Source organism: Ambystoma mexicanum, chromosome 12 (assembly GCF_040938575.1).
Source record: "Ambystoma mexicanum isolate Mex_15411 chromosome 12, UKY_AmexF1_1, whole genome shotgun sequence".
NCBI classification, from domain to species: Eukaryota; Metazoa; Chordata; class Amphibia; order Caudata; family Ambystomatidae; genus Ambystoma; species Ambystoma mexicanum.
This window is the reverse complement of record NC_090936.1, coordinates 568,196,526-568,440,318: the sequence shown is the minus strand read 5'-3', so window position 1 is coordinate 568,440,318 and position 243,793 is coordinate 568,196,526. Positions and strand designations below refer to the sequence as shown.

The window sequence follows — 243,793 nt, the reverse complement described above, 5'->3', positions numbered from 1 at the left end:
GGATGGCAATGGATTGTGTTTTTAAAGATGGCCGCCGTGCTGTTTCCCGTTCCGCTGCGATGACGCTATTTCCGGTTCCGCTTTTTACGGTGACCGCTAATTGCGGCCACCGCTGATTACGGTGGCCGCTAATTACGGTGGCCGCTGAGATGGGTGGCGGTGGTGCACCTTGCGCAGCCTACGATGCCGGTAGGGGCCCTTTCCGCCATGGCGTTATTTACATTACCGCCATGGCGTAATGCTCGTGCGCGATGGGTCGGAATGTGGCGCTCTTTCCGCCATCGGTCCACGGCGTAAACGTTCATTACGCCATGGCGGTAATGTCGGCTACTTACCGCCAGGGTAGTAATGAGGCCCAATCTCTGTGACAAGCATGCATGGAATACACACATCTGCCATACTTTTTTCAGTTACTCTTAGAGAGGAATAAATCCCTGGGTTGCTTGGAGAAAGGAGATTGCATTATGTGGCTATAACTGGGTGCACAAAACGTGTCACCGTGTTGTGACTAGTTAGGGGACTCAAGATGACCACCTTGCACGACAGACAGCTTTGCTTTTATATGGCAGTCATGCCACCACACATAGTCTAAGTTTCTGGTTGGCCCACCGAATGGCTTTGAGATGTTAAGGGGTTATGATTTACCGACAGAACTAGTACTTGTCCAACAAACTCGCACATAGGTTTGAGCCCAATTTAGGAGTGCCAACCAGTCTCATGAGGACTTGATCGTTGGCCAACCTTCAATATGGTGTTTAGTCTGACACTTGAGTTCTGTGAAGGTCCGGTTCATCTAACACTTATAATGGACACCACTGCCTGTGATTTAGAAAGCATTTGAGCCACCAATAAAGTATTTTAAAAAGAAAGTGTCAGGAACTAAGAAAAAAGGGGACTTTCTACAGGGGTTGCATGAATCATACAAATGTTTTAAATTTCTAGCTGTCATCTCATATCATCAGGAAACCAATAGCCGCAAAGAAAACACTCTCCATTAGCTCCATGAATGGCAGGCTGACGCTCCTTCATACAGCACTTTTCAGGTGGGGACCAAGCAAGCTGAAGTTGTCCATGACTCCAAGAACTATAATTAGAATTGAGAAAACCAGAGTGTGAGGAAATTAATAAGGACAAATGGACAGACCGTCTGAGAGGATTTAATCATCACATTGTAAAACTGTCATTACATTCATCCCAGCAGAAACATGACTGATGAGAGAGGGAGAGCTCTAAATACACTCTAGCTGTAATTCTGCCAATAAACCTTAAAATCAGCAGTGACAAACACACGTGTTGCATCTTATAGCAGTTCCAAAGATTCATGAGAACTTCAAGATTGAGACCAGCAAACAGGCACACCTGGAATCTACTAATATAGCACAATGAGAAGTCTGTCTGGTGTAGTTAAATACATAGTCTAGGGTCAGCTTACTATATGTTAGAAAACATCATGGTATTCACAATCAAAAACGTTTTATGTTGCTTTATAGAAGTTATTGAGCATAGATATCACAACCAGCATGGCGTAAATGTCGTTAATCAGACATCTTCCTCTGATCAAATCCTTTCATCAGTTAGATAAAACAATGTTGAAATCTATAGTTCATTACGCCCCACTGTGAACTACAAGTGTATAGTATGAATACAATCTCATTATACATTACGTACAATGTTTCTGTGGTTGGTTCAACATGTTTCTGTTCCTGAGTAATAATTAAGGAACTTTCATCATGGGATGCTATTGTAGTTTCCTAGCTGTTGAGGATATTCACACCATTGGTGTAAGACTAAGTCACTGGGCCTCATTCTAAGTTTGGTGGTATGTCGGATGGCACCAAATGGAATTACTGTTACTGGGAGTCGGTCTGCTGGAATTACTGGCAGATTCTGAATGCCACTAAGGGTAGGTTAATCCCCATTCCACAGAGTTCAATAGGACTCCATGGAGAGATTTCCGTATTACGGGCACCAGTAATACGAGCTGTTTTTTGCTGATGGGTTGCCTGACTGTCCTCCAGCTCTTGGCTGGAGGTAAATCAGCCCACCCCATCAGCAAACCTGTAGTATGCCGGTCCAGAAATGAGCTGGTAAACATAATTACTGCCATGTTAATTCCGGACCAGCATACTTGTAATGAGGCTGACACCTGTCAATAATATGATCATTTTTAAACATTAGATGACTGACATTGAATTATGCCTAATGGATCGGTTTAAATTGCAAGAAGAGGCTACCATTAATTCTAGAGGTAGCATTACCTCAATCCCATACGATCAGTAAATCAGGTATATTTCCACCTGTTTGTGAAAACACAATTATCACAAAGCAGTGGATATGGATTTTGCAGGTCTTGGTTAACATAGGGGTATGAAATTACACATTAGTGTATACTTACCATATAGTCGGAGTTCCTCTAGTAAACTCTTGGTGATACACTTGTGTCAAGATGTTTTGCAAATTGGCAGAGGTGTTATAATTCCTTAAAGCACCTATCCAAGGACAAAGGAATAATGCATCTCCCATTTTGGCAGGAAACAAGGTAGAAACCCAACAGTGATATGAGAAAAAGAAATGTGATCAGCCTAGGATAGAACATTGACAGGGCGTTTACTAGGTAAACACTCCTGAATACTTTATAATGTGACATTTTGTGCCAACAAAGAGCATGCTTGTAGGTTTTGCTACAAACAGTGTTCCTTTAAGTCTGATCAGAGCCAACCAGTTTAGCGTGTGTCTGTGAATCGTGCAAGCATTTATGCTGCCTCTCCATGACCAGTATCTCGGCCCTCAATTGTGCTTCCCATTCCCCCCCATGCTTTTAGTTTGTGGGCCCACCTCGAGATACATTGCCCTCTCATGTATGCCTTGTACGAGTACCAACATTTCAATGTCGGATAGACAGATGACACATTAGTTTGCCAGAATAAGTCAGTGTCACCTTCCAGATGTTCAAGAAAGTCCGGATATCCCAAGGTTCTCAAGTTAAGGCACCACAGTGGTCTCTTGCGTGGGACCTCCAGTAGGTCTAATTGGAGCAGTACCGGTACATGGTCAAAGAAGGTGGAGGCCAGTATTTTGCACCCCTTAATTGAGAGAGGGAGAGGGAAGGAACCAATAATCTAACCTGGGGTAGCTGGCATGCCTATTGGAGTAGAAGGTGAAATCTCTCTGGTGTTCATGTGTAATTCACCAACCGTCTCTAAGTCGGAGTTCCTCTAGTAATGATTGAAGGGTGGCAAGTTTCCGCGGGGTAGGATGTGAGGTTGTGGAAGTGCTTTGGTGGTCCATTGATGGGGCTAGGGCTACGTTAAAGCCCCCTCTTTCAATGTCATAGTGCTCATATATCATGCGCATTCCGTGAAGGTATGGATAAAGAAAGATGGTGCGTCAGTCGTGGGTCTATATAGATTAAGGAGACTGATGATTTGGTGTTGTATGTGGCCTTGTAGCAAGACTTATCTGCCTCCCCTATCTGCCTTTGTGTAAGAACCCAGAAGGAGACCCGCCTATGTATTAAGATAGATACTCCCCTTTTCCCTTGGCAAGGGGAGTGTACCACTGGTCCAACCCATCCCCAACATGATTTCTCAGACTCCATCGGGTTGAGGTGAGTTTCTTGGAGAAACACGATTTCTCCTTGCATATTCCGCACATATTGGGCATTTGTTTTCTCTTTATGGGATGGCCCAGCCCTTGGATATTGAGGGTGATACATGTAAGGGTGGTCATCTCAATGTGTGGGAGGGAAGCACTCCCTCCATGGGTTCAGTACCAGTTTCCTTTCCCCGACCAGTACCCATGGAGGCACCAGGATCTCATATGGAGGATTATACCCAAAACATACCCAAACATTCCAAACCATGAACAAGCATTAGAACATTGGGAATGTAAAACTGTATCCCAATACGGAGCAGTGAAAGCCCGATCATGGGGTTGGCTGGGGAAGGCCTGAGGGTCTCCTCCATTCCCCATGCACACCGATATCCCCGTCCTCGGGGTACCAGTGGTTCGAGGACCAACTTCAATCTCCAAACTGTAAACGTAAAACACATAAACATAAGTGGGGCAGAGGCAGATGAGCTTTGTGTGGCAAATGGTGTATTGATGCAATGAGTGGCATCCCGCCCGTAGGAAAAGAGCTGGTGCTCTGTGCCAGTGGGGCCACGAAATAATAGCGTCTATACAGAAATGTGCCACTTCGGGGTCTCATCAGTGGACAGTGAGCGAAAGGTGAGCTCCCTTTGGCTGAGGATGTTTTCCTAAAAGTGCATCTTTATGACAGATGCCTTGAGAACATGTGTTGTGTCACAAGACCGGGTTTTAATCTATAGTCCTGCAGTACTCATTTCACTGGTGGGTCCTGCCGGTATCCCTGGTCCGTTGGGTGCCTACCTGCTTTCTTCCAGCGTCCTTGTGGCCGATTCCAGCACTGTGGTCAGGATGGAGATGACGTGCACTCAGATCAAGGATTTCCTGCAGCAGGAATATCAGTAGAGACCATTTCAAGTTGTCGCAGGAAGCGCCAGGCCGCCTCTCGGTCTTCAAAGGAGTGACACTGTTTGTCTAGCTGAATGCACCAGACAGCCGAGAACCTTAGGTAGTATCTGTGATACATGCCATTCAGAGCTTCAAAGATGGGACTAAACTCTTTCGATCAAGAAACCTCGATGGAAAAGTCATTGAATAACCGAATATCAGCCCCATCCATGTGTCTCATTCCCGCAGCACCATATGCCTTCAATATGGATAGTTTGTGTTGAAAATTGAGGAGCCGCATTGCGATGAGCCGTGGGCATTCCCTGAGTGAGAGTTTGGGGACGGAGGACCCGTGTACCCGTTCTATGATGAAGTTTTGTGGGTCTTGGATCTGCAATTTGTCGTGAAAAAACCCATAAATATAGGCTTCCAGGTCCGGTCCTTCGCTATGTTCCTGAAGACCCGTCAGACGAAGATTATTCCACTGGGACCTGTTTTCTTGGTCCTCCACTTTTGCACCCAGGCTTTGCACTTCTCTAATTAGACCATCAATATCGGTGCTGGCAATGTGAACATTGTCCTCGAGTGAGCAGATGCATTGTTCGTTATCAGTTGTCCGGTCAGCCTGTGCACTGAGCCGTGTGTGGACATCCTGTAGGTTGCGTTTAATGTCCTGTACAGTATTATTTGGTTCCTGCATTATTTGCCCAATGGTATTCATCTCCAGGAGGATTGCCTGTAATTGGTTCTGTATTTGGGCCTCCATTGTGGGCTGTCTCCCGGCAGAGTTGCGCAGCGGCGCAATCAGTAAGCCAGTATCTGTGGTGTCATCAGAGGAGGGGTCGGGGGCCAGCCATATCATACCAGGTGGGTACTGGTTTGAGACAGCCCAGTTATTAGTTCATGTGCACAGTGGACAGGATCTTTTATATAAGGGCGCTCATAATGTATGTCACTTCGGCACTGATGGCCCTTGTCAAGATCAGGTGAGCGGGCATTCGTGGGGCAGACTAGCGAGGTCACAGGTAAGTGAGGGCCACCATGGGATTGAATACCCTTGCTTGTTCCCCGGATTCAGAGATCTGTGTTGTTGCCCCTCCGTTTATGCTAGAGGACCTTATCCACTTGAAGCAGGGGTGGGTTTGCTCCTCCCCTAAGACCCCCTCAAAAGTATCAGTTTAGTTGGTGGGGACCCTAGTATCTAGCAGCCACCAATCTGACAGTCCCCTGCATCGTAATGTGCTCATTAGTGTCCTGGGGAACTGTTTCCAGTCTCAGAGGCAGCCGGCAGTGGGTGAGTAATTGGCAAAGGTCTCGGAGGTGGGCAGCGGTGGCCACAGTCCTGAGGAGGGGAGATCAGTGGTGTAGCATGGAAATAGGAGTGCGGCCTGGGGTTCACCGTATTGAGGGTATAGTGTACAGATCAGCATTCAGTGTCCCCGGGTGTTCTTGGCCCCTCTGAGATTGCAGGCACACTGTGGGTGGCCGTGTCTCAGGCCCATCATGACTGGCAGTATTGTACCCCACAGTAGTCCTGCAGTGCCCCACGGCGGCTCACCTTTATGCTGGATCAGCGGTTGGCATCCACATCTCACAGTCTTTGTACAGTCACCTCAGTCAGGAGGAAGAGGTGTCTGCTTCGGTGTCCCAAGGCATGGCAGTTCCCCGTTGTGTAGTCTTCAGGATCAGCTGCGTCAGTGGCTCCTCATCGGGCCGCGCAGGGTGTCATGGCTGCCGCACTTTGAATTGCGCCTAATGGGAGAGTGACATCTCAGGTCGGCCATCCCTCACTTGCCTACTTCGTTCGGGGATGACCCGCAGGGCAGGCTGACTGCGACAGTGATCCACTGCACCCTTCCGGAGAGTCAGCCACCTCGGGTCATCATTGCGAGGCAAGGAGTCTGGTGGTGCTCACCGCCTTCGGGAGCCGTGGTAGATCTGCTCCAGGGAGACTCCGCCACCCGAAGCACCAGTGGAGTCTGCTCGCAAGCCGTCAAGCGGGCATTTGTTCTGTGGATCTTCCACTGTCCAATTATATCATTATTTTTCGTATTGGCACTGGTTGGACGGGATAAACAGCGGTGGAGAAGCTTATCCGCATCGGATCTCCTTCACCCAGCCGCCATCATGCTCGGGCTCTCGAATGCCCCCCCCCCCCCTTCTTTCCCCATTTTTAACCCTTCATTGCTTCTTTGGACCGCTTTCCTAGTGTGTTATTCAAAGTTCATTTTTCTTGTTCAGTTCTTTATAGACTGTCACTGGGTCTTGGGGCACTTCCCTGCATACAATTCAAAATGCCACCTCTCTCATTCATTGCCTTCTCAATTGGTGCTGGCCTCGGAATTGCACTTCACAGCATGCAGCAATATGGACCATGTCTTGTCACTCCTCTTACCAACTCTTTCCTCTTGATGACCACCTTCCTTTCTCCCTTCCTCTCATTTTCTCCACCTTGCTTCTGGATACACTCTGCATCCAAAGGATCCTTCTGTGCCAACTTGCCCCTTTGCAACTGGCTATTTCCTCTTGGTTGCCATTTTGTGTGGGTCGAACTCTGATTTGTTGTTCTGCATCTCTTCCCACTTCCTTAACTTTCCTCAATGGAAAGGTTTTTTCCAGGTGTATAGGTGACCACTAACAAGATCTCAACCTACAGCAGTTCCTATAGTGATATATCTCTTCTCAGCAGTGAGTCCTGCAATGTTGGACGTTTCTGCAATGAGTCTTCTACGGGTGGGATCTCAGCTTGTATTCTTTCTTGGCCTTTCCTATTTTTAAGTTTCTGTGGCTCAGTTAAGCCCAGTCATGTGACTGAAATTTCTTCTTTTGAACTGGCAATTCCAGAAAGTTCTCACACCTGAATTACAATTGGCCAGCTCATTATGATATGTAATAGCATGGGAGAGAGAGTAGTTGTTATAGGGGTGTTTATGAATCAAGGCTTTTGCAAGCCAGTTATTGGTCAGGTATGCTTTTCAGATCAGAGTCTTCTTGGATGAGTTTTGCTGTCAAGAAGTTAAAATACCAAAACAAAATCGAGGCATGATCGAGATAAAAACAAGGGCATGCTGGTAGAGCTTTCTAACATAACTTTTATAGATAAATGTACATGTCTAAATACACCAATGAACTGGAAATATATCTGCACGAGATGGCCAATCAGAGCTTTGTTTATTACATCAGTATTATATAATTTTCTATGTTCCTGCGCCTTGTTCCTCCTGTAATTATTGCCTACTTTATTCAGTAGTGCTTTACAACCGTTAATTCAAGAGTTGCGGGAAGAAAGGTTAGAGCCTGCTCATTGATGGTTTTCCCAGGTGCAGCCGAAGAAACCTCTGAATCTCAAGCCATGAGTGCTCTTGTGCTTTTGAGTGAGCAACCAACTCCCCTCCCCATATTAGGGGCTGCAAAACGCCAGGTGAGACCGTAACACGCACGAACGGTGATGCTGGCGGCTCGATCAGATGTCCTGCTCCTGGGTAAAAGAGAAGCTGGCTGTTGTTTCTCCCATGATGCCTCAACCTCTCTATAGCCTCCTCTGCATTTCGTTTGCTATTGCAACTTCTGTCTTCACCACCAATGACAAATAGGATATGACCCACAGCTTTCTCTATAGGAAGAACACAATCCTGGTATTTAGGTGACAGTGGATCACCAAACACATAGCAGGTATCTATCGCTCCAGAGTCACTTAAGAGGATCCGCTCCTCATAATAGGGAATGCCAGGTATGTGGATATCTCTGTAGTGGAGAGGGGTTCCGTTCATGCTGTTGAAACCATTGATGAAGACTGTGGCCTTGACATGTTTCAGGAATGTGGCCATTGCCAAGGCAATCTCTGCCCCTTTTGAAACCCCTATCACTCCGATTCCAGGGCCCAAGACCTAAGAGAAAAAGACAGAATTGGGACATTGTCTGTTTAAAAACATTGCTAGTACTAATCTCTACCAATCAATACAATAAGCCATTAGGATAGATTTCCTCCTTACAAATGTCATGCACTCCCATTTACTTAGCCTCGCCCATCATACTAACCTCTTTAATTCCTGTTTTTTTTTGGGCTATTTTATTTTTTTCAATCTGACCGAATTTTCAGTTTCAAGGATGTTTTAGTCTATTTTTGTGTTTTTGGGGGGGGGGTTCCCAATATGTTCGATGTACTGATTGAAAGCACATCACTGCAACCAAAAAGCGATAAAATATGAAAAGAAAAGATTTATTGCTGAGGGCCTTGGGAGACCTTGTACAAAGAGAAATACAGGCTCCAAGGGAAGTACTTGCAAATGGAGAACTGGTCAAATGTGTTTTTTAAAACACAGTTCACCGTTTTATAATTAATAGCCCAGCCAATCGCTACTGATAAAAAGGTAAAAAACAGAACAAAAACAAATAATGATATATTTTGCTTTTGCACACCCTCAGTACTCCCATTTGAATGTATTTGGTGAGACTGTGGACTGCCTGAATTTACACAGATTCCGAGAGGCTGAACTTTCCTGAACTTGCTTTAGATTTAGAATGGGTGGGTCAAGTGACTTTGGCTTTGGGGGGTAATACATAAAGCACACACTCAGTGAAGTGTTATAACAGTCTTTTAGGGAAGGGATTTTACCTTTAGTTGCAGCAGGATAGTTTCAAGAATGGTACACATAGGATAAATTGCTGATTTTTGGAATTTCTCATTGTTGGTTGAAGGCAAGAAAATCTATTATGTGGGTGTAACAGAGTATGTAACAAATGCACCACCTTATTGTGACTATGATGGAGTCAAAAATCCCAGTGACCACCTTGAATGAAACACGCGTGACATTTGTTTTCAGTGTCTATGAGGTAGGAGAAAATTCCAAAATGGTGTGGTTTCAGGAGATTATGAATCAGAGGGTGTAACTCAGGGGCATAGGAGACATACAATCTAGTGGGGACAGGGGACACCTTGGGGACTTTGCTTTTTTTTTTAAATGTATTGCGTTTTAGTCAAAGAACTCGACTTTTCACAAAATCACAAAATTAAAATAGCAGTACGTATTAAATTACATGTATCATCACTGTATAAAACAAGAGAAAAGAATAAAAGAAAACAGAAGTGAATACCAGAGGCCATGAACAGCATGTACTTCAGTTAGGATCAAACTATTGGGGACTGAAGGCATCCCCTCGCCTGGCACAGTGTCTATTGGGTGTGGCACCAGGCCATGCACAGTCTACATTGTGTGTGTACAGATGTCTCAATGTACATCTTGCCTGACCTCGGGGAGGCCTTGCATCAGAGTATTGAGGCCTCTTCAGAGCTCTCACAATTCACGTATTGCCTGGCCTGCAGTATGCACTTGTCGCCCAGTACTGGGACATCCAAAAAGCTGATACAATCCACCTCTGTCTTGAACTATATCACATAGTAGTATATATGTATTGAGACAGCCACCATGCTCCCTCAATGTGCTTCTTTCCACACCTGTCTCCCAGTATAGAGACGTCTGCAGAGCTTTTCAATACCGTCGTATCCTGCTTTTAAGTGCATTCCGTTATCACAGTCATGAGAGATACACAGGACTTACACGAAGGACCTCTTGCCTAACATGCAGTATGCACTGGTATCCGGTTGCTGACACATCAATAGAGCTCTGTCAATGCCCCTCTACCATGATTTCAAATACACCCAGTCATCCCTATGCTTTTCATTTTATTAGAGCGTAGCTGCTACACCAGCACAGGGCAACATTTGAAAGGCCCTGTGCTAGTGTGGCAGTGCAACCCCAAATTAGGTGCCCCCTGCCGCCTTGAGGAGGGGGGGGTGTACACACATTTTGGTTTTCCCCAGGCATTGGCAGGGCTGAGGCCGGCCCCTGGCTACAGGGTGTGTGCGTCTGTGTGCGTGTGTGGTTCCAACCCTAGTAAGATAGCTGAAGGGGTCTTCCTTCCAGTATTCACATATTGGGAGACATGAATATGTTTTACCTGCTCCCAACACTCTTTCAACAGCAAAAACTGAGAGTTGAAAGGCACAAATAAAATGGTTTGGTTAGAATGGCCTTTTCACTGGATGCCAGAAGTAAAATGCCTTTAAATGGGCCAATCATTGGCCTGAAAATTAAGAATGGCTATACCTGAGCCCTGTTGGCTTTTGAGGAGCCCTGAGCTGTCATGAAAATTTCCAAGTGCTGATTTTTATGTTGACATGTTATCCCCCTCTCAGCCACTTCTCCCCTCCTTTTTCCCCGCACTTGCACGATATGAACAACACAAGGCCTAGTAAGACTGTGGTTTTGTCCTCCCTCTGTCTTCCTTAACTTGTCTTGTTGCGCTAGTAGAAACACATGTGTACAGGCACGTAATAAATGACATAACAAATCCTATTATATCATACTTCAAAACTTTAAAAGTATGAAAGCCTGAGCAATGTAAATCCTTACACGTGGCAGACTCTTCCCCAGCCCTTCCACAGTTGTAGAGGTTCTGACTTGTAATATTAAATCTCACCTTTTAATATTTACCCATCTCACTTTTACTCACGTCCTCATCCTTAGAAGGATGAAAATCGCAGTCAGGCCCAATATGTGAATGAACTTGCCCCACACATACCCGCTTTTAAAAAGGTACCATCCTTTTATGAAATCTCCCATATTTGACACCTAAAGTTACACTTTCTAATTAATTACCTACACAGGAAAACTAACACCCTTGAATCAGCTAAGGCCTTCGAAGTAGCCAATAAAAAATACAAATCAGCCATAATCTCCCATAAAGCTAACGCTTTCAACCTTGGCTTTACCAATGCCAATTCCGTTAGCAAAGAGCTATTCTCCATCCTCAGAGAACTAGAGAACCCCTGTCAAGTCAGAGCACCCAACAACGCCAGCAAAGCCTGGTGCACCACAATACAAGACGCTCTAGCCTCTAAAATCCTGCTACTGCAAAAGAAAATTGACAGTAAAAAAAAAAATCACTCCTTGCAGAAAAAACACTTCCTAACATAAATGCCCACCCTCCAAACACCTCCACATTCACCCCTTTTCACTTCACCCCAATCTCTAACGAAGAAGTGTTAGACACAATAGCTAAACTCAAAGCCTCCAACTGCAAAGAAGACCAATTCCCATCCCACTTAGTCAAACTTTGTGCTCCTGCTATATCACCCATCATTACCGAATTTGTCAACGCCTCCTTCAATTCAAACACGGTCCCTACCAGCATCAAAAAAGCGTGGGTCACAACCCTCGTAAAAAAAAAAAAAAAAAAATCAACCCTGGATCCCTCAAACCCCACTAATTACCGACCAATAACTACAGTCCCATTTCTCCTGAAAATAATTGACAAAATAGCATATTCTGAAATTTAAAACCACGTAGAACACCACCAATTACTGGGGGACCGACAGTCAGGATTCCGCCCCAACCACAGTACGGAAACAGCCCTACTCGTCCTGAAGATCCAAATAGAGACCCCACCAGAGAAGCAGGCAAACTCTGCCTACTAATGCTATTAGACCTCTCGGCGGCCTTCGATTTGGTCGACCACGATAAACTTTGTGCCACATTAGCCAACAACTTCAACCTCTGCAATAATGCAACAGATTGGATCAAATCCTTCCTTGCAGGTAGGACCTCAAGAGTGTCCATTGGCCAAGAATCAGCAGATACCATACCAGTTCCAGTAGGCGTCCCACAAGGATCATGCCTATCCACCACCCTCTACAATGCCTACACTAAGCTGCTTTTTGCAGCTCTAGATGCTATGGGTGTCATCTACACCAACTTTGCAGATGACACCCAGATCCTCATCCCACTAACAGGCAATCATGAGCAAGACTCGCTACTCATCAACAAAATCTACTCACTAATCCAAAACTGGATGGCTAACAACAGTTTATGTCTCAATGACGACAAAACAGAGCTACTTATACTAGGTTCATCCTCTAAAATCGACTCTACAGCCTGCCTACTCATCCATCTTTGATGGCACCACTATCCCGTGGTCAAACAAGTCAAGACTATTGGAGTCTATCTAGATGCCACACTAGCGATGTCTAAACAAGTCAACACCCTAGCCTCATCCACTTCCTACGCATCCAAACTTATCTCCCTTAGTTGGAAATTCCTCACAGCTGACAACTGTGTTACTCTAGCCAGAGCGCTTATACTTTCCAAGCTCGATTATTGCAATATCCTCTTCCTTGGCACTTCTAATACTAACATAGCTAAACTTCAACTTATGCAGAATAAAGCTCTCCGTGCTGCACTAGGCATAAAAAAATCTGAACACATCACCAAAAGCAGAAGAGACAACCAATGGCTCCCCATCAAAGCCAGGATAATATTCAAAACCCTGAGCATCACTCATAAATGCATCACCAACAAAGCTCCTAAATACCTCCTCAACACAGTTGCTAAGAAAAACCACACTAGACTCCTCAGATCCAACAATAACGAAAACCTCGAAATCCCACGATATAAAAGAGAAAAAGCGGGGCGAGGGAGCAGTTTTAAAGTACTCGCGCTCAGGCACTGGAATGCCCTATCCTTTAACATCAAGAACAAAACATCCTTCCCACAGTTCAAAAAAGCTCTGAAAACCGGGCTATTCCACCAATTCTAATGCGAACTAAGATCCCTACCCACGCAGAACAGATCCCCGAATCTGATGTATACATTTGTACATATATGTATGTCCTATTATTTGTCAGTTTTTACTGTTTTCTTTTAATGTTAAGATTGCATTTACCCATTGTCTGTAACTACGCTGTAATACCTCTGTATCTGGGCGTATAACAAATGTAATAAATAAATAAAATAGATAAATAAATGAACTTGATTGTTAATGGAAAACAAAACCTCAGAATCTACCTGCACCTCTCCCACGGCAACAGGTAAAACAGACTTTTCACTTTAAAAAGTGTCCTGGTGTGTAACATTTACCACGCTTGCAGGATGTATAAAGCTTTGTTCAAAACATTTGTTTTGAACAACATTTGTTAACAGACCCACTTGTCCTTAGAAAATGCAAAATTGAAACCTTTAATAAAACATAATTTGGCCGTTACAGGTGCCAAAGTGTTGTTTAAGTCCTTATTGTCCGCATAAAAACTTTCATAGGATCTCTTTAGATTAGTCGAAGTGAAATTCAGGGCATACGACACTGGAGGACTGTGTTTGCGGCACCAGGAGAAGGCGGGGGTAGGGGGAGAGAGTAGCTGCTTCTCTGTGCATGGGTACTTGGTGAGAATGTCTGAAGCCTTTAATGGTGGAGAGTGGGACAGTCTTGTGGGCGGAATAATAGACAATGGAATTGGACCCAATGGTACATAATGAATTGTTGCCTGCTAATTTTATGTGGGAAGTAAGAGAAAGAATGCGATTATGCGACATAGCAGGTTTATCCAAACAATTATGGTTAATAAATGAAACAGAGGCGGGGCAGGGGCAGCCGTGGACACACCGCACTGCACTATACCTACCCGAACAATCCTAGGGGGAGATGCTGAACGCGCACAATTGCACTCAAGTATCTTGCTCTTGAATGCAGTGCAGCGCTGCATCAAGAACAAGATACATATGCTGCATATAACACCAATGCAAACGGCCAATGGTTGCCTCGGCTGAGGTTCCAAGGGAACCCTTAACCTAAATACCATCACACACTTACGCTGTCCCCCAACACAATATGCATCACACACTAGTACTCACAACTCACTTACCGTAAGTTAGCTCGAGTCGAGTCTCTCTCCCAGTCTCCCTCCGATAGGGAGAATTCTCAGAAATGTGCTAATTCCCTTCTACCTTAGAGACCCCCAGCTCTTTTGCTGGACTTTAGGACTTTTAATTTTTATCCTGGAGAGAGTGAGACCTTTTTCCCACACTCATGTATTTTTCTGTGATTTGAACACTGTGTTTCTTTTGGTTTTGGAGTCTGACAAACTCCATAGGCATCATCTTTTTACATTGTGACACACAGCACCGCCAGTTCAGTGGCACAGGGAAGTCCTTTAGATTTCCCAAAGGTTTAAATACCTTCTCTTGGTTAAAACTACTGTTTTTTCAAGAGCAGTAAAGTGAAATTGACTTTACTTACATTTTGTAACTTTCTAGACCCAGCACACACTATTTTACACTAGGGTGCTGAGGGGGGTTACTTAGTATCCCCTTTGTCTAGTTTCTCATGTAACATTTTTATGTTACCCTTTCTACAATTAATGGCTGGTGGCAGTGTTTTTTTTCTACCATTGAGTGTTTCTACCTGAGGCTGCAATTGCAGCTGCAGTAAAGCACCCATGGGTGCCCATTTTTTCAAAATGGCCCTGGTCTTCTTTTCTCGCTATTTCTTGTTGGAAAGGTTCTTCTTGAGATTTACTCTGTGTGTCAAACCAGGTTTGGTCCCTTTGTCTGTCTTTGGCAGGGTTCACTGGTGAATCCTGCCTCTGGCTCCAGCGTGTCTGGCAGGGCAGGAAGCGAGTGAGGGTTCTGAAATTCCCTGTGCTTAATCCCCTTGGTAACAGGAATACACCCAAAGGTGATTGGCTGGCTGGCTGTCCTTGGAGGACAGCTATGCTACAAATTAATGGGAGAAACCTGCATAAAAGGCGAGGTCTTTTGCTTGGAAGGCAGAGTCGACCACTGGACGAAGGAATCTGAAGAAGAACTAGGAAGATACGCCTGCTAGAACTCCTGGACCGTTGGTTTGCCCGGTGAAGCCCTGTCGCATTGCTGAAGCCCCAAATTCGCCTCGACTAGAGAAGCCCTGCAAGGACGACTTCTCCCCTTGGGTTGGTGGGACCAATCAACCCCAAAGCAAACTCGTCTGGACATCCTCTCGGAGCTGGCTGTACTTCCATTGATGCTGCAGGAACCGATTGCCAGGAAGAGGAACACCAGAATCCAGTGTCTCATTTTTAAGTCGGACCCGAACTACAGGAAGATCCTCAAGACTCCCATGAAGCAGGACTGACCGAGCCTGAGCCACCTGAACAGAGTGGTGGAACCCATATGCAAGGAAAGTCCATAAGGTATCCGAGAACCGCAGTGTTGCTATTCATGAGAAGCTGAAACCGTGAAGTGCCGCTGATCTGAAGTTTGCCCATTGCTGCCACCGACCTTCAATCCGTAGTGCAGGAGTCGCCAGACGACCTCCCTCTTGTCCCTCTTGTCCCCACAATTGAGGCCGAGCAACAACAGGATCTGCCATACTACAACAGGAACAGAAGCCAGCTGGAACCAATTTATCAGACCTAAGGTACTGTAAACTAAGGGGTACCTACCTCTTGTTGTGTAGCCTTAGTAGCTCTCAGTTGAGACTTGTCTTGGTTGCCTTTTGCAGAGCTGCTTGCAGCTTTACCCCTCACAAGCCTCCCAGCTTGTGGCCCAACAGGGATTTCATTTTCTCCATAAATTTCTAAAACATTGTGAAATACTTTTTACTTACCTACTTAACTTCAAGAAGTGCTTGAGCTTCCCAATACTTTTTGCTCAATTGACAGAAGAAAATGAGTTAACCGTTGTTTTATTCCCTAATCTTTTGCCTTTTGACATCAAACTCAGTATTTCTCTAAATGTGCCAGTGATATATTAATGTCCACAGTGTCCTAGTTATTTAAGTCACCTCAGGGTGTAGGAAGTGTCTGTGTGCCATCCCAAATGGGTATCTACTGATTTAAAGAAACTGGGCCTCATTACACGGATGGCGGTAAGGATTTACCGGTACCGGTAAAATACAGGTACCGGTAAATCCTTACCGCATTACTACGAGGTCCCTTTGCGGGTTGGGGGATTTAACGCCTGCTTTTTGCAGGCGTTAAAAACCAACCCGCAAAGGGACCCAGGGAGCTAATTACGGTACCGCAATTTGCGGTACCGTAATTAGCGCCTTCCCCATTCCCATTGAGCCCTATGGGCCAAAAATGGGAATGGGGAAGGGCAATGGGGGAAGGGGGAATTACCGCCCCGCCAACCTTGGAATGGGGCGGTAATTCCCCTTTCCGCCAAGGCTTTGCCGGTATTTTACCGGCATGAACCATGGCGCTAACAGCGCCATGGTTCTCCGCCATCCGTGTAATGAGGCCCACTGAGTGTGTATTTTGAAGTATATTTAAGTGTTACATATTTTTGCTCCCTTCTAAAGAAGGCTTATTAGAAGACTGTTAAATTAATAAAAAATTGTTTAATCAAGAAACCTTGAGTGCAAGTGTTTATTTGGATACTTGTCACTGTGAATCTCTATGTTACAACCCCACAGCTCCCATTGACCCCTCTTTAGATACGCCTGGATGCTCAGTCACTCTACCAACTTGTGTAGTACATGTTTATACCAAAGGTTGGGTTAACTATTGCCAAGAGGACACGGCTGGTGCAGTCTCCCACAGGGTACTGCATACAATCTTGCCTAACGCCCTCGCTAATCAGTCAAACGCCGTCGTTGAACAGGCCGGTCCAGGCTGTCTGCTCAGGCTGCCTGCTCAGTCTCAGCACACGTCGCTGCCTGGCTGCTCCACTTCGCTTCAAGTTTATGATAAGTAAGACTGACTGGACAAACGCATGCTGCACAGCAGTGCACTGCGCAGGGGCAAGTGCAGTTTGTTCCCCTGCCTGGGCACCGGCACGTACCAAATGCGCAGGTCTAATCATAATGTGAACATTTGTGTAAATAGCAGCTTGATGTTTCATATAGTTACACTTACAAAGCTTTTATGAACTCTAACTTTTAATTAGCATCGAAGGGTGGATTTAATTTTCGCTTCGGTAAAACACGCCCTACTGCAACTAGAGAAATCAAATTCCAGACTGGTTCATAGAACGTACCAACTCTTGTATCACAGAAAATGCACAAAACACAGTTCCCAGTCAAAGGCTGTAGCAACTCATATGTCGGGAACTTGGCCGTGTAAACACGGTGTGGGGTGTTCCACACACATTCATGTAATACCACTCACAGTCAAAGGTAGCAGAGTATTTGTTGTATCTCAGAAGTCTATACACCCCCGCACACAGTCATTGTGCGCAGAACATATATAGTCAGCAACTCCAGTCAGGTTACGTAAATATGTTTGAAAGATGGTTTACTTTTTGCACAGTGAATGCAGGTTCTTTCCAACAACACGTTAAATGCCCGTGCATCCCCATCGGTGTATTTGTTTCTCTCTTACGTTCGTCCTGTTAAATCCCATTTTCCCCTGCTTAGATGGCCACGCTGTGGGGGGTGGGCACGAAATGTATGTGACTGGGACTGGCTGCAATTGTATGAGGCCAGGAGAGAACAGAAGTATAAAGAAGGAAACTCTGCGTTGAGAGGCCAACATAGTTCCTACGATGCGCAGTGTTTCTTTACCCAACTCCATCAAAAAAATAGAAAGAAAAAACTTCTAGTGAGGGTGAAGAAAGAGCATATCAAGTTGGTTGTATAGTTTCATGGAGCTGTTAAATGATGTCAGCTCTCAGGCGAACGGAAACAGCTGCTAATGGCTTCCAAAGCTGCTGGAAGAGCGATGCTAAGGCGCTAACCACGCCACCGACACCTGCTGGAGAAGTGAGATTAATTGGCGCGCTGCAGTGACGGGCAGAGTCTCGAGGTCTTGTCAAAGAGAGACACTTACAACTTTTCCAACAGGTTGCACTGAGGAGTGGGAAAATTCCATTGTCAGATTTCCATGTAGGATGCGTGTGGCTGAAGCGGTCACCTCTGACGGATAGAATTCCACCTTGGCAAAGCTGCACCATCCGTGGAGGCAAGACTGAGCTCTCTGCTCATACGGAATTTACCTTCTGAGCTCATCTAAGTATTTTTACACGCTGCATGATGCAAATGGAAAGAACAGACAGCGCAAAGACACAGTGCACTGTGCATGACACAGGCGTATTCTGGGGGGATAAATGCCATTATATCCCCCCCACTTGAAATTGCGGAGGGGATGTGTCCCCCCATGTCCTACGCCCATGGTGTAACTGAATGCATGCACCATCTCTATGTGACAACAAATCTCAGTGATCAGGTTGCATGACAAACACACACAAGACATTTTTTGCCAGTGACTTTTAGGGGGAGAAAATCCCAAAGTCGGTTGAAGGTCAGTTGTTGTAATTCAGTGTTCAACACACGTTCCGTCTTATTTCACCAAGTGATTAGACAATACCAGCTATTACCTTGTTTGATATACAAGTACTAGATATTTGTTGATGGGGTCAGCAAGACATAAAGAAAACCAAACATTGGCTGTATCTGAATTTGCAACACACATGCCATCTTGATATTATTACTAAGGAGACACTCTCTGTGTCAACCTTGCATGGAATACACACACCTGCCATACTTTTTTCAGTTACTCTTAGAGAGGAGTAAATCCCTGGGTTTCTTGGAGAAAGGAGATTGCATTATGTTGCTATAACTGGGTGCACAACACGTGTCATCTTGTTGTGACTAGTTGGGGGACTCAAGATGACCACCTTGCACGACAGACAGCTTTGCTTTTATATGGCAGTCATGCCACCACAGAGAGTCTAAGTTTCTGGTTGGCCCACCGAATGGCTTTGAGATGTTAAGGGGTTATGATTTAGCGACAGAACTAGTCCAACAAACTCGCACATAGGTTTGAGCCCAATTTAGGATTGTCAACAAGTCTCATGAGGACTGGATTGTTGGCCAACCTTCAATATGGTATTTAGTCTGACACTTGAGTTCTGTGAAGGTCCGGTTCATCTAACACTTATAATGGGCACCACTGCCTGTGATTTAGAAAGCATTTGAGCCACCAATAAAGAATTTTAAAAAGAAAGTATCAGGAACTAAGAAAAAAGGGGACTTTCTTCAGGGGTTGCATGAATGTTTTAAATTTCTAGCTGTCATTACATATCATCAAGGAAACCAATAGCCGCAAAGAAAACACTCTCCATTAGCTCCATGAATGGCAGGCTGACGCTCCTTCATACAGCACTTTTCAGGTGGGGAGCAAGCAAGCAGAAGTTGTCCATGACGCTAAGAACTATAATTAGAATTGAGAAAACCAGAGTGTGAGGAAATTAGTAAGGACAAATGGACAGACTTGTCCTGCTGATAGGATCTAACCATCACATTGTAAAAATGTCATTACATTCAGCCCAGCAGAAACATGACTGATGAGACAGGGAGAGGTCTAAATATACTCTAGCTGTAATTCTGCCAATAAACCTTAAAATCTGCAGTGACAAACACACGCGAACTTCAGGATTGAGATCAGCAAACAGGCACACCTGGACTCTACTAATATAGCAGAATGATAAGTCTGTCTGGTGTAGTTAAATACATAGGGCCTGATCACGACCTCGGCGGTAATGCTAACGCTATTAGCGCAGGGGCTATTAGCACGACCGCCATAGCCCCCGGCGCTAATAGCGCGGGATCACGAGTTGGGCGGACTTGGAAGTCCCCATTCCCCATTGAGCCCATTCGGGAATGCCCCATTCCCCATTGGGCTCAATGGGGAAAATTCGGATTTCCCGCCGGCGGTAATAGCGCAAATTTCGGCGGATTTCCCCCCAGCCAAGAGCTGGGGCAAAATCCGCCAAAGCCCTGATTCGGCAGACCCTTAAATCCGGCGGTAATAGCGCTACCGCCAGATTTAAGGGTTACCGCCGAGGTCGTGATCAGGCCCTCAGTCTAGGGTCAGCTTACTATATGTTAGAAAACATCATGGTATTCACAATCAAAAACGTTTTATGTTGCTTTTTAGAAAAGTTATTGAGCATAGATATCACAACCAGCATGGCGTAAATGTCGTTAATCAGACATCTTCCTTTGATCAAATTCTTTCATCAATTAGATAAAACAATGTTAAAATGTATAGTTCATTACACCCCACCGTGAACTACAAGTGTATAGTACAAATACAATCTCATTATACATTATATACAATATTTCTGTGGTTGGCTCAACATATTTCTGTTCCTGTGTAATAATTAAGGAACGTTCATCGTGGGATGCTATTGTAGTTTCCTAGCTGTTGAGGATATTCACACCATTGGTGTAAGACTAAGTCACTGGGCCTCATTCTAAGTTTGGTGGTATGTCGACGGTAAATCTGTGGGATGGCACCAAATGAAATTACTGTTACTGGGACGCGGTCTGCCGGAATTACCAGCAGATTCCGAGTGCCAGTAAGGGTAGTTTAATCCTCATTCCACAGAGTTAAATATAAGTCCATGGAGAGAGTGCGGTATAACGGGCACCAGTAATACCGGTGCCGGTAATACCAGCAGTTCTTTGCGGATGGGTTGCCTGACTGACCTCCAGCTCTTGGCTGGACGTAGATCAGGCCACCCCATCAGCAAACTTGTAGTATGCCGGTCCAGAAATGTGCTGTTAAACATAATTACTGGCATTTTAATTCCAGACCAGCATATGTAATGAGGCTGACTGACATCTGTCAATAATATGATAATTTTTAAACATTAGATGACTGACATTGAATTATGCTTAATGGATCAGTTTAAACTGCAAGAAGAGGCTACCATTACATTCTAGAGGTAGTATTACCTCAATCCCATACGATCAGTAGAACAAGTTACTCTCTTACCTGGTAACGTTCTTTCGATGGAATGGTCCGACAACGTATTCCATATCTATGACAGTAATCACCACAGCTGTGCTGCTTCGGAAAATCTTTCGCCGTCTGCGTCCTGCGTCAATGATGTCGATACGCCGCCCTCGAGGACCTCCTCTGACGGCCGACGTCACTGGATGTTATAAGTAAGACGCACGACGCCCGTAGCCTCAGTTGTAGTTTTTTCCCCAGAACGTGTGGCACCAGTCTTTTGCCAGTCTGACCACACAAAGCCTTGCGGAAACGTAAGCTGCAATCACATAAGAAATTCTGTAGTGGGGAAGGCAGGGAGGGAGCGATATGAAATACGTCGTCGGACCATCCCATCGAAAGAACGTTACCAGGTAAGAGAGTAACTTGTTCTTCGAGGGGATTGGGTCCTCCGACGTATTCCATATCTATGACAGACTCCCAAAGCAGTACCAATGCAAGGAGGTGGGAAAATAATTTAGCAAAAGAAATTTAGAATGACCAATCAAACTGTGGAGCAAAGGACCGCCTTGCCAAAGGCCAGATCCTGCCCATGGATGGAATTGAGGGAGTAGTGACGTACAAAATATGGACCGAAGCCCAGGTGGCTGCGTCACAGATGTTACAAATAGGAACACCCCTCTGTAGGGCAGTAGAGGCAGCCATACTCCTGGTACAATGGGCCCGTAAGCCAACCGGTGGGTCCTTACCCGCCAAGCGGTAAACTCAGAAATAGCCAGAACAATCTAGTGAGGCTTAGTCACAGCTTGTCCCAAACGCTTACCAGCGTAACCAATGAAGAGTTGATCGTCCACTCTGACCCGGGACATGCGTGAAATATAAAAGCTTAAAGCTCTCCTAGGATCGAGCCTATGGAGCCTCTCCTCTTCCTTACCAGGATGTGGAGGAGGATGAAATGCCGGAAGAACAACCTTCTGGCCTACATGAAATTCCGACACCACCTTCGGAAGAAAGGAAGGACGAACTCTAAGGACAACTCTGTCCTTATGAAATACAGTGAAGGGTGGCTTAACTGAAAGTGCCTGTAACTCACTCACTCTGCGAGCAGAAGTGACCCGCAACCAAAAATACAGTTTTAAGAGTTAACAGTCTGAAAGGGCAAGAATGCAAAGGCTCAAATAAAGCACCCATCAGAAACTTGAGGACAAGGTTCAAATCCCAACTGGGCACCTGGAAAGGTGACAGAGGGAACACATTAGTGAGCCCTTTTAGAAACTGAGAAATGAAAGGAATTTTAAAATAAGAACACTCTTCAGACGAGCGCTTAAATATGGACAGCGCCACCAGGTAACCTTTAACCGTACCCACTTGCAAGCCCCTGTGGGCTAAAGAAAGCAAAAAAGACAGAACCACAGGAATGTCACATGCAAACGGATCCACATTCTTAACCCTTCACCAGTCGCAGAACTTTCACCAACGGCAACGGTACAGGGACTTAGTTGCGGGCCTTCTGGCCGAAAGCAACACCTCCATCACGTCTTCAGGGAGGTCCCAATCCTTATACCTCAACCTTTCAAAAACCAAGCGTGAAGGTTGAGGGATCTGACCTCTGGATGGAGAACCTGACCCCCTTCCCGTGAGAGCAGATCGTCTCGGTAAGGAAGACGATGTGCAGGGTAGATGGACAAGTCGAGAAGGTCCGGGTACCACGTCCTCTGGGCCCATGCCGGAGTAATGAGGATCATCCGGGAACCGAACATTCGTAACCTCCGCAGCACCTGAGGGATGACGGGGACTGGAGGAAATGCGTACAGCAGTGGGTAAGACCACTCCACCACAAACGTGTCTCCTAAGGCTCCTTATGGAGGAAATTCCTGCAAGCAGAACCTTTTGCACTTCCGGTTGACACTGGAGGCGAAGAGATCCACTTGAGGGGTCTCCCATAGGGCGAAGATCTCCAGGAGAATCTCCTGAGCCAACTCCCACTCTTGAGAGGCTCTCTGCCTGCTCAGAGCATCCGCCGTCTCGTTTTCGTCTCCGGCCAGATGAACTGCCGAGATCAAAACTTCCTGCTGGATTGCCCAGAACCAGAGCTGCATCGCCTCCCTGCACAGAGGAAGTGACCCTGCCCCCCCTTTTTGTTGAGGTAGTGCATGGCCACTGTGTTGTCCGTCAGGATCAGGACATTCTTTCCTCAGACAGTCGGCAGAAAAGCCTTCAGGGCAAGCCTGACGGCCCTCAGCTCCAACAGAATTATATGGAGTCTGGACTCCGACAGAGACCAACGACCGCTGATAGTCAACTCGTTGGCATGAGCTCCCCATCCCGTGAGGGATGCGTCCGTCACGATTGTCAACTCCGGCCAGGGTAGCCAAATGGGAGCCCCCTTCATCAGATTGCCTTCGACGGCCCACCACAGAAGGTCCTGGACGACCGAGGACGGCACCTGAACAGGGTCCGACATCCTGCCGGAGGACTGAGACCACTGGAGCTTGAGTGCCCATTGCAAAGATCCGCAACCTGGCCTCTGGCACCAGAAGAATGCAGGATGCCATGAGGCCGAGCAATCTCAAGAACTCAAACGCTGGGAGACTCTGGGCAAGCTGAAACTTGTACACCATCAGCTGAATGTCATGAGCCCTCACCTGGGGAGGAAAACACTGCCCCAGGGACGTGTCGAGCACTGCTCAGATGTACTGGAGCCTCTGAGTTGGCGTCAAATGGGACTTCTTTAAGTTGAGGGAGAAGCCGAGCTTGTGGAGGGAGTGGCAGGTGACTGACAGATGATCCAGGACTTGCTCGGGAGAGCGCGTCCTGATCAACCAATCGTCCAGGTAGGGGTAGACATGAATTCCCCTTTCCTGAGATGCGCCGCCACCACTACCATGAGCTTGGTGAAGACCCTCAGGCGGAAGTCAATCCGAACCGCAGCACCCGAAACTGAAAGTGCGAGTCGCCAACCGTGAACCTCAGGTACTTCTTGTGCTTTGGATGGATCGGCACATGAAAATAAGCATCCTTGAGGTCGAGAGACACCAACCAGTCCTGAAGTTGAAGGGCCTGGAGGACTTCAGAGAGAGTAACCATCTTGAACTTGTCCTTCCTGAGGAGTTTGTTCAAACCGTGCAAGTCCACGATGGGTCTCAATCCCCTGTCTTTCTTGGAAATCAAAAAATAAGGTGAATACCATCCCTTGTTCCTCTCCGCTACAGGCACCAGTTCTATGGCGCCTTTCTTCACCAGGGATTGAATTTCCTGCGCAAGGAGCGGATCCGGACTCTTCAAAGAGAAATTCCCCAGTGGATTGTCGTGACGCCTCTGCCGGAAAGAAAGACAGTAGCCGTGGGCTATGATCTCCAGAACCCACACATCTGAAGTAATGGCACGCCACTCTACAAGATGCTGCGCCAGCCTTCCCCCAACCGGCGAACCATGGGACATGGCCTCATGACTGAGCTGAAGCGGCTGCGGCGTTGCCTGAGGGCAAAGAGGCAACTGCCCGAGTGGCCTTGGCACCTCGAGTACCTTGTTTTCCACCTCTGGCACTCCTACGGTGGCCCCTTTGACTGGCAGCTCCTCTCGCTTTACCAAATGATGAGTAATAATGAAAGGAACCTCCCCTCCATTGCTGTCCCCTAGGACGAAAAGGCGGAGGTTGTCGAACTGCAGCGCCCAACGACTTTGCTGCAGCTTTGGAGGTCTGCAACCTCTCAAGGCTCTCGTCAGCCTTGCTGCCAAAAAGATGTTCCCTGTTAAAGGGCATGTTGAGGAGCCGGGCCTGCACATCAGGAGCAAACCCCGACTTCCGCAACCACGCAAACCTGCGTATTACGTTGCTCGCCGCCATGGACTGGCTGACGCAATCTGCCATGTCCAAACCCGACTGAACAGCCTCACACATGGCATCCTTGCCATCCTGGACCATAGCAAGGAAAACATCTTGTTCATCTCCTTCGGGATTATGTTCAGCTGCTAAGGAAACACAGTTCCACAGAGTGTGCATGAAACGAGACAAGGCACACGGAGTTGGCCGCCTGAAGCGCCATACCCCCTGAAGAAAACACTTTCTTCGCCCAACCATCAAAACGCTTGTCGTCCCTATCAGGAGGGATGGTAGGATACAACGCCTGCTTTGCTGGGGTCGTAGCCGCCTGCACCACCAAACTCTCCAGAGTGGGGTGCTTGGTCAAGTAGCAGGGATCGCTACTGGCTGGGCGGTATTTTTGCGGTAAAGACTTGCCTACTGCCGGGAGACTCTCCGGAACAGTCCAAGCCACCACCACCACCCTCCTCTGTAGAGCCATATGGAACGGCAGTACCGGGTCAGTTGGTGGACCTTGGTTGAGGATATCCGTAAGGTCATCCTGAAGAAAATCCCCTGGGGGAGCAGACCACCCCAAGTACTCGGTGACCCTAGACATAAGGCACCGGTACAAGGAGTCGGCATGAGTGCCAGGCTCAGGCCTACAAAACTCCACCTCCGGAGAGGTGTCCAGACCACTGGCGTCGTGTAGGGGCTGACGAAGGTCCTCAATTTGGCTATGGCTCGAGAGAATCTCATCTGGCACTGTATCAGGAACCATGCCATCATCAGAGCCCTCATCCACCTCTGAAATGTACTCAAGATGGCGGTAAGAGGGCACAGAATGGGGAACAAAGCCATGCTTGACCTTGGCCAGAGCCTTTCTAGGGGGTTCCACCGTGCCCTCGGGTACCCCTGTCGAAAGGCATCAAGGGCATCGAGTGAATCGGCGTTGACGCCGAACGTGGCGCCGACAGCATCGACAGCGTCGACACAGGCCTCGAGGGCGGAGCCCCGAGCGTGTCCCTCGACAGCCTGGGCGCCGATGGCGTTGACGACTTCTTTGGAGGCAGAGCCTCGAAAGAGTCCGTCGACGACCTCGGCGCCACAGGTGTCGACGTCTTCCTCGAAGACACCACAGGTGCACACGGTCTCGAGCGCGTCGAGGACCAGGGCCTGGAACGGGCATGACGAGAATGATTCCCCTTGTCTGAGCGGGACCTTTCCCGCGAATCGTGCCGACCACCCAAGCCCGAAGGCGTACAAGTGATGTCTCTCGACCGATCACGACCGACTCCACTCGGAGGCGCGGACGGACCAGTGCCCTGCGATTCGAGAATCGCTAGCATTTTCTTACCGAAGGAAGCCCATTCCTCCGGCGTCGCATGCTTGGTGGGATAAGCGACTCGCCGACTGGCAGAGTCCTCGGATGAGGACGGGGAAGGCGATCGATGACTGTACTTCCGGGAGTGCCTCGAAGAAGCAGAGGAGTGGCGGGACCTACTCCGGGACTGAGACCCACTGGACTTCCGACGACGATGCAGAGAGTCGCCCCTCGAATCGTCCGTCGAAAGCCCCACAGACCTCGACTTCTGTAGCTTGGACACCTTACCTACCGACAGTTTCTTCTTGCGCTCCCGCAAGGCTTTGGACGTAAGCGACTGGCAGTCGACACAATCATCCGTGTCATGGGCCTCCCCGAGGCACCAGAGGCAGGCGTTGTGCGAGTCCGTCACCGACATCCTGGAGCCACAGTCCCTGCACTTCGTAAAGCCCGGACGCGGGGCGGAAGACAAGGTAGACATCACAAAGGATAACTTCACAAACAAACAGGTTCGAAGAACCGATAAAGAACAGAAACTCCAAAGAGTCGAGGCGCGCCGAGATCTCCGAAGCGAACACTTTCACGGAAAAATCAGAACCGAGGCTACGGCCATCGTGCGTCCTACTTATATCATTCAGTGACGTCGGCCGTCGGAGGATGTCCTCGAGGGCGGCGTATCGACGTCATCGACGCAGGACACCGAAAGATTTTCCGAAGCAGCACAGCTGTGGTGATTACTGTCATAGATATGGAATACGTCGGAGGACCCAATCCCCTCAAAAATCAGGTTTATTTCCACCTGTTTGTGAAAGCACAACTATCACAAAGCAGTGGATATGGATTTTGCTGGTCTTGGTTAACATAGGGGGTATGGAATTACACATTAGTGTATGCTTACCATATAGTGGTGATAAACTTGTGTCAAGATGTTTTGCAAATTGGCAGAGGTGTTATAATTCCATAAAGCACCTTTCTAAGGGCAAAGGAATAATGCATCTCTCATTTTGGCAGGAAACAGGGTGGAAACCCAACATAGATATGAGAAAAAGAAATGTGATCAGCCTAGGATAGAACATTGACAGGGCGTTTACTAGGTAAACACTACTGAATACTTTATAATGTGACATTTTGTGCCAACAAAGAGCATGCTTGTAGGTTTTGCTACAAACAGTGTTCATTTACCTAGCATATACCTAGATCAGGGGATGCTCATCAGATAGACACTTCCCCAATTAAATATATAACACATATAACATTAATCCCATCATGCATGTTTTCTTTTAGATCATTGTGATTATCTGCATCATATCCCTTTATTAAACTCAAAGGCTTTCCATCCTTTGTCACCATAAAGGTAGAGGCATCATTCTCCCAACTTCATAGCAGAATTGAAGATAGACCGTTATCATCAAAACAGTAACTATGTGCAAACAGATTTCTTTCAATATTACAAAATTCAAATATTGTGCCACTCAACTTTTTCATATAACCCTGTGCCCCACCTCCTGGTTAAATAGATTAGTTCTTGTTCTCTATTCAGAAGCTGTTCTCTATTCAGAAGTGTTTACTGTACATATTTTGTGTTGGGTCCTTCACATTTTTGAACTTCAATCCATGTGAAATCGTCAAACTTAAGTTTCATAGATACAAAATATTTCACAAGTGATGCATTCTTTATTCTGTTCTACAAATAGTCTATGATCCATAGTGACATCATATTTCTTACTGATTCACCCACGTATCTCATATCACAGGGGCATACAATCAAACAAATTACAATCCTGAAACCAAAGTTCGTGATTTTGTTCTGCAGCCATCTTTCCTGCAGGCTGATATCAATATCATTTGATGTACATTTTAAATTGCACACTGCACTTCCGACATGTAAAATGACCCACTTGCGGTTGTAGACCCGAACCATCAGTTATATTTATTTTTCTGACATCCTTCATTTTCATGTTTCGCATAACCATGTCACTAATGCAGCGGCTCTTTTTTAAAGCAAGAATAGGCCAATCTAATTTGGCACTAGGCTTTCAGAAATCTTCCAATGCCATTTTACTAAACCCTTAATTTTATAGGAAAAGTTGGTGAAGGCGCTCAGACAATTCATTCTGGCCTCCTGTGCTTCTTTGATCTTGGTTCTTGTTCTTGAAGGGGCTTCTCTGTTACTATTAAATACTTTTTGCTGTCTTTTTGATGATTCTTCTGGGATACCCTTTTGGTTGAACTTAAAAAGCAGGCCTCAATTTCATAAACTTCCTTTGTTCTACTCTTTCTCTGTAGTCTTAAAAATGGTGCCAAAGGAAGAGTCTCTCTTACGTGTCTAGCATGACGACTGTGGAAATGTAGTAAAGCATTCTTTTCTGTGCCTTTGTAAAACTGCCTTTGTTGCAGAACCCTATGATCATGATATACAGTAATGTCCAAATAAAATGTATATAATTAGGATTGATGATATGAGTGAATTTTAGAAACATATTCTGAATATTAATCAATTCTACAAATGCAGATGTGTCTTCATGGATGCTGTCCCAAATTATGGTAATGTAATCAGTGTAACTTTTTTGATCCGATTTATAAATTGATTAGAAACTTCATTGATGACAGTTCTTTTCAGACAAATTCATTTACCATTCTTTCTTACTCTGTGTTATTTGTTGTTCTTCCCCGTCTACTCTGTTTTGACCTTTCTCTAAAAATCTAAAAAGAGCCACCAAGAACTTTGCCTATTTCTGCTACCTTCATCTCTCTCCTTGAATTTGGTTGCTCTTGCTTGTGCCCCACCTTGATATTTAGTGGAATTCCCCTCATATTCATTGAAACTACTATCCTATATAATGTATTTCTGAAGCATACCCTTTGATTCTGCTTTTGGATGCTATCTGATATAGTTTGTCTTCATCTGCCTTGTACCCTTCTTTTACATAGAGAAACACTTTATTATGTTTGAAGGTACTTACAGGTTTTCAACCATTCAATTTTTCTGCTCTAGTAGATTGTTTAAACTCATCCATCTCTTTTTCAACTTTCTCCAGCCTCTTTGCTGTATCTATAATGAGGATTACCCAAACGTGCCCGCATTTATTTGCTGTGTAACTCCATTTACTCTAAATGTTATCAAGGAAAGGTCTGGGTGCATTGCATACTACAAGGCCGTGTTGTAGATAATTGTTTTTTAATCACCCCAAATGATAGCCCCATGTAATTTGGTGTGCATAAGGCTCTTATGTAGTTGGATTATTTAGCCTCAATCATTAGTGAATGAGACAAGATTTTCACCTGTGCCTTTTGTCACTAGGGAGAACTTGGTCATTAACTCCTTTGTTTAATCATCACTAAATACAAAATATCTTTACTTTGTAATTTTGAAAGGCCCCCAAAATGTCACCAAGACCTCAAAATAATAGTGAATAAGTTCTCATGAATGTATAGACACTGGGTATCTTCTAACTCCTCAAGGGAACCCCAGGTTTGAGACCCGAAAACAGGCACACACGACTCTACTAACACAACACAACTTTAAGCCTGTCTGGTGTGCTTACAAATAGTCTAGGGTCAGCTTACTATATATATTTTTTTAAACGGTCATAGTATTTACAATAAACAACTTTTAATGTGCCTTTTTAGAAAAATGCTAAACTGATTGTTAATAGACATCACAGTTTAATAGAAGTTAATCAGTCATCTTTCTCTGAACCATTTTTTCAAAAGCAAGATAATACAATGTTGAAATCTGATATTATTCCACATTTTAACAATAATCCGAGCTGCAAAGAGATGTCTTTTTATTTTGCCCTAATTTAGGTGATTTTAGGAATTACAACACCCTTACCAATAAAGATTACACCAGATATAGCGCAGGGAGTCTTGATTCTATTAAAGACATTGAGGCAAGCATTATACTTCAACTTTCTTTAATCTACTCCACACAGCAGATTTAAATCTTATATTTCTTTATTTTTGGGGAAAACATAAAAATCACAACAAAATCAAACAAACTACACATCCAAGCAACACCTGGGTCGTCAATAGTCCTCTAGTCCACTTCCTTTCCCTGTACCACACAAGTCACTTCCTGTCCAGGTCCCTTCCTCTTTCTTTAGATACCCTTCAACTGACATCCGACCAATCTCACAAAAAACACACTCCTGTGGACTACCCGATGAGTCGGGCCTGGAACCAAATCCTAACAGGGCCATTGTGATTGCTGTCAAAACAATTCACACTTCCTCTGTCCCTTCTGTTACACGGGCGCTCAGCCTGCCTTCTGGTCATCCCCTGCCAAACCAAAAATACATTAGGAAGGGAAACACGATGCAAAGTACAACAAAGGCAGCGTTAAATACATAACATCCTAAACACCCTGTACTTGCATGAAAGGGTGGGATAATGCTCACCTCTGTCTTTTATAGAATCAAGACTCCCTGCACTATAGCAGGGGTATTCTTTAATCTATGTCAAGACCGGAGGCAAGCATTATGCTTGTTCAAATCTATGAACAGCAGGTGCTATGATGCTTGGTATGGGCTTAAACTAAAATGTCTTAAAGGTAGCATTGCTAGACCACTCTGCTGCCTTCAAAATATCCTGCAAGCTAGCTCCCGTCACGAATGCTTTAGAAGCCATTGTGCCTCTCACCAAGAGAGCTACAAAAATTGTAATACCTACACCCGCCTGGGCCATGACCTCTCAAACCCATCTGGCTATCGTTGCTGCAGCTACTGTTCTAAACGGCCACATGATGAGTAATTGAGTTACGCTTTGTGGTCTCGCCTCACTGGTGCGCGTTTCATATTCCTTGATACAGTTAGCAAGGCACGACTTTGGCTGCCCATGAAAACAGGGATAAGAGATCACAGCCAAGTGGGTCTTTGTCCACTTAGCGATAGAAACACACTTTGTCTGGCAAAAAGGTTTTCCTATCTACTTCGAGAGCTTTCACATCTACCACTCTCCTGCAGGAAACCAGAGTAGCATCGCCAGTTTACCCGGCAACTGGTGGTCCAATAGGTCCCTATTCCGTGGCCACTCCATACAGAGCCACAAGACCTCTGTGGAGTCCCACAGCTGTGCTTATCGTATCAAGGGAGGAATACCAAACTTCACGGCACACAGCTGTCGCATGACCACTGGATGCTCCTCTACCGGAGCTCCATCCACCGGCTTGTGGTCTGCTGAAATGGTGGATCTATAAACCCCCATGTTCCGGAATGCCTTGCCCTCTTTTGTGAGGGATGCCAAGAAGTTTAGCACCTGGACTACAGGGGCCATAACAGGATGAATACTGCAGTGACTGCACCATAGACACCATCCTCTCCAGGCCACATCGTAGCTCTAGCGTGGAGATGGGCCCCAGATTGTTTGATAAAGTTAGACGCTGGCTCCAAAATGCCTGGCAGATTCCATCTGCCGGTGAAACCCTGCACGCTAGTAGGGGAGGATGAAAGCTCCCTGAGGGATTTGTAAGGAGATCCTGCCTGCGAGGGATCACTTGCAGGAAATCCGAGAAATGTTCCATCAGAACCGGAAACCACGCTTGCAACTTCCAGTTCGGGGCTACCTCAACGACTTCCGGCTTCTCCCGGCAAATCTTCATTAATGTTCTGGAAAGAATTATGAAGGAAGGAAAGGCGTAGTGCACTGCGCCCGACCACGACTGCAGAAACACGTCTTCTCCATGTGCTTCTGGGTCCTGCCTCCAGCTGAAGAACTTCACTAAATGACTGTTCAATCTCGATGCAAAAAGATCAGTGTCCAGGGGGCCCCACTGGGCTGCTATCTGCACAAAGACCCCCCTGTGTAGCATCCAGTCACTGGAGTCATGCCAGTAGTGGGAGTTCCAATCCGTGACTACGTTCTGGACACCCGGCAGGTATTCTGCCATCACCGAGATCCTCTGGTCGAGGCAGTAATGCCAGAAGACCTTCATCAGTTCCACTACCATCCTTGACCTGGTACCTCCCAGGTGGTTGATGTAACGCACAGCAGAGATGTTGTCCATCCGGAGAAGGATGTAACATTCTGCTTTGTCCTTTGTGAACGCTTTTCCTGTGAAGCAGCCTGTGAGCAATTCCAGACACTTGCCTCTCCTCTCCAGCTGGCCACATCTTGCACCCCAGCCGGCTCTAATGTCAGACTCTATTATCAAATCTGGGGAGTCCCCAAAGATCATCTGACCGTTCCAGGCTTCCATGTTCTGGAGCCACCATTCTAACTCCGACCTTCCCTCTTTATCCAGCGGTACTAGCGGATGATACCCCAGGCCTTCTTGCAGAAATGCCAGATTTTCAACCTCTGCAATGCTCTGTAGTGCATAGGGCCTGGTAAGATCGCTTGAATGGAGGCCACTAGCAGAATGACAATCCTCGCTAGAGACCGTAATGATTTCATGGCTTTCGCCAGCACCGCCCTCAATTCCTCCCTTACCGCTCACATTTTTGGAGCTAGAAGCTCCAGGGTCGATTTCGTGGAGTCTACGATGAACCCCAGAAACTCCATGCGCTGTCTAGGGACAAGCTCAGATTTCTCCAGATATATCAGAAACGCCAGTGACGTCAGGAGCGGCCCGGCCCATTTAGACTGGGCTGAGAGCGTCTACTTGTCGCTCGCTATCATAAGGATATTGTACAGATAAATGATCATCTGAATGCCCCTCTGTTTCTTGGCTGTGGCCACCGGCCTCATAATCTTCATGAATGACCAGGGCGCTGATGCAAGGCCAAAAGGGTGGAACTTGAACTGCCACACTTGACAGTCCCACAGAAAACTCAAATAACTGCAGTGCTCCTTGGCAATCGGCACCACCAGGTAGGCGTCCTTCATGTCTAACCTCACCATCCAATCTCCCATCCAGAGAATGTCTCTAAGGAGGTGAACCCCCTCCATCTTGAAGGGCCTGTACATCTGCCTCCCATTGAGTTAGTTGAGGTTGATGACCGGTCTCACTTTCTCTTTTCTGTGCACTAAGAACATCCTGCTGATAAAAACCATTGCCGTACTGTTGCTGCGTTCTATCGCGCCCTTGCTGGCTAACTGATGCAGCTCCCTTTCTAAGAGTGCACACTCCTCTTGCCCCTGAACTAGTCGCCTGGGTCTGGCTGTCTACAGAGGCTCTGCAGTAAACTCTAGTTTGAGCCCTGCCACGGCTTGTAGTAGCCAGGCATCGCAGGAAAGCTTCTGCCAATTTCCTAAACACAAAGCAGTCCTCTTCCGACCTGGGAATAAGTGAGCCCATTCATCACCTAAAGGAGCTCCTTGGTGGTGGTAGTAGCCTCTATCTCAGCTGCCACGTCCATGCACGGGGAAGAAGGGAGTAGTTTCTTACCTGTAACTCCATTTCTCCAGCATTGGTATCTTTCATGGATTCACATGCTTAGAATATTCCCCGTCGTCAGACTGGGAACCCTCGGTACACATATATATAGTCATTTCCAATAGGAAAAACTTCTGCCCTATCCCCGTCTGCGTCCTCTACGGGGCCGCCCACGTACGCCCCGTTGGACGTGATGGTATATAAGCCCCGCCCCCGCGGGTCCCTTCAGATTTCGACCCCTCCAAGATAACGGGGGGAAAACTTGCTTACATACCAATCTTCCACATTGCAGTCCGGGGAGGCCGGAGGGCGCATGTGAATCCATGAAAGATACCAATGCTGGAGAAATGGAGTTACAGGTAAGAAACTACTCCCTTCTCCAGCATTGGATCTTTCATGGATTCACATGCTTAGAATAGATTGTAAAGCAGTAACATCAAGAAGGAGGTGAGAGTGCAATGTAACTTACATTCGTAGAGACACCCCCAAACACTACCGTTTACACCATGTATGTAAGCAACAACTTATTATACTGATACGAAACGGATTTCCGCCATACAATGCTATGTCATATGACTCAGTATGCACCCCTTGCGCACATATCTACCCAACCACTTATGTTTAGGTCAATAAACTATGCACATTCATGTATACACTCTGAAAAACCAGCTGAGGCCAAATAATAATAGGCAGCATTCTTCTTGAAACTTTGGCTTACCTCATTGAAAAAGGTGGCGAAGCACTGCCCTTCCCATTTGTACCTCATCCGCGTGCTGCTTTTCCAGGCAGTAGTGGCGCGTAAACGTGTGCGGAACAGACCATGCCGCCGCCTGGCAGATGTCCGTCAGCGGAATTCCTGCCCATAGAGCCACGGAGGAAGATGTCGATCTCGTGGAATGGGCTCTGGGACGATGTAGTAGAGGTCTCCCGGCCTTGGAATGACACAGGGTAATCGCCGAGGAGACCCAGCGAGCCAGACCTTGTTTGGAGATAGCCTTACCCCTAGCCGAGGGGCCGTAGGCGACGAATAGCTGTCTGGTGGCTCTGATATCTTGCGTTTTTTGCAGGTAAAATTTTAGCGCCCTTTTGACGTCCAGAGTGTGAAGAGCCTTCTCCGCCGTCGACGAAGGAGATGCAAAGAAAGTAGGGAGTACCAGGGTCGAGTGCTTATGATAGACCGACGGTACTTTTGGGATGAATGAAGGGTTAGTTGATAAAATAACTTTGTCCTTAAAGAACCTCAGATATGGAGGGTCTATGACCAGTGCCTGTAGTTCCGACATTCTTCTAGCCGAAGTGATGGCAACTAGGAACGCGAGTTTCCAAGATAGAAATTGTAGAGATGAAGAGGACATTGGCTCAAAGGGAGGCTTCATTAAGGCAGCTAGAACCGTGTTCAGACTCCACGACGGTGGGAACCGTTTTTCCGGAGGGAAGGTTCTAAACAGACCCTTCATGAAATGCTTCACTAGCCTGTCACTGAATAGTGGAGGGGACTGTCTTCTTCTGGTAAATCTCGAAACAGCCGCCAGGTGTACTTTGATTGACGATGATGACAGTCCGCTCTCCGCAAGATGAAGAAGATACGGGAGGATTTGCTCCGGAGTTACTTCCAAAGGTTGTATATTTTGTTGTGTTTGACACCATATACAGAACCTTTTCCATTTGCTTACATATGATTTGTTAGTGGACGGGGCTCTGGCCGCCTGCAGAATCCTTCGGCAATCAGTCGAGACTTTTAGGTTCCCGAACTCCGAGAAGTCAGGAGCCATGCAGTTAAGTTCAGGCTGTCTGGATTGTGGTGCCACACGGTCCCCTCGTCCCTGGACAGGAGGTTCGGTACTTTCCTGAATGGTATCGGCTGATCCAGCGACAGATGAAGGAGGTCTGAGAACCATGGTTGCCTCGGCCAGCGCGGGGCCACTAGGATGACCCGGCAATTGTACCTGTGGATCCCCTGGATCGTCCTCCGTATGAGGGGAAATGGAGGGAAGGCGTAGAGGAACTTGCCTGTCCACGGAAACGAGAACGCTTCCCCCAGGGAGCCTGTTTGGGGCCATCTGCTCGCGAACTGAGCACATTTTCGGTTTCTTTCCGTGGCGAAGAGATCGATCGACGGGGTCCCCCATCTTTCGAAGATTTCCCCGAGTTGAGTGGAGTCCAGCTCCCACTCGTGTATTTGTGACATAGTCCTGCTCAGGGAATCCGCCTGTAAGTTCTTCGCTCCCGGTAGGTGGTATGCCACTAGGGAGATGTGGTGTTTTAAAGCCCAATGCCAGATCTTTTGAGCTTCCTTCGAGAGGGTCCTGGATCTGGTGCCACCCTGTTTTATCAGGTAGAACATAGCTGTCGTATTGTCCGTGAGCACTCTTACTTTTGACCCCTTGATGTGTGGGAGGAAAGATTTCAGGGCCCATCTCACCGCCCTTAGCTCCAGGACGTTGATATGTAGGCGAGATTCGGTCGACGACCACCTGCCTTGGGTTTGGTGACGTGACATGTGTGCTCCCCAGCCCGACAGAGAGGCGTCTGTAATGATGGTGTTCTGAAATTCCGGCTCCTGCAGGGGGACCCCTCTGTCCAGGTTGCGCGCCACTTTCCACCATCGGATGGCTTTGATAACTCGTTCGTCGTCGACTATTATCTTGTCCGACCAGCGGCCTGTGGCCTGCTTCCATCTGTCTGATAGGAACTCCTGTAGAGGTCTCATGAACAACCGGCAGTTCGCGACTAGGTGGATGCACGATGCCATGGAGCCGAGGAGAGCCGCATATTTTCTTACTGACAACCTTCTCTGTAAACGAAGTTGGCTTGTCAGGTGTTTGATCTTCAACAACCTTTCCAGGGATGGTTTCACTAGTCCCGTGTGGGTGTCGAATTGAGCACCTAGGAACTTCAAGCTCTTCGAGGGCTTTAGTGAAGACTTTTCGTAGTTCACTGCAAATCCCAGACGCTGTAGCAGTCGCAAGGTGGTCAATAGGCTGTCGTTGGTCGACGCTGGGGAGGATCCCCTCACGAGCCAGTCGTCGAGGTACGGGTAAACGTGATGCCCTTCCTTCCGCAGCCAGGCTGCTACGGGTGCTAGGCACTTTGTAAAGGTTCTTGGGGAGGACTTCAGGCCGAAAGGGAGCACAGTAAATTGGTAGTGTGTTTGGCCGACTAGGAACCTCAGGAACCTCCTGTGGTGAGTGCGCACCGGAATGTGAAAATACGCATCTTGGAGGTCCAGAGACGCCAGGAAATCGTTATTTTGGACCGATCTGATTACCTCCTGTAGAGTAAGCATCTTGAACTTTTGACTCAGCAGGGTTTTGTTGAGGTCCCGTAGGTCGAGGATGGGGCGCCACTTCCCGTTTGGTTTCTTTACTACGAAGCAGCGTGAGTAAACCCCTAAGCCTCTCTGTGAAGCAGGGACTAACTCGATGGCGCCTTTTTTTAGCATGAGCGCAACCTCTCGACGCAAGACGCTTAGGTGTGGTTGAGACAGGCGTATCGGTGGACGTCTTGGAGGTCTGGATTTGAATCTTAGGGAATGTCCCAGTCTCACCGTGTCCAGAACCCACCGATCTGTCGTAATTGACTCCCATTCCTCGACGCAACTTGACACTCTCCCTCCTAGAACGTCATTGTTGATCTTTTTGTTTTCCCGTCGACGACGAGTAAGTGGGACGTCTCTTAGAGGCCTGGAAATTTCTGCGTCGGGTCGAGGACTGTGAGGCGCGTCTATAGCCTTGGGACGGATATGAAGACCTCCCGAATGCTCTATCCCTGGATCCCGCAAATCGTGCGTTTCCCGTAGCTCCTCTAAAGGGGCGAAAGGAACGAAAGGGCTTACCGCTTTGGAGAGAGCCCAGCGAGCGCGCCGTCTCAGAGTCCTCCTTCATTCCTTTCAAGGCCTCATCCACCTTTTCGCCAAACAGGTGGTCACCTTCGAAAGGCATGTCGACGACCTTATATTGCACCTCGGATCTAAAGTTGGTGCACTTGAGCCAGGCCTGGCGTCGTAGAACCACTCCGTTGTTAATTTGTTTGAACCCCGAGTCTGCCAGGTCCACCGCTATATTGATAGCATGGTTCGAGGCTTCTTCTCCTTCACGAACCAGGGACATAGCTGATTTTCTGTGTTCTTCTGGGAGGTGGTCCAAAATGGGTGCCAGTCTGTGCCACATCTCCCTGTCATACCTGGCCATGATTGCCAGGGAGTTCGCTGCTTTCACTGTTGACGCTCCCACTGACAGGATCTTCTTACCGAAAGCGTCTTGGCGTCTAGCTTCGGAGTCCGGCGGGGTAGAGCACTTATGCTGGGCCTTTGCCTTTCTCGTCGCCGCCGCCGATACCACCGAGTCAGGCGTGGGTTGCGCAGAGAGGCATTTTGGTGTCGAATCTGGAACTTTAAATTTTTTCTCTACGCGGCCTTTGACCGCAGGTTCCGAGAATGGATGCCGCATGGTTTGGACGCCCTCTTTCCATACGTGGTCCAGTATCGGTATCGAAAAAACGGAACGCCTATTCTTGCCCATGTGGTCAAAGAGGAAGCAGTCCTTCTTTTCTTCTTGTTGGGTCAAACCGAACTCCTTGCAGGCCTTTTCCATCATGGAATGGAAGGCCCCTATGCCATGACGGGTCTCTCGACGGCGAGAGGGAGATATCAGAAGCTGACCCCTGTTCAGAGAGGGAGTCCGAGAGCTCACCTTCTTCCTGGACTGTTGGAGCAGTTGGGCCCACGACCGATCTAGTCGGGCGGTGTGAAGGTCCGGGCTCGTCGACGAGGGGAGTCGTCGGAACAGGTGGGAGCCTTTCGTCCAGGGACTTCAAGAGCGAGTGTAAGGAGGAAAGTACCTCCATGGAGAGAGTAGCCTGGGCGTTTGGAGGCTGGGTGAAAACTTGAGAGCAGGTTGCACCAGAAGGAAATCTGGGCCGTAGCCCCAGGTCTTCCGGGCTCACTATTCTGAAGCCGTCGTCTTCTTTGGAGGCGATCGAAACTGCCTGTTCTTGTAGCAGTGTGTCGGGTAGCCCCATGTCGAACGCTTCTGGCCTCCAGGCCTGGAACTCCGTCGACGAGGGAATCGTCGTCGACGATGAGCCCGTTTGAAAGGCGGGGGACTGTGACGGAGTGGGCACTTGGATCGTCGCCGTCGTCGTCGTCGACGGAGGGCCTGCAGGTGGCTTAGGCGGTCCCGCCTTCGCGGGGCTCTCCCTGCGTTTATCCGCCTCTCTACTCGTAGCTGATCTTTTCTGATCGCTCGAGGAGGATTTTGGCCTGTCCTTATCTTTCTTCGACGAAGAAGAAGAGGAAGATGATTTCTTCGTCGATTCTTTCGATGAGGCCTTAGAGGAATGACTTCGAGGCACGTCCTTCTCCGTAGGTCGTGATTTTTTGGCCAGAGGTTCCGACGGATGTGAGCGTCGGGAGGCTTCTGATGTTTTCGCTGAGGCGATACTGCGCACCGATCCTACCTCCGACTGAGGGTACGCTCCAGCGCCGTCGTTCAGCCACGAGACCAGTCGCCGATTCCGGTCCTTCAGGGTTTTTTGGGAAAACCCCTTGCAGATATCACATTGGTCCGCCGAGTGGTGGGGGTGAAGGCAGTAGATGCAGTCAAGATGGCCATCCCCTTCATAAACCTTCTTTAGACCGCACGTGGCACACGGGCGGAAAAGAGGCTTACCCGACATTATTGCCAGACCAACTAACAAAACTCGTAGGAGTTAGAAGCGGACCAAACAGACAAACTCGCAGGAGTTAGAAACAATCGATAAGTATTTGAAGAAAATACACGAGGAGATCCCACTATCTTTGGAGACGGTTGAAATCTGAAGGGACCCGCGGGGGCGGGGCTTATATACCATCACGTCCAACGGGGCGTACGTGGGCGGCCCCGTAGAGGACGCAGACGGGGATAGGGCAGAAGTTTTTCCTATTGGAAATGACTATATATATGTGTACCGAGGGTTCCCAGTCTGACGACGGGGAATATTCTAAGCATGTGAATCCATGAAAGATCCAATGCTGGAGAAGGTGCCTTGCTTAGCGTGAGTCCCAGTAGTGAGATCGGGGTTTCTGAGGTCCCTTCTGGGAATGAAAGCGACCAGAAGCATGACCCCTACTGTGATCAGTCATTGCAAAAACTCTGGCAGGGAACATTTTTTGATGAAGGTTTGTGCTTTCTCCAGGGTGGTATAGGTGCCCACAAATCTCTACATCTCCCTTTTTGAAAGCCTTGCCGAACAAGACACCCTGCGTGACTTTGCCTGCCTCATAAGACGCTAGGTCCCCTAACTTTGAGTCAGTCTTTAATAGCAGACCTCTCCTTCTCTCCGATAACAGGGAGCAGTTTGTGTTCCCTAGGTGGACATACTGCTCTTTGCACCCAATTCGCCAGTGTCTCAAGGTCCACCGGTTCGCCAGTGTCTATGGCCCTCTCCCCTAGATCCATGATCTTCGCAATTGGCCCTGCTAAATCCAGCACTTTTTCCTAAAAGCCCTTGCAGGTGCGGCCCATGCCCTTCCCAAGAGCTCTAAAGGCTTTGGACACAAACGCAACCATCTTAGGATCGAGATCTGGGGCTTCTGCTACTTTCCCCGGCATGTCTGGCCTTGGGCATTCTGATCGCATACGCATTCTTACCTCCTTCTCAATTGGCTTGCGCAGCCTCTGCATCATGTAAGCAGTCACTCTGGTTGACGGCAGTCAGTCAGATCTGGGATGAATTATGGACTCCGGATCAAAAATATCCGACAATTCTTCTTTGGGCACTTCTAGGTGCTTCCATTTAGCCTTTTGTTTCCCACCTTTGGACCTCAGAGATGATCTTGAATCTGATACCTCAGACTCTGGTGAAGAGTTCTTGTTGGCCCCTGTATTTTGCACCCCTGGGGGAGGGGGTAGGAGTCTTGGCATGGTTGCATGCTTCATGAAAGCTCCTTTAAGCTTCTCAAATGCGTTGACAGCTTCAGGAGGCTTTCTCTTACCCTCCTTCACTGGACCCTGTGGAGTCAAAGAGGTTTTCCTCTTGCAGGTCTGTTCTCTCACCTTATGAACCACCTCTTAATGTGGTAGAGTAGAGGACATGCTGTCTTACATACAAGGCGGCTTTTCAGGCCATCCCCAATCAAGCACTTCAATGCTTCTAGTCTTTCCTGTAGCAGGCATACTCCTAGTGCCACTGTGTCGACTAGGAAGTCTCCTAGCACCCTCTTAAAACTGAGGGCCAAGTCCGCATCCTCGCCTGTCAGCTATTGGTCTTGGCTCCCCACACTTTCATCTGATTCCATTTTGTGTGATATCACACACTTTCAAAGGTGCCTATGCACCTGGTCAGAGCAGGCTGAGTGGCTCATTCTCTGTCTTGGGGAGGCAGAGGAGATATAAAAAATATGGCTAATCGTTTGTTCCCCTTATATTTTGGGGATGAATGCTCTTGCAAAGGGAATCTGCTAGGTCACAATGCCAGCAACCCTGAATTCATTGGTGGGAAAGCTGAGCCTTAGTATGATTCAGTAAACAGCTGGGAAGCACAAGTGTGTGTTGTCTCGAGCTGGAGAACCGATGTATGCAGCTCCGGTTCTCTCTCTCACAGTGAGCGCGTGTCTCACAGTGTTCTGCACGGGCCTGTGAGATCTGATGCTCCAAACAACGGGCTCTGTCTGAAAACTCTCCCTGCTGTGTGCGCGCAGCCGAGGCTGCGCTGCAAGCAGTTTAGCCCAGCTGCGCAAATGAAACGGGGAAACAGAATATAATGGAGTGCAGTGTATAAAAAAAGAACAGTTAGACCACTAGCTACCCAACTTCCCCACACAGGGGTCGTGAGATTAATACTCTTTAGAGTGATAATCACTTACACTCAGCTGTATCGATCAACATCAATCAGGTATCAAAAAACATATTTTAATTGGTATACACATACTTTAAAAAGACGATATGTAAAACAAACACATAAGTGGTCTGACTAAAACGAAAAAGACCTAAGTGTTTTTTTAAGAGTACATCAGAAGAAAAACACAAAGAAAACATCACATAAGTCACATAGAGATGATTGTAACAATTTTCGTTTTTCAGATAAATCTGCGTCTGACTGTTTGTATTCAAACAAATGTGATGTTAGTACCATTGGTGAAATTGGTCAGCATGAATTCATATTTATTTATCATGGCAGGTCTACACTAAATCGTGTTTCTGGGGGTGGAGAAACACATAAAGCAATTGAATCCTGATGTTTGATGTGTAATCAGCCCCCTTCGTCAGGACGCTATCAATCTTTAATCATAAGAGCAATTTGGCAGTCTGCACTGGGCCATGTGAACTGTCTGTTCTACCTACAAATAAAACAATAAAAACAGAGTTTGAAGACCAAAATACCTGTCTTATGATCGTGAGAATAATTATTCTAGCAAACAGCAAGAGGAGTAGGCACCCCACTAACCTGCTACTTTCGTAGCTTCTTTCGCGTGTGGGAGTCAAAACAAGAGTAATTCTGCATCGAGTTTGAGCATCTGGATAAATACCTAACTGAAAGACAACAGAACGTAGAGAGCTATGTTTAATCTCTTTGTTTTCGTCTCTCATGTAAATCTTAATAGATATATCACCCACATATTAACTGGCAGGTATACCTTTCGTTAGGCTGAAGTGTCATTTGCTTCTTGGTCAGTGATAGGGCTATTACAGTCGGGCTGTATTACAGCCGGAATACAGCCCAACTTGTGATGAGGCTCTATGTATAGATGTCTGTGGCTTAGTTTTACACCAATGAATATCCTCAACAGATAGGAAACTATGATAACAGTTCCTGATGAAACTTCCATAATGATTACACAGGGGACATATTGAGGAGACCTCAGAAACATTATATATATGAATAGAATGTATGACCAATTTTAATATAAACGTATTTTATGTGTGTATACACTTATTGTTCATGGTGGGGTATAATGAACTACAGATGTCAACATTGTTTTATCTTGATGAAAGGATTTGATTAGAGCAGAATAGCCGATTAACTCATATAACTCCATGTTGGATGTGATGTCCCTGTTCAATAATTGTAACATTTTTCTAAAAAGCAACATTAAAGGGTTTTGATTGTGAATAATGTGCCTGTTTTCACACATAGCAAGCTGGCCATAGACTATGTATTTAACTACATTGTACAGCCCTTCTAACCATGGATCCTATCATCATTGCTGCCGAGTGCTCGTATCCCCTCCACCTCTCAATCTACCTAGCCACATATCACAACTCTCTCTTCCCACACTATACACTGTCCATTCCCCTCACATTCCCCTCCTTTCCTCTTATTTCATTATCATGCTCCATCGTCACCATCTCAACTCTCCTTCGCCAATGTCTGCACTCGTTCCTCTCATCCTCAACTTCTTTCCTTCCCTCACATCTCTCTGTTCTCCCCTTGCTTTCCCGCCCCCTTTGTCAAGCCCCTCTTTCCTTCTTTACTGTACCTGTTGGCCGTGCATGTCTTAAATGCAACACCCCAGAAATGACTGCCAATCTAAGGGCGTTTCAGGCAATGGGTATTTCATTATGGAAATGGATCAATGTTGCATACATTTATTCTGTGTCAACTCGAGTGTCCAAACCAAACTGGGAACACATGATATCATCAGATGTATCTGGCAAAAAGTGGGATTGAGCAAAATGAAAATATATTGACACTGGACATATATCTAGGAGAACTTTTAAAATAGGATCATACAGTAGAGTGAATAATGAATTCCTTTTATGCAACACACTTTATGCCAATTACAGGCAATTCAAAATGTTGAGGCCGGGATCATTTCTAATCTCCCTAGAAAAGAATACACTATCCATGTTCTTATGAGGGTACATTAGCCACCAGTGAAGTTTAAGATTTCATTATAAACAACTGATTTTGTACCAATAAATACTTTAAGATGCTATCCTTTTTTTATACAAAAATGGCAACAAATGGCATATTTCTAGCCTCCCTCAGAGGCCAAGAACATGGTCCTACAGCAATATATTAGATCAGAACAGAAGAGATAATGTAAGAGCAGAAAAACATGTCTGCTCTCACATTAGCAGAGACACATTTCCTCCCAAAATGAAAGAAAATGAATGAAGGGGTCTATCATTCCCTTAGTATTAGAAAGGTACTTTGCATGTTAACTTACAATTATGCTGATTTCAGGACACAGATTAGCAGAAAAGAATTACTGCACATGCATTTCCCACACGTCATCTGCTTGCACCTAACTTTCGACTCCCCTCAACTGTGGGGTATGCTGCAATGAGCATAAAGATGACTCTGCATCTTTGACAGTGGCCTATGTCAGCTTAAAAGCACTGGAAACATTCTGATAAGCAACTTTTACACTCAGTATTGCCACCAAGATATAGTTAATCATTCTATGTTTTGGGTGAAGACCATGGATATTGTTTTCAGCGGGTAGGAAATTACATATAGCCTGGTCTTGCTTTAGGGTTGAATTAAAGAGAGGTTAGCCAATATCTCCATTTAGGTCATGGATAAAATGTTGTCATGGTTTGTCACAAGTTACTAACACCTATGCACTTTATATACTATGTGATGTTTTAAGTTTTTTAATCAAAGAGATTTTTAAGGTCATTAGGAGTAAGCCGGTCTAGGAAAAATGTGAGAAAAATGGACGGTACTACCAGTTCGAGCATTATTCCCAGACCGGCATACTCTTGAGTTTGCCAGTAGGGGCAGTGAACGACCTACAGGCCTGATCTGCCAGGAGTTGAGGCCCCTACCGGGAGATAATTCATTCAATCACTGGCACCATTAGCAAAAGAGCCAGTGATTCAGTAGTTCCCATCCCATGGATTCCTAAGGGACTCCGTGGAATGGGAACTTAACGCCATTACCAGTGCACGTAATATCCATGGATATCTGGCACAGGTAAATGGAAGGCGAGTCTGCTGGTAACCCGGCGGGTTACCAGCAGACTCGTATTGAGTGTTGAAATAAAGTGATGTATTTGGTAATGAACAAACTCACTCAAGGAGTGGGAGCAGAGTGCAGGGGTGGTGTGTGAAATGCAGAGGAGCCCTTCATCATAATTGTTGCTGCCTAGGGAAGCAATGACAGTCAGTTATAGTACAGTAAAAGTAGGGTTTTCATTGGTAAAATGAGAGGAGGTGAATAACCCTGAATGGTTCTCCCTTAGACTATGAGTTTGGGGACCAGTAAGAGTATTAACAAGTACATCGCTATGATGGGAAAAACGTTGAATGTAGTTGGAATGAAGTTGTATGTCCTGATGAAGTGCTATCCGTTGGAATGTGGGGCAGATGAGATGTCTGGACACATGGAGGAGGGCCCAAACACCGAGTGACAACAGATCTCAGATAATATGAAGATATTTTAAAAATTGATACGAGGATATCGTGCAAAATAATGAGCGATTGACACCATGTTTTGTTAAGACCAAGCTGATAGTTTTAAATGGATACGAAATGACATACAACCTTGTCTTGCTTTAAGGCTTGAATCAGAGTGGTTAGCCCGTACCTCTGTGTAGTATTATGGATGACATTTTGATACATGTTGTCACAATTTATAAACTGCTATGCGCTTTATGTGCTATGTGATGTTTTGCCTTTTTTTAATCAAAAAGATTTTGCGTTGAAATAAAGCGATGTATTTCTTATGACCAAACAGTGGAATACATGAAATTATTGGGGTTTAATGAGGATTTTTTGGGTAAATCGGACAGTTATGAGTGTTTGGTGATACTTAGGGAAAATCGATCCATAAATGGATGAATTTAAAATAGTTTTTGATATTGAAATAGAAATGTAAAATCACCTACCACTAACCTTTGGTTGATGTACACAGTAAAATAAATGTCCAATAAAGGTGTTATAAAATATATTGAGACTTTAATCAAATTTAAAGGAAAGGTAAATGTGTATAAACATTAACAACCCACCCTGTAATGAAATATAAAGAATATGCAGACTTCTGGTTGAGAGATTCACTCCTGGTATCAAGACAGGGTCTGCAGGCAATGTATTTTCTTTGCAGCACTGTTCAAGCTTTAAGCTATGACTTTTACAAAGATATGGGGTGAAGTCCCAATTGTCTAGGGCCCCTACAACAGCACCACGGGGAAAGAAACAATATGGTATCCCTTTTATTCTTCTTCCGTAGGCTGGACATAATTGTTGCTGGCTCAGAAATACTTTCCACAGGGTTGTGTTAACGTCGAGGCAGTCAAGCTGGTTTGACAGGAGGAAGACACCATTGACTTCACCAAGAGGCAATCAGCTTGAGGGTCTAAGTAAGCTTGGGACATGTGGAGATCCTCGCAGTCCAATGGCTCGAATGAGTTTCAATGCAAAGATTAATCATAAGTGGTGACTTGGATCAACTGGGTCCAACAACATGATGTGGTTCTGTCGCTGCAACTAGTTGGAAGGCACTGGAGAACAGGAAGGCAATGTTGAGTTGGTGGCTCAAAGAACGTTTAAAATATAGAATGTCAAAGGCAGATCTATTTTGTCTTGCAGTGGATAGAAACAACTAGAGCAAAAGTGGTAGACAGAGCCCAAAGCAGCTTCCTTTGATCATGTGTTACTTTGAGAACCTGTCTATGGTTTCAAAGGAAAGGTAAGAACTTTTTCTGCTCTTCCCATTCAGGTGCATTCAGAATGTCTGGGGCGGAGGCATGACAGCACCCCAAATCCTATATTATATTTCTTTTTAAATTTATTTTATTATTTTGATAACAATACAACCATAATGACATTTCAATTTAATCAAAAACTCAACCAACCCCCCCCACCCCCCCCCCCAACTTCGAAGCCACATGGTTTAATTGTTAGGATCGATCCGCACCGACAGTTATCATGGGCTGTCCATATCCCCGTCAGAGGAGCCCTCTTCTCTAGGGTGGAATAGAGACACCGTGAGGGCCACCCATTGTAGTAGATCTTCAGAGGTGTCCAGCTTCTGTTGTCGTTGTGCGTTCTCCCAGGCCCCCGTTTCTCCTGCCGACCATCGTCGGAGGTCCTCCCACCATGACGAGACACTGGGGGCTTTGGGGCTTTTCCACCCCATGGCAATACGTCTTTTTGCTAGAATGTACATTAGGTCTTTGAGTTTATTTAAGGGCTTGGTCTTTTTGTTTTTAGGATATCTTCCCAGGATGCACGCCCTTGGTGTCTGCATGTCCAAAGCGATGTCTGCCTCGGCTACCTTTGCCTTGATTTGTGCCCAAAAGGATTGTATTACCTGGCAGCCCCAGAACATGTGTGTCAACCCTGCGCAGGGTTCGTTACATTTGGGGCAATTGGTGGTTCTCGCTCCTTTGAATCTAGAGATGACTTCTGGAGTGAGGTATGCCCTATGAATGATGTAGAACTGGATAGGTTGCAGTCGGGCATTCCGAGATACTTTTTTTTGATGGTGCGTTATGGACTCCCATTCTTTGTCTTCGAACTGCAGGCCCAGTTCCAGTTCCCATTTCCCTCTGCACTTGAGATCTTGTTGGGTGATGCAGGTTAGCAATGTCTCGTAGAGTCTCGAGGTTTCGTGTCCACCCTCTGCAGCGCTCAACAAGTTTTCGATGGCCTCGTGCCCAGTGTCCAGATCCGCGGCTGCTGGCCATCGGCTTGTGAGTTTGTTTACTATGGCGCCATGTAGCAGGAACTGCCCTGATGGTAGCCCTAAGGACTCCTGCAGCTCGGCAAACGTGAGGAGACCCTGGTCGCTGACCAGATCGCCAAGGGTGGCAACGCCGAGGGGCTCCCAAGTGTCTCTTATCACTCTTCGAATTCCCGGTCTGGTTGTCATGATTGCAGCTATTGGGATATGAGGAGAGTAGGGGTCGACTGTTTGTGGTTTTGCAGGCTCTCTTTCATATCCGGGTCCCAAGGTTGATTAAGTAAGGGTCATGCAGCTTTGCTGCCGGTGCGATCCAAAGCAGGTCTCTAAGCAGAATGTGGGGGACATCAGGCTGCAGTAGGCGAGTGTCGGTTGTAGTGTCATCAGCCATCCACTGGATCACATGCTTCAGTTGTCCAGCTAGGTAGTAGAGTTCGCAATTGGGGACCTTCAGGCTACCTTTGTCATAGGGTCTCTGTAGGGTTTCCAGTGCGACTCTGTATCTACCCTCAAGCCATAGGAATTTCCTGCAGAGTTTATTTAGGTCCTTGAAGAATTGCTGCGGGATATCGTACGGAACATTGGTGAAGAAGTATAACAGTCTTGGTAGTGCTACCATCTTGAGAAGGCCCGCCCTACCTGCCACCGAGAGCGGCAGTTTGCTCCAGAAGTCCATCGACTTCGCCAAGACCTCTTTAGCTCTCACTGGGCCTCATTACGACCCAGGCGGTAAGGGGTTTACGGCAGCGTTAACAGCGCCGACCCTTACCGCCTGAGTACGAGGTCCCTTAGCGCCATGGCGCTTTTAACACCTGCTTTTAGCAGGTGTTAAAATCCATGGCGCTAAGGGACCATGGAGTTAATTACGCCACCGTAATTTACGGTGGCGTAAGTAACGCCTTCCCCACTCCCATTATGCCCTATGGGGCAAAAATGGGAATGGGGAAGGGTAAATGGGGATTGGGGACTTACCGCCCCGCCAAGGTCGGAATGGGGCGGTAAGTCCGCCAACCACCATGGCGTAAACATAGTTTACGCCATGGTGGTAAAGTCACGGCCCAGGCGGTAACTTACCGCCTGGGTCGTAATGAGGCCCACTGTATTTAAAGTGTGTTCAGTCTTGGGGTCCCGGTGGATCGTGATGTCCAGGTATTTAAAGGAGGTGGTTTCCCACTTAAGGGCTAGGGTTGGAAGGCTCTCCATGCTGGATTCGCTCAGGGCCGCCAAGGGGTAGAGGCAAGATTTGTCATGGTTGATCTGAATCCCGGTGTATTTATGGAATCCCTCTAGGGTCCCCAGTATGTAGGGTAGTATGTGGTCAGGGTCTTTTAGGTAGAGTAGCATGTCATCTGCGTACATAGAGACTAAGTGGGTCACGCCATCTATTACTATGCCCCCATCTCCGTATTCTTAGCGCAGATATGCTGCCACCGGTTCAATGGCTATGATGTATAACATGGGGGAGAGTGGGCATCCCTGCCGAGTGCCGCAGTAAAGGTTCCATTTGTCTGAGAAGGTGCAGTTGGTGCGCACTCTGGCGCTGGGGTCTGTGTATGTGAGTTTAACCCATTTAAGGACGGTCGGCCCTATTCCCATCTTGGTCATGGTGGCGTGAAGCCACTTCCACCGAACCGAATCAAATGCCTTAGAGGCGTCTAGGGACGCCACAGCGGATTTCTCTGGTCTGTTATTCGTGCTGTATATGACATGGTGCAGCTTACGCAGATTTTCAGTGATGGATCGGCCTGGTACATACCCCGTTTGGTCTTGGTGGATCAGGAGTGGGATGGCCTTCCGCAGCCTCGTGGCCAATAGCGCCGTCAGTATTTTGTTATCGACGTTTAACATGGATAAGGGCCTGTATGAGCCGCACTCCGTACTGTCTTTGTTGGGCTTAAATAGTGGGATAATGACAGCTTCTTTCATGGTGTCTGGGTGGGTACCTATTTCATATGATTCACTGTACACTTGGGCTAGTAGTGGGGCTAGTATGTCTTCATAAGTCTTGTAGAACTCAGCAGGGAGCCCATCAGGACCTGGTGCTTTCCCGGAGGGTAGTGATCTGATGATGGCCATGACCTCCTCAGGGGTGATAGGTTCTTCTAAGGTCTCGGCTATTTGCTTTTCGAGGTGTGGCAGCTGGATGACGTCAAGGACATCGTCTATCTCGTTGTCTGTGGGTGGTGAGGGGTCAGCTATAGAGCCTGATAGTACTCAGTGAACGCCTGGTTTATTTCTGCCTGTGTGTGTGCGACCAGGCCATCGGCACCTCTAACATGGCAGATGGGTTTTCTGGGGGTCTCTCGTTTGTAAAGCCAAGCTAATAGTTTCCCGGGTTTGTCGCCCAGGGCGTGGTTCCTTTCAGTATATTTTGCATAGCTAAGTTTCCCCAATTTATCCCAGTGTGCAAGGCAAGTTTGTTTGAGTTTGATTATTCTATTTATGTGAGCAGGGTCAGAGGAAGCTCTGGCTTCTAGTTCTTTCAGCTCCTCTTCAGCATGCTCTAGCGAGGACACTATGGATTTTTGCCCCCCCCAGTGGCAGCAATCATTTCACCTCTTATCACCACTTTTTATGCCTCCCATGCCGTGCTGATGATGTGTTGGATGCTGTCTGCGTTAGTATGCCAGTAGTCTGTCGTGCCCCTCTTGATTTGTTCGTAGAAGGCGTTGTCCAACAGTGCCTCGCTTCTAAGTCTCTATGTGGGCACGGGGGGTCTAGGCGTAATTATTGTCCAAGTGGTGGTCAGGGGGGAGTGGTCCGACAACACCCTGGCCAGGTATTGTCTGTTTTAAAATGAGTCTAGGTGTTCCTCACTTACGAATATGCAACCTATTCTATTGTGTACTCCGTGGGGGGAGAGTAAAAGGAGTACCCTCTGTCTGTGGGATGTTGCTCTCTCCAGAGGTCTTTCAGAGCAAGCTGTTGCGTGAGTGCGTTCAGTATCTTGGCAGGTGGGGAGGGGCGGGTGTGTTTGCTGTCTGATCTGTCAATGCGGGGATCCAGGGTGCAGTTGTGGTCGCCCCCCCATATCCAGATGCGGTCCCTGTAGGGGCCGAGTCTTGTATATAACGAGCGGAAAAAAACTGTGGCGTTGTGGTTATGGGCTTAGGTGTTAACCAGGCAAAGTTCCCTCCCTTCAATGGTGCCTAGTATCAAGGCCATTCTGCCCTCATCGTCTGTTTTAGTGTGAATCAGTTTGATGGGGACAGTAGGGGCGATCCAAATCAGGACTCCCCTAGCATATGTGGAGTACACGGTGCCTATTAGGGTTCCCCGCCAGACTTTGGCTAGAGCTGTTAACTTTTGGGCATTCAGGTGGGTCTATTGTAGGAGGGCAATACCGACTTTGCAGTGTTTCATAAGAGAATGGATTCGGTGTTGCTTGACGTGGCTGTTCATCCCTCTAACGTTCCATGAGATGATTCTGATTTGATCAGCCATGATCTAGGTGTGGTTGGGGGCTTGTGAGTGTTCTCCAAGGTGGTACGGCTTGTTTCCCCCCAGTACAACTACAATCTGGGTTCTAACTTGTGGATTCCCTTCCCAATAAACTATAAACCTTAAACTCCTCAACAACAAAACAAGTCTAGCGGGGTTTCCCCCATTCTGACTACCCCATTACCGCGCCATTCGACCTAAGGTCTCCTGGTGCCCTACGGGCGGGTTAATTACCCAAACTACTTCAGGGGGTAGGGATAAACTATCATAAACTAGTTTGTGTTCGGAGTGGCTCCATTTGAATCAATATTGCCGCATTTTGAACGTGGTGCAGAATCTGCCAAGTATATTGCCTGGGGTTGTAAGGGTTGTTTCTTAGGGTGCAGTTTGCTGTAGTTTACGCTGCCGAGCCTCGACATCTGGTGTCTGTTCTCTGTCCATCCACTCGCTAGCCTCGGCAGGTGTGTCGAATAAGAGGGCTTTATCGTTTTGCAGAACTTTCAACCTAGCTGGGTATAGAACCATGTAACGCAAGCTGGCGTTCTTCCGGGTAGATGGCAACGTTTGCAGAATCTCTCTTTATGCAGCCCCTTGATCTTGTGTAGGCCAGAATTGTTTCTCTATCTTTGTAATTAAGGACTTTGGCTATTATCGGCCTAGGCGGGTTCCCTGGAGGCGGCCGTTTGGTGAGGGAATGGTGGGACATTTTGATGGTGAAGCCCTGCAACAATTTCCCAGCGCCAATTTCTTGCAATAAGAGATCCTCAACATAGTTTGTGGGGTCATTCCCTTCGATGCCCTGCAGCAGGCCAATAATTTTGATGTTATTTCGGCGTGCGTGGCCTTCTGCCTCCTCGGCCCCGTCTTCGAGGTTTTTTACCTTCTGCGCCAGGACGTCAACATCCTTCAGAAGCAGGTGTTTTGCTTCAGAGTTCTCCCGCACTTGGGTTTCCAGCGCTTCAGTTCTGCAAGCTATGGAACACGCATCTTGCCTTAGTAAGTTTAAGTCGATGGCAACGGCGTCTATTTTGCTCTCCATTGTCTTCTGTAGCATCATGATGGCCTCTAAGAGCTGCAAGTTTGCTGACAGCATAGGTTTCCATGGTGGTTTGCCTGTGCTTGCTTCTTTCCCCCTTCGTGGTCACCCCCCCCCTGAGGACAGACAGGGTCATCAGGTCTCGCCCACAGCTGGCTCGGAGGCTACCGCGGCGGTAAGATTTGTGGTGGTGCTGTTGCAACGCACTCTTCAAGGCCCACGTGAATTCACTTTTCTCTCAGTGTGCACGGGGTGGGTCTCCTGGGTTGCCGAGGTGCTGCCAGGCTTTGTGCCCCTAGTCTGGGGTATGGGTATGGTGTGTGGGTCACAAAAGCAACACAAACAGAGGGGGCTCCAACTGTCTTGCCAGGCAGGATAACTCCTTTTCAGTCTCTGCAGTACGGAAGTGGGGCGAGGGGAGCTCTCCTCGTGTGGTACAGCTTTCTTGATTTGTCTAGCAATTCACAAAGCACCTAGGGTGCAGCAGGCGGTCCCGGTGGCCCCACAGAGCGGCTGTGATGGAGCGCTTAAAGCCACGGTGTTCCACAGCTTGTCACCTTGGGCTAGGCGCAGATTATGGCCCCGGGGTGTATAGGTCCAGGAGCGGAGGTTCCAGGTGGAGGGGGGGCACTGTGTGAATATTATGTGGGAGCGGTTGTGACCTCAGGGCCCCCACCCCTGGCTCCTTACCTCATGTCCCTGGTTCTCTCCTCAGGCCTCCGGTGCGCCGGTCCTCAACCACAGTGCGGCTCACTGGTCTTCTGGTCTTCGGTTCGCTGGTGCATGCAGGGCGCCAGCCCACACATGCATCAGACCACCTAGACAGGGCTGCCCGCCTCCGTCCGATGGTGGGTGCACTGCAGGCAACTCAGCCCTCCCAGGTTCCTCTCTGGATGGGCGAACGCGTGGGCCTCCACGACGCTGGTCCGGATCGTCCTCAGTTTGCCCGCAGATCAATGCCCCTCTTAATGCAGGCACGGTGTCCACCGCAGCGTTCGCCGTACTGTAGTGGCGGCGTTGGGTGGGCAGCAGTCACGGCAAGCCCTCGCCGCCCCAGATCCTTGGTGTGTTGTTCGAAAAAGAAGCCAGTTACTTGGCGGGCACCATTTTCTCAGGCTCACTGTCTCTCGCCGCACGAAGTGCTGCCTCGGCGGGTGCACTCAGCTGTTCGAAGTTTCGGGTGATGGTGCTTCAGGCAATCCCCAGCCGAAAAAGGCAAGTTTTAGCAATTTACGCCAGTCATAGCAGTATGTTTGCGGCAGTATAATGGGCACATCAGCAGAGCGGTCTGAAAGCACGTCTTCCTTACATGGCGGATAGCCATGCCCCACCCAAAATCCTACATATATGTGCAGGAACCAGGAAGCGCTCTTTGTTTCACGGTTTCTGTTTGTGTAGCATGGGAACTGGAGGGCTTTCATGTTTCCTGGGAGGCAGCACGCTGCAAAGTGCTACAAGCCTGAAGGTAAGGAATGTATTTGATATGTATGTGTGCATGTTTGAATGAATGTGTGAGTGTATGAAGCCTGGGTATGTGCGTTTATGAATGAGCGGGTGTACAAAAGATGCCCAGTAAAAAAAGTATGTATGATGGCATCGTATAGCTGGGTATCTTTGATAGACCAGGCATGATAATTGTTATTATATGGCCAGGCTGTCATTTTGGTGCAACCAGTTTAGCCATTTCTTACTCTGGCATGGCATTTTGTTCTGGGAATCTTTTATGAAGCAGGCATGATAGGTGGTATTACATGCCTAGACTGGCATTTTGGTGTCCAGCAATTACTTTGGTATGGCATATTGTACTGGGCTTCTATAATAAAGCAAGCATCATAAGTAGTATTGGGTAACTAGACTGGTATTTTAGTTCAACCAGTGTAGCCATTTCTTTCTCATGGCATTTTCTACAGGGAATCTATGTTAAGGCAAGTATAAGTCTTATTATATGGTTGGACTTGCCTTTTGGTGCGGCAGGTCTAGCGATTTGTTTGGCATGGCCTTTTTTACTGTACATCGTTTATAAAGCAAGCATGTTATGTGTTATTAAGTGGCTAGATTGGCATTTTAGAGCAGCACGTCTTGTTATGTCTTACTGTGGCATGATATTTGTTTTTATTCAGCTCGTTTTATTAGCATTTTGTTCAAAATTATAAACCACAACATTTACTGCAATACAGTGTACACAACATTAAAGACAATCAACTTGAACAGCAGAATAATATACATGACAAAAGCATAAATAATAATCAGTACAATTAACCAATCATGGGTGTAGAAGTGCATCGAAGCATATTAGTCTGTGACTAGAACTGAACCACTTCACACAGATATGGGTGGATACCTTTGGGCTGGGAAGAATGTTATTGTCAGAAAAAGAACTCAGAGTGAATCTTATCTGTGGAGGGAGGGGTTATGGGAGGAATACCCCCTCAGTAGCTCATATACCTGAGCAGGTAGACATGTGCATTCCAACATTCCCATAATTCTTATACAAGTGGGCAGGAGTGATCTTTATTGTAGATTTTGACAAAACTTAAAAAGTGTCTCCATTTCCTATGGACTAGGGCTATTTCATCCTGCCCGGCACGGCGTACATTGTCTTCTCGCTTCTTAATAGGGACCACATATGGGACAACCAGTTGTCTAAGGATGGGATTTTTGCTGATTTACCCAAGGCTGCAATCACAATCTTTACTACCAGGTATATTGCTCTCGGAGCTGGCAAATGGGTCAGGTACGATCTTATGTGATTTCTCTTGAATACCCCTAGGATACAGGAAGCTGGCTCAGCTGGCAAGGTTGTGTTGGCCTTTCGATTTAATAAGTGGACCACCTCCACCCAATACCGATTGAGCTTGGGGCAGTGACACTAGATGTGCATGTAGGTACCTGCACACACTCAGCCCCACGCATAGGACACTGAAATCCCCTCCTGTGCTTAGTTCTACTAGCGGTGAGATATCCCCTCACCATGAACTCAAGACACTTCTCAGGGTACTGCGCACAGGGGTTAGATTGTTGGATGCCTCTCCATATGTGACTCCAAACATTCTCCTAGTAACTCTCCCCCACGTCCTTATGCCAGGTGTTGGCATAGGGAGGTATATCCTTGTTTAATTTGGAGTTTAGAACGTGGGGAGTGCAGTGTCACGGGGAGCCATCCAAGGAGAAGATCGTTTTCTCAAAAGCTATGAGGGGCTTAGTCGCGGCAGCCGTTATGTGCTTGTTGAACCCAATGGCACAGATGCCAGTAGCACGATTGCTCTTTTTCAGCCAGCCCAAATATGTATTTTCACAAATCAAAAAGCCTGATGTGTCCCTACTCAAGCATGTGGGCAAGGAACTTGCATCTGCCTAGCCTCCACTTAAAGAGCGCATCTCCATCTTAGGCGGAGGAGAACTCTAATTTCTCGCGAATAGGAGTGATCAGGGAAGGCAAAGATGACAGTACCAGACTGCAGGCAAGGCTATTACCATCCTGTAGTCTTGTTCTGGCGGGTGAGAATTCATACATGCCCCAGGGTCTATATTTTTGTGGGAGCCAAGGCATATACCTGAGGGATTTGCCTGTCACTGCCTCCTCCAGCTGTTCCCAGCCTTTACCTGAATGCCGATGGATCCATTCATGAAGCGCTCTTAGGTGGGCTGCCTGTCTCCTGATGTGTGTAAGTGAGAGGCCTCCCCTCTCTCTTGTTGTGTGTAAGGTTGCTCTAGAGAACCTGTGCGCAGCATTGCAAAATATAAAGGATAGAACATCTTGCTGCAGTTTCTTGAACACTTGAGGAGGGACCATTATCGGGAGGGCATGGAGAGCATATAGTAGCTGGGGAGCATGTTCATTTTTATCGAGGCGTCACTCCCAAGGGAAATAGCTTGCGTGTTCCATGTTTTAAGGTCTGCCTTACTTCCACTAGTAGTTTAGTATAGTTAGCCTGATACAGGGAAGCACAGTGTGAGTAAAGGCAAATGCCCAAATTTGTAAGGCCACAGAAGGTGTATCCAAATTAAATTCAAGACCTCGCTCTTGTCTAGGTTGATTTTGAATCCTGAGGCTTTATGAACACCCTGGAGATGATGAAGTATGGCTGGAACTGAGGTCACCTCCCCTGTAAGTGTGAAAATTGTATTGTCTGCAAAGAAGTGTGATCTTATGATCACCCTCCCAGTAGATGATCCCATGGATAGCTTTGTCTATTCTGATCCTAGCGGCCAAGGGCTCCACCACCAGGGTTAACAAGGGAGAAAGGGGGCAGCCCTTTCTTGCCCCCCCCTGGTCAGATAAGATCCCCAAGAAAGATACCCGTTGGATGAGGTCCTTGCAAAGGGTGTGTAATATACGGTGAAAACCCCCTTAATGAACCTCTCTCCCAGGTTCTACCCATCAATGCATGGAGGAAAGGCCACTTGACCCGGTCAAATAACTTTTTCACATCAAGGCATAGTATCATGGCAGGCTTATGTGATCTATGTGTGATATCTATAAGGCCCACCATTGTCAACACATTGTCCTCCCCCTGCAACCCACTGACAAAGCTATACTGCTCAGGGTCGATCAGGAAGGGAAGCACCTTGTTGTGGTGGTTGCCTAGGATCCTGGCATATATCTTAATGTATGAATTAAGGACTGCTATTGGGCTATAGGATGCACATTCTGTAGGATTCTGCCCCTCCTGATTGGATTAGCAAAATGTTTGCTTCTCCCATATTAGTGGAAGAAATACCATGGCCTAAATATTTTTAAACTATTTTAAAAGCCCATGAACATGGGCTAAAGTGCGTAAAGGAAGACCTTTTCAGAGTGTTAATATATAATGTGGTATATTTTAATGTAATTTATGTTAATAGAAAAAAATATTCTTTAACAGTTTTTGCTCCTTTTAAATGGAGGAAAAGCAACCTCAAACAAAATCTCTCAGAACCCCATGAAATATAAAGATTGTACATACAGTTAATTGTTGTATTTGCTCCTCTTTGTCTCGGATTCCACATACAGGTATTAGAATCAAATATATAATGTTAGGAATGTCAGAGTGGTACAACTGATGTGCAGTATGTTTCTCTTCATTCAACTTGAAATATGCTGTTAAAGTGGTATCCCTGTCTTGGGCCTTTACTTCAGCTAATTGTATGTTATCATTTTTGAAATACACATTTTGTTCACTTGGAAGATGAACTTGAAGTCTTATTATTGTATATGTAAGGCAGCAGCTCCCTCTAGCGGTCACAACAGGCAAAGCGGGCAGTCTCTGTTGTGCATGACTACACTAGACAAACATACATCTGGCCTTTTATTATATAGATAGGCTATGGAGGGGATGTAGTTGCTTCACCCTGAAGTGTTTGTAAAATTGTGACAACAGGCCATCAACCCATGGTGTGTTTGTCCATTTTAAAGAGGAAATAGCCATTAGATCTCCTCCTTAGTAATTTCTCCATTTAGAGTTTCTAGCTGTGACTCTGTAGCATGGGGGAGTTGGAATGTATCTAGGAAGTTCTCTAGGGGTGCTCTAAAGGGTACAAAGCAGTAGAATATTTATCAAATTCTAACATGTTCTCCCTCTGTACATAGGCCCACTATCTGGCCTACCCAAGATCTCTTCTTGAGCCTGCAGGCCAGGATCTTAACCACCTTATTTCCCACTCCCCCCTCAAAGAATTGTGTTTAGTTTAAAGCAGGGTGAACTCTGCCCTGGATGCTTTAAGAATATTAATCTGTGTCCTAATCGTTTGCACCTCTTTAAATGTTTAACAGCAGCCTGCAGACCTAACCCTATCCTCAAAATCCTTTAGTTCAGCCGAGAGAAGATGGGATTGTTCACGTCTAATCTTGTTACTAAGCTGCCTTATAGATGGCCATACGCCTCATATAGGATATGAAGGTGTCCCACCTAACAATCTCCAAGACTTCACTGCACACATTATTCACGAAGAAGTCACCAATATCACCCTCAATTTATTTGCGTATAATAGGGTCGTTCAGCAGCAATGTGTTCAGTTTCCAAAGTCTTGGACAGGTCTCTTGGGCTCATAGTCTAAGCGTTACCTGGACTGGTGTCTGGTAAGAAAATCCTATATCCCCTATTGCTGCACTTTCCAGAGCATGGAGAATATCCCTCCCTACCAGCAAAAATCTATCCTAGAATATATGCAGTGTATGTTTGAGAAGAAAGCATAATCTCTTACATTGGGATGGGCGTGTCTCCAGGAGTCAACCAAATCAGATTCCGTGATCTGCCTCAACAGCTCTTTGGAGGGTTCTGTACACTCCCCAGTAGGAGTTCCCTAAATATCCCACCAAGAAATTCATTTTGACAGGAGTTTGGCCTGTACATGGAAGCTATGGTTATCTTTCAGCCATTTAACTGGCCTGTGACAAATATATACCTGCCGCCCTTATCCTATATGGAGCTTACCAACTGAAAGTGTACCTTGCTTCAAATGAGGATCAACACCCCCTGTTTCTTTTCCTTGCAACAGGAGAATAATTGTTGCAGATAAAATGTAACTCTAAGCCTAGATGTATCACAACTCAATGTCTCGTGCATGCACACCGCATCAACCCTCCCGCAGTCTCTGAATGAGCTGGTTTCTCTTCCTTGGAACATTTAGCAACCTGACATTTGTGGGAAACCTGGGGGTACTCTCACATCGACTTCCCAGGGATCTTCTGTTCAGGTGGCCAGAGAAGGGCCATCGCTTTTGGATCCCGACCGTGGGGGTGGACAAGTGAGGGAGGATCACAGGGGTGAATTGTCATTGGGGATTGGGGAGAGAGGACCTGAAGGCAAGACTTGGTATCCCCCTTTCCTAACACTGACCTATGGGTTCCAACCCATAATTCCCCTTTCACCCCTACCTGGTACTGAGACGAAGAAGAGGAAACTAGGAGTAATGCATACTTCCTATGTGAAACACCACTATAGTACTGGGACGAAGAAGAGGAGTATGCAGACATACAATACTGAAGATCAGGCATGTCTCAGTAATTGGATTTGTTATGGTCAGGCAATATCAGCTAACACATACCTGAGACGCATTAACCAAACTCAGGTGTTTAAAGAGAGAGCCCCCTGGGTGGAATGAGAGAGGGCTGCCTCGGAGGAGGGAGAGCAGGAGGTCAGGGGACTGTCAACAATCCTGTAGGACCCACAAGACCAAGAGCAAGCGAGTTGCGTGGTGGTGTAGGACCGGGATCCTGTGAGAGTGAAGACGGATAGCAGGAGCTGTCAAACAACTGGAAAGCAAAACTGCTACAAGCCGCAGCCGCTCTGATTGCTGTAATGTGCAGAGAAGTACCATGCAAGGAAGCAAAGGCAAGGCAGGCTGCATTCTCACTGTCAAAAAGGTGAGTAGGAGCCGCAGGGACCACAGCAGTGGAGATGCCGCGAAGAGCCAGTGAGGGTCAGCGGACTAGGAAGCACTAGAGCGCACCCAGGGAATCACAGGCAAGTAGCCATTTACAGAACTGAATGCAAATACTCAATTCTGAATACCAAACTGAACAAAACGCACTATTTGAATGCAATTACGCAATCTTGAATACAGAACTAAATGAGAACTACAGTGTGAATGAACATAGGCAAGATTAAAAGCCGAGCAGAATGGAAAGCATTGTTTGAATTAAAACCAAGGCATATTAAATACTGGCATATTAAACAGTGAACGAACATTGGAAAATAAACTGACAATGAAGGTCAGATTGAGTGAAAGCAGCATTGTGAATAGAACTAAAGCAAAGAGGTTGACAAACTAATGTGGAGAAGACTTGCAAAAGACTAATGTACAAGAGTGTTGCAACAGAGGCCAAGGGGGCAACCTATGGTTGCGTGACGTGTGATGGGTGGAAGGTGTGGTCTGACAACTATGCTTAGACCTGGGAGTTCCCCACTGTGAAGTTCATATAGAGTGCAAATCAAGTCAAGGCGAAGCACAGGGCTCCTGGTTCCCTGACCTGTGATGGGTGGACTGTTTGGTCGGACCACTCTGCCTAGACCAGGGGGCCCTAAATGGTGTCAAGAACAAGACTTTGTGGCAAGTCATAAGAGTACTACAATGCAATCTTGGGCAAGGGAATCCTGAGAACTTAAAGAACTGAGAAACGATGTCTTGGGGAAGGGAACTTCAAGAACCCCTCTTTGTGAACTGTGCTAAATTGAACTTGGGGAAGGGATCTTCCAGATTTGGCAGAACATTGGTTAGACAAACAACTTTGGGAACTGTACTGAGCCTGAAACAGAAGGCCCAAGAAAGAACTTCAACTAAGAGCAGCTGAGACTTTATGGTTTAACACTATTTTAGTTGAGAATAATCTCACACTTTGTTTATTTCTAGATGTGAGGGCAAGCATAGGTTTTGGACACAGACAGAACTTTGTTTTGGACTTACAGATTTATCTTTCCTTAGTTTTCTTTAGGAAGAGAAATCCATATCTTAGATATAGGGCACGTTAGGCCTTTCACCATGCTGACATTTTAATAAAGTTTGTTGAAACTTTCTGTTGTCTGTGTCATTTCTCTTGATACCATGCCTGTCTCACTTATTATGCAAGATTACTCTTAGAACCATATGAACAGAGAGAGCCAAGCGGGCTCGGCATCAATAGTGAATGTACCTCGCAGATGTGGTGGTGGAGACTCATCTTCAAGAAGAACAGTTAAGGCCTTTATCGCATGACCTACTGAAACAGCTGAAAAATCCAAGTAGAACTGTACTGTTCCATGAATATTAGCCAGATAAAACAAACAATAACATAGGAACTGTATAGCCACGGGCACAATGAGTCAGCCACTGCAATGTTCAGAAGAAAACTGAAGACCTGGCTGTTCAGGTGATGCTTACTAGATCTCTTTTCCCACAGCGAGAGGTCATGCTATCACCCTGCACTGTTAGACGGCCCTTTTGTGTATTGTCTGTCTTTCGTTGTCTCTGCCCGTAAGCATCTAGGTCATTTGGTGCGCATTATAAATATATTAAAGTCAAGTTCCCTCTCCTCCCTATTCCACCCTTAAGAGGAATCCGACCATCAGGACATCAACTAATCATCATGACCCTGGGTTACCTGCTCCCACACGCACATCAGCCGTTCCATATGAAACAATGCCTGCAAAGGACATAGCAGATTCTGATGTTGGTAGAAGATTGTTCTCAATGCCCTGGATGCACGCAAGATATTTTCCTTAGTAGTGGAGGAATTAAATTTCGTGTTGATATCGCAGGGCTGTGAAATGGCCCATCTCCGTAGTGGCCCCACTCTGTGCATCTAGTCCAGGATGATGCCTTCTCCAGAGATGTCCAAGAACTTGTCCTGAAAGAACTGTAGAACCATGTCCTTCAGGTCAGGATCCTCAGAGCCCCCCCTTTAATCCTAAGGGTCTCCCTTCAGTGTCTATTTTCAAGATCCTCAATGGTGTAAGGCAACCAGATTGTTCAAATTTTGCTTCATCCTAGCAAGTTTTACCTGGACGTGGATAACATCTTCTTGCAATGATTTCAGGGCTTCTTCCACATCCCCAACTCTCGAGTTAATTTGCCTCATGAACTCATGAACTCATGAACTGACACTATCAGATCTCCCAAGCACTCCAGGAGGTCCCTCTTCATTACCACCATGTTTTTCTCACCCATCGTATTCGCTGCACAGGCATGGGCCATTGTGGAGCTCCCAATGATAGCACTCTCCTTATCCCACTCAGTGATGGCTTTGGGGGACTTTTGTCCAAAACTATTCCCTCTCTGGGGCGAAATTGGCCAAATATGGGTTAACAAAGGGTGCACACCTGTGCATCAGGGCACATGAATGAGGTTGCTGTAAGTAGAGTCAGTGGGGAGTTTTGGGGAAAGAGCCCCTCCTCTGAGTGCAAAGACAATTTGGGTAGATGGGGGGGGGGGTCAAGCCTTTTCTTTCTAGAGTGGTTCGCTGATGTTGGAAATTCAAGAAAACTCCTGTTGAGCCGCCTCAGCATGCGTTGAGTAGCCCAGACTAACTATAGCCAACTGGGGTCAGTTAGGCACCGTGCTCTGAATCAATGAGTCCAGATGTCACAGTCCTCATGAAGCGCACCAAGGGGGCACAACCGAGACGAGACCCCCATGCCAGGATCCTTGCTGGGCTACTGCTGACTGGCTGGGCCTCTGGTAGAGACCACTAAGCAGGCAGTCCCTGCTGCTTCCGGAGGACTCACTGTTACTTGCTAGCTCTGACCCTTCCTGTGAGCCACCGCTGCAGTCCTGGCCTCCCGCAATGCCCTGCCACTAAGGGCTGCAGACCCAACACACAAGTTGAAACCTGAGCCGACTTGACGCACCTCCCAAGGAGCTCTGCTCACAGCAACCAAGTATGCAGTGGTACCCGTGGAGAGGGAGGTGGGCAGCCAGCGAAGAAGAAAAACCCTGGAGTGGGGTGCGAGAACAAGAGATGCACCAGAGTGGGGAGTGAGAAGAAGAGAAGACCCCTGACTGGCGAGTGAGAACGAGTAAAGCCCCTCAGTGGGGAGAGAAAGAAGAAAGTCCTCAGATTAACGAGTGAGAAAGAGGAAAATACCATAGTGGGGAAGAGACTGAAATAACTGCCAATTGGGGAGTGAGCAGGACAGAAACCCCAGAGAAGGCAGAGGCAGAAAGGACGCTGACATGGGGAGTAAGGGGGAAGACCCTAGAGACGGGGAGAGGGAGAAACTGAAAAAGAAAAACAAACAGAGACAGGACTGGGAGGCCTGGGCGAGAGAAATCATACAACACTTAAGCCGGCAAGAACTGTATAAACTTGGACTTCAAACAAAGGCAAGAGACATATGATAAAGAGGGATAATGGTTGGGATCAGAAGCCAGCAGACATCCCTTTTAAAGGTGTAGTTCCCTAATCTACCTCTGCTGGTTTCGTTGATTTCTATTTTCTTTTTGCATAGCAGGGAAAGTGGTTAGGCAGATTAGGATTCTGGATCAAGTACTTATTTATGTACAGACACCATGACATGCACCCTTTTCGACTTTGTTATTATAGAATAGGGCCTGATCTTATAGGATGGGCAAATAATCAGCTTTGACTTTGAAAGAGAGAAAATAAAACACCCTTAGACCATGCCTCAGTGTCCGAGTCCGGATTCTGATCAGACACACAGGGTATATTTTCTGCCTATGCCACTATTTGAACACTGAGGTGGTGTGAAAGAAGGTAGTGGGTCAAACAGCCACATCCTCATCTGGCCACACCATGGTGCAAGACACACCCCAACTGTTTATTTGAGTCAGATTAGCACACTGACTGCTTTGCCGAAGCTGGAAAATTAGGCTACGTTGGAAGGCTGCATGTAAGGAGATAGGAAAACTTTGTCTCACACTGGGTAAATGGGAGCATTAAATGTTGAAGGAGCAGGGCTGGGCAGAACACATCCCACTGAGCTTTTAGAGAAAGATGCAGATTTTAGAAGGATGTGAGGAGAATGTTTTATTGAATGAACAACAGCTGATAGTGAAAGAAACAATGGGTAGTGTTGTTCACTGAGGTGACCAGATGGTAAACAGGTGTGCAGCTCTACCTGGAGGAGTTACCAATAGGAGGCACAAGTGCCAATCCATTTCCCCCTCAGATGTGAGAGAACCTACATTACCATGGGACACTAACTGGGATACAGCCACATTGGATGGAACAGTAGCGGATAGTGATGATGAAATGGATTGGGATGAGTAGATGGAAGTGCTGGGGATGGATCATGAGGACAAAAGAGAGAGAGAGAAAAGAAGTAGTCTGGCACCTAATAACACAAAACCCAAAGGGCAATGTGAGGGGAGGAGCAGCTGTTGTTTCGAATACCTACATTGGGAGTGATTACACTCAGATACCACTTGTTGATCTAGCCCACATGTTCAGGCAGAAAGTTGAGGAGGCGCTGTTTAAGTGGTTGTTGAGATTGTGGGATGCTGGGGCAGTTGGTGTGCAGCTGGATCCTGCAGAGTTGTTGAAGATGGGGTCTGTAACTACTCATACAATGTCAGGTGTGGGGCATGGGACCCCTTAAAAACTATAGAAGAAGCAAACATCCATTTAAGAGAGATGGGCATGCAGGCAGCTCGTTATTCACAGCAATTTCAAAGACCACACATGGAGTTACTTACTTCACACATGAGGGGTTGTTTAATCAGAAATGGCCTTGGTCACATGAAAGTAACACTGCTAGCATTAGGTCCAGTCCATGGGAAAATTATCGGGGCTGTGATCATATTGTTAGAACAGTTGGAAGGTTTTTATGATCAGACATCTAGCTGAGCCACTGAGCCAAAAGAAGAGACAGCAAAGGTAATAATGTTAAAGCAACTGCCAGGCAGATGTGGTTACAGCTAATGAAAGAAGTGCCCCCAGGACATACAGATGAGAAGACAACAGGCCTCATTAGGAGTATGGCGGTAAGGTAACAACGTCGCCGGTATCGCTACCGGCACCGTTGTTACTGTACCACCATACTATGAGTTCTGCTCGCGGGTGCCCCTGCAGCCACCAGGTTTTACCTGGTGGCCGTACTGGCACCCGCAAGCAGAACTTGATGGTAGCAACGGTACCGTTAATAACAGTACTGTTGCTACCACCCTCCCCATTCCCATTGAGCTCTATGGGACTCAAATGGGAATGGGGAATAATGTTTACCGGCACCCAGAAAAGGGCAATTACCGGGTCCGGCAAGGTCATAATGACCCGGTAATTGCCCTTTTCTGGGCACCGGATAAAAATCAATACTGGCAGCAGCCATGCCTTTACTACAGGCACGGCTCCCGCCAGCCTCGCAATGAGGCCCAAGATATTTTACTTAGGGCAAAGTGGATAGCTTTAGAGCAAAAGGAACAGCAGGGAGCAGAGCCTCTGTTCCACCTGCACCCGAACCAGAAGAAAAGAATGGGGGGGATGTGTATCCAACACTCTGCTGAGACACCTGGCCAGTGTCCAATCCTATGTTTCACATTTGATGGTGTGGCACACTTTCCGAGTAGTATCACAGAAGGAATATTCAATACGTTTTGCCTTTAATTGACACAAGGGCAAATGTGATATTGATTAGTGGGGACCCAAATACACACACTGGCCCTAAAACAATCATTAACGTATACAGCAGTGTGGAGACGGTGGCTAATCCCATGAGAATGAAGATGGAAATGAGCAGTGGCCCACCATGTCATGCAATAGTGTTGGTAGCCCTGGTTCAAGAAAACATCTGTGAGATGGACATTCTGTTTAAGAAGAGAATTAGCACCGACTGGGTCAGATTTGTATCTCCTATCAGGCACATTCATGTGAAGACTGTGACCGTGTTGGTGAATCATGCAAAGTTGACCCCACTACATGTGCCGTCTAAACAGAATTAGTATGCACTAAAGAGTACCAACTCCCAGCAAGTCAGAAAGAGATTGGAGAGACCATACAGATATTGGTGCAAGGTGCAAGCAGGGATAGCCTTTAACCCCTCCCCTCTGACTCACCTTTTATTCTTTTCAGAAGTCTTGTGGTTCCTAGTGGAATGACTGAGGACTTTAGAAGCTTCAATAACCCCTACCCCACGGTATCAGCGCCTGTAACTGACATTACCAGTTTGATTGAGACGCTGAAAGACTGAAAGAGCAGAGGCAGTTGTATACAGTGTTAGACCTATCCACCTATCCAATGTATTTTCTTCATACCCACTGATCCTAAGTCACAAGATCAGTTCAGCTCTTCCTGGGAAAATAGGCATCATACCTTCAAAGTATTTCCCGAGGGGTCTATGCAAATCCTGCATTGCCAAGAGGTTATTGCAGAGGCTTGGCCATGAAAGAAATTGAAAGAGGTTCAATTGTTCCATTACATGGATGATATTATACTGGAGACACTAATGAGCAGGTGGACAGGGCTTTGGGAACATTGATTGCACACATGCATAAGAGAGAGTTGGCTATTAAAGAAAGTGCAGGGCCCTTCACGATAAGTGAAGTTTCTTTGTACTATTTGGTCAGGGCTCATGAGCAGGATTCTGTGGACAGAAATTAACCTGGTCACTCAGCTGTCCTTGCACACCTACAAGGTTGATGGAAAGAGGTATGTTGCACTAATGGCCTTTTGTAGAAATCACATTAACCACTTGGGACTCATATTGAAACCATTCTAGCAGGTGACATGAAAGAAGAATGAATGTGTGTGGGGTGCTGACCATTAAGTGTTTTATCAGCAGGTACAAGATGCTTTAGAAGATTACTTAGATTTGGGATCTCTTGCACCAGGGTAACCTTTTGAATTTGAAGTACCCATGCAGCATAATAGGTGTGTGTGTGTGGGACCTGTAGCAAATAAAGAGTGAACAGAGTCCCACAAGGTTTTTGGTCCCAAAAGCTGACAAATTCAATATCCTGATACATCTCACTGAAAAATCAACTAGTCACACCAAAGTGGGAATTGAAAAAAAGACTGAGACAATAACAGAAGAACAGCCAGTCACCTTACACATACAGATACCCATATTTAGCTGGATGACATAAGGGAACACAGGGGCCAAGGTGGGCGGGGGCACGCAGAAAGCATCCATTGACAAGTGCAAACGGTACCTATAGCAGCAAGCAAAACCTGGCCCCACTGGAGTACTGCACCTGCAAAAAGACAAAGTGAATGTTGCCAATAATGGCACTCTGCCAATGGAGCACCAAGAGTCAGTGACAATGGAGTTCCTTTCAAGACTGCACCACCATACGCTTGAAGAAGAAAGGGGCAAATAATGAATGGTTCACCAATGGCACAGCCAATTATGAACGTGGTACCAGGAGGTAGCAAGCAGTGGCATAGGAACAACCCCAAGAAAAGCTGCTACTGCAAAAAAGTGTTCAAGGCTCAAGACAGCACGCTGAACTTGAGACTGTGGCACCCATCACTGAGCAAACTGAAGACCACAGACCATGCACATGTTCACTGAGAGTTTGATCATGTATCAGGGACTGATGAAGTGGGCCCTTAAATGGCTCAAAGGTGGCTGGAAGATTAAGAATACTGCAGCCTGGAATGTCCCCAGAATCTGCGAGGGCAGGTAATACCAAGGACAAATGATCACCAGCATGATAGGGCACTTGGACACTAATGTGCCCAAAGAAACATCGCTGGCCATCTTGTAAAACAATTAAGTCATACCGTACTTTTCCTGCCATCAGAATAACTCCACGAACGTGCAGTTACACATCTGGGAAAAGATGCTTGCCTGTGCAACTTAATATATCGATGATCTGCAACATACAGGAAGGAGTGGAAGAGAATGGAAGATTGTTATTTATTTGCACCACTCCAACTTGTGACCAATGTGATGACAGTGTCGACAGTCCATGCGACAGCACAGAAGGATTAAGTTATACATAAGCGTATGTTTTGAACTGGCATGACCTGAGAAGAAATGCCGCCAGTGACTTATGAACCATGCCAACATTATGGGTTTACTGAGAGTAAAGACCTCATTACATTTATCATTGAGCTAAAATACTTCATCATTATATGAAACCCATTCGATATAAATGCAAAAGTTGAAAACAAACCATTACCATCTCCAGAACAGGGAAACAGGTGTACGGTAGTTAATGGACCCATTACCAGACATGGACAAGACAGTTTAATCGTATGTGTGTATTATTTCTCTTAGGTGTGTATCAATGAACACTTATTGATGTTATCAAATTTCATATTATAATTTAAAGGGGATTCATTAATTATTATTCAATTTATGTATTTGGAAATTATTCTCCTGATGAATATGTTACCTCTTTTTTTTTTGTTGTGCTTGAGTTTTTCAATATTTCGCCGTGTGTTATGTTCATAGTAGAGCAAGGAATTAGTCCTACTTTATGTTTTTCCCTTTGCACTCATTCAAAACCAAGAGAGGGTGGAGTGTAACATACAGGCAGTTTTTGTGTACAATTAGGTAGTGTTATGGAAGTCAATGGAAATGTGAAAGGGTTATTCTTTACATAATGTATGCTAGCGATTTGCACAGTGCCTGTTGTGGCCGGTCCAGCTTCTAATAGAAAAGTTGTGCAATGCTTTTATCTTCCAAGTAGTTCCAGTCAGATGCATTGTTTGGTGAGTTGAGCTGAGAAAGTAGAGATAATGGGCCCGATTCATACAATCCAGCACAGAAAAGGCGCAAGCGCCGTGCGGCGAAAAGGAGCGTGCTCTATTCATGGATTTCCCGAGGCATCACTAGCCGTGGCGCATGGAACATCAAGCAGCGCCAGTAACGCCCCCAACACGCACCCATGTGCATTAAAAAGCTAGTGAAATGCCTAATACGCCGCAAGCCCTCGCGCCTTCTCTGGTCAAGCATACAGCCCCCCCAGCCAAATCACGTGAAAACTCGATTTTTTCCACGCGATTTGGCAGGGTGCCGACGGGGTACGCGCTGAATATCCACGCGATTTGGCTGGGGTGCGGACGGGGTACGCGCTGAGTTTTCAAGCGATTTGGCGTGGTGCAGACGGGGTATGCGCTGAGGTTCCAGGTGATTTGGCTGGGGTGCAGACAGGGTACACCCTGAGTTTCCATGTGATTTGGCTGGTGTGCGGACGGGGTACGGGCTGAGTTTCCACGCAATTTGGCTGGGGTGCGGACGGGGTACACGCTGAGTTTCAACGTGATTTGGCTGGTGTGCAGACGGGGGGACTCGCTGAGTTTCATTCGATTTGGTGGGGTGCAGAACAGGGTATGCGCTGAGTTTCCACGCAATTACCCCGGATGCACCCCAGCCAAATCGTGTGGAACCTCAGCGCGTACCCCGTGATACATGCCAAAAATCCACTGGAAGCAGATCCCTCCTGACGGGACAGCCACACCCCAGCCCCCATCTCCCATGACCACACCCACAGGCAGCCCACACCACAAGGGACCCCCCGACCCTATCACCCATGACCACACCCCAAAGGCAGCCCACACCACATGGGACAACCCATCCCCGTGACCACACCCCGCAGGCAGCCCACACCACAAGGGACCCCCACCTAGCACCCATCACCTGTGACCACACGCCGCAGGCAGCCCACAACACATGGGACACCCCCATCACCCGTGACCACACCTCGCAGGCAGCCCACACCACATGGGACACCCCCATCACCCGTGACCACACCCCGCAGGCAGCCCACACCACATGGAACACCCCCCCATCACCTGTGACCACACCCTGTAGGCAGCCCACACCAAAAGGTACCCCCCCCATCACCCATAACCACACCCCGCAGGTAGCACACAACACAAGGGACACCCACATCACCCGTGACTACACCCTGCAGGCAGCCCACACCACATGGGACGCCACATCACCCGTGACCATACCCCGCAGTCAGCCCACACCACATGGGACACCCCCATCACCTTTGACCACACCCTGCAGGCAGCCCACACCACATGGGACACCCCCATCACCCGTGACCACACCTCACAGGCAGCTCACACCACAAGGGACACCCCCAGCCCCCATCACCCATGACGGCAACCTGCAGGCAGGCCCGTGTCATGGGACATCCCCACCCCCCATCACCAGTCACTGCAACCTGCAGGCAGGCCCCGTAAACTGGACACCACCTACATGCCAGATGCTGTCATAGTGACACACTTACACTCCATCGATGGCATGTCTGTGAACTTGCATGCCATGTAGTGACACTACACTCAACCTCCTGTCCACAAGACAACAGCAAACAACAAAAAAGGCATTCATGTGACCCACACACATCAGTGTCCCAACTGATCACACACAATTGCTGACTGCAACCACATGCCAACATACACATCACAAAAGTGTATGCCAAAGAGCGGCCCTGCATGCCATATGACAAAGTAATGTAAAAAAACCACATGTACAAATACACACACCGTGACAGAATGAGCACACATCACATAAACCTATTACCCCATAAGCACAAGAGTGACCCTCCCATGTGTGAGGGACATGACATGACATCCAGTCAAATCACATGTCATTCCAATGCACATGTACACAAGTATGCAAAGGGCCAAAGAGTCCCGGAAGGGGGAACTGAGTGAAGACAGACACTAGAAATGTTTTTGGGCAGGTGACATTGAGACGGTGCCCGTGCCTGCGAAGTGTTGATAGATGAAATGTGGTTGCGCAGGTGGCAGTTCTGCACATGTGAACGACACCTCAAGAAAAACACCAAAAACGACAACAAAGTTAATCTGGCCAGCCGGTGTCAATTCCAAGCCTAAGTCAAAACAGGAGTTGCAAACTGTCGGTAGGTGTCTGTTGGCATACATAAAAACAGTCTAAAGATTAGGCATGTCTGTGAGCCAGTGCCTGTGTGCAAGTGGCGTGCAAGGGGACCTTATGACAAGTTCAGAGGGTACACAGCTGACCATAGCAGATTTCCACAGGACCTCATCTGGGCAGAGGAGTACCAAAAGCACAAGCACCGAGGAATGACTCAAGTCATGATTGTGTACATGGCAAACATACTGTTACCTAACAACATATACTGCAGCATTGGTTTGTCCATGTGTCAAACCCTAGCAATAGAAAAATAGGTAGAGCAAAGCAGGATGTCCAACTACACGAGATAAAATTAAATTAGCACAAAGTCATGATTGTGAAGGCACTTACACTGCATCAAGCAAATCCTGTTCTAAAAATTTAAAAATGACACACTCCCATCACTCACCCAACCCACCGCCCTCCCAAAAACACTGAGGACCAAGACACAAATATGCTGCACATGTGAAATCAAAGACCACCACACGGTGCACACTCCAACTCCACCTTAACACCCATCCACTGGTCATGCACACCAGGACATGCCCCATGCAAATGGATGTCAAACATGACACGTGCATGCTTGTGTACACACACATGAATCACATTGGTCATCATCAGGGACACAGAACAGAGGAAGGAAGCGTCAAACTTGCACAAAATCCGAGCCCAAACACCACTTGCAGTAAAAATAAGAACATATATTAAAACAAGTATGACATTCACAATAATTTCCTGAAAATAAATAAAAATGTGCATGAAATCACCAAAAAATGTTAGCATGTCGAAATGAAAAAACAGAGGTCAGAAAAAATGTCAAACTCAAAAATGTGGCACCTCAAAACCTTCCTCTTCGCTTCTGCCTTCTCTCTCCCTCTCCCCTGCTAATCCTGCTTAACTCCCCACTGAACTCAGCTCAAACCTGCATCTGGGCCACTCTCAGCAACCTCGGTCCAGGGCCCAGCCACTCTCCACCTGCACTGCCTCCCCGGCTCCCCCTGCACTGTGGGACTGTCACTGTATCCCTACAGCCCCTTTCCCAGCACTTGCTCTGCACTTACCTCGCACTTGCCACCAGCTGGCCCTTTCTATTTATTATTTATTATTATTTTATTTTATTTTTATTTTTATTTTTTTTTTTTTTTTTTTTTTTTTTTACGCTACTTACCTTGTACTGCACTTCCCCCCCCACCTCCTCCCCCCTGCACTTCCTCCTTTTCCCCTTACCTCTGCACTTGCGCGATCTGAATGACACCTGGCCTAGTAGGATCGTTTGTCTGTTTTCCCCTTGTTTCCCTCCCTCCCTGCCTCGTCGCGCCTTGAAACACTTGTGTATAGGCGCGTTACAAATACCATATCATATCATATCATATCATGTCCTTAAATGACTCTCAAAATTAAAACCAAAATTAAAAGAAATCCATTCCATCATGGTGAACACAAAAGGATCCAAAAAGATGAAAACTATGTACAAGTATAATAGGTTCATTGTCCCAAATGCATAACAAAAACATGAAAAAACTATCCACGAAATGACAAACCAAAAAATAACTATATACAAAAAGTGGAGCACAGTCCAGTAAAAAACGAAACTTTCACCTAAATAACTATATACGATTGCAGCGGGCTAGTCCTTCTCACCATGCTCCCTCAGTCTCGGCCAGGGCATCATTGAACACTGCTTCTACTTCCACTAGGTGGGCCTCCGCTTCCCCCTCGAGGGCTTGCAGGGACTCCAACATGCTCCTCTCAAACTCCCTGCAAGTCTCCTCGAGGACCTCACCCCACCACTCTGCCCGACGCAGTGAATTCTCCACCCTGGCCAAGGTTGTCTTGCCTCCCGTGCCCTGTTGCCGCTCTTCCCCGATCTGCTGGCCCAAACGCTCCCACACGGAAGACATCCTTTGTGTAAGGTCCACGTTTGCCTCCTGCCTGATGGCCGATACCTCCCTCCAAGCGATTGAATGCCCGAGTCCTGTAGCCTCCTACACCGAGCCTGCTGCTGCCAAATAGCCCACTGCTTTGACCTCAAGGACAGCCTCTGGGATGATGACAACCCCCAGGGCTGTCATGCACGTGCCCTGCTCCTTGGTGCCTGCTCTTCCTCCATTACCACAGCTCCTGTCGCCAGCTGAATCTGCGTGGTGACAACCTCGGCTGATCCAACTTCAACTCCTGACTCTGGCAGGGATGTGATCTCCACCAGACTGGCCGCCGGTGTTGGGACAGGTACACAGGGGACCCTGGTGGTGTCTGGGCCGGAAGACGGCAGGGAGAACGACTGGTGCACAGAGGAGGAAGACAAGGAGGGGGGTTGCAGCAGTGGCCAGCCCACGTACCCAATTTGAGACCATGAAATGTGCTAGCCAGTTCAGGAGACACCAGACCTCATTGTGATGACGTGAAAGCCCCCAATTGGAAGCCTGCACATCATCACGGATGGTGCATGTATGCCTAGTGATACCGGCTAGCAACGGTTCCACCCTGTCCCGAATTGGTTCATTCGCAGGTATTGGTGTTTCCGTTTGCGTGGAAACATCTGCCATCTGCGGATGGGTCCGTCCTGGGGCATGCCCGCAGGTGCATACAGGTGCAGTTGCAGTCCCAGGGGCAGGATTAGGAACATGCACCTCCACGGAGAACTGCACTGCCTCCTGCCCCTGAGTCTGGAATGCACCAGTCACACCTACCTCATCACTGCCGCCGGCCCCATGGGCTGGGCTGCTGCGGCCTCTTCCTCCTGCTCCACCTCCGCCAACCTGGATGCCTCCTCACCACCTTCCGCATTGGATTGCCCCTGTGCGGGCTCACCTGTCCCTCCCGCTGCCGAGGAGTCCACAACCACTTTCACCCTCTTGGACCGACCCTCAACAGCTGCGGCCGTTGTCCCCGACGCGGCACCAGTCTCCTCGCTCCCCGAAGATTACATATCCTGGGAGCGTGACTGGGCCTTGCATCTGTGCCTGGTGGAGGCATCCCTGCTGCCTTGCTCCACAGCGTGTTGTCCGCCCTCTTCTTCCATTTTCCCTGTGGATAAGGAGACATAGAACACAAACATCAGGGTACTGAACATATGTCTGTTTTGCACAAAGCAAATGTACATGAGTGGCACGGTCAAAGGTCAGAACCATTATCACCGTCCACAACACACAGGTTAGTGCAATTAACACACATGCACAATCATGTCTGGCATTCTCAACAATCACATCCTTGGACAAAGCACCTCAAAATTGTGCATTCGCCTCACATGCATCATGGGACATATACATCTCATTCACACTCATTAGCTGACAGTCATGAAGCAGTCCATAGAGCTATCACGTCAGAGTGCACTAGAGATCAATTTGGCAGCATGAGTCAATCAAACAATCTAATGCTCAAGTGATATCCATCCCTCACTCTTCAGACACATGCACATATGCACCATGCATGTCCAGGATGTTGCCAAAAGCACACGTGTGACACCTCTCATATGGCCAAGTGCAGACACATGAAATCAACCATGTGCACGTTGTTACATGCTGCAGCGCATCACACATTGCTACACAAACACTGTTGTTGCCACACATGCTTGAATGGACTCACATGCAGCACTGTCTGGGACATGCAAACAGACATCTGTACAAGAGGCATACCAGACATAAGGCCAAGGTGTACAATCCAACCATATATCAACACGCACAATGGTGGGCAAGTACACATGGACACTTACCAGTCGACTCCAGATGGAGTTCCAAATCCATGATGACCTGGGAGTACAGCGCTGGGTAAAACCGCTCCAGGACCCGCTTGTTGTCTGTGGTCAACCGGCTCTGTGGCCCCTCTTGGTTCATGCCAGCCTTGAGGAAGTGCTGGGCCTTGTTGTGGGTCCTGGCTTTGAAGTCATCCCAGCGCTTGTGGACTTGGACGTAGTCGCGGGGTGCCACCCCCTTCGCGTTGATGGCACCCACGATGTCCGCCCTGATCTTCCTCCGTCCTTCCTTGCCGACTTGCGATGGTCCATGGAAGAGGGCATCATAATCCACCAGGACTTGCTCCACCAGGATGTCAACTTCCCTGGCTGAGAAGCTGACAGCCCTCTGCCCGAAGGCAGGTGTGGGTGGGCAAGGTGGTCCTGGTGCTTGGCTGTGGAGCGGTGGTCTGACACATCGGGAGTCTTCTAGATCAGCAGATGTGGTCACAGGTCCAACGACAGGAGCACTGGCAATGGCTGTACAGCAGGCAGGCACCAGAATTGCAGGGTACGTGGGCAACAGGCACACACAGTGGGCAGGCAGCAGCAGATGGCTCGTAGGAGGCAGCTCAGGGCACTTGGAGGCAGGTGAATTGGCTGGTAAACAGGAGCGGGGGTCTTCTGTGTTACTCGCATGGGAAGATGGAAACAGAGTGACTCCACATGTGCGGAAACAGCGTGTAAGTGTGAAATGAGAGTAAAGGCCCTAAGCGCGTAACTTATGTGACACACGCTGAATGTTGGGTGTGGTGTTCTTCAGGATCGGGATAAAGTAGTGCGTAGGAGAGCATCACACGCTTGCCGAGTTATAGCAGACGCATGTGTGTACTTTGTTTCCACGCGATCTCTTGACTGCGTACGAGCCTCTTGTTTTGGTGGGGGATTGCCTCTGCGCACACACACATGTACTTTTGAGCCTGACGGTGAGCAGCGTATGCATTTTGCATTCGGTGGGTGCCCCTGTGTGTCACATAACCCCTTATTTAACATCACTGTAGCGTAAGTGTCCTTTGCATAAATATTTTTGTGTTGTTGGGTGCCACAGCGTACTGCGTTAGGTTTTTCCTTTACACGTGGGCTACCGAGGGGTCGCGTACATGTATTTTTCATATTTGGGGTGCCTGTGCGTTACGTGGCCCGTTTATATTTCCCCAGGGGTTACATTGAGCCTTGTTGGGGCACACTGGTACGTTTCACATCACGTACACTGCCCCCTCACTCAAATGGCCAAGGCAATCGATAGCTGCACTTCCCATTGCACTAATCCATCAGTGCCATGACTGGGAGGGCAACTAGTGGGAAGGGAGGCAAAGGTGGACGAGGTGGCCGAGGTGCCCGGGGCTGTGCAGGGAGAGCCATGCCCTCCACCCAACAGTGTCAGGGAGATGCAACTCAGGGTCAACCAGCCAGCTCTGTAGTGGTCCCTGCCGAGGCCCAAAGAGACCCAGGGGCGGATGTCCATGTCTCCATGGGCAAGAGACGTGTGGACAATAGTCCAGTCACCAGCACCTGGGGTCCTGGGGCAGCATTGCCATCAGCAGTCCACACCAGGCAGGGTGAGGAAGCTGCAGGGGCAGCTGCAGCAATCACTTCCCAGGCTCAGGGTCACCCACCCAGCCTGTAGTGGTCCCGGCCCAGGCCCACAGAGACTCAGGGGTGGATGTCCGTGTCTCCAAGGCCAAGAGACATGTGGACAAAGGTGCAGCCACAAGCACCCAGGTACAGATGCCTGCAATCCTACCTAGAGTCACAGCATCAGTGGGTGATGCCACAGCCCAGTCCACCAGTGCTCCAGCCCTTACTGAGCCAAGTGGTCCCAGCCACTCCGGGTCTGCACAACCTTCGAAGAAGGCAAAGCGTTGAGTAGGTAAAAAGGGTCAGTCCCAAGGCACGGCACAGGAGAGCCACACGTTGAGGAAGAGGAGCTTTAGTGATGAGGAACTCCAGATCCTCGTGGACTACGTGCAGGAACACGAACATGACATGCTTGTGCGGGCAGGGATCACATGTACGCCTGCCCAGCTTATGGCCCACTGGCAGTGTGTCGCTGATCGTATGAACGCCTTGGGCATTGAGAGGCGCACAGATTCTGACGCAGTAAAGCGTTGGAATGACCTCCAGCGCAGAGCCAAAGATAAACTGGGTGCCAACTACGCCTCTACTCTGGTGACTGGAGGTGGGTCACCACGAGAGGATGAAGAGCTCACTCTACATGAAGAGATGAACTGTGATATGAGTGATGTGGAGCAGATCCAAGGTGTGGGAGATCTGCCAATTTATGAGGGAATGTCTGGTGAGTGGTGATGCATGTGTGTCCAGGACATGTGTATGTTACTTGGATGAAGTGTAATGATTGTCTGGCAGTTCTACCTGCATTTACATGACTGCCATAGGTGAAACATGTCATGGTGGACTGACACGTGATTGTTGTCCTGCAGACTACATATGTACGACGTGCTGCACACCGTGACAAACCCCATCACCACACCTGCTCACTCCTTCCATGTCACTCTCTGTCCAGCTTCTCTTGGCCCTCTTCCTGTTCCAACTTGTGATGGTGGATAGCTTGCGACATTCGTCCACTCAAAACTCGCCTTCTCTCCGCACATATCTGACGTATCTGAGAGGTCCCCCTGCCAGCTGCACCTCCTCAGGGGTATTCATCCCTTCCCTAATCCCTCAGGGTCAGTTACTTCTCAGAGCAATTAGTTGGTGGTTAATGTCTATCTTTGGCTGGGGCCTCCCCCGGTTCAGCCTCCCTGCCCCAATAGAAATGGAGGTGAACCTTCTCCGGGTCTGGAGGCACTTGTGATGCTCCCTCATGTGTTGCGTTTTCTCTCCTCCTCTCCCCTGCTGGAGTTCTGGTTGACTGAGAGAATGCACTAGTCACCTGCCCACACTCTGATCTCGGACACAGGCCTCTGAGCCACCAGTTGTACCTATGCACTGCCTCCCTGCCACCCCCCACACTTGGTGGCTGTTTACTGTATCCCTACAACCCTCTACCAGCAATTGGCACCTGATGTCTGTACTTACACTTCCACCAGACGCCACATTTTCATTGCTGATTATGTAGTTGTTATGCCATTCCCATGTACTGCACTGCCCACTCCCATTTCCAACCCCAGGTCTCACCTTCACCGTGCCTATTCACTCGCGTGATGTCAATGTGACCTGGCCTCATTGGCTGAGTGTGTCTGGCTTCACTCTATTCCACCACCCTTTCATCGTATCACCTTGTGACACTTGTGTGTATTGAGTTTGTGAATTACATGTCATGTCATGTCACGTCCATTGTACATGGCTCTGGGACAGTAGTCAGCAAGTTCCATCTCATGCAGTTTTACAGTTCAGGCATGGCTGTGCTACGTGGAATATGTGTATTTGCATCAGTGATGTTGGTGAATGAACTATGCCAGTCAGGTACTCGTGTGCAAAGCAGGTGCTATACACCATGCACTACATGTTGCATTTAGCCCTTCCATACACGTCCATACTGCTTTCATGCCACACTTCACTTGCATTGACACTGCGTAGGAGTTTGTGACATGGCAGGTTGATGTGTTGCATGACAACATTGTGATGCCTATGTGTGTGGGCTATGCTATTTACATGGCTCTTCATTTATTTGTCTGTCCATGTGCTGGTAATGAGGCACTGGATGCAGGAGGAGGAGGTGGAGGAGAAACAGGATACTGAGCCACAATCAACCACCAGTGCAGGACACAGTGTCATAGCCCGTGAAGATCCACTGGTGCTACAGGCCATCCCGGCCCTGACTCAGTCTGAGTCCACCTCTGAGGAAGACTTTGGCTCTGGGGGTGAAACAGATATGAATACCTCTGGGCCGTCGCAGGTGAGTGCATCGACTGTGGGTGCTGTTGTATCACAAATGTCTGAAGGGGGGATGACCCCTCACAGGGCCAGTAAGTGGTGGTACGTCAGTCTGTGGTGGTTATGGCTGCAGGGTCACGCTCCACAGTATTGACTGCTGGTCCAGGGGGTCTCCTGATCAAGGTGCAGCCACAGACAGCACCATCACATCAATGGCCAGGTTCCCTTGGCCCGTGTAGGCATGGAATCCGCCAACGCGGTGGCCGTGTGTTAGCTGGCGATACTTTGTGTTAGCAGTCCATGTATCCTGTTGCACAACAACAGGCTGCTTCATAAGAGATGTTGGCTCAGGGCATGGATAGGGTGGCCAATTTCATGATACCCTCAGCAAGGCAGGTGGAGCACCAGCAGCAGGCATTGCGGTCCACATGCAGCTCACACAGGCTGAACATGGTGGTCAACAACAGGAGCCGACGGGCAGAACTGAGGGCTTTGCGTGCATTCATGGCTGCAGAGGGTCGGGCCCACAGGGAGGCCCTGAGGTTTGAGTATAGGTCCCTCAGAACTACACTGGCTGCACTTGAGGCAGCAAGCAGTAGACGGTCTGAAGAGCAGATGCAACTGATGATTTATACCATCACGTGCGTGCATCCTGTGAGGTGTTGCATGGGGATCGCCGAGCCATCATGTTGCAGATGCAAGCATATCAGACCCGCATGGCCACTGCCATGGAGGACTAGACCAGGGCTATACGTGGTGATTCTCCCTTATCACTACCACATTCTGATATAACACTAGAGGGTGGCGACAGCAGCGTCAGCTCTCCCGATCCATGATAGCCGTGCGGCCCATTAACTCATGGAGGGTTTTTCTTTTCTCTCGACATCTGTTAACGTGCACCTCCTCCCTCCTGGGTGCCCCACCCACCTGCCCCGGGCCCTCATGGGCATTTTTTATTTTCTTTACTTGTTTTTTGTCCATTGTACATTTATGTGATAGTGTGTTGATTTGTGTGGTAGCCAAGGGCATCCACTGTAGATTCCAGCTGGACCCATGCAGGCTTGTCTCGTGTTGGTACCCTCCTTGTTTGTGCCTTAGGGTCCAGACACATATGCCACTCCTGCTTCCCCTTTCCATGGGCCTGCAAAGAGTGCAGCATGTAAAAGTAACTTACACAGAGGCATTGGGCTTCCATTATATCTGTGGACAGTCTGAAGTCCGACCTGTGTATACACCCCTAGTGGGATTCATGATTGTTTGTTCAGTGCATGGTTAGCATCCCTTTTTGTTTGGACAATGAGATACATCCTTTGTTCATGTTTCATCTTCATGTATTGGCTTGACTATCTCCATTATTGTTAGCCTTCCTGCTTTATGTGCTTCCCTGTCCCCTTTGGTTAGCAGTGCGACACAAATATACAAGGGTGCCATGTGCAAGTCATGACACATTGAGGCACATGTGCAATTATGAATGGTCACTGTCAGACAGATTCACTCTTGGGTCCTGTGTTTGTGGTATGTTGTACTGGTCAATTGATGTTTATGTGTACATTATTATATTGATGAGTGAGTTATTTCTGAACTTGTTTGGTTGATTGTGACAGTAGTGTTATGTGTTGGCCATTTTTTCTCAGTTTGGACATTGCATGCCATGGCATGGTGTGTCAACCAGGTGACATGAAACATGGGAGGGTTTAGGTGACATAACTGCATTTAGGTGTGTACTTTGGCATGGTGTTAGTGGCATACCCCATCTTCCATGTGTTCCTTTTGTGCACACCTGATTGAAATACTTTTAGTACTAAGGGATGCACACAATGTAGCACTTCCAAGGACACATTCTCAGGGTGTTAAGGTTGGTACAGATGATTGTCCCTTTGTCATCATCGATTGTCACCTGGAATGTGCCAGGGATGTATGCACTCCACAGGGGTTGGATTTTAGCTGAAACATTGTGCCACAGGCTGGGTATGGGCAGCCTCGCCACGTGCCCTTGCCCCTCCCATGCGCAGACGCCGTGCATGTGGTTTGGGATGTGGGGGCACCACCATGTCCACCGGTACGCCACGCCGTGTTGCAACGTTGTGCAGGACACATGCTGCCACAATGATCCTGCACACTGCTGGTGGTGCATATAGTAGCTCACCACCAGAGTGGTCAAGGGAGCGGGAGCGGGACTTTTGCACTCCGAATATGCGGTCCACTGTGGCCCTAGTTGCAGTATGGGCTGCGTTGTATCTTACCTGGGGTGGGGTGGTGGGGTTCCGTATTGGCGTCATCATGTAGGTGCGCAGACGGTAGGCACTGCCTCCTGTAGAGTTGAGATGGGTTGTCAGTGGTGTGGTTTTGTCTGTGTGAGACATGCATGCATTTGCAGGACCATTTGTACTCACCAATGAGCCATGTGTTGCAATGCCTCCCAGCTTCTAGGGCACGGTACAGGGGTGACATTCTGAATATGAAACCATCATGGGTGGACCCTGGATAGTTTGCATATACAGAGGTAATGATACCCTTGGCATCACATACAACCTGCACGTTGATGGAATGACAGTGCTTGCAATTGCGATAGATGTGCTCTGTGGACCTAAGTGGACGTAGGGCCACATGGGTGCAATCAATGGCAATCAATGGCACCAAGCACTTTAGGGAAGTGGGCCACCCCGTTATAGTCCTGGACATGTATATGTGCCTGCGGACTGAGGGGCGTGCAGTCATGATTGCCAACACCTGGTGTAGGCAGCGTGACTGCATGGTCTGTGAAAGGGCCCCGACTATGGCAGTTGTCACCTGAAATGACCCAGTGGCCAAAAAAAGCAGTACATGGAGCACCTTTTACACGGGGCTCACTGCTTGGGAGCGCAGGTGGGTGATGTGAGGTCATCTTCCCGCTCCGTGACCAGGTCTAATATGATATGAGGTGGAAACCTATACCTGCCATACTCCTGGTCATCAGGCATCCCAAAAAGGCTAGACCTGGGTGAAAAAATGCGTGCCCTGGCTATCCTCCTCCTCCTGCTGTCTCAAACGATCACTGCTGCGAAAAATGGGACATTCATTGTAGCTGTATACGCGCGTTGGTTTTTCGCACGCCTTTTTATGCATTGTTTTAGTGCGCAGTGACGCTTATGCCTGCTTTCGCGTGGCGGACATGTTTCTGGATTAGCGTTTCTTTTTCTGCGCACCGGTGAGCTCTGTTCGATTCCATGTATCCATGTTGTTAGCGCACGTGTGGGTGTTGCAAGTATTTTACTGTGGTACTTCCCGCGTAACGCCCACATTTACGCTTGTTGTTCCCCATTCCACGTGTTCTGCCCCCTTTTTAGGTGACTGCGCAAGATGGTATGCCCTTCCCTGGACGTCTCACGCAAGGCGTTCATGGTGTCGCAGTGACGTGTTGGACCCACGCGGATTCAGCGCAAGTCAAGTCAACCACCGTGCATTGTGTTCCACAAATCGACAAACGGGCGCTTGTGCGCATTTTGCAGACAAGCGCCCCTTTTTCCGTGCAATTTTATTCTATGAATCGGGCCCAATATGTTCAGCTAATAAGCTTGCCCATTAGAGAACATTATTTGGATAAATAAAAATGTCCATCAGTACAAAACAACATTATTAACCACACAACATAAAATAAACAATAAATATATACATCCAACATATGTTAAAACTAACCTCAAATAGAATTTATTAAAACATTCTTTAGAGCACATCGAAGGTAGGCATTTAAGGTCCAGGCTAACAGCTGAGTATTTGCCAAACGTAGATAAATTAATGATGGCCTACATTGCCTTAACAGGGGCTCTGGCCCTGTTTTGTTCCTAGGTTTAGTGTAGGCGGCAGAAGAAAAAGAAGTGGAGAATATACTTCTGCACACCATTGCAGAATATATAGTCAAGTTCCTTTGTCTAGCATTGTCTGATGACCACTTACCAGTGACAGCTCTCAGTGGTAGCAAATTAAACCATGCCGTTGTGATTAACACTCGATCATGCCTATGGCTTGTCTAAAGGGAATAATGAGCAACTTTGAGTAGTACAAATAATATGGGTACAGTTCAAGGTTTTGGTCATTTCCACTTGTTCATGCCGTATTTACAAATATCTATATAAGTATCATACTAGAAATACTGGTTGTACTTGTATTTCAGTTTGTAATATCCGGCGCTCTCTCGCTCATGTTCCGAGATAGAACACAGGGTTTGCACTAGAGCAGAGGATGGTTGGGGAAGGGTGGAGAAAGGAGATCAAAGTAGAAGGAGGAAGATGAGTGTGTGTGGTCACAGAATAAAGAATGTTCCCACTTGTACCTGGCTCCTGCTCATCATTTACATACCACATTGGCGACAAGTTCCTCCTTTCCTACTGGGATCGCTTCACTAAGAACCCGCGGTCAGTGGACATCAGACAACCGACGGCCTGGAAATGTCCTCAGCCAGAAATCTGATTTGAGAGAGTCACCGGCAGACCCGAAGTAACACGCTGCCCTGTCCCCTCTGCCCAAAACAGTATATTTGGGGAGAAAAAGGGGGCACATGATGGTGAAGTGAGCACAAGCATCGCTGAGCACACGCTAGAGGAAAGCACCTATTCACATGCAGCAGCACACTATCAACCCAGAAAAGTAGAGTGTTGCCTAGCAATACAATCCAACGTAGAATGTCTGCATCTCGGACCTATGGAAAAACAGTTGATCAACCGAAGGAGCATTTTCGACACACACACACACAAAAAGAGAAGGAAAACCTCCTTTGGTGACAAGGACATAATATATATCTGTTACGCTCACCTGATATCCACGGGGACGCCGCACGATGCTGGATGGAGGCTGTGCGCTGTCCTGGACCCCGTTTTTGCTTGGTTGTATGTTGGCTGATGGACAGGTCCTATGACAGGAGAATGGGGGGTTTAGATACTGAGCCTGTGATGGGGGAGCCTACCTCCCACTGACCAAGTCCCTTCCCTTAGGGTTATACCTCACCTTATTTTCTTGTGCGTGAAGCTCTCCGTCCTGCATCTCAGTGCAGGGGCGCGTCTTAGTTGAGGGCGTTCTGAGGGCCTAGTTACTTCACTGGTCCTGTGCCCTTGTGTCGGGTCAAGTCCGGCTGCGACACCGACTTGTTTAATGTGCTCAGGTGAGTATTTTTAGCCTTTGTTCCTTCTCCTGTCTTCTTTTAGTTCCCTATCCTTTTTGGTGTTCTTTTTCCCTTCTTTGCTCTTATGTCTCTTTCTGTCTTCACAGGGATTGTTGCTGTTGCAGAGCCGTAGTGCCGGATGGTTAAGGCTGAGGTAAGTAGTTTAGTGCCAAGCACGGCACTGCACAACGTGAGCCAGTTTGCCAAACTGTATTCCTTTCTCTCATTAACAGCACGTTCTAACATCGCACTGCGCTAATCTGCAACGGTGACCGGGTATGCAGGCAAGTGGTTAATGGTGTTTTGCATGTTTTTCCAGTCACCGTTGCAGATTAGCGCAGTGCGATGTTAGAACCTGCTGTTAATGTTGTCCTTTTCCTTGCAGGTTGCAGAGCACTCCGGAGATGGTGAAGCCACCGACCATGGACGGATGAAGAAGCTGTTACTCACAGCTAATTGTTCCTCGCTAATGATGTTCTTGTTCTTGCAAGCCGCGGAGCGCTCCGGAGATGGGTGAGCCACTGAGCACGGACTGATGCGCGGATGGATGTTGGAGCTGCTACTCACAGGTAAGTGTTTCTTGATAATGCTGTTCTTGTTCCTGCAGGTTGCCGGTCGAATCCAGGGGTGATGCTGCAGATTCAAGCTGCCGGGGAGAAGCAGATGAGCTGGAGCTGGACACTCTGAGCGTTACGCTGCAGGAGTGCAGAATAACGTGAAGTGTGAATCCCAGTTCGGGCATGGCTTATATAGCCAGCCACACCTGAAGATCCGACCACACCCAAAACACTAGACTGCATGCTTCAGTTCATGGAACTGAGCTGCAGGAAGGGCCTCCATGTTGGATTAAGGCTCAAAGTGGGCTTGCCTTATTCTTGATAATGAGCCTGGCGCCAAAGGCACCAGGACTGTCTCCAGGTCTGCTCTTGATTGGTTCTTAAGTCCCGTGGAGTCACTGTGGGGGGCTGTAACCTCACTGCTGTCAGGGGGCTGTTGCAACTGAGGAGGGTCAGAGATAGGGGTCATGACAGCACTCCCCCCTAAGGCCCCTCTCAAAACGTAAAACGTTTAACCAGGCATGGTGCATGGAGATGCTCGCTCGGCTCCCATGTCCTGTCCGGAGGGCCGTACCCTTTCCAGTCCACTAAATAATATAACTTGGACTTGGTGATTTTTGAGCAAAGGATGTCTTTCACTTCGTATTCAGGCTCTTCATTAACCAATATCGGATTTGGTGGCGTCTTAATCCGGGTTCCAGGTTGAACTGGCTTTAGAAGTGAGACGTGGAACACTGGATGGATCTGCATGTTCGATGGTTAAGCTAGTTTTACCGCCAAAGGGTTTATGATAGCCTTGATGGTGTAAGGTCCCAGTTACCTGGGATGAAATGTTTGGGATCCTCTTATGGGCACATGTCGAGACGCTAACCAGACTTCATCTCCAACTTGGTAGGTTGGGGCACTTTGTCAGCGTTGGTCTGCAAAACTTTTCTGTCTTTCTTTGTCTTGAATCAGGTGTTCCGCCTTCTTGAAAGTCTGAGTGATAGTTGTATCTAAAGTTTTTACTGCTGGCATTTCCAAGGTCGTAGGGACGTCCAACTCCGAAGTACGTGGATTTCTTCCATACATGGTATAGAACGGACTCTGTCCTGTACTGGAGTGTAATTAATTGTTGTACGCATATTTGGCTATCCATAGCACATCCTTCCAACCATCTTCAACCTGATGCTCTAATGTCTGATTTGTCCGTTCTGTTTGGCCATCAGTTTGTAGATGGTGACTGGTGGATAGACGGATATCAATTTGGCCCATTGCACAACTCTTTCTCCAGAATTTAGGCACAAATTGACTGCCTCGGTCTGAAATCAGGACGGAGGGAAATCCGTGTAGTCGCACGATTTGTTCCAAGAATACTTTTGCCAGACTGGATGCATTTGGTAGACCCTTAAGTGGTATAAAATGGGCCATTTCTGAAAAAAGGTCCACTACCACTAGAATAGTGTTGAATCCTGGCAGGGAGGCAGGTTGGTGATGAAATCGAGAGAGAGAGAGAGAGAGTGCCAGGGTGCAGGTGGAACCTCCAAAGGCTTCAGAAGGCCTGGAGGATTTTGCTTTCTGGATTTATTCTGCACACAGATGCCACACGATAGAATAAACTGTACGATGTCCTTTCGCCAGGTTGGCTACCAATAATGTCTTTTCACCTTGGCTAAAGTATTGGCTATCCCAGGGTGCCCTTCCATCAGAGAGTCATGATAACCTGAGATGACTTGCTCTTGTAATGCCTTATTAGGTAGATATAAACGTCCCCTAAAATACGGGAGTTGATCCTTGATTGTGCGATGTTCACCTTGAGTGGCCCAGTCCTGTAATGTCTCAGTGTTCATTAGAAGCTGAATTTCCTCATGGAGTTCTTTCAAAGACAATGTGGTGGTGAGAACAAGTAGTCTGTCACCCAGAATGATGGCTACAGGGTCTGGGGTTGAGTAGGCATTTTCATCAACTCCCATGCGAGATAAGGCGTCTGCCTTACCATTCTGAACTCCCGGTCGATAGGTGATTATGTAATCATACTCCGCGAAAAATAAAGCCCACCTGAGTTGGCAAGATGATTGAGCTTTTGCCGACTTGAGGTATTAAAGATTCCGATGGTCAGCGATTACAGTGATGGTATGTCTGTCGCCCAAGAGGTAATGTCGCCAAGCCTTAAAGGCTGCTTTAATCGCTAGGAGTTCTTTGTCCGTAATTGCATAATTAAGTTCAGGTGTGGAAAATGTACGCGACCAAAAGGCCACAGGATGTAATTGGCCGGTTCCGGGATCTCTTTGGGAAAGAACTGCCCCCATTGCCATGCTGGAGGCGTCTATTTCTACTATATATGGGAGGTCTGGGCAAGGGTGTCATAAAACTGGGGCTGAGGTAAACCTCCTCTTCAGTTCCTGAAAGGCCTTTTCTGCCTCTTCAGTCCATTGGAAATGCTTGTTAGTCTTCCGTAACAAAGAAGTGATCGGGTGTACAATCTGCGAGAAACCCTGAATGAATCGACGGTAAAAGTTCACAAAACCGAGCATACTCTGGACGCCTTTCACTGAAGATGGGGATAACCAATTAAGAATGGCAACTACTTTGTGCATATCCATCCGGACGCCTCTAGGAGTGAGGATGAAACCCAAGAACTCAACTTCGGTGACATGAAAGGAGCATTTCTCAAGTTTAGCGTATAGTTGGTGCTGACATAGTTTTGCAAGGACGGAGCGTACGTGCCTAACACGATCTTGTTTGGAAGAGGAATACACCAAGATGTCGTCAATGTACACTAGGGAACATACGTCGATCAAATCTCGCAGCACATCGTTCATGAAGTACTGGAATGCAGCGGGAGCGTTGCAAAGCCCGAAGGGCATCACCTGATATTCGTACAGCCCATACTTGGTACAAAAGGCAGTCTTCCATTCATCTCCTTTCTTTACCCTTATGAGATGTTATGCCCCCATGAGGTCCAATTTGGTGTAAATTTGGGCATCTTTGACTTGGTCCAGCAGTTCCCGGATCAGGGGTAGAGGGTAGCGGTTTTTTACTGTTACTTGATTTAGTGCGCTGTAATCGATGCACGTTCTCAAGTCTCCCTCCTTCTTGGGTACGAAGAATAGGGGTGAAGCTGCCGGGGATTAAGACGGGCGGATGAATCTGTTTGCCAGATATTGGTCAAGGTATGATTTCAGATGGAGGTTTTCCAGTTCCGTGAGTGCATAAATGTGACTACATGGGATTTGTGCTCCGGGTACAAGGTCGATCTGACAGTCATATGGCCTGTGAGGGGGTAAGGTATTAGCCTGCTCCTTCTGGAAAACATCTTGGAAGTCTTGGTATTCGCTTGGTAACGTACTCGGTACACCTAGAACCACTGCCTCTTTACCTTGAGCTGGTGTTAACGGATCAGACATTGGCACATCTACTTGGTAGCAGGCGTGAACACAGTCACTGGAGAAAGTCAATTTCTTTGCGCGCCAGTCGATGCTAGGATTGTGAGCCACCAACCACGGCATCCCCAAAATCACCCGGAACTGAGGGGCCTTGATAAGGTCGAAGGCTATGGCTTCCCGAGGTCCATCCTGGCGCAGAAGGATTAGTTCTGCTGTGCGTTGAGTTACAGGACCCGAAGCTATGTCTGTGCTGTCGACGGTGGTAACCTTCTCCGTTGTCGTTTTCTGGTTGGTCTATGTAGTTACCAACATCTCTGCTGTCTATATAAGCCTCCAAATCATGCATCCGAGACAGTTGTCGGTGACTGATCAGAATCACAGGCAGGGCAAGGTGTGAGGTCTGTGGCTCTTCCTTTTCGCTCGACAAACGGACCTCTACGCTTGCCGGGCCTGGAAGTTTTCTGACTCAGGTTCTCCTCCTTCCTTTTCAGTAGCCCCAACCATTCTCCTAGGAGGCTTCACTGGGCAATCCCTGAGGAAATGACCAGGCTTCCCACAGTACAGGCACAGTTGTTGTTGCCTCCTTTTATCTCTTTCGGCCTTGGTCAATGGGCTGCGTACCCCCCTGATTTGCATGGGTTCTGAAGTGTTTTCTGATGCACATGGAATATACTCTTTGGGACGTACATACACAGTACGATTATCTGTTCTGGCCCGATCGGACTTTCGATCGTGCAGCCTGTGGTCGAACTGCACAACAAGGTTTATGAATTCGGCACAGTCTCTTGGTGGGTTTACCACCTGAGCTAGGACGTCTTTCGATTCCCCCCATAACGCTCGATGGAATAACGTGGGACTTTTCTCCTCCAGCCACCCAGTTTCAACTATGAGACTGCTAAAGGCGGCGATGTATGTCAATAGATCTTGGCTGCCCTGGCGAAGAGATAGACGTTCGTTGTCCAGAGCTTGACCCTGGGTGTGTCGGGTGAACATCTTTTCCATTCCCTGTTGGAACCCTCCGAAATCTCGCAAGAGTGGATCATCCTGTTTCACCAACGGTACAGACCAATCTGTGGCACTGCCACTCAGATATGACAGAACAAAGGTGTGACTGATCATTCGGAAGGGCTCCGGGTCTGCAGAGAAAATGGAAGTGGCACTGGTTCATGTACACTGCATATCTCTTTGGATCCCCGGTGAAACATTCTGGTGAGGCCAAAGGAACCGCCCCAGGGAGGATCACTTGCACCGGATTGACAGATGTGGCGGAAACCGGCGGAACAGTTCCTGGCAATGGAGCCTGACCGGCCTGTGTTTTCAGTAATTGCCTAGCTAAATCATCGGTACGATCCTTGGCGACTATCAATTCCCTTCTAAGAGCTTTGGCTTCTTGCCGGGCGGAGTGCACTTCAGCCCGTAATTCCCCCGGTAACTGGGCTAGTTGATCAGTCTCAGATGTTTCCATGATGCCCAGATGGATGTTTTAAGGAGGCTTCACGTTCTGTTACGCTCACCTGATATCCACAGGGACACCAAACGATGCTGGACGGAGGCTGTGCGCTGTCCTGGACCCCTTTCTGCTTGGTTGTATGTTGGCTGATGGACATGTCCTATGACAGGAGAATGGGGGGTTTAGATGCTGAGCCTGTGATGGGAGTTCACATCTCCCACTGACCAAGTCCCTTCCCTTAGGGTTATGCCTCACCTTATTTTCTTGTGCGTGAAGCTTTCCGTCCTGCGTCTCAGTGCAGGGGCGCATGTTAGTTGAGGGCGTTCTGAGGGCCTAGTTACTTCACTGGTCCTGTGCCCTTGTGTCGGGTCCAGTCCGGCTGTGACACTGACTTGTTTAATGTGCTCAGGTGAGTGTTTTTAGTCTTTGTTCCTTCTCCTGTCTTCTTTTCGTTCCCTGTGCTTTTCAGTGTTCTTTTTCCCTTCTTTGCTCTTAATGTCTCTTTCTGTCTTCACAGAGATTGTTGCTGTTGCGGAGCCACAGCGCCGGATGGTTAAGGCTGAGGTAAGTAGTTTGCTGCACAACGTGAGCCAGTTTGCTGACCTGTATTCCTTTCTCTCCTTCACGCAGGAGACAGTGCGCTGATGATCCGAAATGCAGTTTGTTCGGTGACCGGGTATGCAGGTAAGTGGTTAATGGTGTTTTGCGTTTTTTTTCAGTCACCTTTGCAGATTAGCGCAGCGCGATGATCGAACCCGCTGTTAATGTAGTCCTTTACCTTGCAGGTTGCAGAGCACTCCGGAAATGGTGAAGCCACCGAGCGCGGACGGATGAAGAAGCTGTTACTCACAGGTAATTGTTCCTCGCTAATGCTGTTCTTGTTCTTGCAGGCCGTGAAGCGCTCCGGAGATGGGTGAGCCACTGAACGCGGATTGATGCGCGGATGGATGTTGGAGCTGCTACTCACAAGTGTTTCTTGATAATGCTGTTCTTGTTCTTGCAGGTTGCCGGTGGAATTCAGGGGTGATGCTGCAGATTCAAGCCGCTGCAACAAGATGAGCTGGAGCTGGACATGGTGAGCGTTACGCTGCAGGAGTGCAGAATAGCGCGAAGTGTGAATCCCAGTTCGGGCGTGGCTTATATAGCCAGCCACACCTGAAGATTCGACCACACCCAAAACACTAGCCTGCATGCTTCAGTTCATGGAACTGAGCTGCAGGAAGGGCCTCCATGTTGGATTAAGGCTCAAAGTGGGCTTGCCTTATGCTTGATAATGAGCATGGCGCCAAAGGCGCCAGGACTGTTTCCAGGTCTGCTGTTGATGGGTTCTTAAGCCCCTTGGAGTCACTGGGGGGGCTGTAACCTCACTGCTGTCAAGCGGCTGTTGCAACTGAGGGGGTCAGGGATAGGGGTCATGACAATATCTCCCGTACAGTGCAATATATCCTACAGAACCATGGCCACTCCACGAACAGAAAAAGGGAATACATCAGGGGAGGCAGCTGGCACCAGCACCACAACAATCCCTGGTCAGACCCTGACCCTCCAACACGTTGAGCCCCAGTGTCAGAAGAAGGAGTTAGTAGACACCATCAAAATACTTCTTTACATTAGACCTACACTCAGGTCGAGCTCACCCAAGACTCTAATCACTTAACAGCCTTCACAACACAGTTTGACATATTCCTACAGATTCCCTTCGGGGTTGCTTCAGCTGTCGCAGCTTTTTAGCCATTGATGGATAAACATTTTGGACACTCTAAGAATTTTATCACCTTCCAGGGTTACTTATTAACACACTGATTCCAAGGAAAAATACATGATAGTTGTGCCAGAAGTCCTAGAAAAAAAGTCACCAAATGCAAATTGTTCGTAAAGGAAGTGGATTACTTAGGACACACCTTGTCACTAGAAGGAGTTAGACCAAGAACCAAATGAACAAAGGAAATCGAAGAAACTCTAGCTCCCACCACAATAGAGGAACTAATGTTGTTCCTGGGTTTATGTGAGTTGTATGCCAGGTTTGCATAGAACTTTGCATCTGTAGTGGAACCACTAAGATGCATAAATAAGAAGGGGACCAATTTTAATTGGGGCAGAGAACAACAGGCTTTTGAGTCAGTGAAAGGTCTCATCGTAAAAGCTTGCACACAAAGTCTTTCAACACAAAAGACAACATGATTATTAATGCAGATGCTAACAAAAGGTTGGGGCGATATTAGCACATTTTTAAATGGAAGAGAAAACCCATGCCTCGTGAGCGCCCAAACCGGCTGCAGTGAATTATTCAGTCATAAATAGAGAAGCTATTGCATGTTTATGGGTGAAAAGCAATGAAACACAAGCTACCCCTGTCTCCTGTGAATTTTCACACTTTGTGTTCACCACTTATTGACATCTAAATGGTGGTATCATTCTAAGAACACCATAGATCACCCAGACTCAGGATTTCAAGTGTTTTCGTCACATAAAAAACAATTAAATATTTATTTTAACCATGAGAGGTCTCTTCATTTTAGAAATTCATATATAGACAAAACAGATAAACATTGCATTGCAGATTGTAAAAATTATACATTACAAGGGTTTTCTATAGAACCTCATTTCTTTTTGCATTTCGTTTAGTCATACTTTTCAAAAAGGGCTTATTAGTCAATGCAATGTATAGTGCATTATATAGTCAATGTATACTCAATGCAATTTGGTTGTTTTTTAAGAACCAAAATGGCATAGGGATGTTGTGTCGACGCGTTTCGGCCTATTTCCGTGGAATAAAAACCATCCTAGAGAAGGTTTTTCCGGAGGCCTTCCTCAGGACAGATGTTGTTATTGGTTTCTTGTAGTTCATATACCTTGTAACCCTTAGTTCTTCCTAAACACAGATAATAAAAGAAACACACAAAACCTGAGTCAGTGAGGTGATCAGTCTTGATCAGTCGGTCAAGTGGCACAGCGAGTAGAGGGCTCGCTTTGACATCCGTGCAGAATTTGCTAACGCAGATTCGAATACTGGCAGGGCCAAACTCAGCCTTTCATCCTTCCGAGGTCGATAAATGAGCACCACACACTGTGGGTAATAATAAGCCGCGCTCAGATACCTTCGTAGCGCTCTATAAATGTGAAATTATTATTATTATTATTAAAGACTAATGTGTCAAAAAAGTGGGCCAGGACTACTGACCTTATTTCAGAAGGATCCGGTGCAGGGACATCGAGAAAGCTTCCTATTATTGGAGCCATACACTATTGGCCTGTTGAGGAAACATACAGAAAGTCTGTTGTGAGTGAAACTAAATCTCTAATTATTGTGGTAATGTCAATCATCTCAAAGAAGTTCAATGTACATACCTTTAGTGCCAACCATTGCTCAAAGGTATATAGATGGAGTGCGCACATTTATATAGTCATCTTCTGTGTGAAACCTACAGAAGGAGACACAATGGGAGGAGTCCTGTGTATTCATGGTAGTAAAATTGCAAATGTCATGTTGGAATTTTTACATCTAGGGCGGAGCGTGACAACTGATAGTCATATATTAAATCAATGTCCTATACAGCAGGCAAACACGTCCCGCGGGCCATCCCATAACAATATTACTTTTGTCAAAGTTTAAAAAGGAAGGGCTACCCTTAAACATTATAAGGGAACCAAGACTCCAAATTCTTGTCAGCACCAGAGGGCACTTTGATGTCAGGGGTGGCTTCCCATACCACAGTATACATTGAAAAATTCAGGCAATTTCTCATGCTATCTGGTGGTTTGTGGTACTTGGTATAACAAGACCCTTTCCCTCGCAAGGTAACAGGTATAGATGCAGGCCTTACCTCGCCGCAAGACCATCTGGATAGTCTCTGAGAGCCGCTGATGCCAAACGCGCCTCTGTTACTTCCACGTCTAAATACTGACCCCACTCGGGAGTGGAAGTAGAAACAGGACACAATCAATGTGTGTACAGTGATATGAGTTGAAACCACTCGGCATTGTGGATCCGTATATTCATCAAACTGGGCTTGTTACATGGCTAGAAATCCGAAAAAATTATCAAACAGGATCTTGATTATTTATTAGAAAAAGGTTTTTTGAAAAAATTATTATCAGCAAACGTATTGCTTGATTCAGAGACAAATTGTTTTATTAAAAAACAGGGGGTAAATTCTATAACACTCGCTTTAAAAGTAAAGGAGCACAAAAAAACTGCAAACCTGATTTAGGAAATGTACATGTCATGTACTCATATGTCGACCTATGCAGAGTATTGTGTTGGTGGAAATGGAGAAAAGACTCTCCGACTCCCAAGTGTGATACCAAAGTAAAACATAGGAAGATGTATATACATCTGTCACTACTCTCTGTGGTCCATGGAGCATCTAATTAGAAAACACTACACACAAGGGGCCGGCTGGTGCGTGATAATGCATTCGCTATGCCTGATGTTTCAGGCAACAGTAGAGAGAACTGTTTGTGTGTTTCCACTTATTATCCCTATTTAGTGAACTAGTCTCATTCTTCTCATTTAGAGTCTTACATACATCAAATAACATCTCACTCCTGAGATTTTTCACCGTCTTCATTAAACACCGCTGAAAGGTCTCTTGCTTCTTACTTGCACATGGAATCTAGTGATCCACACAGAATTCAATGGTATTTCTATACATTCAATGACATTTTCCAAGAAAAACAACCTCTTTTTCATGCTGTCTTTGGAACAGAGTATACAGAAACTATTTTAATGGCCCCTGAATTGGCAAAAGGCGCACAATGATTGTCTCTTACTAGTCCCTGATATGTTGTTGACTACCTTCTGATGTAATATGTGCACCAAATGTACAATACAATGGGTATAATAGATTGCATACTCAAGGACAACAAGTCTACTCCACCATTATGTGCCTTCATGATCTTATGGAATACAAGACACCATAGGGGCTCAAAGAAATAGACTTCATTCAATGGCTGAATTCAACCCATTCATGACACTGTCCAATTTCTGGATCCATTTCTGCTCTAATCGTTTTAATTCTAGATCTCCGTCGCCACCTTTGATTAATACTTTCGAGAACAAAGTACTCCATGAAGTAAAAAATGCCATGAAAAGCAAAAACTGCACTAGAGATAATCTCTCAAAAAGTGAACGAGATGCCATATCACATCTTGATGCATCATTGGATTTTCTGATAAAGCCGGCCGATAAAGGCGGGGGTATTGTCAAGTGGGGTAGAGATGATTACAGTAAGGAAGCAATGAAATTACTGAACATTGTGAACTACTATAGATTACAGGAAACAAATCCTACACAGAGACTACAAGAGGAAATTAACAGCTTATCACTACATGCAACAAGAGATGGGTGGATAGGCGAAAAGGGCTTTCTCAACAAACCTCATCCCACCATGGCAGATTTATACATCTTGCCTAAGATTCATAAAGATGATAAACATCCATCTGGAAGACTGATCGTATCAGCAATCGGCTCAGTCCTGGAGCCTCTGTCTCAATATGTAGATTTTTTCCTGCACCCTATTGTAGTAGAAATGCAATCTTATGTGAGAGACAGTACTGAAATGATTAATATCATTGATACTCTTGAAATAGAAGAACAAGACATTTTGGTAAGCTTCAATGTCGAAGCGTGGTATACAAGTATACCACAAACTGAAAGCTTGAAAGTTTTGAAAGATAATTTAGATCTAAGACCGGACCCAGATGGCCGAGTACCACCATTATCTTGGAATGTACTAGAGTGGCCCTTACAGAACATTTCTTCATTTTTTAAACTAAGATGTACTGACAAATACATGGAACAAGTATGGGCGCCACTTTCGCGCCCGACATTGCAAATTTGTACATGGACACTTTTGAAACATCTTTCATCTTTAATAACCAGAATCCTTTTCAACGATACATGAAAAATGTGAATCGTTACATCGATGATATTTTCACCATATGGACCGGAACAAGAGAACAACTCAATGAATTTAAAGAGTGGTTGAACACCCAAGACCGTTTTCTTAATTTCACCATGACTGCAGATACACAAGAGCTTCCTTTCTTGGATCTCATGATAAAGAAGACACCTCGCAATAAGTTAGAAATAACACTCTTTCGTAAACCTAAGGACAAAAATACATTGCTTCATTTTGGCAGTTATCATCCGAGCCAATTTAAACTTAATCTGCCTTTTGGCCAGTGTCTTCGAATAAGGAGGAACTGCTCCAATATCAGACAGTTTGATGAACATGCACATGAATTAACCTGTCTGAAAGAACGAGGATACCCTAACAAGTGCATAAAAAATGGCAGAAAAAGAGCAAGAAATATTAGTAGGGAAACGTGTCTCAAACAAACAAAGAACGTGGAAGAAAGAATAACTTGTGTGACTACATACAGCCCAATTAGCTTAGCAATAAAAAGAGTGTTTTGAAACATTGGTCTTTGATAACCACTCTGGATTTTCAGCCATCAAAACCAAGAGTTGCTTTAAAAAAACTCAAAACTTGAAGCAAATGCTCGTACATACTTACAAGGAGGAACAAATACCAAGATCTGAACAAGCAACATTATGGGCACTACCACTTGTAATAGGCCACCACAAATGTGGACAATGCTCAGTATGCAATCTAACAACTAAAGTAAAGAGCATAAAGTTATACCACATAGATTGGAAACTAAATGATTTCTCCAAATCCAAAACAGTGTGGGCTATCTATGGTATCAGATGCCGATCATGTCTAAAAAACAGTGTCCCAGATAAACCTCTTGTTGACCATTATCTTCAAAAAAAGCATAAGTATACAGAGCTAACATGGTACGTGATCCAGATTGTAAAGGCAAAAATCAGAGGTGGCGACAGAGATCTAGAATTAAAACAATTAGAGCAGAAATGGATCCAGAAATTGGACAGTGTCAAGAATCGGTTGAATTTAGCCACTGAATGGAGTCTATTTTTTTGAGCCCCTATGGTGTCTTGTATTCCGATAAGATCGAACAGGCACATAATGGTGGAGTAGATTTGTTGTCCTTGAGTATACAATCTATTATACCCATTGTATTGTACATTTGGTGCACATATTACATCAGAAGGTCGTAAACAACATATCAGGGACCAGTAAGAGAGGATTCATTGTCCGTCTTTTGCCAATTCAGGGGCCGTTAAAATAGTTTCTGTATACTCTGTTCCAAAGACAGCATAAAAAAGAGGTTGTTTTTTCTTGGAAAATGTCATTGAATGTATAGAAATACCATTGAATTCTGTGTGGGTCACGAGATTCCATGTACAAGTAGGGAGCAAGAGACCTTTCAATTGTGTTTAATGAAGACAGTGAAAATGGTGTTTATCTCAGGAGTGAGATGTATGTAAGACTCTAAATGAGAAGAATGACACTAGTTCACTAAGTAGGGATAATAAGTGGAAACACACAAAAAGTTCTCTCTACTGTTGCCTGAAACATCAGGCATAGCGCATGCATTATCACGCACCAGCCGGCCCCTTGTGTGTAGCATTTTCTAATTAGATGCACCATGGACCACAGAGTAGTGACAGATGTATATACATCTCCCCGTGTTTGGCTTTGGTATCACGCTTCGGAGTCGGAGAGTCTTTTCTCCATTTCCACCAACACAATACTCTGCATAGGTCGACATATGAGTACATGACATGTACATTTCCTAAATCAGGTTTGCAGATTTTTTGTGCTCCTTTACTGTTAAAGCGAGTGTTATAGAATTTACCCCCCGTTTTTTGAATAAAACAATTTGTGTCTGAATCAAGCAATACGTTTGCTAATAATAATAATTTTTTTCAAAAAACTTTTTTCTAATAAATAATCAAGATCCTGTTTGATACTTTTTTTGGATATCTAACCATGTAACAAGCCCCGTTTGATGAATATACGGATCCACAATGCAGAGTGGTTTCAACTCGCATCACTGTACACACATTGATTGTGTCCTCTTTCTACTTCCACTCCCGAGCAGCGTCAGTATTTAGACGCGGAAGTAATAGATACGTGTTTGTATTAACATCCACGGAATCTGCACGTTTGGCATCAGCGGCTCTCAGAGACTATCCAGATGGTCTTGAGGCAAGGTAAGGCCTGCATCTATACCTGTTACCTTGCGAGGGAAAGCGTCTTGTTATCCCAAGTACCGGCAACCACCAGATAGCAAGAGAAATAGCCTGAATTTTTCAAGATATACTGCGGTAAGGGAAGCCACCCCTGTCATCAAGGTGTCCCCTGGTGCTGACAAGAATTAGGAGTCTTGGTTCCCTTCTAATGTTTAAGGGTGCCCGTTCCTTTTTAAACTTTGACAAAGTAATATTGTTATCGGGCGGCCCGCGGGACGCGTTTGCCTGCTGTATAGGACATTGACATAATATATGACTATCAGTTGTCACGCGCCCTAGATGTAAAAATTCCAACATGACATTTGCAATTTTACTACCACGAATACACAGGACTCCTCCCATTGTGTCTCCTTCTGTAGGTTTCACACAGAAGACTATAGAAATGTGCGCACTCCATATATACACCTTTGAGCAATGGTTGGCACTAAAGGTATGTACATTGAACTCCTTCAAGATGATTGACATTACCACAAAAATTAGAGATTTAGTTTCACTCACAGCAGACTTTCTGTATGTTTCCTCAACAGACCAATAATGTATGGCTCCAATAATAGGAAGCTTTCTCGATGTCCCTGCACCGGATCCTACTGAAATAAGGTCAGTAGTCCTGGCCCACTTTTTTGACACATTAGTTTTTTAGCAAGACTGATCATCTCACTGACTCAGGTTTTGTATGTTTCTTTTATTATCTGTGTTGATGCCACATCCCACCACAAAGGCCTCCCCTTTTGAGGTTCTGAGAAGGCAAAAAACTCCTTTACCTACAAAGGTATGGTGGCTGTGGAAGAAAATAATAAATTACATGTCTGTGGTAGCAGATGTGTGTCGACGATGCTCCCTTACATGCTGAGTTCACAAGAAAGATGGGAATATAATATCCTCGTTCACAGGAGTCATACCAACCGAACTTTAGAATAGGTGAATGGATGAAAGTAAAGTTGCCGGGGACCATTCCAAAAGAAAAGTCTAAATATTCGGCACCTCACAAAGTGATTCATATATGTAAAGGAGCTGTACGCACTGATGACGGAAGGATGTGGAAAGTAGAGTAATTCACCATTACAGCTAGATCACAGATCATCTACACACTCTAGGTTCAATCCAGCAGAATATTCAACAACACCGCTTAGCAAAATCCCAACCAATGTAGCAGTGAGGGAGAGGAAAATGGAAGGCCCATTCATAGCAATGATGTGATAGGAAGGGAAGTGGGAATGAGAGCAGAAAGCTTGATATCAGACTGCGATTCTGTTGCATGGCAAGTCAAAGAGAGATGATATAAGTCTAGAATTCCTGTAATGTCTGTAGGAAGTTTATTCATCTTTTATGAATGAATAATTGTTTCGCTTTTGAATGGTTTAACTGAATTTTGTTGATTACATATTATTTTAATTAATAGAATTAGTTGTCAATGTTGCTATATACCTAGGTACAAGATGGTTTATTTTATATCTTCAGAATGTTATTGTGTTAAGGTTTTAAAGAGGGAAGTGGTCTAGTATCTAGTGTTCTTGTGCTTATGTTCCAAAATAGATAACTGGGTTAGCACAAGAGCACAGGAAGGTTGGAGAAGGTTGAGGTTGGATAAAGGAGAGTACAGTAGTAGGAGAAAGGAGCGCATGTGCGGTCCCCGAATAAAGAGTTCCCACACGTACCTGACTCACCATCATATCCATACCACACAGTTGTTACAGTTTACCAGGGCCATTTGTTTCTTGATATGTGGTAGCCAAGGAATGCACAGGCATTCAACCTCACATGAAATAACATGATATAAGATTAAATGTGAGAGAGCAGCTCTATTATTTCCTCAAACTCTGAGCCAAAACTTGACAGGCTCTAGAATGAATTCATCCTCCAAGTAGCCCATATCAAGCTTGCCATGAACCAAGCATACTGAATTGGGCACACCAAATAGGGACTTTGAAACAATTCTCCACAATTTGAAGACTAGTGACATCAGCAGTGGTCCACAAACTAGTCCCATGTTTTTCAATAGGCTTTGCTTTTGCACAATACACTCTCAAGACAATGTCAATGGCCTGATATTTCAATGTTTGTGTAAACCATGACAGGGCTCCCAGAGCTTGTAACATTTTTGTTTTCTGGTTTCGGAATCGGTTTTTGTCTGTAAGTTGTACTGTCTAGGAACTGTGAATCAAGGTTCCAGTAGCTTGACTCTTTGTATTCACTCATTGTACTCTAGGAAATGTGACTCCAAGTTCAAGCATGCTACTTCACTCTTTTTCCTCACTCTCTCAAAGTGCTCTGGTAACTGATAACTGACTACAAGAACCAGCATTCAGCTGTAATGTTTATTTTCATTTTCACTGTGGTTTACTTGCTTCATGCTTCAGCCTCAAATGTTTCCCCTCAATGTAATGTCCTTCATTGGTGTCTAGCGTTCATCGGTGAGCTCCGTCTCTTCTCTTTTCGCTCAACATTCTTCTTAAGGATACCTCACAGAAGCACTTCCGGGGCACAGCCCAGGTCAACTCACTTTGGTCAGGGAGGACTCACTTTCAGTGGCATGAATACAGCAGGAAGGAGACACTTAATCACAACAAAATGCAGAATTACACCCTTGATTCGGAAACCCCAGTAATCTACACGCAGAAAAGGTCATGTGATACTGTTGGGAAATATTCACAAAAGTGGATTCACTTTCAGTGCAGTTCAAAAAGAACATATCAGAGAATGGGCAGCTAATGGGGAAGCTGGAAGAGTGGGACAAGTACACAATGAACACAATGAACATTTTTAGTAGGCACCTGGTAAGAGTCCAGAATGTATGTGTGTGTGAAGCTTACTGTCCAAAAGTGATTACAATGGTTCCAGAGAAGGAGGTACTACTATCATGGAAGGGAGCTCATGACCAGTCACACGACAGAGACCAGATCCAATGGGTTGTGGATTCTTCCTGGACAATGTTCAGCACGTGAAATATCAGCAAAAATGCTTTAAGCAAGGGGATTTTGTTCTGAAAATCCACAATACATGCTTGGGCAACTACTGTGTGGTTCTTACAGACAATATGGTATTCTTGAATGCTCTTTCAAATCAATGTAATTTTCTAGTATGCATCCTGGAAGTTACATAACCATAACCAGGACTCTGTTGCTAAACATCATTGCAACAGATTTGATATTCTAGCTCTATTCTGGTCAATGCTAAAGTGGATTGTGTTGTTTCGATAATGAAGTCCAGTTCCTTTTACAGTAGGAAACTACCATGGTAACACCACTCTCGAAACTACATGAATTCTCATGTAGTTCCAGTATATTAATGACACTGCAAAAAAGGTGGCTGTGTACGGAACCCCCAGCAGCGGTGATAGCATTTGGAAGCTGTCACTGCAGCAGTCACCACCTTCTGCAGTAAAAAGGCGTATCCACCCATAATGTAACAGCCTACAACACCAGAATTTGAATTTGTAAACATAGGAAATTATTGACTAATGTGATGGCAGCATTTGTGGTAATTACCAAATGTGTTGGTATTTACTGAAAATGCAGCTGAAGCACCCACTGGTGAAATATTTGATGCATTTTCAGCCTTTTCCAGCTTCGTTGCGACACACATTCTGAAGACCAGAACCACCTCAGATCATACTGTGTACATGAGCATCCATTAATAGAGCGGTGCATTGTGTCAATTATCAAGCGGACTGTTCCATCATCCGAACTGGATCCCTGGTAGGACCCGTCTCAGGCAGAGCCCAGAGCATTAAGAAGAGCTACCTCATCTCTGTAGACCCAGGAAGAGGCCAATCTACAGAGATGTTTTGGATCTGCTAGGCAATTGGATCCGTACATATACTAAAGCACTAGTGAGGATTTATGGGTGGCACGTTTGTAGATGGCCATACAACCAAATGTAGGCCTGCGTTCAAGAATGTACGGGCAATGCAACATACCACTATATGGTTATGTGTGTTTTTTAAAATGTCTCAAATATGAAGTTTTGCAACGGTTTCTCCACTTTCTTCTATGAGCTAAAGAATAGGCATGCACAGCAGCTGCCTGAAGCTAAAGAGCAAGAACAAAAGGACAGATATTAAATAAGTTGAGGATTTGGGCTGCATGAGTAACCCACCTTGGGATGCTTCAAGAGTAAGTTTGCTGCTTCCTCAAAGTACTCCAGATCCACTTCAGTCAAAGTGCGTGGCAAGTCCTCATATCCAAAGTAGGGCAAGGCAAGAGAGGCGAAACCATGACTGGCTAAGAGACCACTGCGAAACTCCACAAGCCCCCCAATTCCGCCAAACATGTCAATGACTCCAGGGAATGGACCCTCTCCTGTGGAGGCAGAGCAAAAGCACATCACATAAAGCAGCAGTGTAGATGACCAGATAGGTCGGGGCGGGAGATAAACAGATGAAATAAGGAGGAAAGCAAGAAAGAAAGAAAACAAGAAGGGAAAAAAGAAAGACAAAGAAAGAAAGAAGGAAGGAAAAGGAAAGAAAGAAATCAAGAAAGAAAGAAAGAAAGGAAACAACAAGATATACAAAAGAGGAGGCACTGCAAAGAAGATAGGACAATAAAGGCAAGAAATAGTAAAGGAACAATCTGAAAATAGAGAAAGGAAAAGCACATATATTGGACAAAAGAAAAAGGGAGAAGAGATCCAAGACATGCCGAAAGCATTAAATGGGGAAATATATTTGTGGTAAAAGAAGACAGATAAAGAGAAATAGATGTATAGCTGGAGACAAGGGGAGAAAGACATGAAGAAGAGACTGGCACACATAAAAAGACACAAAACTACATGGTAAGAAGGAGATTGAAATAAATAAATACATTTGGACAGCAAACCAAACAAATCAGGGGAGGATAGATAATGAGATGAAAAGATCTGGACATTTGTTTTCATTTTTAATAGTACATTAGTGAGGTAGTGATACGCACATATGCCATTTGTGGAGAGGCAAATAGATTTACCATCATTTAACCACTATGGACTCAACTTTCTTGGAAAATGTCCAGCCACCTTAGTGCCTTTTTCTTGCAATGTTTTGTGCCCATCCATCTTTAGGAAACAAAAGCCATGTGTGTGACGACAGTATTTGCCAACCACAATTACAGTTTCAGGGAAACCCTAGCTCAAGGCTGCAGCACTCAGTGGATGGATTGTCACCAAAAGGTAGACACATAGTTGCAGCTTGACATCACTCTCAATCGTTTTGCATTGTGGTGACCATCCACTAAGCATAATGTTCTAAAGCTACAAACACATTAGTTGTTATGCTGAGAGATGAGTGCCTCAACACCTAAAAGCATCACATGTGTTTTTCTGAATGTCATTTTGATCGGTTGATGACAACATTCATTTCGTGAACGGTGTTTCCTCCAGGGGCGTGGTCAAAATAAGTAGAAGATGCCCAAAAAAAATGAGGGCATATATAGAAGCACTGTGGGCATGGTCTGAAGAGATAAGGGTGAGTGCATGACCCTGGTATGAGAAACAAGTCATGATTTGGAGAAAAATAAATAAATTTGGCTGCAATGTTAATGGGCAAGTCCAATCTGCCCAGGACCTGGGTGGGTTGGGCTATTCTTTCAATTTGTGACAACAATTTCTGAAAACATGGCAGACACTGAGGATACAATATCAGACACAAATACTGATTGTGATCATCTAGAATACCCCAAAGTGTTTTCTCAGGTTCTAAAAGACAAAAACATGTTTTATTTTAAAAACAGCATTGTCTATTTAAAATATATAGGATAAACAATAAGCATTGCAATATTTCATAGAGCTACATTTTTAGGAATTTCAGAATTAGGGCATTTAAGCATTTTCATTATATGTAGTAATCACTCTTTATCTACCAATATCTGATATTTATTTTGTCGCATTCATTTAACCAAATGCTAGGTTGTGGTAATTCTAACTCCACCTTCTCTTGCCTCATTTCCCTGAAGAATTCTCTCAGCTTCTCTGGAATATCAAATGTGTTTGATTCTCTATCTACAGGTACCCTGAAGAAGCACAGATGCAAAAGACCAACCCAATTGGCTAGTTATTTTAGTAAAGGGCAAGGTTTAGGGAGCATTTCCTGAGATCCACTATAAGTTTGGAGGCACTTTGGGATAGAAAGGTTTTGTGAATAGTCCAGAAACTATTTAATGAGCCGCTTTGGCCTGTTCTTGATATTTAAATTAGGGGTCATTGGACCAAGATGGTGGTCCCTTTCGATCTTCATTTACGGCCCTAGTTAAAGTCCCAGTAACTCAGGGAACATGGAAAACAAAAAGGCAATGGGATCCTTACCCCTCTGGGAGACTATAAAGACATACATTGTTCCAGAGCACTCTGGTCTCTGGGGTCTTGAGTTGGATGGGATCTTGTTCTATGTTGTTGAGCTTCCATGTAGTATCCTCTAAATCATTCATTCTTCATTTGACTTCTCCCAATGAAATATCCACTAACCACTGTCTTTCATTTATACCCTTTAAAATAGAGTATACGGCTTCCATAAAGGACTTTAAAGAATATATCTCAGGCACCCATAAGGCACATAGGAACAAATATTTCTTCTTCAATTCAGGTGTATTACTACTCCAACTCATGATCACATACTAAGACTAACAGGCGGCGCCGGATCGCAAGTCATAGGTAAGAATCACATACATGCAACCATAACTCAATTCCCAATCCTCTGTGGATCTCGTGCTGACCTTTGCCTTCTTCCCTCTCTCCCTCTCTCTGTTTCTCTCCCTTCCTTCATCATGATGGAACAAACGTGTAAATATGTAAATGCTTGGAAATAAATTGACATACACCACTCTCCACCCAACACTATGCACCATGCACAAATGTAATGTATACCATGTCACTTTATCGACACACAAAACACTAATTGTCACCAAATATGATTTTGAACATTTGAGAAGGTCCTACGGGTCGAAACACGTGTCGGCTGACCACATCGGGACACAAGAACCCCGACTGTACATATAAAGGGCGTTTATAACCCAAGGAAATAAACAAACCCTGTCACAATCAAGCACTAAACGCAAAAACTGTGTGGAAAATATATTATTTTGTATATTCAACAAAGGAAAGGTATCCAGGTTTCCTTACTTTTCTCTACCCAACAAACGAAGTGTGGGCTGCACCTCAACTGGGGTTGGGGATAAAACAGTTTGGCAGATAACCTTCAAGCAGGCCACCAGTACAACAGTTACAATGCCAGTAAGACTGAGATCATTCCCATTGGGACCCCTGTTCCCTCTTTTTCCCTTCACTCTGGCCATCATCTATGAGCTCTCCCGCTGCTCCTTCTTCCGAAGCCAGAAAATTGGAGTCATCTTCGACTCCTCTCTCTCCTTCCTCCCTCACACCCAGGACATTGCCAAGAAGTCCCACTTTCAACTATTCCTTCTGGTGTTGGTATGGTATTGTTTATTTATATAGCGCCTATACACAGGCAAGTGTTTCAAAGCACTCAAGGAGGGTGGGAACATGGGGAAAAAACAAGCAGTCGCTCAGAGCCCTTGAATTTCTGAGATGATAATAGGCTGCACAGGCAAAGTAAGTGCGAGAAAAATACATTTAACCGTTTGGGAGACAGCAAATAGGTCTGACAGCGATTCTGCAGTTTTAACAGTGCAATTAAGGGGTGAAGACAAGGGAGACAGACAGACGATCTTCAGGATACGGATTGAGCAAGTGCACAAAGAGTCGCAGGGAGGGGGAGGATCAAGTGCACCCGGCGGTTGAGAATTCTCAAAGGAATTCTCCCTTTTCTCACTTTCCCCCAGAAGCTCAATGTTACCAGAGCCCTTGGTTCTCTCTAAGCTTGACTACTGCAAAAGCCTTTTCCTGAATCTACCTTCTTCCACTTTACGACCCCTCCAGCTAATCTAAATAGTACAGCGAGACTTATCCTTGGCCTTTAGCCCTGGGACCGCATCTCTCCTGCCCTAAAAACCCTTCACTGGCTCGTGGTTGCAGCACAGATTAAATTCAAATCACTGCATCATCCACATCATTTATAGCTGCATTTTAGCGACCTTATCATTATTATCTTTGCCACTTACGGGCTTTTAGTATTTTGCAGACATCTGTACGTAGGTGGTATTTTATAACTATTCAGTCCACTTTCGTCGCCTATAATAGGAAAGGGAAGTCTCTTAATTTATTCTCTCCTCTTAGTCCAATATAGAACATTCAGTGGTTTAAGAGTTAAATAACATTAGGTAGTTCTTATTGACTTATTATAACTGTGGTGTATTGTATGAATACTTGCTTTTTAAGAAAAAGATGAAGATAATAATGATAAGGTGGCTAAAATACATAGTGATCCTTACCCTTACCCATCTTTATCACCAGACATCCATCACCAAATTGTGCCAAGGAATAAACCATAGAACTACAGATAGATTTGGATAAAGACCCAAGACTATCCACATATACAGGTGGGCTGACAGTGAAATGTATAGCCTAACTAAGCTTAGAGAGGTTGGGACAGGAGAGAAAAGAGTAACATGATGTTGATAGCAGTAAAAAAAGCATATTTGTTCTGCCTTTATAAAAACGCACATGGAGGAAAAGGCTATCTAAAAAAGTCCATCCAAATGCATAAATACCGCGCCCACAGACCAACTGAGGTAATTTTATCCTGGGTTATATGTTTAAGTCTTTATAGACCAAACACCTCAACACTTTTAAGTACAGAGTATATCATTGGTCTTCAAACTTTAAGGCCCTTCATTATACGGCCCTCTATAATTAGTTGGCATGCTCGTGCCATGTCTGGAACATTTGGTTCACATAGCAGCACGTAAGCTCAGACCCAGGTGCCAGGAGGTGGACCTTACCTCCCCACCCAATTAGCCCAGCGTCTCTCATCACCCATGCCTTCTGCCATGAAGATTGTCTTGAACTTAGTCTTGCAAAGTATTCTTGTCTCTGGGAATATATGGGAGTGTGAGCACGCACTATTGTTGTTCTAGGACTCTCAAACTCAACTCTATTTCCATCTTTGGCTCATGTGACAGGAAACCACGATTTGGTCAATTTTACAGCATTTAAATGTCTTGAATCAAACTTGGCACGCATGGTGTTCTTTCTTTGCACCTTAACAAGGGATGATTCAGCTTCTCGCGTTCGTTTCCTTCAAGAATAGATAAGCGGAGTTGGCTGCTTCAGCTTTGACACCAGGTCAGACCGCCTCGCCATGCTCATCTACGATCTCAGCTAATTCTTGCTGCAACACAGTTCTCAGCCTGTCCTCTCCATGGGTCGGTGCTTACTAAAATTCATGACACCGATGTCCAGCTTCTATACAATGGTGCTTCGCCTGCAGACTATTCACTACATATAGCCAGCTTCTAAGATTACTTAATCTACTTGCGTTACAGCATCTGTACAATTGAACGGCTTGTATTGTCTGTCGTGCTTCGCACGTGCAATCTTCTTTCCGCTTATGAAAGTTTACTCAATTCTTAACTTTGTTATCAGTTTCTATACGCCCATCTTTCGTGACGTCACCAGCTTCTCTTTCACTCTTTCATATTCCTTCATGGAGTTCCTCCCTCAGATTGTCATCTTTTCGGGGATATATTTGATAGGGGTTTCTCAGTAGGTATCTTCTTTTGAATATTTGCTGTGGTATGGTCACAACAGCTGGTGTAAAGCATGGCACGATCTCAGGGGCTTCCAACATATAGGACATAGGGGGTAGGATTGCCTGCACAGGCATGTAAATGCTCCTCTACATGCCCTCCTCTGATACAGTCCTCAACCATCTCCTCAATTGTCTCCACATCTTGCTTTTTTCTCTTGAAAAAATTCTTCTTTGGAGTCCAGATCTTTATCACCCCCCCAAGGGTGCCGGCTGATTTAACATGTTCATCCACATTTCAGGTCATGTGGTTGCACTGTCCATTCGATTAACAATAGTCCCATCGTCCCACATACTTCTTATGATTGTTTGGATACAGAAACTTTGTTTCTTCAGGTGCTACAACGCTGACCTCTACGTACCTTCTGACTTCTTCATCAGTCAACGCCTTGGGTCCAACCCAAATTCGACATCGATCATAATCGCCATTCCTACTGCTTTTTTTACTGTCTTCTTGCATTGAGCAACTATTATCTTGATTACACAGAATACAAACATCATCAAAATTGTTCCAAGAAACTTGAAGATGTTTGCCATCCACTGCGGAATCCAAGAGAATATGGAAGCAAACCAACTGTCATCTATGATGTCCTCTGTCTCGTCTGCCATCTTGTTATGCAGGTTCTGTTACGCTCACCTGGTATCCACGCGGACGACACCCAGCCCTGGTTGGATGATTTGCACTCTCGAACCCTCTCCCGGTCCCTTGGTAAGGCCTCTGGTTAAAGATGGGTCGACAATATTGGAGAGCTGGATTCAATACCAGATTGTCTTTATGTTATCCCACCTCCATTGGCCTCAACTCCTTAGTCCCCCTTGGGCCATCTCCTCACCTTAATATTGTAAAAGGTGGATTCTCCCTCCTGCTCCTCGTGGCAGGGGCGCGTAGATGTGGGGGGTGAGCAGCGACCAAGTTACTTCACTGGTGCAAGCCCCCCTGTGGGAATCCAGGCCTGCTGCGACTCCGTAGATTTGCTGCTTTACATTCTTTATATGCAGTTCTTATATTCCTCTTAGTTCGAATAATAATGTCTTGCTTCTTTCTTTTTAGGTATGGAAAGGTATTTTGGTGTTATCATGCAGTGTGAAGATGAGCATGGGCCGGTAGGCAAAAGCGCGGTGTGCGCGATGCTGTCCGGTGAGTAATGCGCGATGCGCGGCGCTGTTTCACCTTTTATATTGCTAACCTGTGTCTTTTCTCTCCTTGCAGGTTGTGATGTTCCTCGCCCAGCACCGTAATGTTCCAGCAATGATACTGAATAGGAGATGACTAGCCAGGTAAGAATTGTGTGGCTTTCTTCATTCGGGAGGAAACGTGAGTAAATGCTTACTAATGCTGTCTTTCTTTCTCCTCTTTCCAGGCTATGGTATTCCAGGATGCATGCGGTGCCGGATGATGGAGTTCGTACCTTCAGGTGAGTGGAAATGAAGTCGGCGATGGATTGAAGACAGGATACTGTTCCAGGTAAGTTTCGTAGTGTTCTTTCTCTCTCTGCAGGTCCTTGGTTTCAGGTAAGGTGGCATCAAAGAACTGGACACAGTGAGTGTTACGCTGCCCACAGCAGAATAACGCAAAGCATGTTCTGCTGTTTGAGTGTGGTTTAAATAGTCTCAGGTAAAGTAGTCCAGGTAAAAAAGTCCCAGGCCTGCCACACCCAAAGTAGTCCATGTAAAGTAGTCCCAGGCCTGCCACACCCAAAAGACTACACCGCATAGCTCAGTTCTTTGTAAGTGAGCTATGTGTGTGCCTCCATGTTGGCTGAACCCCCCCAAGTTAAACAGTCCCAAGTAAATAGTCCCATTCTAATGTTGGTCTTCATGATGGTTATGAGCCTGGCGCCAAAGGCGCCAGGACTGACTCCAAGAGAGTCTTGGATGAGGTTTTAAGGCCTTTGACCTGGCCCTAACTGGAAGGCTGACTTGCCAGTGAGGGCCAGGGGCAAGGGTCATGACAGCACTCCCCCCCCCCAAAGCCCCTCTCACGGTGGCACTTCTGCCTGGTCCTGGTTTGGTTGGGTAATTGTGATGGAACTTTTTAATTAAGCGAGGTGCATGGATGTATTCACTAGGTTCCCATGATCTGTCTTGAGGGCCGTATCCCTTCCAATCAACTAAGTAGTATAGTTTGGATCTGGTGTATTTTAAGTCTAGGATATCCTTTACTTCAAACTCTGGTTCTCCGTCAACTAATACTGGTTTTGGTGGTGTTGTAACCCAAGTACCGGGTTGTACCAGTTTCAGGAATGATACGTGAAACACAGGATGAATTTAACTGCCACTGGATTTATTATGCATTCAATAGAATAAGGTCCCAGATATCGGGGACGAAAGGTTTGAGTCCCTTTTATGGGCACATATTTTGATGCTAACCAGACCTTGTCTCCAATTTGATAGTCGGGGGCTTTACTACGATGTTGGTCAGCGAATTTCTTTTGTCTGTTCTTGGCTTGGAGTAAATGTTCTGCTGCTTCTTTGAAGGCCTGGGAAATAGTCATATGTAGGGTTTTAACCGCTGGCATTTCCAAAGGGGTTGGGGGATCCAATTCTGGATGTCTACCATATATAGTGTAGAAAGGGGTTTGTCTAGTGCTGGTGTGTAATGAATTATTATAGGCATATTCAGCTATCCATAACAAATCCTTCCAATTTCTTTCCACTTGATATAACATGCAACGTAAGTATTGCTCGAGGGTTTGTTTTGTTCTTTCTGCTTTGCCATCTGTTTGAGGATGGTGACCTATGGATAGTCGAATGTCAATGTGGGCCACTGAACAGCATTTCCCCCAGAAGTTGGATACAAACTGACTACCTCGATCTGAGATCAAGACCGATGGAAAGCCATGTAGCCGTACGATTTCCTCCAGGATTACCTTTGCTAAATTGGATGCATTTGGAAGACTCTTAAAAGGAATAAAGTGTGCCATTTTAGAGAACAAGTCTACAACTACTAAGATGGTGTTGAATCCTTGACTGGGAGGTAGATCTGTAATGAAATCAATGGACAGTGTGTGCCATGGTGCGGGAGGAATTTCCAATGGTTGGAGAAGACCAGCTGGTTTCTGCTTTTGGGACTTGTTTTGTGCACACACACCGCAAGATTGGATAAATTGTATGATGTCTTTACGCCATGTGGGCCACCAATAGTTTCGTTTGACTTTAGCTAGAGTTTTGGCAATTCCAGGATGACCTTCAATCAGGGAGTCGTGATAACCCGAAATAACCTGCACTTGTAAATCTTTACTTGGCAAGTATAGACGGTTCCTAAAATATGGTAACTGGTCTTTAATGGTGTAATGTTCTCCTTGAGTACACCACTCTTGTGAGAAAGTGGGATCCATTTAGAGTTGGATCTTGTTTTGGAGTTCACCCTGTGTCAATGTTGTCGTAAGACCCAGGAGTTTGTCTTCTGGAATGATGGCTACTGGATCTGGAGTTATGTATACCTTTTCAGCAACACCCATGCGGGACAAGGCATCAGCCTTTCCGTTTCGGACTCCTGGCCGGTAGATGATCACATAGTCATATTCAGCGAAGAAAAGAGCCCACCGCATTTGACGGGATGATTGAGCCTTTGCTGTTTTTAGGTATTGCAGGTTTCGATGATCAGTTATGACCGTGACAGTATGTCTAGCCCCAAGGAGATAGTGTCGCCATGCCTTGAAAGCTGATTTTATAGCCAAGAGTTATTTGTCTGTGATAGCATAGTTGAGTTCGGGAGCTGAGAATTTTCATGACCAGAAGGTCACAGGGTGTAACTGGCAGTTCCTGGGTCCCTTTGTGAGAGAACAGCTCCCATAGCCATGCTAGAGGCATCTGTTTCAACTATATAAGGGAGATCTGGGCGAGGTTGCCGTAGAAATCGAGCAGAAGTGAATTTTTTCTTAAGTTCTTGAAAAGCCTTCTCTGCTTCTTCGGTCCAATGGAACTTTTTATTGTTTTTTCTCAATAGTGATGTAATTGGATGCACTATTTGGGAAAAATCTGGGATGAATCAGCTGTAAAAGTTTGCAAAGCCTAACATACTCTGGATTCCTTTAAATGAAGTTGGTGACGGCCAGTTAAGAATGGCATCTACCTTGTTCCTATCCATTCTGATACCTTTTGGTGTGAGGATAAAACCGAGGAACTCCACTTCGGTGACATGAAAAGAGCATTTCTCGAGTTTAGCATACAGTTTATGTTGGCAGAGTTTAGTAAGGACGTAGCGGACATGCCTGACATGGTCTTCTTTTGTAGCAGAATACACTAAGATGTCATCAATGTAAACCAGGGCGCAAACGTCGATTAACTCCCGTAAAACATCATTCATAAAGTTCTGCAATGCAGCAGGAGCGTTTCAAAGTCCAAAAGGCATTACCTGGTATTCATTCAAGCCGTATTTGGTACGAAAGGCGGTTTTCCATTCGTCTCCTTTCTTCACTCGAACAAGATGGTACGCCCCCCTAAGGTCCAGTTTGGTATAGATTTGGGCATCTTTGACTTGATCCAATAATTCAGGAATAAGGGACAGTGGATAACGTTTTTTTACTGTGATCTTGTTTAATGCGCGATAGTCGATGCAAGTCCTCAAATCTCCTTCCTTCTTTGGTACGAAGAATAAGGGACTGGCTGCCAGTGATTTAGATGGGCGGATAAATCCATTTGCCAGGTACTGATCAAGGTAAGATTTCAAATGGAGGTTTTCTGGTTCAGTAAGTGCATAGATTCGACTACAAGGAATTTGCGCACCAGGTATGAAGTCGATCTGACAATCGTACGGCCTGTGCGGTGGTAGAATATTGGCTTGTTCTTTCTGGAACACGTCTTGAAAATCTTGATATTCATTTGGTAGAGTACTAGTCACACCTAGTACAATTGCCGCCGTACTAGGAGTAGCAAATGTACTTAAGTCTGTTTTCCCCTTTTCTTGGTAATAACAGGTGCGAGCACAATCATCAGAAAAGGCCAACTTCTTGGCACGCCAATCTATTAGAGGGTTGTGAGCTACCAACCATGACATCCCTAAGATTAGTCGAAACTGAGAAGCTTTGATGAGGTTGAATGCAATAGATTCTCGTCCATTCTGGCAAAGTAGGGTTAGTGCTGCTGTGCATTGTGTTACTGGCCCGGAAGCTATTTCTGTGCCATCAACTGTAGTAACTTTTTCAGTAGTTGACCATAAGGGAAGCCCCATCTCTGCTGCCAGATCTTGGTCTACATAATTCCCAACTGCTCCGCTGTCTATGTATGTTTCGACAGCATGCATGCGAGACGGTTGTTGGTGATTGATCAAAATTACTGGTAATGCAAAGTGTGTGGCTCATCCCTTTTCGCTCGACAAGCAGACCTCTACGCTTGCCGGGCTTGGTAGTTTTCCAACTCCTTGTTATTATCTTCCTTCTCTGTGGCTCCAATAGTTTTCCTTGGTGGTTTCACCGGACATTCTTTGAGGAAGTGGCCTGATTTTCCGCAATATAAGCATAATTGCTTTTACCTTCTCTTGTCTCTTTCAGTTTTAGGTGAAGGGGGCCGTGCACCTCCGATTTGCATGGGTTCTTCCGTGTTTTCTAAGGTACATGCAACATTATCCTTTGACCGGATATACACAGCTCGAGTGTCTAACCTTATCCGGTCCGCTTTTCGGTCTTGTAATCTGTGATCTAATTGCACCACAAGGTTGATGAATTCTCCGCAGTCTTTAGGTGGGTTAACCACTTGAGCGAGGACATTCTTTAGTTCCCCTCGGAGACCCAGATGAAATAGTGTGGTCCTTTTTTCCTTAGGCCAACAAGCTTCAACAACTAGTCTGTTAAATGTTGCTATATATGTAACCAAGTCTTGACTTCCTTGACGGAGTGACAAAAGTTTGTTGTCTAATGCTTGGCCTTGGGTATGACAAGAAAAGAGTTTTTCCATTTCCATCTGGAAACCCCCAAAGTCATGTAACAACGGGTTATCCTGACTTACCAATGGTACCGACCAATCTGCAGCACTGCCACTCAGATATGACAAGACAAAAGCAACCCGCGCTGGGTCGTTAGGAAAAGCCCCAGGTCTGCAAAGGAAATGAAGACGACACTGGTTCATGAACGTTGCATACTTCTTGGGGTCCCATATAAATCGTTCAGGTGGAGCTAAAGGAACTGCCCCAGGAAGGGTTATTTGTACTGGATTGGTGGAAGAAGTTGGTCCAGGTGCTGGCGGAATGTTACCAGGCAATGGGGTCTGTCCTGCCGGTGATTGGAGCAATTGCCTACTTATTTTGTCGGTACGATCCTTAGTAACAATCAAATCCCTCCTAAGAGCGTTGGTTTCTTGCCTGGCTGAATGTACTTCAGCGCGTAATTGTCCCAACAACTGAACTAACTGGTCAGTCTCTGAAGTCTCCATGACGTCCAGGTGGATAATATTATTGAGGCTTTGCATTCTGTTACGCTCACCTGGTATCCACGGGGACGCCACCCAGCCCTGGTTGGATGATTTGCACTCTCGAATCCTCTCCTGGTCCCTTGGTAAGGCCTCTGGTTAAAGATGGATCTGCAATATTGGAGAGCTGGATTCAATACCAGATTGTCTTTATGTTTTCCCACCTCCATTGGCCTCTACTCCTTCCTCCCCCATGGGGCCCTCTCCTCGCCTTAATATTGTAAAAGGTGGATTCTCCGTCCTGCTCCTCGTGGCAGGGGTGCGTAGATGTGGGGGGTGAGCAGCGACCAAGTTACTTCACTGGTGCAATCCCCCCTGTGGGAATCCAGGCCTGCTGCGACTCTGTAGATTTGCTGCTTTACAGTCTTTATATGCAGTTCTTATGTTTCTCTTAGTTTGAATAATAATGTCTTGCATCTTTCCTTTTAGGTATGGAAAGGTATTTTGGTGTTGTCATGCAGTTTGAAGATGAGCATGGGCCGGTAGGTGAAAGCGCGGTGTGCTCGATCCTGTCCGGTGAGTAATGCACGATGCGCGGCGCTGTTTGGCCTTTTATATTGCTAACCTGTGTCTTTTCTCTCCTTGCAGGTTGCGATGTTCCTCGCCGAGCGCCATAATGTTCCAGCAATGATATTGAATAGGAGATGACTACCCAGGTAAGAATTGTGTGGCTTTCTTCATTCGGGAGGAAACGTGAGTAAATGCTTACTAATGCTGTCTTTCTCCTCTTTCCAGGTTATGGTATTCTGGATGCATGCGGTGCCGGATGATGGAGTTCGTACCTTCAGGTGAGTGGAAATGAAGTCACTGATGGATTGAAGACAGGATACTGTTCCAGGTAAGTTTCGTAGTGTTCTTTCTCTCTCTGCAGGTCCATGGTTTCAGGTAAACTGGCATCAAAGAACTGGACACGGTGAGCGTTACGCTGCCCACAGCAGAATAACGCAAAGCGTGTTCTGCTGTTTGGGTGTGGTTTAAATAGTCTCAGGTAAAGTAGTCCAGGTAAAATAGGCCCAGGCCTGCCACACCCAAAGTAGTCCAGGTAAAGTAGTTCAAGGCCTGCCACACCCAAAAGACTAGACCGCATAGCTCAGTTCCTTGTAACTGAGCTATGTGTGTGCCTCCACGTTGGCTGAACCCCCCCCCAACTTAATTAGTCCCAAGTAAATAGTCCCATTCTAATGTTGGCCTTCATGATGGTTATGAGCCTGGTGCCAAAGACGCCAGGACTGACTCCAAGAGAGTCTTGGATGAGGTTTTAAGGCCTTTGACCTGGCCCTAACTAGAAGGCTGACTTGCCAGTGAGGGCCAGGGGCAAGGGTCATGAAAAGTTTGTCAGTAACATTTTGGCCTTTGTCAAAGTCCCATTCTCGTCATCGTCAGTAGGTTTGAATGTGCAACATGATGGCCCAATTTTGGCGCATATTCCTCCTATCGCTGTGATCATGTCAAGGACATATCTGTTCTGCAGGGTCATTAGTCATATGGCCCTCAGCTCTTCTTTGATAGCAATTAATCCCTTTATGGTGGTATTGATGGTCTGCAGAAGGTCCCATCTCGTAATTTGCAACTACTTGGAATTGGCCATTGTCTGGATCCAGGCATCAATATAGTTGTAAATATTGATGCAGTCTTGCTGAAAAAGCAGAATGGAGTCATACACTTCTATTGACTTGGCTGAGAAGTAGTTCCCTCTTCTGGTTTGATTGAGAAATTCAAGCAATCCACTTTTTCTCAAATGGGCATCTAATTTTAGAAATTCTCCAATGTTCAGGTCACTCTGAGGAACCACTAATGCTGGAACATGGATGAGCACCAAGGAGCACATCCCTCCCCAATCCTTTGGCAGCTTCATGTAGCCACGATGCCCACAAGCCCAGTAGCGATCTATCAGAACGGCTGTCCCTGCTCCCATCCTAGAAACGTCAACTGTAGTTTTGCAGTCTTTGCTATCTCCCACAATAATCTTTCCATGTCTCCAGAAGCATAATGACGCATTCGCCAATGGGATCACAACCATTGGACCGATTCATCTTCTACCCATGTCAGTAGTTTGGCATGTTTGACCCATGACTTAAAACATCCATCGTTCACTCTCTGCACCTCTTGTACATATGCTGGCGTCAATAGATGAGCTGCACAGGACATCAGTCCTTCTTCCCATCCCTTCTTGGACTTCACTCAACCATAGACTAGGACTTGAGTTTGTTCCCAACATCCAGGCGATCCAACTATTTCTGTCACATCAGGGCAATTCATTCTCTTCATCTCTTCAATGACCACCTCTTCCTGTCCTGCTGCAGGATACACAAGCATCTTGCTCTTCCATTTAGGTTATTTTTCCATCTGTATAGTCTTGATATAATCATCCTGAAATGGAAACAACCATTTTGATCTCCATTGTAAAGTGGGCCAACTTCCCTGAAATTGTCCTCTGGTCATACATGCTGCAAGATGAACAATACATCTGGCATCGTGTTCTGGAACTTCCCTGGAGATTAAAGTTTGCACTGCATTCATGGCATAGGGTATGAGAGCGCAGACGTAGCAACTCTCATTAGATGTTCTCTCTCCCACCTTTCTCATGTGCATTTACCACATGTTATTACCCAAGTTTGGTGCATTGTCTATATAGGTATTTATCCCCTCATCTTCCTCTGCATTTCTCTAATGTCTCCCAAATTCAAAGGTTGTGTAATACTCATGAAGCAAGTCAAAAGCAGTTCTCACAGTGGAGAGAACTGTAGGGGCCTCTACCTCAGTGGAAGTAAGCAAATCAAAAGCAGTACTCATATTGGGGAGAACTATAGGGGCCTCTGCCTCAGTGGAAGTACTAAAATGATAGAGACTGTGAAGAATGAGGAACAGATCGACAAAGAGTAATCGTACAGGCATATATTAGGCATAAAAACACAGGCATCCACTTTTTGTGTCATCCTGGTACTTGTTGCACTTGTTCACTCTCTCTCATCTTTATTACAATCATTAAATTTCTTTACATTTGTAACTCTAAAATGTGCTCAATAATTGCAATTAGGATCCATTTTATCACTGGTCCATTTTTAGGTTCCTGTAAAAAAGTGTGAATATCAATGTCTCTTCTGAAAAGATCAGGATAAGCCTGAAGTATAAACACAAAAACAGCAAACACAAGCCGATGGATATCCCTGTCGGTAATAACCATATGGTTAACTAGTTAGAGCAGGTATTCGCCACAAAATTAATCTGCATACTGATCTCGTTTCCAATTTCTGATCAAGAACTGAAGCTTAGGCACAACTTCGATGATTCAATGTGTATTTCTAAAGTTCATGTTTGGCCTACTAAAATTCTCAGCAAGTCTTTGCACTCCTGCTGAAATATCTATAAGGAGTGTCCACTGAATTTTAGTTTGAATGCAAAACCTGCATCATTCACTGGTAGTTGCTTTATCGTCCTATCTTTGTCATTGACTGAGTCTGCACACTCTGAAATAATTCTTCTGGTCTTGCTTCTGGATCAGCAATGATGGGAGGGCAGTTCTCACCTTTATAGGCTTTTACATCACCCAAGTGAAGCCAAGCTCATCTTCCTTGGACCTTTACAGCTAAAGGGGTTACATTTTCAATGCAAAAGGGACCATTAAAACGTGGCTCATGCCACTTTCTAGTAAAGTTTATCAGCACTAGGTCACCAACATATAACTTGGGTGCCGATAATAGTTCAGTTTGGTTTGTTGTTGTATTGTCTTCATGTGTTCTGAGACCAACCACCCTTGCGCTTGACTTGATCTGAAATGAGAGAGATGCTAGAGGTCATACATGTCAAATAATCATGCAAATCATCACCTAAAGTTTTAGCTACACTCTGGACATCACTTCTACTCCTAGATGGCAGTGTAAGAGGCGTGCTCATTTGCCGCCCTGTCACAAGTTCATGAGGGGTGAGGTGATAGTCTGATCCTGGCTGTTTCCTATGGGCATCTAAAGCTAGGGGCAGTCAATATAGCCATACCTTCTTCAAAGTCAATTTAATCTTGCCAATCGTTTCTTTAAGGAGGCTGTTGAGTCGCTCACATATCTTGTTTGCTTGCGGGTGATAAGCAGAAGAAAACTTGTGTTTAATGTTCAATAGAAGTCCTATTTGTTCAAATAGCTCATTAACAAAATGCGGCCCATTGTCGGATCTCAGCACTTCACACACACCCTATCTCGGGAAGGCTTTGCACAATAAAAACTTTGCTGCACAATTGGCAACAGGGTGTGTACACTGACCTGCCTCGATCCACCTAGAATAGGGACACACAACCACAAATAGATACTTATATCCATTACACACCTGTAAATGCTGAAACTGACCAATCGGTCGAGGTATTACCCCTCTAATTGTTCTCAGTGTATGCCCAGCAGTACAACTTTGATACAGGATGCAGTTTATCATAAATAATGCAACATGCTCCAACAAATTCAGAAAGAACCAGTCTTCCGCAATCGTAGCAGCAAGACTCTGCCTAGTTACATGCATGGGGTAATGCAGCTGTTCAAGCGCGACCTTTAATAATGCTACTTGCATCTTCGGCTTTCCAGTGCTATCTTGTCGCCATAACGCTTCAGTGGGAAATAAAGAACACCCCCTTTGTTTCCATAATTCCTGCTCTTCCTGTGGTACACTCCCTTGAATCTCCATTAGTTGTGTTATCGACAATTTATTAAACCCTTCTAGCACTAACATGGTTGTAACTACTTTTTCTTTAATACTCTCAGTATCAAAACTTTAACTATCTGGGGAATATGCAACCCTTTTGGCTTCTTCGTCTGCGGATTAAAGAGATAAAATCTGTTCGCTTAGTGTGCGCTGCGCATTTAATGACTGATATGGCTACTGGGAGTTGTAGTGCCTTAATAAGCCTGTCCAATAAGGATGCGTGCAGCACTGGAGTGCCGTCCGCATGGCAGTAGCCCCTCCTTTTCCAACGCGCTAATCCTGCATGTACGGTTGACGTCACGTAGGTGGCGTCACTGTACACCATCACTTCCTGCCCTTCGTGTTTCTCGAGTGCGACAAAAAGCGATACTAATTCGGCTGCTTGCGATGAAAAGTGAGACAGTAGTCTTGCACTTGTTACAACTTCAATTTCTCCATTTAATTGGTGTCTCACTACCACAGCGCCTGAAGCCTTTCCCCACTGGTCTGATCAATTTTGGAAGAACCACCAACAAAGAGAATTTCCCCTTCCGCCAAAGCATTCTTCACTTGAGGTATATCATCATAAAATTCAACATAATTAGCACAGTCATGCACATGATTACCTTTTTCTACTGTGTCAGCTATAAACGTGGCAGGATTCACTATTTTACATCTCAGAATCTTAATCGTTGGGTTTGAAATCATTACCTCATAAACTGAAGCTCTTTGGGATGTCAATGTTTGTTGCTTTTAGCCCTACATATCATGGGCTTTTCCCAGAGGCTACTTGCTCCAACCCATAGAGATGGACGCACAATTGACTAGGTTCTTACCCATCAATTAGCCATCAGCAATATAAACATCACACCATGCCCATGGTCCGATCACTTTTTAGTGCACGATACACTCTCTATGGCTACCTATCTTACACCCTTGGAGTCTCATCCTAAACACTGAGAAACCTCAAAAAGGTTACTCCTGCAGTCTTGGCTATTCATCTGTTAGCCACACTGTCTCCAGTTAGTACTTTTTCATGCGCCGACAGCCTTGCCTTTCATCTTACTAATACCATCAACAACATCATTGATATGTTAGCTCCTAACAAGCTGAAATAAGTTAGGACCAAAGTCAACAAGAGTGACTGATTTGGAGACACTATTACTGTTTTACGTCAAGCCAAGCGTTAAGCTGAGAAAGCATGGAGGAAAAATCCCTCTCCCCTTCTACTAGAGCTCTATAAAAACTCAGTGAAAGCCTTCACGTCCGCAGTTTTTGCAGCTAAATCCCAAAGCTACAATGACAGGATTGCCTCAACTCATTCAAATTCATGTGAGCTCTTTACTATTCTTTTTTTCAACTTAATTTTTATTGACAATTTTTCATAAGATAGATCAATCAGTAAATCACAAGTAACATCAGATTTAACTCTACCCCCCTCCCTCTCACTCCCCCTGCTTCTAAACAACCAAGCCCAACCGGGCACTGGGGACTTCGACAAGCACCGATTCGGGACCATAAGCCGTTAGTAGGCTGACAAGGAAGGTTCGTCCAATATAGAAAAAGGTGAGTGGTGGAGAGTGTTTTACAAACAGACAGCAGGATTGGGTGTGACAGGGCAAGACTCAAATGCTCAATGTACCACAGTCCTCGTGCAGAAGCACCACTGTCCAGTCCAGCAAGAAGGCCTTCATTGTGTCATGGGTCAGAACTGTTAGCTTCTCATAAGTAAAGATCACCCAGATTAGTGAGCCACTCTGATTTGGAGGGTACCAAGTTATTTTTCCATTTCTGGGCTAATGCCAGTCTCCCAGCTCTCAACATGGCCTGGACAACCTTGGGGAAGCTACTCGAACCTGATTCTGAGGAGGGGATACCCAATAGGAGTTTGATAGGGTGTAACAGAAGAGTGATGCCCACAATATCCTTGATCCAACTCAGGAGCTCTGACCAATAGATCTGGAAAGCTGGGCATTCCCACCACAAGAGATACCAAGTTCCCCATTGGCTACACTCCATTGGACAGAGGGGGGATACACTGGAAAACATTTTAGACAACCTATCAGGGGAGAGATGCCATGTGGGGAGGACTTTGAAGTTGTGTTCCATGGCTGATGTATACAGGGAGCCTGAAAAAAAAGCCCCAAAGAGTTTAGCCCAGGTGGCTTCTTCTAACACCATCCCCAGCTTTTCTTCCCAAAACTGTTTGAATCCGTCTGCCTTCAAGTTACGCTGTGATCAGGACTTTATAGATCATGTACAGTGATCCCCTCCTCGAGGAAGACTTTTACAATTACTTTCTCAAGAGGCTTGAGGGGGCAGGCCAGGGCTTCGCCCCACTGGGGGCTGGTCAGGATCTCTTTTACTCTGAAGTATTCAAAGATTGACATCAGGGTTTTCCCCCATGGTTTCTGATAGTTTATCGTACTCGATAAAGGCGTTCTGGTGGAATAGCTGGGCGGTCCGTTCAGACCCAAGTCCGACAATCTTTGCGCATCCCGTAGGCCTTTCTTATCCAAGTCAAGGGGGGCCCACAAGGAGGACAGGGGGAGGACCCAGAGGAAAGGGTTGCCTCCACTTTATCACGCTTCCATAGAACCCATAGGACTGCCAGTGTAGGGTGGTTTCAAACAGAGTCGGGAAGGTCTTTGATCGGCGACCATAGAAGGTCTCTTATTTTCCTAGGGTTGGTGTGGGTATCTTCTATGTAAGTCAAGTAGGTTCGCATTTCATCCCTCATGTGTTCCAAACCAAAATTACCCTTAATTGGGCCGCCTTGTACTGCCGGAAGTACGGGAGGCCAAAACCTCCCAGAGACCTTGGGAGTGTCAAGGTGGCGTGTTTGACCGTTGCTTTCTTACAGTTCCAAATAAATCGGTGGACCATGGAGTCTATGGATTTGAAGTATGGATCTGATATAGTAATCAGGATAGAGGTGAGAAGGTCAAGGGGGCCCACTGTAGGAGGTCTGATTTTATCTTGGAGAGGATGGTGGGAAAGTTCAGTTCAAAGAGATTACCCAGATCTCTCGGAAGGAGGATTCCCAGGTATGGAGTGGCTTTGCGTTCCATTCTGATACCCCTTACTGTTTCCCCCTCCTCAATGTCTTTGTCACCCTTTTCAATCGGCATGAGACACAATTTCGATGGATTTATTTTCAATCCAGAGAAGACCCCAAAGGAGTGTATCAGGTGCAGGAGCCTCAGAAGACAGACCTTTATATTGGTTAGATAGGCGAGGATATCGTCTGCAAAGAGTAAGAGTTTAAAATTGAGATCCCCACACCGGACCCCAGTAATCCCCTGGTGCTGTTTTATAGCTATGGCCAGAAGCTCCATTGCGAGGGCATATAGGAGGGGAGAAATAGGGCAGCCCTGGCGAGTCCCTCTAGAGAGAGGGAATGAAGCAGACACTGTTCCGTTAACACTAACACTAACGGGGGGGCCATTGTACAGTGAAGCAATCCACCCACAGACTCTCTCACCCAGACCCATCTTTTGCAAGACCTTGCCCATGTATGACCATTCGACCCAGTCAAAGGCCTTTTCAGAGTCCAGTGAGAGGAGATAGGCTTCTATGTTATTACTGGAGGACTTGTGCATCAGATCCAAGGTCCTCCTGATGTTATCAGACCCTTGCCTACCCGGGATGAATCCAACTTGGTCTCTGTGGACCAGAGAAGGGAGATTCTGGGCCAGCCTATTGGCAAGTAACTTAGCTAGGACCTTCACGTCCGTGTTAAGTAAAGAAATGGGTAGGTTTACAGTGTGTTGGGCCTTTCCCCTCTTTTTGGATAACCACGATGCGGGCTGATAACATGGACTGGGGGATAGTCCCAGAGTCTAGGGCTGTGTTGAACAATTTAGACAGGTACAGAGCCAGAGTGGAGCGGAAGGACTTATAGAAGAGAATCGTGAAGCCATCGTCACCTGGGGTGGTACCCCTTTTCAATGTGCCGATAGTATCCACTACCTTCTGGGGCATGATGGACCTTTCCAGGGGGTCCACTTTCTCGGGAGAGAGGTGGGGGATTGGAAGAGAATCCAGAAAGTTATCAGCCTCAGACCTGTCCCCCGTGTACTCCGACTTATAGAGGCGCTCATAATAAAAGTGGAATTGCTCTGCTATCCCTGGGTCGTCTATACATTTAGCCCGCCAGGTAGTTGCACCAAGTCAACCCTTCTACTGTTTCTAAGTTCCCGCAACCTCCAGTCTAAGATTCAGCCTTCTCCCCCATCTCCATATACCTTTGTTTCAGAAATGACAATTTACTCTCGGTTTGCCCAACCAAGAGGGCAGCAAGTTTCGCCTTAAGCTGTTGGAGCTCTGCCCATTTACCTGGGAACATTTGGGATCGGAGTTTGCCCCCCAGTTGGATAGCCTCTATTTTATCTCTAAGGAGTCTCTCTTCTCCACCTCTTTCCTGCTTTCTTGCTGCCCCCATTCCAATAACGACCTCCCCTGATTGTGGCTTTGTAGGCCTCCCAGACCTCCCACACTTGACCATTGGCATTGATCGCAAAGTATTCTTTTATGGCTGCGAGCAGGGACTGGGACAATTCGTTGTCCTTCAACAAGAGGTTGTTGCATGTCCACCTTGAGCTCTCGTGAGGCCTCAGGGGCATCCCCACTTGGACCCGAACTAGATCATGGCCTGACCACGGTATTGACTCGACACCAAAATCGGCTATTCTCTGGCAAAGTGATTTGTCGACTAGAACACAATTAATTCTAGAAAATGTGGAGTGTGAGTAAGAAAAAAAATGTAAATAAAAGTTTTTGTCCTTGGCGTGTCGAATGAGAGTCTGAAAACCCCAGTTCATCGTTAGTTTTCTGAAAAGAGGAGGCCATCCTCCTCTGCGTTTGCATGTCTGTAGAAGGGTGCTCAGATTTCCTGTCACGATCATTTTGGAGGACCATGTTAAAATCACTGCTCACTAGGAGGACCCCTTCCGTGAATGTCATGATCTTTGTCTTCACCTCCACCCAGAATTGGTCCTGACCCTTGTTAGGGGCATAGATCGATACCAGTGTCACTTTGTTACCCCTGATTTCCCCTTTCACCATTACGAAACGACCTTCCGGGTCTTTGCGCTGGGTCTTTGGACCTGGACCTGAGTGACATTTCCCTACCCCTTGCCCAGTGGGTCTCCTGAAGAAATAGAAAGTGAAGTTTCAGCCTATTAAATTCCCTCACTAATGATCTCTTATTCAGTCCCCGAGTATTTAGCAAACCCAACGTCAGCGAGTGGATTGCATCATCCATCGGGGGAATACCATATTCTCAAGAGTCCCCTAGGGGCACACATAAACCACGTCCCCTTTTTGGCTTGGTACTTTCAGATCCTCTTCTGAAAGAGCGGTCCCCAACGAAGTAAGGTCCCCAGTTGGTAGGTCCAACCAATAGCAGTCCCGAAACAACAAAAACAGACACCCCCCGCCAACGTACCCCCCTCCCGCTCCACGAGCGCCTGGATTGCCTGCGACATAGGAGATGCCATCCAACCAGGCCACCAACGTCCACCTCCACCAGGCTGATAAGTAACAAACAATTTTTCTGAGCCCCCCAAATCATAAACCACTGCATCATAAGTCAGCACTTCTTGCCCCCCCGCCCCAGGATAGTCACCGGCCAAACTAGACGGCTTTGCGGTCAGGGACATCCCAGGACTGCAGATCAGAGTCCGCCTCGGATTTCCTGAGGCAATTGTCGAGAGTCAAATCTCCCCCCCCCACTCGTTCGAAAGTGAAATTAAAAAGGGATCACAGTTATTCGTTAGCAGGTCTGGGCGAAGCTTGGGCCACCCTCCTGAATTTTCTATTGCCACAGACTCAGTGCCTTTCAGCGAATCCGCTGGACTTTCGGGGTTCAGCCGAGTCTCCTACTCTGCCAAGTTGGTCACCCTTGGGGTGGGCTCATGCAGCAGTTCACAGGTCATTCTTTGGATGTCATCTTGTGTGACCAGGGAGTATTTGTAGCCATCATACTAAAAGAAGAGGGAGAATGGGTAGCCCCATCTGTATCTCACCTTTTTGGGCTGGAGCCATTTTGTTAGGGGGCCGCATAATCAACCACGTGCCAAGGTGAGAGCCGAGAGGTCCTGGTAGATAGTGACCTTTGTATCTTCCTAGTCGATCGGACCCTTCTTTCGTGCCAGCTCCAGGATCTTGCTCTTTTCCGAGTAGTAGTGAAATCTCAATCCCTGGTGGGGGCCCCCGCTCTGTGGGCCCTTTCGATAGTTGGATTGTTGGTGTTGCCCTCGTCGAATAGTTTGCTAATCACAGCGTTCACAATCCTGGTGATATCTGCCTGGGTTTCCCCTTCGCGCTCTGGCACTCCCAGGAACCTTAGGTTACTGCAGCGCTCCCTGTTCTCGAGGTCGTCAGGTTTAAGGGTGCATTTCTCCTCCCTTCTTTCCAGTTCTGACAGGCGCATATCTATTTGGGTTATGAGGAGGTCGACCGAGGTCTGGTTTGCTTCTAGTGCTTGGACTCGGTCTTCTACGGAGTGTACCTTTTTATCTAAGAAGTCAAGCCTTTTGCTGATGTCTGCCCTGAATCCACGGATCTCCTCCAGAATGGCCGTCATAACCTTAATCACCGACTGGAAATGTTGACTACTTCGGGTGTCGGAGTCGAGGAGTGTCGAAAAATTTGTAGTGATTTCGCCCAGTCCATCGGGGGATTTCATATGAGTTGGCTCGTTCGGGCATGTGAGGGCTCCCACCGAAGGTCAGGATGTAGAACAGGGAACCCCAAAAGGGTGGTTCCACCAGGAGTCGCGCACCTGGCGGAAATCAGAGCTTATGAGACTTGTTTGATGAAAGATGGTGAGGCTTTGGTTTGTTAATCGTATGAGGAGGGGACAGAAATGTATAACTGCTGGTGATGATCCAAGGCAGGGCCAGGGCAAGCACCACGCTTTCCGGCACCATTCAGGGGTTTGTGGTTTTCTTGGTTCCCTGAGAGGAACCAGCTCAGGTCTGGGGAGGCCTGTCGTCACTCCGTGATGCTCTCAAATTCCCCCAACAATGTTCTTGTGTTTAAAGCAAGTGTTGGGAGTCAGCTCGGGGGCCCACTCAGGAAGTGAACTTGATTATTGTCTGGATTGCTAGGGCTCAGGTACCAGGGCAATGCAGCAGGGTCTGGCACCCACACTCCTCAGGGTGCACTTAGATGGGCCAGTGGGAGGGGTGCAGTGATTAGTAGGTGAAGGGTTGCGGGCAGGCCCATATCCTCGGGGAAGGGGGCTGATGAGCTAAAAGTCAGCTTGGGGAACTGTCACCTTCCACCTCTGGGTAGTTCAGGCCGGTGAAATCGCAGCAGATGTATGTGTATGGAGGGGGAGCCTCCTCCAAAGCGCGCTCCCCCAGATCCCACCTCTCTTCAGGATACAAGTGGCCAGATGTTCGTAGAGCCTCTGGAGGTGGAGGGCGGTTTGTTAAGGCCATGTAGAACCGTAGGAGGAGGGGGCCCCGCAGCGAGAAGCAGAACACCCCCCAAGGCTGCAGCAGGGATTCGAGGGTGGCGGGCCCTGTGCCAGGCCTCCAGGACGAGGAAGTGCTATCTGTTGCTTGACCGTCGCTGGTCCGGGATTAAGTCCGGCTCTTGGGGGTGGTGAACAGACAGCCCCCCGATGAGCCACAAGGCTTCAAGGACTTACTGTTTCCGTGGTGCCCCCAGCCCACCTGAAGCAGATGGATCGCTGATGTGGTGGCAGGCTGCAGGTCTGCACTCCAGCACCCCAGAATGCGCGGGTCACACCGCCTGCGCCTCCCCCTCTCTCCACTGCTCGATGTGGGGAGGTGTCGCAGGGCCCAGCCAGTGGGTGCGGGCACCAGCGGGGGACAGGTGGCCGGGTCCACACCCCGGGGTGTATGAGTCTTCCCAAGGCGTTGAAAGGTGTAGGCTCCGGGAGGCAAGGCTGAAGCAGCATAGGTCCCCCTGACCAATCCTTCTCCGACTGTCAATACTGCCACTTCTATGGCAAATTTGGGAGAAATAAATTCTGAACAAACTTGGCTTCCTCGATTTTCCTAGTCTCATCTTTCTTCTTATTTTTCTCCTGCAACAACCGACAATGGTGTACTATCGTCAGCTGTATCTTAGCCCAAGGCTTCGCTTCCATTCCCACTTGTTTATTCATCTGTCTCTGTACTGGCTCATGCAACCCCAGACATAAACTGTGGTCAAATAATGCCACAGTTTTTCAAGAGTTTCAAGTTGCCATTTCTCTTGAATGTCCTGAATGTAAGCAGAGTTTTCATCTTCCTTCATCTTACGTGTCATAATTGCACCCATATCTGATGTATCAGGGTACTGCACCCTGAGAGCCCTCCACACGTCTGCTCTACAATTATTAAACAACACTCCATCATGCGCGGTGTTCTGTGCAGTCATACTTGAATATCCTGCTCTCCTCCATATGTCATCAGCATTTCCCCAAGAATAGCTGCCAGGAGACCTTTTATGTCCTCTATGGGCAACGTGTTTCCTCCTGTCAATTTATCTTATTCGTATATCCATTTCCCAGCGCCCAAAGTCAAACACGTGAGCTTACACCTTAAATTATCCTTATCCATCTGTGGCCATGGGATATACTGTGGTCTTGTTCCCCCTTTTTCCAATAAGGGAAACTGCATAAATCCCAATCCAGAGTCGGCTCCTAACATTAGCCTATCCATGGCAGGGACAATCGTCCCGTCTGTCTTCTTGTCAGTAACAACCTTAACCTGCTCACATATTTCGGTGATTCTCCTTTCTCACTATACAATCGTCCTCAGGGATGCTGTGGATATGCTATGCGATCTGGCGTCCTATCCTTAGGTTGACCCAGATCCGACCATCTTACTTCTTTATCCATTTACAGGCTTCCCTCAGGGGCGCACGCGCTTCCTCCTTCTATCCCAAAACTGGATTCTATTTCCTCGTCTGATATGTCTTGTCCCCAATTAGTGTGACCATCATACCCTTCACCTTTGTGTAGGTTCAGTCTACTAAAGGACAATGCTCTACGTTTCTGACTGAACGGAATTTCTTCTTCAATTTGTGATGGAAATGCTAGGGATTGATCCCCCTCCATACTTGCTACCTTCCTTTAATTCTTGATAGACCTTATCAATCCTTTCTCCAATGCTCATTGCATCAAAGTTTTCTTCTTCCAATACTACTCTAGATGCCGTTGGCATTGCTTCTTTTATCAGAAGGAACTCTTCTGTTTTGTGCCATCGTATTTCTGGGCTTGGCCCTATTGGTGCCTTTCGACTAAGACTGGCATCAAAAGCCTGCTGTCTTTTTCTTTGTTCTATTTCTTCATCTAGTTCTCTTCGCTTTCTCGCATCCCGTGTAATTCTTTCTTCCTCTTGCCTTAGTTCCTCTCTCTTTACTCATTCCCTTATTTCCTCTTCTTCCCTTTGTCTCTGTATTCTTTTGTCCCTTCCTCTATGCGCTTCCTCCTCTTCTCTCTTCCTTTCTCTTCTATCCCTATCTTCTATCGCTCTCTGTCTATTGTCATACTTTCTTTGTTTTTCTGCCTGTTCGTTTTTCTCTTGCTCCTCCTGATATATCTGTTCTTGTCGTTCCCTGCGCTTCCTTTTCTGCTAGTCTTCTTTCAATATCTTCTCTCGTTCCTTGTCCTTTCTTTCTTGTTAGTCCTTATCTTTTCTTTGCCTAACTTAGTCCTTATCTTCACTTTGCCTAACTTCCTCGATGGTTTTCCCATCTATTTTAAGTAATATCTGAACTCCCATCCATTCGCTCTGCATGAGCACTACCTCGTCAGCTTTATATTTCTCTCTTTTCCATCTCTTAATTGCCCTGTTTATTTCTGTCGACAGATTTGACCGCTCACTCCTTATAGATCTCTTCTTTTCTCTTACTCTCCTCTTGACTATCAATTCTATTGTGAGCCAGGGGGTTCATATATAGGATTACTATACCCTGTTGCCGCTTTCAACTCCTTTAAAGGGTACATCCCTATTTCTTCCGTGCTAGCGCCTTTTACTTCAGGCAAGTTAAGAGGAGCTGAAGGCTCAACATCTTCCTCCTTACGCTAAGCATCCACTCCTTAGGTGGAGGATCTTCCCTCTCTTCCTGGTACATTTTCTAGAGCTCTAAAATCGTGAATCTTTTCTCCAATGTCTTACCTGTATATGCAGTGTGCAAGCATGTGCTCAAGCATGTGCTCAATTGTTGCAAAACAGCCTTTGACAACAATCCCCATTGTGGCCACAACATGAACATTTTATCTGCCAAGACTTTCACCCATTCCGCACTATACTGTTTGAGCTTGGGCATATATCTTACATAAGTGCATCAGAGGAGTCTATCCCATAATGACAAGTCTCAAATGACTGTCAATACTTACCAGACTTTATGATATAACCTTTATACTTTTGCTTAAATCACCACTTTTTCTATGCCTTTAAAATAACAAGTATGAGCGTGCACGATCAATCGACGCTCAAGCCTCGAATTTCTTAATTAGCTACCTCTAATTTTTGATTGGTGCCAATCACTTCGCAAGGTTAGTCACTATTGCTCCTCAACTTTTTTCAATTACTTCACAACTTCAATTAATCTGATATTTTTACTCAACAAACAACATGTAGACTAGTCGACTTTACACATTAATAAACACTGTGATCACCCTTTTCTCTCTAGTCTTTACTTAATACTCTGTACAGGGTTTGAGACGTCACCTTACGTAAACCTGTTTACACGTTATATATTTCTGTTATACCCCGTTGGGATTTGAAATGTCTCCTTCTGAAACGCCAGGACTCTAGGCACTATTTTTTCTTAGCATAATATTTCCTGTTACTTACAAATTATCACAACCCTATCCCCTTCATTTGCCATTCCCCTTAGTCTACTCACTATTCGTTTGTTAATTGACTCGAGGTCTTCGCTATCGACTCCTCCTACAATCCAACCACTTCGCCTTCCGTCCGCAGGGCACCCGTGGAAACCAGGTAGCGATTTCGTCAAAGGGGGACCTGCCCACGGTCTCGGTTCTTCTTGCAAGTTTATTTCTATCAGCCGCTCTCCACAGAAAACCCTGCGATCTTCTGGCTAATAGCGGAGGATACTTGATCGTCCGAAAGACTGGAGAAAATCTAGTTTGGATCTTTTACAAACAAATGCACCGCTACCATGTGAGCATATGGTCCTTTGGATATCGTACATGCAATGGATGGGGATTCAGAATAACTCTGACACCAAATAATCGAACCAACTCAGGAAGACGGCAAAGGTTGCTGTTTTATTAACAATTAACTAAAACAGGGAGTTACAATGGACATCAACGGACGTTCGCTCGAGCTCTCAGTAAATGTCACATAAAAACAACCTTTTATACAAAAAATATGTCAGACATGACATCATACTTTATGGCAAAAGAGAAAAACCAATGAGGGGTTGTGATATGTCAAGGGGAACATTTGTGTAAACTTTCCATAAGCGGTGGGATTGTGATTGGCTATCTATTATCAGGTGGACAAATTATGCCTACCTCTAGAACATGTCATCTTCAACACTATTACGTACTCTGCAGATCATTGGTCTTTAAAATATAAGGCCCTTCGTTATACGGCCCTCTGTAATTGGTTGGCACACTTGTGCCATGTCTGGAACATTCGGTTCAGTTAGAAGCATGTAAGCTCAGGCCTACGGTCCAGGAGGTGGTTTTGACTTTACCTCCCCACCCAATGAGACCAACGTCTTTCATCACCATGCCTTCTGCCACGAAGAGTGTCTTTGAACTTGGCCTTGCAAAGTATTCCTGTCTCTGGGAATATATGGGAGTGTGAGCACGCACAATCGTTGTTCTAGGACAGCAAGCTAATTTCCATCCTTGGCTCATGTGACAGGAGACCACGATTTGGTCCATCTTAAATGAATAAACCTTGGCAAGCTTGGGGTTCTTTCTTCGCACCTTAACAAGGGATGATAAAGCTTCTCATGTTTGCCACCTTCAAGAATAGATAACTGCCTTAGCTGCTTCAGCTTTGACACCAGGCCAGACAGTCTCGCCATGCTCATCTACGATCACAGCTAATTCTTGCTGCAACACAGTTCTCTGCCTTTCCTCACCATGGGCCCGGGCTTACTAAAATTCATGACACCGATGTCCAGCTTCTATACAATGGTGGCTTCACCTGCAGTCTATTCACTACATATAGCCAGCTTCTAAGATTACATAATCTACTTGAGTTACAGCATCTGTACAGTTATTGAACGGCTTGTATTTTCTGCAGTGCTTCGCACACATGCAATCTTCTTTCCACATATGAACGTTTACTCGATTCTTTACTTTGTCATCAGTTTCTATAAGGTCCACGCATTCTCCTCAGCCAGTATCCTCAGGGGGCCACACTCATCTTTCGTGACGTCACCAGCTTCTCTTTCACTCTTTTTCATATTCCTTCAGGGAGTTCCTCTCTCAGATTGTCGTCTCTTCGAGGATAGATTAGATAGGGTTTTCTCAGTGGGTATCTTTTTTCGAATATTCCCCGTGGTATGGACACAACAGCTGGTGTCAAGCCAGGCACGATCTCGGGCTTCCAACATATAGGAGGCAGGGGACGGGATTTCCTGCAGAGGCATGTAACTGCTCCTCTACACAACTGTCTTTTGGACCACAGGCCGTTATGATGTGGGTTTATTAAAAGGGAATAGGGAAAGTTAAAATAAAGCTGAAGCCAGGAGTGATTTGACCTCAAGCAAAACAGTACCCCATGTCTCAAGAGGCTGATGAAGGTATATTTCAGACCATTTCAGCACTGATGAAACAAGGGATTCTATTGCCATTGGAATCATTGTGTAATACTGCAGTGTATCCGATAAAAAAATCTAAAGGAGGGTCGTGGAGATTTATAGAAGATATGAGAGTGATTAACCAGATTGTACATGCAGAGTTTCCAGTTCCTAATCCAGCAACAATACTATGCAGTATCCCGGTGGAAGCGCGATATTTCACGGTGATCGATTTGAAAAAAGCGTTTTTCTCGATCCCGTTGCAGAAAGACTCACAAGACTTGACTTCCTTTACGTTTTGCCAAACTTGACTGAAACATAATAGGCTGCGCCAGGGGTACTGCGAGTCCCAATCGATCTTTAATAGAGTCCTACAGATGGATTTAGGCAATATTGTTCTTAAGAGTGCAGTGATACAAAACGTTGATGACATTTTAATTTGTAGCACCACAGAAGAGGAGTGCAGACAAGATTCTACTCAGTTGATAACTATTCTAGCAGACAAGGGATATAAGGTAGACAATGAGAAGTTACAATACTGCCAAGAAGAGGAATTATACATAGGGCAGCTGATTTCATATGAAGGAAAGAAGGTGACAACTGAAAGAGTTGAGACTATTATGAAAACCTCAGAGCAAAATACAGTGAAAGAGATGCAGCTGTTTTTGTGGTTATGCAACTATGTTAGAGCCTGGGTTTTTGATTACAGTACATACACAAGACCCCTTTTGCAAGCTTTAAATAAAGCACAATTGGATAAAGTAAAAAATATAATGGACTGAAGAAATGGAGGAAGGGTTTGAGGAGCTGAAAAAAGCAATTTGTACAGCACCTCTTTTAGGAATTACCAATTATGCTGAGGAATTCTATTTGTTTTCGCACGCAAATGGGACAGTCATGACAGCAGTGCTTACGCAGAGAACTACATGGGGGTACAAACCTTTAGCGTATTACAGTGGGATTTTAGACGCAGTTATGAGAGGACACTTTCCTTGCGAAGAATCTTTGGCTGCTGCTGTGTTCGCAATTGAGAAGTCTACAAGTATTGTTATGAGCTACTCCTTGGCTCTCTATGTGGAGCATGTTCTATTTGCCATTCAGAAACCCAAAGGCACACTGACATCCCAAAGAGCTTCAGTTTATGAGGTAATGACTTCTAATCCAACGATTAAGATTGTAAGATGTAAAATAGTGAACCCTGCCATGTTTATAGCTGAGCCAATAGAAGAAGGCGATCATGTGCATGACTGTGCTAATTATGTTGAATTTTATGATGATATACCCAGAGTGAAGGAGAATGCTTTCTCTTTATTGATGGTTCTTTGAAAATGTATCAGACTAGTGGGAAAAGGCATTCAGGTGCTGCGGTAGTCAGACACAGATTAAACGGAGAATTTGAAGTTGTAGCAAGTGCAAGGCTACCGTCTCACTTTTCAACGCAAGCAGCAGAATTAGTAGCGCTTATTGTCTCGCTGGAGAAACACGAAGTGCAGGAAGTGACGTTGTACAGTGACTCCGCCTACGTGACGTCAACTGTACATGCAGGATTAGCACATTGGAAAAGGAGGGGCTACCTCTGTGCGGACAGCACCCTGGTGCAGCAAGCATCTTTATTGGACAGGCTTATTAAGGCACTACAACTCCTAGTGACAATAGTGGTTGTTAAATGCGCAGTGCATACTAAGCCAACAGATTTTTATCTCTTGCAGGAATGAAGCGGCAGACGAAGAAACCAAAAGGGTTGCATATTCCCCAGATATTTTGAGTTTTGATACTGAAAGTATTAAAGAAAAAGTAGTTATAACCATGTTAGTGCAAGAAGGGTTTAATAAATTGTCAGTAACCCAACTAATGGAGATTCAAGGAAATGCACCGCAGGAGAGCAGGAATTATGGCAGCGAAGGGGGTGTTCTTTATACCCCACAGAAGCATTATGGCGACAGGGCAGTGCTGGAAAGCCTGTGAAGCCAGTAGCATTATTAAATTCGCACTTGAACAGCTGCATTACCCCACACATGTTACTAGGGAGAGTCTTGCCGCTACAATTGGGCAAGACTGGTTAATTCTGAAATGATTGGAGCATGTTGCACTATTTATGGTAAACTGCATTGTATGTCAAACGTTTATTGCTGAGCATACACTGAGAACAATACCTCGACCAAATGGTCAATGTCAGCATTTGCGTATCGACTATGTCAATATGCTGCAAGTATGTAATGGGTATAGGTATCTATTAGTGGTGGTGTGTCCCTTCTCTAGGTGGATAAAGAAAGGTCTGCGTACACATCCTGATGCCACTTGCGCGGGCAATGTTTTTAGTGCGCAAAGTTTTCCCGAGAAGGGGTGTGTGTAAATTGCTGAGATCCGAGATCCGACAATGGGCCACATTTTGTTAATGAGCAATTTGAACAAGTAGGGCTTCTACTGAGTATGAAGCACAGGTTTTCTTCTGCATATCACCGGCAAGTGAACAGGATATGAGAGAGACTCAATGGCCTCCTTAAAGAAACCATTGCCAAGATTAAATTGTCTTTGAAAAAGGGATGGCTATATTGCCTACCCCTAGCTTAATATGTCCTTCGGTATCAGCCAGGATCAGACCATCACCTCACCCCTCATAAACTAGTGACAGGGCAGCATATGAGAACACCCCTTACACCTCCATCTAGAAGTCAAAGTGATGCCCAGAGTGTAGCTAAAACCTTAGGTTATGAGATGAACCACTATTTGACATGTATGACCTCTAGCATTTCTCTAATTTCAGATCAAGTCAAGTGCAAGGAGGGTTGGTTTCAGAACACAGAAGAAGACAATTCAACAACCAACCCAAGTCAATTACTATCAGTACCCAAGTTATATGTTGGAGACCTAGTTCTCATTAAAAATGAAGCATGAGCACGATTCAATGGTCCAAGGAAGAGGAGCTTGGCTACACCTAGCTGACATAAAAGCCTCCCACCGTTGCTGATCCAGAAGCAAGACAAGAAGAACTTCAGCGTGTGCAGACTCGATCGATGATGAAGAAGGATGATAAATCAACCAGTTGTTAATGCAGATTTTTGCATTTCAACTGAAATTCAGTGGACACTTCTTATCAATATTTTAGCAGGAGTGCAATGACTTGGCGAGATTTTCAGGAATTTTGAAAATGAACTTTTAGAAACACATTGAAGTATCAAAGTCATACATAAACGTCAGTTCTTGATCAGTAATTGGAAATGAGATCAGTATCCAGATTCATTTTGTGGTGAATACCTGTTCTAAGCAATTAAACATATGGTACTTACCGACAGTGATGTTAATCGGCTTGTGATTGCTGTCTTTGTGTTCATACTTCAAGCTTATCCTGCTCATGTCAGAAGAGACATTGATATTTGCACTTTTTTACAGGATCCTAAAAATGGCCCAGTGATAAGAAGGCTTCTCATCGTAATAATTGAGCGGATTTTACAGTTGCAAGTATAAAGAAATGTGATGATTGTATTAAAGATGAGAAATGTAGAAGCTGGCACGGTTCTAGAGAATGAACAAGTGCAACAAGTACCAGGATGGCCTGATAAATGGATGCCTAGGGTTTTGTGCATAATATATGCCTGTACGATTACTCTCTTTTTCTTTCTGTTCCTCATTTTTCATAGTCTCTATCATGTTAGTACTTCTGCTGAGGTAGAGGTCCCCATGGTTCTTCCTACTATGGGAACTTCCTTTGATATACTTCAGGAATGGTACAAGGCTTCTAAAAGATACAGGATAGATGCAAAGGAAGATAATGAGTGGATAAATACCTTTATAGATAATACAGCACACTTGGGTAATAACATGTGGTACCAGCACATGAGGGAAGTAGGAGAAAAAACATCTACAGAGAGTTGCTAAATCTGCACTCTCCTCCCCCATGCCATGAATACAGTGCAAACTTTAATCTCCACAGAAGTCCCAGAACACAATGTCAGGTGCCTCATTCATCTTGCCGCATGTATGACCAGAGGACAATTTCAGGGAAGTTTGGCCACTTTACGGTCGAGATCGAAATGGTTGTTTCCATTCCAGGATGATTATATCAAAACTGCACAGATGGAAAGGGAACCTGGATGGGAGAGCAAGATGCTTGTGTATCCTGCAGCAGGACAGGAAGAGGTAGTCATTGAAGACATTAACAGAATGGATTTCCCTGATGTAACAAACAGCTGGATCGCCTGGCTGTTGGGAACAAACTCAAGTCTTAGTCTATGGACGAGCGAAGTCCAGGAAGGGATGGGAAAGAGAACTGATGTCATGTGCAGCTCATCTACTGAAGTCAGAATATGTGCAAGAGGTGCAGAGAGTGAACAATGAATGTTTGAAGCAATGGGCTAAACATGCCAAACTACTGACATGGGTAGAAGATCAATCAGGTCCAATGGTTGTGATCCCATTGGCAAATGCGACATTGTGCTTCCAGAGACATGGAGAGAATCTTGTGGTAGATAGCAAAGACTGCAAAACTACAGTTGACGTTTCCAGGATAGGAGAAGGGACAGCTGTCCGCATGGATCGATATTGGGGGTTGTGGGCTGTAAGAGGATTCAATTCAGCACTACAGCCAAGTTAATGCCTAGTCTAGAATACTGAATGAAAACCCTTATTGATATATCTTTAGGTCCAGTTCATGCGTTCTGGATGACTACCCTTGTATAACACCCCTCTCTTGGAATCCCCCTGACCCCACTGAGCCAAGAAGTAATTCTGTTTTGCAAGTTTAAAAGGTTTATTTGATAAATTAAAATATATATCACACTGTTTAATAAATTAATAATTGAATATCACACTTAATCTGATATGGTAAATATTAACAACGGAGAATCTGGCACTAGCACACTTCTTATAATCACTAATGAGTTGACATGAAATGGATAAGGTAGCACACTGGTAAATAGGAACAAAAGTATAATGTGGTAGAGGATGCTTTATGTAAGCTCAGGTGGATGCAATATTCAATGAATGCAGTACAGAAAATACTCAATATGATTTCAACCAAACAATGTAATCACTTTTCTCTGGCAATCCCCTCCCCCCCTTGATGCAAGGCAAGGAAATGGAAGGAAAACACACAGTTCTCAGAAATGCAATCAAACGTGATTAAGTTCACCCCAGCAAGCTTAGACTACAGAAGTTTGAAAACACAGGCCCAAATTGCTTTGATATGTGCTGGCAATGAATTAAAAAATATGCTGGAAACGCTTTTAATTCCCTTTCAGAGGTTCAGGGTGAGTGGTATCTAGTTAATATTAGTCCAGGCTCACACTAGCAATGATGCAGGAATGATTAGCAGGTTAAACGAATTTCTGGCAAATGGAAAGCAAACAGCAGCAGTTTTTACATGTGAAGAAATTGCAAATCGCGGTAAAATTCGCGGATGCGTGTTCCGCGATTGCGGTAAAACTATAAGGGGTAGGAATGCGGTTCTAGGTGCGATTCAAAGCTAAGATTCTAAGCTTTCAAATAAAAGTTATTGCAAGTCTCTAGCCCAAACGGTTGCGGAGATATGAGCAATTTAGTAAAGGTCGTTTTTGGTTTTGTAAATTTTAAACGCACACTTTTTCAAAATGACAAATTTTACTAGAAATGACAGGTGACAGCTAGGAGGCAGTTCTACTTAGGTTAAATAGATTGAATTAGATGAATTTAAACTAAGAGATGTGTTCTGAGTTTTGCTAAGTACTCACAAGAGATTTTGAACAGGAAAGCGGCTTTGTCACGATCTGGTCAACAGTCTGGTCAGGTCTTTCCGGGTTCTGCTCACAGTGATTTGGGTCAGCTCTCTCTGCTGGTCTGGGTCTCTCTGGGTACAGCACTGCTTTCTCTCTGGTTCTCTTAGTTCTGGATAGATTGAAGTCTCTAGTTTGGCTTTCTGGAGGTTGATGGAGGTAAGTATGGATTTTTCCGGCAGAGCGTCCCGCTGCAGATGGATTTGGAAGGTGCCTCTCTGTCCTGTCTGTCTGCTTTTATGTGTTTAGAATGTGGGTGTGTTCTAGCATCACTGACCCTACCTCTCTCTCATTCGTCATTGGTCAAATTTTCATTCCTTACTTGATTGGGGGAATGAAATGAAGTGTCATCATGATGAGGTCTGTTTATGATACAGAGAACCCACCCCTGTCAACTTTATACACAATCTATATCTGACCTAAAAACATATTTGCACAGGTACACATTTGTTTAAAATTACATATACATGGTGTAGCTGAATTTAGCCATGTCTCTGTACAAATCTGCTTTTCCTAGGAGCTTGCATTCAAAAATGGCCACTTCTAGCACTTTTTCATGTGCTGCACAACATTGGATCTTCATTAAATTTCATACAACTGTTCCTCACATATCTACCCATATACCAATGCATTTTCGTTTGTCTAGCTGAAACAGGGAGTCTGTAATATTAATAAACAATGGGGTTTTACCCCAGAACATCACACAAATTCGAATTTGGCCTTGAATTAAAGGTACATTTTTTAAATTAAAGCTCTCAAAGTTATACATTTCTGTCATTTGATTACAAAGAGTTATCAGTGTTTTTGTAAAATATATATTTTCCTTTCAATTCAATCCTCAGAGTGTTGAGGTCCGCCTCCAAGACTTGGGTGGGTCAGTCCTCTGGGCAGGCAGGGCTTTGTTGACATTAAACAGACAAAATTAACATATTCCTTTCAGAGGAAAGGGTCCTTTGTGTGGTCTCTGGGAAGCTCCCAGCCAGTCTGCCTTCTATCAATCAAGAGGTCATGTGAGATTCTAACTCCTGGTGTGAAGCTCTTGAGGTGATAGGGTTTCCCAGGCTTCAGGCCTCTGGGAACAGCATGTGGCTAATTTTTAATTAAAATGCAGCCTTTGAAGTCAGCTGAGTCAAATCCCTTTGTCAGCAACTGCACTCAATTCTCCTGTCAGAGTTTAGACCGCCAGCGCCCCCTTGAGGATTTTGTTGGTACTGCATGCAATTTTGGGATTTTCTTGGATTAATGCATTCTAAACAGGAATGGTTCTTACATGGTAGTAAATCCTTGCTTAACATTGTTTTGATGGGGCTCCTTACAGTAAGATGGTTATGTGGAACCCCACAAAAAGGGTTGAATCTTTAAAGTGGTCCAATGAGTCACGATTTCAGCAACTTTTTGACATCAGTAACAGTGGATTTTGTTAACAAAGACCTTTCTTTACACTGGTGGGTGGCAAGTTAGGTAACCATTTTGGTGTGCGCACAACTGCGCAGCTCTCCTGGATTCTGGGATGAAATGATGGGCGGCGACAGCGCATCCCCATCTTTACCCACTCCAATTATTTATTTTTGTTCTGGGGCAAAATGATGGGCAGCGACAGCTTAATCCCCATATTTACCCCGTCTAATGATTCCACATGGGTCAAAACCCTCCACAAACCCCCCCGCCCGACTGCGCTTTGACTTGAGTCGATGGGGAGTCGGTTGCAAGGGAGGTTTTGAACCCTGGCGCTGGTATGTCCACATTATCTTCTTCCAATTCTGTAGATGGCACAGTTCAGCATCTTTTCCTCCATCTGGTACTGATCGATCAGTTCTCCTCGCCGGTCCTGATGGGAATATTGGGCGGTACCCCGAGCCCATTGCGTCTCTGCTCCCGGTCTCCGGATCGTCCTCCTTGGCCCGTCTCCCGGTTTTCTTTCTCCTAGGACGACAAAGGAAGAGCGGCAATACCTACTCATAGACGTCTTTCCACCACTGTTGAGATAGTGGGGCGGCATATGCATTTCATCATAACGAAACATTACATTCTTATTTTGATAAAAAACAGTATAACTAAGAGACAGTTTCATGCAAATCACAATATTTTAGAGACTAGATGTGGTACGTTTTATGATTGGAACTGAATTAGTCTGATACAGTACCCGCTAGGATTCCAGAGGATTCCTCCAGTTGTTGCAGAGTGTGCCTGGGATGGCAACATTTCAACTGGTTTATGTGGACCCACTTGTCTTCCCCCTCTGCCGAACCGCCTTTGGGGATGCGGATCTTGTAGGCCACAGGGGAGATCTTATCGACGATCTCAAAGGGTCCCTTCCATGTAGGCAAAAATTTGCGCTGCTTGGCCTGGTTCCTTTGGAAGTTGTATAGATAGACCCGGTCTCCCACCTGATATTCCTTCCTGGAAGTTTTCAGGTCATAATGGGTCTTCATGCTATCAGCTGATCTTTCTAGATTCCGCTGAGCATAAGCAAAAGCATGTTGAAGGTGTTTCCTTAAATTCTCTACATACTCATGAGTGGTGGAGGCATTTATCAGTGTCTGCTCTTGGGTCCTATAGAGCAAATGCTGAGGAAGCACCATCTTGCGCCCAGTCATCAACTCAAATGGTGACATTTTGGTTGCAGATGAAGGGGTAGATCTGATAGCCATTAGGACCAGAGGTAATCGGATATCCCAACTTGGCCCAGTATCTGCCACAAACTTCTTTAATATGCTCACAATTGTCCGGTTATATCTCTCTACTGCCCCAGAAGAAGCTGGTCTATAAGCAATATGCAGCTTTCTCTTGACCCCCAGTATCTCCCACATCTTTGTCATTACTTCACTGGTGAAGTGGCTACCTCTGTCTGACTCAATCCTTTGAGGTAGACCAAAACGGGAAAAGATGTGGTTAATCATCAAGGCAGCTGCAGTTTCTGCCTTGCAATTTGGGGCTGGGAGACATTCCACCCACTTGGTAAACAAGCATGTCACGGTCAACATGTACTTATTCCCCCTAGCCGAGCGAATCACAGGGCCTACAAAGTCGATTTGTAAATCTGACCATGGCAGTGTCATTCCCCTCTTTTGTAAAGGCGCCCGGTGTGTGAGGGATGATGGCTGAAATTGTGCACACACAAGGCAACCCTTCAGGTACTGGTCGAGGTCCTGCCCCATGTGTGGCCAGTATGCAACCTCTCTTAAGATTTCCAATGTTGTGTGAAACCCCCTATGACCGGCAGTGGCCGCATCATGGGCGTGACTTAACATCAGGCTTCGGAATGAGGTAGGAACCACCCACTGATCGTGGCCAGCTTTGGATTTCCTTACCAACAAACCGTCTTGGATTCGGAACATTTTTGGACATTTCATCAACACTCTTAGGTCCTCTTTCCCAATGTAATCGGTATCCGTCAGGGGAAAGTTCTCAGGGTCCTCAAGGTGCTGGTAAAATTTACCAATAATTGGATCCCCCTTCTGAGCGGTAATCAAATCAGCATCAGGGGTCTCCTTACTCCATTGTGCAATTGAAAGGTCGTTGTGAGCATTGGTCTGGGACCTAGTGATAGCAGTGACCTGGATTTCCCCCAACAGGGACTCAATCTCAATTAGATCCCCTTGGATGGCCCCGGTCTTGGCCAACTGATCAGCTAAGTCATTTCCAGTTTTGTCTGGTCCCTCTACTTTGGAATGACCCTTGATCTTTTTCCAATAGATGGTCATCTCATTCGAGGTGACCAGATCATCAATGTTTTGGATCAACTTCCCATGTTCCAAGGGTTTGTTGTTAGCACATAACATGCCTCTGGTTTTCCAATTAACCAGGTGCTCCACGAACCCGTTCCGTACATAATCCGAATCTGTGATTATGACCAGTTTGTGGAGTTGATGCTGGACAGCAGTGAGGATGGCCTGATGCACAGCCATCAATTCTGCCACCTGACTACTTCGGGGACCAATTTTGTATCCAGCGGAGGGTTCTGGGGACTCATTCACCCATGCATTCCCTACGCCAGCCACCAGTTCTTTCTCCCCATTGTTGTCAACATGGTAAGAGCATCCATCCACATAGACAGTGGGCATTCCCTCACACTTGTCTTCTTCAAAGACTTTGTGTGGGGAATTAAGGTATGCCTCCATGTTGTCCTTTATTTTTAGACTTTCGTCCTCGAGACAGTTTTCTCTGGCACAATCATGCAAGTCAGCCAGACCTTGCGCGAGGGGACTCTTCTTATTTTGGCCATATCTGACCTCCACAGGAAAGCCTTGCATTGACAGAATCCAGGAAGTAATTCGGGAATTACTCACATTTCCGGCCCGGATTCTGTCACTTTGGAGATATTGCAGCGGCTGGTGTGGAGTCTCCACTATAATGTGTTCCCCCTGGATAAACGGGCGGTAATTCTTCAATGCCCACACCGTTGCCAGGAGTGCCTTCTCACAATCGTTGAATTTTTCCTCCACAGAGGATAAAGTTTTGCTCGCATAGGAGATTACTTTATTGACCTTGTCATGCTTTTGATATAATACTGCCGTCAAGCACGTATTAGAGAACCCTGTCTCCAGGAAGAACTCCTTGTTTCTGACCGGGTAAGCTAGGCAAGGCGCTTGTGAGAGGCTTCTTTTGAGTTGTTTTACTGCCTCGGCTTGTTCTGGACCCCATTCCCACTTGACCCCCCCCTTCAGGAGATGAATCAGGGGTCTGGTGATCTCTGCGTAGCCCTCAATGAACTTTCTGCTGTAATTAGTCAGTCCAAGGAGGCTCCTTAGTTCCCGCAGAGTTGTGGGGTCTTTCAGTTTCTGAAGTGCTTCCACTTTCTTTTCCTGGGGACAAAGACCCTGAGGAGTAATCTCATGCCCCAAGAAGTTAACACGGGTTTTACACCACTGTGCTTTCTGAAAGGAAAGTTTTGCTCCGGCGGCCCTCAACTGTGTCAGAACATAACGGATCTCCGCTATGTGTTCCTCCACAGATGAACTTTTGATGAGGACATCATCTACATAAGCCAGGTTACCCCTTGCACCCAGGTCGGGCATGGCCTTATGTAGGAAAATGTTGAATTCATTGCCGGAGTTGAGGTATCCGAAGGGAGTCCGGGTCCATGTGTACTGCTGGCCCCCAAAGGTAAAAGCCAGCTTATATTGGTCCTCCCTACTGACAGGCACAGTCCAGTATCCATTGGTCAGGTCTATTGCAGTGAATACCTGTGACCCCTGGATCTGGGCCAGCCCTTGGTCAATGTAGGGCAGAGGCCATCGGGAAGTATGGACCCGTTTGTTAAGCTCCCTGAGGTCGGCGCAGAGTCTCCACTGGCCGTTTGGCTTCAATATTCCCAGCACCGGATTATTGAAGGTGCTGTGGACTGGACGGATTATTCCCCGGGACTCAAGGTTCTTAATTATTTCAGTAAGGGACTCCATTGATGCGAGAGGCAAGCGATATTGCTTCACAAACACAGGAGTCATGCCAGGGTCCGTGGGGATTGTTGTTGTGTGGATGTCAGTGCGACCACAGTCATATGAGTCTACCGCAAAGAGATCTTGGAAATCCAAGAAAACTTGTTTCAACTTTTGCTTTTGTTCCAGAGTCACACAGGCATCAGCTAGGTTGACTCTCTCTTCCACCATCTGCCTGAAGCCTGGAAAGACTTCTGGTTTGGCTATCTCAGCGGCCTCCTCCAACTGGGTGGAGAAGTCCCTGGTCAGAGTGCTGATTTGGACTGGAGGCTTCAGGTGGGCAAGGCAGCCTTCATGAACCTGGAAAATCACCTCCTCCCTCCTGAAGTCACAAGTCACATCTTCCTTACCATAGGGGCAGGAAGTGTACACCAGGAAGTTCCCCCCATGCCGGGTGAAAATCCTGTCTGGTGTTGTATTGTCATCACTGTCACTGTCAAAACAGTCCTTGGGGATTGGTCCTAACAGTTCATTTACTAAGTCGATGGAAAAATGTCGGTCATCAACCGCCATTCCAATAATGGTGCCTGCGGCTAGAGTAATACTCTTTAAGTCGCTGTTATCCACCTCTATTGGAATGGTGTCATGTTCTATGTTGACTAATGGAGTCGGGTTTACCCCCAACCCTTGCTGTTGGAGAGAAGCATTTAGATGTATGTAAGCATCAGGGTTTTTCAACTCTTGTCCCCTTTTAACTTTCACTTCCAGGGAGAATTGTCGGGTCCTTTCTGGGATGGTGACTTCCTCTTTACCCTGAATTTCAACTGCATAAGGTAGCAATTGAGCTGACCTAAATGCTTTTTCTGGATCATCAAAGCCCATGGGATTATCCGCTAATCGGGACCAAGCTTTGAAGTTTATTAGGTCCAAACTAATGGCCAAGCGATTGAGAATGTCACTGCCTAAGTAAAAGGCGGCAGTGACGTCTCGCACGACCCAACAATTATGGACTATGCTCTTGTTGCCAATGGAGATTTTGAGCATACACCTGCTTGGCAGGAGATGTTTGGAGTCAGGTGCTTCCAGGTCCATTTCCCATTTGTCTATCAGTTTGAAGGTGGGAATGGCTGGATCTTTTGGGAGTTGGCGGAACATGGCTTCGCTGATGAAGCTCTTACCGTTGTTCACACACACTCGAGCGAGAACAGAGTCCTTCCCATCATTTAACTGAACAGGGATGAACAACTGCTCTCCAATTTGCTGAATATCAGCCAGGCTTTGAGCTGATTTCACATCTTTCTGGACTATAGGAGTGGGGGTTTCTGATTGTGGATTAGTATAGAATTTCAGAGTGTTTCCTTCCAGCGTGGAATACCACTTTAGACTGGAAGGAAGGTTGATTTTCAGAAATAGAGAGGACCCCCCATCACCAGTCTGTTGTCCTACTGCAATTACCGTCACGTCTGGAATTTGGTTGTTCTGGAAGTGAAATTCTACTTGGTCAGATTTTTGTTCAACCATGTGGCATGTGCCGTTTAAACTAACATGGTTGACACTCTGTTTTAATTTTATGGGTCGGCTAGTCTGAGTCCAGAGGACCTTGTTTACGCAATCTATTAGGGGTGACAACCTTCTCAGGAGGTCATTCCCTAGTAAACAAGGGGTGCCCTCTGGGGTCACAACTATGACCGGGTGTTTCAACTTATGTCGCCCGATCTTAATGTCCAAGTCTGCCGTCCCCTCGACGGGAATTTCCTTCCCGTCAAAGTTCTGCAGTTGTCCAGGAAGAGAGGTGAGAGGAATTTGGTAATTCTCTCCCCTTCCTGCATTCAGTTCGTCAAAGGCCCTTCTGGACAGAAGGGTAGCTTGAGATCCAGTGTCCACCAGTGCTGAGATTGTACCCTGTCCCTGTACTTGTACCGGGGCATAATATCTTCCCTCCTTCTCCTCAAGGGGGCACAGATAATGTACATTTTTGGACAACTGGTGGGCTAATTTTCTGGTTTTGGACATCGCTAGCGAGGAGATTTGGGCAGAATTCTGTGGAGAGTCTTGGGAATCTGAAAGAAAAAATTTGCAACTGGAGATCAGAGCCATTGTGGGTTCCCCTGGCTCCGTTTCTGGGCCGCCCCCCCCTTTTTGGAGGCAGTCGCCAGGATGGGTTTGAACCAGGGGATTTTCTTGCTGTTTGTTCTGGGATGAGATGGTGGGCGGCGGTAGCTCAGTCTCCACATCTCCCCAGTCTGGATTTGCATCCCTAGGGACCCATTTTTCTTTGGGAGGAGTTCCCCCCTCTCTGAAGGAGAAGATCCTTTTCCCAGGATCCTCTGAGGATCCCTCTCCCTCAAATTGGAAGATCTGTACCTCCTCCTCAAACTGAGTCTGTTTGGGTCTTTTGTTTCTCCTACCCCCCCTCTGCTCCTTAGGAGGCAGACTTTCAGGGGCAAGAGATTTTGTTTCCGGTTCCCGGGTTTCCAGGGGCTGTTTACAAGTGAGGAAGGAAGCTTCCTCCAAGGCTTTACACCCCCCTTCCCATTGTGCCTCCTCCCTGGGAACCGGTGATTTATCGGGGTGCTGCCCCCGTCATTGTTCTGGAGCACCAGGTCCAGAGTTGGGTGCGTTCTGCGCCGGCATGCTGATCTGAGGGTTCTGCTGTGCCCTCAGTATATGACCCATATCCCGCGCCATGTTTTGAACCTGGCGCTCTAACTGGGAAACCCGCTCAGGCTGATACGGGGCCCTGTTTTCTCCCCTGGGCTGATCCCGGGAAGGGTAGCTGTCCCTCCTCTGGTAGTACCCCTGGTTGGGAAGATTTTGGTACCCCTCCACCCTTGGCCTCCCCTCTCCCGGATTCAGTGGTCTGGGCTCAGGGAATTGAGGAAAGAAGGATGGATGATTTTGGGGTTGGAAGTCGGGTGGATATCTGGGGAAAAAGTTCTGCCCAGGGTTTGGTAAATTTCTGCCCTCCTGTGGGAAGTTTGGAGGGAAGTTCCCTGGGTTAGGTGCTTGGCTGGATCCCCCCCCTTGGGCTGGAGGAGTCCACACATAACCCAGGATGGGTCTGTTACCTTTGTAGCGAGGACTTACATAGTCAGGAGAGCGAGGGACCCCATTTGTGGGGCTGCCTCCCTGGCTCCCTGTCTGCGACTGGCCCGAGGACCTTCTGGGCCTAGCATTATTAGGTGCAGGTAGGTTTTTAGGCCCCCCCATCTCCAAATCCAAAACGGGGGTGACCTTTACCTCTGCCACCTTGGCAGCAGCAGGGGTGCTGTTGGCTTTGGGGTTTTTCTGGGCATTGCTTTTATTTTCTATGGGCTTCTGCACCTCATAGATGCGGGTAGCCTGTTCAATGACCCAGTCTAAAGATCTTTTCTCGTGAAAATCCCTCACGAGCTGGGTCATGATATATTTGGGCAAGGCATGGAAAAACGTGTTTATAAATTCACGGCTATCCGTGCGCACCCTTCTGGTGGTTTGCGCAAAAGCACGCTTTAACTCCTGCACAAATTCTCGTGGGGCCTGATCCTCCCCACATTGCAAATTGTAGGCTGCCTTGCGAGCCTCTTGAGGATTTCTGTGAACAGAAAAATGTTTCAGGATGGCCGCCTTATAGGTGGACCATCTTAAATGATTTTGGTCCTCCAGCCCCGCAAAGAAACTGGAGTATTCCGGGGAGAAGGTCCACTTTACATATTGAATACAGCTTTGGCTGTCCTTCAAATGAAAAGTCTCCATCATTTGTTCAAACAACTCTAAGTGCTCCCAAACAGAATACTTAGCGTTCTTATGGTAAGGCGTGATGACGCTCCTGATCGCCTTAATCTGCTTTAAGGGGTCCTTAAGCAAGGCCCTTTTTGCCTTATTGGCCTTTTTGGTTCGGGTAACCCTTGTCCATTCTTCCTCGGACTCAGAGGCACTGCTCCCAGAGGTTCCCGTCTGTTCTTCCAGGTTTTCCCGGATTCTGCGAGCCTGGGAATGGCTGGCAGAATGTGGGGACCTGGTCTCCTGTGTCCTGCGCAGTTCAGAGGAGTCTTCAGATTCCTCCTTGCTGCCAGGATTTGATGGGTACCCCCTCCACTGACCTAACTGGGCAGAGGTTTTCAGGATGCCCTTAATGGGCCTACTCTCCCGGGGTTCCCCATTGAACTGTACTGTACTTGGGTGCCCATACCCGGATGCCCACCCCTCCATTCCTGAGTGGTACTGGCCTATGAGCCCCATACTCTTAGCTGGATAGTAATCTGCCATCCCTGTGGCCCTGTGCTCATGTGTGCCAGGGGACATGGGGGTGGCAGAGTCCAGGGACTGAGAGGTATGAGGGCCTCTGGTACTAGGGCTCCTGAGGTTATGCTCCGGAGTTTCCCTTTCCCAGCGAACCTCATCTCTATCCGCCCCTGCTCCCTGTTTCAATGCAAGAGCCTGCATTTGTGCTTTCAGTTCCTCTGTTAAGGCCTTACTCGACTCTATCAGTTTCTCCTGCATCGCTACCTGTTGCTGGAGCCTATCATTGTGTTGACAGAGGGCCTCATTCTCCCTCTGTGCTTCCTGGTTGGTCCTGGAGAACTGGGCCAGTCTTTGCTGCAGGAGGTTTACCTCCTGGGCAATGTCCCTATTGGCCTGCTCCTTTCTTGCTAGAGCATCTTCCACCCTTCTGGTGTGCTCTACCAAGTTCTGGTTTTCTTTTTGGAGATCACCCAGCCCCTGGTGGGCCAGGTGATTTTCTTCCATTTTTCTTTTTAAATGGCAGACTTCCTGGCCTAAGGCGTCTCTTTCCTGACTAAGAGCCTGCATTTGTGCCGCCAGGTCGTCCCTTTGCCTTTGGAAGGCACCAGCTTTCTGGCGCTCCTGATCAAACTCTGCCTGGGTATCCAGGTCTTTCAAAATCAGCTTGTTGCTCTCTACCTTCACTCTATCTAGTTGGATTTGCAGGGTGGCTACCTGCTCTGTACATGCCCTATTGAAATTGATCTGTTGCTCCAGCTTTTTCTGGCTCTGCAGTAAGGAGTCCAAACTGTCTTGGTGCTCCTTCTGCAGGGCCAGAAATCTAGTATCCTGTTCTGACTTTTCCTTTTGCAGCACATCCATATCCTCCTTTATTTTAGTAATGTACAGTCTGCTGTCATTTTCTGACTCCTGGCTCCTCTGCAGCCTCTGCTCAGAAGAGTCCAGATCAGATTGGACCTTCTGTAATGCCATCTGTTGCCTATTTGCCAGATTTTGGCTTTCAGCACATCTATCCTGCATGTCTCCCATATATAGGTACAGGTATGCTGCTATCCTGGCGATCTTATTGTGTTCCTCTTTGGCTTTAGGAGCCATATATAGTTCACTCAGGGCCACATGTAAGGGACCCTGATCTCTATATATATCTGACCCTGTTTCAGTGACCTGTTGTGTGATGGCCTGCAACCACACATCCTGGCCCTGTTCGGTCCATTCACCTCTCACAAATAGCTTATGCAAGAGGTGCTCTCTGGCTATTTTCATATCTACCAAGGTCGTCATTCTAGAGATTGGTCTCTGTCCTGACTTACAGAAGTTTGTATTTTATTTTTGCAGAACAGAACTTTTCTTGGAGTGTCCCTTTTGAGGAATGCTTCACAGCGTAATGCAGCGTGGTGATCCGACCGGATGTATGTATCCCGTCAGTTAGCACACTGTATTAAGCTGCACAAGTGGTAAATCTAACCCAACGTCTCGGCTCGAGCCCCCAATTTGTAAGAGGATTCAATTCAGCACTACAGCCAAGTTAGCGCCTAGTCTAGAATACTGAATGAAAACCCTTATTGATATATCTTTAGGTCCAGTTCATGCGTTCTGGATGACTACCCTTGTATAACACCCCTCTCTTGGAATCCCCCTGACCCCACTGAGCCAAGAAGTAATTCTGTTTTGCAAGTTTAAAAGGTTTATTTGATAAATTAAAATATATATCACACTGTTTAATAAATTAATAATTGAATATCACACTTAATCTGATATGGTAAATATTAACAACAGAGAATCTGGCACTAGCACACTTCTTATAATCACTAATGAGTTGACATGAAATGGATAAGGTAGCACACTGGTAAATAGGAACAAAAGTATAATGTGGTAGAGGATGCTTTATGTAAGCTCAGGTGGATGCAATATTCAATGAATGCAGTACAGAAAATACTCAATATGATTTCAACCAAACAATGTAATCACTTTTCTCTGGCAATCCCCTCCCCCCCTTGATGCAAGGCAAGGAAATGGAAGGAAAACACACAGTTCTCAGAAATGCAATCAAACGTGATTAAGTTCACCCCAGCAAGCTTAGACTACAGAAGTTTGAAAACACAGGCCCAAATTGCTTTGATATGTGCTGGCAATGAATTAAAAAATATGCTGGAAACGCTTTTAATTCCCTTTCAGAGGTTCAGGGTGAGTGGTATCTAGTTAATATTAGTCCAGGCTCACACTAGCAATGATGCAGGAATGATTAGCAGGTTAAACGAATTTCTGGCAAATGGAAAGCAAACAGCAGCAGTTTTTACATGTGAAGAAATTGCAAATCGCGGTAAAATTCGCGGATGCGTGTTCCGCGATTGCGGTAAAACTATAAGGGGTAGGAATGCGGTTCTAGGTGCGATTCAAAGCTAAGATTCTAAGCTTTCAAATAAAAGTTATTGCAAGTCTCTAGCCCAAACGGTTGCGGAGATATGAGCAATTTAGTAAAGGTCGTTTTTGGTTTTGTAAATTTTAAACGCACACTTTTTCAAAATGACAAATTTTACTAGAAATGACAGGTGACAGCTAGGAGGCAGTTCTACTTAGGTTAAATAGATTGAATTAGATGAATTTAAACTAAGAGATGTGTTCTGAGTTTTGCTAAGTACTCACAAGAGATTTTGAACAGGAAAGCGGCTTTGTCACGATCTGGTCAACAGTCTGGTCAGGTCTTTCCGGGTTCTGCTCACAGTGATTTGGGTCAGCTCTCTCTGCTGGTCTGGGTCTCTCTGGGTACAGCACTGCTTTCTCTCTGGTTCTCTTAGTTCTGGATAGATTGAAGTCTCTAGTTTGGCTTTCTGGAGGTTGATGGAGGTAAGTATGGATTTTTCCGGCAGAGCGTCCCGCTGCAGATGGATTTGGAAGGTGCCTCTCTGTCCTGTCTGTCTGCTTTTATGTGTTTAGAATGTGGGTGTGTTCTAGCATCACTGACCCTACCTCTCTCTCATTCGTCATTGGTCAAATTTTCATTCCTTACTTGATTGGGGGAATGAAATGAAGTGTCATCATGATGAGGTCTGTTTATGATACAGAGAACCCACCCCTGTCAACTTTATACACAATCTATATCTGACCTAAAAACATATTTGCACAGGTACACATTTGTTTAAAATTACATATACATGGTGTAGCTGAATTTAGCCATGTCTCTGTACAAATCTGCTTTTCCTAGGAGCTTGCATTCAAAAATGGCCACTTCTAGCACTTTTTCATGTGCTGCACAACATTGGATCTTCATTAAATTTCATACAACTGTTCCTCACATATCTACCCATATACCAATGCATTTTCGTTTGTCTAGCTGAAACAGGGAGTCTGTAATATTAATAAACAATGGGGTTTTACCCCAGAACATCACACAAATTCGAATTTGGCCTTGAATTAAAGGTACATTTTTTAAATTAAAGCTCTCAAAGTTATACATTTCTGTCATTTGATTACAAAGAGTTATCAGTGTTTTTGTAAAATATATATTTTCCTTTCAATTCAATCCTCAGAGTGTTGAGGTCCGCCTCCAAGACTTGGGTGGGTCAGTCCTCTGGGCAGGCAGGGCTTTGTTGACATTAAACAGACAAAATTAACATATTCCTTTCAGAGGAAAGGGTCCTTTGTGTGGTCTCTGGGAAGCTCCCAGCCAGTCTGCCTTCTATCAATCAAGAGGTCATGTGAGATTCTAACTCCTGGTGTGAAGCTCTTGAGGTGATAGGGTTTCCCAGGCTTCAGGCCTCTGGGAACAGCATGTGGCTAATTTTTAATTAAAATGCAGCCTTTGAAGTCAGCTGAGTCAAATCCCTTTGTCAGCAACTGCACTCAATTCTCCTGTCAGAGTTTAGACCGCCAGCGCCCCCTTGAGGATTTTGTTGGTACTGCATGCAATTTTGGGATTTTCTTGGATTAATGCATTCTAAACAGGAATGGTTCTTACATGGTAGTAAATCCTTGCTTAACATTGTTTTGATGGGGCTCCTTACAGTAAGATGGTTATGTGGAACCCCACAAAAAGGGTTGAATCTTTAAAGTGGTCCAATGAGTCACGATTTCAGCAACTTTTTGACATCAGTAACAGTGGATTTTGTTAACAAAGACCTTTCTTTACACTGGTGGGTGGCAAGTTAGGTAACCATTTTGGTGTGCGCACAACTGCGCAGCTCTCCTGGATTCTGGGATGAAATGATGGGCGGCGACAGCGCATCCCCATCTTTACCCACTCCAATTATTTATTTTTGTTCTGGGGCAAAATGATGGGCAGCGACAGCTTAATCCCCATATTTACCCCGTCTAATGATTCCACATGGGTCAAAACCCTCCACAGGGCCTAGGGCCTACAAGCAGTTGCCCAAGGATTGGGTTGGAATATGCTCTTTGGTGCTCAACCATGTTCCAGCATTACTGATTCCTCAGAGTGACCTGAACATTGGAGAATTTCCAAAAGTAGATGCCAATTTGAGAAAAAGAAGATTGTTTGAATTTCTCAATCGAACCAGAAGAGATAATTACTCCTCAGCCAAGTCAATAGAAGCATAGGACTCCATTCCTTATGAATAGAGGTTGATCATCAAGACTGCTTCAATATTTACAACTATATTCATGCCTGGGATCCAGACGATGGCCAAGGCAAAGTGGTCGCACATTATGAGATGGGAGCTTCTGCAGACAATCAACACCACCATGAAGGGATTCAATGCTATCAAGGAAGAGCTGAGGGCCAAATGACTAATGACCCTGCAGAACAGATATGTCCTTGACATGATCACAGCAATGGAAGGAGTTTGCGCCAAAATTGCGCCATCATGTTGCACATTCATACTTTCTCACGATGATGACAATGGGACCTTAACGTTGCTAACGAACCTGCATAACAAGATGGAAGATGAGACCGAGGACATTATGGATGACCGTTGGTTTGCTTCCATATTCTCATGGATTCCGCAGTGGACGGCAAACATTTTCAAGTTTCTTGGAGCAATATTTGTGATGGTGATGTTTGGATTCTGTGTAATGATTGCCTAATGCAAGAAGACGGCAAAGAAAGCAGTAGGAATGAAGATCATGATCAATGTCGAATCTGGGTTTGGACCAAATGAATTGACTGATGAAGATGTCAGAAAATACATAGAGGCCAGCATCGTAGCACCTGAAGAAACAAAGTTCCTGTATCAAAAGAATCATAAGAAATACATGGGATAATGGGTCTATTCTAATTTGAACGGACAGTGCATCTACACGACCTGGAGTGTAGATGAACATGTCAAATCAGCAAGCACCCTGAGGTGGATGATAAAGATCTGGACACCAAAGAAGCACATTTTCAAGAGAAAATATCAAAGATGTGGAGAAAATTGAGGAGGTGGTCAAGGACTCGACCAGAGGGGAGAATATAGAGGAGCAGTTACATGCCTCTGCAGGAAATCCTGCACCCCTCCTCCTATATGTTGGAAGCCTTAGATTGTGCTATGTTTAACACCAGCTGTTGTGACCATAACACAGCAAGTATTTGAAAGCATGTATCCTCTGACAAAACCCTATCAAATGTATTCCCAAGAGATGACAATTTGGTGGAGGAACTCCGTGAAGGGATATGAAAAAGTGTGAAAGAGAAGTCGGCGATGTCACAAGAGACGAGCGTGACGCCCTGAGGATACTGGTTGAAGAGAATGCATGGAAGTTAAGAATTGAGTAAACTTTCATATGCGAAAAGAAGATTGCACATGTGCGAAGCACTGCAGAAAATGCAAGCCGTTCAATAATTGTACAGATGGTGTAACACAAGAAGATTAAGTAATCTAAGAAGCTGGCTATGTGTGGTGAATAGACTGCAGGCAAAGCCGCCCTTGTATAGAAATTGAACATCGGTGTCATGAATTTAGTGAGCCAGGACCCACGGAGAAAAACTTCAGAGAACTGTGTTGCAGCAAAAAACAAGCTGAGATCGTGGAAACGAATGGCGAGGCTGTCTGGCCTGGTGTCAAAGCAGAAGCATCCAAGGTTGGTTATCTATTCTTGAAGGCCGTGAACGTTTGTAGCTTAATCATCCCTTGTTAAGGTGTAAAGAAAGAACACCAAGTGTGCCAAGTTTTATTAATTGAAGACATTTAAATGCTGCAAAATGGACCAAATCGTGGTCTCCTGTCTCGTGGGCCAAGGATGGAAATAGAGTTGAGCGTGGAGTTCAAAAACAACGATAGTGAGTGCTCGCACTCCCATATATTTCCATGACAAGAATACTGTGCAAGGCCAAGTTCAAAGACAATCTGCATGGCAGAAGACATGGGTTATGAGAGATGCTGGGCTAATGGGGTGGGGAGGTAAAGTCAAGTCCACCTTCTGGCACCTGGGTCTGAGTTTACGTGTTAAGTGAACTGAATGTTCCAGACATGGTACAAGCGTGCTAACCAATTATAGACGGCCGTATAACAAAGGGCCTTATAGTTTGAAGACCAAGGATAAACTGTACTTAATAGTGTTGAAGATTACATGTTTTAGAGATAGAGGCTGTTGAAGCCAGGTGGACCGAAGGACCATCGTACAATCGTCAATTGCACAGACCTCACCAATCTTCACGCCTACCTCTACTCACTAGTAAGCGCCTGCCTGCTAGGACATAATAAATTTGCCGAACCTAAATATTACTGCCCTATCCTGCTCCCTGCTGTTCGCCCTTATGAAGTTAAGGCAGCGGTCTGTGGCCGTGTCTCTGCTTTTACAGTATTGACATACCCCTTACAATGCCTTACAAGCCGTATTTCCATTTCCTCTTCACGTTCAAAACTGTAGGATTGTGGCATTACGGCGGTGTCTGCTGTGCTATCTTCTAACAGCGCTTATCTCGCCTCAATGTATCCACTTTATTAATTGTGCCTCACCACTGCTGCTCGGCCTGTACATCTAGGTTTCTCCTCACTTCTGCCACCAGATTACTGCTGGGCTCACTGCCGCGCTGCTGAACTTTGCTGCTCACCCTGCGCCACTAGATTACTGCTGTGCTCACAGCTGGGCTACTAAATTGTGCTGCTCGCCTTGCTTATTGTTTGCATACTCAGTTGGTGCATCTAGATGTCCCCTCGTCCCGATCTGCAACACCTGACCATTGCATGAGTCTCTGAACTCAGCTTAGCCTGAATTGTCTCCCATTGGGACTACTACCCAAGGATAGCCTACTGCGTCTGCTAAGTGCTCACACAACATACCACCCAGACTCTAAGCGACATATCACTCAGATAGCACTAATCCTATCATTCTGCCTACCTACTATCTGATCTCCTACGACCCAATAGGACTATAGCCTTGTGTTACCCTTCATATGACATACATGGCAACCCTTTGCAAAGTAACCTTAACTATGGCTACCTTCTTACCATTATTCAACACCATAGCACCCACCAGGTTCTTGCCCCCGCTCAAGCCTAACCTACGGTTGCCCAGTCCTAACCTTGAAACTGCCAACAGTGCCCACTGCCCCCTCACCCCAGCACAGTGGATCCACCTATACGCACCCCAGCCTACGCCTAATCAACCTTGCCCATTAAGCATCAGGAAAGCTAGATTAGGATCCCGCCTCAAACGTACAGGACTGGTCAACTTGCCCTGCACATCCCTCACAAAGCCTGAAACTTATGCCCACGCCACCATCAAACTTAACGCCAAACTCAACTATATTAACAAAAACCCACCATCACCTGCAGCGGGAACCTTAGCTATTGTGGCATTTAACCTTGAAGTACCAATCATCAAAGGAGCACTCATTAATGCAAGATCACTCATTGCTCATTACCAAGATATAGCTGATCTCACACTCACATCCAACCATCGTGACTTACTAGCGATAACCGAAACTTGGCTACAACCAGCTGCAGGACCATCTCTGTCTCTAGCTACCCCAGAAAACACCATCATCAGAGCAGACAGAGATACTTGTAGAGGCGGTGGAATGGCCTTCATAGCTAAAATCCAAATAGGCCTCAAAGAGAGCACCAAAAAACCCTTCCCTTCAGGTGAACTTCTCTCAGTCAAACTCCCGTTGTCAGCTTCTCGCACCCTCCTGTTACATCTCTTATACCAACCCCCCAGCCCAATATCCTCTTTTGAGGAAGACATCACTTTCCTCCTTACGCACAGCACCAAACCGAGTTCCCAAATTGTACTACTGGGAGACCTCAATTTAGGTCTACACGATGTGAATGACATCAATGCAACAGCCGTAGAGAATAAACTCTCACAGCTTGGTTTTGAACACCGCATTAGCGGCCCCACACACAATAAGGGAAAGAACCCTGAATTGGCTGGCAGACTTAAATTGCTCTACTACGATCCTTGCCAACTCGACCTGCACATGGTCAGACCACCACTGCATCTCCTTTACCATACAGGATAGCCTGTGCCCTAAATCAAGTGTCATCCTACCCCCAAAGGCCTTGTCTAGAAACAATCGCAACATCAACTACGTAACTCTGAAGCCATATGGAAAAAAAACACCCTCCGACCTAAACAAGGAAAAGTTCACAATTGCTGCTACCACCTACAAAGTAGCCATACTAAAAACCAAAAGAGAGACCTACAAAGATAGAATACAAAATGCTAAATCAGGCTCAAAAGAGCTTTTCACCATCCTCAGGGAGCTGGAGACACCGTTTCCATCCACAGTATCCTACATCAAAGATGCTTTTTGGTGTGACAACATCCAAAAAGCACCACTGGACAAAATAGCTCTGTTGCAATCCAAAATAGAAGCAAAAAAGCGTAGTCGGTCTTTGAGCATCAACCTCATGAAGTCTCATGACTCACAGCCCATACAGTGTCACCCTTTCCAATTCTCCCCAGTCACTACTAAGGAGGTAGAAGATATCATAGCCAGTCTACAATCTTCTAGATGTCAGGGGGATATCTGCCCAGCTCCGGTTATTATGGAAGGAGCTAAGGAACTTGCTAATTAAATCACATCCCTGATGAATGCATCCTTTTTAAACCTGCACAGTCACACATAATCCTAAGGAGGCATGGGTCATGCCTCTTCTCAAAAACGCAAACCTTGGTCCAAATACCCCAACCAACTACAGACCCATAACTACAGTACCATTCCTCCTGAAAATCTTGGATAGAGCGGCATACGTCCAAATTCAAAAACACCTAGAAGACAACAACCTACTAAGCTTTCGCCAATCAGATTCAGGCCAAGACATGGCACTGAAATGGCCCTCCTTGATCTAAAAATCCAAATGGATGAATCAAAAGATAAAAGGCAATCTGGCCATCCTCCTGCTGCCAGACCTATCAGCAGCTTTTGATTTAGTCGACCACAATATCCTCACCAAACATCTGACTACAGCAGCCTCTTTCTCCCCAAATGCCGCCTCCTGGATTCAATCCTTTTTAGCAAACAGCAGTATGAGGGTTTTTGCACCCATGGCATCTGCTGAACCAGTATCAATCTCTTGCGGAGTCCCACAGGGCTCCTGTGTCTCTCCCACCTTATACAATATCTTTAAGAAGCTCCTGTTCGATCACCTTAACAACTTTGGTGTCACCTACACTATGTATGCAGATGACACCCAAGTCCTCATCACCCTCACGGGCTGCTATGACAAAGATACCAAAATGTTGAAAGGAAATCTATCTTCACATTCAGACATGGATGGTAATCCATGGCCTTTGCCTAAATGATGATACGACAGGGCTACTCATCATAAGCTCACAATCTCTTCTAAACAAACTAGATACTCTATACAAACCCTTCAACATTGATGGGAACATCATCAAAGTCTCTAGCGAGGTCAAAACCTTAGGCATCTATCTTGAATCCACTCTTTCCCTCACCAGGCAAGTCAATGCAACGGCCTCAGCAACTGCATACACCACCAAGTTGATTAACACCTGCAAACCCTTTCTATCTACCAATAGCTGCACTGCTCTAGCCAAAGCTCTGATTTTATCCAAGCTTGACTATTGTAACACTTAGATCTGCCTTATCACACAAACCAACCACGTCTCAGCAATAAGACGGGACACACAGTGGCTCCCAGTGCGAGACAGAATCTCTCTCCAAACTTTAGTAATCACTCACAAATGCCTTTCCAACATGGCTCGAAAATACCTGGTCGACAAATTCATCAGGAACCAATTTACTAGGCCTACCAGATCAAATTACTTACACTGCCTCAACATTCCTAGATACAAATTACAAAAAGCTGGCGGGTCAATCTTCCCGGTGCTTGCAGCCAAGCTCTGAAACTCCTTGCCTAAAGCACTTAGAGCCGAACCTTCCTTCTGGACTGTCAGAAACAAAGGAAAAGGGTGGCTTTTCACCCAGGAAAACTAAAAATCACAGATCCCCACTGTTCTGCTTACCTGTACCGCTGGATTATGGGCCTTCACATATCACTATATATCTGTTTTGTTTTTGTAACCACTGCTCAAGTATAAACGCCCAGATACCCCAGTGTTAGGTGTGCTCTATAAATAAATAAACTAAACTAATAGGCATACGTTGTCCACCTGACAGTAGATAGCCAATCACAATCCCAGCCCTTATAGAAAGTATACTTAGATGTTCCCCTTGAACGTATCACAATCCCTCGTAGGTTTTCCTTATTTGCCACATAGTATGACATCACGTCTGATGTATTTTTTGCATATCAGGATGTTTTTATGAGAAATGCACTGAGAGCTCGAGCGAACGTCCGTTGATGTCCGTTGTAACTCCCTGTTTTACATAGTGGTTAATAAAACAGCACCTTTGCCATCTTCCTGGGTTGGTTTGATTATTTGGTGTCAGAGTTATTCTGCATCCCCATCCATTGCATGCACGATACCCAAAGTGATATATGCTCACTTCAGTACTGGGATGAGGAAGATACCTATCAAGAGCTGTGAGGGTCAGGCATGTCCCTTTAATTATGGTCAGGCAGGGTTGATTGAGCATCCACACCTGCAGCCTGTAAAGGTGTTGCAGGTGTATAAAGGGAGACAGAGAGCAAGAAAGAGAGCAGCAGGAGACCCTTGCGATGAGGCAGCAGTGGAGGGACCAGAGACAAGCCAGGATGGTGGCAATCATCCTGGAGGACTTGTAGGACCCGAAAACGAGTGGGCTGTGTGTTTTCCCCAGGTCTGGGAGCCTCCATCTGCAAGTGCGAGCAGCAGGAGCTACTTGCAATAATCCTGGGGCAGAGAGGATGCCGCCCGCATCCAGGAAACATCCTTGGAACCAGCGTGTAGAGAGAAACACACCGACTGGTGGGTTACCTGACTTGAGAAAACAAGAGGAAATCACGGGAACCACCAGGAAGACGTACAAAAGGCTGGTGAGTGTCGGGAGGGCATGTAAGCACTGGGCGCTCCTGTGGGATTGTAAGTGAACAACAGTCCATACATGTAAATCAATACATGCATACTGAACACCAAACTAAATGAACATTTTACTGTGGAGCAAATAAGTGCATATTAAATACCGAACTGAATGAGATCTTACAATTATGCAACATAAGTGCACATTGAACACTGAACTGAAAGTAAGCCATATTAAATGTATGTTGCACAACAATGTATCTTAAATCCTGAAGTTAAGTGCATCAAAGGCTAAAGGGAGCCACACAGTGAATTGTGATGAGTGACTGCTGTGCGGCAAGGCCACAGATTGGCAAGATGTGTGTAACTTGCAGTGACAGAACCACAAGGATAACAAAGAGATGCCAACGGAGTGCAAGACTACAAAAAAAGCCAAGAGGCCAACAAAAGGAACTAAGTGAAGGTGACTTGGAGCAGAAGAGCAAGTGCCAAGGAACCAGTGTGGGCTGAGGAGTCCAGGGATCATGGTTGCATGACCTGTGATGGGTGGACCGAGCGGTCTAACAACTGCGCCTAGACCAGTGAGCCCTGAATGGTGACAAATAAGGACACTGTGAAATAGCCCAATGAAACCACTGCAAATGAACTGGCAAGGTGAGCCAGAAGAAGGGTCGGGTTGACCTGCAGTTTTGTTAAGACTTTGAAAAGACTAACCAAGTATGAGTAATGACATTGAAGTTTTGGGGAAGGCTGCCCCGAGCTATAAAGGACTACACTTGCTGTCTTGGGAACAGAGCCTCAAGACACTTTTGTTTTGGATGGTGTTACTTGAAACTGGGGGTAAGGAACCCCAAGGATTGGTCCTGGACTGTATCAGCTTGAACTGGAGAAAAGTAAACTTTGAGACTTGTTCATGGAACTTTATTGTGCTTGGGGAAGGAGAGCTGAAAGAAAGCTCTGAGCTGGAAAAAGCCCAGAGTTTTGAGTTGAACACTATTTCCTTTAACTTTGACATCCCTACACACTTGTTAGCTTTAGTTGTGAGTGCAAGGATACGTTTTAGACAGTCAGACATTTAAGTTGAACTCTTTGACTCAGACTTTCCTTAGTTTTTTTCAGGTAGGGAAATCCCACCTTAGTACAGGGCAAGTTAGATCTTCATCCATCCTGACATTTAAGTTAATACATATTTTTTGTTTGAACTTTAAGAGTGTTGTTGTGTCTTCCTTCATGATGCCTTCACAATACCCGGGAGGGATGAAAAGCTCCATTTATTTATCAATGTCAGTGCCCTGGTAAAGATTATCTTGGGTTTCACATCTGGACAGCTCTTGAGGTCCTTGTCTAGATGTAGTAGATGCCAATGTTTCCTCAAAATGTTACACATTTGGTTAGTGTCCTTGCAGTATTTGGTAATACATTTAGTTGTATGTTGTTGTTGATACAAGATTGTTTTCTCTTTCCATCCCTAGTGCTTTTTATTGGCCTTTTTTTAATAAAGCCTGCTGAATATCCTCTCTGCACACATCTATTCGTAAGGAGGTTGCATTTCTTCTCAAACATATCCTGGTCTTCACAGTTACGCCGTGCTCTCACAAATTCCCCTGTTGGCATATTATTCATTACGGTCTTCCTGTGGCAGCTTGTGGCGTACAATGTGGAGTTCTCCTCTGTTTCTTTCCTATAAGCTCATGTTTTTAGACTTGTGCCATCTAGGTAGATACTAAAATCCATAAAGTCAATTTTGTTATCACTGTGACACGTAAATGTAATTCCAAAGTTGTTACTATTCAATGTGCCTACAAACGCTTCCAATTCATTGTGATTACCTTTCCATACCATAAAGATGTTGTTGTCTATATCTCTGCCATGTTATCACATGGTTCTCAAAGCTGTGGTCTGTATATACTTGTACATCTTCAAACTGACCCATGAATAGTTTGGCCAAGGCAGGTGTCTATTTGGCACCATGGCTAAACAAGGTGCAACTTGCACTTCAAATAAGGGACAGAGAAAACCAAATATATTTTTGGGAATATTAGGGATGAAGTAAATTAATTCCGTATGCAAAGGACATTTTTGCTAATATATTTTTTGGATCATTAGGGAGGAAATAAATCAATTTAGTGTACAGCAAAGGACATTTTTGTGAATAAAGGGTTCACAAATAAATTATTACGAACTAACGAGTGAAAAAGGACCAGCAATTTAATCACACAACAGAACATGAACAGGGTTTTGCTAAAACTAAGATGGCCACGGTAATGTGTGACGTCACACATTATGCGTGCAACATCATTGTGTACAAAAATATTTAATGAGCTTTGAAAATGGTGTCCATGGCTAAACAGCACGCGGAAACACCAATGAGGCATATTGTCCTGTGGTAAAATGGGGACAGGATTACACAGCAATTACAGAATACAGGGTATGTGAAAGAACGGCATTTATTCCCGGATTAGCAAATCAATGAGTTAAATTTAAAATAGCTTTCAAAATGTGAATAACTACTTCTTTTTGGTAATACTTAGGTAACACTGATAATGTATTAAGCAAACCAGCAAAGAGAAAAAGTTGACTTTTGCCAGGTTTGGGTTTTGGAATAAATAATGCTTCTTTGGTGTAAGGCAACAACTCCTGTAAATGCATTTAACAGAGCAGTACAGAAAACCACTCTAGAGAGAATCATACTGTGCTTTAAGTAATATCATATAAGATAATTAAATGCTTTTTGTGAATAAGGAAGAAACACATATCCTTCCATTGCAGGCAACAAGCCCACGTATATGTGCGCAGGAGAAATCTTGCGTAAATGCCAAGTACAATGATACAGCTAATAAGCGATTGCACGCTAGAAACACCACAATGGGTCACGTGGCTGAGTAGATACTCACGAATATGAAATGCACATAGACTAAAATATGAAGAGCCAAGGTGGCACAATGCAATGCATGTCAATAACTAGGTTGTTCTTAGTGATATGCAGCGTTGACAGACTCGAAGCACGTTTTGAGAATTAAGAAGATTCAAACGAGTAATGAGGAGTGATATTTAACCCATGGCATGCACATTAGAGAATACCACAAGGAGCATCACAGGAAAGGGAGAAGGGAATAGTTGTGAATGCACACTGCACAAATGAGAAAGAGACACAAAGGTATAACAATGAAATACATTGGCCCTCATTACGACCCTGGCGGAGATCCATGGTGCAATTTGCACCATGGACCATGGCGCTGAGCTGCCAACTCCGCCATGGGGGTTGGCGGACTTACCGCCCCATTCCGACCTTGGCGGGGCGGTAAGTCCCCAATCCCCATTTACCCTTCCCCATTCCCATTTTTGCCCCATAGGGTATAATGGGAGTGGGGAAGGCGTTAATTACGCCACCGTAAATTACGGTGGCGTAATTAACAACAAGTCCCGTAGCGCCATGGATTTTTCCGCCTGCAAAAAGCAGGCGTAAAAATCACCATGGCGCTACGGGAAGTCGTAATCTGGCGGAAAGGTACGCCATGCATTACGCTGGCGTAAACCCCTTTCCGCCAGGGTCGTAATGAGGGCCATTGTGTAGCAATACTCCATGTATAAATGATTGCGGTTCTCCCTTCTTGTCTCTCTTTCCTCAACAATCCTCCCATGCCTACCCAATGTTCCTGATTGTTTACACATATCATTTCTTTCTGTTATGTTCTGTCTATAATTTTCGCAAAATTGATACTTATTTTATGTATTTTTCATTTGTCCCTCATGGTGATGATCCTCCACCAATGGGGTGGATCTAATGTTGTGTTTGATTATGAACTTTGTTTTTCAATATCATGTAACTCAATACAAAATTTTGTATATTAATGTGTGAAAACAGTTCAGTCTTGAGAAAGACCGATGCACGGTCGAAACATGTGTCGACAATTGGGCACACAAGAATAATGTGACTAGTGGGTGCATAGGAACAAAATACGATTGCAATAAAATCACCAAGTGATCCAACACAAACGACTCGTCTTTGAATGCAATATATTAATCTAATCCAGGATCTCATGGGCTAGCGCCATAAATAGGTGCCAAAGCATTACATCATTTGTTTGTTTGCTTATTAATTCATAAAGCGCAGCAAACCCTTATGTATCTGGTCGCATTCCATTACAAGTAAGTTTCACATGGCATTAATGGTAAGTTTCACAATTATAGTTGCTTAGTTGGTAACAGACAGAGTGTATAGTTATCAGTTATCGATTTATGGGGGGAAATATATTCCAAGGATTAAATATGAAGATAGTGTGTGCATTATATAAAATCGTTGATAATGGTCAAACCAAGATGAGCTGCGACGTACTTTCCATCCTTCCCTTCTGTACTGCTCAGCATCCACGCATGCCCTGGTTCTAACTATCCCGGCAGCATACATTAGTGGCTTTGTTGTTGGACCGTTCTGCTTAGATTCTTGGGTGAGCAGACGCATTTTTAAACAACCATGTTTAATAAAGGATCATTACAAATAGAAAATAGGTTCTAAAGAAATAAATGAAATGTGATGAATTCCGTTGCTATTTAAAGGAAGTGCAACTTGAAGCTGGAATGTCAATGGCCGCACAGATTAAAAAAATAACTACATAATCAAGGTACAAAAACAGGAAAACAAATGTATATTCTGTACATGTGAAGTGAGAGCAGGTGGGAGGCTGGAGAGAGATGCCAGTTCAGTGAAATTCAATATGCACCCAAGTAAGGAATGTGGTTGCTGCAGCACCAGTGGCAAACATGTGTAGCATGGATGAATCAGGGAGAAGGACATGCAGGTGTTCACACCTGCTCCTACTAACATGTGGCAGCAAAGGACGCTCCTTAAACTAGATGTACAGGAGTGACCAGAACTCAAAATGATATAAATCATCTCACTTGACTGAAGTGGGCTCTGAAGGCAGATGTTTTGCCTACAGAGTTGCGCGCTGATGTTTACCCATGAGAAGATTATTCTTGGTGATAAAATAGGTATGTGTGTAATTAGGACTGCGACACATACAGTACATTCCTCTATGGTATCCAGACCTTTTAATATAAAGCATGAACTAATGAAGGCATGTACATGAACAATAGGACTGGTGACTTCAATTTTCACAAAACTCTCACTCACCTGGAGGGAGAAAGAGAGCTCCACGCACTCTGCCTTCCCTAATCTTTGTTCGCTCTATTCCAGGTTTCACAAACCACCTCTCCGTCACCTGGCTGGCCACTGGTTGAGCAGCAGGATCCGTTTTAAACAGAAGGAAGTCATACACATCCAGAGTAACCCGGAAGGGGCTTCCCATAACATCTCGCTTTATCAGCCTTTGGAAAGGCTTCACTGACCGAAGACTCCAAAACAGTCCCATAGGTAGCACTCCCTGGAAATCTCCTCCACTGGCCGCTGTTCTCTCCAGATCCACCTCGCCACTGCTGTCTGCCCGGTAGAAGGCCCTGGAATGGAATAAAATCCCACGCTCATCTGTCACGGAGGCTTGAATAGTCACCAGCTGAGTTGGCTTCAAACCAAAGACGCAGATTTTCACAGGCTCGTCTGCAAGGGAGACCACAGGGGTGACTATGATTTGGGCCATTGCTGGACAACTCCACAGTTTCTTTTTCTCTTGTTCTGGAAGTTATTACCCTTTGGAAAGAAGCACATAAAAAATAACATACATTACAGAATACAACTCCTTGATCTGCAGCAAAACAACATTACACATTGATATATTTATGGAACATATTTGTACATAATTGAACACCAGTGTGCAGCCCTTTACTCAGAGCATGAATAATCCATTTTGGGCCACCACCACTCCACAGAGAAACTACAATTTCCTGTACCTCCTTCAGAGGGTAGGATGCATTAATGCCATCAAGAAAACAGTTGATGGACCTACATGATGGATCTAAATGATGAAACAGTTGCTGAGGCCCTAATGCCAGATTGCTTTAGTTTGATCCCAGCTGTGAATGCACCTTAATAGGTACATTTACCCTAAACCCTTATTTAGAATGCTTCCATTTTTATATTTGAAAAGAAAAACCCAACACAAATATTCATGAAACAGACTAGTAAACTTCACGATGTTTTTTAATATTGTAATATTGACTGAATATTAACATAAATACATACATTCATTCATTCATTCTCAAATAAGAGCTGCTGATTGAGCAGCAGTGCAGCAAGAAAAACACATACAATCATTGAAAGCCTTTTAGACATGTGTCCTGTTGTTCTTGATGTTTCATGAATAGCTATGCAGACCTAGTTTACTAAATATGTATATATTACAGAGGTGAAGATAGTGCCTTATTCTTGGGATTAATATCATTTTTAGTCAGGAAGAACACTTTTTCAGAGGCTAAGAACTTTGGCAGTGTGCAAGCAACCTGCACACAATGTTCCCAAATTAGTCAGTCACCCTGAATGTTTTGGGAATGTTTGGTGCGTATCTATCCTTGAGGCAAAGGTTTTACAGGGGACCCCAACAACTGCACTCGCCATTTAATATCTGTTAAGAATATTTTCTCACTGTAACAGCTGGTCTGATTTACACCAAACAGATTATTGGTTAGAATGTTCTTCAAATTAAATTCACCTTTTAGTTTGGTGAAAATCTGTCCAGCAGAAAGAAAAAAAAAAAGATGTATTGACAGTTAGGTCTGACAACCTCTGTAGAATGATCATGTGCATTTTGTTAACAATGTGGGATTAGCCTTTGTGTGATGATTATCATCACACCCTGCATGACAGAGTCTAACCTCCATCTCACAGGTGGCTCTAAAGCCCACCTGAGGCAGCGACAGATTTTGTGGCTGGCAATAGTGCTGTACCCAATGCAAGGGTCACGATTGTGTTGGATCTCTGTGCAAGAGAATCCATTACCACTGAGCACCTGACAAGCTTACTAATGGACGTAATGGAAAGCAGTATTGTTGTGGGTCTACCTATAGCGCAGGGATCAGCAACCTTTGGCTCTACAGTTGTTTTGGACTACAAATACCACCAGTCATAGTCAGAATAGTCAATGGTGAGATATTATGGGAGTCGTAGTCCAAAACATCTAGCGAGCCGCAGGTTGCATACCCCTTGTGTGTATAATAAGCATTGCATGTTATGAATATATTCCCTACATGTTTTATCAGTAAACCAGCAAGTATTTATATTTCCAGTCTAGTGTCTATTAAACCCATAAATAAGAACATATTCAGAATGCTCTCATTCTCTTAATTATCATTTCAGTATGTTTATTCTCTTGAAGTGATAATTTAAGATCATTTAAAATAGTATAGTCAAACAATACACAGTTGACAATATTAGCAATAAACAATTGAATAGAATCCCAGCATCCCACTATAGTATTAACTTCTAAAATGTTAAAGCAACCTACAACCAAATAGAAATGTGTGGCTACCTGGACACCCTCTGATCTCGGGCCCAGGCCCCTCCCCCCGCCAGCGTCACACACAGGCACTGCCCACCTGGCAACCTCGTTTCACCTCTCGTCGCGCCTTGAAACACTTGTGTATAGGCGTGTTATAAATGCCATATCATATCATTGACACGAGACGTGCTTTGGCGTTGTGAAATGGGCGGTACGCGTCTAGTGATGTCAGGCTCAGGGGCGGGGGATATGATTTAGTGCCGCAAACGCAGGTCACCCAGGCGATGCGGCAAGTGATAAAATTATCACAAGATGGCCACGCCCTGCTGCCTGATTTTGCTTGTGTTCATGAGAGGAAAACTCGGGTAAGGTGCATATGAAATGTTTGTACGATCGATCGAATTATGGTTAAAAGCACATGGCCGAACCATAGGGACAATAATATTTCTCACTGAACCATTCCTTTAACTAAGGAAAACATAAATGCAATCCAAAGCCATGTGTTAAAAAATGTATGTCAAACATGATATATTCCACTGCCAGTATTCCTCTCTTCAATCCACTTTGCTTTGATGGATCCACTTATCCTGGCCGGAGAAATATGAGGAGCAGCAGAGGCTGGTACTGGGCACTGTGCCGGAACCTGCGTTCCACCATTCCAGGGAGAGTTGAAAGGCTTACCTAAATGAGTGCATCATGTTCTCTCTTTCTACATGTAACCACAGAAAAGAAAAAAATATATACTGCAAAATCGGTTCAAATGACTTATTTTAGCAGACAATATTAAAACAGACAAGACATTAGAATTAAGAAAAATCGTCAAAGTGACAGGTTTTAGGGCCATGCACAGATTTACTGATTCAAGGTGAAGGCAGTCCCCTCCTGTTCACACTGTACACTTCTGGTCTTAAGGAACTTATCTCCTAATTTGGGTTCTGGTACCAATTCTTCGTAGATTACACCCATATCTTTATCTCCTTTCCTGAACTCTCCAATGACCCATCTACCAAAATCATTGACTGTCTCTCGGCCATTAAATACTGGATGGCCTCACAGTCTTTTACGTTGAACTCCTTCAAACCAAAGGTGCTTTTGTTTCCTGCCATATCCTCTCTATATCTTCTCCTCCCCTGTTATCCAGTTCCCACCTGCTACTCTTCCCTACTTGTCTTCAGCTAGAAAGCTTGGTGTCCTCTACGACCCATCACACAAGTTCTCTACCTTCCTCTCTAAAACAGCAATGGTGGCTTGCATCAACCTCCAAAATTTCAGGAAAATCAGTCACCTTCTTCCTTTCAAAGCTGCCAGGCATCTCCCAACCACTCTTGTCTTCTCTAAATGGAACTTCTGTGCCAATATCCTCTTTGCTCTTTTAAACTATACATCCTGTCCCATTGACAAGATTATTAACTTTGCTACCAGGACTCTTTGTGCTCTCTCTCTGCACCCCTACTTCCTCCTATCGCCAGCAGGTTGGCTGGCTAACTATGCATAACCGTGCCAAATTCAAATGTCTTCTACTTATGAATAAATACATTCACAGTAAGGCCCTGCCATATCTATCCTCTGCTATCAACCCCCACAAACTCTCTTGCAGCTTTCGCTCAGCCTCCTGCACCACCCTTGTGGCACCTTACCTACCCTGTGCTTCCTCTTGCTTCTGCTCTTTCACTTTTCTTGCTCTGCTCACTTGGAGGTCCCTCCCCTCAGCAAGTCAAAACCATGTCAACATCAATGTACTCAAAAGAAAATTGAAAGCCCACCTCCTCCCTTCTGAGCTATCCTCTTGATTCACCTTTACAGCCTTACTACAAACACATTCCCTCATCGCTAACTGCACTCTTCCCGCTCTTTAACACACCACACTAGCACTTAATCGTTTGAGGTCACAGCTCATGCTTAGTTGGCTAGACTGCCTACCTGTTGACACTTACTAGTTGTATGTTTGTCCAACGTATTGTTCCCGGTACCTGTCCAGTATACCCCTTCTCAAACCCGGTCATCATGCCACTAGAACTGTTCCCATTATGAGACGCTCACTGTCTCTCATTTATCTGCTATATTAGCTTTTGTACGCTCCATTTTGAAGTCATGAGCTTGTTTCCCTGTATGCATGTATGCAAATACATTTAAAAAAACAAAAAAAAGACCTATGTCAGAATCAAGAATAACACAAACTCAGGCAAAGATGCCACGGTTACCACAGGTGATAACTGTAATTCCCTTTAATGGAATTAGCACCACTCATACCTCCACACTTGTAATATGGTCCATTTTACCTTCTCTCCTTTTGACATGGTGTTATTTATGCCAGAAACGTACATCAGAATTTCTCTTGGAAAGTTGCAACGTACTTTCTTTCTCTTTGGGGGGCTCTTCAAATCATGGATATTCCAGGATACAATAGTCATTAGCATACCCATCCTACTTCACTTTTCATTAATACAATATGCCGTATTAGGTACAAGCAGCATCCTACTATTAACACGTTCTCACATGGCCACCCAGTCTATATGCACAAAATAAATAATTATGCAGCTACTCCACTAGATCTGTATTAACAATGTCCTACTTCCTCCTCTCATTAACCATGAGAAGAATATCATGAAGGATAACACACAAACAAATGGGTGGAATAAAGTCATGTCCTTTAAAGCTGGCACCCACCAATTCCAAACAATTAGTAAAACTATTATACACCATTGCCAATAACGATTTAAACTGTACTCCACCAAAGTAATGCCATTTACCACACCCTACACCGTTAAATACTCCCACATACACTTACAACATGCCCCCATTAAACTCTCCCAGCAAATAATCATCACCAAAAAGTACCAAATAGTGCACAATAGAAAACCACTAAACAAAACCAGTCCACATCCCAGCTACTAGAGCAACATCACATGTCACATCATCCCAGCCACAGGCAATCAATTGCAAGAACCTCTATGAGCCCTGGACTGAACAGATATAGGCCATTCACAAACAAGAATTTGTGGCAGACCTCAGCGGGGCCCAAACCAGCAGGATCCGGCACAACCTGCTGTGAGCAAGCAACCCCTCACCCCAGCACGGGCCTCACCACATTCTCTCTCCAGCCTCAGAAATTTGCCATTATGATGAACTTTCTTTCCTTCAGTCTTTCAGCAGTAGTGTTAAACGTACCAGAAACGACAAACGCCAGCAACACTTGGATATGGATAACGGTGTAGTTTTAAATTTCAGAAAGAACATGTGGAACAAACGGACCAATCCTGCCAGTCCACAATTATGACCTCATGTCCAGTACATTGCCCATGCTATACATTTGCTATTATTTCAGCCAATGAGAAATGATTTAGTTTGTCCTCATAGCTTACTACTAATAGTTTGTTTTTAATGACAGACCTGCAGGCTCAGGGGCCCCTCTTTGGGAATCCCATTCCGAAACATATAGACACGTTCATGGAAATGTGCAGCACCATGGAGAAGACATAGGGCACCATTAGAAGATTCTTCCCCACTAGACTTTGAGGAGGCTTCGTCCTCGGTAGAAACCACTCATCTGGTCACTTTCAGGGAAATCGAAGGTTCGGATGGTTTGCAGTACTGGGAGTGTCTTAAACAGGACACCTTATTCCCTTGTAGATGTGTGGCAGTTAATGACCTTGCTGAAGGTACACTACCGGGCTACCTGTCATTACATCAAGTGAGCAATCAGCAGGTCATTTATCCCCTTGTGGGCCTGGTTATTGACACCTGGATTTCAATAGGGCACACTTCCAAGCTAAGCTCTTGCCACCACCTATCAAGCTCTCAGAGGAGGAGATCCTGCTAGAGAAAAAAGTGGTGATAACCCAGAGAAAGGTGCTAGATCTTTATTTGTGTCTTGTGCACTGGTAAGTGAAGATTTGACTTGGTTATACAACTCAAATGTCTGAATGAGTTCTAGTATACTGTAATTTCAAGATGTAGGGTACCCACATTCTCATTGACTTTCTAAGGGAAGTTGAGTGACTAGTGAGTCTCAACCTAAAAGAAGCCTACCTTGCCATTCTGATATTCAATGCTCAATGTTGGTTCCTCCAGTTCAGATGGAGAGTCCGAGTGTGGGAGTTCATGTGCCTTCTCTTTATACTGAGGTCCGCTCCATGGTTCTTCACCAAACTGCTGAAGCCAGATGGGTGGCACTCAGAGAGAAGAGAATCAGAATGATGATTGTTCTGGATGACATGATCTACATGTCCCAAGATGCCCCTGCCTGATGGAACAGTTGACACTGGTGACAACACTGCTTTGAATTCAGTGTCTTGATAGTTTGTTGGGAAAAGTGACCCTCTCAAACAATGTTAACCGTGGACATTACGGTAGCCATGTTGGAGCTTCTGTCAACAAAAGTGGAAATGATAAAATTAGAGCTGAAAGTAGCCCTCAGGAAAAGCCATGCGTTCTGCCAGGAAACTGATTAGGGTCATGCAGCATTGGGCCTCCCTTATACGGGTCATTGTACCAAGTCCTTTCCACTACAGGGCTCCTACTATGCTGAAAACCGGTCACATACAGTGAGGTTTGGTTATGGCATAGCATCAGGTGGTGCCACTAAACTCTCAGACACCCATGGAGCTGCACAGTTGGCTAGAAAATATGGAGACTTGGAACGGCCAAGTGATTTTTGGTTAAAACCCAGACATTCTGCTTGAGTCGGGTGCCAGAAAAACTTCTATTTCTATTTAATTATTTAGCAAAGAGCAAGCTACTCTCCACAATGCATCATGTGTTCAATGTTTCAATTTGTATCTCAATTAAATTAGCATAGCTCCCCTAATAAGAGTTTATCCAGGATATAGAAAGGTTTTCAAAGCTTTCCACAATTTCAGATGGTTGTCAATCTTCGAGATGTTAATATGAACATAATTCCACCGTAAAGAAGCTTAATGTGAAAATCAGGGCTTGCCCCAGCATACATAATGGTATTTGAGAAGGAATATCTACATACGATTTATAGTGAATAAAAAAACTGTGTGGGTGCCCATTTACTCAAGTGGTTGGTGGGCAAAATAAAGGAAATTAGAAAGAAAGTCTAGCGCATGAGATCAGCACACACTTAATTTGAAAATGTAGTAAATCCTATTTCATTAGAGCATTAAGTAACTTAATATGTGATGCATACATTTGCTATGTAATCATCTTCATACAACACAGTGTATTGAATAGTTTAAGTCTAAAACACAAATGCGAATATATTGACTAATTACAAAAGACAATCACGAATGACACAAACTAATCAATCATGGATATACAACATACTCATATTGTACAATATTACATTGCATTAAATAACACACATGATACTAAACCATGACAACTATGCGGCCGGTGTAGCAGGTAATTGTATTGACTTGACAATGCCAACAATAGAGACGGATACATTTTGAACTGTCCGATAGGGCCTCCATTTTATAACTGGGACCATAGGAATGTGGACATGGTGCACTAGATTGGCATCATGGAAACCAGAACAGTTCCGTCAATCTGTCACAATGTTTACAGTTCTTTTGAAGACAAATATATTTGGCAATACGATACCATTGTAATTGTTTATTTGTAAAGCACTTATGCACAAGTGAAGTGCTTCAAAGCGCTTCAAGGCAGAAAGGGAAGAACGGAATATCAACATCAATCTTATGCCTTGAAGATGCTAAATGATCTAACAGCAATAACTAGCATGGGGGTAGGTGGGACATAACAAAAAAAAACGTTGGTCGACCTATGGGAGGGGAGCGAGCTGGGGAGGGGAGATAGAGGGGGACATAACAGACAAACATGTTAAGCCTAGTGCAGCAAGGTTGTGCAAGTGCGCATACAGAAGTGTGAGGAAGGGGGGGCAAATGCGCTCAGTCCAGCAAGGCCCATGATTAAGTGCAGAGCGGATGCCACTCTCATGGAATGTATTCCGAGTGCAGTAGTTTGAGGCAGAGTGAGGAGGCAAATGCAGGACTGGCAGGGGGTGGGGGAAGGGCCTGGGTCCTGTGAGGCTCTGGAGATGCACCAGGTGACCAGTCAGCTGAGTGAGCAAGTTGGGAATGAGAATGAAGGAGGTAAACAGGAGAGAGGAGGAAGGAGGTTAGCAAGGGAGAGGGAGAGGGGAAGAGGAAAGTCTTGAGGAGTTTCTGGAACTTAAGGAGGTCCGGCTCAAGACGGAGAGAGGCAGGTAGGCTGTTCCAGAGGGAGGCACCTGCAGAGGACAAGGATCTACCCCCGAATCTCTGTTTGGAAAAATGGCTCACCTTGCTTGAGGGTCTGGGCAGATAAGTTGAAGAGGTCGAAGAGCAGAGGTAGAAGATTGAGAAAGAGACTGTTGCAGTAGTCCAGTCTGGAGAGAACCAGGGCTCTGGAGACAGTGAGCCTCTGGGGGAAGGTGAGAAAGGGTAGAATATCCCTGAGGAGGTGAAGCTGGTAGTGGGACTATTTAGACATGTCCAAGATGTGGGAAGAGAAGGAGAGAGTAGAGTCAAAGATGACCCCCGGTTTTTGCCTGACTAGTGGGTGAGTGAGCAGGACCAATGGTGGTCAGCCAGAGTGAAAGTGGGAAAACAGGAGCAGGGGTCCCAATGAGGACGATCTCTGTCTTACTGGCATTAAGGCAGAGATCATTAGCAACATACAAGGACAGAACTGCGGACAGACAGTCAGGGATGAGCGAGGAGGAGGAAGAGGCCAAGGGGAGCCTGAAAGAGAGCTGTGTGTCATCTGCATAACACTGAAAGTTGGAGGTGCAGGCAGAAATAATGTGGGCCAAATGGGCCATTTAGACATTGAAAAACCAGGGGCATAAGTTAGGTCCCTGGGGGAAACCACAAGTAGAGAGAGGGGTAGCAGAGAGAAAGGAACCGAGTTCTACCTGGGAAGGACGTCAGAAAGAAAGGATGATAGGCACGCCAGGGCTTGATCAGTTATGTCCAGGGTCTCATGCAGTCGGGAGATCGGGAGGTTGTGGTTCACCATATCGAAAGCAGAGGAGAGGTCAAGAAGAATGAGGACAGAGGGAGAGATAGAGTCAAGGTTTGAGAGCAGGTCTTCACAGGTGTTCAGAAGAGCAGTTTCCTTGCCTCTGAATGCTCTAAAGACAGACGGATGGTCACGGAGACAACAAACAGATTCAGTGTAGAGGGTAAGCTGAGAGGTAGCCAACTTCTCTAGGAGTTTGCCCAGGAAAGGAGTGATGGAGATCGATCAATAGTTATCTGGAATAGTAGGGTTAGCAGAGGGTTTTTTGAGCAGAGGGTTCTGAAGTTCTCAAGAGAGTGCTTGAGAGAAGTGGGGAAGACTCCAGTAGCGAAGGAGAGGTTGCAGAGGTCTAACAAGGCTGGAGCAAGAGAGTCAATGTTGTCCTTAATGGTTTTGGAGGGGCAAAGGTCCACCTGTTTGGAAGAAGCTTTCATAGACTGGACTTTTCTGGAGCTCTCCTCAGGTGTGACAGGGTAGAGGGAGGTCAGAAGGTGGGGTGATGAGGGTGGCCGAGGTGGGCCCAGGAGATGATTGTGCACAAGTGGGTGCAAAGGAGAGAGACAACATGATTTCCTGTGTTTTGGTGGTGAAGTGTGCAGCCAGGGCCTGGGTGGGTGCGGTAGAGGAAGAGGCTTCAGTCGGATTGGCCAATTCCTTACAGACTTTGAAAAGTTTGGCCGTGTTGTTTGATGCCGCAGAGATGCAGGCTTGAATATGGACTCTTTCCTTGGACTGGATGCAGAGTCTATATTGTATTGTCTATGTGATGAAATGTATAGAATGTTTAGCTGCTTGAATATTTTAAATGCTTTTAGACATTATGACAATGTGATTATTACTATATGCATTTGGGAGTTTTAGAATATTGTGATTAATTAAACGGGGTTGGTCTGTTAGGTATTAAATGGTTGCATTGCCAAATCGCCTTAAGTAATAAATGTAACCAAAAAAAGAAAAAACAATGGAATTTCCACTCCTGCCCTAACTAAGTCTAATATATCCTGGGTGTAATGGTGCTATGTGGGCATAATGGAACCTGGCGCTGCTATCCTAATGGAGTATAATGCAATCTGTTACTACTTCTTTGAAACCTGGGCATAATGGAACTTGGCACTGCCGTGCACAGTTCCCACATCATTGACAATGGTGTGAATAACTTGGTATTGATGGCAATGTCATGAGTAACTGAGTGTTTGATGGTAATGCATGCCAATTGTGTAAGTACCTAGCTATATTGATAACAAAACCTGAAAATTATATGACACCCGATTCACAGAGTGTTTCCCTATGGGTTTGCACCATTATAAAATGCTTCAGTGAATCGGGACCTTGGATGGCAACACTTGGTTTTTGGTAGCAATAGTTGCATGCGATGCGAGTATTAGAACATATCATGGCAATACATGACAAATAATCATACTCCTGGGGTGTATGATGGCAATGCCTGGCAAGGGTTTTGAGTACCTGAAGAGATGATGCCAGTGCCTCACCGTGTGAAACTTGCATTATACATATGTCCTCCACAACAACAATATGCTGCAAAGGGCATCAATGCCCAACATTATCACCACAGTGTTTACATGATCCCTCTAGCTCACTTCCTCAATAGTTACAAGACGGGTCATCACATGTATGCTGACAATGCTTAGCTGCACCTCAAACTACATGAAAGCTTGGGTGACAATTGGTAGATGACTGCATAATATTGCACATCAAGGAATGGACCACAAATCACATCTGCCTCATCACCTCTAAAACAGATGCATTGTTAATTGGCTCAAAACAGCTATTTTCTAGCTCCATTCCCTTCAGCTGGTCACCAAGCTTAGACTCGACTTTTGCTCCACAACTGAAGAGTTGCAACTTTGAAAGCATTTTCAGTCAACAATTTAATGTGTACCTCAAGTGAATGCAGTAGTAGCATGCCCACATGACCACCAACAACGTCTTCAAGGAATCCTCTCTGTAATACATACAACTTGTAAAATCATCCAGATGTTTAAGTCATCTTGATGTAACTCAATGATTGCAATGGAGTCTGTGTTGGGCTTCCAAACAGCACAATACACAAGCATCATTGTTTCCAAAAATCACACAACATGCCTTGTCTTTAGCTTAAAACATACAGACCACACCACATCAACATTTAAGTCCTTGCATGCATTAGCAGATGTATAGCAAAGCATCAAGTCCAACCTTCCAACCTTCTTTGCCTGGTCCATAAAGACTTCTATGGACCAGCACCTGTATACGTCTATAATTGGTTTCCTCAGTAGCAGCCATCTAAATGCTTATGGATGTATTCACAAAGTATGCTGGTAAGTAGCACACACCTAAATAAACATGTTGGGGGTAGATCCCTACATTAACAATCCTAAAACCTTTAATGTTCTCTCTCCCACCCCTCACCCTAGAGCAAGACCAACTCAAGTTCTGAAGACTAGTAAAGACCTATCGCTTTAGATGTGCCCTTTGCTCTGGTCTAGGTTCATCGTCAGTCTCTCTGATCTGTATTATCTTATTCACCTGCTTAAGCAGGTGTACTGGCCCCTTGTGCACTACCCCCTTCACTTTGGTCTTAGAAGCAGCATCTGGTGCAAAACCACATGATTAAAAAAACTCATAATAAAATAAACATACAAATAGAATGAATGGCCAGACAATGCATATACACCAGTAAAAAGTATTGGCTGCATCAATATCACCATCAGTGCAATGTGCACCAATGTATTTACCACACTTTCTGTGAACAGCGTCTTTCTGTTACTCCAGAATATTCTTACTTCAAGACTTCCTGCTGTAAACTCACAAAGCCACTGTAATATACGCAATCCACATTTCCATTTTATTCATGCTCCTGAATTGTGGTAAAATCCTACGCAGGTTAGTGGGGGGGGGTGCAAAGGCTTCTATGCACTACATGCAGAACTCTACCACAACTTGGCTCAAGGGATTTTAAATTATACAAGTAAACAGTCAAATAAGATAGTCTAGTTCCTCATTTTTCTTGGGTTGAACGGGCTGGGGCACGCTATACTCTCCAGGGAAGGAGGACATTAGTGGTAACTTCTAAACATCACTAGCTATACAAATGCAGTCTTTAGTACGAAATGTATAGTATAATTAAAGTCTTAACACCCATCCCTGCAGGGGAAATACATAGTAAATACAGGCTGATTAGCTATCACCGGCAGTCTGGTTAACTGGGAATTGTATTGTCATAGAGGAAAAAAAGCAATTGATATAAAAAAAAACCATAAAAATAGTCTTTTAAACTATCTTTGGCAAGGGTAGGGAATCAAGACAGAGCCTGAGGTAGTGCTATGGGGTTCAGGTTACATAACATGTCTTGGAATAAAACATACTCCAAAAGTTCTCAACCATAGTCTATTGTTGATAGCTTGACAGCATCGAGACAGTCTTCAGTATAATTTGCTCCTCGATTACTGCAGTGTGAGTCTTCTCACTGAATAGTAAAATGGCTCAACTTTGCTTTGGCACACAGGTGGTGTCTGCGAGCCAAGAGACTCAATAGTCTTGATGTATGGCATGAGAGTTGGTAAGGGCAGATTGCAACGCTCAATGTTGTAATGTAATGTAAGGTAATGTAATGTAAAGTTGTAAAGTGGTCTTATATGCCACTCTTCGGGCAATACATTTGACCTCGCTGTGCATTGCTCTGTAAGAAAGGAGGGCAGGGTGTGTTAGTCGGATAGTGGGAAGGCAGATTTAGAAACCTTTGGTGTTGATGGATGCAGGTCAGAAGAAGCCGTTACCTGCATCTTGATCTGAACATCTCTGTGTTGTTTGTGTTTGGTACCGACCAGGCAGGTAAACCATATGGGCAGCCACAGGATTATGGAGTGCAGAAATTAACAGCATTGTTGTTGATAAAAGATGGGTAGGGTCTGAATCTGTTCAGTACACTAGACCTAGTAGGCCATCTGCAGAAGTGTGGGAAGTGTAAGGATGCCAGATTGTAGTATTGAGTTAGTTGAGGGCTGAGAGGGGAGGAGAGTGGGGTGAGGCTGTTGTCACTTCCTGGCTCTTGGTGGTCAATTTCACTGAGATTACAGGTGTGGACCAGTTCCAGCTAGGAGAGGTTTCATTAATTAGCTTGGTTTGCTGCGGACGGTAGTGCCAAGAGTTTTGAAAAATGCTTGTAGTAAATTAGACCAGGTTTTTGATGTACAGCTTTTAGTTTATTCCTATTATTTTTCTTTTCTTTCAAAGTGGTTGGTTGTAAAGCCAAGTCTTGAGTTGTTTCCTGAAAGTCAGCTTGTTCTCCTCCAGGCGTAGAGGTTTCGGTAGGGTGATCCACAGTTTTATGAACAGAACTGAAAAAGAGGACCCTCGTTGCCTTTTCTTGTTGAAGTTGGAGAGGAGTATTAATGCAGCATTGCTAGACTTGAGTGTTCTGAAAGGAGTGTATTGTGACAACATACCTCTGATCTTATTTATCTTTCTCGAAGGTGGGAACATTGCTTTTCACAGTGGTGTTATCTCCAAAGTAGTTGGCCCAAATCAGTGCATCATTTATTTCAGCCTCACAAAGCAGGCTCAAAGGCTCGGTCAGTGAATTGCTGCTCAAAGAGGCACTGGATAAATGGGGCATGGATGGCTGCACAATGTGTCCCGAAGTCTGCTGTGTAAGAACAGGCTCCCGAGGTAGGAAATGCTGCTGAACGCAAGTGTGCTGGTGGTCTCCTCAAGAGACCCACACATCTGAAGCTCTCTTCTGTTACTTTTCCCTTGAGGCTAAAATGGATGAGTCACCTCTAGGTCACTGTCTTATACTGGGTACCTAACTGTCCTGGTCTCCTGTTCCTCAACTGCATACAGGTCTAAAAACGTCCATCTGCTGTTGCTTATATTCCCAACGTACATTAAGGGAAGGGTCTCCATTACTTCTCTCTTTAGCCATCTTCCCCCCAATGGAAGGTGACTTTGATCTTTCAATAGTTTCAAAAGGTGCTATACAAGAGCTATATCACCTAAACTGATGGAGTTAGATGGCTGCTATGTCCTAGGACCAAAAAGTAAAACTAGAAATAAAGGGTTGGAACACAACCAGGGAGCTGTGGTTAGGACATAAGCGCCACCCGAAGAATCCTCTAGTCAGCAATAAGTATCTTACCTTTAAGGACCATACCTTTAAGAACCAATTTAGTGGAGAAAATGCCTATCATCATTTTTCAAAGCAGAGCAACCATGCACAAGAAACGCCAAGTGCAGGAGGGAGACACTACACACATTGCTTAATCAGGAGGCCAACAGATCCTCTGTGGAATGACGGGTGTACCCAATGCCAGAGGCCATCTCACTGTCCTGTAGGTGATGTGGTCAAGTCACAGCCACCAAACCACAAACAGGGTCCTGGACAACAGGAACCTATTTGAGGATAAAACACATGTTCTGGGGTGCTATAACAGATAATTACTTGGTTGGACCTTTCACCTGGGTTTGAACACTCCTAGGTCTTGTTTTCTAGAATAGGGCTCAAACCTTTGGAAGAAACTGTTTCGTTTCCACCATCCTGACACATGTGTTTAAAGAGAACACCCTAATGCTACTTGTGTAGAGAAACGTGCAGGAGGCGTAGGTGTTTGACTCACTCTACCCATCTCTGAAACCCATGAAAGAGAAGTCATACGATTCAAGAGTGGGAGACCAGGTTTATTGAAGCCCATAGCATGCGGTACTCCATTAGGAAAACCGATGTAAAGGGTGGCTCTATCTTTTGTGCTTTTCAAACACCATTGCCCAGAGGGTGTCCTGTTGCTTGTGGGATGTATTTACCCATGCATCCGAGCCCTACCTCAAAACTGTGCAGTATTGACATGAAAACATCATGATGGCCAGAGCTTCCCAGAAAATGCACAGGGAAATGCAGGAAGAATAGGCTGCCACCCATTTTTGCCGATGTCATGGGCACAGAAGGAAACTGCCTAAAACCACCATTGGACTACCCACACAGTAGTCTGAAACCATTGGGAATGGCAATGCTGATTGCCAAATGCAACCTAGAATTGTGGGGAATTCATTTTCTTGAATCCCAAAAATGGGTGCAGTACCAGTACTCACCACTATCCAAAAGCCGGCAGTTTAAAGCCACCCTGTGTTTCTCTGAAGGCAAGCCAAAGTGCCTATTTCAAACATTGCAATATGTGCAAAATATTCACTGAACACCAGCAGACATTTGGTAGAATGGAGTTTTGTGTGCCTACAAAATCTGGGAAATGAAGAGCCCAGAACAATGCTTATAACAAAACTGGCTGAGCTATGGAGTCAGCAGTTTAAGTTGCACTGGATTTAAAGACACTAAAATCGAAAATGTTTAGATTAAATAAGTGACCTATGTTTGGTGTCACATGCCTTTGTAACTGTTGAAATGTCATAGTTTTGCACTTAGAATCAGCCTTCTAGCTGCATCTGTGAAAATGTTGAGTTTTATTTGAAGGCAGAAACTGGGGAACAAAAAGTGACATTTTATCTGAAACCTGGCTTAAGGAACTGAATTCTGCCTGGCAACTACCCCCATCAGGAGTGAAACTTGAGTCACCACTGTGTTCCCAGGCCAACCTTCCTTTTGCTGCCCACACTAAGGATATGCCATCTATCTGATAATTGAATTACCTGTGCTCTGCAGGAGAGTGAACAAAGCCCTCTTCACTCAGGCAAAGGTTTTATTGGCAGGAGTCGTAAATGGTCATAAAAAGTGGCTTCCTCCTGAGGAAAGGGGAGGGGCACTGCCTGTGAGAGCAAGCTGGCTTGGCAGAACTGGAAAAAAACAGAAATTCAACCTTGTGCTGAGGGTAAACCACACCCCTTTGGAGCCAGAACATAACTTTAAAAAGATGGATCATTCATAGAGCGGACATGTGAAAATTTTATAAATGATACCATAATTCTTGTGATTTTTCTGCCCACATTTTAAGAGGTTTTTCGACCCGGTGGCATGTTCAGGGGGGTTTTAGCGGAAAAGTGGATATTACTCTAAATGTATGCATGTTAAAAATCTGAAACTTCATCAGTTAATGTCCCTACTCCCTGCACACATGTATGTAAAGTTGGGTCAATGTCAGAAAGTGAAAAATCAGTTAAAAAGTCAATAATGTGCCATTTCTGAATGCAAGCTCCCAGGAAGAGCAGAGTTTGAACAGGGGATACCTCCTGTAATGCATGATGGGTGCATATGATTTTAAAACAATATGTACCTCTACAAATATGTATTTGTTTCAAATCTAGATTTGTGTGTAAATTGACAGGAGGAGTGGACTTTCTGCAGGCTGTAAAATGACATCACTCTGACCCAACCTAGCTCCCCCAATCAAATGATAAATGGAAGTTTGACCAATTAGAAGCTGAGAGAGAGGTAGGGTCAGTGATGCTAGAACACACCCACATTCTAAACACATAAAAGCAGACAGACAGGACAGATAGGGACCTTCAAAATCCATCTGCCGCTGGAAGCTCTGCCGGAAAAATCCATACTTTACCTCCATCAAACCTCCAGAGAGCCAAACTAGAGACTTCAATCTATCCAGAACTAGAGACCCAGACCAGAGAACCAGAGAGAGCTGACCCAGATCACTGTGAAGTGCAGAGGCCAGACCAGACCAGACCAGAGTCCAGTCTAAAACCCTGACCAGATCCGTGATGAGGCCCATTTCACTCAAGAATATAGTGTGAGTACATAGCAAACTGTGCAGAACCAATCTCTTAGTTAAAATAATATAATTCAATCCTATTTTAATCTAAGTAGAACTGTCTCCTAACTGTCACCTGTCATTTGTAAAGCTGTCACCTGTCATTTTAGCTGCAAAATCTGCCACTTGTCATTTTGAACTTTAAAATTTGCAAAACCAAAAACGACCTTTATTTAATCGCTCATATCTCCGCGACCGTTTGTGCTAGAGACTTGCAGTAACTTTCATTTTGAAGCTGAGATCCTAGGCTTTCCTAGGACCCCAAAACGATAGAGATAGTCATTGTGGTTCCTCTGTAATAGCGCTCGGCGCATCCGCGAATTTTGCCGCGATTTGCAAATTTCTCCACATGTAAAATCAGCTGCTGCTTGCCTTCCATTTGCCAGAAATTCGTTTAACCTGCTAACTATCCCTGCCTCATTGCTAGTGTGAGCCTGGACTAATATTAACTAGATACCAATCACCCTGAACCTCTGAAAAGGGGATTAAAAGCATTTCCAGCATATTTTTTAATTCATTGCCAGCACATATCAAAGCAATTTGGGCCTGTGTTTTCAAACTTCTGTAGTCTAAGCTTGCTGGGGTGAACTGATTTACATTGATTGCATTTCTGAGAACTGTGTGTTTTCCTTCCATTTCCTTGCCTTGCATCAAGGGGGGGAGGGGATTGCCAGAGAAAAGTGATTACATTGTTTGGTTGAAATCATATTGAGTATTTTCTGTACTGCATTCATTGAATATTGCATCCACCTGAGCTTACATAAAGCATTCTGTACCACCTTCTTCTTTTGTTCCTATTCACCTGTGTGCTATCTTATCCATTTCATCTCAACTCATTAGTGATTATAAAGAAGCGTGCTAGTGCCAGATTCTCCGTTGTTAATATTTATCATATCAGATTAAGTGTGATATTCAATTATTAATTTACTATAAAGTGTGATATATATCTATTGTTTAAATTATCAAATAAACCTTTTAAACTTGCAAAACAGAACTACTTCTTGGCTCAGTGGGGTCAGGGGGATTCCAAGAGAGGGGTGTTATATAGGGGTAGTCATCCAGAACGCATGAACTGGACCTAAAGATATATCAATAAGGGTTTTCATTCAGTATTATAGACTAGGCTTTGACTTAGCTGTAGTGTTGAATTGAATCCTCTTACAAATTGGGGGCTCGTCCGGGATGTTGGGTTAGATTTACCACTTGTGCAGCTTAATACAGTGTGCTAACTGACGGGATACATACATCCGGTCGGATCACCACGCTGCATTACGCTGTGAAGCATTCCTCAAAAGGGACACTCCAAGAAAAGTTCTGTTCTGCAAAAATAAAATACAAACTTCTGTAAGTCAGGACAGAGACCAATCTCTAGAATGACGACCTTAGTAGACATGAAAATAGCCAGAGAGCACCTCTTGCATAAGCTATTTGTGAGAGGTGAATGGACCGAACAGGGCCAGGATGTGTGGTTGCAGGCCATCACACAACAGGTCACTGAAACAGGGTCAGATATATATAGAGATCAGGGTCCCTTACATGTGGCCCTGAGTGAACTATATATGGCTCCTAAAGCCAAAGAGGAACACAATAAGATTGCCAGGATAGCAGCATACCTGTACCTATATATGGGAGACATGCAGGATAGATGTGCTGAAAGCCAAAATCTGGCAAATAGGCAACAGATGGCATTACAGAAGGCCCAATCTGATCTGGACTCTTCTGAGCAGAGGCTGCAGAGGAGCCAGGAGTCAGAAGATGATAGTAGGCAGCACATCATTAAAATAAAGAAGGATATGGATGTGCTGCAACAGGAAAAGGTAGAACAGAATACCAGATTTCTGGCCTTGCAGAAGGAATACCAAGAAGGTTTGGACTCCCTACTGCAAAACCAGAAAAAGCTGGAGCAACAACTGGACTTCAACAGAGTATGCGCTGAGCAGGTAGTCACCCTGCAAGGCCACCTAGATAGAGTGAAGGCAGAGAGCAACAAACTAATTCTGAAAGACCTGGATACCCAGGCAGAGTTTGATCAGGAGCGCCAGAATGCTGGTGCCTTCCAAAGGCAAAGGGACGACCTGGCAGTACAGATGCAGGCTCTCAGTCAGGAAAGGGATACCTTAGGCCAGGAAGTCTGCCATTTAAAAAGAAAAATGGAAGAAAATCACCTGGCCCTCCAGGGGCTGGGTGACCTCCAAAAAGAAAACCAGAACTTGTTAGAGCACACCAGGAGGGTGGAAGAGGCTCTGGCAAGAAAGGAGCAGGCCAATAGGGACACAGCTCAGGAGGTAAACCTCCTGCAGCAAAGACTGGCCCAGTTCTCCAGGACCAACCAGGAAGCACAGAGGGAAAATGAGGCCCTCTGTCAACACAATGATAGGCTCCAACAACAGGTAGCGATGCAGGAGAGACTGATAGAGTCTAGTAAGGCCTTGACTGAGGAACTGAAAGCACAAATGCAGGCTCTTGCATTGCAACAGGGAGCAGGGGCGGATAGAGATGAGGTCCGCTGGGAAAGAGAGACTCCTGACCATAACCGCAGGAGCCCTAACATCAGGGGCCTTCATCTCCCCCAGTCCCTGGACTCTACCACCCCCATGTCCCCTGGCGCACATGAGCGCAGGGCCACAGGGATGGCAGATTACTATCCAGCTAAGAGTATGGGGCTCATAGGCCAGTACCACTCAGGAATGGAGGGGTGGGCATCCGGGTATGGGCACCCAAGTACAGTACAGTTCAATGGGGAACCCCAGGAGAGTAGGCCCATTAGGGGCATCCTGAAAACCTCTGCCCAGTTAGGTCAGTGGAGGGGGTACCCATCAAATCCTGGCAGCAAGGAGGAATCTGAAGACTCCTCTGAACTGCGCAGGACACAGGAGACCAGGTCCCCACATTCTGCCAGCCATTCCCAGGCTCGCAGAATCCGGGAAAACCTGGAAGAACAGACGGGAACCTCTGGGAGCAGTGCCTCTGATTCCGAGGAAGAATGGACAAGGGTTACCCGAACCAAAAAGGCCAATAAGGCAAAAAGGGCCTTGCTTAAGGACCCCTTAAAGCAGATTAAGGCGATCAGGAGCGTCATCACGCCTTACCATAAGAACGCTAAGTATTCTGTTTGGGAGCACTTAGAGTTGTTTGAACAAATGATGGAGACTTTCCATTTGAAGGACAACCAAAGCTGTATTCAATATGTAAAGTGGACCTTCTCCCCGGAATACTCCAGTTTCTTTGCGGGGCTGGAGGACCAAAATCATTTAAGATGGTCCACCTATAAGGCGGCCATCTTGAAACATTTTTCTGTTCACAGAAATCCTCAAGAGGCTCGCAAGGCAGCCTACAATTTGCAATGTGGGGAGGATCAGGCCCCACAAGAATTTGTGCAGGAGTTAAAGCGTGCTTTTGCGCAGACCACCAGAAGGGTGCGCACAGACAGTCGAGAATTCGTTAATACATTTTTCCATGCCTTGCCCAAATATATCATGACCCAGCTCGTGAGGGATTTTCACGAGAAAAGATCTTTAGACTGGGTCATTGAACAGGCTACCCGGATCTATGAGGTGCAGAAACCGATAGATAGCAAAAGTAATGCCCAGAAAAACCCCAAAGCCAACAGCACCCCTGCTGCTGCCAAGGTGGCAGAGGTAAAGGTCACCCCCGTTTTGGATTTGGAGATGGGGGGGCCTAAAAACCTACCTGCACCTAATAATGCTAGGCCCAGGAGGTCCTCGGGTCAGTCACAGACAGGGAGCCAAGGAGGCAGCCCCACAAATGGGGTCCCTCGCTCTCCTGATTATGTAAGTCCCCGTTACAAGGGAAATCGACCCATCCTGGGTTATGTGTGGACTCCTCCAGCCCAAGGGGGGGGATCCAGCCAAGCACCTAACCCAGGGAACTTCCCTCCAAACTTCCCACAGGAGGGCAGAAATTTACCAAACCCTGGGCAGAACTTTTTCCCCAGATATCCACCCGACTTCCAACCCCAAAATCATCCATCCTTCTTTCCCCAATTCCCTGAGCCCAGACCACTGAATCCGGGAGAGGGGAGGCCAAGGGTGGAGGGGTACCCAAATCTTCCCAACCCGGGGTATTACCAGAGGAGGGACAGCTACCCTTCCCGGGATCAGCCCAGGGGAGAAAACAGGGCCCCGTATCAGCCTGAGCGGGTTTCCCAGTTAGAGCGCCAGGTTCAAAACATGGCGCGGGATATGGGTCACATACTGAGGGCTCAGCAGAACCCTCAGATCGGCATGCCGGCGCAGAACGTACCCAACTCTGGACCTGGTGCTCCAGAACAATGACGGGGGCAGCACCCCGATAACTCACCGGTTCCCAGGGAGGAGGCACAAAGGGAAGGGGGGTGTAAAGCCTTGGAGGAAGCTTCCTTCCTCACTTGTAAACAGCCCCTGGAAACCCAGGAACCGGAAACAAAATCTCTGGCCCCTGAAAGTCTGCCTCCTAAGGAGCAGAGGGGGGGTAGGAGAAACAAAAGACCCAAACAGACTCAGTTTGAGGAGGAGGTACAGATCTTCCAATTTGAGGGAGAGGGATCCTCAGAGGATCCTGGGAAAAGGATCTTCTCTTTCAGAGAGGGGGGAACTCCTCCTAAAGAAAAATGGGTCCCTAGGGATGCAAATCCAGACTGGGGAGATGTGGAGACTGAGCTACCGCCGCCCACCATCTCATCCCAGAACCAACAGCAAGAAAATCCCCTGGTTCAAACCCATCCTGGTGACTGCCTCCAAAAAGGGGGGGGCGGCCCAGAACCGGAGCCAGGGGAACCCACAATGGCTCTGATCTCCAGTTGCCAAATTTTTCTTTCAGATTCCCAAGGCTCTCCACAAGATTCTGCCCAAATCTCTTCGCTAGCGATGTCCAAAACCAGAAAATTAGCCCACCAGTTGTCCAAAAATGTACATTATCTGTGCCCCCTTGAGGAGAAGGAGGGAAGATATTATGCCCCGGTACAAGTACAGGGACAGGGTACAATTTTGGCACTGGTGGACACTGGATCTCAAGCTACCCTTCTGTCCAGAAGGGCCTTTGACGAACTGAATGCAGGAAGGGGAGAGAATTACCAAATTCCTCTCACCTCTCTTCCTGGACAACTGCAGAACTTTGACGGGAAGGAAATTCCCGTCGAGGGGACGGCAGATTTGGACATTAAAATTGGGCGACATAAGTTGAAACACCCGGTCATAGTTGTGACCCCAGAGGGCACCCCTTGTTTACTAGGGAATGACCTCCTGAGAAGGTTGTCACCCCTAATAGATTGTGTAAACAAGGTCCTCTGGACCCAGACTAGCCGACCAATAAAATTGAAACAGAGTGTCAACCATGTTAGTTTAAACGGCACATGCCACATGGTTGAACAAAAATCTGACCAAGTAGAATTTCACTTCCAGAACAACCAGATTCCAGACGTGACAGTAATAGCAGTAGGACAACAGACTAGTGATGGGGGGTCCTCTCTATTTCTGAAAATCAACCTTCCTTCCAGTCTAAAGTGGTACTCCACGCTGGAAGGAAACACACTGAAATTCTATACCAATCCACAATCTGAAACTCCCACTCCTATAGTTCAGAAAGATGTGAAATCAGCTCAGAGCCTGGCTGATATTCAGCAAATTGGAGAGCAGTTGTTCATCCCTGTTCAGTTAAATGATGGGAAGGACTCTGTTCTCGCTCGAGTGTGTGTGAACAACGGTAAGAGCTTCATCAGCGAAGCCATGTTTCGCCAACTCCCAAAAGATCCAGCCATTCCCACCTTCAAACTGATAGACAAATGGGAAATGGACCTGGAAGCACCTAATTCCAAACATCTCCTGCCAAGCAGGTGTATGCTCAAAATCTCCATTGGCAACAAGAGCATAGTCCACAATTGTTGGGTCGTGCGAGACGTCCCTGCCGCCTTTTACTTAGGCAGTGACATTCTCAATCGCTTTGCCATTAGTTTGGACCTAATAAACTTCAAAGCTTGGTCCCGATTAGCGGATAATCCCATGGGCTTTGATGATCCAGAAAAAGCATTTAGGTCAGCTCAATTGCTACCTTATGCAGTTGAAATTCAGATTAAAGAGGAAGTCACCATCCCAGAAAGGACCCGACAATTCTCCCTGGAAGTGAAAGTTAAAAGGGGACAAGAGTTGAAAAACCCTGATGCTTACATACATATAAATGCTTCTCTCCAACAGCAAGGGTTGGGGGTAAACCCAACTCCAGTAGTCAACATAGAACATGACACCATTCCAATAGAGGTGGATAACAGCGACTTAAAGAGTATTACTCTACCCGCAGGCACCATTATTGGAATGGCGGTTGATGACCGACATTTCTCCATTGATCTTTGAAATGAACTGTTAGGACCAATCCCCAAGGACTGTGTTGACAGTGACAGTGAGGACAATACAACACCAGACAGGATTTTTACCCGGCATGGGGGGAACTTCCTGGTGTACACTTCCTGCCCCTATGGTAAGGAAGATGTGACGTGTGACTTCAGGAGGGATGAGGTGATTTTCCAGGTACATGAGGGCTGCCTTGCCCACCTGAAGCCTCCGGTCCAAATCAGCACTCTGACCAGGGATTTCTCCACCCAGCTGGAGGAGGCCGCGGAGATAGCCAAACCAGAAGTCTTTCCGGGCTTCAGGCAGATGGTGGAAGAGAGAGTCAACCTAGCTGATGCCTGTGTGACTCTGGAACAAAAGCAAAAGTTGAAACAAGTTTTCTTGGATTTCCAAGATCTCTTTGCGGTAGACTCATACGACTGTGGTCGCACCGACATCCACACAACAACAATCCCCACGGACCCTGGCATGACTCCAGTGTTTGTGAAGCAATATCGTTTGCCTCTCGCATCCATGGAGTCCCTTACTGAAATAATTAAGAACCTTGAGTCCCGGGGAATAATCCGTCCAGTCCACAGCACCTTCAATAATCCGGTGCTGGGAATATTGAAGCCAAACGGCCAGTGGAGACTCTGCGCTGACCTCAGGGAGCTCAACAAACGGGTCCATACTTCCCGATGGCCTCTGCCCTACATTGACCAAGGTCTGGCCCAGATTCAGGGGTCACAGGTATTCACTGCAATAGACCTGACCAATGGATACTGGACCGTGCCTGTCAGTAGGGAGGACCAATACAAGCTGGCTTTTACCTTTGGGGGCCAGCAGTACACATGGACCCGGACTCCCTTCGGATACCTCAACTCCGGCAATGAATTCAACATTTTTCTACACAAGGCCATGCCCGACTTGGGTGCAAGGGGTAACCTGGCTTATGTAGATGATGTCCTCATCAAAAGTTCATCTGTGGAGGAACATATAGCGGAGATCCGTTATGTTCTGACACAGTTGAGGGCCGCCGGAGCAAAACTTTCCTTTCAGAAAGCACAGTGGTGTAGAACCCGTGTTAATTTCTTGGGGCATGAGATTACTCCTCAGGGCCTCTGTCCCCAGGAAAAGAAAGTGGAAGCACTTCAGAAACTGAAAGACCCCACAACTCTGCGGGAACTAAGGAGCCTCCTTGGACTGACTAATTACAGCAGAAAGTTCATTGAGGGCTACGCAGAGATCACCAGACCCCTGATTCATCTCCTGAAGGGGGGGGTCAAGTGGGAATGGGGTCCAGAACAAGCCGAGGCAGTAAAACAACTCAAAAGAAGCCTCTCACAAGCGCCTTGCCTAGCTTACCCGGTCAGAAACAAGGAGTTCTTCCTGGAGACAGGGTTCTCTAATACGTGCTTGACGGCAGTATTATATCAAAAGCATGACAAGGTCAATAAAGTAATCTCCTATGCGAGCAAAACTTTATCCTCTGTGGAGGAAAAATTCAACGATTGTGAGAAGGCACTCCTGGCAACGGTGTGGGCATTGAAGAATTACCGCCCGTTTATCCAGGGGGAACACATCATAGTGGAGACTCCACACCAGCCTCTGCAATATCTCCAAAGTGACAGAATCCGGGCCGGAAATGTGAGTAATTCCCGAATTACTTCCTGGATTCTGTCAATGCAAGGCTTTCCTGTGGAGGTCAGATATGGCCAAAACAAGAAGAGTCCCATCGCGCAAGGTCTGGCTGACTTGCATGATTGTGCCAGAGAAAACTGTCTCGAGGACGAAAGTCTAAAAATAAAGGACAACATGGAGGCATACCTTAATTCCCCACACAAAGTCTTTGAAGAGGACAAGTGTGAGGGAATGCCCACTGTGTATGTGGATGGATGCTCTTACCATGTTGACAACAACGGGGAGAAAGAACTAGTGGCCGGCGTAGGGAATGCATGGGTGAATGAGTCCCCAGAACCCTCCGCCGGATACAAAATTGGTCCCCGAAGTAGTCAGGTGGCAGAATTGATGGCTGTGCATCAAGCCATCCTCACTGCTGTCCAGCATCAACTCCACGAACTGGTCATAATCACAGATTCGGATCATGTACGGAACGGGTTCGTGGAGCACCTGGTTAATTGGAAAACCAGAGGCATGTTATGTGCTAACAACAAACCCTTGAAACATGGGAAGTTGATCCAAAACATTGATGATCTGGTCACATCGAATGGGATGACCATCTATTGGAAAAAGATCAAGGGTCATTCCAAAGTAGAGGGACCAGACAAAACTGGAAATGACTTAGCTGATCAGCTGGCCAAAACCGGGGCCATCCAAGGGGATCTAATTGAGATTGAGTCCCTGTTGGGGGAAATCCAGGTCACTGCCATCACTAGGTCCCAGACAAATGCTCACAACGACCTTTCAATTGCACAATGGAGTAAGGAGACCCCTGATGCTGATTTGATTACCGCTCAGAAGGGGGATCCAGTTATTGGTAAATTTTACCAGCACCTTGAGGACCCTGAGAACTTTCCCCTGACGGATACCGATTACATCGGGAAAGAGGACCTAAGAGTATTGATGAAATGTCCAAAAATGTTCCGTATCCAAGACGGTTTGCTGGTAAGGAAATCCAAAGCTGGCCACGATCAGTGGGTGGTTCCTACCTCATTCCGAAGCCTGATGTTAAGTCACGCCCATGATGCGGCCACCGCCGGTCATAGGGGGTTTCACACAACATTGGAAATCTTAAGAGAGGTTGCATACTGGCCACACATGGGCCAGGACCTCAACCAATATTTGAAGGGTTGTCTTGTGTGTGCACAATTTCAGCCATCATCCCTCACGCACCGTGCGCCTCTCCAAAAGAGGGGGATGACACTGCCATGGTCAGATTTACAAATCGACTTTGTAGGCCCTGTGATTCGCTCGGCTAGGGGGAATAAGTACATGTTGACTGTGACATGCTTGTTTACCAAGTGGGTGGAATGTCTCCCAGCCCCAAATTGCAAGGCAGAAACTGCAGCTGCCTTGATGATTAACCACATCTTTTCCCGTTTTGGTCTACCTCAAAGGATTGAGTCAGACAGAGGTAGCCACTTCACCAGTGAAGTAATGACAAAGATGTGGGAGATACTGGGGGTCAAAAGGAAGTTGCATATTGCTTATCGGCCAGCTTCTTCTGGGGCAGTAGAGAGATATAACCGGACAATTGTGAGCATATTAAAGAAGTTTGTGGCAGATTCTGGGCCAAGTTGGGATATCCGATTACCTCTGGTCCTAATGGCCATCAGATCTACCCCTTCATCTGCAACCAAAATGTCACCATTTGAGTTGATGACTGGGCGCAAGATGGTGCTTCCTCAGCATTTGCTCTACAGGACCCAAGAGCAGAAACTGATAAATGCCTCCACTACTCATGAGTATGTAGAGAATTTAAGGAAACACCTCCAACATGCTTTTGCTTATGCTCAGCGGAATCTAGAAAGATCAGCTGATAGCATGAAGACCCATTATGACCTGAAAACTTCCAGGAAGGAATATCAGGTGGGAGACCGGGTCTATCTATACAACTTCCAAAGGAACCAGGCCAAGCAGCGCAAATTTTTGCCTACATGGAAGGGACCCTTTGAGATCATCGACAAGATCTCCCCTGTGGCCTACAAAATCCACATCCCCAAAGGTCCTTTGGCAGCGGGGGAAGACAAGTGGGTACACATAAACCAGTTGAAGTGTTGCCATCCCAGGCACGCTCTGCAACAACTGGAGGAATCCTCTGGAATCCTAGCGGGTACTGTCTCAGACTAATTCAGTTCCAATCATAAAACATACCACATCTAGACTCTAAAATATTGTGATTTGCATGAAACTGTCTCTTAGTTATACTGTTTTTTATCAAAATAAGAATGTAATGTTTCGTCATGATGAAATGCATATGCTGTCCCACCATCTCAACAGTGGTGGAAAAACGTCTATGAGTAGGTATTGCCGCTCTTCCTTTGTCGTCCTAGGAGAAAGAAAACCTGAAGACGGGCCAAGGAGGACGATCCGGAGACCGGGAGCTGAGACGCAACGGGCTCGGGGTACCGCCCAATATTCCCATCAGGACCGGCGAGGAGAACCGATCGATCTGACCGGATGGAGGAAAAGATGCTGAACTGTGCCATCTATTGGAAGAAGATGAGGAAACATCCCAGATCTTGCGAGTCCCATCAGTGAAACCGAATGGCCATCGCAAGAGGGGGGCTTGTGGGATGTATTTACCCATGCATCCGAGCCCTACCTCAAAACTGTGCAGTATTGACATGAAAACATCATGATGGCCAGAGCTTCCCAGAAAATGCACAGGGAAATGCAGGAAGAATAGGCTGCCACCCATTTTTGCCGATGTCATGGGCACAGAAGGAAACTGCCTAAAACCACCATTGGACTACCCACACAGTAGTCTGAAACCATTGGGAATGGCAATGCTGATTGCCAAATGCAACCTAGAATTGTGGGGAATTCATTTTCTTAAATCCCAAAAATGGGTGCAGTACCAGTACTCACCACTATCCAAAAGCCGGCAGTTTAAAGCCACCCTGTGTTTCTCTGAAGGCAAGCCAAAGTGCCTATTTCAAACATTGCAATATGTGCAAAATATTCACTGAACACCAGCAGACATTTGGTAGAATGGAGTTTTGTGTGCCTACAAAATCTGGGAAATGAAGAGCCCAGAACAATGCTTATAACAAAACTGGCTGAGCTATGGAGTCAGCAGTTTAAGTTGCACTGGATTTAAAGACACTAAAATCGAAAATGTTTAGATTAAATAAGTGACCTATGTTTGGTGTCACATGCCTTTGTAACTGTTGAAATGTCATAGTTTTGCACTTAGAATCAGCCTTCTAGCTGCATCTGTGAAAATGTTGAGTTTTATTTGAAGGCAGAAACTGGGGAACAAAAAGTGACATTTTATCTGAAACCTGGCTTAAGGAACTGAATTCTGCCTGGCAACTACCCCCATCAGGAGTGAAACTTGAGTCACCACTGTGTTCCCAGGCCAACCTTCCTTTTGCTGCCCACACTAAGGATATGCCATCTATCTGATAATTGAATTACCTGTGCTCTGCAGGAGAGTGAACAAAGCCCTCTTCACTCAGGCAAAGGTTTTATTGGCAGGAGTCGTAAATGGTCATAAAAAGTGGCTTCCTCCTGAGGAAAGGGGAGGGGCACTGCCTGTGAGAGCAAGCTGGCTTGGCAGAACTGGAAAAAAACAGAAATTCAACCTTGTGCTGAGGGTAAACCACACCCCTTTGGAGCCAGAACATAACTTTAAAAAGATGGATCATTCATAGAGCGGACATGTGAAAATTTTATAAATGATACCATAATTCTTGTGATTTTTCTGCCCACATTTTAAGAGGTTTTTCGACCCGGTGGCATGTTCAGGGGGGTTTTAGCGGAAAAGTGGATATTACTCTAAATGTATGCATGTTAAAAATCTGAAACTTCATCAGTTAATGTCCCTACTCCCTGCACACATGTATGTAAAGTTGGGTCAATGTCAGAAAGTGAAAAATCAGTTAAAAAGTCAATAATGTGCCATTTCTGAATGCAAGCTCCCAGGAAGAGCAGAGTTTGAACAGGGGATACCTCCTGTAATGCATGATGGGTGCATAAGATTTTAAAACAATATGTACCTCTACAAATATGTATTTGTTTCAAATCTAGATTTGTGTGTAAATTGACAGGAGGAGTGGACTTTCTGCAGGCTGTAAAATGACATCACTCTGACCCAACCTAGCTCCCCCAATCAAATGATAAATGGAAGTTTGACCAATTAGAAGCTGAGAGAGAGGTAGGGTCAGTGATGCTAGAACACACCCACATTCTAAACACATAAAAGCAGACAGACAGGACAGATAGGGACCTTCAAAATCCATCTGCCGCTGGAAGCTCTGCCGGAAAAATCCATACTTTACCTCCATCAAACCTCCAGAGAGCCAAACTAGAGACTTCAATCTATCCAGAACTAGAGACCCAGACCAGAGAACCAGAGAGAGCTGACCCAGATCACTGTGAAGTGCAGAGGCCAGACCAGACCAGACCAGAGTCCAGTCTAAAACCCTGACCAGATCCGTGATGAGGCCCATTTCACTCAAGAATATAGTGTGAGTACATAGCAAACTGTGCAGAACCAATCTCTTAGTTAAAATAATATAATTCAATCCTATTTTAATCTAAGTAGAACTGTCTCCTAACTGTCACCTGTCATTTGTAAAGCTGTCACCTGTCATTTTAGCTGCAAAATCTGCCACTTGTCATTTTGAACTTTAAAATTTGCAAAACCAAAAACGACCTTTATTTAATCGCTCATATCTCCGCGACCGTTTGTGCTAGAGACTTGCAGTAACTTTCATTTTGAAGCTGAGATCCTAGGCTTTCCTAGGACCCCAAAACGATAGAGATAGTCCTTGTGGTTCCTCTGTAATAGCGCTCGGCGCATCCGCGAATTTTGCCGCGATTTGCAAATTTCTCCACATGTAAAATCAGCTGCTGCTTGCCTTCCATTTGCCAGAAATTCGTTTAACCTGCTAACTATCCCTGCCTCATTGCTAGTGTGAGCCTGGACTAATATTAACTAGATACCAATCACCCTGAACCTCTGAAAAGGGGATTAAAAGCATTTCCAGCATATTTTTTAATTCATTGCCAGCACATATCAAAGCAATTTGGGCCTGTGTTTTCAAACTTCTGTAGTCTAAGCTTGCTGGGGTGAACTGATTTACATTGATTGCATTTCTGAGAACTGTGTGTTTTCCTTCCATTTCCTTGCCTTGCATCAAGGGGGGGAGGGGATTGCCAGAGAAAAGTGATTACATTGTTTGGTTGAAATCATATTGAGTATTTTCTGTACTGCATTCATTGAATATTGCATCCACCTGAGCTTACATAAAGCATTCTGTACCACCTTCTTCTTTTGTTCCTATTCACCTGTGTGCTATCTTATCCATTTCATCTCAACTCATTAGTGATTATAAAGAAGCGTGCTAGTGCCAGATTCTCCGTTGTTAATATTTATCATATCAGATTAAGTGTGATATTCAATTATTAATTTACTATAAAGGGTGATATATATCTATTGTTTAAATTATCAAATAAACCTTTTAAACTTGCAAAACAGAACTACTTCTTGGCTCAGTGGGGTCAGGGGGATTCCAAGAGAGGGGTGTTATATAGGGGTAGTCATCCAGAACGCATGAACTGGACCTAAAGATATATCAATAAGGGTTTTCATTCAGTATTATAGACTAGGCGTTGACTTAGCTGTAGTGTTGAATTGAATCCTCTTACATGCTTTATTTCCTTTACATGCAACACCACCCTGTGTGACCAACAAAACCCATGCGCACTATGTTCTGGCCTCAGAATTGTCTATTCCTCTTCGTGAACATTGAGACTATCAATGAGTTAGAAGGCAACACCTTATCTTTGTTGTTTGTTGTTTCTTTATTTGGTAATGCGCACCAAACCCTGAGGTAGAATATTTGAAGCTTAGTTACAACATAGAAGTCAATACATAACAAACAATTACAGTGCATACAATTGTGAATGGGGTGCAAAGTACACGTGAAATAAAAGGGTCAGTAGAGTGATACGCATAGAAGTATGCGGCTATCCTGAGGGTCTGGAGCATAAGTAAGTGGGCAGGGTGTCCTTGGTGCGAAGCCAGTGTAATAGATCACCTCTGAATCTAGAGTATGGCTGTTCCACTCTAAAGGCAGAGGGGAGTGCATTCTAGTACAGTGCCGCTTTGACTGGGAAGCTGCCCCCACCAGCTTTGGAGAGTCTGAATCTGGGAGTTTCTAGGTAGAGAAGGTTAGATGATCTAGTATGGTGAGGATATACTTTTCTGGTCAGTCTGGCAGAGAGATAGGGAGGTGCAGTGTTATTGAGACACTTGAAGGTGAGGGATATTGTTTTAAGGAGTATCCGGTCACACTGGTCTCTTCTGATGTTGGAAATGTGCTCTCTACGGGTTATATTCAACGCAGCTCTAAGGGCATTGTTTTGCAGTATTTGCATTTTGTTTAGGATGGTTTTGTTGGCGCCTACATAGAGGGCATTGCAGTAGTCTAGCTTGGACATTATTAGTGCATTGGCGAGCATAATGCAGCTGGCTTTAGATAAAAAGGGTCTGCAGGCCCTAATCAGTTTACAGGTATAAGCTGTAGATGAAGCCAGGGAGCTAACTTGTTTTTTAAGTGTTAATGTAGAATCAAGGTAAAATCCTAATGTTTTTATCTCAGTTACTACTTTGATTACGTTGCCATCGATGTTAAAGGTGGCGTAGTTGGGGCTACGTTTTTTTTAGGTTAGAGTCAGAACCCAGAATCAGGATCTCAGTTTTGTCGTCATTCAGACAGAGGCCATGTGAAGCTATCCATGCCTGAATGAGGAGGTATATCATATTTACCAGAGCAGTGTCTTCGACGAAGTTGCCGAAAAGGGGTATGAGGATCTGGGTGTCATCAGCATAATTGGTATATGTGACACCCAGTCTGTCAAGTTTGTCGAACAGTGGCTTGGTAAAGATGTTATACATTGTCAGTGAGACGCATGAACCTTGTGGGACACCACAGGTGATTTGGATAGGGTCTGCTGCGGCTGAAGGGGAGAACGCTCTCATCGTACGGTTAGCTAGGAAGGATTGTACCCAGGCTATAGCATCACTCGAGAAATGTGCAGCTGATGCTAAGTGTTCGCATAACACTGCATGATCCACCAGGTTGAAGGCTGCCGATAGGTTGTGGAGGAGTAGCATAGCTGTTTTACCCTTGTCCTTCAACTCGTCGATTTGTGTCTTTAAATCAATTAAGGCCGTTTCAGTCCCATGTTGTGGTCTGAATCCTGATTGGCGCGATCCTAGTAAGAGGGTAGCCTCGAGGTAATTTTGGATTTGGATGTAGGTTACTGAATGGGACTGTAGTAATTGGTCTGTAATTGGTGGGGATGGCCGGGTCTAGGGTCTGTTTCTTAAGGAGCGGTAGTACCCAAGATGCTTTGAGATTCATTGGGACAGTGCATGATTTGAAGGAGGCGTTAATTAGCTCGTAGATGAAGGGTGCTAAATCTCTAGATGCATCCTTAATTATTTGGGCTGGGCAGCTGTCGCCCTGACAGTTAGATGGCTTCAGGGATAATATAACCTTCTCGGTTTCCAATATAGAGATATTGGTGAATCTGAAAGGTGTATTGCTGTTTGGAGTAGCAGTGGGTGGGGTAGGATGTGTCTCAGTGGAGTGCAAGGATGCTTTTTTATCAGCTATTTTAGTCTGCAGAGTGGCTATTTTATTCAATAACGCATTTTTGATGCTGGTGCACCATTGTTGATCTTTTGGGATGTTATCTGTGGGTGGAATGGGGTTTTCCATTTCACGAAGGATGGTGAAAAGCTCCTTGGTGTTGGAGTTAGCCTTAATGATTCTTTCATTGAACGTATTCCTTTTTGTGAGGATTATTTCTTTCTTGTAAGCATTAGCGAAATTAGTTAGTATGGTTTTGTTCTCGACCGTAGGGGAGTGTCACCAGATGGCTTGAAGTTTCCTTTTTTGGAGTCGTAATTCTTTCAGCTTGGCTGTGAACCAGGTATTAAGGTGTGACTTTTGCTTGCTTTTGCATAATTTGACTGGCGCAATAGTGTCAAGGGCGTTAGTCATAGTTTTGTTGAAGGTCTCTACTAATGTGTTAGGGTCGGAATTGTTGGTAATTGAGGAGAGGGTAGGTAGGAGGAGAGGAAGTAGTTTTTCAACAGTGATGTCTTTTTTGCTTCTGGTTGAGAACGGTGGTACTATTTCAAATATTTTTCTGCCTTTGGGGCTCTATTGAAGAGAAACCAATTAGGTGATGGTCGGTCCAAGGTTGTGGGGTTATTTTGGTGATGGTGATAGAACAGTTCAGGTTGGCTACCCGGTCTAATAATCACCCTTTCATAACAGTAGGATCAAGGACTGTTTGTGTCAGGCCGTGTTCTGTCAAAATAGTTTCAATAGTTTGTGCCCGTTTATCCTCGGGGCCATTGAAGCCCAGGTTGAAGTCTCCTAGCAGTAGGAGATGTGTGGTATCCTTAATGTTGTTGGTGAGGAGGCTGGAGAGGTCTTCTTGAAAGGTGCCTATTGGACCAGGAGGTCTATATACTAGAAAGATGGTTAATGTACTATTATTGGAGTCAGGGAGTTTGGCTGAGAGTAGTTCGCAGGATTTGATTTCAGGGGGTGTGGATAGCCTTAGTGCCAGTTTGGTTTTGGCTATGATGGCAAGGCCACCCCCTTTAGAGTTGGGCCTGTCAACTCTCAGTATTTGGTAACTGTCTGGTATGGCTGACATGAGATCTGGGCCTGCTGCATCATGTAGCCAGGATTCAGTAACAGCCAGGATGTCTAAGTCGTCAGTAGAGAGTATGTCTGCAATTTCGGTAATGTGCGCCATGAGGGGTCTGGTATTAATGAGGGCTCCTGAAATAGTTGCCATTTTGTTCTGCCCTTGGGGAGGGGAGGGTCTTTGTTTAGTGTGATTGCGAAGGTGGTGGGCAATGGTATAGGTCAGAGTTTTTTGCACGGTTTCCGAAGTTGGTATAGCGGAAATATAGTCTATGGCAAAAGTGTTATGCCTAAGAGGGGTGTCTAAGGACCTGATTCTATTGGTCTTAGGTTCGTGGATCTGGGGCAGTCTTACTCAAAGTCTCAGTTTTCTCTCATGCAAGGTGCAGGTTAAGAGATTAAAGCAGGACATTATTGTGAGGGCACAAAGGAGTGACAGTCTTATGATTTACAGTTGACTCTTTATAGTGTGCATAGTTCTATTTGTCTGTAATATTTGTTATTCCGCAGGAGGTATGTAGCACCAGGTCAGGTTTGGGACAGTGACAGGTGTGGTGGGGGCTAAGCAAGTTATACTGTGTCACCTTGGTGAGGTACAACTTTAGGTGGTATATATATGTGGTGGCTAGCGGTGGGCTAGTTCTTCCAGCGGAGTAGTCTGGTATATCTCAGGGGAGCTCAGGATGAGAGTGACAGGTACCCTAGCGGTTAAGATACATTAAAATAAGTCTAATTCCAAAGGTTGGCATACTTTCATTAGGGGCAGATGGAAGGTGAGTACACATTAGCAGAGTGGTTGTGTGGACAAATAGGCTAGTCCAATTTTAGCATAGCGCAATCAGGGCAAATGGTCTAAGGTCACAAAATTCTAAGAACATTCGGCTTCAAATTTGAAAAGATGTCGGTTCAGGGTCGGACATCCAGATTCACGATGATGGTTGGAAGTATTTGCCCATTCAGAGTAAAAAAGCAATATTGGGCCGATAATTTGCGAGGGTGGGTGTGGGCGCCGTATCTTACCCTCTGATGCCGGGTAAATGCATATAAGGTGGTACCTCTCCGCGGAGAGGGGGATTTCGACCTTGGCATACATTCCTGGGTAATATTATCCTTTTGCTGAAAATGTGCTGTTAGTATTGGTGTTGTCAGACATTTGAATGACCATCTTCCTGGTAGCAGCGTATACTGAAAGGAAGATAACATGAGAGACCGTTACCCAGTTTCCCATGTGAACATTGCATGCAACTTTGTACTAGAGAAGTAGCCTGCTATCTTTCAGCTTCTCAAATGTCTTTGCACCATGCACTCTAGAAGTGTATATATCCACCATATGGATTACATACTTCCCGAGCAAGAAATCACCTTAGATAAAGAGCATATGCATGTCACATGTGTCTGTTTGACAGAGCACACGTTCTTGCAGAAACCACCGTTACTTTGTGTTACATAAATTAAAAAAACAACTCAGCAAAGTGCACCTTCACAGATGGCATTCTATTGCAACAACCACATAACATCACCCAGTCGTTCCTCCCTTTCTGAGTGTGTTTGCCATGTAATGCAGCCAAATGTGATATTTTTTAAAATGCGTTTCCGTGCGGACTGAATGAGTTAATAAATAACATCTTGCTACTGGCAAGAGGGCATGATGAACTTTAAACCAAGGCCAAGCAGCACTGAGTTCAGTTTAAATCAGAAACAAAGGTTATATTCAGGTGACACTATAAACAGCCACAGACCAATGCCATTTGCCTGCAGGAAGCAGTGTTCAACTCTCCACCCATTGCGTGATCAAAGAGCCAGGTCAATGGTTGCTCAAACACCAGGCATCCACACAGGTATTTATCTACTCTCACAGATAGGTTGTACTGCCCTTGAATGTTATCACTAATCTCTCCAGCTGGTATTTCTCCCCCATCTACTGACATTGCACCCACCAATCAACCTACCCCGCCACATGCTCACTTGATTTACAAATGCGCAAAGCCATTGGGTAATGAAATGTATTACATCCCTCCCCTGTCCTTCTTCCATTCCCATTTCAATCCCCATGTCTGTCTCTCTCCCATTACACATTTCTCATGTCCTTTAAATACGCCCCGGCACTTGGTTAACTCTCGGCCCCCCTTAAACACACCTCAACGTCCTCCCCCTCCAGCATGATTTCTCCATGCTCCTCTGCTGTACTCCCCCCAGCATGCTTTCTCCATGCCCCTCTCCTGTACTTCCCCCCTCTCCAGCATACTTCCTCCATGCCCCTCTCCTGTACTTCACCCTCTCCAGCATGATTTCTCCATGCTCCTCTGCTGTACTCCCCCCAGCATGCTTTCTCCATGCTCCTCTGCTGTACTTCACCCTCTCTAGCATGCTTTTCCCATGCTCCTCTCCTGTACTTCACCCTCTCCAGCATGCCTTCTCCATGCTCCTCTGCTGTACTCCCCCCCTAGCATGCTTTCTCCATGCCCCTCTCCTGTACTTCCCCCCTCTCCAGCATACTTCCTCCATGCCCCTCTCCTGTACTTTACCCTCTCTAGTATGCTTTCTTCATGCTCCTCTCCTTGCTCCTCTCATGTACTTCACCCTCCAGCATGATTTCTCCATGCCCCTCTCCTGTACTTCCCCCCTCTCCAGCATAATTCCTCCATGCCCCTCTCCTGTACTTCACCCTCTCCAGCATGATTTCTCCATGCTCCTCTGCTGTACTCCCCCCAGCATGCTTTCTCCATGCTCCTCTGCTGTACTTCACCCTCTCCAGCATACTTCCTCCATGCCCCTCTCCTGTACTTCACCCTCTCCAGCATGATTTCTCCATGCTCCTCTGCTGTACTCCCCCCAGCATGCTTTCTCCATGCCCCTCTCCTGTACTTCACCCTCTCTAGTATGCTTTCTTCATGCTCCTCTCCTTGCTCCTCTCATGTACTTCACCCTCCAGCATGATTTCTCCGTGCTCCTCTGCTGTACTCCCCCCAGCATGCTTTCTCCATGCTCCTCTGCTGTACTTCACCCTCTCCAGCATGCCTTCTCCATGCTCCTCTGCTGTACTCCCCCCTAGCATGCTTTCTCCATGCCCCTCTCCTTGCTCCTCTCATGTACTTTACCCTCCAGCATGATTTCTCCGTGCTCCTCTGCTGTGCTCCCCCAGCATGCTTTCTCCATGCTCCTCTCATGTACTTCACCCTCCAGCATGATTTCTCCATGCCCCTCTCCTGTACTTCCCCCCTCTCCAGCATACTTCCTCCATGCCCCTCTCCTGTACTTCACCCTCTCCAGCATGATTTCTCCATGCTCCTCTGCTGTACTCCCCCCAGCATGCTTTCTCCATGCTCCTCTGCTGTACTTCACCCTCTCCAGCATACTTCCTCCATGCCCCTCTCCTGTACTTCACCCTCTCCAGCATGATTTCTCCATGCTCCTCTGCTGTACTCCCCCCAGCATGCTTTCTCCATGCTCCTCTGCTGTACTTCACCCTCTCTAGCATGCTTTTCCCATGCTCCTCTCCTGTACTTCACCCTCTCCAGCATGCCTTCTCCATGCTCCTCTGCTGTACTCCCCCCCCTAGCATGCTTTCTCCATGCCCCTCTCCTGTACTTCACCCTCTCTAGCATGCTTTCTCCATGCCCCTCTCCTGTACTTCACCCTCTCTAGTATGCTTTCTTCATGCTCCTCTCCTTGCTCCTCTCATGTACTTCACCCTCCAGCATGATTTCTCCGTGCTCCTCTGCTGTACTCCCCCCACCATGCTTTCTCCATGCTCCTCTCCTGTACTTCACCCTCTCCAGCATGCCTTCTCCATGCTCCTCTGCTGTACTCCCCCCTAGCATGCTTTCTCCATGCCCCTCTCCTGTACTTCCCCCCTCTCCAGCATACTTCCTCCATGCCCCTCTCCTGTACTTCACCCTCTCTAGCATGCTTTCTCCATGCTCCTCTCCTGTACTTCCCCCCTCTCCAGCATGCTTTCTCCATGCTCCTCCTGTACTTCACCCTCTCTCGCATGCTTTCTCCATGCTCCTCTCCTGTACCCCCCCTCTAGCATGCTTTCTCCATGCTCCTCTCCTGTACCTCGCCCTCTCTAGCATGCTTTCTCCATGTTCGTCTCCTGTACTTCAACCTCTTCAGCATGCTTTCTCCATGCTCCTCTCCTGTACTTCCTCCTCTCTAGCATGCTTTCTCCATGCTCCTCCTGTATTCCCCCCGCTCTAGCATGCTTTCTCCATGCTCCTCTCCTGCACTACCCCTCACTAGCATGCTTTATCCATGCTCTTCTCCTGTACTTCACCCTCTCCAGCATGCTTTCTCCATGCTCCTGTCCTGTCTTTCACCCTCCAGAATGCTTTCTACATGCTCCTCTCCTGCATTTCACCCTCTCTAGCATGCTTTCTCCAGGCCCCTCTCCTTGCTCCTCTCCTGTACTTCCCCCTCTCTAGCATGCCTTCTCCATGCTCCTCTCCTGTAGTTCACCCCAACACCTGCTTTGCACGACTATTCTGTGCGTCTCCCCCACCCTTTTGCCCCTAGCACTGTCTCATGTTGGTCCCACAAGTGTCTCTCTTGACTGGTTGTCAAACATTCACCTATCCTGTCCCTCACCCACTTTTGTGTCCCTTTTCACTAGGATTTATAGTACATTTCGCTCTCTACACACTGTCAGCCATTCCCATAACTCTTTGCCCCGTTTCGTTCTATGGAAACTCTTTTATCCTAAAATATGATGCCTGTCCATCCATTCTGTCTCTCCTATGAGTGGCTGCTTCACTCGACGAAGCCCCTGTCCACTGACCTTCTCTTTTAGTCTCTCCCATTTCTATCTACCTTGCTCCTCTAACATCCCAGGCTCCATTCTATCTTTACTTTGTGTTTCCACTTTCTTTTTATTTATTTATGACATTTGTTATATGCCCAAACCCGAGGGTATCATCACGGCGTAGGTTACAATAGTGTTTAAATCTGGTTACAGGTAGGTAAAGGTTACAGGTTAGGGTTACTTTTCACATTTCGCATAGGAAAACCGACATAACTAAGTCAACAGTTGCAGAATAGCATCAGGGTATCATCAAGGGTATCACAGCACAGGTTACAGTATTCTTTAAGTCTAGTTACAGGTAGGTAAAAGGTTACTTTTAAGGTTGCAGGTTAAGGTTATTTGTCACATTTCGCATAGTTATACCGACATTACTTACTAAATCAGCAGTTACAGAGTAGCATTGAGTCCTAAATTGCATTCTACAGGTATTATACTGTCATGGTTCTCTGTCCTGAATTAGTATTTGTTAAAGAGCCAAGTTTTCATGGACTTCTGGCTTTAGTTTGGCTATGGTGTCTAGGACCTGGTCCTGGCTGACCGGTGAGAATTTGAATTGGGATGCTGAGTTTTCCTGCACATTGTTCATTAATGGTGGGGGTGAGCTTTTGCCCTCTAGTAATGCTCTCTTAACTTCGATTTTATCTTCTAGCATAGTTATTTTGGAGGCTAAGGCATTTTGTATGGTGGTTCACCATTATTTGCTTTCATTAGTGGAGATGGTTGCGGGAATGGGGTTCTCCAATTCTTTAAGAGTGGTAAAAAGTTCTTTGGAGTTTGAGGTAGCATTGGTAAAACGAAAGTTAAAGGTATTGGCTTTATGCGCTATGATAGTTGATTTATAGACTTTGATTTCAGCTAGCATAGTGCTGGCTGAGTCTACTGTGGGCGATTTCCTATGCAATTTCTTCCTTAAACCAGAAATTAGAACGCTTTGGCAATTTTGGTATTTTGGTTTTGAGTGGAGCTAAGAGGTCAATGGTGGTTTCGAGGCAGTTGTGGTAGATTTTGGCTATACTTGTGGGGGACGGGTTAGTGTAGGATTGGGCGGCAAGAGTCTCTATTAATAATGGAGTGAGATTTTCGGCTGTGAGGTTACGGGTATTTCTTATTTCAATAGGGTTGAGCTTGGTAGGGTGGGTGGTAAATTTGTCTTGGTTGCTGAGTTGAAAGCTGATCAGATGATGATCTGGCCAGGTGATTGGTAATATGGAGTCTACAGTGATGTGGGCATTCAATGTCAATATCTAGTCTAGTATTCTGCTTTTTTCGTGGGTGGGCATAGTTACTAGTCGAGTGAAATTTATATCTGTCATAGCTGTATGGAAGGCACTGGCTATGTGGTCTTGTGAGTCATTGAATCCTAGATTAAGGTCACCTAGAATAATGAATTTCGTGTTGGGCTTAATGAATGGTGTGATAAGGAAAGGGATGTCATGTTACGGGTTGGTGGTTATGATATGGGGCTCTATATATGATGAGCAGGTTGGTAGTGGTTTTAGGGTCAGTTGTCATTTTGATGAGAAACATTTCATATCCTTCCAGGGTGCCCAAATGGTAGGTCCTGAGTTACGTCTCCTCCTGTTGATTCCTGGCGGTCAGCCCTGATTACGTTATAGTCAGGGGGATGGCATACATAAGTAGTGGGCCAGAAGCTTGATGCAGCCAAGTCTCAGTGACGATGAGGAGGTCGAGGTCATGATCTATGATGGTGTCGTGGACTTCGAAAGCATGTTCTCCTAGAGAGCGTGCATTGAGTGCACCCATTAGAATGGGGGCAGGGTCCTGCTCAGATTCCGAAGGGACCACCTGGGGCTGTGTAGGTTTTTGTGTTCTCTGTTCTGGTAGGTTATGGGTTTTTACAAAGGTGGTGGACGAGGCAAGATTGTGGATGAAGCGTGAGGCTAGTCTTGTGTTTCTAACGTTAGCTGATATAGGGTCATAGACATTGTGGTGCGTACAGGTAATCTGGAGCAGAGTCGTGTTGTGCGGTGTAAACTGGTGCATGGGGTGCTCTTGGTGATAATAGTCTTGGCTGTAATGTTGGGGTTGATTATATTGATGGGTTTTTCAGTAGTGTTCCTGCTGTAGTTTCTGGGTGGACTTTGTTGGGACATGCGTAGTGCGTGCTTAGGGAATGGTGGAGTTTTAGGCAGGAAGGGGGTGGGGCAGGGGAGTGGGTGGTGGCTTGGATAGCCATGTTTCACCAGAACATTACCCAGGGGAGTGTAGGCACCTCCCGGGCAATATGCAGGCTCATCTGCTGTGAGTGGGGGATACGGGTCCATGGTGGTGGTTGCTATTTGGGATGGACGACTATGGTGATAGCACAAGAGTATGGGTACACATCTAGGTGTCAGTGATGCAGTGGTAAGGTCGAGGGGCACTACTTATGCAGAGGATTTAGCCAGGTGATATTACCCAGGAGTGGTGATGGGGAACAAGTATACTATGGGTGTCGACCAAGGTGGGCTAGTGACGCAAGTGGAATTGCCGGCATTAGTAAGTCTTAAGATAGTCGAGCATTAATGGTTATGCTGAGCCCTGTGTCCTAGGTACTAGTACTTTGACAATTGTGGCCACGGAAATCAACTGAGCAGCACCTTAGTGGTGGTGGGTGTGAATATGCAGTGCTATAGAGATGTCAGTAGCATGGTTATACTAGCATTCATGGCACTCAAGGCACAACTACTGGCTTCATTGATAAACCGGGTGCAACTTTTTAACATTTGAGGCACACAGGGGTAAAAATGCTAAACCTTAATACAGTGAATATGCGGCGCTATCGAGGGGCAGACACATGGTTATACTGGAATTTATGGCACTCAGGGTACAACTTACTGGCATTTGTGGTAATTCCGGTGCAACTTTCTAACAAGTGAGGCACACAGGTGTAAGATGCTGACATTAATACAGTGAATATACGGTGCAGTGGGAATGTCAGTAGCACACTTATATTAGCATTTATGACAGTCAGTGTACATTTTACTTGCCATGGTGATAGAGTGCAGTGGGTCTGCGCAATTAAGGTAACACGGTGCAAGCATGTTGGTAAGTAGATTGTAGGAATATGCTGAACAATGATAAAGGTATAGACATTGCATATGCCGGTGTATCTAATAACCGCGCAATAGTACTTGAATACGGGAAAGCGGATCAGAGTTAGCTGGGAATAAGCATCATGTGTAGTAAAGGATCGATGGTAGGTTATACTGTGGCGGTAGGTACACCGCTGAGTATGAAAAGTATATGAAGCGACTGGTTGGGATACTGGAGGCTGGTCTTGCGGTGTGGAATCTGTTTTGGGCACGTCAGCTCCGGCACTGTAACGGTCAGATCATAGAGTCTGTGCTTGTTAATGCAACATGGTCAATGGGGGTTTCCCTTCAGGGTGCATAGCCGGATAGATCAATGGGTGGGTGGAGGCTTGGAGGGGAGGCAGGGCGGGTCGCGGGGCTACAGATAGGTGGAGGAGGAATCTTAGCGCAGGGGGCAGCTGAAATGTGGGAACTAGTAACTCGGTCAGGCACAGTCAGGCGCCTTTTACAGGGCCTTCGACACGGGCCGGTCCGCCTGCCAGCAGACAGATTTGGCTGTTATTGGGGTGGGCACCCAATCAGCTGCACAGTGTCGAATCACGAGGAGAGGTTGCAGATGGAAAATATAATCAAACGGCGGCGGCCATCTTAGCATTGGAAAATACACTGAAATTATAGACTTTACAGGATGCAACGTTTCTTTCTCGGCAATCTCGATCACGGAGAGGCTAAATGAATATTTAAGTGTATTCAGTGGATCGTAGCAGGCAAACTGGGTTGTTTTAGGTGCAGGTTTGCACTAAAAGTCGTCAGCAGCCCCAGTAGCCAGGACGGCTTACCTATTCTACTGGATCTGTGTGTGCACTGCTCCTGCAGTATACGGGTTCAGGAGGCCTTCCAGACCTGCAGATGCCTTCTCAGGCAGGCGCTGTTGATCAATGAGAGCATCATGCTCAGTCAGGCGCCTTTCTACTGCACCACTCACCTGTTGCTTTTCACATTCAATTTGCCGTTGGTCTCTACCTCTATTGCACTTCTCCCATGTTTGTTCCTTCCTTCACCTCCACCATTGTTCTTCTATGCTTTCTCTCTTTCTCTCTCTCTGTACTGCATATCACTTTGTTCCCTTTTACATTATTTTCCTAGTTTCTCTCTCATCTCTCCTATTCAGCCTGCCCATCTCCATGTATGGTGTGCCTCTTTCATGTTACACGTGCCACTATATTTCCCATATCTCAACCCTTCTATATCACTTCTGCAAATTATTCCTATTCCTTGCTCTCTTCCTTGTACCTCTCCCTAAATCTCCCGTTCTTCCATTTCTCTTTTTTGTACCTCTCTTATTTCTCTTTCCCTTACTCTACTTTTATGTCCTCTGGCCTATCTCTGTCCATCGAGTCTCCCGATTACCTGTCCATTCCATTCTCACTGGTACATCCTGATCATCTTTGGGTAGGAGTATGACTTTTATAGAGTGCACAAGGTATCTTAGTGCTGAACTGAAGGGCGAGGAGTCAGTTCTTATTGGGGGAATAGAAAGGTCTTGCATCCGCACATGACTCTGAGTGTCACGGAGCAATAATGTACGTTTGGTTCCCAGCTGACCGGTCAAATTAAAGGCCCACCTGCCCTTACAGGCCCAGAGGAATCACAGTAGATAGTCCTGAAGCCCCAGTGAGGGTGCATTGCCATACGTTAGGCAGAAACATAAAAGGATGGAGATGACATCCAAAGGCATGTAGAAATAGACAGTAGTCAGGAATTTTAGTTTGCAAAAACCACTGCATTTATCTGAGGGATCTAGGGTTTCGGACATTAGGAACGTACGGGGGAAGATGGCCATTGCTAGGTAATATAGGTGAGGGCCACAGGGGTCAGGCATGCCAACCATAATCATTAACTACATTTTATCGGCTTTATGAAACACCTCCATGAAGTTTCCAAACAGGTATCCGTTACTGCCCAGACCTGCAAAACATGATCTGGGGTATCATGAGCATAGAAATAGAAGCAGAAAGCAAAGCGGAGGATGAGCAATGCCAAGGAACAGAGAGACACGAAGAGAATGGTGCGAGGAGCAATCCCAGGGTGCCTTTTGAATCAAAGGGAGAGGGGATTAAATAAAAAGGGGAGAGTAAGACTAAATGGGTTCACTTCAAAACATGAGTTAAACTAAGCTAGTCCCGTCTCTCCACAGTCAGCCTCTGCTTGGCTTTTTACCACTATGGAATGGAAGACAACATCAAATATGGAAATGGCCTAAGGTACTAGCATTTCTACATGGTCACAAAAGGATGGTCTGAGAACAAATTCAAGTCACTTTATAGGAGGGGAGATAGGGTTGAAGGAGGAGGGAAACGTAGGGTTAAGTAAAGTTTTTTTCAAGCAGGGGTCAACATTTGGTATGGTACCCTTGAAGAAAGAGGTTGTAAAAGAGCAAGCGTGCCAGCAGCACAGGTAAAACAACACAGCATTTTCTAAAAGGTAGCGACGGGATTGAGGTCATCTGAACCAGGATTAGTGGAGTACAGGGATCAAGAAATCCAAGTGATGAAAGACATTTTTCTAGGAATGAAGTGGCAGGGGTACAACAGGACTGTGAGAGGTGGAGAGGTGACCACAATCTGGACTGTAGCAATGGAGGAGGGTTGGAGGGGCAGATAACTGAATGGTCATGACAATAGAAAAAGTAAAGTGTGTGGACAAGGATCTATGATGGCATGTTAACTACCTGCTGCAGCATTTCAAGTTGTCTCGTTTAAAACAACATGTGTGACAGGAGGGGTTCATCAGGGTCAAAGATTAAAGTTCCAGCCATAATAATTAAGCACTGAAACAACCAAATACCGGCTATACATTCAGCAAAGAGGGGGTAAAAAGAAACATTGGGCAAGTTGGCAATATGGCTCCAATAGTAAGCAGAACAGAGGCTATGGTCTGAGAGGACAAGCTATCCCTTACTGGCTAGTGTGATCTCCCTCCACACATAGAGCTATAATGGTCCATTTGGGTCGTCTTGTCAGAAGAGAGGGCCTGAAAGACGTAAAGCATAGAGTGGGTGGTAAACCTGGTCTCTGAACACTGAACCAAAGTTCTATTTAATTCAATCTTCAGTGTACCTTTGTTTGGCTTAGTTTCTAAAGTTGCATTCAATTTGGAATTCAACATGCAGTGGCTTTTACTTCATTCTAAAGTTCTGTTGACTTCGGAATTCAACATGAATTAGTTTTGCGTAATTATAAAGTTTTTATCAGTTCAGTATTCAATGGGCATTGGTGGGGCTTGATGTTCAATATTCATTTGTTTTACTCCAATTGAAATGCCCAGCACTGGGAGACATTAACGAATGTTCTCCCTGAGACACACGACCACTCAGATACAAAGTATTCCTTGCACTTCAACAATCAGCCATGGCAATGATCTTAAACTGGAGACTTTTGAAAACGCTCTCTCTGAGACATGCAACCACTCCGATACAAAGTATTCTTCAACAATGTAACATTCCAGCATTCTCGCACCGGGTTTCTCATCTGACAGGAACTCACTGGTCGCTTTGATGGCTTCTACAGCAGTGTGGGGCACACAGATTTCTGCTTCTGCTGTCAGGGGTCCAACTCCGGCTCCTTGACACAGGGGGGCGGGTACCTCTCATACAAGGGAAAGGGACAGCCTCTCCACACGGCTCCCTTCTCTGCCCTCAGTCCACTCCACAGAGCCCAAGCTCCCACACCACACTTCCTGAGACCACCTCTCTCTGCAGTCCCCAGCGTCTCGGCGTGCTGCACATGGTGGACTGACCCACAGCAGTTTCCTCCAGCGGCTCGCCGCTCCTCAAACAAGGTTCCATGCTGATCACAAGGCTCCCTGTTTTCTCCTCATTTTATACACCTGCAACTCTTTAATTAGTTGCAGGTGTGCTTTCTCAATTAGGCTTGCTCGAACATGATTAAGGGGACATGCCTGACCTTCACAATACTTTACAGGCATCCTCTTCGTCCCAGTACTAAAATGGTGAAATGGCATAGTGTTCAATACTCTCAGCTGCCTCTTCCTCATCTCAGTACTGTCAAGTGTCACATGAGGGGAAATGAGAGGAGCGGACTTACAATAACCCCTAACAGTTGGGCAAAGGTAAGGTTGGTTGTCAATAGGGAAAGGGGGATACCATTCCTCGCCTGGGTGCACCCACTTCCAATCCCCAACGACTCTCCACACAGGTAATTCTTCCTTGCTTCTCCACCCCCAGGGTCGGGATCCAAGAGCAATGGTCTGTCCCTGGCCACCTGAGAAGAGAATCCAGGGTATTTAGGAGTGAGGATACCTTCAGGTTTCTCACAGAGGTCTACGTGTGTTATGCAGGAACAACCAAAAGAAAGGGCAGAAACACAGTGATCATGGTTTGAAAAAGGAGAGTATCATTCTGAAAGATGGACTCTGGAAGGTGCAAGGCCATATCTCGCAAAATGTGCATATAGTCTCTTGATCAGCATGTTCTTGCATCTGTGCAGACAAGAGTAGAAATGCTTAGGTCTAGCTTGCCGTGCATCTCTGCTGTGTATCAGGTGAAAGGTCTGCTTATAAGTGCAGAGAGATAAGACAACAAAATGGAAGCGACCAATTATTGCAGCAAATACATCATTTTTTAAGTGGGCACTATGCAACATAAAAAAAACATAGTATATGCACTTAGTAAGGGTGTGTGTTTTTCCATGGGCATAATCGTGCAAAATTCGCAACCTTTCCTCCATGTGTAGTTACAATATTTAACGCATATATTATGCCTACGCCGTTATCAATTGTTTTTTACCTGCACCATTAATTTTGCAGATTACATTTCTTGCCAATTGTGTTTGTTGGTTGCTAAAATACTGGCACAGAAATATGTACTTGAATAATTTATCAATGATACAGATGCTGCTGGAGAGCTGAGAATCATAATCCCATTACGATTTGCAAAGATTATTAGTTACGATAGTATGGCCAGTGGAAACAATTAAACATGCACAACCACATTTGCAAAATCCATTACTGGAAAAATGTTCATCAAGTGAAAAATAAATGATGCATAGCTAGCTACATGAATGATAATTCACACATAATGCACAGGATACAGGCAGAAGTCCATGTACACACCCAACAAATGCAACTGAGATCAGCCAGGCTACTACTCTCTTCGGGACTGTGGGCCTCATTACGACCCAGGCGGTAAGTTACCGCCTGGGTCGTACCTTTACCACCATGCCGTAAACTACGTTTACGCCATGGTGGTTGGCGGACGTACCGCCCCATTCCGAGGTTGGCGGGGGGGTAAGTCCCCAATCCCCATTTACCCTTCCCCATTCCCAATTTTGCCCCATAGGGCATAATGGGAGTGGGGAAGGCATTAATTACGCCACCGTAAATTACGGTGGCGTAATTAACATCAAGGTCCCTTAGCGCCATGGATTTTAACACCTGCTAAAAGCAGGTGTTAAAACCTCCATGGCGCTAAGGGACCTCGGAATCAGGCGGTAAGGGTCGGCGCTGTTTACGCCGCCGTAAACCCCTTACCTCCTGAGTCGTAATGAGGCCCTGTGACTAGTGTTTGTGCCTTGGAAAAAGGCCCTAGCGGCAGAAATGCCATTGAAGTGGTGGCCTGCCTAATATGCAATGTAGCATGTTACAGCCATGGATCGTGGGGTGGGAGGCAAATGCCATCCCAGTAATTAGGACATCATGGGAAGAGGCACATATTTGGTGGGACAATGTGTTGTGCTGGGAGTCACACCAGTTTAGAAGTCTGGACATGCAAGTATGAGAGCTTGTGAAACCCAGGCCTGCAGCAGGGGCAGAGGGTTGCAACAAGCCAGAGCAAGTTAATTATGGAAACTGTCTTATTTAACTTTCAACCTTTTTGCAAACAAACTAAACTCTATAAACTAAGCTCTAACTCACTTTCAAAACTAAATTCTAAACTTTAAACAATAACTGTCTAAACTTTAAACACTCTAAGCTCCAAATTATCCCTAAATTCTAAAATATACTATTCTATTTCCTAATTTCTGTTTATTTTTCTTGGAAATCAGGAGCTGCAGTATGGAGCGTCCAGCAGTTTACATAAGTCAACTTGCCAAAACAGGTTTGCACATGTGTGGCAAGGGTACCTTAAGTAGAGTCAGCAGCCTGCAGTGACCCTTGCCCTAGTTGCACAAGCACTAACCAGCCACCAGCGCTGCTGACGCCACGGCCTCGAGGGACCGTGAAAGAGAACCAATTGAAATTCCAGGAACAAAAAATCAGCTGGACCATGTAGAGGCCACGATCGGTTGCCTTTCAAAGTTGCCATTATCCCTTGTTCCATTTTTTCCTTTTTGTCTGCATTTTCTAAGGTTATATTTATTTGTGACTAGACATTGGGGCCCCTTGTTTTAACCACCTTGAGACATTTGCCATGTTTTGTTTTTTCGGCTCATGGGGTCCACTAGCCTAGTATCACAGTGAGACGGTAAGTGGTGGCAAAATGTGTGGGTGACAAGAGCCTAAGTCAAGTGGGCCCCTGAGCTGTAGTAGTGATGTGTGTTGTTTTTTCGTATATAGCTCTTAAAGGCTGATTTACATTTTCATTTTTCACACAATGTCACTCAGTACATTGTGTTACATTGTGTTAAATAAATGACATTCAGAGTAGTACAGTGTGCCTGCAAAAATAAATATTATAAACAAGAGAGACACGTGTTGCAATATAGCTTTGTCTTTGAAAGAACAGTACATCTGAAGTCCGATTGGAAGGAAAGCTTCAAGAAGGAGGAAGACATACACTCAACCACAGTTAGTTTGCAGTCTGTTGCGCCGACAGTTGCGCTGTCCGATTTGTGTTATGAAGATTTGGTTTGAATAATCAGGTTTAAATTATGCATTCCCTTCCTAAAAAGTAAATGATCCATATGTAACAATGTGATTTTTGGGAAACAAACAACTCACTCATCTGGGTTGAACCAATTCAGGTGTTAAAAATATACACCATATTTGCTGTACCAGTTTCTCCAGTGAAGAGTGCTGCAGGAGATACAAGCAGCACGAGTGAATGATGGTCGTGCATTTGCATTGTAGTCATCGGAGTCAGCAGCAGCAAGAACATGATCAAAGTCTCCCAGATGTGGTTGCTCCAAATTATAATCTGTTGAAACAGTGCACATGTGGGCAGCAACTGCATGCTTATCTTGAGCACTGTCAGGATTTCTACATTTCTGCCTGACAGATTCGCTCTCAAAGTATGCCCTCTCCCCCCAGTACTAAAAACAGGGCTTGAATCCTAAAACAATAAGAGGGGGGGACTCTGGCGTATGCAGTGGGGAGTGATGTCACCGGCAGTGAACGTACACTGAATGACATTTGCATACTATATATTTTAAGTTGCCTTTACCAACTCAAGTAAGTCCATGGGACAAATAAGCATTTCCCAAGAGAACATGATTTCTTAAAGCATTGCTTGCAAAATAGAAAAGATGTGCACTTTTTATATCTTAAATGTGTCCTTTATAGTAGAAAGTGAATAGGAGTGTTTCACAAGGATTTGCTCAGTTTCTTGTCGTCTCGTGGTTAAGTTTGTTGCCCTACAGCTGTACAACTAGGGTTTGTGTACATGTCGTTGTGCTATCAAGTGGAAGTAGCACTTTTTTATTTAAAAAAAAATGAATTCACTGAAAACACAAGGGGGGGGACAGCGTCCGCAACCTGGAAAAAAAGTGGTCGGCCACCATTCAACCGCGTGTTCCCTCAACTTGAGACCTGTACAAAAACACATCCAGACTTGAGGGTGGCAACAGGGCACACTAAACATTCGATTACAATTCTGCATTGTGTCTCTCTCTATTCTGTTTTGCCATGCCATTAAATCAGAGGCTGGTCGTGTCTGGTCAACGAGATACTGCTCACGTATTTCCACTGCTGTCCTTCTTGAAATGGAGCGTGGTTTAATTGGCTTTGTCTTTAATCAAAATTTGGCTAAGACTTTCTAAATGGGGTTCTCTGTTTAGGACCATACTTGTTAAGCTACTGTGGAAGAAGACAGGCAAACTTTTGCTGCAGTGCTTCCAGCATCAGATGGAGGAGACATTGGAGACGATTGATTTCCTTTGTCCTGGAAAAGTGGTGGCAGTGTTTGGAGTGGTGGCAGCGGCTTCACTGTGCTCTGCTTGGAGGTGCAAGAAGAGATCATTTCTCAAGTACTTTTCCTGATTAATGTCAAGTAAGGCATCAGCGTTTTATGTGCTGCAGTTCAGTCTAGGATCCATCTCATGCCATATCCTTAAGCTGGAAAAAACAAAAAAAAAACAAAACAAAAACCAAAAAGATTCCAGACAATCTGAAACTGTAGTATGGTTTTAAAATTGTGTCAGAGATTAACTCCAACTGTGCCTATGTTGATCCTTGTATTTGAATCTAATCGATGGCATATGCTGTTGGTGAGACCCACAGCTTTAAAATCTTCTTCCTCCCTAATTTCTTGACCCATGGTCTAAATCTGGTGTTTGAGCACATGAACCAGATGGATCACAACGACAGCCCGTGTTGCATATTCAAACGTCAACAAACGAGGATGTTTCATGAGATCCCACCGCCTAGGGGGCAAGACACGGATCAACCTCCCTCACCTTTGTGTTGCTATCTAAAGAGATGTTGAAGCATATATAAGGTTGTATTCCACCGAGTGTAAACCTCCTGTATGAGGCAGAGAGGGGGGAAAACAAAAGCATGGAATCTTCCAAGCGCCTTCTTGGCTTTGACACAATAGCTGAAATGGCCACAAATGGGCTCTATGTGACATGATGCGATATTACTGCATTCAAAAGACCGAACACAAAAAAGACCGTTTTTTCTGGCTGTTTGTGTGTTGGCTTTTAAATGCGCCAATATGACCCCCCAACCCCCCAACCCCCTTGAAACCCCACCTTTTACCATCCCACCGGCCCCCCGTTCCCAGCACAACACACACCAAATCCACACACATATGCAAACACAAACACACACTCACCTGATAGCTTGAATTAGAATGACTGTGCGGTCACAGAGCGGTCATTCAAAATCGATCTTTTTTTCATTTGGCAAACTCTGAGCCTTTTTTCAGGAAGCTCTGCTCTATGAGGTTATATGAAATGGCATTTATAACGCGCCTATACACAAGTGTTTCAAGGCGCAACGAGGCAATGGAGGGGAAACAGAGGGAAGACAGAGACAACGATCCTACTAGGTCAGGTGACATTGAGATCGCGCAAGCGCTGGCGGGGTGCGGGGGGAAAGGGTAGGGGACAGTGCAATACATATGATAACAGTAAGAGAAATAAGGACAATAAATAAAAGTGCGGCCAGCTGGTTGCAAGTGCAAGGGGAAGTGCAGAAATCGGGTGTCAAGTGCTAGTACGGGCTGTAGTGATACAAAACGGTCCCTGAGTGAAAGGGTTGCCAGGTGGGCAGTGCAGGTGTGCAACTGGCGGGGAGGGAACCTAGGCCCTGAGATCAGAGGGTAGCCACGTAACCAGTGCAGTTTCAGATTCAGTCAGGAGATCAGCAGGGGAGAGGAGGATAGAAAGCAGAAGCAAAGAGGCAGGTCTTGAGGTGCTTCTGGAACCGGAGATGGTTCTCCTCAGGTTTCAGAGAGGCAATGAGGATGGTCCAGAGGGAGGCCCCACTAGAAGAAAGAGATCTACCACCAACTCGCTGTTTGGAGAAGCGACTGACCCTGAGGGAGTTGGAGGTGGATGAGCGAAGATCTCGAGAGGGAAGATATTTAGGAAGAGAGAGTTGAAGGTATTGAGGTCCCAGGCCTCAGAAGGCCTTGTGGACAATGCAGAGGGTTTTGAACGTAATCCTCACCGCCACAGGGAGCCAGTGCAGAGATTTCAGTCCTGGATGGATACGATCCGTGGGCTTGAGGCCAAGGACAAGCCTCGCAGTCCTGTTTTGGATGAGTTGCATAGGGCAGAGAGTAGAGGCAGGCAGATTTAGAAAGAAGCTGTTGCGGTAGTCCAGCCTAGAGAGCACCAGAGCTCTGGAGACAGTGAGCTTCTGGGGGGAAGGAGAGGAAAGGAAGAATACCTCTGAGGAGATGCAGCTGGAAGTGTGACTTCTTCGACACGTCAGAGATGTGAGGAGAGAAGGAAAGTGTGGATTCAAAGATGACCCCGAGGTTTTTAGCCTCACAGGTGAGAGCAGGAAGGGAGCCATGAGAGGCCGGCCAGAGAGGGTCACGAAAGGAGGGAGCGGGTGTGCCGATGAGAAGAATCTCGGTCCTACTGGCATTAAGGCAGAGATCATTGGCAGCACATCACTCCTGGATGACGGACAGTCAGAGTTGAGAGGAGAAGAGGTGGCGGAAGGGAGGATGAAGATGAGTTGAGTGTCATCCGGTTAAAATAGTATGCAAAACCAAGCATAAAGTAAAGGTTTCTATCTGTCATTACACATGCTACATCATTACCATTATCCCAAACAACAAAATCAACAGTCGATCATGTTGGCTCAAGCCATTCCAAAACCTCGACTTTGAATGCTGCCAGGATGTTTGCTGCATTGTGTACCTTCTCCACAACCAACACTAAAAGAGTTGCTTGCTGGCAATATTTTTGCCATATGGCAGTTGAGGCAGTTGGGTGGAGTGGCTGAGAGACAGCTAATTAATATAATACCAAAGTGCTTTGATGCACATAAATTCTGTTGCCGGTCTACTGGATCACATGTACTTTGTCACATGAATGTTATGCACAACGGACTCCATCACTGCTTTTCTGATTATCACTGAACGTGTTCTATGAAGATCAGGCACTCCAAATGTTGAAAAATGTGTCTAGCTGAGAAAATTATATGTCGGATATGGGGCCTTGAAAAAGTAGTGTACATCCAAAGAATATGTAAGAGCTGAACTGCTAACATTTTGTCCAGTTTCTCATTCTGAAAAACAACAAGGGATGGTTTCTGTGCTACTGTGTACACTTGGAGAAAGCAGACTTGACACTGAACTCATTAAGAGTACTGGGCTGGGATGGTGTGCTCCCATATTTGGGAGCAGATGTGTTTGGCTCACTGCAATTTGGTCATTGACTTTATCAATAATGAAAACAATTCCAGGCCCTAGATGTGAGCTTCTTCACACTGACAAAATCAGAGAAAAAGCTTCTAATGTTTGTGCTGGAGCCGACAGATTCTTTAGTTGTCAACATAGAAGAACCCTGGGCACCTAGTGCTGTTAGACAACTGTCGGTTGCTGCCACTATGCATCCACTCGGACTTGGACTACCTGTTCTACTCTGGATGTATTTGTCCTGTCTTTGGTGAGGAATGGCTAGACTTGGACTTTCACCACATTTCCCGTACTCTACTGGAGGAATTACCCCGTTTTGCAATCACAGTTGGACCTTCTTGCTTATTTTCCAGTGCTTACTCCTCTTCTAATGGCTGCAGCTCACCACTGACGATTGTCTCCAGCATTACAGCATCAATCACTGTCTTTCCCCACAATTCAAATAGAATGATGATTTAGACTCAGAAGCACTTCCATGTCGTCTACAGCTTCTGATACTAGGGGATACACCAGGTAGACCAGATGGTGGCTGCTACGGTCTTCTGAAAATGTGGGATGGTCTGATCCTAGACTGAGCCATACCGCTGGTTTTCTTGAAGATGCTGCATGTTTTCGTGCTTGCTCCAGCCTGTTACAGATGCCAAGGTCTCTAAGGAAATTGAGCCTCTTGATTGAAGAGCGGCAAAGAGCAGTCCCTGCAGTGGGATTCTGCTGTGAAGGGCTGAGAGGGGTGCTGGAAGAGGGTCTAATTCTTAGCATCCGACCCCTTCCCTTAAAACCATTGAGACCGACGAAGAGTGGCAAAGAGCAGTCCCTGCAGACTGTGCGGTTCGTGGGGTGCTGCAGGAGTTATAGCTCTGACTTTGCCTGTGATGGGCGGACTTCCGGAGAGTGCAAATCATACGCCCTACCCGGTTTTGTTTTCCGGTGTGGTGGCTTCACGCCAGGTGGGTTAATCAGATTCCAGGCAGCAGCAGCGTGGCGTGAGACAGGCACGCCTGCGCTCGTTTGAGTCTGCTGTGATCGAGCGGGCATGCTGACTGCCCTAGGTGTTCTCTGGCTGCTGGCGTTTGGCATCTGCACTATTCGTGTTTGGCTCTTCAAGCAAGATCTCGAGAACTACGGCGAGTAAAACTTAAGCAGCCCACTGGTAAGGTGCTGCTTGGGGATTGGGGGCAGTCAGACTATACCAGCCCCTTAAGACACAGTCAGTTGTATCTATTCTTTTGTATATATCCCTCTTGACTGCGCTAAGATGACCAAGCGAAGGGTAACCTCCTAGGCTCTCCCGGCTCAAGGTCCCAAGAAAATGCATGGGTAGTGGCCCCACTGAATGAGGTCAATCTTCTGATCGAAGAAATAGGATTACTGTTGGATGATTTGAACAGTGTGACCGTTGCCATGATCAATCACCAACTGGTAAGGATAAAACTAAGAGAAATCAAGGACAGCCCCTGATAGTTAAGGGACATTTAAAGGGGAAATGATCTCAACGTAAGCTCCCCCTTTTGACCTCCAAGCCCAATACTAAATTATTTAGTGGAAGGGCGAAAGTAAAGTTCTGTGATTATGACCTAATGGCTAGTCCGAGACCGGACCATCAACAGGGCAGGGGTAACTTCATGTTTCAAATTGTAGTCCATTAATTCCCCAAGGGGCCTACAGCTTTGATGGAGGGGGTAGGAAGGTGATTGACATTCCTCTTGATGTGTGGATGGGAATCGAATTTATCTGATGTCCTCTCCACTAGTGACTGTCAACAGAGCAGTTCCAATAACAAACCTCTTCCTTCTCATACAGGAAGTAACCCCAGAGCCTAATAGCCCTAGGTCTGTGGGTCCCAACCAAGTGAGGACCACAGGCAATATAGAGGCAATATAGAGGCGCAGTGCCTTGGGCAGAATAGACTTGGAAATTGTGAACCATCATGGTGCAAGGGCTGTCACTCGGCCAAATGGAAGTGGCTGCCCTAAGAGGGATGGTATTCTAATTAAAGGATGAATTAGGAGCTATTACGCAATCGCACAGCACCCCTTCATGCCCTCCTCGTACCCCACACTCTATGGGGGTCATTACAACCTGTGCGCAAAGGGACACCGGGCACCGGTAATGACACCGGTGCCGGTAATCCCTTTGCGCCCTATTCCGAGGTGCCTTTGCGGGTCCCTCCTTTAACGCCTGGTTTTACCAGGCGTTATGGACGGGACCCACAAAAGGATACCGGGACAATAACAGTACCGCAATTTGCGGTACCGTTATTGCCACCTTCCCATTGAGCACTATGGGGGCTCAAATGGGAATGGGGAATGGCTCTGGTGAATGGGGAATTACCGGTCCCGCCGACCTCGGACTGGACCGGTAATTACTCCCTTCACCAGACCGGAGTCGGATAGATTTTGGAGGCAGCCATGGCACTAATAGCGCCATGGCTACCTCCAAACTCGGAATGAGGCCCTATATCTTCAAGGGTGCCTAGAGGGGACCTCTGTCGAAAATAAAAACAAATACTGATTTTTATATCAGTGATATAACTAAGGTAATTGAAAGTCATGGGAAAACATCCTTGTCCCAGTGTCAAACAATCAACACATTAAGACATGTTCCACCATTGAAGTCTATTGCTCCCAGAAACAGCCCTTTACATAGTTCGCAAGATCTGAAAATCCATCATCCAGAGGGGAGATTACACCCAACCACTATTTTGCCGAAAATGTAGTGTACTTAACACATGTTCCCAGGTTACAACATGGGGGCTGGGAGAGCAAAGACTGCCTGTGAATAAATGCATCCACTAGATAACACATAACATGTCCGTGGTAAGATCATATATAGTGGATGTAAGGTGGTTTCCCCAAGACCTTAATAGGGGGTTGCATTATATCACAATGAACCTGGTAGATGACCACTTAAAATCAGGTCTCCTATCACAGCTGCCAGGACACTGAAGCCAGCTGACCTGAACATTGAATTAAGAGGGAGTGTGCCACTTACAATACAAGAAAGGGGAGAGGTAGCAAGTGTCATAACTAATCCATCGCTAGTGACAAGGGTGGTTCCCCTGCTACATTCTGCCCCTACTTGACACATTTCGCCCTCCCCACAATGTGAAATGTATATGATCTAGCTGGAAATAATCAGACTTTAATTTTTAAACTTAATTTTTTAAAATTACATTTTCCATCAACATCTCCACAATAACAAATCAGAAAATAAACATTAGTGTGCATTAAAAATCACATTTTCACTTTCCCACCATCCCCCCACCAACCTGTTCCCGGATGTGGAGCATTTCTTTTGCAATTTTTTATATTCTTGTAGTAATGAAAAGAAAAAAGAAACAATGAAACATTAACAAACAGGCAACTATATAGGATTAAAACAAATGCATATTGGTGATAAAAGATCAGGCGCCTTACATGAAGAAAGGAAAATGAGAAAAAAGGGGGGGGCGGTTTGGAGAAATGTAAGTTAAACATATAAATCAATACGAGGAGTCCATATACCCGAGTATTTATTTAGCTTCCTTTTAATTTGGAAAGACACCTTTTCCCTGTTAGAGAGAATTGACAAATCACACAGCCAATCATGAACAGATGGCCAAACATCACTCTTCCAGAACTTCAAAGAAGCTTGTTAGCTACAAGAAGGGCTCTATAAACCCAGGAGAGCCTACCCGCAGGCAGTTGAATGTCAGCAGGGAACAGATCCAGAATACAGACCGTGGACGTACGAGGGAGAGAAAGACCCAACACCAGGTCTTTGTGCTGAAATACTTCACCCCAAAACAACTGCATTTTCTGCAAAGCCAAAACATGTAGAGTCGTACCCACTTCCCCCCTGCAGTTCCAACTGGTGTCAGCCTGACTAAGCTTACAGCGCCACATTTTCCACAGGGAGCAGTAAATATAAAAAGGAGGTGCTCTGCTCATTTTATCGCAAATCTAAATCAACCTTGTATCTGCTGGGACCCGTACATATAAAACTCCACTCAGCATCAGATATTGTGCATCCTAAATCTGAATCCCAACTACTCCTACCTTGCTGAGAGGCCACCCCGAACTCAACCGACATAAGAAGTTTATAGAGCAAGGAATCAGAAAGCAACATACACTAAGCTTAATGCAAATTCACGGGTGAGCCATGCAAGGTAGCATTCAGGGGCGAGAACAGCACCTCAGAAAGCTACTTAAAGCTAGATAACGAGGAGATTCTGATACCCACAGATTATACTTGCACTGCAAAAACTCAAAATCAAGCATGGATTGGCCATCGTAGATCTGTCCCAATCTCCAGATTCCCACCCTTTGCCAAGAAATCCAAGACTGAGTAAAATTATGAATCTACACAGCTGGGTTTTTCCACAAGGAGATCTCCGAACTAAACTAGTACTTTTCAACTTGGGCGTCAGTACTCTTTTTCCATTCTATTATGACATGTTTAACAAACGGTGGAGTCGAGCTAACCAGATGTTTTTTCTCCATAAAAAGTAAGCAATCAAGCAGGGTCGGTTGGATGGATTCTTTTTTCAATGGCAATCCAGTTCGGGCATTCAACACTGTCCAACATGAGCCAGTGATGAAGGGGACACAGCATGAAAGCAGTGTGATACTGTCTATCAATAAGTCCAAACCACCTAGGTGAAAGGGTCTCAAATAGACATCTTTCATAATCTTTGATTTCCCTCCTTCCCCCATAAGACTTTATTGAACATTTTGTTTACGTCCAAAAATAGTCTTCTTCAGAGCGAGAGAGGAAGCATGCTAAAAACATACAACAATTCGGGAAGCAAGGTCCTCTTTATCAGGCTGATTTTGCCCCAAAGCATCAAGTTCAATCTTTCCCACTTAAAACACAACACCGCAATCTCCGCAAGTTTAGGCCTGATATTCAGATCAAGAAGCAAAACGACATCTCTAGTAATCTGAATACCTAAATATTTAAAGCCGCCGTCAGCCCAAACATTCCGCTCAACTTGAAGAAGCACCCAATGGCATGAAATCGAGATCGGAAAGATCAATGTTTTTGATACATTAACCTTGTAATGAGAACCGTGACCAAACAACTGCAGTGAAGACATCAACTCCCGAAAGGAACATTCATGGTGCAAAATCAACACCAGAAGGTCATCAGCATACAGAAGTGCAGTCACCAAACGAAATACCCTTTATGCCCTGATGCACTCTGATCACCGAAGCTAGCGGTTCTATAAATAGATAAAACAAAAAAAGCAACAAAGGCCACTTTTATGTGTACCCCTCCGAATGGGGAAGTATTGCAACCTCTAGCCGTTAACAGTCACTGCAAATTTAGCCCCATTATATAGAGCACCAAATTGCTGCAGGAATAGTGGGCCACACAGTCACAGTCATATAAGCATCAGCAGAATTATTTTTAAGGTGTCCAACAATCAAGAGCTCTCAAATTGTCATAACTATTCCTGCCATAGACAAACCCAGTTTGCTTTTTGTGAACCAGTTTTGGCAAAAAGTTATTGAGTCTCACAGCATACATTTTTGCTAAAAGCTTAAGATCTGCATTTATTAATGATTTAGGACGTAAATTCCCACAATCAGAATGAACTTTTCCCAATTTAGGAAATTACAGTTATCAGAGCTGCCTCCATAGTGTCAGTTACTCCCTCGTTTCTAAAAATGTCCACATACAGCTGTGCCAAAACCTTTATAGAATTAATTCAATTGGAAAACCATCTGGCCCTGGACATTTCCCAGCAGACATCAATTCCATAGAATTTACAACTTCTTGAGGGGTTACTTCCGCTTTAAGGCGAATCCTGTCAAGATCATCCAAAGTAGGAATATTGACCTCATGTACCTACTCGGAGACATCTAACGCCGTGATGTGCCCATCATCACAATACAAAGAAGTGTAGACCCACCGAAAAGCATCACTAATTTCTTAATTTTTCCTAACAAAAGAACCATCTGCACTCGCAATAAAGAGCACCTGTCTCCGTTTCCCCTAATTTTCAACCGGTTAGCTAAAAGTGCACAAGATCTCTTACCACATTCCCAAAAAAGCCTGCAGAGCGTAGGACAAATCTCTTTCTGCTCTAGAGTGCAATTCCCAATCAAGAGAGCATTTAGTTGACATGTTAAGAGCAGCTGGATATAGATGATATTGTTCCTCACCCAGTTGGTATACATTCCCAGACTAACAATCTCTGCCGCTAGCTATTTCTTCTTGTAAGAAGCTAAATTTATAATTATACTGCTCAACAATGCTTTTAAAGCATCCTAGACAATAGATCAGTTGTCGACAGACCCCAGGTTTTCCATCAAAAACAGTGAGATTTCACAATGAATATGCTTTACAAAATCGGGATCTGACAATAAATGTGTATTAAATCTCCATTACCTGCTTCCTCTCAGCTCTACCATTGATCTATCCAGAGCCAATTTGACATACGCATGGTCTGAGACCACAGTGCTGCCTAGGTTGGCACTACACACATCTCAGCAAATGACCCTACTGACGAAGAAAAAAAATCAGTTCACAAGGTAGTTCCGTGACGAATCGAATGGAAAGTATACTGCCTTTTCTGGGGATTAAATCACACAAGACATCATGTAGATTCCATACATGCATAAGTCTTACAAGCCCTTTTATAGCCTTAACCTCTGCATAAGAACCCTTCGATTTGTCCAAAGTTGCATCAGGAATTGAATTAAAATTGCCACCAATAATAATCACTATCACCCATGCTGGTCAGTACAAAAAGTCTGCTTGTGCAACATTTGGATCATAAATGTTCAAAAGTATTAGACACAAGTTCTCCACCCGTAGTTTGACAGCAACATATATGCCCTCTGAATCTAGCTCCACCCTGTCCACTGTGTAGCTAAGACCTTTCTTATGTAAAATAAGAAACAACCATAGAGTTGCTGGCAAAGATACTTGAGAGTTTATTTTCTTTTTTTTAAAGTTTTTATTAATTTATTCAAACCAACAACAATACAAACCAAACACGCAGTGCATATATCAACAGGTCAATTGTTCATTGTTAATTCCAGTCACTGCTCCCCCTATCCCACCCCCCTTTATGAGCCTGCTTATTCCAGACACTCTTGGCCTCATTACGACCCAGGCGGTAAGTTACCGCCTGGGCCGTGACTTTACCACCATGGCGTAAACTACGTTTACGCCATGGTGGTTGGCGGACTTACCGCCCCATTCCGACCTTGGCGGGGCGGTAAGTCCCCAATCCCCATTTACCCTTCCCCATTCCCATTTTTGCCCCATAGGGCATAATGGGAGTGGGGAAGGCGTTAATTACGCCACCGTAAATTACGGTGGTGTAATTAACTCCATGGTCCCTTAGCGCCATGGATTTTAACACCTGCTAAAAGCAGGTGTTAAGTCCGCCATGGCACTAAGGGACCTCGTACTCAGGCGGTAAGGGTCGGCGCTGTTTACAGCGCCGTAAACCCCTTACCGCCTGAGTTGTAATGAGGCCCTCTGTGTCTGCCTCGAGTGGTGGAGTCTCACTTTCCGTGGATTCAGTCAGATCTTGTATTGTTCCAAACAATTCCGCTATCAATGATTTCCATGCCATCAGGGATCCCGCCTCCTCCTCTTCACCTACATTGCTTGCCTCTTGCCACACCATGGTTTCTGCCTCTGCCCATTTCTTCAGCTCTTTCCACCACACCTCCACCCGTGGCCTGTGGCATGCCTTCCATTCCATGGCAATCCTCCTTTTTGCGAGCACATAAACTAGATCCTTCAGTTTACTGACATGCTTAAGTTTCTGTGCTCTGGGGAATCCCCCTAGCAAGCAGGCCCAGGCCGTATTTATGACGATAGTGACCCCCTTTTCAGCTAGCTTCTGTGCTACTTCACCCCAGAAACGCTCTATCACTGGGCATGACCAAAACATGTGTACCATGTCAGCATTTTCCTCTTCACATTTAGGACATGCCTGTCGCCCAGCGTTATTAAATCTAGATATTTTCTGAGGTGTCATATATGCCCTATGTGAAATATACAGCTGTATCTGTTTCAATCTGGCGTTTCTTGACACCTTTTTGTGGTATCCCAGGGCCGCTCCCACATCTTATCCTCTATCGGGGCCCTTACTTCCGCTTCCCAATCTAGTCTCAATTGTGTTAATTCTTTCCCGACCCTAGACATCAGCATCTCGTACAGTCTAGACATCTCATGTCCCCCTTCCGCTACATCATATATTACATCTACTATAGCATCTGGTTCTTCTTCACCATTCTGTGATATGTGATATACTGGCTCATATGATGTAACCCCGTCTCCTCCCCTAGCACTTCGAAATCCATAATAGTCCCCTCTTGCCAGATATCTCCCATCGTTACTAACCCCACCGATTCCCAATGGGTCCTTATTATCATCCTTAATTGCTTATCTCCCCCTGCCAGTGTAACTAGCGGTATCTGCTGGGAGCAAGGGATTGGGTTCTCTATCATCCGACATGCCCGGCGCCACATCTTCCACCCAAGCCTCATAATCTCAGGGCGCTCTCTCATTTCTGCCTTGGGCAGCCAGATCATTTCTTTTAAATAAAACGGGGCACAATCTTGTCCAACCAGCCTAGATTCGGGGGTCACTTTGTCTGAGAGCCATTTGGCAACGTATTGCAGCTGACTCGCTACATAATACACCTCGCAATTAGGCAGTTTTATCCCCCCTTTCTCGTAGAAGTTCTGCAGCTTCCATAGTGCCACCCTATTCCGAGTACCATACCACAGGAAATTCCTACACATGCTGTTCAGTTTAGTGAAAAACTTCTTGGGTATCAGGTGTGGAATATTACCAAAATAATGCAGAAGCCTAGGTAGGACTACCATCTTCAGCATTGCCCCTCGTCCCATCATTGCTAGAGGCAACTTCACCCAGAATTTCATACACTTCTCGATTTTCACAATGGTTACCTCAGTATTGTGCTTATGTTCTTCCTCCACCGTATGGTACACATCTATCCCAAGGTACCGAAAGGTACTCCCCACCCATGGTATTTGCAACACCGGCAGCCGCCCTCCAGGAGTTCCCCTATAACTGCCTAACGGGAAAATACTAGATTTTTGAGGATTCACCGCTATCCCAGACAGCTCAGCATATCTCTTCATCACCTCCAGGATACATTGGAGATTTTCTTCAGGGTACCTCAAGTACAGCAACAAGTCATCCGCATACAAGGAGATCAAGTGTTGTTCCCCTCCCACCTCGATACCTATAGTATCGTATTGTTGTCTAAGGAATATTGCTAGGGGCTCTAGGACTAGTATATAGAGCATTGGGGGCCATGGGCACCCCTGTCTGGTGCCTCTGCTGAGTTGTCATCTTTTGGATATCACTGATCCTGTTCTAACTCTAGCCAGCGGTTCACTATAAAGCATCTTTGCCCACTTATATATCCAGGCCCCATTCCGTACCCCGCCAGGGCTGCCAGCAGCCATGGCCACTTGACCGAATCAAAGGCCTTAACCGCGTCTAGGGACACAATAGCCATTTCGCCTTCATGCTTACATCCCCATTCGACAACCCAATGGAGTCGTCTATGGTTATGTGTTGTATTTCTGTACGGGACATAGCCCGTCTGATCGGGGTGTATAAGTTTGTCAATATCTCCCCTCAGTCTATTTGCCAAGACAGCCGTCAGTATCTTGCTGTCCTGGTTCAACATCGGCAACGGTCTATAAGAACCACAGCTATGTCCCGGCTTGTTGGGTTTGGGAAGCGGTATTATGATCGCTTCCCTAAGTGACTCTGGCAACCGTCCCACCTCAAACACCTCATTTAACATTTCTAACATTGGGGGTAGCACTTCCTCCCTATAGACTTTGTAGAACTCGCTGGGGAACCCGTCCGCCCCCGGTGTCGTACTTGTAGGCAGGTGCCTCACCATCTCTTCTAACTCTTCCAAAGTAATCGGTGGATCCAGCTCTTCCCTTTCCTCAATGCTTATTCTGGGCAGTCCTATGTCTTCCAGTGTTTCCATTATTTCCCCATGACTACTTCCCTCCTCATCCCCATATAACAATTTATAGTAATCTGTGAACTCCTGGTTAACCCTCTCTTGGGTGTCCGCTACACTACCATCTTCTCTAATTATCGTTCTGATCTTAGGTCTGGGAGTTTCACTCTTGTATAACCATGCCAGGAGCCTTCCTGTTTTATCCCCTCCCGTATGCTGTCGCTCTATATATTTTTTATAGTTGAGGTTGCATAGTCTTTCCCATTGTTCCGCACATTTCTCCTGCAGTTTGAGTATCAGCTCTGTGTCTTCGCCCCCTTTATTTAATGCCCTTTCTAGTTCTCTTTCTGTTTCTTGCAGGTCAGCCACAATCCCACCCTGCAGGCCTTTTGATTTAGCTATGGCTACCCCTCGCATCACTACTTTGAAGGCTTCCCATAGTGTGCTCGCCTAGTCAACGCTACCCGTGTTAATCTCAAAGTAATTAATAATCTCCTCCCTTATATCCTCTCTAAAGGCGGGATCCTTAAGTGCCTCTGCCCAGAGGCGCCATGTCGGAATCCTTGCCCTTGGAGGGCAGTATTGCCATCCGAGAACCAGGGGTGAGTCGTCTGAGAGGACCCTCGCTTTATATTCTGCCTGAGTAATCTCTGTAATCACCTCCGCCGTGGCAAAGACATAGTCCAGCCTCGTATGTAACTGCTGTGGGGCTGAGTAATGTGAATATTGCCTTTCTCGGGGGTGCTTCGTTCTCCATACATCTGCCAGACCAAAGTCATCTAGCAGTGTCTGTAGTGCTTTTGCCGCCAGGGCAGGTCTATCAAATTTGCCATCCGATCTGTCTAGCCTGGGGTTTAGTACACAGTTAAAATCCCCTCCCCAGATCACCGCACTGCCCATGCACATGCTAAGGTCACTGCATAGAGTTCTGAAATACGCCGCCGTATTCTGTTTGGGGGCGTATGTATTTACAATACTTATCTCCTTATTCTCCAATAGTCCCCGCAATATTATCATCCTCCCATCCGTTCCTGCAACAGTTGGAACGGGACGTGCGGTGCCACCCAGATGAGTACCCCTCTGGCGTAAGCAGAATATGTTGAGCCCCCCACAAACGCCCTTCCATTTCTTCACAATCATTTCCGTCTTTTCCCGTGTCAGGTGAGTCTCCTGCAACAGTGCAATATCTATCTTTTGCCTGCGCAAGTATAGCATAACCTTGTTCCTTTTCAGATAACTATTAAGTCCCCTGACATTCCACGTGACTATTTTAAGATCCCCCATGGTCTATGAGAGTTCCACTTCCCCTCCCACCAGTGCAGTCCAGATCCCACTTTCGTCTCAATCTACCTAGGCTCGTTCCCCAGTTCAAACTTCCTATAACTACACACACCCCAAACTCCCCTCTCCCTCTCCCTCCCGCCCCCTTTTCTCAACTACAACACACCACTGCACACAGCCCCTTCCCTCCCCCCTCTTCGCCCTACCCCAACAAATGCCCAGCTCCATCCCTGGATCTCAGGCTTCCCCCGCGTTTGGACCTACCCTGGAACCCCAGGCCAAGACCCCAGCAGGGTGTCACCACACTATTGGTGACCTAACTAACCTACAAATGGGATATAAAGACTAGCTCTGCAAGGCTCCTTAATGAAGCAATAGTCACAGTGCTTGTGGTTCATTTTCTATTCCAATCTAGTACAACCGGCCCACGGGCCGCAACAACGACTATAGTCAAGTCCCACAGTCCTACGCCGCACCACCTTCCGATGCCCCCATAGCACATTACTTTTCTCCTCCATCTCCTCCTCTCGCCAGGATGTCCGACTCCTGAGGACAGCCCTGCGTGTCGAGCCATCCCATGGCGTCCTCCGGAGTCTCAAATAAACAAAGTTCTGTTTTGGTGAAAGACTTTCAACTTCACCGGGTAAAGCAACATATACTTGTGACCCGCTTCTCTCAGTCTCCTCTTGACAGCCCCAAAGTTCATTCGACTCCGCTGAACCATCAAGGTATAGTCCGGGTAGGCCGTTATGTTAGCCGCCCCTCTTTGAATTGTTACACCTTTGCGGAAGTGTTCCAATATCTTTTCTTGATCCCGGTAGTTAAGGATCTTGGCAATCACTGGCTTAGGTGGGTGAACTGGCGGCGGCTTCCTCGTTAGAGCCCTATGCGCTCTTTCCACAGCGAACCCCTGAGACAGAGCTCCTCCAGGTACCTCCTGCAGCAACATGGATTCGATGAACTCCGTAGGGTTGTGGCCTTCTGCTCCCTCCGGCAAGCCCACGATGCGGATGTTATACCAAATGATCAAGGTATTTGAGAAGGCAGCCCCTTCAAAAGGGCTGAAGAAGGCTTTGGACCCTTTTGCACTCTTGCGCCTACGAGCCTGAGCACGAAATCAGTGCTCCCTCCAGAAGTGTTGAGCGTCGTGAAGGTTCGAGACCTACCGAAGCCTAAGCTTCAAGGGAGGTCGTGCTGACTCCGTCAATGCCGAAATCGCCAAAGTCGAAGCCATCGAAGTCTTTGACGGATTTGTCGAAGGATTACAGACCTCTTGGAAGAAAGGACGTTTTTAAGTCCATGGGTTCGATTTGAGGAAGAGGACCCAGATAATCCACCGTTTGGTCTGGAATTTGGAACTCCCAATGTCCCTGAGGAGTTAATCTCAGAAGAGTCCAGATTGCAGCACATTGTAGATTCCTTGAAGGATACTAGTGGGCTTGATTCCTCCCCTGAGGTTGATTCTGCCACCCCATATCATTCTGCATATGCAGATGCTTAAACAGGTCTATCATGGGTAAAGTGATGAAATACATTGGCTGGTGAAGGCCTGTTGCTGTACATGAACAGGATGACCTAACAGATATATTAGATAAAGGTCTTCCAAAGGATCCTGTCCTACTGTTTCATATGGCTCTGAAGAACAGGGTGCTGTAGAATTGGAAGCAATCAGACACTACCCTGGCTGTTAATAAAAACTTCACGAGGAAGTACAGGCTCTCTACTGCGGATCCTGACCACTTATCAAAACACTCTACTCCTGAAAGTCTAGTTGTTAAGGAAGCTACTTCTACCTCAAGGCAGCTGCTTAGCCTACGATCCCTCCGGATGAGGACAACAAGACATTTGACACCTTAGGAAAGAGGGTGTTTTCAGCAAGTAGTATGGCTTTGAAGTCCATTAATGCCACATGGGCTTTAGCAAAGTACACATGTACTTTGTGGGAGATAGCTGCAATGAACACAGAGCATGTTCGCACAGGTGAGGAAAGGGAAGGTTTCCTTAACATCATCAAGGATGCAAGGATGCAATGAGCCAGTCATAGTCTGGTTTGGACTCTGCAGATAGTGTCCATTGGGTGATGGCAGCAAGAACTGTCTCACAAACATTTTCTTGGTTGCAAAGGTCTGGTTTTGCTCCTGATGTTCAAGCAATATTTCCAGATATGCTCTTTGATGACTTCCAGCTATTTGGCTACAAGGCCGATGTGAGCTTGGAGAAGCTTCAGTCCTTTAAGGCAGCAGCTAAGTCACTGATTGCAGCAATATGTCAACCACAGCAGACACAAGCGGCATCCCAGAGTTCAAGGGGTAATTCTTTTCATTACTATTTCTCGTTGGAAGGTCAAGAGTCCAAAGCTCACAAAGAGGCCAAAAGGGGATGTTCTTGTGGTGGATGACGACATAGGGGTAAGCCCACTCTCACAGCCGCAACCTCTTTGTCATCCGTGACTTCTGCAGCACCAAAACCTCTCTGAGGCCAATGTCCACAGGACAGTAGTGGGGGAAAATTAACACATCATGTGGAAGAATGGCGAAGAATTACTTCTGATGCTTGAGGCACTATGAACTGTATCCCAGGGTTACTGCCTACCATTCGTAAAAAGGCTTCCGCATCACCCGCCACAGAGTCAATCCTTTCGGAATCCGGATCTGAAGAAAGGTGAAATAGAATGGATACCTGTTGTGGAGAGGAACCAAGGATGGTATTCCCCTTACTTTCTCTCATTCCTAAAAAAGACAGGGGACTGCAACACATCTTGGACTTGAGATGCTTTAACCATCTCTTCAGGAAGGACAAGTTCAAGATGGTTACTCCCTTGCAGATCCTCCAGCTGCAGGATTGGATGGAGTAACTCAGTCATCAGGATGCTTACTTTTATGTGCCTATGCATTCCAAGCAAAGAAAATACCTGAGGTTCCCCATTGGCAGTTCCCATTTTCAACTTTGGATTCTGCCATTCAGGCTCACCTTCACCCTGAGGGTCTTCACCAAGTTGATGGCAATGGTAGAAGCAAGTTTGAAGAGGGGGGATTCACGTCTACCCCTACGTGGACGACTGGGATTGAACCTGTGGTGCTCTGTGTCATCTTGCTTCCATGGTGAGAACGTTGCCTATGAGCTATCCTTCCCAAAAGCCTAGGTTTATTGGAGCAGTCCTGGCTGCTTTTCTTGGAGAAAACTCTGCCACCCGAGGTGAGGGCTCAGAACATTGTGCAGATGAAGTTTCAGAATTCCCAACGTCTACCAGCCTTCGATTTTCTGGAGGTTCCTCAGTCTCATGGCATCATGCATTTTTCTGGTGCCAGAGGCCCGTCTGAGGATGAGATCCCTTCAGATCCCAATGGTCACAATTCTCAGGCAGGATGACGGATCTTCTACAGGTCTCAAACAAGGTCACGCAGGATCTCCTGTGGTGGGCCTGCAAGAAGAATGTACTGAAGGGAGAGCCTTTTTGGCAACCATGGCCTTAGATAACAGTAGTTATGAATGCCTCCCTGACAGGTTGGGGAGCTCGTAAGAACAATCTGGCAATCAGCGGCCATTGGTCCTCATCACAGAGTCCAAACTACACATACACCTTTCGGAGCTGAGGGGAATAGCACTGATGGCCATTCTGCCCTCTATGCAGGGTAAGAACTTCCTGATAATGATGGACAAAACAGTGGCCATGCATTACCTCAACAAGAGAGGAGGTGTAAGGTCACTACAACTGTGCAGAGAGGCAATGCAGCTCTGGTTTCAGCAACTGCAAGAAGGAATCTCTCTATTGGCCGTTCAACTAACCAGAGAAGAGAACACAGCGGCGGATGCTCGGAGTTAGCTCAAGAAGTTCTTCTAGAAATCTTCACCCTCAAGTGTATCTGTTCACAACGTGTGTCAATTTGAAATGCATCATGTTCTGCTCCAGGGAATTTCCTCAGAGAGCTCTGGCGGATGCATTCGTGTTGGAATAGGAATTTCCACTCTGTATGCGTTCTCACCAGTCCCTGTCATTCCTCATGCCATCAGGAGGTTGAGGAAGTTCTGGAAATCCATAATTCTGATTGCTCCGAATTGGGCCAGAATGATGTGGTACCTGGACCTTCTAAACATGTCCACCTGCTCTTCGATTTGTCTTCCTCCAAGAGCAGACCTGCTCACTCAGGAGGGACATTGCATTCTTCAGCCAGAAATCAGAACCCTGAACCTTCACGCCTGGTTTCTGAAAGATTAAGATACAGAGATTGCGACCTCCCTGAAGACGTGATGGGGGTGTTTCTTTTGGTCAAAAGGCCAGCATCTAATGCTCTGTACTGCTGCTGTTGGAACACGTTTTGCAGCTCATGCAGACATAAAGATATTGAACCTTTTTCTTGTGATACACCTTCAGTGTGGTCCTTTTTTACTGCATTTAGCCCATCAAGGGCTGCAGGTTTTGACTGCAAAGGGATATCTGGCAGTAATATATATCTTTAGGCACTCGCCGGAAAAGGGTTATTATTTTCAAGTTCCCTTTGTCATTCAGTTCCAAGGGACTAACAAACATTTTCCCTCCAGTTTTAAAGTTCATGATGGGAGCTCCTTTGAGTCTTTTCATATGTAGTCTTTAACGTTGTTGACACTTAAGACTGCCTTGACAGCGATCACTTCATCCGCAGAGTAAGCAAGCTTCAGGCCTGGTCTAGCAAACCTCCTTTTAAGACCTTCTACAAGGAAAAAGTGTTTTTGAGAGTTCACCCCTCTTTTCTGCCTTGGGTGGTTTCTTAATTTCACCCGGCATAGAAGATTGTTCTGCCTACCTTTTATCTGCCTCCTCATCCTTCTAAAGAGAGGCTACACTGCTTGGATCCAAAAAGGGCATTGAGCTTCTACATCAACAGATTTGCTAAATTCAAACAGGATGAAAAGCCCTTTGTTGAGTATTGTAAGGAAGGCATGGTATCAAAAAGTGAAGACAGACACAGGTGATCTCAGTTCAAGGGTGGTCAATGAACTTCAATGAGTTGGTTGAACGCCTATCTAACCTAAATCTAAGGATGGAAGCAAGCTACAACCATCAAAAAATAATAATACAATCCTAGTCAGGTCTCTGTCAAAATAAAAGGGCCTATACTAATAAACCTATTGCCAATACTTACTTCTAAATACAAAAGGGTGTTGGACAATAATGTATGCAACAAAGAAAAGTGTTCAAGAAATTATATGTCAGGGCGGTTGACCAGTTGGCTTCCCTTCCCCATGTTTTCAGCATGGGGCAAGGCGGCAAGTTCGTGCTTCGCACACACTCTGGCTTCTCTGCCATAAGGACACAGTTCAAAGCATAGACATCAGGGCCTTCTGCCAAAGTCTCTTTTCCAATAACAGTCTCTTACTGCAGAGGGTCTGTCTTAACAAACAAATATTAAAGTTACATTTCTATTAGAATCTTCACATGCACAGGTTCTCGCTTCCAGTAATCATGGGCTACCTCCTTCAGGCTTGGACACTTTTGTACCACAATGTTTACTCTTGGTCTCCCTCATTTCAGGCTAGGACTATGGATCTCCCTCGTTCGGGCTCAGATCCTCTTGATAACAAAATCGAAGACTTTCGAATGTGCGATGGGTTTTGCTTAAACCGTTGCAGGACCACTTTGATTCACTTCATACAATATTCCCATCAATCTTTTGGCTTTCGTTTCTCTTGGCAGGTGTGATGCTGGAAATGCATTGGAGGGACAGGGCCTCCATGTCCTTGTCCTGAAGTGCTTTTATCATGTGTGTTCTGTGTTATTTTCTGCCCAGGAGTCCATTTGGGACTCCTGGCAGTGCAGCTCTTCCTCTTTTTAGTTTGGTGAACAGACCCTTGGGATACTCCTATGACACCCATGCAGGGGGTACAACCCTGCACTCCTAGTGTATGTTTTTGGTCACCTCTGTTTGGCTCACAGAGCAGGGTATGGGCTGGTGGCATCTCCATTTGAATTTGACAGGTGCTCTGAGTATTCTCCATTTGTGGATACCCAGGCCCTGCCTTTGGAATCAGTTGATTCTTGATAGCAGACAAGATGGCCCCTGTGGCCTCTTGCTTTCTATTGCCAGTCACCTTGTTTTCCCAAAGTCCTGGGACGCCCTGACTCTGTCCCTTCCCCTGACTGGCTGTTGGGTGGAAGTTCCATATATGGTACTGTGCAGAAGTCCAGGCCAGACTGGCTGGAGCCTTCCCAATCACTGTGTGTTGTGGGTACACCCTTGGGGTGGGACCTGGGTGAATGGAGTGTGTAACCAATATGCACTTCATGTTATGGGTGTCTGGTTTCTGGTATGAAACACAATGAATGAGACAGCCCTGCCCAAAACTGGTATGAATGCAGTGCGGAGTGTTGAATGGCTGGGCACTTGTCCCAATACACATTCCTTGTTGTGAGTGTCTGGAGGGAAGTGAATGGCCTGAATGCACTTTGAGCCCGATTGGCTGCCTGCCTGCATGAATGCCCTTCTGAGTGCTTGGTTGCCTGAGTGTGACCCAGCAGAGTGAATGAGAGGCCAATCAGTATATCTGGGAGCCTCTCACTGATGGAAATCGTTCAGAAGCTGAAGTCAATACTTGATGCTTACTCTCGAAGCTGAGCTGGAAGAAGAAGGTAAACTGCTGTTTCCTCTTCAACACAATCTGAAAGCTGCTGTGCCTTCAAGAAACAGATTCAAGAGAGGACCTTTCTAGGAGCCCTCTTCCCGAGCTATGAGGGACCATCGTGCACCAGCTAACCTTCGCCGAAGCGCCATGGAAGTCAAGCCCTTGAAAAAGACCGGAGACGGGGACCGCTGCGGAATCACAAAGCAAAGCGCCCGGACATTGAAGTCCATCACTGTTGACGTTAATCAACGTCGCCCAGAGCCGCAATGCTCCATTACCTAAGAACACTTTGAATCAAGGACTCCCTTGCTCATCACCGTCAACCGCTTTGTCTCCCCACAGAAAGTCAAGGTCGCCTACGAACCGAAGAGAATCCGCCGGTGCGTTTCCCGCCACCCGAAGACCTCAGAGATGCCGACGAAGATCCGAAAGCCAGCTTTGGTCACGTCATGTTCACCGACACCAGACGCCGACGACCCGACACCTTTGTTGGGCCAAAATTCTTGACTGACTCTTTGCGGCAACCAACTATCATCCTCAAGGTGCACTGCACGCCTCATCTTTGCAGGACGTCCACGACTGATAGTCGATGAGCACCGCCAGGACCAAAGCTGCTGCCTCGCTGCCTTTATTCACCCTTTTCTTCATGGGATCTCGCCGATCCGTGGCTCTTGCCTTAAAGGGAGCTCACTCAAGAAGGATCCGTCCACAACCTGACGTCGAACTCTGCTAAACCAGATACATTGGGGCAATGGAACATTTGTAGAAGGAGATACGAATATACTAGACAATAAATGGACTGGGCTTGTCAATATACTTTATTTACAGGTTGCCCAGGTGGGGTGATCATCACACAGAACTGTGTCTAGGTAACGGGGCCATTATTCTGCCAATTGTTTAACCAACCTATTTTCCACCTAAGTCTATGGTTGATAGCTTTTGCTATTCTAATTTGTATGCCATTGGAAACTGTCATCAGTTGGTGCATTTTAATGGAATCAAGAGTAATTGTGGTACCACATTGAGACTGTATACATTTACCATTTTAGAATTGTCAGAGCATAAAGTGTGTTATTGTGTTTGTGTACATAACGTGAACCTTATTTATATAAAGAAATCACTGACAGTGTGTGTACATTCGTTTATGGGTGCTTGGGGACTACACTGTACTTAAGAACCAGCCTGCATCACCTCCCGAGAGCTTAAGCCTTGATTGCTCGTCCATTACTACCAACAACAGAGAATCTTTGCTGGGGTACTCTGTGCTTCTACTCTGCCATATAGAGGGCAGGAGTACAGATAACCCCCCTCCAGTCTTTCCAGCAGGATACCTTACAGAGACCTTCGATTTAGCACAATCATGGTGCCGGACCACTCAGTTAATGGTATTGTATCTTTCCTTCTCAATTTCAAACCTTCATCAGCAGTTTAGCTTTACTCGCGTCTCATCACACAAGTCTAACAATGTTCGTTCCAGCGCTCATTATGCAATGTTGCCGCTTGCAACCTTGACTTCAACACAGACCGGTCTTGCATCAGTCTCACCAACGGACTGGCTGTGTTGATCTCTGTAACGCTTCTTTGTTCTTGGAGCGATGGATGATACCCCGGTGGCTGCCGCTCCTCCCGACCTTGGTTGGTTCGTGGGAGGCCCTTTGGTATCTCCAACACACAACGCAGGAGTCTTCAGTCTACTTTCCTGGCCTTATGCTTTCTGTTTCAAAGGTTTTTGGAATGTAACGGTTTCTTGCCGAAAAGGTCAAGGGTATTTCCCTCCTTGCAAACCCTTCTTGGTTTCCAGTCATTCTACCTACATTCAGCTGCCGACTCGAAACTGATGTTCCTTTGTGTGCTTTGTCTTGCTCAGAGTGTGCTCTCATGCTCTGCCTTTTATCCGTGTGCGGTAGTTTAATGGAACTCAGGTATGATATGATATGATATTTTATTTGTATCACGCTCGTACACAAGTGTTTCAGAGCGCGACTAGGCAAGGGAGGGGAAGAAGGGAGAACACAGCACAACATAAAAACGATCTTACTAGGCCCAGTGACATTGAGAACGCGCAAGTGCATGGGAAAGGGAAAAGGGAAAAAGTGAATGGAAGGGGGAGAGTGGAAAGTGCAGAAGCCGAGGAGCGCAGATAAATAAAATAAATAGAAAATTGAGGCAAACTGTGGTAGTGCAGCCAGCAAGTGGCAAGTGCTGTGTTTAAGGCAGCAGACTGGGTAAGTCTGAATAAGTGCAGGAAAAAGAAGAAAAATGGGGGGGAGGGCTGTATGGGTACAGATACAGTCCCCAGTGCAAGGGGTGGCCAGGAGTCAGTGCAGGAAGGTGGTAGGGTGAGCAGGTACCTGGGCCCAGGGGACAGAGGGTGGCCAGGTGCACAGTGCCAAGAGAGCAGATCAGCAGGGGAGAAGGGGAGCGAAGGCAGAAGCAAAGAGGAAGGTTTTGAGGTGCTTCCGGAACCGGAGATTGTTCTCCTCAAGTTTTAGAGTGGCAGGGAGGCTGTTCCAGAGGGAGGCCTCAGCCAATGATAGAGATCTACCCCCAGCTCATTTCTTTGAAAAACGACTGACCCTGAAGGAGTTAGAGGTAGAGGAGCAAAGAGCTCGAGAGGGGAGGTATTTGCGGAGGGATTGCTGAAGGTATTTTGGACCTAGGCCCCAGAAAGCCTTGTGGACAATGCAGAGGGTTTTGAATTTAATCCTTGCATTCACTAGGAGCCAATGGAGAGATTTCAAAGCTATAGAGATACGATCCCAGGGCTTGAGGCCAAGGACAAGTCTCGCAGTCCTGTTCTGGATAAGTTGTAGAGGGAGGAGAGTAGAGGCAGGTAGATTTAGAAAGAGGCTGTTACAAAAGTCCAACCGAGAGAGAACCAGAGATTGGGAGACAGTGAGCTTCTGAGGGAAGGAGAGGAAAGGAAGAATACCTCTGAGGAGGTGCAGTAGGAAGTTTGACTTTTTAGAGACATCAGAGATATGGGTCGAGAAGGAAAGTGTGGAGTCAAAGATGACGCCAACGTTCTTAGCCACGCAGGTAGGGGTAGGAGGAGGGCCAAGGTAGGCCGGCCAGAGAGTGAGGGAAAAGGATGGAGATGGTGTGCCGATGAGGTATGAATTATTGTCAGTAATTGCCCGAATTTGCTTGACCATAGTAGCAGGACATGTCAGGTACACTGCGCAGGTGTGTTTTCTCCCAGAGAGGGTCTCTATGTGAAATTGTTGGAGAAGGAAAGGGCGGGTAAAGTTCCATGTATCCTACCTGGTAGGATGGGGTAAAGGTGTTACAGGGGGAGGGATACTGCATCGCGCCATCGGTTGTCCCACTCCTCGAAGAGCCCTCACCCCAGGTGATCCTCCCCTACTGGGCCACGCTGAGGGTCTTGATCCATAGGCAATGGCCATGCCCAGGCCACCTGAGAGAGAGATCCCCGGGGACTAGCGTGTGAGACACCAGGTTTCTCACACACCCTTCCCCTATGCGATATAGCCGCATCTGTTTCACAGGGAAACCGGGAAAGGAAATCGGCGTTGCCTTGGTCTTTGCCTTTTCGGTGTTCCACAGTGAAACAGTAGGGTTGCAGGTCTAAGAACTATTGCATGACTCAAGGGTTAGAATCCTTTCATTGGCTTATCCATACTAAAGGTGAGTGGTCTGTGGGAAGAGCTTTTGACTAGTGAATAGAATTGGTTGGTCTAATCCCTCACAAATTTGCGATAAGACTGCTCCTAAACCTGTGAGAGAGGCATCTAACAAATGCCTACTTAATATTTCTTCAACTAAAATTGACTCACTAAACTGTAACACGATAAACAGAATACGCCAACAGGTATCTAACTACTTCAAAAATACCCTTCATTGCAATACACTTCAAATATGCCATCACAGTTTGGGTTAATGCGCAACTTCTTGGAAAGTCTAATGTCCTTTTTTTTAAATATGATTTATTAGTTTCCAAAATAAGTTACACAAACAAAACCGTAACACACCAATATCATATACCATATCAACAGCATTTACCAATAACATGTTATATACCCTGCCCCATTCCCAACCTGCTTTTTCCTACTTCTCCCTCCCAAATCTCACCCCTTAGCCTACTTGCATTCTATACATCTTACAACCCTTCTATATTCCGGCAGGTAGGATCAACAATCACTTTCACTTGGGTCTATCCATTACTACTTCAGTAGATGCTTCTGTAAACAGAGTTTGCAACAACACCTCCCATTCAGTGATTCCCCCAGATGCCTCCTCACAGTTACCCTGCACCACCCTCCTCCATGCCACATTCTCTGCTCCTCCCCACCTATGCAAGTCCCTCCACCAGTCCTCTATTCCAGGGCCTTTAACTGATTTCCAGTTAGAATACGCGAACAGGTATCTAACTACTTTAAACATTACCTTAATTACAACATATTTCAAACAAACATACCATCACACTAACACTCACATAATTATAATAGGATTTGTTTAATCCTCTTATGGATTTTTCCCCCCATTGACCCAATGATTATTTCATGTCAATACAACAACAGTGTATCACACACTAATGTTGTACCAAACATAAGAGGATGAAAAAAATTAAATGTATATGTAAAATTGAATGCAATTAAAGCTTTTAAACTATCTTGCTTAACAAAATTATACTGGTTTATTTCACAGAAAAAGATCCAGAGATTCCAGCATTATTACTGTATGCAAATAAATAGCCATACGAGATATATACAGATGCATATTCCATAAGTACTAGCCTCAATTGTACTACAATCATAAATGTCATTTACACTTCAATTATATGATTCTACCATATTACAAATACTGTATACTCCCACTACATTACCTATAACTACTATACCATTTTCCGAGCAACAAGTTGTGGGTAGATTCCTTTCCTCGGCTGGGGCCTCCCTATGAACAGCCTCCCGGCCACTCTGTAACTTGAGTAGAACCATCTTCGGTTCCGGAAGCACCTCAAGATCTTCCTCTTTGCTCCTGCCTTCGCCCTTCCTCTCCTCTGCTGATCTCTGTCTGCTTTGGCATTGGGCACCTGGCTACCCTCTGATTTCGGGCCGAGATCCCTGCCCACGCAGCCGCATACCCACACTGCCTCCCAGCAACCCTTGCACTTGGGTCTGTATCTGCAACCCTACAGTCCCCTTCCTGCACTTAATGACACCCTTACTTTATTCTTGCACTTAACAACCTCTGGCAGCACTACCTATTATTGTTTATATCATGTATTCAGAACATTCCATTCCTCCCCGACCCTTTCACAGTCCCCTTTCCCTCGCCCCTGCACTTGCGCATTCTCCATGTCACTGGGCCTAGTAAGATCTTTGTTTCTGTCCTCCCTTGTTCCCCTCCCTGGCCTTGTCGCACTCTGAAACACTTGTGTATGGGCGCGATATAAATAAAACATCATATTATATACACATATTACTATAGTGTGATGGCCAGTGGCCAGATTCTTGGGGGCATGGGATACAACCATGCCCCTCAAGAATCTGGCCACTGGCCACAAACACCACAATAGAATTAAACCATATAACAAGTACGTACAATACACCTTCAAATAACAAAACTCGCCATGAACTCCCTGCAATTCAAATGATGTCCGCAGACACCAAAAGTGACTGCGGATTCAGCGGCACCTGCCCGCCTTTTTTCACTTATAAAAAAAGCTCCATGTCAAGTTAATTGCACTCCCCCCACCCTTTCCAACCCCTCTTTCAGACGCCAAATAACTCTAAATGTGTTTTTCCAAACTTCTTCTCACTGTACTGTCCACGGCTATGTCTGTCGACTTGGCAGCACCCGCAAACCCTTTTATCATCTACAAAAACAGCTCCATGTCAACTGTATTCCACTCACCCACCCTTTCCAGCCCTATCTTTCGCCGCCACATTACCACAAATGTGTTTTCCAGACTTTTTCCCCCATCACGCTATCCGCGAACACAGACGGCTGTCCACAGATCCTACATGGCAAGCGTTTAAAAAAATATGATGCACCTTATGCTTTTGCGCATCCAGTCAGCGGGCGCGTATGAGGTCTGCGGACATCACACGTCCCCTGATTGGCTCAGACGTGTCTGCGGACCCCGAATCGAGAAATGAGTCCACAAACCGGACCCAGATATCATTAATTTTATGTTACCTTCTTCTTGGCTGTTTTTAAAAAAAACCTACTGGATGGATTTACACCAAATTTACAAAAGCACTTTTTTGGGACAAAGCCGCTGCTCTTGGCCCAAATGTATTTTCCCATTGCGTCCATGAGGATTTACACACATTTTGGGACACCCCTATAACTTTGCCCCCCATGACTTTGCCCACAGCCTTAACAAAACTGCACCAAATCTTTCCGAGGGGGCCATATACTTTTTTGGGCAAAATTTCATGAGGCTGCGGCCGGGCGAGGCAAAGTTAAAGCCGCGTAAAAAGAGTAGAGTAAGTTTACCATAACTACAGGGCAGCTACCTCAGGCCCATCCAATTGCTGGCATGTGGGTTTTTTATTACACAAGCAGTCAACCTACACAAATGCCAGAAAATAAATGAGCACTCTTTCTATGCACCATCACAAATTAATGTATTGGAATGCAAGACTTTGTTGTTTTTTAATTACACACGGAACCTAGACTATGGTCCCATGATAATATACTTAAAACATGATAGTATCCTTACGTGAACGTCCACACAAAACTCTTTGATCGTGATACATCTTTGATACCTAAACATCAACATAAATACTTGTTATGTTCATGCACCCCAAAAATGTTATGCTATGTTGTGATGGAGTTCTATAGTATCCCTCTGCCATTTACATGTCTGTATTGTGTTGAATGCAACTTGTGAAAGACAAGGTTTTACCACCACCTTATCAATAGTGGACACGAAAATATAAAGATAGGTTAGCATCTCCTTAAAATTCCTTCCTCTAAAGTGTGCATTTACTGATAAACCAGGCCACATATTGCTCCACGTAAACTTGATTAATAAATACACACAATTACAAAATGAAAGTATAATAAAAAAAAACCACACACAAAACAAAGGAAAAACATAACTAAAAAAGCTCATCAGTTATAGTACATTTTCTAATCAGTGCCATAAATAAGAATTGTCCCAAAAAATTAATAGGAAATATGTACCATAGGTTAAGAACACCTCTGTCAACAAGAAGCCCAACTAAGGAATTGGAAGAGATTCAAAGAAAGGCGCAGAGCGCCAAACTATTTACAAATGCAATTAGTCTGCCTTGAACTCCCCAGTTGCAAAAAAAACATATCATGACTCCCATAACAGAGGCTCGATAAACACCATCAAAGCACTATAGCTCCCTCAAATGCCATTCATTTGTGTCACTGTACTATACTCTGCAACATACTGCACACATGAGCTAACAACTAATTAACAGAAGCAGCAACATATTTTCCAACCTTACACACTTCAATAATTGCAAGTAAGGAGAAACAGGTATTTCACCGCCACACACAGCCTGTGTTGTATGATATTCTGCATACCTATGGCAGCATGCGGAAAACAGTGTTCGTCAACATTCGGGACCAGCCCCCTTGGATACCCCGCCCAAAATATGAAAATAAAGGGTGATAGCCCGCCCTCCAACAGCTCTGTTATGGCTGTAGACATGTGTGGGTGGGGTATCCAATTGCCGAACACTGCCTCCCTCATGATGCAAAGGGGATGCAGGATATTATAAGACCTGTCCGCTCAGTTCGCCTTATGTCTCTTTTGTCAGGTCGATTTAATACCTCATTAATCTCTCTCCGACTTCCCACTCCCTCCTCTCCTTCATGTAGTGCAGGTGTCACTGGTTTCACTCGCTCTGTTATACTGCTGACTAGTTTTCTTCTCCATTACTTAGTTCACTCTCTCTTCGTCTTGTCACACTGTCCCCTCGCGTGTTGATGTTTAGTTGATGTCGCTCTCTTTCCCTTGGACCTTTCCTCTGCTCCCCTCTTGGTTTACTCACACACTACTCCCAAGAGATATTAGAACACGTCTACCTTCTGTCACTGGCCTGTGGCGATCCACCTGGACTGCTGCAGCTGCTGCATTCAACAGAGAGGAGCGACACTGCTCACTAGTATGAGCAGTTCAGGAGTCCAAGGTTCTGAGATATGAGAAAATCATGTGACCATACAACGTCTTCCGAGCGTGCGATTAGTGCTGCACGATTTGTACAGGAATTTAAGCCCTGAAGAGTTTTGGTCTATACTTTTACAAGGAAATAATGTTTCTTTAACTTTGGCAATTACTAGATTTTTAATGTCTGTGTTCCCTCGCACTTGGGTAATAATAGTGTTTTTTGTACATGCATTATGCACTTTATTGCTATTAATTCTTTTAGGAGAACGTATTGCTGCCGCTTTAGGGAGTGTTACATTCGGTATTTTTATTGTTTTTTATATTTTGCTTTTTGGAATTACTTTATTTGTAATTTAACGTATTCCGTGAACGGGTTTAAGGCATGGCACAGTAATATTAAAACAACGTCAATTGATTGCTGTTTCGTAGGAAATTCTAGTATGTGATACAGTAATATTAAAACAACGTCATTTGATTGCGGTTTCGTAGGAAATTCTAGTATGTGATAGTTCAATCGTTACTGCATTTATTCTTTCTTTTGAGTATGTATTTGAACATAAATCCAGGACACAAATGCTGTCAAGTGTTCATAGGAACTGGGTGTCAAGGCAGGGCAGTGCACGGTAAACAAACAGTAGTGCGTGCTTTAGTACTGAAAAAGGTTTCTCTCTTAAACGTTATGTGATGGTGAGGAGAAAGCAGCATAAAAGGGTCATGTTCTGGTGGGGAATGAGTTGTCAGGTCACATTTATTTCAACCGTATGGTATATATTGTCAACACGCATCCAGAAAATGTTGGGGGTATTGCTGCCACAAAAAGGGAAACATGGCATGGGAATTAAAGATAAAGAGATGGGCAATTTATAAGTGTTGCCTCTTGCAGACCCAGGAAAAGGAGGACGCGCACACGGAGATACTGGAACAAACCTCTTTAATCACTCTTCGTAACATCAATACTGGCGCTTCCCACGCCTTCCCAGAAACCCCCTTTCTCCCTCGGTCGCCGTAACATGGCTCCGCCTCCACAACGGTGGGGGCAGCACTCCTTAACCCGTGAGTGCTTGGCAACATCACCCCCGAACAATATATTCAAACATCGAAATCAACATTCTTCAACAAGTCTCATAGGTTTCCTTACAACTCTCTGTGGCCTCTCATCTTGGTCACCTGGCTCTTGCAGTTCCGTGGTTCTCACTTCCCAGCTTGTCCCTCCTGGGTCTCCTCCCGGAGGGATCCACAGGTCATCCCGCGACTCTCGCGGTTCTGGAGAGGTCGATCGCTGGAGCGGTTCTGTTCCCTCTCGTATGAGGTAGTGTCTGAATTGTTGACAGTTCCTGGTGACAGCTCTGCTCTGATCCTTGGCAGTCACCATCGTGCCTTTCACTGCGGTTATCCTCATGGGGCTTGGAGCAAACCGCGGATCTGTCTTCCTGGGCGTTGGTTGCTGGACGAGTACTTCGTCCCCTATGTGGAAATCTTGTATCACCGCATGGCGGCGAGCATCTGTCTCTCGTCTTGCTTTCTCTTTGGCTTCCGCGTCCCTTCGGAGGATGTCCATGTCAGGCAGCTCCTCATCGGACAGATTGCGCGGTATGCGTGTTCGCACTTTGTAGCGAAGCATTAGCTCGGCAGGTGTCTTGTTGGTGGCTTCATGAGGAGTTTCTGTAGTCCCGTAGGAGTCGGCACAGTGCCTGGTGCGGATTGACTGCTTCTACTCTGGCTCTTTGTCTTGTTTTCTTGATCGACGCCATGAAGCGTTCAGCCATCCCATTCGCTTGTGGGTGGCGAGGAGTTATCTTCATGTGTTCAAACCCTAGGTGTTCCGCTAGTGTTCCGAACTCATATCCACTGAACGGGGGCCCGTTGTCAGATTTGACTATTTTGGGGATCCCCTACTCGCTGAATACCTCCTCTATTGCTGCTGCTACCTGAGGAAATGCGGTGGTGGTGACTGTTTTGACGATCGGGAATCGTGAATGTTCGTCTATTAGGAGCAGGAGGTAGTCACCCGCCTCCGTGGGCCCATAGAAGTCCATGGCCACACGCTCCCACGGCCGATCGGGTATCTGTGTGTGTTGGAGCGGGGGTGGATGTTCCGCAGGAGCCGTGCACTGGCAGGCATGGCAGTTCTTCATCCATTCTTCTACTGCCGCGTCTAGAAACGGGAACCAGACATGGCACCTCAGCTGTCTTTTGGTGTTCTCCGCTCCTCTATGTCCCTCGTGGGCCGTACTGACTACTTCGTTCCTGAGTGTGGTGGGGATGACAATCCTGCACCCTCTGAGGAGGATGTCGTTGTCCTTGACGGCCAGTTCGCTATGTACCCTGGCCAGTCTTTCAATTTCCTGTCTGCACACCCCTGGGTGTGCCAGCATTGCTCTGTGATGATCCCTCCATTTGTTGGTCAATGTGAGGCTGATGGCGAGTGCCGTGGTGGGGTCAGCCGCTGATGCGGCGGCAACTCTCTCCAGGGACAGCGCCGGTGGTAGCGAGTTAGACGCTATGTATTGTACATAGGCGATGTCTCCCTCCCGGGTCAGTGGGGCCCCAACTGGGTGTCGTGACAGATAGTCAGCGGGGTTAAGGTCACCCCCGGGTCGATGCAAGATGTCATAGTCATATTCTTGTAAGCGGATTCCCCACCGCTCTATTCTAGGGGGCATCTTGGTGTGCGGTTTGCCAAAAAGCGATAACAAGGCCTGGTGGTCCATGATTAAAGTGAACTTTTTCCCAGTGATGAAGTCATGGAAATGTTTGCATGCCCAGACGGCAGCTAGACTCTCCTTCTCCGCCTGGGAGTAAGCCAGTTCCGGGGTGGACAGGGCCCTGCTCGCATAGGCGACCACATGTCTCGGGTGGACATCCGCCCCGCTGGTTTGGGCTAAGATGGCACCAAGGCCCACCGGGCTTGCGTCCACCACGATTTCAGTGTGCCATGAAGGATTGAAATATGCCAGGCGGTGTGCTTCCGTCAGGGCACGCTTGATGTCAGAGAATGCCTGGTGGCAGGCAGGGGTCCACTCGAACACAGTTTCTTTTTGGAGAAGCTTCCTTAGTGGGTCGGTAAGGGACGCATAGTGTGGTATGTACCTCGCACAGTAGCCAGCCATGCCGAGAAATGAGTGAACGTCTGCAACCTGTCGCGGTTCATCCAAGTTGGTGATAGTGTCAACCTTGTCGGGATCCGGCATCATCCCTTCGCTGGAAAAGATGTGTCCAAAAAATGTCAGCTTTGTCTTGCTGAAATGGCACTTGGCAATATTGAGAGTGAGGCCCGCTTCCTGGAGTGCTGCACACACGGCGAGTAGGGCTTTGTCATGAGACTCTTTAGATGATCCAAAGACGAGGATGTCGTCACTGTAGATCAGTGTGCCCTTGATGGGTCGGATCACCTGCCGAATGGCCTCCTGAAAGATTTCCGCGGCTGATGAGATCCCGAAGTTCAAACGCCGATACCAGTAGAGACCGTCGTGAGTCGCAAACGTCGTGATGGGTCTGGATTCCGGATGTAGCTCCAGCTGATGGTATCCTTGGTTGAGGTCGAGTTTGGAGAACATCCGTGCGTTGTTCAGTTGCACGATCATGTCCTCAATGCACGGTCCCGGATGCCTCTCGCGCTGAATAGCAGTGTTTGAAACCCTCATGTCCACGCACAAACGGATCTTTCCTCCCTTCTTGGGTACAACCACTAGTGGGGATACCCATGGTGTCGGACCTGTGGCTGGTTCAATGATGCCATCAGACAGCAATTGTTGGAGTGCGTCTGATACTGCCGCTTGCAGGTGAAAACCTACTCTCCGGGGATTTTGCGGTACTGGCCTCACCGATGAGTCGATGTGGAGTCGGATGGGAGGGGCCTTGAGTTTGCCCAGCCCCATGCAGAGGTTGGGGAAATCCCTTGTGATGTCAAGCTGTGTGACCAGGTTCTGCGACTGGTAGCATGCTATGGTGCCAACTGTGTCACTCATGTTTGTGCTCTCGGAGGTCGCTGTGATGGTGTCTCCCGGCCTCACGTGTATTTCAATCAACCCCAGGCGGGATGCCGTGTGGTAGCTGAGTAGGCATCGGCCTCTGGCAAGTGACCAGATAATGTGTATTGTTGTGTCAACTTTCCGG

At 45.8% G+C, this 243,793-nt stretch overlaps 1 protein-coding gene across 2 annotated transcripts; it reads right to left on the bottom strand.

The window, feature by feature from the left end:
• Nucleotides 1-1,141: 1,141 nt before the first annotated feature.
• LOC138513783 (acyl-coenzyme A amino acid N-acyltransferase 1-like) lies at nt 1,142-239,687 on the bottom strand. Of its 2 annotated transcripts, none has more exons than XM_069628878.1 (4): nt 239,596-239,687; nt 161,188-161,700; nt 100,039-100,241; nt 1,142-8,363 (listed from the first exon to the last, which is right to left on the bottom strand). In XM_069628878.1, exons 2-4 carry the CDS (start codon nt 161,648-161,650, stop codon nt 7,767-7,769), a joined length of 1,263 nt encoding a protein of 420 aa, XP_069484979.1. In that variant the 5' UTR covers nt 161,651-161,700; nt 239,596-239,687; the 3' UTR covers nt 1,142-7,766. The 2 variants fall into 2 exon arrangements, with proteins under 2 accessions (XP_069484979.1, XP_069484980.1); XM_069628879.1 differs by lacking the exon at nt 239,596-239,687 and adding an exon at nt 239,341-239,588.
• Between the last annotated feature and the right edge of the window lie 4,106 nt (nt 239,688-243,793).

What these genes read in the sequence shown, in the direction of transcription:
- LOC138513783 (XM_069628878.1), bottom strand. Translation starts at nt 161,650, where the DNA reads ATGGCCCAAATCATAGTCACCCCTGTGGTCTCCCTTGCAGACGAGCCT. An exon ending in AGCTCTCTTTCTCCCTCCAG is followed by an intron (nt 100,242 to 161,187) that starts GTGAGTGAGAGT and finishes CTGCCTCCACAG; the next exon opens with GAGAGGGTCCATTCCCTGGA. An exon ending in TACTCTTGAAGCATCCCAAG is followed by an intron (nt 8,364 to 100,038) that starts GTGGGTTACTCA and finishes TTTTTCTCTTAG; the next exon opens with GTCTTGGGCCCTGGAATCGG.